We start from the raw sequence: 287,082 nt of genomic DNA, 5'->3' as shown, positions 1-287,082 counted from the left end.
TCCCTCATGTCTAGGTCTCGTTTTAGGAACAACTAGAAACTGAGGGAAGAGTTGGTTAGAAGCGGAAGCTGGAATTTGTTTTAAAAATATAGTTTATAAAACGGGAGAGAGGCAGATTTTATGACAAATAAAACCTTTATAAATACTGGATACTTTAATACCTATTTAAATGCTTTATGTTCGTTGTAAAAAGTATCGAAATTGAAAGGGCACATTTTCTAACTTTACCCCACAGGATTTTTTTTTCTCCCTCTTCATGTTGCTTTAGATGCAGACACAGCCTCGAAAAACCAAATAAAACAATTACATTAGGGTAACCCGGAAATTTCTTTCATATGTATTGTGTCTGTAGATTACGTGTGTTCTCTGGTCGATTTGTCTGTTTTGCTGGACGAAAAAACCCCAGTTTCTGGAGGGGGGGGGGGACCGTGCTATCTACATCTGAGGCCGAATAACTTAGCCACGGAGCGAAAAAAAGTCCATTAAATTTCCTCGCGTTCGAACCCGGGCCTTTTCCATCTGGTGTGGGGAGGACGGTGACGATACCACTGTGCTACCGCGCAGACAGACACAGCCCCAATCACAAATGAGACACTTGAAAACCAACTTCATGCAAACCCTCTACTGCAATCTGCCCTCGTAAATAGCACAGTGGTTATAATTGCCGTGTTCCCGCATTACGAAATAAAGGTTAAATGTCATTAATGATGTTGTTGTTTGTTATTTGGTGTTTAGGAGTATTAGCAACTAAGGCTATATTGCTCCGGAGATATGCGGTGGTCATTCCCTGACCTTTCCGCATCCTCCGTATTTGGTGGTCACGGGCTCTAACCGCCCCCTCCCCCGTCTAATCAAGAAACGTGTGCTACGCAGTGCTGCTCCTGCCCACCTGGCTATGGAGGCGCCCATTAATGATGCAAAGAACTTTTAAGAGCTCTTTTTACAGGGTAGCTGAGTTAGTTCATCTCGGGTAAGGATAGCAATTCCCTCTTCCTATAAACTCGTGGTTATTGTTCAGCAAACAGGGAAAGCCACCAAGAACACACGCACAATAAAATAATAGGTACATTTTGTTTTATGAGACACTTTCTCGGATAAGCCAAAATGTAAAATGTTTTTCCTCTTGCTTTCTCCTTCATGAGATTTTCAGACGCTATTATAATCAGCTGATATCAGGCGTAGGGACTGATTTTACGTCATTTATTAGGTTCTTCAGCCCATGAAACGTGCAAATCGGTTTCTGTGATCGCATGGTTCCACAAATAAAACCACATGGATATTAATGGCAAGCTCTGGATATGAATGACTAGGATCGTATCGCTGAGGGATCATGGAAGTCATCTTCCACACATGCACAGAGACTGAAAATGGCCCTGGAATGGAGAAGATGGTTATCCTATGATCTATCAGTAATACGAACAGTGATACTGCTGTTGTATTTAAGGATGCACCATCACTATAAGTTCCACTGTTAACAAAGGTATGTTTATTTTATCACTCTCAGCTCCTTAATTTTATCCGGGTATCATATTTTATTTTATATTAAATGTATGATTTTATCCTGTATTTAATTTCATGACAGAACACAGCATATGTTATAAATGACAGAATATTACATACGTTTTAAATTGCGGTATATTTTATTAAATTCGGTCATTTATGTAGTTGGTGTTTTTATTGCAGAAATTATTTTGAAGAATGGATAATTGATTGAAGGCCTGTTTCAAGAATGAGAAACTGACTGTTGGAGCAAACTTTTATGATATGTTGTTGAATTGGGAAGTTTAAATAAATTTAAGGAATGATTGAACAAATTATTAGAAGGAATTAGTAAACTAATCTATAATTTTTAAATGCCTGATGCTGTATAAGCTTTGTTTTGTCGCATCACTTTATAAATTATAATATTAATACTATTACCAACACTAAAATGCTAATAACAGCAAGATTTCATCATGTGGTAACCAAGTTTCTGTTAGGCTGAAGAGTCGCATTTAGACTAGAAATAAGAATGACTGAAAGTATGTTGAGTTTGATAGATAAGCTCCAGACGTTTTCAATGAAGCATTGGAATTAAACACGATGAATGTGCACTTGAGGTGACACAGTTCATTGAATCTCGTTACTTATTCTGTAAATAACGCAGTAAAGCAGAAACAATAGCAGAAAAATTTTCCTCACTATTCATTACATATCTTAGAAACTAAAATTAAATGGTTAAAGTAAGCAACATTGGAGCAAATAAGCGAAGTAATTTTCAGGAAAATATTGAACGACTATTTCAAAACAACACCTGATACACAATACCAGGAAAGTATATTCGAATTCAAGTGACGTCAATCTTGTCTATTTAAAATGCACCACGGCACTTACACCAGCTGTCTGTCCCATTTCAATTAATTTTCTCAACAAAATCTAAGCAGTCGTGACACTGTACACATAGTTGTCAACTTTGTTTGTTGCTTCTTGCTTTTTTTTTTTTACCACATGTATTACATGAATAACTTAAATTACACGCGTGCAAAACAGGATATGCAGCCATTAAGTCCACAAAGAATGGGACATATTAGTATTAGCAGTGGCAAAAATATTTGCCGCATCCTGACCTACGTTACCAACTCTCCATGATTATTCAAATCACAATCATCGTCATCAGTGCAAAAATATACAAAGAGACAGATATATTTTACCCATTATTTTAATAATTCCTTCTAATAATAATTTTCCAAACCATAAAATTTATTCAAATAACCAGACATGATAGGAGGGAGTATATGATGAGAGCCCTGTCGATCATTTCGGCCCTGGAAAGATTGTGCAAGGCTCAAGGGGTAGAATTTTTTTCAGCCTGGTCTGTACTTGTTAACAGGAGAGACTGCTTCTACAGGGATGGGATACACTTAAATAGAAAGGGTGCAAGAATGTTTGCTGCTGCTCTCGAGGCAGTGTTAGGTGGGTCGGAAAACTGCTAGATTGGGGGGATACAAGGAATAATAGATTAACCCCAGGCAGAGGTGAAAGTGATTTGCACTGCTTCTATTGGAACGAGCAGCAGCCTGGAAAATAAGATGCAGGATATTTCAGAGACTGCTAGGAATCACCGGGGTACAAGTAAACACATGGGTTGTGTTAGGGTAGCTAAGAAAAAGAACAGGTGCATGTATACTTGCGTGTACACTAATGCTAGGAGTTTAGTAAATAAATTTGATGAATTTGAGGTATTGCTCAAAACATCAAAGGCAGATATTGTTGGGATATCAGAGACGTGGTGTCACACAGATATAAGGAATGCAGAACTGGAATTTGGGGAGTTTTTTTTTTTTTTTGGTAGTTGTTGGCGCATCGGCTTCTGTGGCCATAGTGCACCTCACAAGGTTTTTGCAGTACTTTGATCCAAGCCCGAGGCGGGAATCGAACCCGCGACCTTTGGGTTGCCAGGCAGGCACTTTACCCACCTGGCTAGCCCGGTCGGCAATTTGGGGAGTACAACGTCTACAGAAAGGATAGACAGGATAGGAAGGGAGGAGGGGTTATACTATTAGTTAAGAAATACATAAAATCCAAGGAAGTGAAGCCAGTCGACATCGCTGGACAGTGCAGTGTCGAGTCAGTTTGGTTTGACATAAGCATTGGGAGATCAAAATTGAGAATAGGAGTGTGCTATAGGACTAATGACTCTGATGAGTATAATAAGAAACTGTACAGGGAAATAGCGTGGGCCAGTAAATCAGAGAGTCTTATAATGGGGGATTTTAATTTCCCAGATATTGACTGGAATTTGGGGGCTGGTCACTCACACACTAGCAAGGCTTTTGTGAATTTATTGGATGATTGTTTTCTACATCAGCATGTTTGGGAGGCAAATAGATGGAGTAATACTCTTGATTTAATTATCAGTAGTGATTCTTCATGCATTATGAATCTGCAGATAAATGAACCACTAGGTGGCAGTGATCACAGTTTGCTGAAGTGGGATTCACTCAAAGAGGTAACTACCATTAGGGGTAAAGGAAAGGGTTATTGCTTTCGTAAAGGCGACTACGATGGACTGAGACAGTATTTAAATTCTATACAGTGGGACCAACTGATGATGTTACCAACAGCAAATGCAAAATGGGAAGCATTCAAAGAACTTATCTTGAAAGCTACTAGGCTTTACATACCAACTAAGAAATATCGTTCAAGGTTTAGGCCTAAATGGATGTCAGATGAACTAATGAGACATATGGCAGAGAAGAAAGAAACATGCATGGAATACATACAAATTAACACATGACACAGAAGCCTATGATAGATACAAGCTGATCTGTAACTAAGTTACAAAGGAAGTCAGGCAGGCGAAGGCAGATTACGAGAAATCTTTGGCAAGGCATGCAAAGAAAAACAGCAAAGAGTTCTTTAATTATGGAAACTCTAGAAGGAAGGGGATGAATCAGATTGGTCCACTTGATATCGATGGGTCAACTGTTGATGATCCTGCTCAGGTAGCTAACAAACTAAATGGATATTTTGCATCGACATTTACACATGAGGAGTTATTCAGCGAGGGGAATGCCAGAGGTGTATTCAACTGTGGTAGTAATCTATAGAATCTTGTAATAACTGAGAGTAATGTGGAGGAGAAATTGTTGAAGATAAACACAAGAAAGGCACCTGGGGTGGATGGGATCTATCCAGTTATATTAATGGAGGCAGCAAAGGAAGTAAGCAAACCCTTAGCCATAATTATGAGAGCTTCTTGGACTCAGAGGAGGTACCCATGGACTGGAGATGTGCAAATGTGACCCCAATTCACAAAGGAGGATCAAAGGCTGACACAAGTAATTATAGACCTGTTAGTTTAACTTCTGTTCCCGGAAAATTAATGGAAGCACTGGTTATGAAGCACTGCAGGATCATCTAGACAAGACTTCAGTTATAGCTCGGACACAGCATGGTTTTGTTAAGGGGAAGTCTTGCCTGACCAATTTGATTGGATACTATGATGCAGTCACAAAAGAACTGGATGCAGGGAATAACTTTGATATTATATACTTGGATCTTAGAAAGGCTTTTGATACTGTTGCACATGGAAGACTGCTGCACAAATTGGAGCAGTGTGGCATTGGAGGCAAATTGCTGCTATGGATAAAGGGGTGGTTGAGGGGGAGAAGACAGAGAATTGTAATCAATGGACACTGCTCATCTAGGACTAATGTTATTAGTGTAGCCCCTAAGGGTTCAGTAATGGGTCCATTATTGTTTTCTATATTTATAAATGATATTGATGATGGTATATCAAGCTTAATGTCCAAGTTTGCAGACGATACGAAGGTTGGCAGGGTTGTCAAGGACACTACTGACACTATGCTGCTGCAACAGGATCTGGAAAGGTTGAACAGATGGCCTGAGAGGTGGTAAATGAAGTTTAACATTGACAAATGTAAAGTACTACATATGGGAAACAGCAACCCCAGAGCAACGTATCAACTCTGTTGTACTACACTGACAGTGGTGGAGAATGAAAGGGACCTGGGGGTGGTTGTGCAGGCAGATATTAAGTTCTCTGAGCAGTGCAGACGGGCTGCAAGAGTAGTTCATGGTGTATTGTCAATGATATATAGGAATTTTTCTAGCAGGGATAAGGAGGTGATTATTCCCTTGTATAAGGCAATGGTCAGGCCACACCTAGAGTACTGTATACAGGCCTGTACTGTATACATTTCAAGAAGGATGTAGAGCTGCTGGAACGAGTACAGAGAAGGGCAACAAGATTAGTGAATGGAACAAACGGGTGCTCTTACGAAGAAAGGAATAAGTTTTGCAAATTACAGTGTCTGGAGACTAGGCACCAGCGAGGTGATCTGATAGAGGTGTATAAAGCCTTGAATGGTTTGAACATGCTGAATGCTGATGGGATTCTTTCTCTTGCTCAGAATAATCACCTGAGATGGCATAAATTCAAATTGAGGAAAGACAGATGTAGGATAGACGTGCGGAAATTTGCCTTTAGCCAGCAGATGGTTCGTTGGTGGAACAGACTTCTATCCCTTGTCGTGGAAGTTGATAGACTAAATAAGTTTAAGGCTCAGCTGGACAGGTATTTCTAACGAACAGAGGGGTGAAGTGGACGTGGTTATTTTTTATTTATTTATTTATTTTTAATTAATTAATTAATTAATTTTTTTTTTTTTTTTGGCTGATGCTGCATAAGCTTGCTTTCTTGCATCAATTGCCTCTACTAATGCTAAAGCTAATGCTTATGCTAAACCCGCTTGCACAACATTAATCGGAAATATATTTCAAAATGACATCCTTTTTCAATTTCAATGTATGTTCCCTTGCAAGTGTTATCTGAGAAAGGGTAAGGATGGTATTCATATATTTATTGAATTAACACTTTTAAAGCTTTTAAAAATTAGATTATAACTAACTGAAGTTTTAACCTAATCGAATTTTAATCTAACTTTTTTAATTCGAAAAATTGATTTGATTCGAACTTAGACCTTTTCTACTTGGTGGAAAAGGTCTAAATTCGAATCAAATAAATGAGGCGAAGAAGTTTTATGTCCCGTTCCCACAACATGATCGACATAGTCGGTCTTGGGAGTGGATCGGATGAGGTCATTACCCGGGATTTTCATATAGGAAAGAGAAAAATCGACAAAAGAATACGCGCAATAAGAAACACACACACTATACTGATGCCTCATAGTTTTAGTTGCTTTGGCTCAATACATATCTTGCAATAACAATAGGTGACTACCACATTTCATCAAGTATGGATTATTTCATGATGAGATCATTTAACACCGCCATCGTGGGTAGCATAGTTGGTATAATCACCGTCCTCCCACCACGGGTGTAAATGACCTGAGTTCGAATCCTGTCAATGATGTGAGGAATTTTTATGGGCCTTTTTCACAAGGTCGCTGAGTTAGTCAGTCTCTGGTAAGGATAGCATGGTTTTTCCTTCGAGTTTTTCGTCCAGCGAACAGCAAATAGAGCACAAAGCACATGCACATTACAGACAATGTACAAAGCCCCAATACGACATAAGTTGCTGTTATGCCTGAAATCCTACAACAACGAACCATCTAATACCTTTTCCAGCGAAGTTTCTTATTAGTGTCGATTTGTTCGCCTTCACAGTTTCAGCTGTTAGCTGATATAATGCAGATGCACATGATTTTTAGTACCTCGCCAATATCATTTTGTTGGTGCAGTGTTATAACACCATCCTCTCCACACCGTGCTGAATAAATCTGGGTTCCAGTCGCGCCAACGACGCCAGGAACTTTTATTGAGTTTTTCATACTTTGTCCGAGTTAGTTAGTCTCAGGCAAGTAGAGCAATTTGAAATTTGAAGTTCTCTCGTCCAGAGAAAGAAGGAAACACACGTCATTTACTTGCGTAATATACATAATACAAATATAAACACAAAGAGGCGATTATCCGTTGTGTGAAGAAATGTCCAGGCTGCATTTTGAGTACTGTCTATAGGTTTAGAAACCTTATTTTACGAAGGGTGTAGTGCCGTTAGATTTCATATTCGATTTACTGTACACCCTCTGTAATATTTAATTATATAATATCGGTGTAAATACACCATAGTTAACCCATAGATTTGAGCTACGATTATAGCGTAGAAGGCATCGTTTTAATTGTATCTCATAATGTGGTTGCCTTCACAACAAGATAGCTACTATTGAATTACTTCAAATAAATAACGCTTCTCTAGTAGAGAAGACTACTGTTATTTATTTTCAGCGTGCCACCACCCAGACGATCGTTTCGAAGCTTTTTGTCTTCGTCATCAGTGGGCGGGTAGGTAATACAACAAGCCATCTCAGTTGCGAAGTTATTTCCACATTATGAGAGATGCCAGGCCATCATTGACAGGATTCGAGAGTAATGTCATGCCTAGGGTTCGGAATGGTTCAGAACCTACCAAAATGTTGTTTCAATTCGTCATAGGCATCGGTAATGCCATGTATGTATTGGTAAAAACGTTATCAAAAGAATTCCTGAATCATATCTGACAGTACAATATTCAGCGGAAGGCAGGGAAGGGGGTATAAAATTTTGGATTCCAGCATAACCCTCATCTGAAGGAAAAAGGATCACATGCCAAATTTGGGTGTACTGGTTCCCGTTTCCACCAGAAACTGCGATGTTTTCGTCCAGCAAACAGGCAGATCGACCAGAAAACGCACGCAATTTACAAACAAAATAAATATGGGTAGATGTAATCAATTACAGGGGACCCTATTATCATATTTTTTTTTTTTTTTTTTTTTTTTTTGTACTGGCTCCTGTGGGGTGGTTCTAGTAGTAAAGAACAAACAGGCTCTTTATGAAGGCATATAAACTGTTTATTAAACTGCATTGAAATAAATTTAACATTTAAACTCGTTCCGATTACCTTTTATGAGTCCTTCTCAGTAGATATGGAATTAAAAGACTTTTTACTTACATTTCACAGAAAATAAAATAAATAAATAAATAATAATGACAAACCACTCTCAACATCTTATTTAGGATATAATTTGTAGTACTAGGACCACAAGCTATGTAATCATCAGGCCAGTGGTACTGAAAATTTTAGTGGTAATCCTTTATAATCTCTGATCTAATGAAATGTTAAGAATTTCTTGTTGATTAATAGTTTATTTATTTATTTAGTTGTAGTATAAGTAAAAGTTATTTTAATTCTAAAGTAACCGAGGAAGACCCACAAATAGTTGTCCGAACGTGTGGCATCTCTAAATTAAAAGTTTTTAAATGTTAAATGTTAATCTAATTTAATAAATCGTTTTTCAACCAGCGCAGTGAAGTGTTAGTGTTAGTGAAGTTAGCGCAGTGAACCAGCGCGCTAAAGCCACTGTTTAAGCTGGCAAATTATGGTAATGTCAGTTATGAACACAGTATGATTTTGAGGTGAATTAAGATTTTATTATTAAGATGATTAAAAAACAGCACTAATGTTGTATTATAAGGCAACCTTCATCCCTGCGATAACTTATGCTGCTGCAGTGTGGTACAGCAAAACAACGCTTGCAGTCAATAGGAGAACTCTGAATATGATACAAAGGACCATTTTATTAACAACCACACGAGCATGCAGAACAGTAAGCACGCCGGCGTTGCAGGTGCTTGCTGGAGCGCTCCCCCTCGATTTGGAGACTGTAAAAGCTGGCTTGCTCTTCCTGCACGCCAGGGGAGTTGTTGCCACCTTCCAGGATTTCATAATTGACCCAGCGAGTAGTACTAAAACAGAAAAAGTCCGATTACAGGCCTACCTACTTCGGGAGTGGCAACAAAGATGGACCGATACAACAAAAGGAGAAATTACAAGAAAATTCCTCCCCGACCTCAGAAAAATATACCCCAAGCAACCGGCCTGGTACTTTCCGGGGAAGCACTTGACTTCGCTCCTTACTGGTCATGGCCCTTTTAAGGAGAAGCTTCTCGGGTTCGGCCTTGTTGAGGACCCCAGCTGCACGTGTGGGGAGGTCGAGAACTGGAATCACTTGGTCTACGACTGCCCAGAATATGAAGATCTCAGAGGCATCCTGATCACAAAGATACACTACCTTCCGAAAGGACTGGAATCCCACTTCATTGACACAGAAGAGGAATACAGAGCACTTTCTCAATATGCGCAGGACCTCTTCGAGAGGAGAAAACTGCTAATTACCATAAATCGTGTCTGACGAAAGACCACCACAAGTTAAACTGTACAAGACCATAAAATACTATCCAGTGGAGTTACTACAGAGAAAACCCTGAGAGAAGAAAGTGAAAAACACAAGGACGGGGCTTACCCCATGAGCGACTGGACTGAAATGGACTCGACATTGAAGAAAAGAGACTTAACGCAGCACAGCTGCCAAACGCCATTTGGCGACTTGAGGAGGGCGCCCTAGCTTCCTTCATCTTTAATACCCCTATCCCTGGTGGGGGGAGGAGACGGTCTTATTGTCTCCTCCCCTCCTTGCCATTCCCACTTTCCCTTCTGGTGGGGCATGGGCATGCCCCACTGTGACTAGGGGTTGCCTCCCCTCTCGAATCCATACTTCTGTCTTTTCTTCCCCCAGGCTTCAGTCTCCCCACCCACTCAACCCACACATATGCAAGCGAATGCCCTACACTTCGGAATTGATTTAATCATCTCCAAATTACGTTTTTCGCCCATACATTCGGCCTTTCAAAATTTAGCGTTATTCCTCATCGAATTTACCAAATATATATATATATTATTTATTATTTAATTTTTTTCTCTTTTTTTTTTTTTTTTTTTTTTTTTTTTTTAAGGTCCTAGCCGCCGAAATCTCAGGAAATTAAGCGGCAGGACCTGCCAGAGTAAATCTTAGTTATTGGTGTTTCCTGGTCTGCCTCCACGGGGCGAAAGTGGGGCAACGTTGGGCCTCAGTAGGGGTCCAGCGGCTAAACGACCAGATGAACAACGGTACATGACACTACACATGTACAATATCCGTACACTTTTAAATCTTTGGCATTTCCCAGCGAACTGGTTCACCCATAATGAAAGCAACGCGGAGATAGGGGAAACCCTTGGTGCCGTTTTACCCTAAACACATTTTATTAAGATGATTCGTTCTCTGATTATTTACAGGAAGAAAATATCCAAAACTACAGAAAACTTACAAAATATTCATGTAATAGTGTGATCATCACGTGATGCTTAACTTAATCTATTTTTAATTGCTGGCCCTCGAAAGATTTTCATTTTTATGACCACGATAAACACATCTTTTTCCTTATGAAATTATATATTTTAACTAGAAAATTATACATTTTCAGGAATTCGCATACTGTTTTCGAATTCCTTTTCATTAGCAATAATGGTTGTTCTCAAGCAATTGTTTTTCAGAATTGTTATTGTCAACATTGAAATTATATTGCAAGCTTAAAATTTTTAGCACGCCATGTATAAGAAGAAGAACGCTTTATTGTATACAGTATAGTAATAAAGAACTCTTTATTGTATGTACACGTAGTCACGCCATGTTTGTACTCTTCTCTGATTTGTTCGTTCTGCTCCAACGGCTGTAATCGCTAGCAGAGCATATACAATAGACGAGATAGAAGGAACCTTCATGAGATTTTTCTTCCTAAAACTTGGGTTTTTCATCCTTCTAACAATCTAATCGACCATAGAATATATGTAATTTACCGACATTAAATATATATGAGGGGTGCAGTGGAGTTATAGTAATCCACTTATAAGTGAATAAATGCCATGAATTACTACCAATTACATTGAACATACATCTCTAATTTTGACTTAACAAACGGGAAAAATCAGAGGAGAGACCCTTACTAGTGACACAGTCCAGTGATAACCACACACCTGGCGACCAGACTTGAAAGCTCCGAACTCGTAGTGACAAGTATACATCAGGCGGGACACGACGTACAGTCCCAAGTGTGACCACAGTCAGGCTCGCTAGACTCTGAAAAAGAAGACAGGATGGGACCTTCGTCCCAGGTATGACACTCCACCAGCACAGCTCAGCTGCTGCCATTAAGCTTTCCTTGCCACGCTCCCTTGCGTGGTCCTTTTCCTCCACCACCCAGGTGGGGGAGAGGTTACCCCTGGTCTCCTTCCCCCTCGCCGCCCCTCTTTTCCCTCTGGTGGGGCATAGGCCTACTCCACTGTTTTAGGGGTCATCTTCTTTATGGACCCCTTATCTCTGTCTTTTTCCCCCAGCCTTCAGTCTCCCTCCTCTTCTCTTACTTATAACCAGCATCCGAACCATCTCTAAATTGCTTGAGCTCTGCACCCAAAAACTTAATAACAACATCAAATCGCATAACCAGTATTCCTTTTGGCTGACCCCTATCTGTAGCGTTTTTTTTTTTTTTTTTTTTTTTCTGGTCCTAGCCACTGAAATCTCGGGAAATTAGGTGGCAGGACCTGCCAGAGTAAATAACTATAATACTGGTGTACCTGGTTTGCCTCCACGGGGCGGAGTGTGGACAACGTTGGGACCCAATAGGGGCCCAGCGGCTAAATGACCAGAGGAACAATGGTACACGACACCACACATATACAAAACCCATATACCTTTAAACTTCTGGCATTGACAGTGTTCTGTTTCACACCCACAATGTATACTACGCGGAGATGGGGGAAATCCCTGGTGCCGTTTGACACTAAACACACTCTACACTCTACACTCTACTGCTCTATCATAAATATCGGACACCTGCAATATATACATTCCTACAAAAAAATCTTTATTTACAGGAAAACTAATACCGTGAGCTGAAACATTTAGCTTTTACGACAGCCTCTAGTCTCAGTGGAACACTCCAGCAGTATTTTATAGATGTTATTCAATACTTACCGCCATTGCACCTTCAGAGAGGAGTCAAGTTCAGCTCTGTTTTTTGGTCAGCCTCACATACCAACCAACGCGATCCAGTTAATCCTGATGGTTCTCTATAGGATTGAGGTTAGGGATCTGGGCTCTGAGCTGGTTAGTCCAACTTTATGACTCTCATGTTCTCAAACCAGTCCATAAAACGCGTTGTATATCGTGGTGCGTTGTCCTGCTGGGGATGGTACAGTATATGCCTTTCCTAACGTGGTTTCCACAACGTACATAACGCCTTACTGTCCAGGACTTCTAGATAGACCTTTTCACAGCCCCCACTATATCATCACTGATGAGAGATGATGAATTCTTCTTTTCCATTTAATATATAACTCCTGAACGACCTTGGTATGTGGGCATAAATATTGCCATTTTGTTGATTATGTTTTCTGTTCTGTACGGAAGATATTCTTGTTCTTGAAAAGGACCATTCTGTGCACATCGTTCGCTTACGATTACAGTAACAATTTTATTGCAATAGCCTTCCTGGTAGTTTTTTTTTTTTTTTTTTTTTTTTTTTTAGAGCAGGAAGTAATATCTCTTCTCCCAACAGAAGGCAGGAAACCCTGCATATGATTTATTTATTTAACTTTTACATTGTACTGGGTGATATTCCTATTTCTCCCTCCATCACCTTTTATTTGCAGAGAGATTGGATAATTTCATTTGCTAGTGCCCTTGATTACCTCTGAATGAATTCTGTCTGTGCATGAGCGTCTAAACTAGAGTGTTCATCTTTCTTTGGGTACCACTGTATTTCAGTAGGTCTGCCGATTCTTAGTGACGTTAGATTTTAACATTAATCAGAGACTGACCCGCAGTCCTCTTTGATAGCAAAGTGAGTTTGGCACTTGTTACTGATTTGGAAAGGGCCCGATTCGAATCACGTCGTATACTAGAGAAATATTCAGTTAGGTGATCTCAGCAGACGGAGTTATTCCGGGTTTTTTCATTTCACTATTGAAAAAATAGTCGATTCACCAAAAAAATTCTAAACGACCAATTAAACAACTCTACTTTTTGTAATGCTACAAGAGGAATCAGGTTTTCTTTGTTGTCCCGCTCCTTGTTAACCATACAGAGAGAGAGAGAGAGAGAGAGAGAGAGAACATAAATATTTTAACTGTATTGCCGATCATAAATTTCAAAAACATTTTTATATTCTTTGTCAATAAATTAGAAAAAAAAAGAATTAAATGAACATATATGATTTATTAAGGCTAAAAAGTTAAATATTCTGAAGAAATCCTCTACTTTTACCAGACAAACAAAATATATATATAATTTTTTCTGAGTTTCTACTTTATCAAATATTAAGGTATTGTAGGGCACAATTTTAATTCTTTAGAATCTTTTGAAACGTTTATTATTTCAATGTTACAGTGGTTTAATATTTTACAATTGTTTTTCAAGTTTTTACAAGGTCTCTCAGATCTGTAAAAACTTTGTAAACGTTTTTACAGATCTCTCCTTTTTTGTACTCAATGGAGGTGGTTTCGGTGGTCGCATTGAGCGTATACGTGCTCTATATATGCTTTACAACGTTCACTATTAGTATTCGGCACGTTGAATTATAATTTTTTTTTCGTTGAAATTTTTTATGAAATACGGTAGAGAATGACGAAAGCAATATTTTGGTTTTTGAAATTTTAAAATCAGACTGCTAGAAGTTGAGATATAGTGATTTAAAACGTAAACGCGACACGCGTGCGAATTACACCGTGGCCGTGCTGTAGGGGTACCGATCGTGTCGCATTTTCGTTACGATTTTTTGTCAATCCACGGACGCAACTTACTCCCATGTGAACACTGCCTGGGGCGCGCCTAAAGAAGTTTCACTTCAAAACACTTGGCCACTCCACAGACCAAGGAACAGAATGGACCGTAGTGGAGTGCACTGGAACGCCGTTCGATGCGCCACAGGCTTTAGTAACGTCATAAACATACTTGATTAATTAATTAAAACGAATTGATATTCGTAGTAAGTGGAAAATAATAAAACTAATCTGTTGTTGGGATTAAATAACAACATTATTTTGAAAGTTCCATCATGACTTTTTAGGGTTATCAATACAAATTCTCTACATAGCGTTTAAATTTTATTTAAATTTTTTTTTTGTTAGATTTTAAAGTATGCAATCTAGAACTTGTGGTGTGTCTTGTAAAAACACTGAATTCATCATAACATTGGCCTCTTTAGAGGCCCGATGTTTTACCTTGTCTCAGGCTTCGCGAAGTCCAAAAGTAAACTATGATGATGATAATTTTGTTACAAAGCACAGACCTCAAGACAGTATCAAGTACGTAATTATTTCTAGTAATTTTATCTTATCAAAGAATTGAAGCTTAAATCTCATTAAAGGTGGTTTCTGAATGCATGTTCTGTGTCCTTTGCCAGGGAGCAGTGAATGCAAAATAATATTAGTTGCTTCTTATAAGATTATATCTTATAAGAAGCCACGTCTCTATGTTTCATAATCTGTTTTGCTTAAAATTAACTTATCTGCTACTAAAAATAAGACGGAATAATGTAATCAAACATCTGAAATTTATTCGTAGAATATTTGTTTTTAATCACTTTCTATGAATCTGTTCCTGTTTGAAATTAATTTATGTAGTTCTAAAAATAACGCGTAAGAACGCAACGATAACATTGAAATTTATTATGGAGTAGAATACTTGTTTTCAATCAGGTAATAGCCATTCATGACGAATTCAAAAAAAAAAAAAAAAGGGAAAATAAAATTTATTTCTTAAAATAACAACTAAAGTCACTGCCATCTGGTGGCAGCCATCAGGTAGGGACGAATTAGGAAAATTTAACAAACGATTACAGCATATAATCTTCTACTGTAATGCTATTTTGAAAAAAAAATTGAAAAGAAAAAGGTATTCATGACGCTATTCAAGAGGTAGGAATTCGAGACATTTCTTTAGTATATGATTCTAAATATAAACTTTCATATTTAAAAAATGTTAAAGTACTGTAAATAAATCTAGATTTTAGACCGTTTGTTTTCTCGTCTTCTGCTCGTTCTTCATAAGAGAATCTAATATGAACTAAGAATCTGATATAATCTGAATCGGATATCATAAGAATCTGATATGATATGCTATAATTGCCAGATATGCTATAATAGCTAATTATTATAATTAGCTTCGCCTAATTATCTGAAACTACCCTTTTCGTTATTTCTGCCCTGAATTGGTCCTACAAAAAAGAATAAAAACAATTTATAATTTCACTTCCAGACTTTACAATTAGTTATTAGCAGGGCTCGAAATGAAACATTTTATGAAACATGAAGCGCTTATAAACTACCTTATTTTTACTAAGTATGTACATAACCTTACTGATGCATAAAAAGAACCGAAATAACGTTCTTGTGCCCCTCAGAAAGCGCAATTTATTAAAAAAAAAAAAAAAATGGGAATGAAATTCAGAGAATTTTGCAACGAACTGGTTGTGGAGAAAATATATCATTAGCCTTACCAAATATGTTTAACGAAATAGCCCTGTCTTGTACATTATCTATTTTTCCTGTAGCAAATAAAAGAAACTTTGTCACTGTCAACACAGGTTAGGGTATGCTATAAACCTTGACCTATATTCATGAGATTTTCCTTATATGATGAATGGTTTCTTGACTAATTTTCTGAACAGATTGGGCAGTAATCGTACACTGATTTGTTATTTAAACTTTGTAAGGTACCATTTCAGTGAGAGTTTAGTCAAAACTATCTAAATGAACACTATAATGATCCCAAAAAAATAAGGTTGTTAAATCTGAGTACTCTCGTACTGTGAATGGGGTAAAGGTTATGAAGCCAGCAGATATTTGCTGACATTGGATTTAATTGTAGTTGAAAGTTTAATTTTAGTTGAAAGTTTTTCCATAGAAAGTATTCGTGGCCGCAGACTTCATTATTTCAGTAGGCACCTGGAGCCGTAGCATAGCAAATTGGCATCGCAAATTTAAACTGTAATAGTTATTTATTTATTATATTTTTAAAAAGATTACTTCAGAATGTTTGACTGAGCTGTGATAAACTTCAAATTTTCGTAAACATTAGCGGGTAGAGGTCACATGATATCGCAACACTGCAAATGAATCCAGCTGTTCTCAAACATGTATCTGGATTGCTTATTGCTTTTAGCACGTCTTCTTCACTTTCTTGCGTCATTAGTTAACAAACAATTGAGGAAGTTATAAAAGAATGGGCTTAGAAATGCTAGGACTAACCAAAAAAAAAAAAAAAAAAAAAGCTTTTTGGGCGTGTTCGCATATACAAGTATATTTATATTGGCCCTGTCTTTACCATGTCCGTGTGTTCATCCCCATGTAACAACACGACTCTTGTTGTACGGATTTTCATGAAATTTTAGATTTAGATCTTTTAAAATTATTTGTCTAGCCACTCCAAATTTCATTAAAATCGGACCAAGAGAAATCTAACAATTATTATTTCTTTCTTTCTCTTTTTTTTCCCCTCATACATATTGTATGGAAAAAATAATTTCATAGATTAAATACAGTTTTAATACACAATTGTAAATAAATTTCTGTATCAGATACGTAAAAATACAAGTACGTTCGTAGATGTACACACACTGCCATGGTTCATGGGCAGTGTGTATCATGGTTCTGTTGGCACGGACTGAGTCCGTTGATATCCATGAAAAGTCGAATATCATCCAGGGAGTACCAGAATTTAATCAACTGGTATTTTTGCACTAGCTTCTGATCTATTATTCTCGCGATCTGATCGTGTCTGTGATAGTACTCAATCTGATTGATCACCCGGCATCTCTCGATAATGTGTTCGTTGGTTTCTGGGGCCAGGTGGCTTCGTCGACATGTGTCATTAAATAATAATAATAATAACTAGGGGGTTTCTCCCCCTGCTCGCCCACCCCCGCGCACGCTTTTCTACATAAAATGTAGAGGTAGACAGAGTAAGTCAAATCTTTTCTACCTAAAATACACACCTGTCGATACGCACTGATCGATATCTAATCAGGAAATGATCTATGCAATTATTTACCTGTGCGTTTGTAGTGCTCGGAATTCTCAAGGTCGAATAAATATCACTATGTAATTATTTACCTGCGTTTACATAGGTCACTTAGGAAAAGTCATTTTTGATTTGGGTTCCATAATGCATGAGGAATATTGTTGCATCCGAAAGAGAAGGTTTAAAATATTTAACTGAAATACAGTATATACAAACTATACAAATATTTAAAATATTTATAAAATACTAAATTATTTGCAATTATAAAATATTCATTAATGTACAAAAAACGTTACAATGGAACATCAAATGATGCACGTGCACGAGGTGGTGAACGTTATGGAGGCAGTTGTCAAAATTGTTAATAATTAATTGCATATCTAGTGACGTAATTGCCTCGCCCTCTTCTCCCATTGGCTCGAATAAATATCACTAGGAGGAAAACTTTTTTAATGTATAGAAAGATAATAATAATAATAATAATAATAATAATAATAATAATAATTATTATTATTATTATTATTATTATTATTATTATTATTATTATTATTGTTATTATATTATTTCTCCCTGATGGGGTTCCACCCCGTGACGGGTACTGCCTAAGTGCGCAGGGTGTTGTTATGCCTGGTGTTACTGTTGGTCTAGGAACTCTGACTCGCCTACAGGTGTTCAGGATTGTGACTTTCTGTAGTTCTTTGTAGGCGTTCTCTGTGAGAGCTATTGCTGTTAGGCATCCGATGAACAGGATGGTCGTTACTTGTTGCATATGTCACATCTTGTTGATCTCCTGTCTTTGTACTTCCTGATATTTTCCTAGTGGGCTTTCTGGAGGTTACGAGTGTTGGGCACCGCTGTGTAAATCAGATAGGTAGCACTTTTATTCTTGTCGACAAGGGTTATGTCCGGTCTATTGTGCGGGATTATCTTGTCTGTTATGGCGCGGTCCGAGTACAACTTGTGGGTTGGGAAGTCTAGAAAGGCCTTGGTTCGTACTTGTAGTACGGTACGCTTTCTTTGATCAACTGGTATTTCCTCGCTAGCTTCTGATGTATTATTATGGCTACCTGGTCGTGTCTACGAGTGTACTCCGTCTGAGTGATCATCTTGCATTTTGTGGTGATGTGTAGGATGGTTTCTGAGACCATGTGGCATCGTCGACGTGTGTCATATGACACTCCAGGCACCTTGGCGATGTATTTTCTGTGGTTCCTGGTGATTATCTGGTCTTGGATGGTGAGCATGAATCCTTCAGGCTCAGGGAAGAGCGTCCCGCTTGTGAGCCATGGATTGGAAGCTATTTATTTATATGGTCTTAATGGAGGTCATTGTAGTACATACCATGAAGCGTCTTTTTTGTCCATCTTGTCCATTCTAGCTTTGTTTGTTCCATCTGGGCGGGGGGGGGACTCCTCGCTTAGGTTGAGTGGAGTATGCCACTCATCTCTCTTTCAGGTTAGCTATTGCTGCCTTATGTTGCTTGATGAGATCTATTAGGCCCTTCCCTTCTCTCCGAACTATTGTCACGTGGGTGGTGTTGGCGGCTCTTGATCATCATTGTTCTTGTCTTTCTCACGATGTCGTCCAGCTCAGTGTTAATCCAACATGAAATCCCGAAAGAGCATTGTTAGCACTCTGACTGCATACGACTTTAACTGTGTTCCCTCTGTTCAGCTTTGCTTTGAACAGGCTTCTGAGTGTCTGATGATATTTTTCGGTCATGCAGGCCATGATCTCCATGTGCTGTAACTGCTGAGCCTGCATCATTCCGAGGAATTTGTAGGTCTCTTCCGCTGTCATAGCTTCGATCTCTTTATCAGTTTTTAGCTGGTAGTTTCGGCGGACTAATTTCCCCTGTTGCAATTTGTGAGCCTTGCTTTTGTATAGACCAAATTCCATCCTAATGTCATTGCTGATTCTTCGGTGATCAGGAGTAGTTGCTTCTCGTTTTGCCGCTTAGAGCTTGATATCATCCATGTACATCAGCGAGAGAGGGTGTACACGTTTTTCCTTCTTTGAGGTTATATTCATATTTGCTGTAGTTGAGCTTGGTGAACAGCAGGTGGATTCCACCCTCCATCAGGAAGAAATAATAATAATAATTATAACAATAACTAAGCGAGGAGTTCTTTTCGCCCAGATTGAACAAACGAAGCTAGAAAGATGGGCAATGAAGATACACCACGGCAGACACTACAATGATCTCCACCAAGACCATATTGATAAAATGGCTCCGAATGCATAGTTCACGAGCGGAACGCTCTTCCTCAAGACTGAAGGATTCATGGTCGCCATCCAAGAACAGGTAATCAACACCAGAAACTATAAAAAAATACATCGCCAATGATCTCGGAGTGTCAGATGCACATGTCAACAATGCCACCTGGCCTTAGAAACGATCGAACACATCACCGCAGACTGCAAGATGATCACCCAGAAGGATTACACTCTTATACAAGACCAGGTAGCCAGGATAATATATCAGAAGCTAGCGAGGAAATTCCAGTTGATCAAAGAAAGTGTACCGTATTACAGGTATGAATCCCAGGCCGTTCGAGAGACCCAAACACACAAGACTGGGACCGTAACAAAACAGACAAGATAATCCCGCACAATAGACCGGACATAACCCTTGTCGACAAGACGAAAAACCTGCTACCTATCTGATTGACATGGTACCCAACACTGGCAACCTCCAGAAAACCAACAAAGAAAAGATCAGGAAGTATACGAACCTATGACAGGAGATTAGTATTAGATGCAAAAAAGCAAGCTTAAACAGCATCAACCAAAAGAAAAAAAAGACACTTCCAATTTCACCCATACATTTGCTCCAAACGTTTGTCCAGTTCTTCCTTGAATTTATTTAAGCTATCAACTTCCACAACGACAGATTAACGTCTGTTCCAGCAATCAACTGCCCACTGGCTAAAGGCAAACTTCCGCACATCTATTCTACAACTGTCTTTCCTCAATTTGAGTTTATGCCCCCTAAGGTTGGTAATTTGAGTACGAAGAAGAATCCCATCAGATTTTCTCAGATCACCTTGCAGGTTCCTGGTATCCAGACGCTGCAATTTGCAAAATTTAAGCCTTTCTTAGTAAGAACACGCCTTTGTTCCCCTCACTAGTCTTGTTGTATTTCTCTGTTACTTGCTCTAGTAATCCTTTCTAAAATGAGGCCTACAGACCTGTACGCAGTGCTCAAGGTGTGGCCTGACCATTGTTTTATACAAGGGGACAATCATCTATTCCTGCTAGCAAAATTCCTGTATATCATTAACAAGACCCGATGACCTACTCTGGCCGCTTGCTGCACTGCTCAGAAAAGTTCGTATTTGGCTGCACAATTATCCTAGGTCCTTTTTATTCTCCACTATCCTGAGTTTAGTACCACGCAGTTGCTTGAATTTTTCTCCGAACACATTGTCCTGGGTGGAAAAAACAGATCTTATTAGGGAACTCACCTTTGGAGGCATTTATTGCAGCTAATTCCACGTCAGTTAATATGGCCTGTGGTCTCAATTCAATTTCATTTTCTTGGGCAAAGTCAATCATATCTTGAAACAAACGTTTATAAATTTCTTCACTCTTATTCGTTATCAACACAAACTAAGGAAAGAATTCGAATAGTTTTAATTACCGACGGGTGCATGTATTGTATATAATTGATAAAAAATTGTGGGCACTGTTTTAAATGTACCATCTATAATCCAATATTGAGCACATGATAGGCATTGAACAGTTACTTTTGTTGTAAATAGAATTCTTTCCTCTCCCACTGCAGAGCCTTTCGCAAGAAACAATTCACCGTTTAATGTATGGCGTAAAACATCTGGGATAACAAGTTCCTCAAGTGACTGTGGGTTTGATGGTCATTCTGCTTCTCTTACATATTTTATTCTCTTGCGAAGAGCATTTTTTAATGGCATATATGGCAGATTCTCTGGAAAAACTGCATATATGCTGGTTTGAATAATTTGACACGGTAGATCTTTCGTTTGCTTCGCACATTCTTTCATTTGATCAATGGCTTTTGCCACAGCGGCAACATTCGCTTGTTGAGCATGATTATCTTCTTCTTCTTCTTCTTCTGGCTTTATAACCAAGGGTGGATCTTAGCCTTCTTAACGATGTTTCACTAGGAAACCCTCTCAGAAGTCAAACTTCTCCAATTTATTGTTCTCATGATCTTTAAGTCCTCTTCTACGTCATCCATCCATCTTTTCTGCGGTCTTCCTCTTGCCCTCCTAAGAGCATGATTATGGCTTACGAAATTTTGAAGATAATGCCCTCCATTTGAATATTTTGTTGTTGCTCTTCGTTTGGAACTTTTTGATTTTCTTCTTTCGCAACACCAGCAGTATACGTCGTTACGATGTTTATCTTGCACCAGTAAATAACCATGTACATGAGACTGAACAATTTCACAAACTTCATCCATTTTTTGCTGAAGTGTGAACTAACACTAATATTATTTCTCAAATATGCATTCTTATATACGAGGGGTTTCCGAAAAGTAAGGTAACACATTTTTGTTCTCAATGATGTTTAATAATACGAAGTTGAAATTACACACCAAGAAATAAGCGAACATGCACTACTTCACAAAGTCTCCAGTTTTATTGATGCCTTTGTCTCAAAGATGGATCAGCTATCGATACCAGTACTGAAAAGGTCCGTGCCCACATGCGGTAACCAACATCGCACCGCCTGATGAACTTCCTCATCCGTGGTGAAATGCTTTCCTGAAAGGTGATGCATCAGAGGGCAGAACAAATGGAAGTCTGAAGGCGCTAAGTCTGGGCTGTAGGGGAAATGTGACAGAGTTTCCCAACGATTACGGCGCAACCACTCACGAGTGGTGTAGGCAGTGTATGGAGTTTCGTGGTCATGCAATAAAATCACGCCGCTTGTCAGGAGTCTTGGTCGTTTGCGTCGAACGTTGGCTTTCAATTTTTCCAACGTTGAACAGTAAAGCTGTGCATTAATTGTTCCTCCCTTCGGCAAGAAATCCGCCAACAGAACGCCGTGGCGATCTCAGAACAATGTGGCCATGACGGCCCGCCCGACGTCAATCTTCAATGTCAACACGGCCCGCTTTAAATTCATTGCACCAAAAACACACCTGCTTCTTTGTCATCACCTTTTCGCCATACACAACAGCCAGTTCACGGTGAATGTCATTTTGTGAAGACCCTTTTGTTTGCAAAAAGCGAATGACTTCACGAACACCTGTTTTGGACCACACTCACTCGGTAGCCGCCATTTTGCAATTGGAATCTGCTGTGAGGCGACAGTACCACAACACTTCACTGGCGGTCTTTATGAACGTTATTAACGGGTTTATCTGTCCACCGCGTTTCATTTCATTCCCTTTCACCATTATTAAAAAAAAAAAAAATGCGTAAATTACTTTTCGGAAACCTCTCGTACATAGGTCAAAAATCCTGATTACATCAGGTACGTGTGCGTCGTTTACCTTGGGAAGTGATGGCGCCTGGATGCACCGTGGGACGAAAACAAGCCGGTGGCAGCGGTTTCATGCTTTGGGCGATGTTCTGGTGGGATACTCTGGGTCCACTCGTCCATGTGCCGGGCACTCTGACGTCTACCACCTACCTAAACATCATTGCTGACCAGGTACACCCTTTCATGGCAACGGTCTTGCCCTCTGGCGGTGGCGTCTTTCAGCAGTATAATGCGCCATGCCACACCGCCAGGTTTGTTCGAGACTGGTTCGCGGAACATGAGGAAGACTTCCAGGTATTGCTCTGGCCTCCAAATTCCCTAGACATTAATCCCATCGAGCATCTTTTGTTTGTGTTGGAACAGCAACTCCGGCGTCTCAACCACGGACCTTACAGGAGTTAAAGGATCTGCTGGTTACGTGTTGGTACCAGATCTGCACGTGGAGGAGAAACATTATGTTAGGTAGGTGGTCATAATGTTATGGCTCATTGGTGTACATTCCATTCAGTCACGACAATAATTGCGAATAGAACGAGTTATAACCCCAGGGGATTACATCTGGTGAGTATGAGCTTGGCACACTCAGGGTCCTGAGCTGGATATCATCATTCTTCTCTTTCTTGGTGATTCCCTCTCTCTCTCTCTCTCTCTCTCTCTCTCTCTCTCTCTCTCTCTCTCTCTCTCTCTCTCTCTCTCTCTCTCTCTCACAGGATAACTCAGAAATTTTTTTCTGGCTGGTGTAGCATAAGCCACAGGCTTCCTTGCACTATATGGTTAGTAATAATAATAATATAGTCAGTTACAATATTATAAATTGACTGTGAGATATAATAAAAACTATTATTAATTCCTTATTTTATCGGTTAAGTTGTTTTAAATGAACGCCGAAGCAACCGAGACCATGAGGAGTAAGTAACACTGTTTCTGTTAGGAAGAGCTTTATCTCAGTCTTCCACTATGTACACTCCCTCCTAAAAGTTTGAATCATGTTTAATTTTTCTTAATTTGCAAAGTTTTTATTGAAATAGGACCAGTTTGTTTACCAATTTTTATTAAAATATTTTCGATTATATATATAAAAATCAAAAAGCTGAAACAATATTTAAGAAAATCCGAGAAGGTACCTGAATTTGATAGGCTAGATTTGATTCTAATTAGATTTGAATTTGATTCTAGAATATTCTAGGAAGTGGGAGTTCTGTTTCAATATCATAGAAAATTGTAGATGCTTGTGTTTTGCAGTACTATAAATTGAGGAGTTAGGGCTGTAACTTATAAAATCGAACATGTGTCATTCAGAAAGAGTGTTTGTCGTGAGTTTTGTGTTCCGTGATAAACATGGCAAGAAATAAGGAACTGAGTTTTGAAAAAAAAAGAAGTGCTGTTATAACCGTTCTTGTTGTTGTAATAGGGTTTTCAGGAGCATCAGCGACTAAGGATATTGTATATTGTCTCTAAATTGCGGGCGATTTTAAACTGTAAACTGACGTCGATTTTGTGTTTGCTGTGTAAAAAACCCGAGTTTCAGGAAGAAAAAAACCATTCTACCCTCGCCTGAGACCGACCAGCACAACCATGTTGCGAAAAAATGGCCCATAAAAATTCCTCCCGTCATCGACGGTACTCGAACTTGAGTCTTTCCCGCCCGGTGGGGAGAGGACGGCAATCTTACCACCTGTGCTATTCACGATGGCTGCTGTTAAACTCTGTATAAAGAAAGCTATAATATGAGAAGTATTGGCAGAGAACCAGGTGTTTCATTTAAAGGACTAAAAATTACCATTCCACAATTCAAGGAGACTGCCATTTTAAAGGAAAACCACGATCAGAACAATTGCGCTTAACAACGAAAGCACAAGATAAGACTATAACATTAATTTCTAAAATTTCTAAACGCATTCCACGACTTACTGCACCTGAAATCCGAGCTGATTTCAATACGAAAAGAGACACTCCCGTGTCTACATCCACTGTAAAACTTCGTCTTAAACAAACAGGACTTCATGGTCGTGTAATGGTACGAAAACCTTATTAAAACAGGAAAATCGAAAGAAAGTTGGCTTGGGCTAAGAGCTATCAACATTGGACATTTGAAGAGTGGAAAAACGTAGAGTGGACGGATGAATCAAAATTTGAAATTTCTGGATTTATGGGTAGAGTTTATGTGAGACGATCAGCTGAAGAAAAAAATGGTGTCACATTGCTTAGTGCCTACACTCAAGCACTGTGGTGGTTCCATCATGATCTAGAGTTGCTTCTATTTTTCTGGAGTGGGTGACATCGTCACAACTGAAGGAATTTTAAGAAAAGAAAACTATGGAAACGTTCTTGAACATAATGCAGTATCTTCTGGACTGCTAATTTGTTGAAGAAAGTTTATATTACCATAAGACAATGACCCGAAGCACAGCTCAGCAGGGACTTTCTAGCAACTAAACAACAGGAAGGGGTATTTTAAAATATGGTGTGGTCACCACAATTGTCTGACTTAAACTCAATAGAGGAGCTTTTATGGGATCACCTACACCGTCAAATTCGTGAAGTCTGCCCATCTTCACAAAATTTATGGGAACCTTGTAGATCGCTTGGAATCGTTAGTGAATTCACTATTATAAAATTAATCGCCAGAATTCCATGTCTGTGTAAGGCAGTGATAAGATCTCGTGAAAGATATTTTGATGAAAAACCAGTATTGTTGTTAATATTAATCATTTCAGTATTTTTTGCTGTAAATTTTTCAATGCGTAATAAAAAAATCTTAAAATACTTTTTAGTGTGTTGTTTTTTAATATTAACCCATCATTGTTATCATAAGCTGTGATCCCAAACTTTTAGGCCGGAGTGTATATAACGTAAATTGCGTGAATGGATATCTTCTATTCAGATTGCTGGTTTATCAGAATTTTGTTTAATATTCCTTAGTCTGCTGGAGTCTCATGCAATGAGGACAATGTATTCTAGTCGCGAACATTTTTTTTTTCTGGTAATAAATGCCATTGCGTACAGAATAATTAATATCCCTTTTCAGTCAACATTATTCGTTACCTGAATATTGAACGTTTTCGGGGTCATGTTAGTCATGTTTGGTTTTCAGTGAGCTTTCACAAATATCTCTGAAACTAAACAAAATCGCGTGTATGGTGAGGCCACGTTCAAAATGCCATTTTGCTTGACCCTGTCGATTAAGGAGATTGTGATCGCAAGAATCAAAAAGAATATGTACGACTCGTATACGGTATATTTGTGCCCTAATTCCCGTAAGACATCCAAGTGGAATGTAAACACGGTCAAAAAACTTTAGCGACCCATTAAATCTTTTTTTTTTTTTTTTTGTTTATGTATGTAGTTACCTTTCCTGATTTCGAAATAAACTCATTAATATCAGATATAGTACAATTGAGATGATATTCGTAATACTAACGATTTATATTATTAAATTACTATGTAATATATTACAGTGTTGTATTATGTTGTACGCGTATCATATATTGTACACACAGGTGACCCTCGTTGGTAGCACAGTTGGTAGTATCGCCGTTCTCCCCACACCGGGTAGAAAAGAGCTGAGTTTGCGTCCGTCGATGACGGAAGGAATTTTTATGGGTCTTTTTCACAACGTGGTTGGGTTAGGTGAGGGTAGCATGGTTTTTTTCTCCCGGAAACTCGGGTTTTTCGTGCAGCAAACAGAAAATCGACTGCAGAAAACACTCAATTTACAGACAGTATACACGGAGCAATATGGTCTTAGTCGCTGATGCTCCTAAAACCCTACAACAACATGCACAGGATTATTATAAAGTTATTTTTCTAATGTGCCTTATTGTGTTCACCATGCCCGAAGAACGGGCATGGTGAACACAATTATAAAAAGGGATGGAGTTTCATAAAATTTTATATTTGAGCCATCTAGAAAGATTTATAGAGTCATTCCAAATTTCATTGAAATTGGACCAATATAAAGTCTAGTTATTTCTTTGTCCGTCCGTCTGTTCGCATGTAATAAGTGGACTCCCGGTTGATGGATTTTCATGAAATTATGTCTTTCGACAAATATAATTTCGGTCGAAATTATATTTGTCGAGCCTTCCTAAATTTCATTAAAATCGGACCAATAGAGCCCTGGCAATTATTATATATATATATATTTAAAAAAAAAAAATTATACGCATCCTAGTCTATCTCATATTGTAGTTGTGTACTGGATATTATGTTTGTTGCCATGCGATGGTTGGATATCGTTTTTTGGTTACAAATCATTAATCAATACTGTTTACGAACGCGCCCGAAATGCAATGCACTGCGTACATTAACTAACTCGTTTTGCATTGTAATTACAATTTGTGGGATTCTTTTAACATTAAAAAATTAGTTCGATATTTGACCACAAAGGGATAAGTGATTTATTCACTGCTAAAAACAAATTAGTTTCTGTGTTCATTGTAAAAATGAAAGACTTTGGGATTGGAGAATTTGAATATTTACTCGTCGTGGTCTTTTTCTTCGCCGTCAAGATAAAAAGCTTGAAGCTCTCCGTATCCCTAACATATGTAACCAAGTCCATTCAAGTTCGGTTTAAAATGTTCCCTTAAGATAAAACATTTTAATTAAACTTTATTGCAAAATTGACGATAGTGCTATTACAGCCCTTACAGTAAAATGGTCTCCTTGTTTGAGAAGAACTGTATTAAATATTGTACAACGTTTCGAAAAAGTATATCTTGTGTGACCTGGAGCACGGTACGTAAAGCCTTAAAGGTAGGCCTCCATTTAGTTCGCTATAACATTAAAAATTCGCATCGATTGGAACCAGCAGACTATCAGAGCCGTCGTTATTTTGCTCATTGGATGATTGATTGATAAGGTTGACAGGATCCAGAATGGTTGTTTAATACCCTATGGGCAGATGAAGTGCACTTTCATCTTGATGGATCTGTGATGGACACAAATAGGCAAATTTGGAACAGAAAACCCCATGTACACGTTGAGGAATCACTCCGTTATTAAAGACTAAAATATAGTGCGGATTCACGGCATCCTTTGTTATTGGTTCCTTTTATTTGAAATAGTCGAGGGAATTTTGACATACGGTTAACAGCCGTCATTTGGTGGAAATGGTGCCATTTCCACCAAATCCGCTTCGCCAGCCTCTTTTTCTACCAGTATTTCTTGAACGTCTTCAGTAATCATATCTTTTTTCTTTTTTTAGGAACATAGGCGACTAAGACCACGTTACTCTGTGTATATTTTCTATAAATTGCGTGTGTCCCGAGATCGATTTTCTGCTTTGCTGGACGAAAAACCCGAGTTTACGGGAGGAAAAAAACATGCTACCCTCGTCTGAGCCTGACTAACTCAACCACGTTGTGAAAAAGACCCATAAAATTTCCTTCCCCAAAAACAACTGTGCTACCCACGAGCGCTTCAGTAGTCATATCATCAAAACCTTTCCCTCCGACCGACGTAGCAAGTTCTACTATCACACCGATTCCATTTTCTGTCGGTTCGACCATATTTCCTGAACGAACTGACTAGCCATTCATTTTTCCACACTTATTTAACGTTGACGGTTTTACTTCTTTCAGCGATAAAGATATGATTCTGATACAGTCCACAATTGAGAAATGTTTCCATGCCTCCATTACTTCAATAGATTCGGAATCAATTTTTTTCCAAGATCTATTGTAACGATTTTCTGATGTAATGATATTTAAAGATGGATTAGTGCCTTGATCTAATGGCTGAATGAAAGAAGTTGTATTAATCTATTACAGCTGTGGTGGTAGGAACATAACTTCAACATTTGGAGATGACTTAAATCTTTTGGATGGCCTGGTGTGCTATTTAATAGTAATAAAACTTTGAAATCTAGATTTTTCCACATGTTTAATATTGATTCGAAAACAAAGTGGATCCCTGGCTTCAATCCATATATGAAAGAAAATATTGTCTTTTATTACCCCTGCACGCTATAGTATATGATTAGCTACAGAAAACTAGCAAAACACTCATTAAATCATGTAATGATCACGTGATCCTCAACTTTATCTATTGTTCATTACTCACCTAGAAATATTTCGTTTTTTTAACCAAGATAATCATATACATGTTTTCTTTATGAAATTATATATTTTTTTATCAGAAAATTATACAGTTTGAGCGTAAGGAATTCGCTTGCTGTTTTCGAATTTCTTTGTATTAGCAATAATGGTTGTTCGCAAGAAACTACTTTTCGGAATTATTATTGCTAATCTTGAAATTATATCGCAAACTTAAAATCAATCAGACATACCAATTTAATCAAAATTGGTATCTTTAGCACGCCATGTACGTACCCTTCGGCACGTCATGTTTCTACACGTCTTTGATATCTGTTCCAACGTTGTAATCGCTAGCACAGCATTTACAATAGGCGAGACAGAAGGAACTTTTATGAGATTTTACTCCGAAAATTCGGGTTTTTCATCCATCAAACAATCTAATCGACCATAAAAATACAGTATATGCAATTTACTGACACTAAATTGATATGAGGTGTACAGTGGATCCAGTTATAGTGACCCACTTAAGAAGCTCTTGTAAGTGAATGAAACCATGAATTAGTGCCAATATACACTGTTCTACCATAAATATAGGACATTTGCAATATCTACAATACTTACAAATAACCTTTTTATTTACAGGAAAACTAATATCATGCGCTGAAACATTTAATCTTTACGACGGCCTCTAATCTCCGTGGAACACTCCACCAGTATTTTGTAAATATCATCGAATATTTACTGCGCCTTCAGAGAAGCGACAAGTTCAGCTGTGTTTTTTTTTTTTTTTTTTTGGACAGCCTCACACACACACACCAGCGCGATCCAGTTCATCCGAGTGGTTCTCTATAGGATTGAGGTTAGGTATCTGGGTTCTGGGCTGGCCAGTCCAACTTTTTGACTCTCATGTTCTCAAACCAGTCTGTCAAACGCGAGAAGTGTGACGTGGTGCATTGTCTTGCTGATACAGGTGGGCCTTCCCTGACGTGCTTCCACAACGTAAATAACGCATTACTGTCCAGAACTTCTAGGTAGACGTCATCATTCATGGTTTTGTCCAAAACAACCAACGGCCTCAGACCGAACCATGATATTCAATTACAGACTCTCACGCTGCCTCCGCCAGCCTTCATTGCTGGAACGATACAGTCCTGCAGATATCTTTCTCCGGGCATCCACCACACCAAGGCACGATCATGTACCATGACTTGTCACTCAAAAGCACAGCTTTACATTAGCTTACAGTTCAAGAAGTTTGGTCTTGTTAGACGACGTCCAGCGTTACTCGGGGTAATTAATGGATTGTGAACAGCTGCCCAACCGTGGTAACTATATCATGCAGCATAGCAATGTATTGTTGCCAACATGTGTCCCAATCGGCTCAAGGGCCTGTATGAGCTGCAACAACGTCAACCTGCGTTCCGAGCGGGTGATTCTTTGCAGAGCTAAGAGAAGAGAACTGTATCCCATTTGTCAGGTCTCCAAACACATATTCATAGCGACGCTTTCGACGAGCTCTACAGGGGTTTGAAGTTCATGGGATCAAATCAAATCAAATTATTATATTAGGGCCACCCATTATTTCTAATATATACCTCATATATGTATTTTGTCTGTAAATTGTGTGTTCTTTGGTCGATTTGCTTGTTTTGCTGGACGAAAAAATTCCAGTTTCTGGGAGAAAACCTTGCTATCTACGCCTGCGACCGACTAACTCAGCCACTGAGTGAAAAAAACCCATTAAAGTTCCTCGCATCATCGACGGGATTCGAACCCGGACCTTTTCCACCCGGTGGGAGTCATGGGATACAAACCACTCGTTCCTTTTGCAGAGTCCACTTGAATTGAGTCATCTTAACTCAGTCCGGTTGGAAATGTTTTCGCCAGTGACCGCAGAGACCTCATGAGTCACTTGATGACAGGACGTCGTAGGGTTCGTTCCGTCTTGCTGTTAGAGCCAGATAGCGGTCTGTTCTGGTTGAAGTAGCCCTGAGGCGACCTTGGCCAGCCCTTTTAATGGTTCCTGTCTCCTGAAACTTCTTCCATAAAAAACAAACAAAAAACAAAACTGAAATTTTCAATTACCCATGTGTATTGTGTCTGTAAATTGCGTGTATTCTCTGGTATATTTGCTTGTGACTGACTGGCTTAAGTCGTCCAACGGCCTGCCATCTGAAAGAATCATCCAAACGACGATGACTTGCCATTCTGAGTACTGCAGATGTGGCTATCCTACTGAGCAAGCACAAAAAACGGGAATGAAGTGATTCAGACACAGCATGGGTTTGTTAAGGGAAAGTCTTGTCTGACAAATTTGATAGGATATTATGATGTGGTAACAAAGGAACTGGATGCAAAAAATAATTTTGATATCATATATTTGGATTTCAGGAAAGCTTTTGACACTGTTGCGCATGGAAGGCTATTGTACAAATTGGAGCAGAATGGTATTAAAGGTAAGTTGCTACAATGGATAAAAGGATGGTTAAGTGCGAGAAGACAGACAGTGGTAATCAATGGGTGCTGCTCTTCTTGGATTAATGTTATTAGTGGAGTCCCACAGGGTTCGGTGTTAGGTCCACTGTTGTTTTGTATATTTATCAATGATATTGATGAAGGTATATCAGGCTTAATGTCGTAGTTTGCAGATGATACAAAGGTTGGCAGGGTTGTTAATGACAGTAATGGCAGTGTGCTACTGCAACAGGATCTAGATAATTTGGGCAGATGGGCTAAGAAGTGGCAACTGAAGTTTAACCTTGACAAATGCAAAGTACTGCATATGGGTAGAAGTAACCCCAGAGAAACGTACCAACTGTGTGGTACCACACTTAAGGTGGCAGAAAATGAAAAAGACCTGGGAGTAATTGTGCAGTCAGATATGAAATTCTCTGAGCAATGCAGACAGGCTACCAGGGCAGGTCATGGGGTTTTGCGAATGATATATAGGAATTTTGCTAGCAGGGAAAAGGAGGTGATTATCCCTATGTATAAGGCAATGGTCAGGCCACGCCTTGAGTACTGCGTACAGGTCTGGAGGCCTCATTTTAGGAAGGATGTAGATTTACTTGAGCGTGTACAGAGAAGGGCAACAAAATTGGTGAGGGGAATGAAGGGATCCTCTTACCAAGAGAGGCTTAAGTTCTGCAAATTGCAGTGGCTGGAGACTAGGCACCTGCCCGGTGATCTGATTGAGGTATATAAGGCCTTGAATGGGTTGAGCATGCTGAATTCTGATGGGATCCTTCCACTTGTTCAGATTACGAACCTTAGGGGGCATAAATTCAAATTAAGAAAAGACAGATGTAGAATAGATGTGCGGAAATTTGCCTTTAGCCAGCGGGCGGTTAATTGCTGGAACAAACTTCCATCTGTCATTGTGGAAGTTGATAGGTTGAATAAATTTAAGGAGGAACTGGACAGGCATTTGGAGGGAATGGTGTGATTTTTTTTTTTTTTTTTTTTTGGCTGATGCTGCATAAGCTCATACATTTGCTTTCTTGCATCACATGACACTACTACTACCTATGTTTTAATAAGGCATGAATAATTTACTTCTGTTCGGGTATGTAAGGTGGATTTCTATTGGATACTCGGAATTTGCATGGCAGGATGCCTGTTATATCAAATATTCGCCTTCTGCGACACGGTTCACAATAAAATATTCAAGAGATGCATTTTGTTCTGTTAATTTTGTCGAGCAGTGTATTTGCTTACGCATTTGAAATGTAACTTACTGCATACGGTTAACTACCTTGTTATAATTTTAGTTGCCATATTTTTGTCTTAGCATTTAGCGATTATTTTGCGGTTTTCTTTGTTATTACCTTAGCTCCTTTTAGACAGATATTCAAGCTTTGTGTTTACTAAATTAACTTTGCTATTGCTATTATTGTTGAAGTTAGAAGTTGGAGAGCCATCTACCATCACCCTGGATGATTGTCGACGATTCTCTGTCCACTAATTTCTTCACTAATGCAGGTGTTCTTAAATATTCTGTTCTTTCTCCCACTCTTTTCCTCTTGTATATTAATGACCTTGATCGTTCCATTGACCGGAAATCTTATCCATAGTTTTGCTGATGAGAGCATACTGCATTCCGTCTTGCAGTTTGAGAAACCTTGCCCTGCGCAAACAGCTTGAACTTCTCGACCATCCACTACCATTTTCCTAAATACTGATCTCCAGGTAATATTTCAGTGAATGATAACTTATTTCGTTTGAATCTTTCTTAAACTCAGTCCTATCTTATATCTCACAAAAAAGGTTTCTCTGCTCCTATGCTTATTTTCGATGACACAGATTTCTAGACAAGATCACATATCCTTATGTGATCAGTATCACATATTGATCACATAGGGATATGTGATCTCACCTGTCTTGGCATAAGCACGCCACAAAAATTTCTTCCTCTGCATCTAAAAAACTGTCTTCTCTTTCGCTCTCGGCGTTACTTTTCCTCCAAATAGAAAAGCTGCTCACTCTGTACAAATCGTAAATCTGCCCTACCGTGGAATAGTTTTCTCAAATCTGGGGAGGTTCCCCTAAAACCTCTCTGAGATTTCTAGATTCCATTCAAAGGAGGACAGTTAAAGACCCATCTCTAACAGAGTCTTTCTACTCTCTGTCTTATATACGTTGTTTCTGCTGCATGCCTTTTCTACAGATACTTCCATGGGCACTCTTCTTCTGAATTAGCTACTATAATTCCCACTGTCTTCTAAACCAGTCCGAACACGTGCTTCAACCAGTCAATATCCTTTTACTGTCCAACTTCAAACTCTCAGAACCAACTTTTCTTCTTCCTCGTTTATTCCGTCAACTTTCATTTTCTGGAACACCTTCACTTAATACATATTTTCTGAAAATTATAACCTGCATAAATTGAAGTCTAATAATGTTGACAAGTATCTTCTTTTATCTTCTCAGTCTTCAACCCATGCACGGTATTATAGGTTCTAATACCTCTCGTGCTTGGAGTTTTTATATAAAAAAAAATTTAAGGTGCCTTATATAACTATAATAACCATTTTATGCAGTAATTTGCCGTTATGATTTTTACCTGGTTACATTTGTTTTAATTTATGTAATGTAATACGTACGTATGGTGAACACGATGATGAAAATGCTTGTATGAAAGCTGAAGGGAGGCACATACGTGAACTTCTAGTGCAACATGGAGATCGCTTCCCAGCAGTCTTCTGATTCTGAATGTAAAAAGGAGGCTGTGCCGCGACTCCTGTATTAGGGAGAAATACTGAGAATCACCATGGAGGAAATGAGGCCATGAGACGTGAATAAATTTTACCTTCAATGCTTGAATTCTGTAGTCAAATTGTCTGTTTCATGAAGCAGGTTTCATATCATTTTTCCATCCCGAGTTTCGGGATGGAAAAATGATATGAAACCTGCCTACAACTGGTTAAGTAGGCCACAATGTGAAAATTATGCTGTTGTTATTATTTGGTTTTTAGGAGCATTAGCAACTAAGGCCATATTGCTCCAAAAATTATGCAAAAAAAAAAAAAAAGTTACTCTCGTAGACACGGGAGATGATGCTAATCATGGCTGTAAGTAGAGAATGAGTTGCAGTAGGGTTTTAGGAGCATTATCGACTAAGACCATACTGCTCCGTGTATGCTGTCTGTAAATTGCGTGTGTTCTGTGGTCGATTTCTCCGTTTGCTTTACGAAAAACCCGAGTTTCCGGGAGAAAAACCATGATGCTCTCGCCTGAGACCAACTAACTCAGCCAAGTTGTGAAAAAGGCCCATAAAAATTCCTCACGTCATCGACATCACTCGAACTCAGATCTTTTCCATTCGGTATGGGGGAGGACGGCGATTCTATCAACTGTGCTACCCACGAGAGCTGGAGAGATGGCGTTCGAAATCAGAGTTTTCTACATACTCTGGAAAGACAGCGATTATAATCACTGGACCAGCCACAAGGGTGGACCAGCTGTCGCTGAATTCCATGCGGGACATGGAAAACCTGTTTTTCACAAAAATGGCGAGAAGGAAGTTGGAAATTGTTGTAGAGTTTTAGGCGCATCAGCAACTACGTTCATATTGCGTCGTGTATATTATCTGTAAATTTTCTGTTTTTCAGGTCGATTTTCTGTATGTTAGGCGAAGAATCAGAGTTTTCGGGAGAAAATACCTTGTCTGATATCACCTAACTCAGCCACGTTGTGAAAAAGGCCCATAATTATTCTTCACGACATCGACGGGATTCGAACTCAGGTCTTTTCCACCCGGTGTGAGGATGATGGCGATTCTACCAAGTGTGCGAACGCTTCTTGAGCGCAGCTATAGAAATTTTTAAACCCTCGAAATAACGTTATTTGATAATCGAATGCACCTGAAATGTAACTAAATGTTAATTTGTTACTTTTTACGGTATATAAAATTATATAGATCGTAACAATACTAAATGGCCCTAGTGGGTAACACAGTTAGTAGGATCGCAATCCTCTCAACATTGGGTGGAAAAGACCTGAGTTCGAACCCTGTCGATGACGTATAGAATTTTTATTGGTATTTTTCATCACGTGTCTGAGTTAGTCGTTCTCAGGCGAGGGTGGCATGGTTTTTTCTCCCGGAAACTCGGGGTTTTCTTCAAGCAAACAGAAGATCCACCTCAGAATACACGCGATTTACAGACAATGTACATAGAGCAACATGGCCTTAGTTGCTGATGCTCCTAAAATCCTACTACAACAACAACTAACTAAATGTGGTCAGCCTGATCAAATATTTAACTTTACAAGTGTCGTCAGAATAGTTGTTCGCAACGTTCTGAGGTTTAAAGATTATGATAAGAAACACAAATACCTAGTGATTTCGCATGAAACTTGCTTCTAACGTGCAGTTAATAGTGAACTGTGTATAAAAACAAGGAAGGTTTCGTTTATTGGTATATTTGAATGCAGGAAATGGTACAGTATAATTCGCAATCTTCTGAGATGCATGCAGGAAAAAATGCAATAAAAAGAAAGATCTTGGTGTGCTTCAATTGGAATAAGGAAAACCACAGCAAATTACATATCGAGTATAATTGAGGTTCGTCATCAACCACTCGAGGCAAGTTAGTTTTACAAGTAGTTAAGGCTTTGCTACAACAGATATAGTCTTCCTTTTTTCCGCATGAAGAGAAGATGAATATCAATTAAATATAGCAATTAACGGAAATATAACGCGTATAAAAATGGTATACACTCCCGTCTAAAAGTTTCGAAACACGTTTAATTTTTCTTAACTTTCAATGTTTTATTAAAATAGGGCCAACTTATTTACCAATTTTTATTAAAATATTTTCTATTATGTATAAAAAAAATCAGTAATACTTAAGAATTATTTAAGTAATTTCCAGAATATTCGAGAATATTCCAATAAGATATAGATTGATTCCTGAATGCGGTAGAACTTCGCAGGTGATACTAGAATATTCTAGAAAATGAGATATTGTTTAATATTATAGAAGATTGGTCTAGAGCGTTTTGCAATAATATAAATTGAAGAGTAAGGGCTGAAACATAAAATCAAACATCTGTCATTCAGAAAGGGAGTTTTGTGTCAGCTTTGTGTGAGTCTTGATAAACATGACAAGAAATAAGAAACTGAGTGTTGAAAAAAGAAGTGCTATTATAACTTGTATAAATCAAGTTATTCCCTGAGAAGTATTGCCAAAAAACTAGGTGCTTCATTTAAAGGGTACAAATTACCATTCCAAGATTCAAAGAGACTGGCAATTTAAAGGACAGCCCAAGATCAGGACGAATGCTCGTAACACAAGACTATAACACTGATTTCTAAAAACGCATTCGACGACTTACTGCACCTGAATTACAAGCTGCATTCAGTAGAAGCAGAGAAACCCGTCCCTGCGTCTACATCCACTGTAAAACTTCGTCTTAAACAAGCAGGACTTGTAGCGGTCCAAAAAACGTTATTAAAGCTAGAAAATCGAATTAACGATTGGATTAGGCTAAAAGCTATCAAAATTGAACCACTGAAGAGTGGAAAAACGTACTGTGGACAGATGAATCCAAATTTGAAATATTTGGATCCAAGCATAGAGTATATTACCCCACAGTCTAGCATAGTTCTAGTAAATATGCTAGATTAGTAAATAATCTAGTAAAGATATATAGTAAATAATTACCCTACAGTCCCAGCATAGTAGGGGTTGCATCATGATCTGGAGTTGTTGGAGAGGGATGTGAAAATAGATGTGAAACCTTCTGTTTTTCTGGAGTGGGTGACATCGTCAGAATTGAAGGAACGAACTTTAGGAAAAGAAGGCTGTAATATTTATCTCCTGTTACACTTGTGGGAGCAACGTATTTTTGCTTACATGTAGACAAGTTGTATAAAATCACAGTAAAATTATATTAGGCAGAGACGTTGGAAGTGTCCACCATTCTGTGATAAACACGCTCGAACGCGACGAGGCATGTTTTCTGCTATGCGCTGAAGCATGTCCTAGGACAGGGGTGGCGAACCCATGACACACATACAATTTTTTTGGGCATCCGTTATTCAGAGCGTCCCAAAAAAATTTCAAACTTCATGCAGTGATTTGTTCAAAGTTGGAGTGGTTAGACTTAATGACGAAATTGTGAAAAGAAATGAAGAAAAAAATTCGTATATTTCACACATTTATTCAGAACGGAACGGAAGTGTAAAGTATTCAGAACGGAAGTGTAAAGTTATGTGAGATATATTATCCACATTCAGTATTTAGTGTAGACTCCATTATCAATTACGAATTGATAATGGTGTGGAGACTGGAGATTATTCTTCATTAATTCCCATAATATATTAATTGCTATTTGCAGCTTGTTTAGAATATCAGCTCAACCAGCAAAGAAACAAAAAAACGTTCAAATGAAGAGGTGAGTAGCAGAGAGTTTCAAGAATTTTGGAGTGAAAGATTTGGTATGATTACGAAACACAAAATGCATAAAGCATTATGCATTTTGTGTTTTGAAACGCGAGGGTAGTTTTTTTAAATGATTTAGCCAATTTTGGCACGCACTCTTAAAAAGGTTTGTCACCCCTGTCCTAGGAAATACGGAAATTAATTCAGTGATGATGTCCTTTAGTTCTTCAATTGAGCATAGGCTGTTCCCAAATGCCCGATCTTTAAGATCTCTACAGAAAAAAAAAAAAAAAAAAAAAATCAGTTGGGGTAAGGTCTGGTTCAAGCATGCGTGCGTGCAGTTGACCCGTCTTGTTGGAAATACCCTTCTCGACATTCCACTTCATCCAGCTGATCTACAGAACTATCAAACCGCTACTGCCAGTCTGTTTCTTGCGATATATATTTGTTTAGATATTAATGGTACACTGTCATGGTCTCATTTTCTCTGGTGACGTTGATGTACTATGACTGAATGTTTTGAAAGACCAACGAATTTTCGAATGATTTACACAAAACACTACGATTTTACAAAATTAATAACTAAATTTATTTTACTGTACATAAATATACATGGCGTTACAGAATCTATGCCAGTCATTTTATCGTCTGCATTTCTGCTCACAAGTGTTAGAAAATGCAAAATGAAGACTGCTACGAGTACTAATGTATATGTGTCACACAAAATTTTGACCGGAGTGATTTTAATGAATTATTATGTACGTTAACAAATATGCGTAAAGCTTTTATTGTCGTCACCACATCCGTCTGTCTGTCTGTCCGCATGAAATTAAAAAAAAAAAAAAAAATCAAATATAGAATTTCACGAAATTTGGCTCTTTTAGAATGATTTGTCGGGCCTTTCCAAATTTCATTAAAAGCAGACCAATAGAAATCCGGAAATTATTATTTCTTTTTTTTTTTTCTCTCTCTCATATATTTTATTAGGTTATACATATACCGTATATTGTAGCTGAAGCAGTGGATGTTATGTTTGTTGTCGTACGCTGAAATAAATAAGCAATATGGCAGATGGTCAGAAGCGAAATGTTCTTGGTTCGTGCATAAAAGTCGTTGCTTTTTTTCTCGTTTTTTGTTATCAGTTTACTAAATACATAAATCATGAAAATTACTTTTGCTTATTATATTAATCAAATGTGGACTGAATATTAGATTGGCAGATATCGCAGTGAAGTGAAAATAATTACTTCTATATATTATTAGTTAGTCAATTAGTAATTAATTGGTAACAAGATAATTATTTATTTACTTTTCACTTCTGCTAATTACAGAATTAGAAAATTTTAATGCGCCTGAAATGTAACATACTGAACATATTAACTAACCTTCTTTATATTTTAGATACACTGCAAACTAATTTCGACAATGTGTCGTAAAATTTGAAAATCCTGAATCTGCACTGGCAGAGTTAAGCATAAGTGGGGTAAGCGGCCACTTACCCCAATTACCTTAAATCTGCCGCTGCTCAACACCAGGTCTCATCTCATTGATATTCACTCATGTAACTTTTCTAATGTCCTACCGTTCTATTCGTGACATACCATAAAGCAGTTAGGCGTCAGTTGCAACATGGGTAAGGTGATGGATATGTAGATGTATACAGCATAAAATTAATATCACTTATTTTCGCTTTTTGGCCGTTCAAGTTGGTTTGGGCCAGTTTGAAAACCTGTAACATTTAAGAATGAATTACTCGTATCCCCGCAGTAGTTTATCAGCAAAAACAAAACTGTACATTTATTAAAGAACTTTAATCTTACCAACAAGGCATATAACTCACAAATAAAGTTTGGGCTAAAATATGTCATTTGAGTACTACTTTTTGTTGTTATTATTTGGCTTTTAGAAGCATTAGCAACTAAGGCCATATTGCTCCACGGATATGCAGTGGTCATTCCCTGACCTTTCCGCATCCTCCATATTTGGTGGCCCACGGGCTCGAACCCCGGTCTAATCAAGAAGCGTGTGCTATGCACTGCTGCTCCTGCCCACCTGGCTATGCCAGTACTAATTTTCTTCTCGCAGTGGGCATGTTCGTAGAACGGAGTGATTGTACAGTCGAGTTCTGTGATTGGGTGATTATTGTAAAGGCGTTTTGTTTCTGATTGTTTTTGGGATAAATACCCTTCCTAAGCTAAGGGCTCCCTCCTCGACGAGAGGAGGGAGCCCTTAGCTTAGGAAGGGTATTTATCTCCCCCATCCCGCTGTTTTAAAATCTGAAAACGAGTTCCCGATTTTAAAATAGCGGCAAGTGGGGGGATAAACACCCTAGGCATGTCAACCTATGGGACAGTGGGCGGGGAAAGTAGTGAGTGGCACCTGCCAATCACTGCTTTGTTCCTGTCCGTTTGTCAAAATATGGACGTATCCAAGATCTGGAGTTTTACCGGATTTTGAGATGGTTGAGCAAGTTTACAGGATTAAGAGACGGTGAAAGGTAAACCTTTCACCATCTCTTACATTCATTATGTGCACAACCCTAAATGTCATTTTCTGGGAGGGTCGGAATACGGGAACCCTCATGGATCATCTCACAATGACTAGAGGCTCCCAAGATAATACACTGGTGTGCAAAATTTAAGGACCTGTCAGGTTTCCACCTGTAGCTTTTCATAGGAGTGGCCTGGATACGGGAAAAGCATATCAAAGGAACCCTGTGAGGTACAGAAATGAAGAAGGAAACAACACCGACACAACAACGGAAACAAAACCATATAGAGGGACTTTATTCAAAAATGGCAACTGGCCGCCATGATACAGATGCATCACTGCCAAAGATGGAACAAAGGTAAGAGGTGGTCCTCAGTAGGAGATATGGCCACCCCTAATGTCGATGCCCGTTTTGCACCGCTTGTCCATACTTAGAACAATGTTGTTGATAAGTTCTTGCGGATGTTACATCGTCCATTCCTCTGTCAGCGCCATCTTCAGCTTCAATTGTCCACCAGCTGAAGATGCCAGCGCCAGCTGGTGAACATTTTCTGGTGGGTGTGGACGTGTCGCTGGTCGTCTCCCCAGAGCGTCCTATATGTGTGCGATGGGATTTAGATTGGTGGAACGTGCAGGCTAATCCATACGAACAATATCCTCACTTTCGAAAAAATGGAGGTGTGGCGTTATCATCCATAAACAAGAACTTGGGACCAATGGCACCTCGGACCAGACGCACATGGGGAAGGATTACATCAGTACAGTAGCGTGCATTGGTTACAGTATCGCCTTCCAGTATCTGGAGTTGTGTACGTCCATCCAATATTACGCCTCCCCCAGACGAGAACACCTCGACCGCCATATCGATCCCTTTCAGTGATGTTTGTGGGGTGATATCGTGTGCCAACCTCTCGCCAGATTAGCTGACGTCCAGAATCGCTGCTGAGACTGAATGTACTCTCATCAGTAAAGAGTATTTTAAGTAAAGATTTTGTGGTTGTAACCTTTAGAAATAGTGTTGGTCCTTAAGTTTTGCACACCAGTGTAGAATTCGCACCTTGAGACAAGGAAAGGGCATTCGAATACAGGTCAATTGTCTAGAAAGACTTTTCGGTTAGGTATTTTTAATGCCCTTCGAAGTTATGCTTGAAATATATAAACCCACAGTAATGGAATGGGCTTGAACATTTATGCTTAAAGGAAAGGGTGTAACGTCTGGTTAATGAATTTCAGATAACGACAGTACGTAACAATATTATTACGTTACTTTTAACTAAATACACTTTTCCACTTGATAATTTTAAATTAGATTTATTGTTAAGTTAGGATTAAAATCTTATTAAATCGTGATAAAATTTTTAAAAAGTATTATTATTATTATAGAACAACCCTTTCTTCTTTATGGGATTTTTTCCACCCCATAATGGGTACTGGTATCAAGTGAATGAGTGGTTGGTTGTGTCCGGTTACTATTATCATTGGCGTACTATTCGTCGAGAAACTCTCTTCCTATCCTACAAGTGTTTCGGATTGCAGCTTTCTCGAGTTCCATGTAAGTGTGCTATGGGAAGCTTACTGTTGTTAGGTTTTTATGGAGGCTCTTTGGCACCATGCCAAAGAGCCTCCATGGTGGTTGACAAATTGTAGGGGGTGATGATTACTAGTTCCATATACTGCATATTTTTGACTTCCTGTCTTAGGTCTGAGCACTTCCTGACCTTTTCCTCATATGTTATCTGGAGGTTGCCGATGTCGGACACCTCCATGTCGATCCTGTAGGTAGCCATTTCCTTCTTGTTCATGAAGGTTATGTCTGGTCTCTTGTGCGCGTTCGTCTTGTCCTTTGTGATGGCTCGGTCCCAGTAAAATCTGTGAGTAAAGGTCTCTAGTACAGCCTGAGGCTCATACAAACGGAGTGTCACGGAGTGTCTTCCCCATCTTTCTGTCTTTGTTTCTTCTGTCTGTGTCAGTGTGGTCTTGTTCGGGTTGTGTGTCGTTTATGTTTGTACTTTTAATACGTTAAACTTTCTTTGATCAGCTGGTAGTTTTGCGCTAGCTTCGGATGTACTGTTCCAAGACGCCTGTTCGTTTTTGTAAGTGCAGTCCGTCTAGGTGATCACCCTGCATCCTGCGGTGATGTGTTGGATTGTTTCTGGGGCCAGGTAGCGTCGGAATGTGTCATCTATTATTCCGGGGTCCTTAGCGATGTATTTCCTGTAGTTCCTAGTATTGATTACTTGGTCTTGCATGGCGAGCATGAATAATCTATGTAGTCTTCATAGAGGTCATTGTAGTGTCTGCCACGGAGTGTCTTCCCCATCTTTCTGTCTTTGTTTCTTCTGTCTGTGTCAGTGTGGTCTTGTTCGGGTTGTGTGTCGTTTATGTATATTTATTATTGCTTGGTTGATTGGCCTTGTGTTTTCCGGTAAGTAATCGCTCAAGTTCTTAATCGCCTTTTTCTCTTGTTCAGTGAGTTCAGTAAATCCCGTTCCTCCTTCTTTACGGGCTATAGTCAGTCTCTCAATGGCCGACTTCGGGTGGTGTTTGTGCCTCTTGGTCATCATTATCCTGGTCGATCTCATAATCTCCTTCTGCTCGGTATTGGTCCAATCTCTGATCCCGAAGGAGTACCTAAGTACTGGGACTGCGTAAGTGTTTATGCTCGTGACCATGTTACCGTCATTCAGACTTACTTTTAGCAGTCTTTTCAGTCTCTAATGGTATTTCTCATTCAGGCAGGCATTGATCTCCTTGTGTTGTAACTGGTGGGACTGCATCATCCCAGATATTTGAATGTCTCTACCTCTGTCATGGCTTCAATCTCTTCCCCTTTCTTCAGTTGGTTGTTTCTTGCGACTGGATGTCCTTGATTCAATCCTTGGGTTTTGCATTTGTCTAGGTCTGCACTGGCTGTCTCGGTGAGCACTAAAATCAGGATTGCATTTTAATGTCAGTGCTGAACTCTTCGGTGATCCAGAGTAGCTGTTTGAGTGATTCTCAGTTGTGGCATAGAGTTTGATGGCATCCATGTACATCAAGTGAGAGAGGGTGTACTGGTTGTTCCTCCTTTCTTTTAGGCTATATCCGTACTTTGTTATCGAGCATGGTGGACAGTGGACACTGGGTTGAGTGCTAGACAGAACCATGGTGGGCTCAAGGCATCTTCCTGGAAGATTCCTCTTCTGATGGGTATCGATCTGATCGTGATCATCTCGCCCTTGATGGTGATCCTCCATTTGCTAATGATTGGTTCTAGGAACTGTGTCAGGGTTGAATTTGTAGATCTTTAGTGTTTCTATCAGATAGCTATGGGGCACGGAGTCGAAGGCCTTGCGGTCGTCGATGTACGCCGTGTACAGGTTTGCGGTGCTTCTTGTAGGCTTGCTTCATGACCGCAGCTTGAATGGTCAATTCTCTTTGCATCCTCTGTTCATTTTCTTACATCCCTTCTGCTGCTCGGCCATGATGTTCTGGGTCTCCAAATGGTTTGATATCTTCTTAGTTATGCAGGTGGTCAGTGTCTTGAACATCATTGGAAGACTGGTCTGTACTTTGCCGAGTTTGTGGTGTCTTTTTCCTTAGCCTTCAGGTAGGTGATTCCTTGAGTCAGAGACTCTGGGATTGTGTCAGGGTGCCTTATTATATGGGTGAACTGCTCTGCTATGTGTGCAGCTGAATTTCTTGTAACAGTAGTTGTGGGTGTTATCTATTCCTGGGGTTCGCCAGTTGTGGGACTTCCTGATCAACTCTTGTACTTCCGAATCTCCCATTCTGTCATCTGTTGTACATGCTTGGTTTTCTTCCTGTCTAGGTCTATTCAGTGGGTACAGCCATTATGGCTAACTTCGCTACCCCACGGGTTTTCTCAGAACTTCTCGAGTACTTCCTGGCTGGGGATGCCGTCGCCTTCCTTCTTCTCTTGTCAAATTTTCCGGCTTTTCTGTAGAAAGCTCTCTGGTTAAATATCCTGTCGTTTGTTTTCCTCCGGGCACTTCACTCTCTCTTTAACGGCGAGGTCTCTTGCTGAGTTTTGCGCCAATAAACTCAAAATCAAATCAAATCAAATCTCTTGCTGAGTGCCGGGAGTTTCTGCTTGTGGGCTTTAAGGTTACAGCAGGAGGTTTTCTACCTTCTGTTGTAGCCTTTCTTCCCAGGCTGGCGGTTACTTGTCTTTATGTTTTGTGTTATGTTGTTCTCTGGTTTCCCTTCCGTTCAATCTAGTGGCTGCTACAGCGGCACAGTAAATGGCGGTGCGGACAGCGTCTAGTGTTACTTCGTTGTTGTTGTTGTTGTTGAGATAATCCGGTATTATTCGAGTATTGGGGTGATCTGTGACTTGCCAAAGGATTTTGTTGGGTCTCTGCTTCGGGATGGTGTGGGTCTTTGTTGGGCCCATTCCCTCTAATTCTGCTCGCGCTTTCTTCCACGCTTCTTCCATTCCTGATATCGCGATCTTGTCTGTTTGCTCTTTGGCTGCTCTGGGTTGTAGATCTTGTTCTTGCTGTTCCTCTTTCAGTTCTGGTTCCGTTATGTCCGTATTCGTTATTGTTTATATTTGATTTTTTCCAAGATTGCAAGAGCTATCAGATTCTTCTTGACGAGGGTCCGTCTCTGGCCTTCTGTTCGCTGTTTGGTGACCTGAACAGCCAGGAATTGTTCCAACCATTTCGTATGTAGTTTCTTTCTGTACATTTCACTGTCTGTCTCTAGTTCCGTTACTTCGCAGTATGCCTGCATGATGAACGTATTTATTTCGATGCTCCACTTCATGGGTTGGCTTCTTCTTCCTTCCTGGGTAGTCACTAGAGCAGTTGCGCAGAAAGCACTTCCACTGGGTTCGGCTGGATGGGCTTTCCCTTCAGTTGTAACCATACGAGAGACAGCGCCAATCGCTTTAGCGTCGTCTGCAGCAGACTGTGTCCCACTTGCAGACTGTGTCCCACTTTTCGAACGCGAGTGATTGTCCTGAGCTACACTCAATATTCAATATTGCTGCTTCTCATCTTCATGCAGCTATATTTTTATTTATTGTACTATGCGGTCCCAGCCAGCTTTCCTGGTTTCCAGCTTTCCCACAATCTTTTTATAATGCTGACCCATTGGTATGTTGATGCATAATTATCTCAGATTGCCTCATAGAGGGTCAATTCGTTCCTCGATGTAATGTCCATATCACAATGCAATACCATGAAAGTATCTGACACTATAAAGTCCCAACATAAGGATGTGATGATCCCTGAGGATCCATGTTACACTTGTAGGTCCACTATAAAGATTCAACACGAGGAGAAGTCTAATCCAGGAAGTAGAGGTCTAAACCAGGAACTATGATCACAATGAAGAAGTCAACTTTTACTCAAATCTGAATAGTCTCAACAGCACAGCAGTTAACAATACAGGGAAAGAAAATGGATCTATTTTAACTTTGGCATTCAGTAATGGATAGTAGTTATGGGAGCGACAGATGGCGACACACTTCAGCCGTAACTTCGACCTTTGGGCGAGCTAGGTCCAATGAAGCGACTTTTGCGATTTTTTCCCACCTTCGCGATTTTTTTTTCCTGCGATGAGATTCGAACCCGGATCCATGAATTTCGTGGTCGGCGTTGTAACCACTGGGTTAATCGCGCCCCTTATTATTATAATTATTATTATGTACAAGTTAGTGCAATTGCATCATTTCAGTACATAGCCAGCTACTTAAATAGTTATAAATTGGCATCATTAAGTACACTGGTGTGCAAAACTTAAGGACCAGTCTGGTTTTCACCTGTAGCTTCTCATAGCAGTGGCCTGGATATGGGAAAAGCATACCAAAGGAACCTCGTGATGTACAGAAATGATGAAGGAAACAACACCGACACAACGGAAACAAAACGTTACAGAGGGTTTTTATTCAAAAATGGCAACATAGCACTGGCTGCCATGATACAGATGCTTCACTGCCAAAGATGGAACAAAGGGAAGAGGTGGTCCTCAGTAGGAGATATGACCACCCCTAATTTCGATTCAGGCTTTGCACCGCCTGTCCATACTTAGAACAACGTTGTTGATAAGTTCTTGCGGTAACATCATCTATTCCTCTGTCAGCGCCATATTCAGCTGGTGAACATTTTCTGGTGGGTGTGGACGTGCGGCTAGGTGTCTCCCCAGAGCGTCCCATATGTGTTCGATGGGATTTAGATCGTTGAGGATACGAACAATGTCCTCACTTTCCAAAAGCATATCAACAGCTGCAGTGCGATGGGGTGTGGCGTTATCGTCCATAAACACGAACTCGGGGTCAGTAGCACCTCGGAACAGACGCACATGGGGCAGGATTATCTCAGTTCAGTAGTGTGCACCGGTTACAGTACTGCCTTCCAGTATTTGGAGTTGTGTACGTCCATCCAAGTTAACGCCTCCCCAGACGAGAACACCTCGACCGCCATATCGATCCCTTTCAGTGATGTTTGCGGGGTGATTAGCTGACGTCCAGATTCGCTGCTGAGACTGAATCTACTCTAATCAGTAAAGAGTACCTTACCCCATTGCGCTGCTGTTCAGTCCTTGTGTTCGATGCACCACTGTAAACGGTGTCTCTGATGGGCAGGTGTTAAACGGACACAGCGTACTGGCCGTCGGGCAAACAGTCTACCTTTGTGGAGTCGCCTGGCCACAGTAAACCGCGATATTCTGCGTCCTGTGCAGCTGGTTTGCAATGGATCCTGCTGTTTGGTGTTGGTCCCTCTTGGCCTGTAGGAGTATATAGCGGTCATCATTGGGCGTTGTTTTTTGTGTGACGACCACCACTGGTCCTTCGAACAGCTGTACCTGTCGTTCTGAAGGCCGACCACGCACGTAAGACGATGATATGGGTGATACCGAACTCTGCAGCCACACTCGTCGTACTTCGAACTTCCTCGAGCTTTCCAATTATTCGACCCCCGGTAAAGTCCTCCAGATTTTGTCTACTAGTCATTTCTTTGTCTGTAGCACTGTATGAAACCAATTGAACGTCAGTAACAATCGTACTTACCATTCGATAATTTGCACTTAACTGCTGAACTGCAACTTTTATATGTTTATGTGAACCCTCTCATCACGATTCAAATTTTTGTATGTGCACCAGCTTTCTAGTCAACGGCTACAGTTATGCAAATCGCCACAGGCTTTTTCGTTTGATTTTGTGGTTGTAACCTTTAGAAATAATGTTGGTCCTTAAGTTTTGCACACCAGTGTATATCTCATATTGTGAATACCTTCACAACGAGTTGCCATGATATTGCACTACCTCGAATAAGTAACACTTCACCATACGAGAAGACTATTGTTACTAAAGTAAAGTATTGTTACTGAAGAAGACTGTTGTTACAATGTAACGATAATCTTCTCCCATGGCAACTCGTTGTGAAGGTATTCACAATATGAGATATACTTAATGATGCCAATTTATAAATATTTAAGTAGTTGGCTTTGTACTGAAATGATGCAATTGCACTAAGTTGTACATTAGTTAAACTCTTACATAACCTGAGGCTTTAGCCTTAAACTATATCGTAATTATTAATATGTTAACAGTTCTCAAGAAGTGTGTTCTGACTGGCCGATTTGCATGTTTTGCGGGCTGAAAAACTCAAATAACTCGGGGGGAGGGGAACCTTACTCCCTTCTTCTGAGCTGAGATCGGTTAACTACAGCTTCGATTGAAGAGGACTTTAAATCCTTCAGTCGTCGTCGGGAAATGAACCCAAACCTCTCTAAACGAGGGACAGGTGGCGAAACCACTACTTAATTGTGGTGAATTTAAGTTCACCTAGGATATGGCTGTTGCAGGTTTATATCTGATTCATCACCCCCCCCTTACTTGGGGCCATAATCAGCTTTACCTTGTTTTTGCCTCAGTTGAAGTAACGATGAATTTCCACCTTTCTTCAGATCTGACTATCAGCCCTTGGCCATTTATCCCAGAAACATTTAAAAAAATTCACATTCCAGACCGAAGATAAACCCAAAAATCATCAGTCCAGCATTTCTTGATGTTCCAAAGTTCACTTACGTTTTCTTCCCATGGGATATCCTCTGTTATTGCAACCTAGACCGTGCCATCGTATTTCTAACACGTGGCTAAACTTTCTAGCCAACATTGAATCATATCTGTTTCAGCAAGAACATGGTGGTCTCCAAACCTTTATGGACCAACTGCTCTCAAACAGGAAATTTACAAAATCTGTTAAAGCACAGAGGATTCACATGACCGCACAGCCTACCCCAAAGCCAGATCAATTTTCAACAAAGTCAAGTCACTAACAATCAGAACCTACATACAGCGCACTCTTGACAGAGGAAGAACTCCCTTTTCAGAATGCTCAGCTTGATTTATACCCTAAATTCCACTTTTATACCCTTTCTATTTGATTTATACCCTAAATTCCACTTTTATACCCTTTCTATTTGATTTATACCCTAAAGCATGGCTTCTGTATATTACAAGATTTCAGCCTTCCACCTTCGTTCCATCTACTCTCACTCATGAGACTCATTCAGATACGTTAGCCACCATAAAATTCACAAAAAGACTAATATCATCTATCAACCCAGTGTTTCCAACGATAATAGAAGAGAATGATACAGTACCACAATATGTGGTCAGATGCGCAAATCCATGTCTTATTGATTACCTCCTTAGAATCTTTAATGACATTCTGACCCACAGATATTTTCCACTCCAGTGGAATATCTATGAAGTCATGCCAATATCTAAAATTCAGAGACGTAGCCAGTCTGTAAACTTCATACCCACTGCCAAAACATCCTACCTATTAACATTCCTTGAGAGACTGCTGGTCCCAACTCATATTGTGAATACCTTCACAATCAGCCTGCTTCACAAATCAGGGGCTCCGCGAAGTGGTGGTCGACCATATATAAATATATATTCATGCATGTAACATGCATATGTTATATATAGAGGTCCGCAAACTTTTTTTGATATTTGAAGGGGTCCGTGCACTTTTTTATTTTTAAAAGGATCCGTAGATCTCAGTAGTTTGGGAACCACTGCACAGTTTATTCAGAAGAGGTAGTCAAGTTAATCAATGACCGTCTCTTACAAAGTTTCTCCAGTGTCTTACATACTCTGAGTTTCGTAAATATTTCCATGGTCACTGTTTTTCTAAACCGGCATCTAATTTCCAAAAGAAATCTCTGTTCTAAAAGACGCCCCAACTTGCTGCAGAAGTCTTGGTTATTAGTATTATTTTTTATTATTTCTAGTATACCCGATTTTCTTTCAGAAGTCCGAACAAGGGCCGTAAGTGGTCAGCATCCATTCGCTGTTCAACTCGAAACTCACAAAATCAACTTTTCCTCTCCCTCATTTGTCCCCTTCTGCTTCTTTTCTTTGGAACAACTTCTTTCTTCTCCGTGATACTGTGAGTTATCACGGAGAGGAAAGAAGCAGTTATTACAGTCTACAGCAATTCAAGTCTAATATCAATTATCTTCTGTCTCCTCAGCCTTCAACTCGTGCATTCTTCTAAGTACTATAGATTGTAATATCTTTGATGTTTGGGGTTTCCTTAAAAAAAAAAAAAAAAAAGGAAAAAATATCTCTGTAAGAGTCACATGAGAAAATTGATGCTAAAACACTCTAATGGCTTTACAAGTCCTTTTTCAGCGAAACCTGCATGCAATATACGCTTTTCTACCAAAAATAATGATATACACGTAGTTCAGAACAAACATGCCTTTAACACTGGGTTGGAACACCCTTTAATGACTTCATAAATATATTGTGGAAGACTTCCCTCAATTTCTAGTAAGAAAAAAAAAACTTCAGGTACAGCGTTCTTTTCTTCCTTCAAATTAACAGTATGTTTAAAGGAGCAACTTAGCCCTCTGCATTAATGGCAACAAACACAGACACACCTTATTGAAAATTCCATTTGTTCTCAAGTTAACTGATTCTAAACCTTACCAACTGATAGTTTTTTCACTAACACCCACACAAAATATCTTAACAAGCAAGATAGATGCTTGTTTGTGAGAACTTTAAAAGAAAAAAAAAAAAACCTTTTGGTGACGTCATAATTTTAAAGCAAGTGGGCGAAATTTTTCTTGTGTACCTTAATTAGATACACAATGTGTTCGACAGTTTTTGCATGAAACTGTTTATAAAGAGTGACTAATACAGATGTTACAGCCGCTTTCCATATTTTTCTTTCACCTGTATTGTCCTGGTTGCGAAATAAAGATTTTTTATTTTTTTTTTATTTCACCTATTTTCAACTAGCTTTAGACATTTCGTCCCGATCCGATTCCGAACTGTCTTGGCTTTCCCTCGTAATTGTATAGTGTTTTTTTTTTTTTTTTTAATTTTTTTATCGTTTTGAGGATCCTCGATACTACTCAACCTGATAATACTCATAAAATAAAAGAAAAATAGTACAACGTGCTTCTAAATTATACAAAACTGAATTACTGTATATATTAAAAAAAACTAAATCCAAAACTAAATTATAAAGTATACAATTAAAATGTTAAAGGTTCTCGTATTAGCAACATTAGCATTATTTTTTCACAGTTTAGTTAATAATAGGTAGCTGCATCTTGCAAAGGTATTTTAAGAGGTAATGTTTGCTTTATTGTAGTATATATAAGAAAAAAAAAAAAACTTACAATGAGCTTGTTTCACATTTTGTATTACCAGTGGAAGGTTTATTTGCTTCATCAAAAGAAGCCAAATTTGCTGCAGAAGTCTGGGCTTTTTTTTTTTTTTTTTACCATTTCTAGCATAGCCCAGTTCTCTTTCAGACGGAATTTCCCCAATTGATAAGGACATAAAAATGTTATTGCAAGGAATGTTGCACTCTTTTAGCTCAATACACGAGGCTACGCATGTATTGAGTGCAGTCGTACCTATATACTTAATACATGCTACTAATGTATTAAGTACACTCGTGTCTTGGTTTGTTGTTGTTGTAATAGGGTTTTTGGAGCATCGACGACTAAGGCTATATTGCTCCGTGTATATCGTCTGTAAATTACGTGTGTTCTGTGGTCGATTTCCTATTTGCTGGACGAAAGACCCGTTTCCGGGAATCAGAACCATGCTACCCTCGCCTGAGACCGACTAACTCAGCCACGTTGTGAAAAAAAATACCCATAAAAATTCCCCCCACCCGTCATCGACGGGCTTAAAACTCAGGTTTTTCCCACCCGGTGTGGGGAGGACGGCGGTTCTACCAACTGTGCTACCCACGAGGGTCTTGATTTGTATGAATTTGAAATTTCAGAACACTTTTCCTGTCAAAGTGTTCAACTCTTTGTCCCGGGGGGAAAGGAGGCAGAGATAGGTGCTTTCCCACCGCTTCCTTCTAGGATTCACAGATTGCATTCTGAAGGAACGACGAGAACAACAGAATCAAAGTATGAGAAAGGTAAAACTAATCGACCACGTACTGTTACAGGAGTTACAATTAGTCAGAGTATTATGAGTCATAGTGTTCCTTCTACTAGCCAGGGGTGAGTCAGGTTGCTAATCAGGTATCAAGTGAAAATATAATTCAGTCAGCTGGAATTGTGCAGTGTGAAGGATCGAGTGTTAATGAAGGAATTGAGCAATTGTATAGTGAAGAGATTGCATTTGGAAAAGTTGTGTTATGTGAAAAAGGAGCACAGGCTGATAAAGAGGAGGTATTACTGATATTCAGTTCTGTCCTGATCAGAAGAGTCCGAGTGGTGTGGTTTTTCCAAATTATGAGTTGGCTTTGGATATCGATAGTTTTTTCAGTGGGGGGAATGCACAGGTACGCACGTAAGAGGAAGTGACTTTATTGTCAGCAGTATTCAAGAACAGAGGGACACGTGTGGCGACGTTTCCTTCCACTATATACGAACTTGTAATTAAGTTAAAGAAACAGATTGTTTTTTTTTTTTTTTTTTTTTTTGATTTGGTAGTTGTTGGCGCATCGGCTTCTGTGGCCATATTGCACCTTCCAAGGTTTTTGCAGTACTTTGATCCAAGCCCGAGGCGGGAATCGAACCCGCGACCTTTGGGTTGCCGGGCAGGTACTTTACCCACTCGGCTAGCCCGGTCGGCGAAACAGATTGTACATTACACTACTAATGAGGAGAATAAGTAACTAAGGCTGCTTCTAACTATGTATTGGATAAATGGGAGGATATGGAAGTTATTAGAACTGTTTTAATTATTGACAATGAGAGGTTAAAGGCTAAGTTAGATGAGTTACAGTTACGAGCAAATTTGTTTGGTGGCATAGTTAAGGTGCAGCCATTCCATGTGGGGGGAAATGAAGAACAGACATATGCAGATAAGGTAAATGTTTTCAAGAATATGGAGACGTAGAGGAGAATAATGTGAGACCATATAAATGTGAAATGGAAGACAATTGTTGATAATGAAAGAAAGAAGGGGGAGAGAACGTTCAAGTGTAGGCAAAAAAATAAAGTGATTCTGAGGGCAGGTGAGGAAGTTCAGTTTAATTCAAGTCAGGAAGTGAAAGAGGTGGTTGTGAACACTTTTAGCAAGACTTTACAGATATTAAGATCTGTAATTTGAGAACAATTCAGAATAAAGGTGTGATTATAGAAATAGAAAGGGCTGAGAATATGGAGAAAATTATGATTTCTGAAACTTTGTCTTCTAAAGGGATCAAGTATGACAAGCCTAAGTTGAATAATCCCACGATTCTTATATACAACATTGCTAAGGAATTGACTAAGGAAGAGTTTATTAAGGAATTGTATAATTGTATAATAAATACTTAAAAAGAATATGGTTTTGATGAAGTGGAAGTACAACAGCAGTTAATTTCCGCTTCAGTGCCGGAAACAAGATAAAATTAACAAACTGGGTAGTGGGAATGACTCCAAAATTATTAAAAGGTTTAATGAACAGCTATAGAATGATTTTAGGGTATAACTCTCACAAATTTAGGAGGTTTACTGTAGTTATAAAATATTTTTAATGTCTTGGGTATGGCCATTCGCACATGTGTACACATAAGGCAGTTTTATGTGGTCACTGTGCTGAGGGTGGCCAAGGAAGGGGCGAGCATTTGATCATTCAGTGAGGAACACCAATTGTCCTGAGTACAGGAGGGCGTTGGAATTATCAAGGGTAGGGGAAAACGATGAATAATTTCAATTTAATAGATGATTCTGGAGAGTTATTAAGTGAGAATAATGAAACCTATTTGAAGTTGTTACAGTTGAATGGTCAAAAGTCTCGCTGAGTCTTGGAACAAATAAGAGTTGCTTTCCAAGAAAAAAAAAAATTCTATTCTATTCCTTCAAGAACCATATGCCATGTTTAATGCTGGTCGATATATAAGATTATAGGTTTTCCTGTAGGGAGTTGGGTAAAAAACTATTATTTTTAGGCCCGAATAATTAAATTCAACTGCCGTGTCGTGTGTCTTATGTCTGTTAATTGCGTGTGTTCTATGGTCGATTTGTCTGTTTCGCTGGACGAAGAACCCCAATTTCTTGGGGGAAAACATTGCTATCTATGCCTGAGACCGACTATAGGGAGTTGGGTGGTACATAACAAAACTGATAAGCCGAAAACAGCTATTGTAGTTTTGAATAATACTTTAAATGTTACAATGGTGGCGAGTTTATGCACGCAGAATGCAACCTGTGTGCATATTTCAACCCAGTGACTTTCCCTTTATGTAGCGTCAGTGTACTGTTCTCCTTATGAAAATTTTGATGTGTCCTTAGATTATTTAGATTCACTAATGAAATTTGTAGGATCTATTATAACAATGGATGCAAATGCCAGATCCAATCTATGGCACTCTAATTCTAATGATGCTAGGGGAGTCAGTCTTGAAGACTTCATTTTTACACATGATTTAGCTGTGATAAATATCCCGGGTGAACCATATACATTTCATAATGAACACAGATATTAAATATTGATGACAGCTAGATTATTATTTAGCAAGGAAAAGAAGGAGAATACCAAGAATAGTGCCTTGGTGGAATGATGACTTGGCACGTATGAGAAGGGAAGTATTTAATGCAAGGAAGCTTTAGCAGAGGTATAGGTCATGGGAACTATTGGAATCTGGATATTATAAGGAGGTTTATAGGAATAAAAGAAAACAATATCATAAAGCTGTTATTGCTAGTAAATTAGACTCTGGAAGAAACTTGGTCCAGGGGTTTGGTAATACTAATCCCTGGGACCTTGTATATAAATTAGTAACTAATAAGCTACAGCTTAATCCATTATTATCTACAATTAAGCATGGAGATAATGATACTAAAGATTGGTTGTCTACTGTTGATGTGATAGAAGAACAGCTGTTTCCTCAGGATGTCATTGCAGATGACACAGAGGAACAAGCAAAGATAAGGCGATTAAACCTTAATTATGTGGGAAACTCTGATCACCTTCTGTTTACGGAATTAGAATTGAAACAGGCATGTCCGAATATTAATTTTAATAAGACGCCGGGATTGGATTTAATAGAAATAATGTCATTATGAAAATGATAGAGGTTTCCCCACAAGTAATATTAAACATTTTTAATAAATGTTATCTTGAAGGGGTATTTCCAGGTTTCTGGAAGGTGGCCCTGATAAAATCGTTGTCTAAGCCAGGCAAGGAGATAGGCCAATCTCCTTGCTTCCTAACTTAGCTAAAATCTATGAAAGGCTGTTGCTATTAAGGCTAGGGGCTTAGAGGGGAACAGGTATCCTGTGTGTTATCAGACACTCAGCCTAAAACACTGATGGATCCAATATCTCTCTATTACAGAAGATTTAGGAGAAGTCCGGTTGGCCTGCCTCCCTAAAATCCACTCATGCACACCTTCTCGATGGTAAGCCCTGTTACGTCACTTAGGTGACAACGATCGTGTAGAGTGGTTCTCTTCAAGACGCCTGGTCAGCGTGAAGAGGAAAAGACCAAACCCTCCAGCAATGAGAGCACAACAATACAAATGGCCCTCAGTCCCCAGCAGCTTTCACTCTCCCTCTTACGGCAGCGAGAGGATCAGAGTGGAAGCAGAGGGTGCTAAGAATCTCTGGGTACGACCAGGCTGCCATGCACGGAAATTGAACTTGGCCTGTTATAACGTACGATCACTCATCAGTGAAGACAGGATATTAGAGCTGGAAAAGGAATTAGAAAATGTGAATTGGAATATCATCGGTTTGGCTGAAACAAGAAGAAGAAATGAATCACTTATAAGTTTATCAAGTGGAAATCTGCTGTACACCAATGGAAACAGTGAAAGGAGTGAAGGTGGAGTTGGGTTTCTGGTCCATAAAGATTTTAAAAACAACATTTTGGAATTCAAAAGTACATCACCAAGGGTGTCAAGACTAATACTCAAGATTTCTAAGAGGTACAAGCTAAAGATCATAATGATTTATGCGCCAACATCGAGCCATGATGATGATGAAGAGGTTGAAGAAATGTACACTGAAATTGAGAGTCTTCTAGATGAGCAGAAAACCCACTACACTATTATTATGGGGGACTTCAATGCTAAGGTTGGAAAAAGGCAAAACAGCGCAGAAAGAGGAACTATAGGAAATTTTGGAATTGGTGAAAGAAATAAAAGAGGTGAAAGACTTGTGGAATTTGCAGAATCTCAAGGAATGTCAGTAATGAACACTTTTTTCAAGAAAAGGGTGAACAGAAAGTGGACATGGAAGAGTCCAAATGGATTAACAACTAATGAAATCGACTTCATCCTCACTAACAGAAGATATATTGTGAATGATGTTACCGTCCTGAATAAAGTAAATGTTGGAAGTGATCACAGAATGGTAAGATATAGATATAGATGTAGACACTTGATATAGATGTAGGAAAGGAAAGGAAAAAACTGACTCGAGTAAATAATACAAAGGTCTTTGAAATAACAGAGGAGGAGAAAAGGCAGTATGTACTGGAACTTAAGAACAAGTTTGAGCTTCTGCAGACTGCTCAGGACCAAGATATCGACGAGGAATATTACAACTTTCTGAAAGTGATAAAGCCCAAGAAACCTATAGGGAAACAGAAATCCAAAGAAGAAAAAATTAGCCAAGAAACACTTGTCATGATGAACCAAAGACGACAAATGAAGAGCAAGAAAAACACTGACAGGGAGAAAATTGAGTATACTGAGTTATGCAAAGCCATTAGAAAGAGACTCAGAGAGGATATAAGAAGATTTAACACAAGAAAAGTAGAACAAGCATTAAGGGAAAACAAAGGATTTAAATCAGCAGTCATGAGCAGTAATACAGAAAGACAAATGATACTGAAACTGAAAAATAGCGATGGTGTACTTATAAACAGCAGAGAAGGCATAATTCAAATAGCAGAAGACTACTATAGAGAATTATACAAGGAGCGAGGGAATGATACCAGCAGTGGGGAAGATGGATTGCAAAGTAGCAACACATACGACATACCCGATATTCTTCCTGATGAGGTAGAACATGCATTGAAGAAAATGAAGAATCGGAAAGCCCCGGGGGAAGATGAAGTTACTGTAGAGTTGTTAAAATTGGGAGGAAGAGACATAACACAAAAACTGGCAAGGCTCTTCACAAAGTGCATTAGAAAAGGTGTGATGCCTAAGCAGTGGAATAATGCAATCATAGTTTTGCTGCATAAGAAAGGAGATAAATCAGAAATTGGAAATTATAGACCAATTAGCTTGTTATCCCATATCTACAAGTTGTTCACAAGGGTCATTACTAACAGATTAGAAAGAATACTTGATGAGAATCAACCGAAAGAGCAAGCTGGCTTTAGGACAGGATTCTCAACTATGGATCACCTTCACGTAATATCACAGCTAATGGAGAAAGCAAATGAATAATAAACACCATTATGCCTGGCATTTGTGGATTATGAAAAGGCATTTGACTCCATACAGCATAAGGCAATGTTTCGGGCACTAGAAAGACAAGGCATAGATACTCCATATATTATGATTTTGAAGAAAATATATGAGAGTGCTACATCCTTTATTAGACTAGACAAAGACAGTAGCAAATTTAAAATCGAGAAAGGAGTTCGACAATGAGGCACAATATCTCCGAAGCTGTTTACTGCTGCCCTTGAGGAAGCTTTCAGAAGATTAGACTGGTCGCAGAAAGGAGTCGATGTGAACGGAGAGTACCTAAACCATTTACGATTTGCAGATGAAATTGTGGTCATAAGCCACGACCCCAAAGAATTAGAGGAAAATCTTAATCAGTTTTGCACAGTTAGTAAGGATTTTGGACTCAAGATGAATATGGCTAAAACAAAAGTAATGATGAACAAGTATGCCACAGAAAGGGAAATAATGATTGAAGGAGCAGTAATTGAAAAGGTGGAGTCATATACTTATCTGGGACAAGTTATTAGCTGTAATAATGATAAATGGCTGGAAGTCAAGAGAAGAATAAATTTTGGATGGATAGCATTCAGGAAATATAGTCACATACTGAAGAGCAATATCCCAGTTTGTCTGAAACGTAAAATAATGAATCAATGTATACACGCCACCATGACTTATGGAAGTGAAACTTGGGCACTCACCAAAAGAATGGAAGAGAAGCTAAGAACTACACAGCGAAGAATGAAACGAATTATATTGGGAATCAGATTGTTAGATAAGAAGAGAAACACATGGATTAGGCAGCAAACTCAAGTAAAGGACATTCTTATCAAAACTAAAGAAGTAAAATGGTCTTGGGCAGGACACATAGCTCGAAGACATGATGACAGATGGACTAAGAAAATAACAGAATGGTACCCAAGAGGAGCTAGAAGAAAACCTGGAAGACAAAGGCGGAGATGGATAGATGAAATTCATGAGTTTTTGAGTAGTAAATGGATGGCCAGTGCTCAAAACAGAAGGAACTGAAAAGTTGCTGGAGAGGCCTTCATCCTGCAGTGGATTGAAAATGGCTGATGATGATGATGATGATTAAGGCTAACTGATTGGTTAACTCAATGTAGGTTCCAATTACCATATCAATATGGCTTCAAGAAAAAATTTTCAGCAGTGGATGCCATTAAAGATCTTGTAGACTATGTCAACCAATCAACTAGTAAGTATGTTCTTGTGCTATACATTGATTTCGAGGGGCCTTCGATGATGTGTGGGATGAGAGCATACTCAGCTCCTCAAGACAACTTCAGTGCACTGATTTGTTGTATAGAGCCATTGTGAGTTATCTTACTGGCAAGAAAATTGTGATTAGGTCGCAGCATATGACATATTCTAAAGTTGTAAGTCTTGAGTGTCCCCAGGGCTCTGTCCTGGGCCCCATGTTTTGGAACCTAGTTTTATATTTATGGTTACAACAATCAATGTCTAACGGTCATAGAGTTGCGTATGCTGATGACCTGGTCGTGTGTTTGCCTGGAAGATCTAGGCAAGATTTACAAGACAGTGCTATGTCTGACATGAATAGTTTATTTCAATGGGCCAGTAACCATAAATTGAAAATATCCTTTAAAAACACAAAAATGCGATGATGCTTTTTCGGGGTAAATTTGATAGACACTCAATAGTTTCAATCGAGGGAAAACGGATTCCAATGGTCAGTACTACCAAACATTTAAGTATAATTATAGACAATAGACTAGCTTTTTGGCCGCATGTGCATTATCTAAGTGAGAAAGTTAAGAAGTTTTCCTCAGCAATTATTCGTATAACAAGATCAGAATGGGGTTTAAGAAAGAAGGCTCTGTTGCTTTATTACAAAGCAGTCTTTCTTCCCATCGTAGTGTATGGAGCTAATGTCTGGTATATAAAAACTGTAAGCGTTAAATTTAAACAAAAGTTGGCAGTTCAAAGACAAATAATTTTGTCATTGTTTATTTAAAATTTGTAGAACTGTGTCTACTAATGCCATGCAGATTCCGTTAGGCTTATTACCACTTAATATTTTGTGGCTTATAGAGCTTTTTGTAATTATTTAAGGAAGAGTATTACATTTGACTTATTGTATTAAAACTGATGTTACAGTAGAACACTGTAAGAAAAAAAAATAAAATAATGAATTATTTGTTAGAAGTTTGGTAGAACAGATGGGACATGAGTGACTCTGGTTTAGTGACCCGACTGTTTATACCTAAGGTATCTTTTGCAATGGAAAAAAAAGATTAACAAATGTTTTTTTTCTGGAGATGGAGGCGTCTTACCTTCTTACTGGACATGGTTCCTTTAATTTCAAATTAAATTATTTTGGCCTGGTATCGGTTCCGCATTGCTTCTGTTCATGTGAAGAGTCTTGGAGTCACATTTTACATGTTGTTTAATTTATGGACAATATAGAACACGTTTAAAACAGGTTATACCTGAATTGAGAAATGGGAATGAATGTGTCTTTTAGCTAGGGATAGTATAATGCTTTACAGGACGTTGCCAAGGCTGTTTTTAAGAAACGCCGTCAAATGTCTGTGTTGTTATTATTTGCATAGCGTGAATTGCTGCACCCACCAGTCTAGTACTTCTACCGGTGGGTGCGGAATTTTTGTGCTGTTAGCACAGACAGTTTAGTAGACCCAGGCCCGGCTCCACTTGACTAGAAACGAGTACCAGGAATTTTACAGACAGCTGTATAATTAAGACAGACTACACAGGCGGAGAAGGAAGTTGTTGTTATTTGGTTTTTAGGAGCATTAGCAACTAAGGCCACATTGCTCCGGGATATGCGGTGGTCATTCCCTGACCTTTCCGCATCTTCCGTATTTGGTGGTGACGGGCTCGAACCCCGGTCTAATCAAGAAGCGTGTGCTAAGCACTGCTGCTCCTTCCCACCTGGCTACGGAGGTGCCAGGAGAAGTAAGTAAGTCCGGGAGCCGAGAATACATATACAGGGTGTTTCAAAAATGATGGTCAATAATTTAAAGGCGAAAAGTACAAACTAAAATAAGCAAAAAAGTCCCAGTGAACATCGGGCCGCAAATGAAACGTTTTCGAGATAATGCACATTTTCTGTTAAGATCCGCCACTGACTATGGGAGCACTAGTTTAGCAAAAAGCTGTGAATCCTTTGCTAAGGGTGGTTTTATTAAACATAAGATAATACATTTTTAATTTTTGGTTTCAACACCACAGGATTTTACAGATGTTACATGTTACAGGATGTTCTTTCTAACACCCTTTCCTCAACATCAGGTGTTATGATTCTGGGCCTATCTGCTCGTACTCCATGTGCAATGCGCCCATGATCTCTAAGGCCTTGATGTACCCTGATGAATGTGCGCCTGTTGGACTGCCTTCGGAAAGGAAATGCTTTTGGTACAAACGTGCAGCCTCCAGTGCACTGCCGTTGGCTTTACAATACATAAAGTGCATGTCCGCACATTCTTCGTTGCTGTAACCTCTTTCCATGTTAATTATCCTTTGACAAGTGCTAGTATGCCTGATTTTGAGAGAGGGGAAACGGAGAAGATGAGCATAACCTAACCTAAACAAAGAAGTCAATGGTGGATCCCAACTCTGTACAGTTCAGCTTGTAAATGGTGGATCCCAACTAGAAATTTTCAATATCTCGAAAACAATTCGCTTAAGGGCCATGTTTACTATGGTTTTTTTTTTTTTTTTGCATATTGTAGTCTGTACAGTTCACCTTTAAATTATTGACCATCACTTTTGAAACACCCTGTATATATACATATAAATAACTCTTTATTCCATACCTTGCATAAACTGCTTGAAGGGACGTTTGGCTCCTAAAATATTCAACATCCAGAATAATATTTTTTACCTGGAAAGTTGAATTTCGGTAGACTCTTCACTCATTTATTCCAAAGTTCTCTGGTGGAAAGTTTATCAGTCTTTCTTTTCTGTTGATGGATAATTTTATTGTCAACACGTTACACCCTTAATATCATGCAATATTTTTCAAGAGATATTGTAGGTCGAGCAAAATTAAAGCCGAGCCAGTAGCACGAAGGTAGTCTGTTTCAGGCAAGGATTGCATGGTTTTTCACTCGTAAATGCAGATTTATCATCAAGAAAGCTGGCAAACCAACCGAAGAATACTTACTATTACTACTCAGTATATGGGCACCTTATATGCTCAGCTGCTTTGGCGCTTAACACACACACACACACACAAAGGAAATTACTCTGTAAAGATGGAAAATAGTTGTTACTTCGATCAGTATTTAGTGACAGCATTTAGCTAGGAAATTCGATCTGTGTAACAGCTGAAGTTTATTATTATGGCAGAACATATTAGTAATTTCGAAACCTGCTCTTTCCTACTCTTGTTTTACGCCAGACAGTACTAGGCTGTCATGATCAATAACCAACTTGAGTGAGATTAAAGTTTCGGGAACTCGAAGCTTACAAGGTGGGAAAATACACAGCGACAGAGTTTAGATAAAAATACACATTTTGTAGAAGTTGGATTTCTGAACCGTCACATAAACCCCCGTTGAAGATGGAAATCAACTTGAACAAAAAAACGGGTAAAAAAAGTAGTTAAAGATTATATCTCCACATGAGAAAATCCATGTTTTTCATTTTAAGTTTTTGTTTTAGTTAAAGTTGGTTGCAGGATTTTGGCGCATCAGCAACTTAGGTCATATTGCGCCGTATGTAATATGTTTGTAAATTGCGTGTGTTCTGTGTGTGACTTGCTGTTTGCTAGACGAAAAACCGAGTTTCCGGGGAAAAAAGCAATGCTACCCTCACGTGAGGTGAGGTGAGGTGGATTAACTCACCCACGTTGTGAAAATGACCCAAATATGATTACAATGAGAGAGAGAATTCATTCGGGATAGAAATTCTTTTTTTTTTTTTTTTTTTTTTTTTTAAACTGAAAATGGCACAATTTTGATCTGTAATGACCGGCTGATGTCTAAAATTTAAGCAACTCCGAAAATTTTTTTCAAAATTTTTATCTTCTACACTGCTCGACAAAGTTAGCAGAACAAAATGTTTTTCATGAATATTTTATTGTGAACAGTGTCACAGAAGTCGAATATTTGACATAATAGGAATCCAGGCATGCAAATTCCGAGTAATAATATAAATCGATCTGCCACCTTACAGATTATTGATGCCTATAAAAACACAGCTTGCGACCACTTCACTTCATTCCCGTGTTTTGGCTTGCTCACGCAGTGGGACCACATCTCTAGTACTCAGGATGGCAAGACATAGTCTTTTAGATGATTCTTTGAGATGGCGGGCCATTGACCCTGCAACTACCTGACGAAGCCAGGTAGTTGCAGGGTCATTGGGCGACTTGAAGCCAGGCAGTTGAAGCCACGCAGTGTCGTCTCGGCACTATGGAAGCAGTTTCAAAAGACAGGAACCGTTACAAGAAGAGCTTGCCAAGGTCGACGGAGGGTTCGTCAACCAGAACAGACCGCTATCTGGCTATAACAGCAAGACGGAATCCTACGACGTCCTGTCATGGACTGTCTCTTGAGGTTGCTGTGGCCACAGGTGAAAATATTTCCAACCAGACTGTGTTAAGAAGACTCAATTCAATTCTACGCAAGGAAGCCAGTGGTTTGTATCCCATTAACCCCAAACCACCGCAGAGCTCGTCGTAACTGGTGCCATGAACATGTGACTTTGAGCCCTCACAAATGGGATACAAGTCTGTTCTCTTATGAGTCCCGTTTTAGCTTAAAAACTGATTCTAGACTTTATTTCACTTAGCGACAACGAGATATGCGGTACCATTCCTTCAACATCAGAGGAAGGGATACTTATGGTGGAGGCGGTGCTCTCGTGTGGGGCGGAATAACGATCAACGGCCGCATCCCTTTTCATGTTTTGATAGGGGTACTGTAATTGCTCAGAGGTAAGACCAGATTCACGAACTCTTTATGTGCGACTTTTCAGGGGCACCACAATGCCATTACACATAGAGCTCAAGTGGTGGAGGAATATCTTGAAACTGAAGATATCCAACGACCGCCGTGGCCAACACGATTACCAGACTCAAATCCGACCGAACGTGTGTGGGGACACCCTTAGGTGCCAACACCTCGGCCACTGCGTTGGTGGAAGAATGGGATTTGCTGTCCTCCAACGGCTGTTAGCGGTTTGAGGGGATTATACGTCGTACTGATGTCATGTGATCATACAGTATTTTCGAGAATTCTTATATCGACTTCTATAATGCGACCTTTTTTTGGTAATTCTTATACAACCCTTATAAATATCCCTTATTCCTGTCCGAAATTTCTTGGCGTCTCCTCATTTCATCGTTATTCTCTGATACACCACAATACCAAACGTTGCCGCGCTTTATCGCAAGCTGCACGAATTTCACCACATTTTCTACGTGTTCTGTCAGTTTTGTCGAGCAGTGTAATCAGTTAAATAAAATCGCTGTAAAACAGAAGAGAAAAATGTATATATTTTGAACTGAACTAAATATACTGAACTAATTTTTTTTTTATAATTTTTGATTTGAAATCTTTTAAACTTTTAAACATTCAAATTTCAAAGCGCTAAAATTTCAATCGCTTTATTTTATCAAAGCCAACGGTACTTCTCTTTCTTACTCAAGTAAATATTTTTGAAATGTCAAGGCAACACTAGTTAGACAATCTCTGAAATAAAGGGAAATAAATGGAATAAAAGTAGGACTAATGTGCGCATAGAGGTGACGATAGTGTGGTAACAGGTCGTAAAAGCATTTTCAGGGAAGAAGAAAATATGTCACGAAGTTCCTGTCCAAGGACTTCCTAGGATTATGAAGCAACTGATTTATGAGGTATGATTAAAAAGTTCGGAGACTGAACTAATATTTGGGGAATGAAGCTTGCTTATTGTCCCGATGGACCCTTTAAAAGTAGTCTAACATTCTATACGACGATTTCACCGCTTTGCTTTTGTATCTTCTGTAAGCATTTCTAAGTTCTGGAATAGCTAAGGGTTCCTGTGTCGCGTTCTGACACAGGAACTTTTAGCAAGCAATTCAAGAGGGATCTAAGTATGGCGGATGTACTCGTGTATAACTTATTGTGTGTTATCTAGAAAGACTCCTGAGCATTAGTCCGTCGTGGTACACTGATGAATGCAGATCTCTTTAACTCTCTAAAATGACCAGAAATTAGTACGGTGCGGCATTTGTGCGGTGTGTGTTTAGTTGTTTCTGGACAATTTATTAGCCGACCGGGCTAGCCAGGTGGGTAAAGTTCCTGCCTGGCAACCCAAAGGTGTAAGGTGTATTTAGTGTCAGACGGCACCAGGGGTTTCCCCCATCTCCGTGTTGCTTTCATTGTGGGTGTACCAGTTCACTGGGAAATGCCAGAGATTTAAAAGTGTGTGGGCTTTGTATCTGTGTGATGTCGTGTACCGTTGTTCATCTGGTCGTTTAGCCGCTGGACCCCTGCTGAGGCCCAACGTTGCCCCACCTTCGCCCCGTGGAGGCAGACCAGGAACCCAGTAGTTTTAGTTTCACTCTGGCAGGTCCTGCCACCTAATTTCCTGAGATTTCAGAGGCTAGGACCTAAAAAAAAAAAAAAAAAAAAAACGCGCGCGCTCTTTTATATGCACGTACGTACAGACTGAGACATATATCCATCATCGTCGGTTTGATGATCGTTAGGTGAGGGGGATAATGCTTGCATAATAACGGCCGAAAGAATGGCCGAACGGGAATTTTGACATAATTAAGTTTTTGTGTGTAGGACATTCGCTAGCATAAAGATAGAGTGGGTGGGAGACTGAAGGCTGGGGGGGTTAAGGCAGAAATATGGGGATGATAGAGTAGGCAACCCCAGAAGTCAGTGAGGCATGCCCATGCCTCACCAGGAGAAAGCAGGGGGCGCCGGGGGGACCGTCCCACCACCGGCGCAGGGGAGGGGGTGGAAAGGCACCAGGCAAGGGAGCCCGGTGAGCTGAAGAACAGATGTTCTTTGGTTATAATGGTAGTGGGTTGTGGGCTGCGGCCATTTGGTTTCTCCTCGTCCTCCTCCTCGTGAACAGTGCCTGTGCATAATCCGAGAAGGCTTGATACTCCTCCTTCGTGTCTAGGAGGTGGTGTTCTTGTCCCTGTGGCAAGTAGTGGATTCTGGTGAGTAAAACACCACGTAGGTCTTCATAGAGCCTGCAGTCATACATTAGGTGCTGCCAGCTCTCCAGCCCCCCGCAAGTGCAAGTTGGATCAACCTGAATCCCAAGTAGAGACAGTTTGGCATTAATAGCTCCGTGTCCAGTTAAGAGGTACGTTGCTTGTAGACCTGGGGAGAACCAGTTGGGTGAGGTTGGGTAGTTTTGTTCAATATTGGGTAGAAATTTCTTTGTGATCTCTCCCTTTTGAGAGTTGCTCCACCTTTCCTGCCATGCCTGCTGCAGGTGAGTTTGTATCCTCTTCTTTTCCACATTTCTGTTGCTGGTTAGGTCAATAGTGAACCCCAGAAAAGTCTGTGGGGTGCCTTTGTCTAGGTAGTATAGTAGGCCGCGTTGTATGATTTCTAGGTCCAGCAGGAGAGTGCCTGCGAGCACTTGCAGGGCGTGGGTGCTCACCGTGCGGCAAGCGCGAGTGATTGTTAGGAGGATGGATCTGTGAATTTGGTCCGTGATACGTCTGTTTACTGCTGTTGTAGTTTTTTGAAACCATGCACCGGATGCGTAGGTGACGATCGGAGTGAAGATAGCTTTGTAGAACAGTTTGAGGACTCGCTTTTTCAAGCCCCATTCTTTACGCGTGACCCTGGCAACCATGGCTGCGTAGCGTCTTATTTTTTTAAGGAGATATTTCAGATGGTCCTGAAATGACAGGTTTTGGTCCAATATCACGCCTAGGTATTTCAGTTGGTTGGAGAATTTGATTGTTTCCTGTCCAATTTTTATTTGCGGAGGCCGCCTAAGATCAAGGCGTCCTTTTAGTAGGATGGAGTTTGTTTTTGTGGAGGATATTTTGAGTTGATTTCGCTTTGCCCATTCTTGGAGAGTGGTCAGGGCCCGATTTGCGAGGACCTCTAACGCAGCCCTTGAGTTTGCCTGTATCGTCAGAATGAGGTCGTCCGCAAATGCCTGAGATTGTACTTCATTGAGATCGATGTTAAGAAAGGTGTCCAAGACAATATTCCACAGTAGTGGGCCAAGGACCGAACCTTGAGGGCAGCCCCGATGGACATGCCTGGAGAGTGTGCCATAGGGGGCAGTGACTTTGATGGTTCTGTTGCTTAGGTAACCTTTGATGGTGTTATAGAGGTTTTCCGGCATGTTGGCTTCGCGCAACCTCGCCAGGACGCTCGGCCACCAAAGTGAGTCGAACGCCCCAGCGAAGTCCACGGCTATCACTAGGAAGTACTTTGTATTACATCTGTTTACCTTGGTCAGGAGGTGAGTTAAGGCATCCACGGCGGAGGTTCCTCGTCTGAAGCCGAATTGGTTTGCTGAGGCCAGGCCTGCCTCATCATAGTAATGTTGGATCCGTGTGTAAAGTAGTCGTTCAAATAGCTTACTGATAACTGTCAAAAGTGCAATGGGCCGATAGGAGTCCGGAAGGTGTGGTGGCTTTGTTGGATTCTTTAGGATGAGTTTAACGTTTGCCATCTTCCAGGAATTCGGGAAGATACCTTCTCTGAGACAGAGGTTATATAGGTTTAGTAGTAAGTTCGGAGCGTACTCTACCGTTTTTTTGATAATTTCGGGTTCCAGAAGGTCCGGTCCAGGGCATCTATTTCCCTTTATTAGGTCTGCTGCATTGCTGATCTCTTCCAAGGTGAAAGGGTGCTCTTTTGTTGCCGTTTGATGAGTCTCATTGGCCTGGCAAACTCGGCTCTGTTCTGTTGTCATTATTTGTATCTCTGGATGAAAGGCAGCGTCAAGGATATTGTTGATGGTGTGTTCCCAAGTGATAGTCAAGTTTCCTTCAGGTGTTTTAGTGGCTTCAACTACTTCCCCTCTGGGAAGTTTGTTGGTGACGATCTTGTATACAAGTCCCCAAGGGTCCTTGTTTCCAGTGGTGGAGACCAGGCGCTCCCAAGATTGGTTTTTGCTTTCTCTAATTTGTGCTGTATAGGCGTTTCTCGCCTCTTTGTAGCTCTGTCGTAGGGTTTCAATTTCCGCCATCGGCCAGGAGCGTCTGGCTCGCTGGAAGGCCTTTCTTCTTTCCTGTGCCTCCTTCCTGAGTCGCTGGAGGTTTTGATTCCACCAGGGCACTTTCCCTGGTGTTGGATTTTTCTTCCTGATGGCTGTGTCGCTGGCTTGTTTTATGATTTCAGTCGTTTTAATTTGGAGGATTCTTGGGTCCTCGATACATTGGAGTTCTCTCTGTCGTTGTTGTATGCTATTCCGTAGGGTGGTCTGGAAGAGTTCCCAGTCTGCCTTTGCTATGGCATATCTATGGGCAGTTTGTCTGTTCACAGGTACTGTGGCCAGTGATTTGTTTAGACTGAACGTAATGGCACGATGATCAGACGTTGTCCAGGCCTCACGGACAGTCCATTTGGAAATGTTGTTGGCAGCATTCCTCGTTGCCATGGTAACGTCTATAGTGGCCTCCCATAATGTGTTGCAGAATGTAGGCAGATTGTTGGGTAAGTTTAGTACAGTTAATGTTGAGGTTGCCAGGAACTCTTCCAACTTGGTCCCGTTTCTGGTACCCTGTCTATCTGGGGTATGGCTGTGCCACATTGGCGACCGGCAGTTAACGTCTGCTCCCACGATGATTTTAGCATTTGGGAGCATATCACTAGCCAGACTTAGGTACCTTACTGCGAAGTCGATGTCCTCACCCGGACGGCAGTAAAGGGCTATGACATAAAACGCGCCCAAGGCCGTGGTGAGCTGGGCACATGCGGCCCAAGATGTGCATAGCTGAGTGATTTTGGTCACCGTTATATCTGGGTTTCTTACCAAAATTGCTGCCCATGGGGTGTCATCCCCCGTTTGGACTACTTTGTATGTTATGGGATAGCCCCTGACAGCCTTCATGTGTACATATGGTTCTTGTAATATTACTACATCAATGTTTTCTTCTTCCGCCTTCTTGCGGATTTGGTCGGCGACCGCCTTGGCTCTATGTGCATTTATCTGCATGAATTTAACCTCTGTGATGTTATATTTTTTAGGATGTGTTCCCATAGTTGAGTCTTGATTGGAATAAACTCTTTGCTTTCAGGTATGTAGGACATTGACCATCTCTGATTGAATGTGCGCTATCTAACTTTAAACTCTTGCAGTTTGCACAGGTTGGGTCGTTGTTTTTGTTTGGGCAGTCACGGAAGGCGTGACCTTTTGCCGAACAATGCCCGCACGTGGGAATTGTCTGGGTGCATGTGTGGGTTGTATGCCCAAATTTGCAGCACCTGTAGCATTTGGGCACAGTCACATGCTCCCGAAAGCGGTGACTGCCCCAGTTAACAAAGATTCTGTTCTGGGTGCTTAAAGCCCTCCATGCCATGGGCGCGAGCTCGACAACCCAGTTTTGGCGGCTTCCGTCCCTTGACTTGGTTATGTACTTGGGCGTCACTAGGTCTTCCTTATTCCTGTCCGGAAATATGGCCTGTAGATTTCTTTGGAATAGCTCCTCTGATAGGTGATCTGGGGTAAGGTCTTTGGCCAGGTCATATATTACGATTGAAGGGCCTCGGTTTTTGGGCGCAGCAGCGGTTAGTCCTAGTTCAGGTATTTTCGGATTTTCTATTATTCTTTGTGCTTCCTCTCTTGTTTCCGTTTCTATCAGTAGTCCGACATTTCTTGTTTTCCTTACGGCCTTTATTCTTGTTGTCTTAAGTTCTTCGTTTAGGTTAGTCATTATTTGGGATTTGAGTTGTTCACTGGACTGGTTGTCGTGGGGTTTTGTTGGTCGTAGGACCACTAAGTGTGGTTGTTTAGGTGGGATCTTTCTTTCGGGTTCGGGTGCTTTGCCGGCCACTATCGAGTCACTTGCTGGTGTCCTCAGCGCTTGTGCATACGACGGAGCGCGCTGTAGCATTTGGTTGTCTCCATCCATGTTTCGTGCTTCCAATATTGCCTCTGCCTTCTGTAGTTGGCCGAATGTGTTCATTAAGATGGCTTCAAGTTTATTCCATTGGTGTACGATTTCTGCTCGTAATACGGATGTTATTTTGCTGCAGTTTTCCTTCATCAGATTTTCTAAGGCCGTTCTCAGCAGTAATGTTTGCTCTGGTACGGTTCCCTTTGGTAATGTTGGATCGAGTTTAGCATTTTCTGAAGGCATGGGTTGGTCATCTGTCCCTCCTGGGTGTTCATGCTGATCCTTTATTTGGCTGGTGCTCCGGGTTTTCCGGTCAGATTTTGGTACTGTTCCATTTTTGTTTTTTCTTTTGGCAATTGGTCTATGATCCTCAGCCTCTTCCTGTTTCTCTTCAGTTTGGCTGAGGGTACCAATCTCAATGACTTCCATGTCGTTTTCATGCATTTTATTTGTTTTCCGGATAATCGGAATTGTCTGGTTTATCGAGGTGCTGCTGTTTTCCTACACAGGCCTCTTCGGGAGTCGCTGAAAGATGCCTCACACGAGTCCGTACGTTAATTTGGAGAGGTACACTACTATGTGTGTGTTTTTCCTTCCCCCACCGAAACACATGGGGGAAACAGCCGAGTGTAGAAATTCCCCTAACTGTTTAGGTCACTGGGGGGGGATAAATGGATGTGAAAAAGATGCTCCTATAAAAACAGAAGTACTGAAACGGTACAGTTTGGTTGAGTTGTGGTGACGCCGATCACAAAAATTATAGTTATTTCGGTGCGGGAGCACGGAAGAAAAGTTGTAGCTCGCCCATGCACTGACTATTTAGGGAGCAAGGGAGGTAGGGGGATAACTTGAGACGCATTTACTTCACTATGTTGTTTACAAGGTCAGAGTGAAGAGCACATTCCTACGCTATGGTAGCACACAGGGGTGCACTAATCCCCAGTCTAAGAATGTGATTCAGGCGTGGTAACCGTATGTTGTCACGTGGTCACTCTCTCCAATTCTAAGCCAATGGCGCTTTTAACGGCAGACCCATTGTCGTTAGCGTTGGATAAATAACGCAAAAGAATCTCACTTCTACCCAAAAAAAGTTAAAACAAAACTCACCAAGGTGTTCCAGTTCCTTAATGGCTTTGATCTAACACAAATCCAGAGTTTGGCGCTAACTTTAAACTAGTAAACCAGGTCACAATTTACGGAGCTGTGACACACACGTGCACGCTTGGAAGCGGCCATTTCAGTCGGGCAACCCAAAGGTCACGGGTTCGAATCCCGCCTCGGGCTTGGATCAGAGTAAAATGCAAAAACTTTGGGAGGTGCATTATGACCACAGAAGCCGATGCGCCAACAACTGACGTAGGCCTGACGTAGCCGAGTGGTCAGGAGCGAGAGTGCATAGCACGCGTTTCTTGAGTGGACCGGGGTTCAAGCCCGTGACTACTGAATACGATAAATACTTGTATTGACGATTTATTGTAAACTTTACTGACTTGGTTGTCGTGCCGGAGTATAAACAGAATTTTTTTTTTAACTAACAAAAAAAAAAAAAAAAACAATTTACTACCAAGAAGTATCGATTACCGGAAAGGCTGTTTCCCGGTAGCCCTCCGCGCCACATGGATGCGGGCAACATCCATTGGACCAGTACACCGTGGAGATGTGCAACTACTCATCTTCAATGAAATGCATTACATGGCCTTCTCCGAATTTACTCAAAAAGGTTTTGAGACCAACTATGCTATGGCAACACAGGCTGTCACCCCTTCCCCCTACTTAGACAAGCACGCACACCGGCTGTGATACTGATTAAGACAAACCCAAATGAGCTTGGCCTGTTAGAATGTGTTTCCCACCCAGAGAGAGAGAGAATGTTTATTTTGCCATTTACGGCGACAAATATTCGCTCTTGCTTGGATTGGAACTTACCAACAATAAGGTACAAGAGGGACTGTTTTGAAACAGCAATAGGTAGGAGATTTAAGAAAAGTGAGGGTTGTGTTGCTTTTTCCAGAACCTTGGAATTTTCATAATGCAAACAGTATGAGCATACATATAGAAAAAAATGCGGCTTATAGATAAAAATGCACATCAGGGATTGCATAAAGGATCAATTTTAATATGAGCTGTTGTTATTGTCGTTTAAGTGTTTTAAGATACAAGGGCATCAAAGGCCAAAATATGTCTTTCTAGGTTTGTATTAACAAATTCTAATAAATTTTGTTAGATTTGTATTAACAAATTAACAAAATCTAACAAAATCAAATTTTGTTAGATTCATTTATCAAGGCGGATTTTCCGAATGTAATTAAACAAGTCCATCTAGATTTGCAAAGTTACCTGATATCTGTTGAAGGTAAGTGCATTGTGATTATTACATAAATTCTGGAAGCAAAGGAATCTTTAATTTCTGAACTGAGGGCATACTAAAAGAATATATCTTACTGAAAGTTGAACTTGGCATTGAACACAGTGAGAGAAAGAAATAAGTGAGTGGATTTTCATTAGCTGATAGATGGCGGATTGCGAGCCGGGGAACCCAAAAGGGTTCCCCGGTTTGGAATACAACACAATGGAAACTGCAGTAATTGACACTTGCAATAATCATAAATTGCAAGTTTATAAATTGAACTAGGAGTAAAATTTTTGCCTATGACTCCTATACGAACGTACATTCTCTGAAAATAATTCTTCCCACTTAGAATTAGAAGCAGATGAAAGATTTGAAAGATTTCATTCAAGGCATTCCGCGCAGTTATTAGCGCAGTACGACCAGTTATCTCGTTTGTGTGATAAATTTATATATTTACATAAATTTATATGTTGTGTTTTTACTGTTTATTAGTGGTGTGTACAAGAAAAGAATAGGTGTATGTTTTGTATCTGTGAGAATTTAGTTTTTTGTCATATGTTCAGAGATGTGATGAACAACTAAACGAATCTGAGTGGAACGGGCTATTGAAGTTGGGTTTACATCGGCGTAAATCTTTGGTCATACAGGTCGTATGTAAAAAATGTTTGAAAGAGTTGGTGACAGTGGCTACAGGAATACACCCAGGTTAGAGACTACTAGATGAACGTTAACACAGAACGGACAGTTCTGTCTATTGGCTAGAGAGTGCAAATCAGTGACTGCCCATTAGATTTTACACGTAATTGCTCGACTAGACCTGGCATAATTTGCATCGACACACCATTAACAGAGCGATGATAAAATCCGGGATTTTATGGTGATAAAATCCACCATATCATCATTGCCAGCATTTGCAATAATGTCACAAAAGAACCGACTCTCAAGTCTCGATTCTTCGGAAGCTCGTGGTGGACACATTCGTGTCTGAGTTACGTTGGGAAGAGGATTCATTCATATTTCATTCTGAAGTACAATGTTATATTATAGATGGCACTCATAATATTGGAAGCCATGACGATGTCTATTGCTTGTATACACTGATTGGCCAAATGTTATATTAATATCATTTCGAAACCCGTGCTTTTACCATTCGTATTCGCCGTGCCAGATAATATATTCTGGCAAGTTAAATAACACATAAATATCCCAACACTGTCTATTTACAATTACGCACATTTTCCGGCACTCAAAATTACCAGTCTACTTAAGCTCTGTTTAACCTCTGCATCTCAGACAGCAAAAACCTTTGCTCAACTCAGAACTGAAGTACAGTAATCGTAGAGAAATGTTTCATAGGATGACATTCGCTTACTTTTATTCTCACTTGCAGTACGTTTAGTGGCCTGTATGTCCTGGTGAGTAGCACAATTGTACAATCACCGTCAAAAGGCCTGAGTTCCAATCCCTAGGTAGGAATTTTTATGGTTCTTTTTTCCAACATGGTTGAGTTAGTCAGTCTTAGACGAAGGCAACATGGTTTTTCTCCGGGAAAGTTGAATTTTTCGTCTATCGAACCTCAAATCGATCACAGAACACGGAATATACAGACATAATATACGGTGCAGTATGGCCTACGTTGCTGATGCGTCTAAAACTTTACAACCAACAAAGTGGCCTCTATTGCTGCGCGAGGGTCATGGACAGTACTAACGTTGCCCATAATCTGAGTAGCTCATTTTGAAGTGAAATTATTTCTGACTCACGTGGAAACGTTTTCTTTTGGAGTAACTGAGCAAACTACACTGGTGTGCAAAACATAAGGACTAGTCAGGTTTGGTTTTCACCTGTAGCTTCTCATAGGAGTGGCCTGGATATGGGAAAAGCATACCAAAGGAACCTCGTGAGGTACAGAAATGATGAAGGAAACAATAACGGAAACAAAACGTTACTGAGGGACTTTATTCAAAAATGGCAACATAGCACTCGCTGCCATGATACAGATGCATCACTGCCAAAGATGGAACAAAGGGAAGAGGTGGTCCTCAGTAGGAGATATGGCCACCCATAATTTCGATGCAGACTTTGCACCGCCTGTCCATACTTAGAACAATGTTGATAAGTTCTTGCTGTAACATCGTCTATTCCTCTGTCAGCGCCATCTTCGGCTCGTGAACATTTTCTGGTGGGCGTGGACCCATGAGGCTCCCGTGGGCTCTATTACAACTGCATTTTTCTCACAACTCTCTTCTACGGTGGCTTGGGGTTATAGAGCGTTTCCCCAGAGCGTCCCATATGCATTCGATGGGATTTAGATCGATGGAACGGGCAGGCCAATCCATACGATGTCCTCACTTTCCAAAAGCATATCAACAGCTGCAGTGCGATCGGGTATGGCGTCATCATCCATAAACACGAACTCGTGGCCAATGGCACCTCGGAATAGACGCACATGGGGAAGGATTACCTCAGTGCAGTAGCGGGCACCGGTTACAGTACTGCCTTCCAGTATTTGGAGTTGTGTACGTCCATCCAAGTTAACGCCTCCCCAGACGAGAACACCTTGACCGCCATATCGATCTCTTTTAGTGATGTTTGCGGGGTGATACTATGTGCTAACCTCTCGCCAGATTAGCTGACGTCCAGAATCGCTGCTGAGACTGAATCTGCTCTCATCAGTAAAGAATACCTTACCCCATTGCGCTGCTGTCCAGTCCTTGTGTTCGATGCACCATTGTAAACGGTGTCCCGATGAGCAGGTGTCAAAGGGAGACAGCGTACTGGCCGTTGGACAAACAGTCCACCTTTGTGGAGTTGCCTGGCCACAGTAAACCGCGATATTCTGCGTCCTGTGCAGCTGGTTTGCAGTGGATCCCGCTGTGTGGTGTCGGTCCCTCTTGGCCTGTAGGAGTATATAGCGGTCATTATTGGGCGTTGTTTTTCGTGGACGACCACCACTGGTCCTTCGAACAGCTGTACCTGTCGTTCTGAAGGCCGACCACGCACGTAAGACGATGATAAAATGGTGATACCGAACTCTTCAGCCACACTCCTCGCACTTCGACCTTCCTCGAGCTTCCCAATAATTTGACCCCAGGTAAAGTATGAAACAAATTGAACGTCTGTAACGATCGTGCTCGCCATTCGGTAATTTGCACGTTAACTGCTGAATTGCTACTTTTATCTGTTTATGTGAGCCATCTCATCACGTTTCAAATTTTTGCATGTGCACCAGCTTTCTAGTCAACGGCTACAGTTATGCAAATCGCCACATGCTGTTTCGTTTTATTTTGTGGTTGTAACCTTTAGAAATAGTGGTGGTCCTTAAGTTTTGCACACCAGTATATTGGGCCCCTTATGCTGGAACCTGGTGTTCGACTCCTGGCTGGGAAAAACCTTTCAATCATCTACCTTCATTGCCTACGCAGATGATTTCACCATACTCACGGCTAGTAACTCCAGGAGAGAAATTGAGAACAGGATAAGCTTAATTCTCAAGGAACTCGTTGCATGAGCAGAAAACAACAAACTAAAGGTTTCGACAAAGAAGACAGCACAAATGCTCATCAAAGGAAAGCTTGACAGGGAGCGACCACCAGCAATTAAATATATGGATCAAAGGATCAAGTATACCCAAACAAACAGATACTTGGGAATAATAGAAGATGAGACACTCAGCTTCCTCCCTCACGTCAAATATATAAAAGAAAAAATCAAAACTTTCTTGTTTGCTATAAAACAGATAACCAGACGAGAGTGGGGCCTTAAAGCTCACAGACTAAGACTGTATTACAACTGCATTTTTCTCACAACTTTCTCCTACGGTGCCGGGTCTTGGGGTTATAGAGCGAACAAGGTGGCTCTGATTAAGCAGCTGAATCAAGCGCAACGGCTAGCTCTACTAACCATGTCCAGAGCCTGCCGGAAAACTTCTGCTATGGCCCTACAGGCACTGCTTGGGAAGATGTCAGCCCATTTGGAAATACAATATCGGTATCTTAAATACAGGCCAAGAAACAATATATCCACCACCTTGGATGACATCACCATCAACCTACAAGCAGAAAAGAAAGAGGAACTAACAAGGATACGAAATAAACTGAAGGAGAAATGGCAGGAAATCTGGTACACGGCTGAAGTGGGGGATATGACTAGGCGCTACATCCCGGAAGCAAGAGAATTGACCAAGAAAGAAAAGCTATGGATGGCACCAGACCTACACGCAACATTCCTTATGACGAGACATGGTAGCATAAATGCCAAATTGCACCAACTAGGACTGGGTCAAGCACCGCACTGCCATTGCGGTAAAATGTTTCTGTTTGCTCGATGAATGTTATTACTATCAAGATCTCAGACAGGAGCTCTCCTCCTTGGTGGATGCCATACTGCCAATGAATAAAGAAAACCTGATTGCAACAGAAGGTAACTTCCAGGCCTTTAACACATTTGCCACCAAGGCCTTCAAAAGAAGAGCGGCTATCAGAAGAGAGTACGCCGAACTGGACCTGCCAATCGCCAACTCATGCTCAATAATTAAGCGAGGACAACATCAAAACTCACCTTTCCCCTACTCCCCCACCATCCTGAATTGGGGAATCTTTCTACTTGCTTAACACTTATTTCTTCTATCTAGAGCAGATCTTCCCTTAGACCTGCCCCCTTTCTATCCCCTCCTCCTTCCTCTTCCTTGAGCCCTCCTAAAGTTCTCTAGGAGTGCTCAGAATGATGACAATAAAACGCTGCACGCTTATGGACAATAATTAAACGACGACAACAACAAATCTCACCTTTTCCTCTGTTCCCCCATCATCCTGAGTGGGGGAATCTTTCTACTTGCTTAACACATTCCTTCTACTAGGGCTGATCTTCACTTATACCTGCCCCCTCATTCTCCTTCCTTTACCTAGAGCACTCCTAAAGTTCTTTAGGAGTGTTCAGCATGACGATAGTAGAACCTGGCACGCCTTCAGGATTGGGGGGTAGAGGCGGCGACCCGATGTCTCTGCCCCCCACTTGCTAGGTAGCCGATCCGGCCACTACACACACAACAGAACAATGGTCGGAGGAGAGATGCCATATTACAAGAAGAAATGAAGCGGCTAATGGGGGGGGGGACTCCGGGCTCCGCTCAGGCAACACACACACACACACACACACACACACACACACACACACACACACACACACACACACACACACACACCACCAGTATATATAAATGCTTGAGCGGGGTTTTCAATGAGAAAGAGGGTATTTAATTCAATCTAAGCACAAGGTGTATTGCTGTTACTAAAACTAATGTGCGCCTTGCAACGAGATACTCTTTTGATAAAGTTTATCTGGTTGTCGGTTGTCTAAATGCTATGCCGTATTAATAACTTGTAGCAATTATGCCATCCAAAAAAAAAAAAAAAAATAAATAAAAAAAAAAACCCAAAAAAAAACCCCGATATTATCCAATATTTATAATACATGAATCCCTCGCCAATCTCGAAGGATACGTTCTTGGAAACTATAGCATTTTTTCTAAACGCTGTACTGTTCGCTTTCCTGTTGTAAAGACTAAGGTCCCATAGAAATTAAGAGGTTAGAAAAATAACAATAAATACTTCAATAAAATTTATGTATAAAACAGACAAAAAATTTTAAAAAATAGAGCAAAACTTTATTTACTCAGCATGTCGAAAGCATGCCACAGACATACTGGTCCATGTTGCTTTAGTTGCTTCCCACAGTTGTTATAAATTGGATGGTTGCTGATCTCTCCCCCCTAGGAGCAAGTTCCATCTCATTCTATAGGTTTCTTGATCGGATTGAGATCTGGTGACTTGGAGGCCACTACAGTTGACTAAATTCACTCCCATGTTCCTTCCTGGAACTGTTTTGTACAATTCTGGCCTTGTGACATGGCGCATTATCCTGTTGGAAGAATCCATTTATAAGAAGGATATACTGCAGGTATGAAAGAATGCTCTTTGGCGAAAACAACTTCCAGATAATCTTTTGCATTCAACCGTTGCTCCACTGGTATCAAGGAGCTCAATGTGCTCTACGAAAACACTCTTCCACACCATTACACCGCCACATCTACTAGCTTGCATTGTTGACACACTGGCAGGATTCATGCTGTTTTCGCATGTCCTGGTCCTCTCATGAGTTTGAAATAGCGAGAACAGGGATTTTTCTGACGAAGTATCCTTTTCCGTATTCTTCACTGTCCAGCGTTTATATTCCTGGGCCCATTCTAATCGTAAAAGAATTATTATTATTTCTTCTTCTCCTTATATGGATTTTTGGCATCTCGCCACGGGTACTGATTCCTCTGGTACTAGGTGTATGGGTGTTTGTCGTTATGTCTGACTATTTTTACTGGTCAAGAAACTCTGACTATCCTGCAGGATCAAGCTTTCTGAAGTTCCCTGCAGGTGTCTTCTGGGGGGGGCATTGCTGCCAAATTCTTATGCAGACTCTTTGGCACCATGCAAGTGTTTAACATGGTGATCGGGGTGGTCATTACTTGTTCCATATGTCACATCTATTTGACTTCCTGTCTAAAGTTTATGTAGTTCGCGAGCTTTTCCTCATAGGTTTACAGGAAGTTGCTGGTGTTGGATACCGCTATGTAGATCAGGCAGGCAGTCTTCTCTTACTTGTAAGCGAGGGTTATCTCCAGTCTGTTGTGCGGAATAATCTTGTCCTGTCTTATGGCGCGGTCCCAGTACAGCTTGTGAGTAAGGGTATCTAGCCTGATGTTCGCACTTATAATACAGTTTACTTTCGTTGATCAACTAGTATTTTTTCGGAAGCTTGCGATGTATTATTCTGGCGACCTGCTTGTATCTCTGAGTGTACACTGTCTGGGCGATCACTCTGCATCCCGCGGAGATGTACTGAATTGTTTCTGGGGTAAGGTGACATTGTCGACATGTGGTGTCTGTCACTCCGGGGTTTTTAGCGATATATTTTCTATAGTTCCTGGTTTTACTTCCTTGGTCTTGGCCAGCAGGAACGCTACATTCTCGGGAAAAGCGTCCTGCTGGTGAGCCATGCGTTGGAAGTCTTCTTATCTCTGTAGTCTTGATGGAGTACCTACTTTGCCCATCTTTCTGTCTTCATTTCTTCCATCTGGGTGGGCGTTGTCTCCATTTGGACTTGAGTCCAAATGGAGATCAAAATTATATTAAAAAAAATGAATAAAGTGGATAAACGGAAAGATTGAGATTAGATTTATACAGAGTTCTCGTTACTGTCTTTCATTAAAAAAACACAGATATTGATAAGTATTTAGGAGTGGCACTTTGGGTAGAAGAAAAAGAAAGACAACTTGGATAAAAGATAATGCAAATCAAAACGAAATTTTAATATTTGACGTACTGAATATATTCTGTGATGGGTAATTTAAATTTTTTAAAAAATTTAGTTAAATTATCGAACTGTTTGTTTATTGTACTATTGAAATAAAACAGATTTTCTAACACGTTCAGGTAGAACGACTTCATAATTACCTCTATAGAATGTAGAAACCAGTTACCCTGATTTTTGCCCCTCTTCAATAACGATTGCATTATATAGGAATGAAAAGATACGATGATAAATTTCCTTGGAGTGTCAGCAGCTTAAATTAAATGGCATTTTCCCTCTTCCTGGTGTTTGGTGTCAAGGCTGTCGTATTATGCTTTTGACACGATTAGGAAACCAACGACGATATAATATTTACAAACGAATAAATAGTCAAGTGGGACTCAGTGGAGGCTATTTCGAAGGTAAAAATAGTTTGTAATAAACTACTGATTCCATTGAATTCCTTGTCTATATGGATACAAATTATTTAAAACAACAACAACAACAATAATAATAATAATAATTTAGTCAGGGCCGTCTTTTTATTGGTACTCAGCCTACGAAGTTTTCAGGGTCCATGAAAAATCAGGCACCGAAAAAATATAATCGAAATAGTATTCCACGATTTTATTCCAACAATAAAATTCTACAAACTAATTTTTAAACACAGATTTCTAAGATAAATTCTGTTTTCAGCCTTTCTGTTAGCAAAAATCATTAAAAGACGTCAAAGTTTGTATTGCCCGTAAGTTAGTGCAGGAATAAATGTTGTGGAAATGTAGAAATGTTGTAGTATGGTTTTAGGAACTTCGGCGACTAAGGCCATATTGCTCCCTGTATACTGTCTGTAAATCGCGTGTGTTCTGTGGTCGATGTTCTGTTTTCTGGCCGAAAAACTAGTTTCCTGGAGAAAAAAAACATACAAAAAAACCTTGCCTGAGACCGACTAACTCAGCCACGTTGTGGAATAGGCCCATAAAAATTCTTCACGTCATCGACGGGACTCGAACTCGGGTCTTGTTGTGGAAATAACTTTCGAATTTCTTTAGGAACAAAAAAATAGATACAATGTAAGGGCATTTTAATACGTTTGTTATTATGTATTGAGGCCGTGGACTGAATAGTTACCTAGGGCCTATGAACATCAAAAGATGGCCCTAAATTTCGTTGAGAACTTTGCAATATCAAATTTTTCATCATGTTACGTTTGTCATAAAGGTTTTTAATACTTTATTGCGGTTTAAATGGGAAAAAATTGACCATTGTTGTTTCTGATTGTCATAAAGGACATCGACAAAGGGATAGAGGTCTTGGTGTTAAAGTTTGCAAATGACATAAAGATTGGAAATTCGTTAATGATCAGTGCCAAGCAGTACTCCTTCAGGAGTACTGCTTGGCACTGATCATTACCAGGTTTCGAGAATGGTGAGAAAAAGTGGCAGCTGTGTTTTAATGAAAGGCCTTACGCTTGGAAAATAGCAACCCCAAAATATCTTATACACTTGGTAGTGTTGAATTGAAAACAAGAGAGGAAGAAAAGGAATCTGGGAGTTGCAATACGGGCAGTGAAGTTTTCTGAGAAGTGTAAACAAATGTCCAGGAAGGCTTACGGTGTCGTCTCGTTGATTTATCTAATAATATCCTGTAGAGATAGGGAGGTCATAATTCTATTGTACAAGGCAATTGTAAGACCGCATTTGGAACGCTTTGTCCAAGTATGCAGACCTGATCTGAAAAAAGACATCTGGGCTTCTTGAAAGGGTTCAGAGAAGAGCAACTCTCGTAATGAGGTCGGCAAATGGGCGACTGTATGAGGAATGACTTCTATCATGTCACTACCTACAGACCCTGCCAACTAGACACCTTAGAAGCGACCTGATTGAGGTTTGTAACGCTCTGAGAGGGGTTGGTAAAATGAATAAAGGCTGAATTTTCCCTATTATAAAGATTTCCAGAAGTAATGGTCATAAATTCAAATTGCATGGGAAGAGTTTTAAGACTCGATTGTAAGGAAGTTTTCTTTTAGCCAGCGAGTTGTTCATCACTGGAACAAGTTGCCTTCGCAGGTGGTTGGAGCTGATAGAAGAAATTCAAAGGTCAGCTGGATAGTTACCTACGCAAAACGGGAAGCGAATAATTTGTATTTTCTTATCTACTTGTATTTTTTATTTATTTATTATTATTATTTTTTTTTTACGGTGTAGTAAAAGCCTGTGGCTTCCTTGGTATTGGTAGTATTAAAAAAAAAAGTTCTCGTTTATATTCCGGCATGACCACCAGAGTTTACAATACATCCTTAATCGTATTTAGCAGTCACGGGATTGAACCCCGGTCCACTCAATACTAATACTAACACAAAATCCCGAAATTTTTATTTAATTATTAATTTCAAACTCGCCGTTTTATTTATTAAAGATGTCGAGGTGTTATTCGATTAAAAACACATGCACACACATATATATATTTGCACAGTGCTGCAAGTAGCTCTCCCAGCGAGGAAATAAGCGATAAGGAAAATGGCACGATTGCAATAATCTTGAACTTTGGATTTGTTAAAGTGATGGCAACAGCTCAAGGCGCTGTAATAATAATAATCATCTCTATCGAACAAGAGAAATTATGTTATTATAATTTGTTGATTTTTCCTGGACATGAATATACAAAGAATGTTTAGTCTTTCCCTAGATTTTACTTGAAGTACAAAAGACATTAATAATACGATAATCGAATAAGGAAACTCATTTTCCATGAAGATTAATTACTGTATTTATCTCTAGTTTTATTCTCATAAAACATAAGCCTATAGTATTAATTGTCATTTGGTACTTACGGAAAAAGTAGTAGTAGTAGAGGGGCATGCGATGTAAGAAAGCAAGCTTATGTAGCACCAGCCAAAAAAAAAAAAAAAAAAGCATTTCACACATCCATTCCTTCTAAACGTTTGCCCAGTTCCTCCTTGAATTTATTTAAGCTATCAACTTCCACAACGGCAGATGGAAGTTTGTTCCAGCAATCAACTACTCGCTGGCTAAAGACAAATTTCCGCACATCTATTTTACAATTATCTTTCCTCAATTTTAATTTATGCCCCCTCAGGTTCGTAATCTGAGCAAGAGGAAGAATCTCATCAAAATTGAGCCTGTTCAAGGCCTTATACATCTCAGATCACCTCGCAGGTATCTAGTCTCCAGACGCTGCAATTTGCAGAAGTTAAGCCTTTCTTGGTAGAAGAACCCCTTCGTTTCCCTCACCAATCTTGTTGCCCTTCTCTATACTCGCTCAATCAACTCTACATCCCTCCTAAAATGAGGCTTCTAGACCTGTACGCAGTACTCATGGCCTTGCCATTGCCTTGTACAAAGGGATAATCAACTCCTTTTTTCTACTAGCAAAATTCCTGTATATCATTGACAATACCCCATTACCATGTGGGGGGGGGGATAAAATATTGTTATTACTTTTTTTGTTGCTGTTTTTGTTGAGGTCATTTTGACTTCCACCCTACTGAAGTTTCAAGCCCACCCCACATTACGCAAATCTGACTGCAATTCACAGAAAACTCTAGATTGTAGGGGGTGTGTAAATTGGGTGTTAGCAGAACATTAAAGACACATTTTTTCAATAAATTTACAATCTTTTAATGAACGTTATATATAGCATTTACATAAAACACAAACAACGTATATACATGCATACCAATTTCCATATATTTGAACCATACTACAGTACAATACCTATATCTCTCTCATCAGCTATTCTCAATTTACAAATTATTAACATCAGTTTGTATTAGTTGTATCTCACTTAATATGAATCTTCGATGATTACTCAATCATTCTCTTACATTACCAATTTTTATCACTTCCATCAGTAAAACGCATTTCAACTTTTATTACTCTTTTCATATACAGGGTGATTCACTACCAGTGCTACAAACTTGCAGGAGGTGTAGGGGACACAAAGACGAATCGGAATCACATAACATTGCAGGGTCCGAAATGCCTTCGTCATGCGGTAGAGGACGTTGAACGGGAGGTCGCGTGAACAGCGATCCCGCTGGAAGTCAGCATTTGCGAACCGTTTCTGTTGAAGAAATCAAGTAGCAAAAGTCCTCCGGAGTGGATAATCCGCAGGCTCCAATGATTGGATGCGTTGCAGATGGTATGAACTCGTTTGGTTTGTTGACAATATCCTCCATAGTGGATTGGGAGATACCCAATCGTTGGCCTATCGCTCGAGTACTCGTACTAGGATTGCCTTCTGCAAAACATAGGACATTCTCCTCATTATCTGGCGTCCTCGTCGTTCGCTCTCGATTCATGGTACCTCTCGTGAAACAACAAGTCTCACGTAATCTTCTGTGCACACTTGCGAAAATCGTATGATGAGGAGCACGCCTGTGCGGGAAAAGTTCCTGGTACAAGCGCAGAGCGGCGCGCCCGTCACAGTCCTCAGCTCCATACGCGAGGTGCATGTCGGCCAGTTCAACGTTTGAATACTCGTGCATCCTACTGCCTCGGGAACTGGTTCGCAAATGCTGACTTACAGCGGATCTAATTTTTGAAAAAAATTGCAAAAATTAGATCCAGTTGAGGTGAAGCAATCTCGTCCCTCAAGGGAAGTGTGGCCGAACTTACAACATTTAAAACATTTTGGAACGACCACATGTTCTCTGAAGCGGTGGCTTCCCCACTCTATGTAGATCCTGTTCTGCACCCGCAGTACCTGCCAGGCTTCCGAGGCAAGTTCAACGATCCAATTCAGGCTGCCATTGCTTCTTGTTTTTGCTCATGTACTTAGGAAATATAAGGTTCTGTCCTTCCTGATCAGGTAGGTTGCTTTGCAGATGTCTTCCGTACACTTATATTAGTTTCTCTGGTGTCAGGTCTTTATTAACATCAAAGATGATGAGCGATGGCCCTTTCTTTTTGAGGACTCAGCAATTTTCAGTAATCCCAAAATGACTCAGCGTGGTCATTTTGGGATTACTGATTATATGCTGCATCTCCTCTTCCGTTTTAGTTTCGATCAGGACACCCGGATTTCGGGTCTTTCTAAATGCGTTTATCCTGGTGGTTCTAAGGCCCTCTTTTAGGTTTTCCAGTATTTTCGATTTAATTTCCTCACTTGTTTGTTTCTGTATTCCTGTTGGTCTTACAATTATCAAATTAGGTGTTGGTAGTAATGTTTTCTTTCTTGCTTGGGGAAGCTTGGGGCTACTGGTTCACTGTTTTGTGTTCCTCAGCGCTTGTGCCTAAGTAGGGACACGCTGTAGCATTTTATTCGTCCCACTTTCCGTGTACGCCTCCAGTTTTGCGGTGGCTCGTTCACACTCAAGGTGAGTTTGTAGGAGCACCGTTTCCAGCTTCATCCAAAGGGCAACGATCTGTCCCCCTAAGGCCGGTTGCGACCCGTTTGACTCGTCCTTGAGTAAGTCCTCCAGCGCTGTTCTTAACTTTATCTTCTTTTCAAGGACAGTGCCGTTTCGAAGGGTGGTGACCGGTGTCCAGGGGGTCACCGGTCACCATGCTGCTTGTCGGTTGTCTCTTGTGACATGAATAATGACCGGTTTGTCCTGAGTCTCCTTGTTTTCACTTAGGTTTCTTGTTTCTCGTTCCATTTTTGACACTACCATTTTGTTTTTTTTGACTGGCACTGACTTAGCGTCCTCCCCCTTCTCTTAAATTAATGGCTGGTGTATCTGTGGGTGGATGATTCACTTGGTGGTCAGTTTTATGGTTGACTTATAAGGGTAGTAGGGATGAAAGACAGCACAAAGTTGGGCTGGTATTTAGTTGAATAACCGTTTTGTTTTTGTTAGTTTGCAGCACTACCATGCTTGCAAGTTATCTCAAATTTACGGTTCCCAATTAATGCTCAGAGGGCGGCACTAATTGGAATCAATTTTGCATGCCACATTTCAGTCAGTTCAAAATGCAATTATTCTAATTAAATGAAATTCGCAAATTAATATCCACGTCTATATAATTATATTGAGTTCCATGATTAATGAAGTCTGAACTAGGAAGACAAATCAAGTTCACCACCAGTCACCGCTAGAAGTACTGTCTACGTGTCTTCTTGTTGTTTTAACAAGGGCTTTTGTCTCCTCAGGGGGAGAAAACAATGCCATCCCACTAGCTCCCTGAATTTTTGTTAGCAAAAGTGCAACAACTAATAAGCCAGAAGTTTTCATGTTACAGTGCAAAAAGTGCATTGACAATATAATATATTTTTCCTATTGTTCTCGAAAAACAATTTAACATGAAAATAATCAGAGGCAATAGTTGAAATCAATAAGGTCAAAAATTTGTGTGTAAATGTTATGATGTGTTCTGTTGTTATGTAGTCGGCTACTCTTAGCAGGTGGGAAGCGGCAACACCTGATCACCACGTCGCACCTCATCCCCGCCATGTGGAGGCGGCCAGGATCTACTCATCATCATCATCAGCCATTTTAAATCCACTGCAGGATGAAGGCCTCGCCAACAACTTTCCAGTTCCTTCTGTTTTGAGCACTGGCCATCCATTTACTACTCAAAAACTCATGAATTTCATCTATCCATCTCCGCCTTTGTCTTCCAGGTTTTCTTCTAGCTCCTCTTGGGTACCATTCTGTTATTTTCTTAGTCCATCTGTCATCATGTCTTCGAGCTATGTGTCCTGCCCAAGACCATTTTAGTTCTTTAGTTTTGATAAGAAGGTCCTTTACTTGAGTTTGCTGCCTAATCTATGTGTTTCTCTTCTTATCTAACAGTCTGATTCCCAATATAATTCGTTCCATTCTTCGCTGTGTAGTTCTTAGCTTCTCTTCCATTCTTTTGGTGAGTGCCCAAGTTTCACTTCCATAAGTCATGGTGGGGAGTATACATTGATTCATTATTTTACGTTTCAGACAAACTGGGATATTGCTCTTCAGTATGTGACTATATTTCCTGAATGCTATCCATCCAAAATTTATTCTTCTCTTGACGTCCAGCCATTTATCATTATTACAGCTAATAACTTGTCCCAGATAAGTATATGACTCCACCTTTTCAATTACTGCTCCTTCAATCATTATTTCCCTTTCTGTGGCATACTTGTTCATCATTACTTTTGTTTTAGCCATATTCATCTTTAGTCCAAAATCCTTACTAACTGTGCATAACTGATTAAGATTTTCCTCTAATTCTTTGGGATCGTGGCTTACGACCACAATGTCATCTGCAAATCGTAAATGGTTTAGGTACTCTCCGTTCACATTGACTCCTTTCTGCGACCAGTCTAATCTTCTGAAAGCTTCCTCAAGCGCAGCAGTAAACAGCTTCGGAGATATTGTGTCTCCTAGTCGAACTCCTTTCTCGATTTTAAATTTGCTACTGTCTTTGTCTAGTCTAATAAAGGATGTAGCACTCTCATATATTTTCTTCAAAATCATAATATATGGAGTATCTATGCTTTGTCTTTCCAGTGCCCGAAACATTGCCTTATGCTGTATGGAGTCAAACGCCTTTTCATAATCCACAAACGCCAGGCATAATGGTGTTTTATATTCATTTGCTTTCTTCATTAGCTGTGATATTACGTGAAGGTGATCCATAGTTGAGAATCCTGTCCTAAAGCCAGCTTGCTCTTTCGGTTGATTCTCATCAAGTATTCTTTCTAATCTGTTAGTAATGACCCTTGTGAACAACTTGTAGATATGGGATAACAAGCTAATTGGTCTATAATTTCCAATTTCTGATTTATCTCCTTTCTTATGCAGCAAAACTATGATTGCATTATTCCACTGCTTAGGCATCACACCTTTTCTAATGCACTTTGTGAAGAGCCTTGCCAGTTTTTGTGTTATGTATCTTCCTCCCAATTTTAACAACTCTACAGTAACTTCATCTTCCCCTGGGGCTTTCCGATCCTCCATTTTCTTCAATGCATGTTCTACCTCATCAGGAAGAATATCGGGTATGTCGTATGTGTTGCTACTTTGCAATCCATCTTCCCCACTGCTGCTATCATTCCCTCACTCCTTGTATAATTCTCTATAGTAGTCTTCTGCTTATTTGAATTATGCCTTCTCTGCTGTTTATAAGTACACCATCGCTATTTTTCAGTTTCAGTATCATTTGTCTTTCTGTATTACTGCTCATGACTGCTGATTTAAATCCTTTGTTTTCCCTTAATGCTTGTTCTACTTTTCTTGTGTTAAATCTTCTTATGTCCTCTCTGAGTCTCTTTCTAATGGCTTTGCATAACTCAGTATACTCAATTTTCTCCCTGTCAGTGTTTTTCTTGCTCTTCATTTGTCGTCTTTGGTTCATCATGACAAGTGTTTCTTGACTAATTTTTTCTTCTTTGGATTTCTGTTTCCCTATAGGTTTCTTGGGCTTTATCACTTTCAGAAAGTTGTAATATTCCTCTTCGATATCTTGGTCCTGAGCAGTCTGCAGAAGCTCAAACTTGTTCTTAAGTTCCAGTACATACTGCTTTTTCTCCTCCTCTGTTATTTCAAAGACCCTTGTATTATTTACTCGAGTCAGTTTTTTCCTTTCCTTTCCTACATCTATATCAAGTGTACATCTTACCATTCTGTGATCACTTCCAACATTTACCTTATTCAGGACGGTAACATCATTCACAATATATCTTCTGTTAGTGAGGATGAAATCGATTTCATTAGTTGTTAATCCATTTGGACTCTTCCATGTCCACTTTCTGTTCACCCTTTTCTTGAAAAAAGTGTTCATTACTGACAGTCCTTGAGATTCTGCAAATTCCACAAGTCTTTCACCTCTTTTATTTCTTTCACCAATTCCAAAATTTCCTATAGTTCCTCTTTCTGCGCTGTTTTGCCTTTTTCCAACTTTAGCATTGAAGTCCCCCATAATAATAGTGTAGTGGGTTTTCTGCTCATCTAGAAGACTCTCAATTTCAGTGTACATTTCTTCAACCTCTTCATCATCATCATGGCTCGATGTTGGTGCATAAATCATTATAATCTTTAGCTTGTACCTCTTAGAAATCTTGAATATTAGTCTTGACACCCTTGGTGATGTACTTTTGAGTTCCAAAATGTTGTTTTTAAAATCTTTATGGACCAGAAACCCAACTCCACCTTCACTCCTTTCACTGTTTCCATTGGTGTACAGCAGATTTCCACTTGATAAACTTATAAGTGATTCATTTCTTCTTCTTGTTTCAGCCAAAGCGATGATATTCCAATTCACATTTTCTAATTCCTTTTCCAGCTCTAATATCCTGTCTTCACCGATGAGTGATCGTACGTTATAACAGGCCAAGTTCAATTTCCGTGCATGGCAGCCTGGTCGTACCCAGAGATTCTTAGCACCCTCTGCTTCCACTCTGATCCTCTCGCTGCCGTAAGAGGGAGAGTGAAAGCTGCTGGGGACTGAGGGCCATTTGTATTGTTGTGCTCTCATTGCTGGAGGGTTTGGTCTTTTCCTCTTCACTCTGACCAGGCGTCTTGAAGAGAACCACTCTACACGTTCGTTGCCACCTAAGTGACGTAACAGGGCTTACCATCGAGAAGGTGTGCATGAGTGATTTTAGGGAGGCAGGCCAACCGGACTTCTCCTAAATCTTCTGTAATAGAGAGATATTGGATCCATCAGTGTTTTAGGCTGAGTGTCTGTTAACACACAGGTTACCTGTTCCCCTCTACGCCCCTACTACTATCGACTTGCTAACCTGTATCATGACAAGGTCATGAGACAGACAAATTAGAGAAAGTGAAAGGGGTAAAGTAGGTATAGATGGTTCAGGGAGGAAAGAGAAAGTAAAGAGGGGGGTCAGACAGAGGGACTCATCATAGAAATAGGAAAGAACAGTTGAATAGGAAAAGTTAAAAGTAAAAAAAAAAATAAAATAAAGTGGAAGAATTCATCTTCCATGACGAGACTAGTCAGTCCCAAAGTATTCCATCCTGAATACGAAATTCAGGATCAGCAGGCGTTGAAATTCTTCTCCAACACTATCATCAGCTTGATGATATGACCTTCAGCAGTACCCGAAACAGGACAAGCAGATATAATGACATCTCGTTGAGAGCCTTATCTTCACGAGAGAGAGAACAAACCAAAGACAAGAGCAAAGGTTCTTCTATGTACAGTCCCGCCTCACAACCGAAGATTCCAAAATAAAATTTTCTCAGCATAAATTCATCTCCAATGCTACCATAAACTAAATGATAAAATCAGACACTATGCCCAAACAGGATCAACAGGTGCAACCAAATCACACTGATAGTCATATCCTTCCAATAGGAAACACTTAGTGCCAGCTTGTTCCAGGAATTGAACGACTTCTATATACAGTCCTTCCCTTACTATCGAAGGTACCAGAAAACTATTGCAGTTCTATATCCACCTTTAAAAAAAAAGAAACAAATATTGTATTTATTTCTTATGGGGTGAAAAAGAACTTTGTAATACATATTAACCGAATTTTATAATAAACGAATATATTTACATAGAAAAGCCTATCCTTTCGCAGGGGAATGGTATGTGCTTCATATAAACGAGTACTTTGTATAAACCGAGTTTGTATTAACGAGATTTTATTCTGTATTCCAAACTCATGTTGAGCAGTAGAACCACCAGGAAATATACCATCCAACGAGATAAGATCCTGCCAAATCCAGGGAACTCGAAGAATCACAACGTGAAGCACTATATAAAGCGCTATAAAACATTTTTATTTGAAGCACTATATGAGTTGCATTATATGAAGCACTATATGAGTTGCATTATATGAAGCACTATGAGGCACAATATGAAGCACTATGAGGCACAATATGAAGCACTAAGAGGTACTTTTATGACTCACTGTTGAAGCACTAAATGAAGCACTGTATGAAGCACTTCTTTACATGAGGCACCAAAAGGAGCACTTTTATACCCTATAAATACTATGTAGAAATTCTCACTGAATGAAGCACTGTTTGAAGTTCTATATGAAGCACTATGTGAAACACTATATGAAGCGCTATATGAAGCACTTTATAAGCACTATATGAGCCACCGTATAAAGCACTATGTAAAACCCTATACACGGCACATTTATATGAAGCATAATACAAAACACTATGAAACATCATATAAGTACTTTAAACAAGAAATCTTATGTGGAGCACTTAAATACACTATATACACAACGTACAGGTTCTCAAACACCTTGTTTCCAATTGAACTGGGTTCCTGAGTTTACCAATGCAATTCAAGATAAAGATATTACTGCACTATCTGTCTCATTAAAGACAATTTAGTGTAAAGTAGCAAATCTTATTTCGTCTCTTCTCTTAAACACTCTAGATGCAAAAGTATTAAGAGCGTTAAAAACTGTTTGAGTCTGGTTTAGTAGGAATTTATTGTCGCCGTTAATTGCCCACAATCAATTGGAGTTCAAACCGAAGATCAGTAGTATAAAAGCGACATTCCAAGAGAATGTGGTCGACGTCCTCAACACAACCACAAAGACAAAGCGGCGTAGGTGACAAACCTAATTTATGCAACTTGTAATTAATACTGCCCTGGCTAGACAGTAGGTACATGCCATATAACCCAAGAAAGAACCATAGATATTCCTTTTTCTTGAATTCCACAACAGTAGGCAAAAATTCTTTCGTCACTTTCCCCAAGTCCGAATCATTCCAATCAGCTTGCCACTTAGCCAAGAAGATAGAGCGAAGTCCACATGGTGCATAGTGGCATAGTATTTAAGGTCAGGCGCCACCGGTGGTTTCCCACATCTGCGCCATGTACTCTGTGATGGAATGCAGAACAACTGCAAAGGCCAGAAAAAAGTGTAATGTCTGGTTTATGAATTATTGTGTCTTGTTCTGTTGTTATGTCTCTGGCTTCTTGGCTTCAGGGCCCCTAGTGGGATCCTGCGTTGCCCGCCACCACAACTGGGAGGTGAGCCAGGCTGCCCGTTATACGCTGGCTGGTCTCTGCCAGGGTCGCATGAGTGTCCTGACAGAGACCAAGTTAAAAAATACTATATATATTAAAAAAAAAAAAATGTTGAAGAAAGCACACTAGGAATTAGAGTAAGAGTAGAGTGGGACAGAATGTAGGGTAAGGAACAAAGATGTACTAGGGTGAAGGGCCCACCCAGTGATTTAAGGCGAAGTGGGGAGTGGGCATAGGGAATTAAAGTCACAGGGGCAGGCGCTCCCGTGTGAGCGCGATTGGCCTTGCGCTCTGAAGGAATGTCCCCCACTCAGCAGAGTGCCAGCAGCATAGGTCCTGCACCCACAAGAGGGTACCAGCATAATCCTACCCCAGAGTGGGGTTTGCATGATAGCTTGATTGCTATAATTTCCTGCACTTTGTGGGTAATGCATTTATTCTACCCCTATTTGGATTTGCAATGGTGGTGGAATGTTCCGGGCAGGCCTGTCATGGTAATGATAAACCCCTCTGGTGGTAACAACTGCCTGTGCAAATTGTGTGAAGGCTGCATAAAATGTTTCATCGTTTATGAGGATGTGCTCCCTTTGGCGGGGGCTGGATTGTATCTCGGTGAAGAGTCGTATGCGGTGATCATCATATGAGGGGCACTCATACATGATGTGGACCCAGGACTCCTCATCTCCACAGTGGCAGTAAGGATTGTTCTTGATACCGAGCATTGTTAACTTTTGTTGGAATGGGCCGTGCTCAGTAAGCAGAAAGGTTACCTCCAGTCCAGGTGAATACTAGGGAGGAGGCTTGGGATAGGCAAGGGCAATTGTGGGGAGGAACGTCTTAGCTACTTCTTCTTTATTTGTTGCATTCCAGGACTCCTGCTATAAACGCTGCAGGTGGCTGGCGACACGCCTTTTTTTCTTGCTTATGGTCATTTGTGAAGTCCAGATGCAGATCCAGTGACTTTCACTACTTCCAGGTAGGGGGGGCATGAATTCTGTGATGACTTAGAGCGCAGGGTTGCTGACTGTGTGGCACACCCTGGTAACGGTCAGAAGCATAAATCGTTGAATTGGATCGAGTTTACGCTTGTTCCGCCCTAGTGATGCTCTACTACACCATATGGAGGCTCCATAGCAGACAATCGGGACGAATACCGCTTTGTAGGTTAGAGAGAGGGCTTTGTGCTTCAGACCCCAGTCAGCCCGGCTTATTCTTCTGATCATGGCTGCGTATTTTCTTATTTTAATGGCAAGGTACTTCACTAAAGGTTATAATGATTTATGCACCAACATCGAGCCATGATGATGAAGAAGAGGTTGAAGAAATGTACACCGAAATTGAGTCTTCTAGATGAGCAGAAAACCCAATACACTATCATTACGGGAGACTACAATGCTAAGGTTGGAAAGAGACAAAACAGCACAGAAAGGGGAACTATAGGAAATTTTGGAATTGGTGAAAGAAACGAAAGAAGTGAAAGACTTGTGGAATTTGCAGAATCTCAAGGATTGTCAGTAATGAACACTTTTTTTCAAGAAAAGGGTGAACAGAAAGTGGACATGGAAGAGCCAAAATGGATTAACAACTAATGAAATCGACTTCATCCTCACTAACAGAAGATATATCGTGAATGATGTTAGTGTCCTGAACAAGGTAAATGTTGGAAGTGATCACAGAATGGTATGATGCACACTTGATATAGATGTAAGAAAAGAAAGGAAAAAAACTGACTGGAGTAAATAACACGAAGGTCTTTGAGATAACAGAAGCGGAGAAAGAGCAGTATGTACTGGAACTTAAGAATAAGTTTGAGCTTCTGCAGACGGCTTAGGACCAAGATATTGATGAGGAATGTTACAACTTTCTGAAAGTGATAAAGCCCAAGAAACCTATAGGTAAAAATAAATCCAAAGAAGAAAAAATTAGCCAAGAAACTCAGGTCATGATGAACTGAAGACGACAAATGAAGAGTAGGATAAACATTGACAAGGAGAAAATTGAGTATACTGAGTTATGCAAAGCCATTAGAAATCTCCAGGTAGCAGAGAAGGAGCCGTCAGCCAAGCATCTATTGACGAGACTGAGTAGGGTGGTAGGATCAAGTTCTGCGAATTTCTTAATCACGAACATCTTAATCTTAAACACGTTCCACCAATCACTTGGTGGAACAGACTTCCATCTTTTGTTGTGGAAGTTGATAGCCTAAATAAATTTAAGGCTGAGCTGGACAGGCATTTGGAACGAATGGAGGGGTGAAATGGGAGGGTTTTTTTTGGAGGTGATGCTGCATAAGCTTTCTTTTTTGAATCATATGCCTCTACTAATGCTAACGTCAACTTCAAGGAGGTCAGAGTTAGGGGTCTTCCCTTCTTTTGTCTTTGCTAGGGTTAGGTTCATCCCTGCGATGGTAAATGGTTCTACTGTGTTGTCTGGTGCATACCATTGTTGGCTTCATTGTTGGCTACTATTTGTATTTGCTCTGGGGTTAACTGTGTGTTGTCCGGAGGGAAGATGGCATCAAGAATATTATTTAGAGAATTAGTCCAAGAGGTAGTGAAGGCTCCACCAGGTTTCTGCGAGGAGTCCAAGACTTCTCCTCTGGGCAGCTTATTGATTACAATGCGGAAGGTTATTCCCTACGGGTTGCTGTTTCCAGCGGAGGTCCACATGGTGCAACAGGAAACGTGATTCATCGGACCAGACGACCTTCTTCCAATCACTCAAGGTCCAGTTTCGATGCTCGCGTGCCCATTGTAGGCGCTGTCGCCGGTGAACCGTGGTTAGCATGGGCACGCGGTTCGATGCACTGTGTGTTTTGACACATTACTCCCGTCACCAGCATTTCAATTACCGGCGAGTTGCGCCACAGTCGCCTTTCTGTTGCCAGGTACCATCCGGGAGAGCCTTCGTCACCTTGAGCATCGATGAGTCGTGGTCGTCCAACACCTCGCCTGTGGTTCGTGGGTTTCCCCTCCCCGGACCACGTGCGGTAGGTACTAACCACAGCTGACCGTGAGCATCCCATTAGCCGTGCCGTTTCTCATATACTCAGAACCAGTCGTTTGACCTTTGTCAAATTCGCTTAAGTCCACTGCGTTTCCCATCTGAAGAACAAGCGTAACACTGATTAACGGAGCTCAGTATCAGGCGTATTTTATACCGTGTCCCGACCCGCGCACGCGCCGTAGTTCACCTGCAGTTGCTTCGATGTACATAACGACTCGCTGGTCATAATGTTTTGGCTCATCTGTGTACATGTTTTACTTATGGTTACAAATTTAAATCCGTCTCTGCCCATGACCATGACAACCAATATCACGGTCAAGTGATTCGTGATACTATGTATAAAAATTATGGATATCTTATATAATCATGTTTTCTATGTATTTGTCACGCTGTAAGAGGGCATGATGATCGAGAAAGAGATAAAAGCAGTATGAAATTTGTGGAAATTCAAATCCGTGAAGTTTATTTTATTTATTATTTTTTTTTTTTACGAAATAGAAATAAAATACGAATTTTCATCGAAAATCCACAGGCATTTCCAGAACATTCTGATTGTGTATAAGTAGAGAAAATCTTTGAAATTAAATACAGAAAGGAAAATTATGCGGAAAATAACATTTAAATGAATGTAAAAGTTTAAAGTGAAACTAATGAATGAATAAATTTGAAAAGTGCTAGAACTTGGGGAGGAGCTGAAAAGGTATTTTCATTTTTATGGACATTATCATCTTCAGTAAGATGCAGTTCATTGTTATTATTGTTTTTGTTTTCATCTACAGTATAACCGAAAATACCTTTTCTGTCGTTCCTGTTGTTCGCTCTCTCGATGCCTATTTATACATATAATTTTGTTCGCTTTGCGTGTTTTTTGTTGAGGTATAATTAACGTCAGTAATGTGCGTCGTACTACATGATTAAAATATTAAATCGCAGTTTTCCTTGTACGTTAAATACAGGGTCATCGAAAAAGGTGTCCGAAATTTAAATCTGTCATAACAGTGCAACGTGCACTGTTATGACAGATTTCTGCGCACACTGAGTTGAGGTGTCAAATAAAACTTAATGCTTTACCACACAGTTTGCTGCTACGATCACAGCAATCGATCAAATATTTCCGAAGATAATTAAAAGGGAAATCACGGACACTTTTTTCAATGACCTTGTATAGAGGACCTGTTATTATAGCCAGACGTCACTACGCATACGGGCAAATGGTCTTTGACTTAGTAAAATAAAAAATAATAATAATAAAGAATGAAAATCATTTGCGCGAATCATTTTTTAGGCAACAAAGGGAGAGCAATCATGTTTTTTTTTTTTTTTTTTTTTTCGCTGATAACGTCAGAAATGGGAGCGGTGAAGGAAGTAACGTAGAAAATTATCCAACGTATTTTTCTTATTGACGTCATTAAAGGAAGCGCCCTTGACTTTTCTCAGAGGATTGCATTTGCAAATGTAAAGTTTGACGTTCACAATTTCTGGCATCCAATAACGTTTTTGGAAAGGTTTTCCTGTTTTTCATTGCTTGTGGGCAAATTGATCGCTAGTGTATAACGAAATGATAACAATTATATATTATTATTATTATTTCTTTTTCTGCCAAAGTGATGATGACCATGTTTTCTCAACTCGTGAAAGACGAAGACTTGTTTGTCTTTAATGAAATTCAATGGACAGCTGATAGAGTTGCTGCTCTTTCACGTGGTGTGGGAAACACTTGGTTTTTTTTTTTTTTTTTTTTTTCGCGTCTGCGCGGTGGCACATCGTCACCGTCCTTCCCACACGTCCCAGGTTAGAATCCCATCAATGACACGAGGACTTTTATGGGCTTTTTTCACTCTGTGGCTGATTTAACGGTCTCAGGCGGAGGTAGCTAGGATTTTACCTCGGAAAACTCTCGAGTTTTTCGTTTAGCAAAACAGACAAATCGACCAGAGAACACATGCAGTTCATGAACATGTGAACTGCGTGTGTTACACTACGATAGAGAAACTATAAGAGAAGACCAACAGAATGTTATATCTCACAGTTGGAAAAAGAAATCACACCTATCAAGCCCTTACGGGAGCTTCGGGAAAGAGCACATGCCTTCTGTTCACTGCTGCATTGTACCCTTTTTCTGGCAGAGAGGATATTCTCAGTTATGTAGAAGATTATGACTCCATTATCTTCTTTTACTGCTATCTAACAGTTTACAGAAACAATCAACAGGAAACCGCAAGGTCTAATCACCTACTTATTACATTTTCCTATGTCAATCATCCCCAGAAAGTCTGTTAACGATATACTCGTTAAAACCTCAGCTATCGAATTTAAATGTGACCTGGGTCTCCGCATTCCAACAGTTTCCAACACATAGATTTGGATACCACTTTTAACCCCAAATGCTCCTCTGTGATCACCTATAAGCACTGCTTGTAAAATTATGCAAACAGAAATGGCAAGCAAAACAGTATTTACTCCATAACCCAGATCTGAGCACTTCTAGTCAGTATGTGTATAGAGTGATACATCCAGCTTTCTATGGAGCTGAAGTCTGGGGTTCAGTAGTCTACTTTGCTTATCATCAACACTGATGAATATTGGATATTTGAGCAACTGTCATTCAAACATCAAATCAACGCGGAGGTACACACTTCTGATATGACTACAGTTTAAATTCAGCAAAATTCAAACGAAGATGGATTTCCGTAGGCTTCTCGTAGTCATCAAAATGATCACCGGATATTACAGTACCTGAAATGCCTAGGATGAATGCCAGCGGAGGATACCTAACTATTTTCTACGGTTTGCCCCTTTTGCTCTCTTATCATCGAATTCGAATCCATTGTGTAAGGACCATAAGGGCCCCTATTCTGTGACACTTTGGAATCTGTCCAGGATGCCTAGGATTTCGTTTTAATATATGTACAACTGCGTATCCTGTTGGCGCGAGAAATGAAAACATCGTAACCAATATCGTAATCATATTGGCAGTTGTGTCATTTGTACTATATTTTAGTTCATTATAATTTTATTTATATTTAATTTTATATCTGCATCCCTATTCTTATAATTCCTTGGTCTACGTTTAATTCAATTAATCTATTACTCTTTATTTTCTTAATGTGTTAACATCCACCTATTATTTGCATTTCCTTGTATTCTAAAGCCCCTAGCATATTGACCGTGATGGGAAATATTGAGTTGTCTTTTCAAACAATAAGGGCTTTTATAAGTTTTGGCTCATCCCAGAGGGAATACCGAACGGTCTCCATTTGATCTGTAACAACAATACCAAACCAGTTTAGTTCTCCGTGAGAGTATAGTGGTTTCTCCACTTTTCACTCGCGTGGAGAAGTCTTAATTCGAATCCCGTCGATGACTGGAGAAATTTCTAAAGGACTCTTCAATCAGAGTTGTAGTTAGCCAATCTCGGGATGGATATAGGTTCCCCCCCGTGAACCATTCTGGGTTTTTCGGCCCGTAAAACATGCAGATTGACCCCTAAATACACACCCGATATACTGTACATAATACACAGCGGGGTTGCTGGTTCTCCTAAAAACCAACATCATCATCAATCAAACCAGCAACTAGTTCCCTTGACTCCTCGAGCCCCCCCCCCCAACTGATGGCGGACCTTGGGGTATGGTAGTTTCGCCACTGCAGAGTAAAGTGATTCTTCATAGTCTTAGTTGATTACATGTATTTTACGGTTGAGATGCGCGTTTTGAGAGCTGACACACGTGAGTTTCCGAGGGAGAAAATGCAATCTTTGCTCGAGTTGAATCCCATCAATGGCAAAAGAAATTTTTTTTTTCGCAGCGTAGCTGAATTATTCGGTGTCAGATGAGGGTAGCATGGTTTTTCTCCCGGAAACTCGGTTTTTCGTCGAGCAAGTCAACCACAGAACACACGCAGTTTACAGATATCATATACGGCGCAATATAGCCCAAGTTGCTGACGCGACTAAACCCTACAAGAACAAGCCAACCAACCTTGCTTGAGATTGACAAAATATGCTATAGTGTGGGAAAAAAAAAAAAAAAAAAAAAAAAAAAACAAGTGGACCAGTAAACCAGATTGTCTTATAATTGGGGGTTAAAACTTGTGGTTGGTCCCCCATACAGTTGTGGAATATTGGTCGATTTACTCACTGATTGTTTTCTATACAAGCGTTAGGAAACAAGAAAAAAAAATTCTCTTGATCTGATTATCAGCAGTAACTCTTCATGCATTAAGAGTGTTCAGATAAAGGTACCTTTAGGTGACAGTGAACATCGTATTGTAATGATGAGAAATTAGGCGCCTCCGTAGCCAGGTGAGAAGGAGCAGCACTGCGTAGCACACGCTTCTTGATTAGACCGGGGTTCGAGCCCGTCACCACCAGATGCGGAAATGTCAGGGAATAACCACCGCGTATCCCGGAGCAATATGGCCTTAGTTGCTAATGCTCCTAAAAAAAAACCAAATAACAATGAGCAATTGGTTTAAAGATAGAACTACTGGTAAGTGGGAGGAATTTTGCTTTTGCAAAGGCGACTGCATGGTCTTAGACAGTGTTTAAACGAAAGAACTGTCGCTAGATGCCCAGGTGGCCAGATGATCGCTGCTGTAGCCAGCAGAAAATTTGGGTCATCGAATAATAGTCATGACACGATAGGTGATTCAGATAGGAGACCACAGTTATTAGGAGTGACAGGGTCAAAACCTGCCAGTTGGACTCCGTCTATAAATATTTTCAGTCGGATCAACTAATGGTAACAACTACTGCAAATTCTAATTGGGAAGTGTTCGGGAAGGAATCGTAGAATCTACCAAACTTTTTGTACCAACTATAAGAGTATTGTTGAAGATTAGCCTAAATATATGTCAGATGAACTGATCAGACATCAGAGAAGACAATTCAGGGGGACACAGAAGCCTTCACTGCATTCACACGTGAATAGCATTTAGGGACGGGGATATCAGAAGTTTATCTAATTCTAACTATTAGCTAAATTATTTTTTGATTAACGAGAGTAAGCAAATTGTTGAAGCTAAAAGTAAAAAGGTTGAGTATGTAGTGCGTACTTTCATGGTGATAATAAAATAAAAATAAATAATAATAACTGATTTCTATAATTAATGAAATTTGGGATACCGACAATCGTTCTAATAGAACGAAACATAAAAAAATCCATCCACTGGGAGTCGAGTTATTATATGAAGACAAAAAAAAAAAAAAAAAAAAAAAAGGATTGATAATTGCTGGTTTTCGGTTAGCATTAGCATTAGTAGAGGCATTTGATGCAAGAAAGCAAGCTTATGCAGCATCAGCCAAAAAAAAAAAAAAAAAAAAAACCCACTTCCATTTCACCCCTCTGTTCGTTCAAAATACCTGCCCAGCTGAGCCTTAAACTTATTTCGGCTATCAACCTCCAAGCGATGAAAGTCTGTTCCACCAACCAACCACCCGCTGGCTAAAGGCAAATTTCCGCACGTCTATCCTACATCTGTCTTTCCTCAATTTGAATTTATGCCCTCTCAGGTGATTATTCTGAGCTAGAGGAAGAATCCCATCAGCATTGAGCATGCTCAAACCATTCAAGGCTTTGTACACCTCTATCAGATCACCTCGCTGGTGCCTAGTCTCCAGACACTGTAATTTGCAAAACTTAAGCCTTTCTTCGTAAGAGCACCCCTTTGTTCCATTCACTAATCTTGTTGCTCTTCTCTGTACTCGTTCTAGCAGCTCTACATCCTTCTTGAAATGAGGCCTCCAGACCTGTATACAGTACTCTAGGTGTGGCCTGAGCATTGCCTTATACAAGGGAATAATCACTTCCTTATCCCTGCTAGAAAAATTCCCATATATCATTGACAATACACCATGAGCTACTCTTGCAGCCCGTCTGCACTGCTCAGAGAACTTCATATCTGCCTGCACAACCACCCCCAAGTCCCTTTCATTCTCTACCACTGTCAGTGTAGTACCACTGTTTGAATTTTGGAAGACTTTGTCAAGATGTATATTCCAGGTTTGCGATAATGCCTGCAATCTGATACCAGTAGGTTGAACTGCTCTAGGTTTGTTTCTATAGTGCATAGAGAACTGTGGATCATTAAGTATTGGCCGAATAGGGTGAGTAGATATACTTTGAATTTTGGCGGCATAATTTAGGAATAACATCTTTCTCCTGAGTCTGAGGGGAGGTTCATGGGTTTCAATATAAAGACTTTGTACTGGCGATGTTCTATAAGCACCTACAGCAATCCTGAGGGCAGAATGTTGAATTGGGGAAAGACGTGCTAACACGCTTTCCCTAGCAGAATCATACACCGGGGCACCATAATCAAGGCGAGATCTGATTAGGGCTCTATATAAGTGAAGTAAGGTGCAACGATCTGCACTCCACGATGTAGAAGAAATAACTCTTAGTATGTTCATATTTTTTCTGGCAAACAGTCCGTAGATGATTAATGTGTTCTTTAAAGTTCAATTTATTGTCAAAAATCACACCAAGAAGACGAACGTTGTTCACAACAGTGACAGGTTGGTTTCTTAAGTGTATTTCAGGATCTGGGTGCATTTTTCGTTTGTTACAAAAATGAATAACACTAGATTTCTGATAAGACAGTCGGTAACCATTCTGTGTCATCCATAGTTCGATTTTATTGATTGATGTTTGAAGTTGCCTCTCAATATAACTCATGTTTTGTGAACTGCAAGAGACCGTCAGGTCATCAGCATAAAGGTATGAATTCACTGTATTGGGAATAATTTTAGTCAACTGGTTTATTCTTATTGCAAACAAAGTTGCACTAAGAACAGAGCCCAGAGACTGATCCGGTTGGGAGATGGAAATGTGTTGGTGAGCCTGTATTTAATATGGTTAGATTTTGTCTGTCGACAAGCATTTCAACGAGCTGTCCTCGGGCGTCTATGTTCGGAGATCCCCACAATGGATTGTGTCCATTGAAGTCGCCCAGTAAACAGAAAGGGGTTGGCAGCTGCACAATGAGATCTTGAAGTTCTTGAAAGGTACAAGGATAATTGGGTGGCAGATAGATAGAAACTAATGTTAGGCTAATGCCAATCGCTATTCGCGTGGCAACAGCTTCAATGGTAGTTTGTAGCTGAATGTGTTTACAAGGGACTCGTGAATCTACGAGTATGGCTACCCCTCCATGAGCATTTGTGGTTGTAGGTCTGCCTTGCCTAAAGAGTATAATTTTTTATCGAGGGAGACAACTGAGGTGTTAAATATGTCTCTTGTAAGCAGATTCCAATTGGATTATGGTTCATGATTATTTCGTGGATGTTGTCAATATTGCTGCGAAAGCCTCTGCAATTCCATTGTACGATGTTTTTCATTGTTTGGAAATCTGTTTCAGGCGGTCAGCTTTCATTTTCTCTCTCTTTGAAAAAACAGGTCTGGTTTCTATTTCGTCTTCTGGATGGATTTCCAGAATGGTTTCATTTTCTTCTTGATTGCAAGCCTCATTTGTGTCCATAGCAGAAGAAGATTCAGCATGCTGTTTATTAATGGGATCAGAATTTTCTCTTTGAGCAGGTCTTACGGAAGCTGAAGCAGCAACAGGTGGTGTCGTGACTGGCGTGTTACTAGATCTGGTTGAAGTCTGTTGCTTTGAGGACTGTAGTACGGAAGAGAGTATAGATCGTGCCCATTCAGAAATAGAAATGCTTGGTGGTATTGATGTTTCAGTCTGAACGGATATTGTGTGAAATCTTTTGGTAGCATCAGCATATGTATGTTTTGGTATCAGTTGCTGTATTTTTCTTGCTTCTGAAAATGAGACTTTTTTTTCTACCTTGTATTTCTGGATTTTCTTTTCATACTTCCATTGGTCACATGTTTTAGAGAAGGCTGGGTGGTTGCCTTTGCAGTTAGGGCAGAGTGAGGACTGTGATTTGCAATCAGCTTGGGCATGCTCCTTCGAGCCACAGTTAGGGCATACCACATCACCTCGACAGACTGTTTGGGAGTGTCTGAATTTCTGACATTTATAACATCTTAATGGGTTTGGAATATACGGGCGAATGCGGCAGTTCAGATACCCAGCTTTCACCGATGTAGGTAGGTTTGGTGAACTAAATGTCAGTATGATGCTGCGAGTTGGGATAAATTCGCCATCCTTCTTCAGCATAATTCTTTTCGCCTGTATGACCTTCTGATCTTGCAATTCATTTACAATTTCCTCCTCTGAGACATTCATTAAGTCCCATTCTGAGATGACACCTTTGGAGGTATTGAGTGTAGCATGTGGTGACACCGTGACTGGAATTCCACCAAATGTGGATATTTTCAGAAGGGACTCAGAGTGTTTGGAGCTGGTGGTCTCAACCAGTAGGTCGCCAGATTTAAGACGTCTCACCATTTTTGGGGAACCTGCTACACTTTCCAGACATTTCTGAATGAGAAATGGAGATAGATTGCCTATGGCTTGATTTGTAAAAGAATGCAAGATCAGAAAAGTTGGATGTTCTATTCTGCAAGCATCCGCCTTCAGTCTCTTTCTGGTGTTTTTGTCATCATCGGGATGGTGCAAATCCATTGAATTAGGATGTGCTGTCTGGATCGGGGGAAAGTTGTCGAAATCCATGTTTTGCTCCTTTTGGCCCTGGGGGTTTGCTTTACCACCCAGGTTTCCGGCCCCGCCACGGGGAGGCAGGAGCAGTGCCACGAGGTGGCCAAGCGGCTGTGTTAGTAGTTAGTACTAATAGAAAAGGAAACAGAAAGGTGATTTTTCTTTCTGGGCTTCTGCCTACTTCTTGTAGTGCGAGAGAGCTACTCTAATATATAAATTAAGAAAACGGTGTTTGAAACTAAAAATATAAACTGATTGCTTAAATTCTCTTTTTAGAAAACGCTTTCAGAGATGCACTATAATCGCTTGGCCACGGAACGCTTGGCACCCGGGGCCAATGGTTATAAACATCATCCTTTGACACTGGCTAGATAATTTTTCCTGTTTCAGTCCTGTCAGTGAACTCAATTTCAGTCACTGTTGATATGATTACCACCAATGACTCTTCAGGTTAAGGAACCACTAATAGCAGTTATCATAATATGATGATGAAGAATTTATTTAAAATTATAACTATTGTGAAGGGTAAGAGGTAGGGATTTTGCATTGGTAAAGGTTATTATAATGGCCTTAGTTATTAAATTCTTTATGATAGGACCAGCTGATGTTAAGATATAGAATGGGATGGGTTCAGGGGAAGTAACTGTAGAAGCTAATAAGCTTTTTATACTAATTAAAAGATATTTTTCAAGGTTTAGACCCAAACAAATCCCCAATGAACTGATGAGACTAGTGGCAGAGAAGAACTTTATGGAATGATCATAAATTATCAGGGGACACAAATCTATGGTAAGTACAAACTAGTCACTAATGGAATTAGGTGTGCCAAGGCAGATTATGAGAACTCTTTGGTTAAGAATGCAAAGGAAAGTAGAAAAAATTTCTTTTAGTTGAAAGAGCAGACATGTGGTTACACATCTTATGAATATGAAAGTACAATAAGCAGCACTACTCATCTATCATATGTAACAATTAAGCTGTTTTAGTAAAAATGTTACAATTAATTGAACAGATCTTCACAGAGACAAAAACTGTTTGGCCACGTTTTGAGAAGCTGATTCTTGTTGTCAAGCTTGTTAGAATGATTCCTGGATAGAAGTGGAATTAAAACTACTGGAGCCTAGTTGAAGTGGTAAACTATGAGTTCTCATAGTTTACCACTTCAGTCTGGTAACCATGCTAACAGGCTTGATGACAAGAGACAATGACTTCCTGAAACGTTAGCTAACTGTTTCTATCAAGATATGTTCAATTAACTTGTAACGTAACATTTTCAATAAAACAGCATAATCATTACATATGGTACTTAGTGTATTTCATATCCATAAAATAAAATACCTTTTTTATGGATATGAAACATACTGGTCCACTAGATACGGACCAGTGTGTTTATTAGGAAGGATGGGCGTAACTGTTAGAGATCCTGTACATTTTTGTACAGGATCTCCCCTAACCTACTACATTTTTGGACTAAAGCAAAACCAATTGGTAATGAAATTTTCAGACAGAAATGAAGCCACTTCCTATGGTGCTAACGACGCCAATTCAGTCACTAATGTTGATTCAGTAGAGTAAATAGCAGGTAGTAATATTATGCAAGAATAAAAGCTTCAAAGCCACCAAAGTAGCCTCCCATGTCAACAAAAGAAAGAGTTCAAAAACAAACAGGGGGAAAAAAAATGCGTTTAATAAAATTTGCTTCTCAAGATTTTGATCAACATCAACCTTCTACATAGACTTCTCATCAAGAAACTGGACTATCACAACATGAAATTACATTCAAGAACTTCCTGAAGATTTTTATCCAGAAAATTTGAGTTCAAACAAATTATTTAAGGATTTTAAATTGATTTCTCAACTGGCTAGACAGAGTATACCACAACAACCAGCTTCGATTGCATCATCCACAAAAAGAAACAAAATAATATTTCAGCTCAACTGCCTGTTGTAGACCCTCCATAAGTTTCAACAGTTGGTTGGTTAGGTTTTATTGGGGCATTAGCAACTAAGGCTATAATGCGCCAAAACCTAAAGTTTCAACAGTAGTCGAGCATGAAATCATTTACAAGAACATCGAACATGACAGAAACTCCTATAAAGAATTTGAATGATAATTTCTGAAAAATACACTTGGAGCTGTTTGTGACATCTGTGATTGATTGATATGAAAATGATGTAAAATTGTGCACTCCAGGAAGTTATCTGTTACTTCCCTTAGAATTTCCAACTGCAGTAATGACTATGAAGGCCTGACCCTATAACCTTGTGCAAGGCAAGGATGTTTTCACATGAAATAAAACATCTTTCATGCATACAAAGTGCACATGCTGTTCTTTTTTATAGTTTAAAAAGTTTTTCTCTAAAAGTATTATGAACGAGAAGGCACTTAACGTATATGTTGGGACAAAATTTTAGTGATCAGTTCCAGTGCCTGTAGATCATATCTCTTCAATGCCCATTTTACCTGAAGAAAGGTTTCACAAAGGACCTGAAATGTAGCCCTTAAATTGGGAGTACTCAGTCAAGGACTTTGTTCCTTCTAGTACATTCCAGTGAAATTAAAATTTTGTTAGCAACACGTGGATTGTGTCTTCTCATTTAAAATACAGTTGAACTTGGTTATAACGAGCACGGAAATAACAAGATCATGGCTGTAATGAGCAAAAAGCCATAATGATTTTAATTTATGCATATTCCCATACAATTTCTCACTGTTATAATGAGTGTACTACTCCGATATACCATAAAAATTTTGGTAACAATGCAAACATTCTTAATTGCTCGGGTAGTTGAGAAAACCCAATTCTTGGAATAGACAAAAATGAAAATGGCGACTTAGCTTTTATGACCACCCGCATCGGATTAGCGACCAGCCCTTTTGGGGATGGGGCTATATAATAGTGCATTGGCATTCTGCTTGTCGCATTACCCTATTTACAGGTTGTCTTGTATTCACCGAACCATAAATTTATTTCGGGACTTCTAAGGTCACTTTACTGTTATTTTAAAGTAAAATCAGTTGGAAATGAACCCTTCCTTTGGAAACATTTCTACTAACAAAAGAAAGTCTCTCTTGATTCAACAAAAAAGTCGAAATTATTTGCGAGTTAGTTATTTGGTTTTTTTAGGAGCATTAGCAACTAAGGCTATATTGCTCCGGGTATATGCAGTGGTCATTAGCATTAGCATTAGCATTAGTAGAGGCATTTGATGCAAGAAAGCAAGCTTATGCAGCATCAGCCAAAAAAAAAAAAAAAAAAACTCACTTCCACTTCACCCCTCTGTTCGTTCAAAATACCTGTCCAGCTGAGCCTTAAACTTATTTAGGCTATCAACCTCCACCACAAGGGATGGAAGTCTGTTCCACCAACCAACCACCCGCTGGCTAAAGGCAAATTTCCGCACGTCTATCCTACATCTGTCTTTCCTCAATTTGAATTTATGCCCTCTCAGGTGATTTTTCTGAGCTAGAGGAAGAATCCCATCAGCATTGAGCATGCTTAAACCATTCAAGGCTTTATACACCTCTATCAGATCACCTCGCTGGTGCCTAGTCTCCAGACACTGTAATTTGCAAAACTTAAGCCTTTCTTCGTAAGAGCACCCCTTTGTTCCATTCACTAATCTTGTTGCCCTTCTCTGTACTCGTTCCAGCAGCTCTACATCCTTCTTGAAATGAGGCCTCCAGACCTGTATACAGTACTCTAGGTGTGGCCTGACCATCGCCTTATACAATGGAATAATCACCTCCTTATCCCTGCTGGAAAAATTCCTGTATATCATTGACAATACTCCATGAGCTACTCTTGCAGCCCGTCTGCACTGCTCAGAGAACTTCATATCTGCCTGCACAACCACCCCCAAGTCCCTTTCATTCTCTACCACTGTCAGTGTAGTACCACAGAGTTGATACGTTGCTCTGGGGTTCCTGTTTCCCATGTGTAGTACTTTACATTTGTCAATGTTAAACTTCATTTGCCACCTCTCAGCCCATCTGCTCAACCTTTCCAGATCCTGTTGCAGCAGCATAGTGTCAGTAGTGTCCTTGACAACCCTGCCAACCTTTGTATCGTCTGCAAACTTGGACATTAAGCCCGATATACCATCATCAATATCATTTATAAATACAGAAAACAATAATGGACCCAACACTGAGCCCTGAGGGACTCCACTAATAACATCAGTCCACAATGAGCAGTGTCCATTGATTACCACTCTCTGTCTTCTCCCCCTCAACCACCCCTTTATCCATAGCAGCAATTTGCCTCCAATGTCACACTGCTCCAATTTGTGTAGCAGTCTTCCATGTGCAACAGTATCAAAAGCCTTTCTAAGATCCAAGTATATAATATCAAAGTTATTCCCTGCATCCAGTTCTTTTGTGACTGCATCATAGTATCCAATCAAGTTGGTCAGGCAAGACTTCCCCTTAACAAAACCATGCTGTGTCTGAGCTATAACTGAAGTCTTGTCTAAATGATCCTGCAGTGCTTCTTTAACCAGTGCCTCCATTAATTTTCCTGGAACAGAAGTTAAGCTCACAGGTCTATAATTACTTGTGTCAGCCTTTGATCCTCCTTTGTGAATTGGGGTCACATTTGCACATTTCCAGTCTATGGGTACCTCCCCTGAGTCCAAGGAAGCTCTCATAATTATGGCTAAGGGTTTGCTTACTTCCTTTGCTGCCTCCTTTAATATAACTGGATAGATCCCATCCACCCTGGGTGCCTTTTTTATGTTTATATTCAACAGCTTCTTCTCCTCCACTTTACTCCCAGTTATTTCAAGATTCTGTAGCTTACTGCTAGAGTTGAATACACCTCTGGCATTCCCCTCGCTGAATAACTCCTCATGTGTGAATGTCGATGCAAAATATTCATTTAGTTTGTTAGCTACCTGAGCAGGATCATCAACAGTTGACCCATCAATATCAAGTGGACCAATCTGATTCATCCCCTTCCTTCTAGAGTTTACATAAGTAAAGAACTCTTTGCTGTTTTTCTTTGCATCCCTTGCCAAGGATTTCTCGTAATCTGCCTTCGCCTGCCTAACCTCCTTTGTAACTTGGTTGCATATCAACTTGTATCTATCATAGGCTTCTGTGTCATGTGTTAATTTGTATGTATCCCATGCATTTTTCTTCTCTGCCATATGCCTCATTAGTTCATCTGACATCCATTTTGGCCTAAACCTTGAACAATATTTCTTAGTTGGTATGTAAAGCCTAGTAGCTTCCAAGATAAGTTCTTTGAATGCTTCCCATTTTGAATTTGCTGTTGGTAACATCATCAGTTGGTCCCACTGTATAGAATTTAAATACTGTCTCAGTCCATCGTAGTCGCCTTTACGGAAGCAATAACCCTTCCCTTTACCCCTAATGGTAGTTACCTCTTTGAGTAAATCCCACTTCAGCACCCTGTGATCACTGCCACCTAGTGGTTCATTTATCTGCAGATTCTTAATGCATGAAGAATCACTGCTGATAATCAAATCAAGAGTATTACTCCCTCTAGTTGCCTCCCGAACATGCTGATGTAGAAAACAATCATCCAATAAATCCACAAAAGCCCTGCTAGTGTGTGAGTAACCAGCCCCCAAATTCCAGTCAATATCTGGGAAATTAAAATCTCCCATTATAAGACACTCTGATTTACTGGCCCACTCTATTTCCCTGTACAGTTCCTTATTATACTCATCAGAGTCATTAGGCCTATAGCACACTCCTACTCTCAATTTTGATCTCCCAATGTTTATGTCACACCAAACTGACTCCACATTGCACTGTCCAGCAATGTCGACTGGCTTCACTTCCTTGGTTTTTATGTGTTTCTTAACTAATAGCATAACCCCTCCCCCCCTTCCTATCCTGTCTATCCTTTCTGTAGACGTACTCCCCAAATTGCAGTTCTGCATCCCTTATATCTGTGTGACACCACGTCTCTGATATCCCAACAATATCTGCCTTCGATGTTTTGAGCAATACCTCAAATTCATCAAATTTATTTACTAAACTCCTAGCATTGGTGTACATGCAAGTATACCTGCACCTGTTTCTATTCTTAGCTACCCTAACACAACCCATGTGTTTGCTTGTACCGCAATGGCTCCCAGCAGTCTCTGAAATACCATGCATCTTGTTTTTCAGGCTTCTGCTCATTCTAATAGAAGCAGTGCAAGAATCTCTTTCACCTCTGCCAGTGGCTACTGTCAATCTATTGGTCTTTGTCTCCCCCCAAGCTAGCAGTTTTCCGACCCACCTAACACTGCCTCGATAGCATCAGCAAATATTCTTGCACCCTTTCTATTTAAGTGTATCCCATCCCTGTAGAAGCAATCTCTCCTGTTAACAAGTACAGTCCAGGCTGAAAAAAATTCTACCCCTTATTTGGTTTGCGAGTTAGTTATTTGTTTTTTTTAGGAGCATTAGCAACTAAGGCTATATTGCTCCGGGTATATGCAGTGGTCATTCCCTGACCTTTCTGCATCTTCCGTATTTGGTGGCTCACAGGCTCGAACCCGTCTAATCAAGAAGCATGTGCTACGCACTGCTGCTCCTGCCCACCTGGCTATGGAGGCACCTTCTGTGAGTTAGAATGTGGTTCAAAAAATGTTGCAGTGTGTAAAAAGTTTTCTTTGTCCTCTTCAACAGTATCGACATTGTGGAAGAATAAATATGTTTACATATCTGTTTACATATCGGCACTGGAAAAGAACATAACCGAAAAAAATAAAAATAAATAAAATAATAAATTTAGAAAGTGAGAGGTTAAAAATGTCGATTGGTTCACTACACAAAACAGCGCTGGATTTTCAATAGATGGTCTGATCGTGAAGGCTCAAGCGGAAAAATTGGCTAAACAATCTGGACACAATGATTTTGTATGTAACAACGGTTGGCTGAACTGATTTAAAAACCGAATATAACATGTAGGTATATACTATTATTTTTCTCTCTAATATTTCTTTTGTTTTTTGAATCTATCTTTTTATCAAGTTATTGAGAATTTTTTTTTGTTTGTTATTGGCACATCAGCTTCTGTGGCCATAATGCACCTCCCAATGTTTTTGCAGTACTCTGATCCAAGCCCGAGGCGGGATTCGAACCCACGACCTTTAGGTTGCCAGGCAGGCACTTTACCCACCCGGCTAGCCCGGTCGGCTATTGAGAATTAAAAAAATAATAAGAGGTAGATAAAACTCATCACTTATATAGTGAGACCAGTTATAACGAGGAAATTCTGTCAGTCCCTTGATGCTCGTTATAATTGAGTTCAACTGTACTTTCAAAGCTCCCGCATAATGCCCTTTTTAGTAATTATAATAGTTTGTCTTTAGTTATCATAATCTTGAAAAATGGATTCACAACTAATGAAATCAACTTCATCCTCACTAACAGAAGATATATCGTGAATGATGTTACCATCCTGAATAAGGTAAATGTTGGAAGTGATCACAGAATGGTAAGATGTACACTTGATATAGATGTAGGAAAGGAAAAAACTGACTTGAGTAAATAATACAAAGGTCTTTCAGATAACAGAAGAGGAGAAAAAGCAGTATGTACTGGAACTTAAGAACAAGTTTGAGCTTCTGCAGACTGCTCAGGACAAAGATATTGATGAAGGAATATTACAACTTTCTGAAAGTGATAAAGCCCAAGAAACCTATAGGGAAAAAGAAATCCAAAGAAGAAAAAATTAGTCAAGAAACACTTGATATGATGAACCGAAGACGACAAATGAAGAGCAAGATAAACACTGACAAGGAGAAAATTGAGTATACCGAGTTATGCAAAGCCATTAGAAAGAGACTCAGAGAGGACGTAAGAAGATTTAGCATAAGAAAAAGTAGAACAAGCATTAAGGGAAAACAAAGGACTTAAATCAGCAACCATGAGCAATAATACCGAAAGAAAAATGATACTGAAACTGAAGAATAGCGATGGTGTACTTATAAATACCAGAGATGGCGTAATTCAAATAGCAGAAGACTACTATAGAGAATTATACAAGGAGTGAGGGAATGATGCCAGCAGTGAGGAAGATGTATCGCAGATTAGCAACACATATGACATATCCGATATTCTTCCTGATGAGGTAGAACATGCATTGATGAAAATGAAGAATCAGAAAGCCCCGGGGGAAGATGAAGTTACTGTAGAGTTGTTAAAATTGGGAGGAAGAGACATAACACAAAAACTGGCAAGGCTCTTCAAAAAGTGCATTAGAAAAGGTGTGATGCCTAAGCAGTGGAATAATGCAATCATAGTTTTGCTGCATAAGAAAGGAGATAAATCAGAAATTGGAAATTATAGACCAATTAGCTTGATATCCCACATCTACAAGTTGTTCACAAGGGTCATTACTAACAGATTAGAAAGAATACTTGATGAGAATCAATGGAAAGAGCAAGCTGGCTTTAGGACGGGATTCTCAACTATGGATCACCTTCACGTAATATCACAGCTAATGGAGAAAGCAAATGAATATAAAACACCATTATGCATGGCATTTGTGGATTATGAAAAGGCATTTGACTCCATACAGCATAAGGCAATGTTTCAGGCACTGGAAAGACAAGGCATAGATACCCCATATATTACGATTTTGAAGAAAATATATGAGAACGCTACCTCTTTATTAGACTAGACAAAGACAGTAGCAAATTTAAAATCAATAAAGGAGTTCGACAAGGAGACACAATATATCCGAAGCTGTTTACTGCTGCCCTTGAGGAAGTTTTCAGAAGATTAGATTGGTCGCAGAAAGGAGTCAATGCGAACGGAGAATACCTAAACCATTTACAATCTGCAGATGAAATTGTGGCCATAAGTCATGATCCCAAAGAATTAGAGGAAAATCTTAATCAGTTATGAAGAGTTAGTAAGGATTTCGGACTAAAGATGAATATGGTTAAAACAAAAGTAATGATGAACAAGTAAGTCACAAAAAGGGACATAATGATTGAAGGAGCAGTAATTGAAAAGGTGGAGTCATATACTCATCTGGGACAAGTTATTAGCTGTAATAATGATAAATGGCTGGAAGTCAAGAGAAGAATAAATTTTGGATGGATAGCATTCAGGAAATATAGTCACATACTGAAGAGCAATATCCCAGTTTGTCTGAAACGTAAAATAATGAACCAATGTATACTCCCCACCATGACTTACGGAAGTGAAACTTGGGCACTCACCAAAAGAATGGAAGAGAAGCTGAGAACTACACAGCGAAGAATGAAACGAATTATATTGGGAATCAGACTGTTAGATAAGAAGAGAAACACATGGATTAGGCAGCAAACTCAAGTAAAGGACATTCTTATCAAAACTAAAGAACTAAAATGACCTTGGGCAGGACACATAGCTCGAAGACACGATGACAGATGGACTAAGAAAATAACAGAATTGTACCCAAGAGGAGCTAGAAGAAAACCTGGAAGACAACGGCAGAGGTGGATAGATGAAATTCATGAGTTTGTGGGTAGTAAATGGATGGCCATTACACAAAACAGAAGGAACTGGAAAGTTGCTGGAGAGGCCTTCATCCTGCAGTGGATTGAAAATGGCTGATGATGATGATGATGAGTCTTGAAAATATGCAGATATTTCAAAAATTTATTCTTTATCAGTGTAATATATGTTAAAATATTTCTTAATGATTTATATATTGAATAAAGAAATTTTTTTAGTATAGTGTAGCATTTTGATACCTTCATAATTTTTACCATTGTGAAATACATAAACACGTACACTTTTTTTTTTTTTTACCATGAACTATTTTCAAAATTTAACAGTGAACACTGACATTTATAAAACTGCATTTTATTCTATATTTGAGCGTGTAAAATTCTATGTTATTAAAAAAAATGCTATTTTTTTGTTTAAAATGATACTAAAAGACTATTGCAATTATATAAACAGATCAGCATGGATTATAATGTAAATATTAATCTGTACATTATTATAAATAGTCATAATTTTTACATTTTCATTAATTGCTATTATAGCAATAAATTTTTACAAGCAAATCAGTCTATACTAATCTGGCATCACTGAAATATTGGTATTGCATCTTGCCAAGTTCTAAAAAAATAAAGGAAAAATTTTTAAATCTGCTTTATATACATCAATGTAAGACTGTCATTAAGTTATTAAACATTATTTTCTGTATTTCACTGTAAAAGTATTAGCATTTCAACATTAATATATGTGCAAAATATACAAAAAATTACAAACAAATATTTTACAAGAAAGAACATTTCACAAACAAAATGCACATACATAAACACTTACATACATAAACACAAAATCAAGCACAGGATCAGTTACTATTGCATGCCGGATGAAATCTCATAAAAATTTCTCACTAGAGAATCACTATCATTCAGTCAATGAAAAACAGTACACATGATTGGTAAAATATTATAGTCATCAAAGAAGACTGTCAAGAAGCCACTTATTGTCCACATAAGCATTATGTGCAGTTAGACAGCACTTTGTTTGAGAAGCGAAAGTTGGCTTCCAATATCATGCACATCTTGATCAAATTTAGTTGAGCACATTGTGGAAGTGTTGCTAGAAGAACTGGCACTAATATCTACTTCTACAGGGTGTGACTGTGGGGGAACTACAACTACTGGGACTTTGGCATGACTGGTGCCTATAAGAAGCAAAATAAAAGTAAAAATCTAACATGCATCTACATGCAAACCCAAAACATAAAAATATCAAACAAATGCAAGCTATGTTAGAAGAAATTAAAAAGTAGAGGGGATGACAGCAAAATCTTTATAAAAGCACATTTAAATAATAAAAGAAATAAAGCTAGTCGAACCTTTAAAAATATAATACAGTTGACTAGAAAAACTAATTTCTAAATAAAAATGCTTTCCTCCCATCTTTAATCAGGCATCATCACTTGCCTACTAAGTGTACCATCAGTTGCTTTAATACTACTGGGGTAGTAATTAATAGTAGTAGTATAATACTACTATTAATAAAAGTAAAGTAAAAGTAAAGTGCAGCCATTATCAACCCACTGCAGGATGGAAGCCTCCTCAACAATTCATGTTAAGGGAAATAGACCATAATCTGCCACGCTGGTCCAGTGCGGGTTGGCAGATCGACCGTATTCAGCAGTCAGGGGCTTGAACCCCGGTCTACTCAAAGAGCGTGTGCTACTGCACTCCCGCTCCTGCCCACTCGGCTACGGACTACTACTATTAATATATTAATACTAATACATATTGTTCCTCCCCCCCAGAAGAGACTTGCAAATTCAGTTCTTTCAAACTACACTATTTCTACTAGAACTATTTGGAATTATGGTACCAAGTTTAAAAGTCCAAATGATCATGTCAAACACATTTCATAGGAAAAAGGAAGTCATTTGAGTTAACTAAAGGAGAGTTTCAGCTATTATTCTGTGAGATGAGTGAGTTTTATTTATTTTTTTTTAATGCTCTCACTCTTTATTGAATAGTTTTGAGTTAAATCTGTAGCACCTTCAGATGACACCAAGTGACATCTCATTGTTTCCAATCACTTGCTGTGGCATAACACAAATTATATCAAGTATCAGCTATAAAAAAAAAAGTTTGTCATCTGTGAGATGGAGTGAGTGTTTAGGTAAGTTTTGTACCTCTTTTACATATTTGTATTTTGTGACCTTTTTTAACTTTTTTATTAATAGAGAAATGCATTCTCAAGCATGATCACCAAATCATGGTTGCAAACCACTCAGATAACCTGAACAGTAACAGAATTGTCTGTCTCAAACACATTGGAGTTGGTTAATGACAGCTGCAGGAAGATATGCCATATCCCCGAGCTGGATATCATCATTCTTCTCTTCCTTGGTGATTCCCTTTTACTTCTGACTCTTGTTTTCTCTCTCTCTCTTTCTCTCAGGGTAATTCAGAATTTTTTTTTTTTTTTTTGGCTGGTGCAGCAAAGCCTCAGACTTCCTTGCAATATGTGGCTAATAATGATAATAATAACGATAATAATCTCATCTTACCAACAAGATGGGAGGTCTCACCACACTTCCATAATAAAGTTAAGTCATACCTGGATAAACTACTTAATAAATGGATTGGATGGAAGCCCTGGGTGATGGCTCTTGAGATATTTGTTAAAGTGGGATTTGTTAAAGTGACAACACTAGAAGAACTTAAGAAATAGATAGAGACCTGTATAACGTGTGCTGGATGGGCTGAATATCAATTTGACATTGCTCAAGCCACTTATGGCACTTACGCTGAAATTTAATTTTTCTTAACCTTTTTTGAGTTGGTTTTTCAGATGGTTTATATTTTTTCTTAATTATACTTTAAACATGCTTTCAGGAATAAAAGATTAAAATCATAAAAATCAGCTACAGACACCCTGTATAACTATACATAGATCAGTTTATTATTTGATGAAGTGAAAAATCATACAAAAAGTTCCTACAGCCATCTTGTAATGTACATTTAGGTGGGCACACCTGCATGAGATCTTCATGTGTTCACGGAAAAATTTAGGATTAGCTATTAAGCTAACAGTCTCATACAAATACTACCCTTAATTTAAGTGAAACATACAAGTTAGTGCAATGCACCAGTTCTGTACATAGTTAATCACCAAAGTTTGTGAAATGGCATTGTTTTCATTTCATCTCATATTGTGAATACCTTCACAGCAAGTTGCCTGTCATTGTACTACTTTGAATAAGTAAAGCTTGTCCATTAGAGAAGACTATCATTACTCTCAGTGGATACCCACCACCCAGAGAGTTATGTCTAGTAAATTTCATGGTTTGAGGCTTTGGCCCTAAATTAGGATAAAGGGATGGTTGAGTGGGAGAAGACAGAGTGGTAATAAATGAACACTGCTCTTCGTGGACTAATGTTATTAGTGGAGTTCCCCAGGGTTCAGTGTTGGGTCCATTGTTGTTTTCTGTATCAGGCTTAATATCTAAGTTTGCAGATGATACAAAGGTTGGTAGGGTTGTTAAGGACACTAATAACAGTACACTGTTGCAACAGGATCTAGAAAAGTTGAGCGGATGGGCTGAGAGGTGGCAACTGAAATTTAACATTGACAAATGTAAAGTACTGTATATGGAAAGCAGTAACCCCAGAGTAGCGTATCAACTGTGTGGTACTACATTGACAGTGGTAGAGAGTGAAAAGGACCTGGGGGTAATTGTGCAGGCAGATATGAACTAAAAAAAAAAAAAAAAAAAAAAATTATTTGATTCAAAATTTCAATTTAATTTAATTTAATTTATAGCACATCAAGCATTTGACATCCCAACAATCCTATAAAATTAAGAGGACTGACTATTAAGGATAGTAATTTCTGTTTTCATTATTCACACCTGTCAGACTCAAGTCACAGTATTTGGTAGCTAGCTTTGATATTCAATTAAAACCAAAATTCTGCAAAATTTCTATACACTTAGACCTAGAAATATTCAACTATGAAATCAATTCCTTTGAAAGGTAAGAAATAAAATATTAAAAAAAAAAAAAAAAAAAAATTAGATGATCCAAAAATCCATTTAACAGCTTAAAGAAATTCAGATAATTCTGATGCCTGCAAATTTATATAGGCAAGCATTTATATGGGGGAGGCAGCAATCAGTATAAACCGTTTTGCCACAACAAGGTTAATTATGTATGTTTTTACTTTGTTTCAGAATTATAGACTTTTATTCCTTTGCAACACTAGCAAAGTTTTCAACCTACTGACGTAGCTGGAGTGCATAGCACGCATTCCTTGAGTGGACCGGAGTTCAAGCCCATGACTACTAAATACAATAAATATTTGTATTGACGATTTATTGTAAACTCTGCTGACTTGGTTGTCGTGCCGGAGTATAAACAGAAAATAATAATAATAATTATGGCTATTCTAATTGTTGGATTTACAACATATCAGTGTACTTTTTGAGGGTTCATGGAGTAATATTTATGTCATGTTGGGCTGAAAAGCCTGGAATAACTCATGGTGAGATTGGTTTTATTGGTTTAGCCTCAGTAAATCTTAATTTACATGGTAATTTCTTAAAACTTCAAAAGAAATTACCATGTAAGAAAGTCCATAATCCAATGATATAAGAGATAAATCTGAGAATTAAAAAAAAAAAGAACCAACTTCTTATAATTATGCAATAATAGAAAGTTAATACACAGAATCAGAGAGAACTGTATATCAAAGATACATTCAAGAAAAGTTTCTGGAGAAAAAAAAAATTAAAATCAGCTGTATATTAATGAAGTTTTTAGGAGTAATCATTAAAAGTAATAAAATGAATAACTTCCTCTTGTTATTTTTTAATTAACATAATTACAAAATTAGAGGAAGATAAACAGATTTGCTGTACAGGTAACCTTGATGACCAAATGGGCTTTAATAAAATGTCAAACTGGCAAGTGACAAAAGCTTATATAATAGAATTTAAGACCAAACAGCAGAATCTCAATGTATGAGGAAAAAGACTTGAGGAAGTATTGAGTGAATTTCTTCATGTTAAGATTATATGTTTACAGGAGGAAAGAGAAAAGGAAAGAATCTGTTGATTAATGTATAATACTAATGAAGTGAGTATTCGAAGAAATATGTGGTTACATATTTATAAATTTAAAAAAAAAATAATAAGTTCAAGTTATTACAGGCATCCTTGGAGGTTGGAATGATCTGAAGTAAAACAAAGATAAAGAAGCAAACTGCAGTTAATGGTCTTGGATAACCAATAAAGTAACAGAGAATGAGACCTAATCACTAGTGAACATGAATCATTAGCAGTTAGTTACATCCAGGGACGTCCAACCTGTATCCAGCCCATTCCTTTATATGGTGCTGTCTGTGGCCATGTAGGCATCACTGAATGTTACAGGGTCCCCTGGGTATAAAACTAGCATGTCACAAATTATAGTTTCATACTGGCTGTTGAAAATTCTATTTCTTTGGAATATTCAATTTTTCTATATTGTTTTCCTTCCCAAATTATACTATACTCTTTCTTACAGTGGTTTATGCATTTTCCTCAGTATTTAACAATATTATAATAACTACATAAGAATGCTATTAGTATCCTGTAACAATTCTTGAATTTTCATATTTGATTATTAAATGTAAAAAATTAAAACTATAAATGGAAATACTGATAACAAAAATTAAAATATATTTCAAAAAATGTACAATTAGTAGTAAGGAATTGTTCTTGCAGACTACTGCCTCTGAGAACCCATGCAGTCTGCAAACCTTCAGCATTTTATCAGGCTCCAAGGGGCGGGGTTTGGACTAAATTACATGGTACTGACACTGGTTATAACACACAATAAAGAAAAAAAAAAAAAAAAAATTTGACTCTGGATAAGAGTCAACATTCACATCTTTTCGCATATCAGTCATACTGCAAGAATTTACTAAGCAATATGGAATAATGAAGAGTACCCAGCCATAATAAGTAGGATGAGTAAACCACAGTTGATTATTATGTATCACCAGTACCTTCTTCTTAACTGTACCAGGCAGGGCAAATTCTCACAATATAACCTTAAAAAGTTATCTTTAATTGAAAGAGGTATACTTGCTCACTGAGGAAGGGACAATTTGTAATGGCACATTACAAATAAATAGAAATATACTTTGACAGTAATTCTACTAGAAGACATCACGAGTCAGCATCCAAAATGCAGTAAATAAATCAAGAATTCCTAAAATAACAAGATGGCTCATTTTTATATTACTAGATTTATAGTGAGAAATGATGAGGAAGTGGATTTCAGTTAATGCAGAATAAGGTTATTTAGGCTTAAAACAGGATAATATAGAAATTAGGAATGTAACCCCACAAAAAGTAGGGTTACATTCCTAAAGCTAACAAAAAATGCCATTTTTTTTATAACTATCGGAAACTTAATTTTTATATTAGTAATAACCTAATATTTGAACTTTATTTTTATAATAGTAGTAACTTAAATAGCAATAACTGAACAGACATCTTAACTCACAAACTGTGATATTTATATGTGAGATAATGTACATTCATTTAATATTCTTCCTCTTCATCGCTGCTAAGCACCATCTCTTCTGCAGCATCTCGATTTCGTATACCTTCTGCTCTCTTTAAGTCACAAGCTGCACTATTCAAAGTAACAATTATTTTTTATGGTCTCAAACAAGTTCAATAGCACAGAACCTAACCCAGTCATCTCCCAACAAAATACAGTGGAACCCCCCCCCCCCGCTTTAAATGATATGTAAAAATCGGAAGAATATTTTCCAGTTAGCAAAATAAAAATAAATTTACGTTTATATACATAGCTTAATTAATACGTACTGTAATATGTACACATACTAATTGATATTTTTGTTCAATGACTTTTTTTTGTTGTAAAATTTAAAACACATTTCACCATAATAACGTGAAAACCCACAGAATTCCAGCTGTCGGTACTATAGCAAATGCAAGGAGATCGAGTTTACTACCCGTTTATAATTGATTACACTAACAGAAAAGACCAATAAACCAGAAACTGCTAATTGATTTTTATTGTTTTATGGTAGTGACCTCCAGAAATGTGTTTTAGAAAAATATCACAAAGGTGATAACACCTAGTTAGTCAACAGCAGGGATTCCCAAAAAGGAATAGAAACATTGAAAATTATATCTAACATAATAGCAGGGTTTTCCCAGCACAAAAATACTGTGTTATGTGAGATTTCCAGCAATTCTCAAATGAGGATTCCCGCAAATTATCAATCATGTTAGAGCAAAACCGTGTTGTAGAAGTACCGTGTTATATGGGGGGATGCCTATATATATATATATATATATATAATGCTGCTTTTATATTTATTAATTTATTAGGAGTTCATCTGATGGATGTGGCTATATGAAGATAATTTGCAGTGGTGAAGAGTGGTGCTGGAATGAACCAGTATAATGAATGTTATCCAGTATTTGGTGGTTAAATGCAATTCCTTTCTGATATACTCAATTAGGGTTTTTTTTTATTTTTTTTTTAATAACAGAATTATACTGACAATTTGAAAATTGTAGATCTCTTAAAGTACCATTTAAGACCGGTGCCATATATTGTATGGTACCAGTCTGGAATCTCATGCACCTGAGATTCCCACGTGTATCCAGGAGCATCACGGGAACTTAGTCTTCTTAAATACACGCGTTTACTCTCATTCTACCATTGCCAACTGAAGACGTGTAAAAACGAAAGCCACTTGTTATGGCTATTGGCCTTCTGTTTCCAACCATATAACTTAAATCGTTTCAAATTTCAACATTGACAACCAAGGACGAAGACGTGCACTTCTACTTCCTTGTGCACATTTTAATTCTGTTTTTAAATCTTAACTCATTCATGCTAACTTAAATTTAAAATCATCATCCAATTTATTCCAACATCAATGCAGATTATAAAAAGGTGAGTATCATAATAAATTAAATTAAGCTACGCTATTATATTGTGTCAGAATTATACTGTTAATGTCCTCTGATATAAAAGCAAAGGAAGGAGGGAAAAACTGTGAGTTTATATAAATGTAACAACCTTGTCTAATTGAAAATTCAGCAAATGGAACAAATTATGGACAATTAGTGATGTCAGAATGGCAATTATAAATAAATAATTGCCATTCTGTTGCTCTTTCTTAAGGGAACACCAGATGTTTGCTGGTACTGTTTTCAAATAGGAAGCTAAACTCCGTGCCATAAGCAATGTGGATTGTGGATTGCTTAGAATTTTGCAGAATATCCCCTGGTTATTCTGCAGTGCTTTGGAATGCTTGTTGCTGATCTGCATGATGAAACAGCAGATGGTAGAGAGGTGGTTGCTAGTTGTGGAGGAATTCCTTTTGGTGTATGGTACTGTTTGCATTTGCGACCAATTATTGTACTTTGGGACCAATTATTGTAAATGTGGTGGTGGGGGGGGGGGAGATTTCAGCCAGAATCAATGTGGTATGGCAGTTAATTTTAAATAATTTAAATCCAGAAATGAAAGATATTTAATGAAAAAGATTCAAAGATGGTGGCTCTCAAATTTCAATGTTATTACCTTCTACATAGAGAAATACATAATATTAATGTTATGTGCTGAGATAAATAGGCATATTCTGTATAAACTATGATATACATTTTATTTAATATATTTTTAGAATAACTGAAATTAATATTCTATAGTACTCAAAAGAAAGTACAATAAATGAATCCTTTATATACTTAATTACTTAAATTTATTCAATATATATGTACAAATTTCTAAATGCATAAAAATAAAGTAGCAAAACAGCTACAATAAATTATATATAACAACAATGCAGGAGCAAATTAAGCTCAAAATATTCATTTTCAAGTATTAACAATTTTTACTGATGTACAGAAGCTGAAATAGGTTTAAATTATCTGAATGCGTGCATATGAATGTGTGTGTGCATCTGTGCAAGCACAAAATCTATATAAAATATTACTTAAACTTCCACCAGTGATACAAAATAGTTACTTATTCATATGGACTTTGGTTGTAATGAATTCATCGATGGAAAACATACATATATTGTGAGTATAATCCAACACTAGGAAACTATCTAATATAATGTATTTTTTTTTCTCTTAAATTAGTAAATATGGTTACAAGTGCATAGTACTTGAGATCTGAGTGTCATATCATACATTTGCATATTTTATTAAAAATAAGTCATTTGTTTTATAAGAGGCTTCACAGTTATTAATTCTGAAATCACATTTGAGGTTAATATGAAAATTGTCTGATATTATGGAGAGAGAGAGAGAGAGAGAGAGAGAGAGAGAGAGAGATTCTTTACTTTTAAAGGTTAGAAAAACTGGTCTTGTTGATATAAAAATAAAACCAACCTTTCAGAACACAGAAGCAGCAACTTTGTATTAAGGATATTTTCAGTGCCCAAGATGCTTTTTATTAAGAATATTTTAGTTTTATTTTTTAGACTTTTTTTCCTCTATGCAAAAACCCCTATAAAAGAAACTAGTGATTTTTCATTCTAATAAATACAGTAATCACATAATTTTACTACTGCTGTGGAGTAAGAAAGGAAGGGAAAAAAAAAAAAAAAAAATTCTGTATAGAACAAAGGCTTTCTGAGTTAAAAAATATGTACAAAACTTCATTTGATATCTTAAACAAATTTTAAAAATAATGAATATTAAAATTTTTTAACATGTTTGGTTTAAGGACATATATTCACAGAGGTATAAAATAGCTCTGAGAAAAATAGAAACACTCCTGAGTGAATCTAAGCCATTTTTTGGTGAATAAATAATAAGTGGTATAAATAAATTATAAATAAACAATTGCAAAAAAATAAATATTTTTTATTTTTTATTTGATATTTTTTTCAAAAAATGCTGGCTCTACTTTTAGTAGGGGGTTACATAAAACCCACTAACATGATGACTATTTAGTTACCATTCAAACTGCTCCCTCCCCCAGTGTTAAGAGCCATGAGTTAAAATGACAGCTAAAAAGGACAAGACAAAATCTTACTTAAGGACCTAACCTAACCTTCATTTATTATATTGCAAACAACACTGGGGGAAGTTCTCATCTCCTTCCCTCACAGAACCAAAAAAACCTACTTTTGTATTCTCTTACTAATGAATATAGAGTTGGCGAATGAAATAGTTTTTTTTTTTTTTTTTTTTTTATGAGAACCCCAAACACGAGAGGTATTAGAACCTATAGTACTTAGTACAGTGCTTGGGTTGGAGGTTGAGAAGACGAAAGAAGATATTTGTTGATATTGGACTTGAACTTCTATAGATTGTAATTTTCAGGAAATACGTATGAAGGAAGGTTGTTCCAGAAAACAGCAGTTGAATGAATAAATGAGGAAGATGAAAAGTTGGTTCTGTGGGTTTGAAGTTGGACAGTAAATGGATGTTGGCTGGTGGCAGCACGTGTTTGAACTGTTTTGAAAGAGAGAGAGAGAGCGGGAATTATAGAAGCCAATTCAGAAGAACAGTGCCCATGGAAGTATCTGTAGAAGAGGCATGCAGCAGAAACAGTGCGTCTATGAGAAAGCGAGTGGAGAGACTCTGTTAGAGATGAATCATTAATTAACCTAACTGCCCTCTTCTGAATGGAATCAAGAAGCCTGAGAGAGGTTTTGGGGGCACCACCCCAGATGTGGGAACAATATTCCATGGCAGGGCGGATTTGCGATTTATACAGAGTGAGCAGCTGTTTGGAAGAAAAGTAACGGCGAGAGCGAAAGAGAAAACCAAGTTTTTTAGATGCAGAGGAAGCAATATTTGTAATGTGCTTGTGCCAAGAGAGATTAGAAGTCAGGGTAATCCCCAAAAGAGATATATCATTTTGCCTAGGAATCGGAGTGTCACTAAAGATAAGTATAGGAGCATAGGAGCAGAAGAATCCTTTTTGCGAGATATAAGACAAGATTGAGTTTTAGAAGGGTTGAAATCAACTAAGTTGTCTTTGCCCCACTGGAGAATTACCTGAAGATCGGCATTTAAGGAATTGGCAGCAGATTTTCGAGAACTTGAAGCTGATTGAGCTGGACAAGGTTTCTCAAAATGGAAAGTTGAATGCAATGTGCTATCATCGGCAAAACTATGGATAGGATTTCCAGTCAATGGAAGAAGGTCATTGATATACAAGAGGAAAAGAGTGGGGGAAAGAACTGAACCTTGGGGGACATCGGCATTAGTGGAGAAGTTAGAAGACAGAGAGCCATCTACCATCACCCTCAGTGAGCGATCAGAGAGAAAACTGGATAACCAATTACTAAAAACAGTTGGCAAACCATAAGATGGAAGCTTGTTTAGAAGACCTTTATGCCAAACACGATCAAAAACCTTTGAGATGTCAAGAGCAACTACTTGTGTTTCACCGAACCTTTCCATTGAATTAGTCCATAAATGGGTAACATAAGCCAGAATATCACCAGTGGATCGACACTGACGGAATCCATACTAGCGATTGTTGATCAGATGGAAGGTTTCTAGGTAGTTTTAAAGTTGGCGGTTAACTGATTTCTCCATTACTTTAGAAAGAGTAGAAGTAATTGCAATGGGACAATAATTGGATGGGAGGGATTTGTCACCCTTTTTAGGAACTGGCTGGATATGAGCAAATTTCCAAGCAGAAGGAAAAACACCTTTGGAATAAGAAAGTGAAAAAAGGCGGCAAAGAATAGGAGTAAGTTCAGGAGCACAGGTTTTGAGTGAGAACAAGTGGAGAAATAGCATCAGGACCTGGAGCTTTCATAGCATCAAGATTCATCAAAATCCTTCTGATATCCTTTTGACGGAAGACCACAGGAGGCATTGAATGGAGCGTGTTAGGAATGGTGGGAGGTGTTTTACCAAGTTCATTAATACATGAGCTGGAAGAAAAATGGGATGCTAGCAGGTCAGCTTTATCCTTGGCTGAAGTGACAACAGAACCATCTGGTTTGGACAGAGGTGGGAGCAGAGATGGGCAAAAGTTGCGGCCAATAGCTTTGGCAAGAGACCAGAATGCTCGGCTACCATTAGGGCAAGAAGCAAGTTTTCTACTCTTAGCCTGTTCAAACTCTAGTTTGGACTGATTAATAACTGCTTTACAATTGTTGCGGGCTTTGGTGTAGGCAGAAAATGAAACTGAAGAATTAGAAACAAGCCAATTACGATATGCAACGTTCTTCTCTTGGACAGCCTTAGCACATTTATTGGAAAACCAAGGTTTAGATAAAGGACGAGATTTTAAAGTGGAGTGTGGGATAAAGGATTCCATTCCTGCAAGAATAATTTCACTGACACGATCTGAGCAATCGTTGACATCAGAAGTTTTGAAACAGTAATCAGACCAAGGAAAAGAAGAAAAGAAGTCTCGCAGGTCATCCCATTTTGCATTCTTGTAATGCCAAACAATACGAGGTTGGGAATAGCCATGAGATAAAGGTTCCATTGGAGAAGAGACAATCACCAAGTTGTGATCTGAAGTGCCTAAAGGACCTCTCACTTCAACCTTGTACTTAGAAGGGTTGTTTGTGAGAAAAAGATCAAGCATATTGGCTGTATGATTAGGATTGTCTAGTATTCTTGTAGGTAAATGAACAATCTGTGCTAGGTCATTAGTAATTGCAAAAGCCTCAGCATCTCGACCTGCTGGGTCGGTGTGACTAGAAAACGGAAGCCAGCTGGAGTTGTGAACGTTAAAATCACCAAGGAAAATTACCTCACTGTTAGGAAAGTTGGACTGGAGAAAGTCAAGTTGCAAAGAGAGGAAGTCAAAGAGCTCCAAGTGATTAGTGGAGTTGGGAGAACGGTAGAGACAACAGATGAATTTTACACAATGAGGTAGAGAGATTTTAAGCCAGAGAAGATCAAACAGAGGAGATTCCAAGTTGCGAAGTCTCTGACAGGAAATATCAGAATGGACATATGCACAAGTACCACCTTTGCGGTGAAAGGAATCATACAGCAAATAATTTGGACATCTGAGATGAGCAGTAGTTGAATCAACTGATAACTGAGATTCAGTCAGAAAAAGTACATGGGGTTTGGAAGACTTCAAGTGGAAATGGACATCGTTGAGATTGGAATTGAGACCACGTATATTTGTGAAATGAATTAGGAAGTCCTTGGGAGGTTTAGGTCTTTTCGCAGATAAGCGTGCTCTATTATTTTGACAATTCATGGTGTATTCAATAGTAAGAAAGAGTGGGTTGGACGTGCTGTATGAAGTAATGCAATTTTTGGATATGGCGTACATGTGGTAAGAATATACCCAGATCCTTGACATAACGTGGCCTCGACAATGCTCCCCGCATACACACTACTCGGACTCCCTCCAGTCACTATCTGGCAGAGTAGAGGTAGCAAGATTATACACTAGCTGATCCGGAAGCCTCCTAGAGAGTTACCAATAGGTTTGGTCCGGTGTACTATCTAGTGGCCGGCCTGCAACACCGTTTTAGAGCTGTACCCTCGAAATGTAAGGAATATTGGATCTCGCCACGACATTCATCATAACCTCAAAAATCATCAATCATACTGCATGATGGAAGAGATAGGGAAGGGTTGGCCGGAACTTAGCTCTAGAGACTAAACATGGGTTCCACCACTTCAAGCCTCCAATAAGCAAAGTGGTGGTATTTCACCAGTTGATGAGAGTCATCTACCACCTAGTACTGCCTGGTAACATAGAGGGGCGGCGTTCCTCCATGTGGTGTGGGCGCCACACCTCGACCCCTGCTTACGTTGGTTCACACCTGGGTGGTCACCCACCATGTACTTGTGCATGAAGGTTATACCCAGGATTACTAACAGTCCCACCATCGTGAAGGTGCAAGCAGAGGATTTGGCTGTCACAGACCATCCTGACTTCGCCGAAATTGGGTCCACTTGACTTGAGTGTCACCCGAATATCAGTTCCATCAGCGTTTTAGACTCCCAGGTAGCAAGAACAGCTTGTCTGGCATATCTGAGAGAATGTCTGTGACAACCTCAAGGAAGTTGCTAGATTTGCTGAATAACATAATGTGAAGTCTTTCTTGGTGAAAACCAAAAATTAAGGCAAATTTTAAACATTATAAGAGCAAAAATAAGATACTGTAGGATGAATGTTGAAAATAAGGGAATACTTAGGGTAGAAAACTTGCTTCTTGCCCTAATGGTAGCCGAGCATTCTGGTCTCTTGCCAAAGCTATGGGTTACAACTTTTGCCCATCTCTGCTCCCACCTCTGTCAAAACCAGATGGTTCTATTGTCACTTCAGCCAAGGATAAAGCTGACCTGCTAGCATCCCATTTTTCTTCCAACTCATGTATTAATGATCTTGGAAAAAATAACCTCCCACCATTCCCAACACGATCCACTCAATGCCTCCTGTGTTCTTCCATCAAAAGGATGTCAGGACTTTGACGAATCTTGATGCTAAGAAAGCTCCAGGTCCCGATGGTATTTCTCCACTTGTTCTCAAAACCTGTGCTTTTCTGAACTTACTCCTGTTCTCTGTCACCTTTTTTCACTTTTTTATTCTAAAGGTGTTTTACCTTCTGCTTGGAAATTGGCTCATATCCAGCCAGTTCATAAAAAAGGGTGAAAAATCATTCCCATCCAATTATCATTCCACTGCAATTACTTCTTCTCTTTCTAAAGTAATGGAGAAATCAATTAACTGCCAACTCAACTATCTAGAATCCTTAAGTCTGATCAACGATCGCCAGTATGGATTCCGTCAGTTGCGATCCACTGGTGATATTCTGGCTTATGTTACCCATTTATGGATAAATTCAATGGAAAAGTTTGGTGAAACACAAACAGTTTCTCTTGACGTCTCAAAGGCTTTTGATCGTGTTTGGCATAAAGGTCTTCTAAACAAGCTTCCATCTTATGGTTTGCCAACTGTTTTTTGTAATTGGTTATCCAGTTTTCTCTCTGACAGCTCACTGAGGGTGATGGTAGATGGCTCTCTGTCTTCTAACTTCTCCACTAATGCTGCTGTCCCCCAAGGTTCAGTTCTTTCCCCCACTCATTTCTTCTTGTATATTAATGATTCTTGTATATTAATGACCTTCTTCCATTGACTGGGAATCCTATCCATAGTTTTGCCGATGATAGCACATTGCATTCCACTTTCCAATTTGAGAAACCTTGCCCTACTCAATCAGCTTCAACTTCTCGAATATCTGCTACCAATTCCTTAAATGCCAATTTCCAGGTAATCCTCCAGTGGGGCAAAGACAACTTAGTTGATTTCAATCCTAAAACTTAGTCTTGTCTTATATCTTGCAAAAAGGATTCTTCTGCTCCTTTGCTTATCTTTGGTGACACTCCGATTTCTAGGCAAAATGATATATCTCTTTTGGGGATTACCCTGACTTCTAATCTCTCTTGGCATAAGCATATTACAAATATTGCTTCCTCTGCATCTAAAAAATTTGGTTTTCTCTTTTGCTCTCGGCATTACTTTTCTTCCAAACAGCTGTTCACTCTGTACAAATCGCAAATCCACCCCACCATGGAACATTGTTCCCAAATCTGTGGTGGTGCCCACAAAATGTCTCTCAGGCTTGTAGATTTGATTCAGAAGAGGCCAATTAGGTTAATTAATGACTCATGTCTAACAGAGTCTCTCCACTCTGTTTCTGCTGCATGCCTTTTCTACAGATACTTCCATGGGCACTGTTCTTCTGAATTGGTTTCTATAATTCCCGCTCTCTCTTTCAAAACAGTCAGAACACGTGCCACCACCAGCCAACATCCATTTACTGTCCAACTTCAAACTCAAAGGACCAACTTTTCATCTTCTTCGTTTATTCATTCATCTGCCGTTTTTTGGAACAACCTTCCTTCATACATATTTCCTGAAAATTACAGTCTACAGAAGTTCATGTCTAATGTCAACAAATATCTTCTTTCATCTTCTCAACCTCCAACCCATGCACGGTAAAAAAAAAAAAAGTAAAGTGCAGCCATTATCAACCCACTGCAGGATGGAAGCCTCCTCAACAATTCATGCTGAGGGAAAATGGACCATAATCTGCCACGCTGGTCCAGTGCGGGTTGGCAGATCGACCGTATTCAGCAGTCAGGGGCTTGAACCCCGGTCTACTCAAAGAGCGTGTGCTATTGCACTCCCGCTCCTGCCCACTCGGCTACGGGGGCCGCTTAGCATGCACGGTACTAAGTACTATAGGTTGTAATACCTCTCGTGTTTGGGGTTTTCATAAAAAAAAAAAAAAAAAACTTGGATATTTACAGAGCAAGTAAAAGGAATGTACATAAAAATTGAGAGCTAATTGATGTAAATGCAAAATAATAGTAAAATTAATGTGTGATAGATAAGGAAGATAAATGAAAATAAAATCAAAAATGTGTAAGAGTTGTTTAGACCTATTATACTGTATGATACAGATACATGAATACTAAGCAGAAGGGGAAGATAAGGAAGATAACAAATAAAGATTCATTGTATTATTAAAGTATGGTTTTAAATATTAAATTTTTAATCTTTATCAAAGTGATCTCTGAGCTCTAATATTTAGCACAATAACCAAATCCTGATTTTGAAGGTTTTCAATTGGGTTTTTATGGTCTGTTTGCTTGTTTGAAAAAATTCAGGCTTCTAGGATAAAAATTTGAAAAAAAAGTAATAAACATTTAAATCTTAAAAACAATAAAAATAAGTAATCATATTTTCATTGTAATCAGTTGTCATCGTAATGCAGTGAACAATGTCACATATTGGTTGTCACAGTAATGGCTAGCATGATTTTGGTGAAGAAGTAAAAAACACCTTTGGAAGTTTTTTTATACTCCATGATGGAATGTAACTTTATCTTAGTGATTTAAATTGAAAGTAAGCACTCTTAAAGTTTCTGCTATTTTAATTTAATCATTCACTATAAGATATTTGGAATTTCAAATTAACTTTTACAAGGAAAAATAAGTTGAAACAAATAAAATAAAATAATAATTTAAGTATGAAATATTGTATTTTATTTCTTTTTAATGGACTGTGTATAGGTTTTCTTTCCAATAAGAAAAAAGTCCATATGAAGAAATATATTATAGAGGCCTGACATAGCCGAGTGGTCAGGAGCATGAGTGTAGTAGCACATGGTCGAGTGGACTGGAGTTCCCATGACTGCTAAATACAATTAACATTTGTATTGATTGATTTATTGTAAACTCCATTGACCTGGTAGTTGTGCTGGAGTATAAACAAGAATTTTTTTGGTTTTTTTTTTTCCAAACATAAAACAAAGTACTGGTGTTACCCAGAAATAAGATTAAAAAGTATAATAAAGATTTAATTACAGAAGAGAAAATAAAGTGCACACAAAATTACTAAAATGAAAACAAAACTATGTAACTATAGATTAACAATTAAGTGTACACAAGCAATAAGCATAAAACTTTTAAAAAAATTATCACAGTAATCAATAAAAAACTCATAAAATGAAAAGGAAACTAAGTTTTATGATAAAACTGATAAAGTAAAATGCTATGAGAGAGAGAGAGAGAGAGAGCGAAGGAATAAGGAAAGGATAGCAGGTTGAATTTATAACTGTACATGGCTTCTTAAAGATAAGAGGTAATGTACATCACATTACAAGCTATTATCAGTCATTAGAATAATGCTACCATTAACATTTGGGTTATTCATTGATAATTTAAAATTCTGCTTTTTTTGTTCTTGTTGCTTTAAACAATTTGAAGAAATATAATGTATTATATCCTGCAATATAATCATTATTAGACACAGAAGTGTATACACCTTATAAAAACATAAAACTGTCTAAACCTTTAAACTCTCTTAAACAGTCTGTGATTTATATATGCGGTTGAAACTGAAAGCAAGTTTATGATGTCCCTCATTGTATTTTCTATTACTAATATCATTGCTCTCAATATTTAAAATCATTTTACAAAAAAAAAAAAAAAATATCATGAATAGAAGGGAAAAAACTAGTGATAGACACCATTGGAAAACTTTTCCGCACCAACTGAAGGAAAAAACTGAACTTTTATGAAATAAACCGAAAAAGAAATGTAAGAAGTGTCTTAGATGTTTCCTACTATTATGTTTCATGTTTATTATTTATTTTTATATAAGTATCTGCAAATTATACATTTTTTGCATGCTAAATGTATTAATGATTAAGTTATTATTATTAATAAATAAGATTAAATTCATAATATATACAAAACACCTTTATGCTATAATTCTTTAAACAATGAAGTTAGAAGTTTAATAAATAAGAGATATGTTGAAATTAAAATTTAAAAACTAAAACCCCCTTCCTACACAATAATTTCCATCTGTCCTCTATAACTTAGTCTTATAATTTTAATGTAAAGAATTACAGTACAAAAATGTTATATATTATGAATCTTTACATTATGTATTAATTAGTTTTATTGAACAAAACTAAAACCAACTGCTATAAAATACTGTAGGATTCATATTTAAAAAATTTTTTTTTTTTTTTCTTTTTAAAACATGGGTTAAAACACACTTTATAGGCCTAACCTTTCTGGCGTACATATATATTTACATGTGTCGGCCCTGAGAAATATGTTTCTCAAGGTTGTTTCAAGTAATGCTCCAAAGTACATTACAGATTCTTTCAGTAAGTGCTGCCATCTCTTATCTAGGTTAATAATTGTAGACACAGTTTATAATAGATGGCCGTCTCTTCCTCTCTGATTTTAGCTTACAAAAGCTGAAATTCTCTGGAAATCAGACTCAAAGTTAAAGAAACAGAATCAAATGAAGCATAAATAGATGCAGAAGATAAACATAAAAAATAAATAAATAAATAAGTGCAATGAGGTTTTTTTAATTAAAAAAAAAAAATTCTGATTGATTTTTGACAATCTCACACTAATGTTGGGCAACCGGTCAAAATAAGAACATATAATAAGAACAAATCTATAAAATTTTAATTTTTATGAATTTTAAAAACTTCACGAAGAAACTCACTCCACATAGCATTAGCATGGGCACAATGTACAAGAAAGCAAGCTTATATAGCATCAGCCAAAAAAAAAAAAAAAAAAACCACAAACACACCCCCTTCTCATTTCACTCATCCACCCACTCCAAATGTTTGTCTAGTTCTGCCTTGAATCTGTTTAAGCTATCAACTTCTACGACAGATGGACGTTTGTTCCAGCAATCAACCACCCACTGGCTAAAGGCAAACTTCTGCACATCTATCCTACAACTGTCTTTCCTCAATTTGAAATTATGCCCTCTCATGCAATTATTCTAAGCAAGAGGAAGGATCCCATCAGCATTGAGCATGCTCAAACCATTCAAGACTTTATACACCCTCAATCAGATCACCTCGCAGGTGCCTAGTCTCCAGACACTGTAATTTGAAAAAATGAACTCTTTCTTCGTAAGAGCAACCCTTTGTTCCATTCACTAATCTTGTTGCCCTTCTCTGTACTCGTTCCAACATCTCTACAACCTTCTTAAAATGAGGCCTCCAGACCTGTATACAGTACTCAAGGTGTGGCCTGACCATTGCTTTATACAAGGGGATAATCACCTCCTTATCCCTACTAGAAAAATTCCTGTATATCATTGACAAGACACCATGAGCTACTCTTACAAACCGTCTGCACTGCTCAGAAAACTTCATATCTGCCTGCACAATTACCCCTAGGTCCTTTTCGAGTGGTCAGGATCGGGAGTGCAGTAGCATACATTCTTTGAGTAGACCGGGGTTCAAGCCCCTGACTGCTGAATACGGTCGATCTGCCAACCCACACTAGACCAGCGTGGCAGATTATGGTCCATTTCCCTCAGCATGAATTGTTGAGGAGGCTTCCATCCTGCAGTGGGTTGATAATGGCTGCACTTTATCTTTTTTTTTTTTTACCTTTTCACTCTCTACCTCTGTCAGTGTAGTACCACAAAGTTGATATGTTACTCTGGGGTTGCTGCTTCCCATATGCAGTACTTTACATTTATCAATGTTAAACTTCAGTTGCCACATCTCAGCCCATAGCATAGTAAAAAACACTGTACTCTACTTTTCTAGATCCTGTTGCAGCACCGTACTGTCGTTAACAACCCTGCCAATCTTCGTATCATCTGCAAACTTGGACATTAAGCCTGATATACCATCATCAATATCATTAATGAATACAGAAAACAACAATGGACTCAGCACTGAACCCTGGGAGACTCCACTAATAACATTAGCCCACAAAGAGCAGTGTCCTTTGATTACCACTCTGTCTTCTCCCACTCAACCATCCCTTTGTTGCCCTTCTCTGTACTTTATCTCTTTATCCATAGCAGCAATTTGCCTCCAATGCCACACTGCTCCAATTTGTGCAGCAGTCTTCCATGTGCCAAAGTATCAAAAGCCTTTCTAAGATCCAGATATATGATATCAAAATTATTCTTTGCATCCAGTTCCTTTGTGACTACATCATAGTATCTAATCAAATTGGTCAGACAAGACTTCAATTCACAAACCCACACTGTGTTCAAGCTATAACTGAAGTCTTGTCAAGATGATCCTGCAATGCTTCTTTAACCAGTGCCTCCATTAATTTCCTGGAACAGAAGTTAAAACTAAAGGTCTGTAATTACCTGTGTCTCCCTTTGATCCTCCTTTGTGGATTGGGGTCACATTTGCACATTTCCAGTCCATACGTATCTCTCCTGAGTCCAAGGAAGCTGTCAAAATTATGGCTAAGGGTTTGCTTACTTCCTTTGCTGCCTCCTTTAATATAACTGGATATATTCCATCCACCCCAGGTGCCTTTCTTATGTTCATCTTCAACAATTTCTCCTCCACTTTACTCTCAGTTATTACAAGATTATCTAACTTACTGCCAGAGTTTAATACACCGCTGGCAGTCCCCTCCCTGAATAACTTCTCATGTGTGAATGTAGATGCAAAATATTCATTTAGCTTGTTAGCTACCTGAGGAGGATCATCAACAGTTGAACCATCAATATCAGGTGGACCAATCTGATTCCCCTTCCTTCTTGAGTTTACATAAATAAAGAACTCTTTGCTGTTTTTCTTTGCATCCTTTGCCAAAGATTTCTCGTAATCTGCCTTCGCCTGCCTAACCTCCATTGCGACTTGGTTACAGACCAGTTTATATCTATCATAGGCCTCTGTGTCACCTGTTAATTTATATGTATCCCATGCATTTTTCTTCTCTGCCACATGTCTAATTAGTTCATCTGACATCCATTTAGGCCTAAATCTTAAACAGTATTTCTTAGTTGGCATGAAAAGCCTAGTAGCTTCCAAGATTATTTCTTTGAATGCTTCCCGTTTTGAATTTGCTGTTGGTAACATCATCAGTTGTTCCTACTGTATAGAATTTAAATATTGTCTCAGACCACCGTAGTCACCTTTACGAAAGCAAAAACCCTTCCTTTTACCCCTGATGGTAGTTACCTCTGTGAGTAAATCCCACTTCAGCACACTGTGATCACTGTTACCTTGTGGTTCCTTTATTTGCAGATTCTTAATGCATGAAGAATCACTACTGATAATCAGATAATCACATAGCATATCACTAGCAAAAAACTCACTCCTCAGCCTGTATTACATAGGTCCTAGCCACTGAAATCTTAGGAAATTAGGTGGCAGGGCCTGCCAGAGTAAATAATTGTAAAACTGGTGTACCTGGTCTGCCTCCACGGGGCCAAGTGTGGGCAACATTGGGCCTCAGTAGGGGTCCAGCGGCTAAATGACCAGATGAACAACGGTACACGACAGTACACATGTACAATATCCACACACTTTTAAATCTCTGGCCTCAACAGTGTTCTGTTTCACATGACAATGTATACTACGCGGAGATGGGGGAAAACCCCTGGTGCCGTTTGACACGAATACACTTTACACTTTACTCCTCAGCCTATGCATTTTTAAGAAATTCACTCTGGGAAAAGGTCAAGTAACTTTTAGAACATAATGACTATGCTAATTTATATAAATGTAAAAAACTGAATCAGCACAAATCATGCGGTAGTCTTTAATGCTTCTTTTCACTTCATGGAACAGCTGATGTATATATAAAAAAATCCATGGTAGGCTCTGAAATATATACACCAGTTTAGTATTATCTTGGAATTGCTCTGGTCCCTCAAATAATGTAATCCTTACATGCATTACTATTTGGTAGTGCATTGCACACCATATTTATATCACTCTTCTAAGATGACAACATTTGGTCATCTGAATGAAATGAGAAAGGTTTGTTTTAAAAATGGTCCAGCCCAGTAATAAACAAACAGAAATGGAGTAAAAAAGTCACATTTTCTTTCTGAATCTTCAGAAGTGTATCCACAACAGCAAATGTGGATATCATGAAATGCAGATAGAGAGCAATTGGAAATTACATTACCACTTATATGAGAGAGTAGTATTCCAATATAGGAAACAGTTACCAAACTAAAGAACTTAAATTATTTTAAATGAAGGATTGAAGAAATCATTTCTGTGATTCTAGGTGAAATTTTCTTCAAAGCTTTTTCGCACATTCGAGCAGTTCAGATGGGCTTGACAGACAGCAAGTGGAGACAGAAAATTAAGAGTTTAATTTGTGATCATAAGTTAACTATCATTTTTGTTAACTCGTGTACTTATTTTTAACAGTGACTATTCTTTGATTGAGTAATAACATAATTTTTAATGTTATTACTCAATCAAGATAATGCAAAATATAATTTAACATGTAGTAACATATCTGAATTCAAAGGATTCCTCGGGTAAGCTATAAGGGTGCTTAAGCTATAAGGTAGTGAGGGTGTATAAGCATGGACACAGCTATTTCCCCCCACCCCAACCCCTTTTCTTATACATACACCTGTACAATTAATCTATAAAAGAACAGATGAAAGAAAATAAAAGCTGCTCAAGTTTTTTAAAGAATGCTTAAAGCCTTATAAGAATTATCAGGCTTCACATATAATAAAAGCTTATCTTTGAAAAAGCTCAAATGGAAAATAACATTTACAATCAAAAGTTTATATCTGAATAAAAACCATACACTGTATTCAGTTTTAAGCATATATACAAAATCATGGATTAATTCTCAGAAAGTTAAAAATAAGATTATACAGAAATCAGCCTTCAATTTGTTTTTGAACTTGTTTGTATTTGAACTTGAACTTTTGTATACTTTCTTACATAATTACATTATACCATACTGATTGTAACACAGTCTATTTCAATATATATATATATATATACACATATACTCATTTATTATATGCTTTACTAGAGAAACAAGTATGTACATATAAAACACTTATATAGTTTTAAAAAACTCTTGCAAAACATTTGGCATAGTATAAAACTTTACCAAGAAAGTATGCGGTAAAATATTTCCTTAAGCTCTTAAAATTATTAATATTAGAATATAAAGCACTTTAGCAATGAAATTTATATAAAGATACATGGTATATAAAAAAGCAGGCAGTAAAATCTATTACATCAAGAATGTGCAAAATTACCCATTAGTACTTGTGAACAAGTACAGGAGGTCCTTGCTTTGGCCATGTTTGCCCTTTGGTAATACTGATGTTAAAAACTAATAATTTTATTTGTAAATGTACGAAATTACAACACACAGTGTTGTATTTTAAGGTAGAAAATGGCTAACAAAGGACATGAAAAAATATTTATTCTATTATCTAACTAGAAATGAAGTGAATAATACTCAATATTCTGCTTAAAGTTTTTTATCTTATATAATGATAATATAATAACCCAGAGGGATGAACACTTTACTCAAACTGTAGAAGTGTGAACCCCAGTGAAGCTATGCCCCACAGTTTGAGAAAAAGCTGCAATCTCCTCGGCACAATGACACTACCTCTAGGGAAGTGTCATATCCTAGTGTCTAGGAGGGCACGGCTTTCCTAGGGAGTTGGAAAATAGTTTTGAAATTTTGTTGAAAAAGTGAACTGAATTGCGCAAACAAACAAATAAAAAAATTACTTCCAGCACATTTCATTCTTAGTCTGCATAGGCTGATTTAGCAAAACTCAACATTTAACAGTGTGAATCAATATTTAAGTAAACAGAATTGTGAATGCGATGTCATGTCATAATTTGCAGAAATTATTCACTGTGAAAAAAGGGGAGGGGTGTAATCGAAGTTTTTGAAATAGGGGAGGGGAAAAATCATACTGATGGGCTGGAGCAAGTCCCAATCAGCCTCGTGCTGAGCAAAAAGGGGGGGGACCACTTTTACAAAGTTTGTAACCACTGCATACAGCTTTATTGCAGTCTTTATTTACATTAAAAGAATAAATTAACAGCAATAAAAATAACATAAAACTGATTTCCAGTAACTAACAAGAAGAAAATGTAGGTAATAAGGTAGGGCAAAGGATATATATAAAAGCTGTTGAAACATTTGTGTATATTATCTAGTTGATGTTTCATTATTAATATATAAGAATAAAGAACTTTTTGAAAAATACTGAGTAATATTCATTCAATGAAAGCATTATTACATTGCTACATCCTTCAAATCTTATATTAGTGTTATTGCAAAAATGTTTGGAAGCATCTACAAAAGCTTCTCAAAAAGAATCTCACCACACATGTATGTTTCTTGAGAAATCCAGCTGCTTTTGTGAAACACGTTGATTATATTAAATTACAGATCCTAACATTCTCTTATGCTACTAAAAACTTCTGCTAACTGTATGATAAGTTATGCTATGGTTTCGAAAGTTAGACTATCATCATAAATATTTCTTTTAAGTCAACAATATCTATCAATAGATATCAAAATGTCAATATCTTCCTCTTTATCAGCAAGAAATAATTTTAATATTACATTTATAAGAAGATGTGAATAAAAAGTTTTAATAATAATAAAAAAAAAAAACTAATCAGAGAACTGCCCTGCCCTGTCAGAATTCCTTTTACCAATTACTGTATTTTCTGGACTGTAAGATGCATTTTAGACAACCTGGAAAAGGTTGCCTAAAACCCTTCATCATCATCTTATGGTCTGAAGTCATACTAGTTATGTGCAGTGAAATTTTTTTTAGATCAGACTGTGTATATTGTTTTTGCTTAAAATGTGCAAGTGAGGATTTATACGTCTCACGAGAACTCTTACTTTATCCTAAAGAAAAGATCAGTAAAACTCTGCTTCCTCATAAAAACTGAATTCTTTTTAGAAATGCAGAATTAGCAATGCTCCTGATGGTACTAAAGATGACATCCTCATTAAAGAAAGTAAAAGTTCCAACATAGTATCAGTAACGAAGAGCATGATAGTAGGGAATTTTTTGGATTCCATGACAAGAAAATTTGCATTAACATTGGTAATTTGTTTAATAAGCACTTGTGAATTTTGTGTTTCTAATATACAAAATATTTTTAATGTTTCCTTATAATGTATTATTTTTTTAAATAAAATTCACCCTCTTAAAAGCTGGATACATCTTTAGTCCAGAAAGTCCGTCATGTTCCCTAACGCTTATTACTAAATTAAGCAAAAAAAAAAATACATTTGTATTGTATAACTACTGTGTGCATGTGGTGGCATTTTAGTTTTATTTATATATATATATATATATATACAGTGGATTCCAGTTATTTGGACAGTTAATCAGGGCAGCCATTTATTTGGGGCAAATCTTAAAGAACAGAACTCAATCGAGAAAATAGCCAGGGTTTACTTTGCTTAATTGGGACAACATAGCATTTAATTGGGGTAGGAGGCCACAGCACTGGAGATTACCCTACGATTGTCTCTGACCGTACCTCGTGGTTCGGTCAGATTTCTGGAGGTACCATAAAACAATTAGCAGTCACTTGTTTATTGGGCTTTTCTGTTAGTGCAATCTGTCATAAGCAGATAGTAAACTCGATCTTATTGAATTTGTGATAATACCGACAGCTGGAATTCTGTGGGTTATTATGGTGAAATGTGTTTACACTTCCATGAAATCTTCAATCATAAAAAAATTAATTTTCAGAATCTTCTCTTCATTCCTATTTTTAAAGCTTCGTAACTTGTTACTCCGTTCTCACTTGCACGTATTGTGTTACTTGCAATTTGTGTGTGCCGTGTTCTTTGTTACTGATTGCTTATCTTTTTACTGTTTTAAATTTTAACCCCCACTCACAAATATTAGTGAACAGAAATGTCAACTAGTTAGTATGTACATATTAATTATTCCGATTATCACGTATATTCTTCCGATTTTCACGTATCATTTAATTTTTTAATTGGTAAGGTAATCAAGGGCAAATTTGTGCTTTATATATCTTTACTTTTATAGCCTGTGGATAGTATTCCTCCTATTTTCGCTTATTTAGAATTGTTGTTTAATAGAATTAAAATTCAATTTACAAATGTGATCACAATGACCGGTGCTTACTACACATTGTATAGTGAACGGTACTTTACTATGGTGAGTCCATCGTAATGTGATTTGATTGTACAGTGAACCAATTGTAAAGCAGGGGTCCACCGTATTTTTAACTTTTTAAACTATTTACATGAAACTTCACGCAATTGTGCAGCCGCTTAATCGGGCCAAAATGCACTAGTCTCGATGTGTCCAAAATAACCGGAATCGACTGTGTGTGTGTGTGTGTGTGTGTACATATATATAAAATATAGGGATAAATGTAAATCGGAATTGCAATCAGAAACAGATAGCTCTGTTAATTATTGGTGGGATATATTGAAAGGGGTTAGCCCTCGAAAAAGTTCCTTTCAATGTATCTATATATCAATAATTAGCTACATAATCATTATTGTATTATATATTTATATATTATTACTAATTATATGTTTATTTCCAGGGTATGGCATTGTAAACCTACACGGGCTATCTTAGTCTTTATAAGTTATTTTGGCCTTACGGCCCACTCTATACTATTATGTTTATATACATATTCAGCATCTATATGGTATATATTATACTTTTACTATAATATATATATATATATATAGAGAGAGAGAGAGAGAGAGATAGCTGTAGTCAGGACTAGAAACCTAATTCTTACTATTTAATTAAAAAGAAAGAAATTTTCTATATATTTTTTTTATTTATATGTAATAAAATTATTGGAATTTAAAATTTTAAAGTTATTGGCACATTTAAATTGATTTTTTTTTTTTGGTGATATAATCAATTATAGGATCACACTAATTTGTTTCCGTTATTGTCACTGGTTTCTGTGACCCATTTATATATATATAAGAGTGTTTAATAGTTAATTATTCACTGTATTAAATGAACTAATAATTATGCTTTATTTTCTCCTCTGTATAAGATGACGGTGGGGCTGCATTTGGAATTTTGTACTCTGCTCTGGAGGGAGAGGACCTGACTGAGGCATACAAGTCCTTGAAGGGAGTCATTAAAATGAATGAGGAGGTATATTTTCACTGGTAAGAGAAGCAAGGGACATAGATTTAAAATCATGATTAACAGAAGGTTAGATCTCTTGAAATTTACTTTTGGGAAGCATGTTTTAGATTACTAGAATAAATTATCTGCCACTACTGCCAATGTGGAAAGTTCAAGTTCAGATTTTCAACTTTTTGGTGATGGGAAAAGTATGGGTAATTTGATTTTTTTTTTTTTTTTGGCAGATGCAGAAAAAGTCCACTTTTTCTAATACTAATTTCTTAAAAATTAAATGATCAAGTCAGCAGTTTTTAACACAGAAGCATAAACTTCATTTTAAAGTCTATATAGTTTTTAAAATATTTAAAACTTTACTTTTAAATTTGTTTTTATGAAAGTTATTATTCTTGCTATCTTATAATGAGAGCAAACTTCTTTTCAAGTGTGTCTGCTTTTTCACAGTTTAAAATGTATATTAGAGGTATAGTTGGAAGCATATCATGTACCAATAATTAGAGCAATTCAGCTTACTTGGTATTCATAATATATTTTTTCTTTTTTTAATTAGATGGTTTTACATAGCTGTTCTTACTGAACAGAACAACAAAGCAATAAAAAGGTGAAAACAATAAGCTTATAAAAGGCGTACATTATAAAATAGTAATCTCAAATTTCAGCTTAACTTCTCAGGTATACTCAGCTCCCTTGTTTCTATGACACACATGTTCAGATAAACAAGAGTGTCTTTTCATAAACTATGGGTTTTAGATGTTTCATGTATGGCCAATTTGTCATTTTAGCATAGCAGTTATAATTTTATTATTTTAAACTTTAGTAAATATTTTTAGTGTGGTAAGTAGAAATGATAGATGAAACAATTATTGAGGTCAGCTAAATGTTCATAGTTATTTAATGTATTACTGCATACTAATACACTTATTAGTATCTAGCTACCTATTTATGTTGTTCAACAGAATTGTGATTATGGGGAACAGACCACTTATGCACCAAAGAATGCAAACACTGTTATTGAATATACTTGTAAAGTATATGCAATATTAATAAGAAAATTGTTTAATACTTTGGAAATAGGTTTCAGGTTATGTTAATTATTAGTTTCTATTCTGAATCATTTAGGCTGTGGCCAAGTGGTTAGCATGCAGGTACAAGGTTTTGGTTTTTTTTTTTTTTTTTAGGAGCATTAGCAACTAAGGCCATATTGCTCCGGGGATATGCGGTGGTCATTCCCTGACCTTTCCGCATCCTCCGTATTTGGTGGTGACGGGCTCGAACCCTGGTCTAATCAAAAAGCGTGTGCTACACACCGCTGCTCCTTCCCACCTGGTTACGGAGGCGTCCGCAGGTACAAGGTTTCATATGCATGTTCAAATTATACACTAAAAAGAGGTATGGCAGCTGTCCGGGGGGGGGGGGGGGTGAACACCACTGGAAAAGCATTAGTAGAAGTAGTCGAACATGTCTCAAGTGAGGTGTTCAAGTCAACTACAGTTCAAATATAGTCAATAATTGTATTCTTGTTAAAATGAGTAGTTGTAAACTCCGACTTATGCAATCATGCCAGAGTATAAACAGATAATGTACTTATTAAATCCTTCAGCATCAACACTTGGCTAATTTTCTTTCAACATGTTGAATTCTAGCAGATACCTTCTTCACACTAAGCATTTCTCAACTCCATTCAAAGTTACACATCAGTACTTGTAATTGATGTTTTGCCTTGAAAAATCATTAGTGAAGTATAAGTGGATCTCTGGAGCTATGCCAATCCTAAAAATACTGATGTTGGTTTGCTTAAACTTTAGTAAAGCTATTAATATAGTCTTACATGAATGACTTTTACATAAATTGAAGCAACATAAGTGTTAACAGCAAGTTATTATTGTGGATAGAGGGATAGATAGTGTATATTTCAGCATAAGTCGACTTCTATTCTTTACTTTAAATTCTTGTTTAATCATATATAGGTTGACCCCTCTCCCCACAGTCATTTTTCATATCTCCTGTAGTAGTGTATTCCAGTAAAATCTACATCAAGAACCAATGTCTGCTTTTTAATTCAATTATTTTTGTTCATTGTTTTAAAAGTTTACATTGTGTGGTTTTATCACAGTAAACTGTAAAGAAAGGTAAGTATACAGATTATTAATTCTTATATACAGAAGGTCATAAAACCAAAACCTATAGGCATAAGTGAGGACACAATATCACTTTTATTGATGATGCATATTTACATAGTACTAAACAGGCTTTAATCATTCCTTGTTGTCTGTTTAGCACTGTACTGCAAATTGGTTTATTTGTAAACATGCCTCCACATGGAAGCACATTTACTTAAGAAACTGACAATCCTGAAAGTTAACTTTTTGAAAACTTGAAAAGTAAACCCAAAAACATAATTCCCAATGAATTCCATGAACAATTTCATTTGACGAAGAAATTCTTGGATTTTCAAAGGTGCATAGCAATGCATATTTATGTATAATAAATATTATGGGTAACAAACATTTGAGGTAAATAAACTCAATGTTGTTGGATAATGAAAAAAATGGGTAATTATGCAGTCTGTTAGCACAGCTGATGGTGTTATGATTTAAATGATACGTAGGAACTCTGCCAACAGAGGCAAAAGTGATTATTTCATTGCATAAAGGAATTATTATGGGGAAGAACAACATGACCATGAGGTGTGACTGAAAGTTTCCAGACTAGTTACATTTTGTACTATAGTACCAAAAATGGATTGACGTCTTTTGATGATTCCAAACATTCCAGGATATTCATTTTCAAGCAAAATGGATGGAAATGTAATGCAACCATGAATTAAAGAAGTTGTTCAAGAAAACAGGAATTGTGCTATCTGTGATTTAGCTAATGAGATATGAATATTATTTAAATCATGCCAAAGCATTTTTAATGCAAGGTTTCACGTACTGGATTACTGTCAATTTTGTGCCATACTAACTGGTGAGCAAAAGCAGAATTCAGTCAAATTGTGTTAGGATCATCAGGAAGCATGTTAGGGAGACTCCCAATTGTTTTCAAGGTCACACTTGACAAAACTTGGCTTAATAGGTATAAACCTGAAGAAAAGCAAGTCTTTATAATGGAAGCATCCAAAGTTATCATTGCATTACAAAAAGACCAGGCAAGTTTGTTCTAATATGAAGATAGCACTGTGTTTTTGACACTGATACAGCTGTGCATTACAAATCCTCCCACGTGATAAACAAAGTCAATATTTCTACAAAGTTCTGAGGATAATGAAAAAAGGTTAGGATTTGTGGTGAAAACATCCCAAAATATGGAATACCGTATATTGGTTTTGTTATTATGACAATGCTGTTTGCTCTGCTCTGGCTGTGTAAGAATTTCTGGCCAAAAACTGCGAATCAATACCGTGTTTCTCCCTCCATCCTGCAACATTTTGGATCTGGTACCATATTCTTTTTCTTTTTTTCAATACCAAAGTTCATATTGAAGGGGGAAGAGATATGACAACATTCATCCAAGAAAAATTACATAATATGCTTGAAGAATTCAGAACCGAGGACTTCTGCAGATGATTCCAACAAAGTTGAAACACATAGATTAGCTTAGATATTGATAGCAAAAAGATAATGCAAACGTGTAAAGTGTAAAGACACTTTTGCATTTACATAGTCGTAACCTTTTGGGAATAGGCCTACAGCAGCTGAAACAGCTCCACTATAATTGCCGTTAAATGTTCAGTTATGAAGTTCTTAAGTTCAGAAAGTTATTTGGTGTTGTTAGCATACATTTTTTCCTTAACTGATCCATACAAAATGATAGAAGAGAAAAAAAGATGACAGCCATTCAAAGCTAATAGATCCAATTTTGTAGCTACTAGCCATAATGTACCAGATTGGCTGGATTCACCTAAAACTTTCGCATACTAGTATCATAAGGTCGAGCCCTCATATTGAATGACAATATCTTGGTATTCATCTTGTGTCACATCAGAGAACTTTTCTAAATAACAGTGTTACTAAAAAAATTACCAGACTAAATTCAAGTAGTATTCAGCTCTCACTTCTTTAGTCCATCAACACCAAAGAATGATCATGAAAAGTGAGAAATTTTTCTGCATATGGCAGTTTAAGATGATAAGTCAAGGTTTTAACATTTTTGTAAGCTGGACCTTGAAAGAAACAGTTAAAAAACACTTTGCTTTTGAAATATCTTAGATAATTTTATCAGATATCAAAACCATATTGTCCTAGTAGCAGTTTTTTTTAGCTGATGTAAGTCTTTTCTGAACTGGATGAATCAATTTATATTACCAATAGGACTAAAAGGATTTTTTTTTTTTTTTTTTTTGAGATATTTTTCCATTAAGTTTTCCATACTGATGATCTGTCTACCACCTGCACATTTCTCATTTATGTATACCACTTAATAATCCTAATTCGTACATTGGGACAAACATTGTATGTTTGTCCAGAGAGCAGAGAAGACAGCTACCAGGAACATCACTCACTGTTAACACTAGATCTGTAAATTTTATGGTGAAGTGTGAATTTCTGTATCTGCATACTTATTACTTGGTCACACATGGCCTTCAAAAGAGCACATATACTGATATTTTCCCTTTTAAATGGGTTTTCATTTATTGTAATTTTTCACGGATCCATGAGGAAATAAAAACGAGAAGATTATAATTGTATTAGTTCCCATTTTTAAAGATATTTCATGATGAAGTACCTTTTATATCTTTAGAGCTATAATGCATCAAGAATGATTTATTTACTTTTGGTCCACGAGTTGTGTATATATATTTGTAAATCTAGTTTTTCTCCAAGTGCAATTACAGAAGCACACATTTCAACTGATCACAGTTTGAACAGACACACACACACACACACACAGAGAGAGAGAGAGAGAGAGAGAGAGAGAGAGAGAGAGAGAGAGAGAGAGAGAGAGAGAGAGAGAGAGGGAGGGAGAATTTCTGCAAATTTTGAACTGAAGTAGATTTATAAGTTTTCATTACTATTTAGTCCTAGGGGGGCTGCTTATTTGAAGTTATTAAAAATGATAAAACACAGTTACAGACATGTCTGTTAATCCACTGCATGTTTTAATTCATCTCTTTGCCTCGCAGAATATTCAAATTCTTTTGTTAACTAAATCTGCTAATGCTGCAATTGACTGTATATGTAACAGTTACATTTCTGAAATTCATGAAATAATTTTAAAACAAGCATATTATTTAAACGTATGGAACAAAATTTGTTTTTTAAAAAATATTATAAACTGTAAGGGATTGTAGTTAGTCTGCTAGTTCAATATACTTATAACAGTCTAATGAAAGTAAAACAAGCATATGCTACATTTCCCCCTATTGCTTTTATTTAAGAATAATTTTATGCTTGGCTCTGAATTACTTCTGAAATAAGCATGGCTGCCAATTCCCCATGTTTCTGATGGAGAATCTACCTTTTTGACTTGATCTCACCATTATAACAGAGTTTTTCTTTTTTTTTTTTGCAGAAAATAATATTATTTACATTAAAATTGTAATTTTTTTAAAAATTGCATAAATAAATTTCTTCTTAATTTCATTAACAAATACAGCTGCAATAAACACCCGAGAGTAGTTTCCATAATTGTTCAGTTAGCAATAAATAAAAGCAAACTATTCTTCAGGTTTTTCATTTCCAATATGCATATGATTAGTTCCAGGGATGATATGCTTTCTCAAGAAAGTAATAAAAAAAAAAAAAAAAAAAAACAGTTTATAAAAACTAATATTATTAAAGATTTATTTTCAAAGAAAATAAATGTTCAAGATGGCAATTCTTTTAACTAGTGTTGTTAATAGAGTGTAGAAGTACGAGTTAAACCCACCCCAATCAATAAATCAGTAAAGGCTACTTTCCTTGTTATTCACAATTCTAAAAGACCAATGAGAGAAAAACACACACACACACACACACACACAGACAGTGTGTGTGTGTGTGTGTGTGTGTGTGTGTGTGTGTGTGTGTGTGTGTGTGTGTGTGTGTGTGTGTGTATCAGGAACATCAAAACAGGATGCCACAACATCTGCAGCAATTTCTGAGTGTTCTTTCACTCAACAAGCACTACTCAGATCACAAGCTTTTCAAACTAAACTGAGACAAATTGATTTTGCAAAAATTGCAGTATCAGTTCTTATGTTATTTGATAATTAACTAGCAGATACTATTATGTTATTTGATAATTAACTAGCAGATACTATTATGTTATTTGATAATTAACAAATTAAAGTCATGCATGGCATTTTAACAATTCCTCACAACAATGCTGAGTGTCATGAGAGAATATTCAGCTGGGGGGGGGGACTTATTTCAGATCTTCTCTTTCTAGCGACAGCCAAATCTAAACACAACAGTGCCATTCATTATTATAAACAAAACTTCAACTCAATATTTCTGAAGAGGGCAACAGTATTTTTATTGAATCAATCAATCAGTTGATGTCTAACAGACAATTCAAACAGAAATTCACATATGTAAAATGTGTGTGTGTTGTCAGTGAAATTTAATTTCTAGTAGAGTGCGGACTTTAGTAAGCCTCCCACTTTTTCTAAAGAATCTGTTTTCCTCCTAAATTTTATGCCTGTTTTGGCCAAAAAATTGCATTTTCCTTTTGTTTATAGTTACCTGAACCAGCTTCTAGAAAGTCAAAAGACAGTAGTTATGAAGGTTTCCTAACATGGTTTTCTCTTACAAGCAAAAAAGCTAATAGTGTACAGCAGTACTGTTCAGATAAATACTCAGCAGACACACACAGGTTTAGGTTAGAGCTATTTCTATGGATTGTCGGGGTGGCATCTGGAAAAACATTTAGCCATAAAACTGAGTTTTGTATAATTCAGGACATCTCAAAACAGTTTGAAAATCCCAAAATCAAGTCTGTAAAGAAGATTTTGTAAAATGAGAAGAAGCAAAGCATAGTGTTCACCTTCGCAACTTTTCAGCAAAGTGCAGAAAAACGGAGGCTCAATTCCAAATTTCATTCTCATCTGGTTTTATAAATTTTAACATATATTTTCATCTAAATGAAATAATAATAACTGTGAAAAACCTACTTAAAGTTTGCAAATCAGCAAAAACAGTTGTTTATTGTATTACCGGGATCTTCAGGTTCTTTCATTTAAACTTCTGTTAAGAAAATTTGGTGCAGTGCATTCAGTAAATGTAGTTCATTTAAAAACACAGTAACTGTTAACAAAAAAAAAAAAAATAAATAAAAAATAAATAAATTATATTTTCAAATGCAACACCTTTTAGATAATGTGCTCAGTCATGAAAAATTGAAGCACAAAGGTTATAAATTCAATATGCACCTTTTTTTAAAAGAAATTTAGATGTATCTATTGCAAATTGTATCTTTTTGCTTAATATGTATAAACCAAAATTCCTTTCTTACGGCATGTAAATATTTTTCACTATATTCTTCACTAAAAAAATCATAATACTGGAACAAATGAGTATACGAGGTCTGTTAAAAAAGTATCTAAACTGCTACAACATGGTGAAATAAACATACAGGGTGAGGATGCACTTAGCCCAAAGATTCTCCCACTGTTGGAGACAAGTCTGGAAAGCCAATTTTGAAATCGTCATAAGCTCAGCCATTGTATTAATCTTTATTGTTTTTAAGTAAAATTGACACCCTCTCAGGTTTTTTTTTTAGTTTAGGAAACAAAAAAGTTACATGGAGCCATATCTGCTGAATATGGTGTTGATCAACTTGAGTGATTTTGTCTTTGGACAAAAAACTCTATACAAGTTGTGACAAATGTGATGGTGCATTATTATGAAGCAATTAGTCTTTGGAGTTCTTTTTTTTTTTTTTTTTTCCTTTTTTTCTTCAAACAACATTACAAAGGTGTTTCAGACCTTCAATGTACTTTTTGTTTGTGCTTCTGTAGCATATTTGTGGTGGGCAACATTCTCACAGTCAAAATATGATATAGCAACATGGCCTTTGTTTTGCTGCATATTTTCCATGCTTTTTTTTTTTTTTTTGGTTAGGGAAGTAGTCTTCCACTGGGATAACTGCCTCACATTCAAACAAATCAGAACCAGCTTTCTGGCTGTGTGCTCACATTGTTCCTCTGTTAATAGCTGTGGTACAAACTTTATAAAAAAGGCCTTCTGTTCAAAGTGTTCATTAATATGGAATGGCACAATCTGATAGAGATACAAGTTCCTTCAGTGATTTCCTAAATAGTTAATCTTTGGTCATTTCATAGCAAAAATAAGACAATTTCATCATTTTTTGAAGTTGGGGCTGTTCAGATCACTCTCAACAGACTCCCTATCCTCTTTGAAACGACAGTGTCAGTTGAAACTTGTGTGCAGCCCACAGAAAAGTCCCTGTATACTATTTTATCTCAATTGTAGTTTTTCAAACTTAAAGAAATATTTAATACACATTATTCAGTGCATTCTAATATTGTGAAATATGAGATAAAAATAAATTGAGATAAATCAAAGTTATGAAAACGTACCTTTGATATTTTCTGACAAAAATGGACTGCTGTAAGTGAGTTGCATTCTGTTGTCTCAACCTTGAAGAATGAGCACAATCTGTATACTTTTTGAACAGACCTTGTGTAAAATCTTAATTTTACAGTCAAGTTAGTTATAGGATATTACAAGTTTTAATCTGCAGTAAACTTTATTTATAAAACTTATGAAAGTAGTTACTGAATAAATAAAAATATTAAAGAAATCACAGGGTAGCTAATTTACTTAAGGGCTTAAACTTATATCTTCAGTAGAAGAAACTAAAAGAAGCGTGAAATAGATTACATAACATTAAATACACATGATACTAACAAAGAAATATCTAGTGTTCCTATCCTATAACTCATAAGCTACCGAAATTATTGTAAGTAAATAGAATTCTGCTCCATAAAATATAAACATATATATTTTGTTATATTAAATATTATGAAGTACTCCACGATGCTAAATAAGAAATTTCCATTACAATTTAAATTTTTTTTTAAAAAAAGTTACGTTTATTTTCTTTAGCATTTCACCTCCTAATCCTTACAATATTTTGTTCTGTAAAATGTTTATACTATAGTTGATAAAACGTGAGCACAGCATATTTTTAAATAATAGCTTATATATATATATATATATATATATATATAATTCCTTTGTTACTGTATTGCTAAACATCACATATATGTACAAATTCTTATTGGTTAGAAACGTGCCCTAAATAGCAACAAAATAATTTTAATTGAATAAAATGTACGTCACTAAGATGAATCAAATGCAATTAGGGGGAAAAAAAAAAAAAAAATTCAAGACTATGATTTACATGAAAAGGTGGATACTTTGATCTTGTGTATACAGTGGAGAGACACACACATGTGCGGGTTAAATGCATAGAGCAAATTAATCAAGAGCTATGCTCTTGAAAGCTTTTAAAACTCTGGTAAAAGAAATTTTTATAATAAACAAAATATTATGTACTAGCTTATTTCTGTAAAAAGAAATAAGCTACTGTTCAATTCCAAATCACATATGCATTCTGAATACCTATCTTACATATTAAATTATCACAAGTGAAAATTAAGTTACAACATAATTTAAGTGCAGTCGTATAAGGAATTCGCTCTGAACAGAAGAAAAGCAGATGGCTTATTCCCACACTTTTCTAGGTAGCTGTTTTCTTTTCTTTGATTAATTAATCTGTTTTAAAGTTTATATATACAGATATATTAATTCTTTAATGGGCTAAGCCTCTGACATTTTGTAGTTTCCTGGGAGGACCAGTATTCTGGTAAGAATTATCTTTCAGTACATTATGATACCCTCCATTTACAGAATAAGATGCCATACTTTTTGATCCATAGATGTTAGCTGAGGTACTGTAGCCAATTTTAGGGTCTGCTGATGTGTTGGCCATCACTACTGATGAATTCTGAAAGGAAAAAATATATATATAATAATAATAAATAAAATACTGAATATTTGTTGGATTGAAACTTCATATTTCAGTCCAGCTCATTCAAATTTTTAATTCAATTAAAACACTTCAATTGAAACAATTCAATTAAAAACAATATTCAAAACAATACCAACTTACTGGTAATAAACCATACCCAAATATTTTAATTTGATTTGCCATAATCTTATATCACATATCACCACTATCAAGGATTGGCCAGTCTGCCATAACAGTGATCCAGAAAAAGTCTTTGTGTGACTTTAGGCCTGGCTAAAAGGTTTTAGCTTTGGCATGGCTTTTTGTAGCTTACGTTAATAATAGGTTCATCATTTTACATATTACTGTTTTCCAGTTTTGAGCACAGAGTTCCAAGTTGTTTTTAGAGGGATGCTTAATATAATATCTGCTTCGAAATTCATGAATCCTTAATTAGTTTTAATTAATTCATTTAAATAAAGTAATTTCTTGAAAGTGGAAGGTAAGATTTCTAAAAAAATTTTAGAAATATGAAAACCAAACTATTAGTCTTACAATTAACAATTGATGCCTGTGTGGAAAAACACCAATTTAAATCCCAGGAGGTACCTGTTGTAACCAACTTCTAGTCCTCAAAACCTAATATTTATGGAAGTTCATTTATCTACTTACAGAAATAATCTACTCTTGTATTTAAAATTGCACAAGCTACAAGTGGGGGGGAAGAGATACTTGAACTTTATAAAAAATTATTTCAGTTTGTTTCAAGTTATGTACAGTTTTTATATTAAAATTGCAATATTTCTCTATACTGCAGCCTTAAATAATACACAACCATTCTGTCATAATGACCTGAGAACTACACAAGTCATGCATTCGTGTAAAGTAGAGGCTGAAATTAAATATATAATAACAGCATGCTCGCAGATAATGGTTAACTACCAGGTTAAAATATAAAAGCTAAAAAGTTCTAAAAAGGAATGACTATTGATGAAACACATCAGAAAGTACAAAACCTGCAATGACACATCAACTACAAAAACATATCAAATTACAATGCATAACTGGTGTCAGAAATTCTGCTGATGGGACGGTGGGTGCCAAAATATGACTTTGCCTGGATTCTGTCAGATTTATCTTTCTTTTGTGCATCAATTGAGCTTTACTTCATATCAGTGTAGTGAACTGGTCATTTCAACCCCACAAATGAAATCAGGACCGAATATCTTAAGGACTCATATATTACTTTTAAAAATTATTCTTCTATTTCATAAGAAAACAACAGCATCTTAAAAAATATAAGATTAGGCTATAGACTAGAAGAGGTAGACCTTGAGCTCTATTGAATCCCATTTAACCTTTTTTTTTTTTTTTTTTTTATGTATAACTAGAAGAGCAAAAGTGTGTTGGTATGCATTAAATATTCGAAGGAAGGCTTCTTGGAATTTATTTCTGCATACACCTCAGCAAATGGCTCAAAAATAGATAATATAGGGGAGTTCATTAATATTTTAGAAAGAGCAATACAAACTAATGGCAAAGAAATAGTGTTTGTTGAAGATCTGAACAGTTCTTGTATTCCCATGATTTTTCTATAATTTGTCTTAGTGCAAATATTTGACCTTGGCATCCCCTATTTTGCCTGAAACATGATTGTTCTTTCTCATAGTCACGTTCAGCTGTACTTCTTAATCCTTTTCTCTAAGATCCATAATTTTACCTGGTATGCCAAGGTGCGAAATTCCTGTGTAATTTCTACATTCAGGTTTATTTCTCTTTTTACATATTGGTAAAACTGGTGAGCCTTCTGGAATTTATCCTTAAGAAATTGACCTATAGATAAAGTGTTATAACCACAGTGATATTTTCATTATAGCTTTCAGCCTAATTTCATTTGCACTTGCCATTTTCCCACTCCTGATATTTTCCTTTTCCACTTGAATATTAGACAGTGTCCAAAATTTTCCCTATTTCAATCATTCTTCTTAATTTAGCGAATCATGAAAGTATTAAGTCTGTAGTTCTAAAATATTTTCTTCTGTTTTAAACTTTGCCACTGTCATTTTTGTTTATCTTAGTTATCATTTTTCCCTTCCTGTTATGAGGTTTTAACTAAACACCAAAACTTCCTTTAAAGTAACGAGAAAAAAAAAGTAACACATAAGAAGTAACACATAACATATAAAAACATAAGAAAAAGTAACTTTTTCTTATGTGTTTTGTGTGCTGCATATAACTGTGTCATTGAAGGTTTTATGTTTTTACAATTTATATGAACTGTATATGCATTTTGCTATGGCTACCAAATGATGGTATTACATTTATAGTATAAAAAATTTAATTAAAAAAAATAATAAAATAAACTATCCATCTGAATCCCTCCTCACATAGGTGTCTGTCCAACTGACCTATGAATTTCTCCAAGCTCTCAGCTTCAACCATCCATGGAGGAGGAAATTTATATCAGTATTTATTAACTAGTTGGGAAAAAGAAAATTTCCTGCAATCCAGTCTAATCCTCTACTCCTGGTATAATTTATAACAGTGAAAAATTTGCCCTCATTCAATTTACTATCATCTCTTGGAGCCTTATACGCATCCATGAAGTCTCCTCCAAGGTGCCTAATTTCCCAAGCCCACATATTTGAAGTGTTTCCCCCCACCTCCCCTCCAAAGATGTCCTCTTTAAGGCAAATTGCTAGTTTTTGGACCATTTCAAGAAGGTTGATGCCTTTTTTTTTTTTTTTTTTTTTTTTTTTTTAGGAGCAGTATCCATACTTGAACACAATATTTCAAGCATGGTCTTACGATTGCCTTGTGCAAATTGTCTCCAGAGTAGTTCTGTTATGTTTGTCGATATTATATAGGTCCAAAATACATGAAGTATAACACTATTGGTTTCACTGCATATGAAGCCTATTTTGGAATGCCCATGAATGATCAAGACAAGTTTGTGAACTCCCTCAAACATACAGATAGTCTAAAAACCATCACAATGACTACTACTTTTGTATGGTGGATATATCAAATTTTAAAAATCTGCCAATTAAAAAGCTGTATTGTATCCCAACAAACCATCCTTTATTGCTCCAGTGCCACACAATGAAACCTGCCAATTTCCAATCTACCTTCCAGAGAAGACTATTCAGAGTTAGATAACAAATATGGTGAACAGGATAACTGAGATTACACCTCAGAAGCCTGTTCAAGTTTAATGCCCCATTTCACTAATCAGCAAGGATCATAAAACTTAGTGGGGGAGGGAAGGCTACTACAATCAGAAAAAGGCATGTCAGTTATGAATACTTTTTATACTATTGCACAATGCCTTTGCCAACAGTGACTGATAATGGGAATATGCACTCTGTTCATATTAAAGATTACATAAATATGAAGCATGTGTTAGGGAAGATGACATATGACCAGTATAAACCAGATGTCTGGGGGAACTTCAACATGCTGAGGTTACTTGACAGTTTGATTTCTCTGTCTCTAGGACAGCAGGATAATCCATTACATCCATAATTAGAAGAATATTAATTCAAATTAAATTTTCATTTCAAGTAATATATACACATTAATTAGCTTTTAAGGTAAGGAATGTTAGTGGATACCTTTGGCTGAGATGTTTTCACCGTTCCATAGTTCCCTTTACGTAAAAAATGTCCATCTGGAACAACTATTCCTCTTCTATCAATAAGGCTGTGGTAGAAGTAGGGTATTTAAAAAAAATAAATAAATAAAATCACGTACAAGATTTTATGTATGAAAATGGATATATCTTATAATTGGCAAAATTTTATTACAGCTGTATCTATATCAAACAGCCAATGTGTCTAATATTAGGAAAAAACTCACCTCCAACTCCTCTTAGTTCAATGCAGTAATTAAGATGAAGTGGAAGAAAGAAGGAAACTGTTAAACCGAAACCCATTTCCCCTGAAAGTGCACCTTTATGTGGGGGGCTGATGTTTCCTTAGTAGGCCATTTGCCAGCTTCAAGAACTTTGCCAGTACTGCTGGCAGTTCTGTTTGTGATGAAACACAGACAGAACTATCAGTACAATGCCACAACACAAATTAATAATGCTCAAATTGTGAGGATTACGAGGCCTGATCTACATTTAAGATGTTTTGAATCTTTAGTTCTAAACTAAAGATCACAGCTTGTTGCAGCTCCTGACTTTGTGCAGATAGCCTAATAAGGAACTATCAGTACTTTGCGTAATGGTACACCTTCAGGAGGAATGGGTTTCAGTTTAACAATTTCTTTATTCCTTCCATGTCATCTTAATTCATGTATAAAACCAAGCACAGCTGGAGGTAGGCTTGTCCTAATATATTAGAAGTGTTGGTTGTTTGATCTATAAAAAGTCAGACCTCTCTTTAACAAACTTCCATATAGCAGAATTTTCTATGTAGCAAACTATTTTGATTTCCCCTTGGTTTCCCAATTTCTCATTACATTGAAAATAGTTTCCAAACTATTTTCAATGTAATATAACAAAGAAAATTTCCATATAACGAACTGATTTCGAGAGACCTGAAGCTTTATCGCCTTTAGGCAATAAAGCTGATGCTGTAGAAAGCATGAATTAAGCATTAATCCATTTAGCTTTTAATAGCTAAAGGCTTTAATTCCACAAATTAAGAGCTAAAACATTTTACAATTTAATGGTGCCTGTAAAACCCTGCAGGAGGAAACTGTCCAACCATGGCGCGGAATAGAAAAAGATGGAAGTTTGGGAGAGGCCTTTGCCCAGCAGTGGGTCAGCAATGGCTAAAAAGAAGTAAAACCTATACAACTTATACACTACTATGCCGAGAAGTTCCGCTGGTCAGCTTTCCACAGCCATTGGCAAATGGCTGTGGTCAGCTCATTGTTTCGAGGAAATGAGTCATTCACACTTTCACTAAACTTCACCTGTCTCTGTTTACATGGTAGCTACAAGTTGTCCCTAATTTCAGCTTTGTTTTAACTGCTGTGCAACTAACTTTACAGTGTCTAAGAGGAAATCCTTGAGTGTAGTGTGAAAACAGAAGGAACTGGAAAGTTGCTGGAGAGGCCTTCTTCCTGTAGTGGATTGATAATGGCTGATGATAATGTAGTGTGAAAAAGTGGAAGTGCTTAATAGTGTAGATCGCAGCATTAAAAAAAAAGAAATTGCTTTAAAATTTGATGTCCCTGCCAGTAGTGTCAACCATTCCGAAAACCCTGTTTCGATTCTCAAACCGTTTGAGGAAACGGGACTCAGTCCGAAGCAGGTGAAATTATGCCTTTGGGAAGATGTAGATGAAGCAGTTTTTAAGTGGATGAAGTTGATTGGAGACCAAAACATGCCGATATTGGGGCTATTAAAAAGAAAAAGGCTATGGAGTGTGCATCTTTTTTGGGGCACAAACCATTCCAAACCAGTTCTGATTGGATGGACAAATTTAAAGAGTGTCATGGCTCACTTGAAAAAGTTATTTCTAATGAAAGTGGAGTTGCAATCGAAGAAGACTACACCCATTGGAAAGAAACAGTTTCGAAAAAAATTATGGAGGATTACGAGTCGTTGTTGTTATTTTGGTTTTTGAGGAGCATTAGCAACTAAGGCCATATTGCTCCGGGAATATGCGGTGGTCATTCCCTGACCTTTCCACATCCTTCGTATTTGGTGGTGACGGGCTCGAACCCCGGTCTAATCAAGAAGCGTGTGCTACGCACTGCTGCTCCTTCCCACCTGGCTACGGAGGCGCCTTCGATTACGAGTCAAAGACATATTCAACGTTGATGAAACATGTCTATTTTTTAAACGTTTGCCAAACAAAACTGACATTTAAAGGTGATTCAAAGGTGTAAAGTTGTTGGAGTTGGACTACAACTACAACAAAAAACCTTGAATGACAAGCGAAATTTTTGAGCAGTGGATTTTAAATTTCGATAGAAATATGACGAAAGAAAACAGAAAAATCGCATTGGTTGTCGACAACTGCCCTCCCCACCTTCATTCTGTAATTTCGAAACTTACAAGTGAGAAACTTGTTTTCTTCCTCCTGAATAATTCGTGTTAACTGCAGCCAATGGACCAAGGCATTATCAAGAATTTGAAAATGCACTACCGAAGGCACATACCGAAAAAAAATTATACTGAGAATAGAAATCAACCAACCTATAGATTCTGTTATAGATTTGTGAATGTGCATATCAGAGTTGGCGAAAGTGTGGAGTCAAGATGTGACGGAAACAACGATTAAGAATTGTTTCGCAAAAGCAGGTTTTGCTAAAATGCTAATTAACAGAGCTGAGAGGGATGAACTATTAGAAGACATTGAGCAATCTTGGGAAGAGTTCCAAGCGAAGTGGAGAAATTGTTCCTGGCGAATATTTAGGAGTTGATAATGATGCCATAGTAGCTGAATATCCGAGTGACTCCAACGTTTTGGAGCATATTTAAAGAACCATTGACAATATCACCGATGAGTGGGATGATAATGAGGGCAATATTAAACCTTCCAAACAAATATTGGCAGCATTTGAAACTTTGCATCGAGGCCTTCAGTGGGAAGAAAATGTAACAGAAAATATATCTGAGTGTTTAAAGTTTAAACAAATGCGAACATTTTTATGAATGGAGTACAGTAGAATCCAGTGTACAACAAAAAATAACCAAATATTTTATGACATAATTCTTAAAATTGTACTAATAAATTGTGTACATCATGTAAATATGTATTAATAAATTGTTTTAAAATGTTAGAAAATTTATTCATTCCCATCTTTTACTATATTTCTGAATTTACAGTATTTTTCATTGTTGAAAAGGTCAATTTCTTTATAACGAATTTTTCAAGGGAACAATTGATTTCATTATGTAGAGGCCCGAATGTATTAGTATAACTAGTTAGACAAAAAAATTATATGCATTACTTTTATACATCTAAAAAAATACAGTTTTGCAATAGTGGTAAAATTTTAAAATTAGAATAAATGATGCAACCTACAATTTTTTTTTTATATTGAATAATATGAAAAAGTTGTTTGAATCATTTTTTTAGAAATCATTCGAGTTATGCAAGTTCAGTATATGCATTTTTTTGAACACACTTTAATTATATTCTTAGAAACGTTTTTTTAAATATATGACACTTTTTTTGAATAAATATGAATCTGTAATTGACCCACCATCTGGACACTCTTAAAGAAAATTTTTAGAATTGCGCAAAACTACACTGAAAGGACAGAATTCAAGGGATACCTGGTTCCTGGGCAACACGACGCTATCGCCCCTCTTGTTAGTGGACTAACCCACTGCTTGGCAGGTATATAGGTACAATGCATCACTGCATTCAAGTAGAAAATAATTTGATGTCAATATGGATAAATGTGGTGAAAGAGGCCTATGCGCTCCGGATTCATATTATTGAAATGAAAAAATTATAATTCCTCAGAGCGGTTTAATTTCAGAATACACATACAAGTACGGTTAATATATAAATATAAAGAGCTTAAAGACTGCAGCAGTTCTACACCATGCTCGCCCCATCTCTTCAAACCTCAGCCGTATGCAGATTTCTACCCTCAAGGCACTGAAATGGGATTCGTCCATCGTCATTCTACCGGCGGACAAAGGCCGTCATACGGTTGTAATGAACCGCACTGATTACGTGGCGAAAGCCTTACTGCTTTTACGAGACACTTCCGTCTACAAACCCTTAACCGTTAACCCCAGCAGAGCATTGGAACGATGGGAGTTAGAGGTGAATATCCTCATCAATAGTTGGCTCAAACAGGGGAAGATAACACAGTCAACCCGTAATCACTTCCATGCCTCCGGGTGTCAGATCCCATGGTTTTATGGCCTGCCGAAGGTACACAGGGAAGACACACCAATAAGACCAATTGTATCCTGCTGTGGATCACCGACTTACGAGTTGTCTAAGTTTGTCTCAAGGCTTCTTTCTCCTCTAGTTGGCAAGACCACCTACACCGTCTCCAACAGTATTGAGTTCATAGAAAGGATCCGCACTATATCCATCTCACAAGATCAAGTCATGGCATCGTTCGATGTAATATCACTCTTTACCTCCATCCCAGTGGAACTTGCCATCTCTTGTGCAAAACAACTCTTGGACAATGATGAAACCCTTAGCGAAAGAACCAGACTGACACCTGATGACATTTCCACCGCCCTCAGACTGTGCTTAACAGGGGGTGCAATCATGTTTAGCGACTCAATTTACCAGCAGGTACATGGCACAGCCATGGGTTCCCCTGTCAGTTCGGTCATGGCAAACATCGTGATGGAGGAGTTAGAGGGACGTGCGTTTATACACGCACCACATCACATCGCCTTTTGGTGTCGCTATGTAGACGATGTGTTCGTAGTTATCCCTAGAGACTCAGGTCAGCGAATCCTAACCCACCTCAACTCACTATCGCCCTTCATAAAATTCACGATTGAGCTGGAGTCGAACAACACCATACCATACCATACCTAGATACGCTCGTCCGGCGCGAAGACACATGCTTGAAGACAACAGTTTATCGTAAACCTACGTGCGCTGGCCAATTTACCAACTTCCGGTCAGCACACGCACGGAGTCACCTCCTCACCACTGCCCGAACCTTGCTAACTCGCGCCTGGACACACTAGCTCCGCAGGTGAAAGACGCACAGAGATCACCAGGGTCAAAGTGGACCTTGCGAGGTGTGGCTATCCCATCGACATCCTTGACAGGTGTGACCTACAGGCATGCGACAACGTGACAAACAACAGCAACGCCAACAGTGGCGAGTCATCCACGAGGGCATTTATCCCATACTACCCCAATCTGTCACAACAGATCAGTAGAATCCTAAAATCACATGGGATAAAGTGAATCCAACTCCCAGGCAAGAAACTGCGTTCTCTCATTTCCAACGTGAAAACACCTGTCCCCACCCTTCTGCAGAGCGGTTTGGTCTATCACATCTCTTGCTGTGACTGCACTAGCTGCTACTTTGGAGAGACTGGACATCGGCTCAAGAAACGTCTCTCAGAACATAAAAAGGGCGATCCGTTTGGCAGATGTGGAACACTCAGCTATCGCCGAGCATGTCTGGACAACCCACCACGACATTGATCCACACCGCGATGTCATGGTTGTGGACAGGTCCCACCATTACCTAAGGCGCACCTGTTTGGAATCGTTAAACATAAAATGCACGGATACTTCTTTGAACAAGAACAGTGGTTGCCAAGTTAACCCCATCACAGAAGCAATAATTCTGTCCATAGACAAACGCTGGCCACATCACCACCATACGTCACAGCCACAAACTTCAACCTCAAACAATTAGGCACGTACCTCATGCACCATCTTGGCAGAGCACATCTCCATTCCAACTGCCATTTTAATATATTTTCTAACTGAAGAAGGCTGTCCACTCAGCCGAAAGCTCTTTATATTTATATATTAACCGTACTTGTATGTGTATTCTGAAATTAAACTGCTCTGAGGAATTATAATTTTTTCATTTCAATAATGGATAAATGTTGCGAGTTAACCAACTTTGAAAGTGGGATGATAGTGGGTGCCTGACCCTTTGTTCACTCTATCGCTGAAGTGGTACAGAAATTGAACTATCCCCATTCGGCAGTGTATCCGGAATAACATCTCATCGTGGACAGCACTGTGGGCAGAGAAAGGTGGCGGATGAATGTGGCCATCGATGTCTGTCTTGCATTGCTTCAGCCAACAAAAGAGAAACAGTGGCACAAATCACTGCCAACTTCAATGAGGGAGGTGTCAGAAACATCTCCACCAGACCATCAGCCGCAATAGGTTATGGAAGCCAGTGACCCATCAGAATCCCATTGCTAACACGACACAGAACTCTACATCTCAACTGGGTGAAATAACATCAGCACTGGACCTTGGATGATTGAAGACTGGTCTCCTGGTCCAATGAGTCCTGTTTCCAATTATTTTGAGATGGGAGGGTGCATATCTGGCAGAAACCACGAAACTGTTCAGGCAGGTGGATGGTCAGTAATCTGGGGGCGTGTTCAACTGGCACATGTTGGGACCTCTGGTACGTATAGATGCATCTCTGAATGGTTCAGGTCACATGTCTATTCTTGCAGACCATCTACATCCCTTCATGGTCATCGTGCACCCACAGGGCAATGGACTCTTCCAGCAGGACAATGTGCCTTCCCACAGCTATGGTGACTAGAACATGGTCCAAAGAGCATTCTGCAGATTTTACCACCATGGAATGGCCAGCCCTTTCATCGGATATGAACCCAGTGGAGGATCTTTGGGATACTGTGGAAAGGTTCATTCGAGCTTTGGATCCTCCAACCAGGAAGGCAACGGAATTATGGACAGCGATGCAACAAGAATGGATGGAAATATGTGTGGAATGCTTTCGCAACTAGCGGACTCAATGTCTCGCTGTGTGACTGCTCTTATCCGGGTGAGAGGTGGGCCTACCCGTTACCAGGTAGGTATCTCATGATTTCTGTCCACTCAGTGTATAACTATACACACTCAAATAAAATCATTAGAAAATATATAGCTATTTTTTAGAGCTACACATTTGTATAGAGCTGCACATTAAAAAGAAATCCTATCTCCCCAAAAGCAGCTTTCTGTGATTACCACATCATCAAGTAGCAGATCGGTAGCAGAAATCTGTCTATGTTCAAGCTTCAGCCAAATTTTTTCATCACAGAGCTACACAATTTTATTTTGTTGCATTTACTCTTAATCTCTATTGCATCCTTTATATCATAAGTGTTAAGTGCTCTAACAATTAATAGTAATAGTAACGGAGGCATGTGATGCAAGAAAGCAAGCATATGAGCTAATGTAGCATCAGCCAAAAAAAAAAAATAAAAAGTAAAAAAATTTCACACATCCATTCCTTTTAAAAGTCTGTCTAGTTGCTCCTTGAATTTATTGAAGCTATCAACTTCCACAATGACAAATGGAAGTTTGTTTCAGCAATTAACCACCCACTGGCTAAAGGCAAATTTCCACACATCTATTCTATGACTGTCTTTTCTCTATTTGAATTTATTCCCCCTCAGGCTCGTAATCTGAGCAAGTGGAAGAATCCCATCAAAATTCAGCGTGCTCAACCCATTCAAGGCTTTATACACTTCGATCAGATCACCTCGCAGGTGCTTAGTTTCCAACCACTGCAATTTGTAGAAAACAAGCCTTCCTTGGTAAGAGAACCTCCTTCGTTCCCCTCACCAATCATATTGTCCTTCTCTGTACATGCTCAAGCAACTCTACATCCTTCTTAAAATGAGGCCTCCAGAGCTGTAGGCTCCAGGTGTGGCCTGACCACTGCCTTATACAAAGGGATAATCACCTTTTGCCTACTAGCAAAATTCCTGTATATCATTGACAATACCCATTTACCTGCTCTGGTAGCCTGTCTGCATTGCTCAGATAACTTTATATCTGACTGCACAATTACTCCCAGGTCTTTTTCATTTTCTACCACCCTAAGTGCAGTACAACACAGTTTTGGGATGTTTCTCTGGGGTTATTTCTACCTATATGCAGTACTTTGCATTTGTCAATGTTAAAACTTCAGTTGCCACTTCTCAGCCCATCTGTCCAAATTTTCTAGATCCCGTTGCAATAGCACACAACCATTACTCTCATTAACAACCCTACCAACCTTCGTATCATCTGCAAACTTTGACATTAAGCCTGATATACTTTCATCAATATCATTGATAAATATATAAAACAACAGTGGGCCCAACACCGAACCATGGGGGATTTCGCAAAATAATATTAGTCCAAGAAGAGCAGTGTCCATTGATTACCACTCTCTGTCTTCTCCCACTCAACCACCCTTTTATCCATTGTAGCAACTTGTCCTCAATACCACACTGTTCCAATTTGTACAGTAGTCTTCCATGTGCAACAGTGTCAAAATCTTTCCTGAAATCCAAGTATATGATATGAAAATTATTTTTTGCATCCAATTCCTTTGGGACCACGTCATAGTATCCAATCAAATTGGTCAGACAAGATGTCCCCTTAACAAACCCATGCTGTGTCTGAATTATTACTGCTGTCTTGTCCAGATGATCCCGCAATGCATCTTTAACCAGTGACACCATTATTTTCTGTCGAACAGATATTAAACTAACTTGTCTGTAACCCAGGGTCCTGAGCTGGGTTATAGACAAGTTAGTTTAACTTGTTCTTGGTTCTTCTCTTTCTTGGTGATTCCTTTCTACTTCTGTCTCTCTCTCTCTCTCTCTCTCTCTCAGGTTAACAGGAATTTTTTTGGATGGTGCAGCATAAGCCTCAGGCTTCCTTGCACCATATGTCTAATAATAATAATAATTACTCATGTCACCCTTAGAGCCCCCTTTGTGAACTGGGAATATATTTGCACATCTCCAGTCCATGAGAACTTCCCCTGAGTCCAAGGATACTCTCATAATTATGGCTAAGAGTTTGATTACTTCCTTTGCTGTCTCCTTTAATATAACTGGATAGATCCCACTACCCCAGGTGCCTTTCTTACGTTTAACTTCAACAATTTCTCCTCCACTTTGCTCTCAATTATTACAAAATCATTAAGCACCCTGTTACAGTTTGATAAACTTCTGTCATTTTTCTCCCTAAATAATTCCTTGTGTGTGAATGTAGTTGCAAAATACTTGTTTAGTTTGTTAGCTACCTGAGCAGGATCATCAACAGTTGAACCATCGATATCAAGTGGACCAATCTCATTCATTTCCTTCCTTCTGGAGTTTACATAACTAAAGAATTCTTTGCTGCTTTACTTTGCATCCTTTGCCAAATATTTCTTGTAATCTGCCTTTGCCTGCCTAACCTCCTTTGTCACTGGTTACAGACTAGATTATATCTGCCATAGGCTTATGTGTCACCTGATAATTTATATGCATCCCATGCATTTTTCTTCTCTGCCATGAGTCTCATTAGTTCATCTGACATCCATTTAAGCCTAAACTTTGAACAATATTTCTTAATTGGTATGAAAAGCCTACTAGCTTCCATGATTAGTTCCTTGAATGCTTCCCACTTAGAATTTGCTGTTGGTAACATCATCAGTTGATTCCACTGTACAGAATTTAAAAACTGTCTGAGACCACTGTAGTCACATTTACAGAAGCAAAAACCCCTCCCTTTTCCTCTGATAGTAATTATATCTTTAAGTAAATCCCACATCAATACATGTGATCACTGCCACCTAGTGGTTCTTTTATCTGGAAATTCTTGATGCACAAATAATCACTTCCGACAACCAGATCAAGAGTATTACACTCTTTGGTTGCCTCTCGAACATGCTGCTGCAAAAAACAATCATTCAATAAATCCACAAAAGTTTTGCTAGTGTGTGAGTAACCAACCCACAAGTTCCAGTCAATATCTTGGAAGTTAAAATCCCCCATTATAGCACAATATAATTTACTAGCCCACTCTATTTCTCTGTACAATTGTTCGTTGTATTCATTAGAGTCATTAGGCCTATAACACACTCCTACTCTCATTTTTGTTTTCCCAGTGATTATGTCAACACCAAACTGACTCAACATTGCACTGTCCATCTATGCCAACTGAATGCACTTCCTTAGATTTTATGTTTTTCTTAATTAACAACATAACCCCTGTTCCCTTTCCATGCTGTCTATCCTTTTGATAGATGATTTTAATCATCTATCAATCTCTGCAATTTATTACAGAAACTTATATATAAAAATATATTATTTTTACAGTTGCATAAAACTGGTAAATTTACAGGTTTCTCTATAGTAGGAAAAGAGGTATCACATGTAAATTAATACCCCATTAATGAAAAAATATTTTAGAAAATGTAGTAAGACATTACTTATAAAGTAATATTTTCACAAATAGCAATATTCGTTACTCTGATTCTTGAGAAAAGTCAATAAAAATAACCACATGAAACCTAGCCAGATGAATAAACTTGTCAGGGAAGTAGCAGTTTGATTTCTTCTAGGGAAAACAGCATTCTATATTTTTAATAGTAGAATTTAAAACAATGCTGATGAACAGTCGCTATATATTATAAAATATTAGTTTTTATTTCGTAATTCTTAAGTTACACATAATAGCCTTTATTGCTAATGAATCAAAAAAAGTTCAGTTTTAAAAGTAGAGAAGTAAAGCTGAGTAAAACTATTTGCATTAATGAGATATTCTGAAACATTTGAAATGAAAAAATTAAATTACATTAGTATTTTACAGGAGCAATACGAATTTATTTTTTTAATCCTAATTTTTGTTTTCTGGAAAGGCTTAGAATACACTTACCTAGGAAAGCTAGGACCACAAAGCACAAGTAAACAGTTATGGAAGAATGAGCCTTGACTATATGGATTAAATACATCTTGTCCTCGTTTGGATGAGAAGGAGCCTTTAATCTGCAGAATACATTTGAAAAGCCACACAAAAGGATATTTCAAAGGATAAAAGCAAGAGTGTTTTGTAATCAAGATATCAAATAGTAATTCTTTGATTATAATCTGAAAGTTATTACTAATTAATGATATTATTCTACTGAAACCAATTTTTTTTTTTTTTTTTTTTAAACTTTGTAATTATTACTGCACATTTTTACAGAAATGTAACATTTTCTATTTATGTTACTATATAACATAAATAGAAAATGTTACTCAGGATTTGCAACACACCTATTTCATACAATTGTATTTTAACTGCATGAAATTAGTCCATTGGTCCATTGGCTGGAGTTTTGATGTTACGTTTGGTGGTAAAAACAACAACTTCACACTTTTAAGTTTGGCAGAAATACTGGCAGGATGTGCCGGGCAGTTGTCAGTTACCAACACGATTTTCCTTTTGTTATATGCTTGTCTAGTTTTAATATCCATTCTTCAAAAATATCACTTGTCATCCATGCTTTTTTATTAAAGGTGTAGTCAACTTCCAAAGATTTTGTGCCTCTAAAACATCTTGGGTTTTTTGATTTTCCGATGACTAAAAGTCTTAATTTTTCACTTCCTGTCATAATTGCTCCAACTAGCACAGTGATTCTTTCTTTGCTTTGTTTTCCGCCAAAACATTTATCATCCTTAAAAGCTAGTGTTCTATTCGATAAACATTTAAAGAATAAACCCATTTCATCAGCATTAAAAACATCCTTAGGTTCATATTCTTTCAAAATCTTCTTTAAGGTATTGTTCCTCCAAATGTTACAATCTTCTTTGCTTACATTAACATTATCTCCACAAATAACCTTTTCCACAATTCTGTGGCGCTTCTTAAATTTATCTAGCCACCCAGTGCTTGCATTAAATTCTGTATGTCCAAGGGACTGTGCAAATTTCAGAGCTTGTTGCTTAATTATTGGGCCCAATATTGCTGTTTCCCATGTGTACTACACATGGGAAACAGCAACCCCAGAGCAACGTATCAACTCTGTGGTACAACACTGACAGTGGTGGAGAATGAAAGGGACTTGGGGGTGGTTGTGCAGGCAGATATGAAGTTCTCTGGGCAGTGCAGACGGGCTGCAAGAGTAGCTCATGGAGTATTGTCAATGATATACAGGAATTTTTCCAGCAGGGATAAGGAGGTGATTATTCCATTGTATAAGGCGATGGTCAGGCCACACCTAGAGTACTGTATACAGGTCTGGAGGCCTCATTTCAAGAAGGATGTAGAGCTGCTGGAACGAGTACAGAGAAGGGCAACAAGATTAGTGAATGGAACAAAGGGGTCTCTTACGAAGAAAGGCTTAAGTTTTGCAAATTACAGTGTCTGGAGACTAGGCACCAGCGAGGTGATCTGATAGAGGTGTATAAAGCCTTGAATGGTTTAAGCATTCTCAATGCTGATGGGATTCTTCCTCTAGCTCAGAATAATCACCTGAGATAAATTCAAATTGAGGAAAGACAGATGTAGGATAGACGTGCGGAAATTTGTCTTTAGCCAGCGGGTGGTTGGTTGGTGGAACAGACTTCCATCCCTTGTGGTGGAGGTTGATAGCCTAAATAAGTTTAAGGCTCAGCTGGACAGGTATTTTGAATGAACAGAGGGGTGAAGTGGAAGTGGTTTTTTTTTTTTTTTTTGGCTGATGCTGCATAAGCTTGCTTTCTTGCATCAAATGCCTCTACTAATGCTAATGCTAATGCTAATTTCAGAGCTTGTTGCTTAATTATTGGGCCCAATATTGGTATATTCTTTTCATGTATCATTTGCACCCATTTTAGAACAGCTTTATCAACATCTTCGTATATACACAACTTAATTTGCTTCTTGTCTGCTCCTCCTTCAATTGCATTTAAAATTGATTCTCAATGTTTTAAAATCATAGATAAACTGCTTGCAGGCATGTCATATTTCTCCACAACATCTTTTTTCTTAAAACCCTGGTTGATATCATAACATTCTTTGCTTTATCATTAATACTTTCTCGTCAACACTGTTTCCGCAATTGTAAAAATTACTCGACTGCAGCTCTTGCCGATACATACACCACAAACTTCGCTGCACTGGCCATATAATGAATTGTTAGTACCACCTACTCAATGACGTTCGCTTGCCAATTCAACAGTATCGCGTGACCTTTGAAGAAATATACGACTTTGTGAATGTCTTTTATTCTGCTTTCATTCATATATACATGAAAGAAAATTTATGATTAATGTATGCCGTATGTTACTTTTCAGAAAAAAAAAAAAAAAAATACAAGAGCATATAGCCTATGTGATTGATGACCAATTGTTCTAAAAAACGAAATAACAAAATAAAAAAAAAATTCGTCAAAACCATCTACTGGGAGTCCAGTTAGATGAGAATGGACATATCATATAATGATTGACAGGAAGGTCACGTGGTACGGTTGAGGTGAGAAGCGAATGTCACTCAGTAGGTGTTACTAAAAACTGACTTTGGTAGCATTCTATGTATTGCCGCCGCAGCGTGCTAAAGGTTTACCGCAGCGAATTTCGATTTCCCCTTAGCCAACATCAATTTACCAATCTACCCTATTTATTGTAAAGTTTATGACCAGTTTTAAGAAAACCCATTTGGTTTTATAACTGTAACAAAAATGAAACAAAGACCCTCCTATGAGGGTCAATGGCCACAAGTTTTCACTAAAAGGATGATTATTTAATTCCAGATGCTAATGTGCAATTTCGGAGGGAAGGAGGCAGTATGTTTGAGTGGCTGTTTAGCAGTAAATGCTTGAAAATCTTCAAAAATGCTTTTACTAATTTTTTTAAAAATTCGTTATAGAGAGACTAACACTTCGTTATATGGGTTAATTTTACATGTAATTTCGTTTTAAGGTGCAATACTTTGTGAAAAAATTCGTAATATAGAGAAATTCGTTAAATAGAAGAAGTTCGTAATAGAGAAGTTCCACTGTATTTGTATAGTGAACTATTTTTAATTATGTTGAATTTGAACTAAAATCATGCCTCATACCAGGGCAGCAAAGCAAAGGGCTCAAGCCAGTGGGAGTGCCATGGCTCTGGGGAGAACTGAGGAGGGCAGTTGTCCTCTAAATCACTGCCTTATGAGATGTATAGCTTGTTCGATGTTTACTGATCTATCAGGAATGGGACATCATATTGCCAAGGGGAATGTTTTTGTGTATGCTCAATGTAAGCAGTGTGAGGATATTAGCTGCCATCTCAGCATTGTTATGGGCCTTTATGACAGCTTGAAGAACAGAGTGAATGCCCTTGAAGGAATTAAGTTGGGGCCCATCAAGCTATCAGCTGCCCACATAAATGCCAGAGCTTGCACTTGATCATCAGGAAACACAGCAGCAATCCCAAGGCAGAATGTTCTGGTCCCACAGGAGCTAGTTGTTGTCGGTGACTCTATTGTCAGGGAAATGGGAAATATATTGTGCAAAAAGGATAGGTGGAATAGGACAAGGGTATGTCTGCTAGGGGCAAAAGTTGATGATGCTGTAGAAAAAGATATCATCCTTTAAGGGCACAAAAGGTGATATTGTTGTACACATTAACGCTAATGACATTAAGAGTAGGAGATCTGCAGACTTACTTAATAAGCACAGGGCAATATTTAAAAGAAGTTGCAAGTTACGGTTAAATTTGAAAGTGTCTGCAATTCTGCTCGGACACAATAGGAGGGAGTATATGATGAGAGCTTTGTCAATCGATTTGGCCCTGGAGAGATTGTGCAAGCTCATGGGGTAGAATTTTTTTTAGCGTGGTCTGTGCTTGTTAACAGGAGAGACTGCTGCTTCTACACGGAAGAGAAAGGGTGCAAGAATATTTGCTGTGCTATCGAGGTTAGTTTGGGAGGATACACAAACTAATAGATTAACAGTAGCCACAGGCAGAGGTGAAAGAGATTCTTTGCACTGCTTCTACTGGAATGAGCAGCAGCCTTGAAAGCAAGATGCTGGGATTTCAAGAACTGCTGAGAGCCATCATGAAACAAGTAAATACACGGCTGTGTTATTCTGTGCATGCATGTCAAAGGACAACTTGCATGTTGCATGGCTTAAAACCCAAATAACACATTGAGGGGCCAATTCCCTCCAAGTGATATCGTACAGCCTTGATCAGAGGCAATTAAGAATTCTTCTGGTTTCCTGGATTTGAAATCAGATCTCTTCAAACGAGTGACTGTTAGCAAATCTTTCATCTTCTTGATGAAATGCACATGTGCACTTAAAAAATATAACTTATGGTTTAAAGACAAGTAAAATTTAATATCTGGAGTGGGCACCAGAGGCTTTAATAACCACAGCAATCCCATGAGGTATGCTCTTAGCAAAATTCTACATGCAGATAACAGAATTTTGTTGCAATCATCCCTTAAGATTGTGGCTAATTGAATCACAACAAGGTTATCATGATTTGGATTTTGACTACTCAAAAACAACCCTGAGGTGTCCACATATGGATAAGGCCCTTGGGCTGGCCATGGCAAAATGTGTATGATATTGTTCTTAAACAGTAGCATTTTTGGCTGCAGCTATGGCTCAAGGCACTATCATGCTGACGTGTACCATGCTTCTCCATAGAATTTCTAATGCAAGTAAAGCAGAATTCCAGGATTTACAGTAAGTATCATCATACATGACTCAAGCATAACGAAAAACAGGCTCAAACAATTACGGTTGAAAACAGTTTGTATTGAACTGTAAATAGCGTTGGAATAAAGATCAAAAAGTTAGCAATGAATTGTGGAATCAAAAATTCATCGCCAATTAAAAATAATTATTGTGTGGTAGGTTTGAGAAAATATCTGTCAGGTTGGCATATAGAAGAATTGAAGAAAAATGAAAGTCACTTGCAAAATCAGAATGAAAAACTATCTGAATTCAATATAGAGAGCTTTAAATGAATAAAGAAAAATGTAGTGGAATAAAACAGAAGTAAGCATAACCACCCCGTGAAAACTAAAATTAGAAGTTGATGACACTCAAAAAAGAGAGAGAAAAAAAAAAAATTATTAGCTGTAGCAGCAGTCTACAACTTAAGAGCATGCACCAGAATTCCTGCATGATTTATATGACTACTCTAGAATAAAATATGATATAATGTGTCTTATAATATTTTTTAAAATTAAAGCTATACTCAGGCAAGTTTAATTTGTGCTGTATAAAAAAGTATTTGTGTAATGGCCAACTTTTGCTCATAAAAACTATGATTTGATATGTTTCCCTCTTTACTTCATTGCTACTCTCCAAATGGTCGAAAGATGCTGTAATTATATTGTGCACAAAATCTAGCATTTAAAAAAATCTAAAAATAATAATTTTTGGCCCTGTTTATAATTTATATGAGTGTAATATGGAAGGAAACTACATTCGGTTGATTTGCAATAAAATTATCAAATAGTCACTAATTCTTAAATGAAAACACAATACAAGTTCATAAACATCAAGAAACATTTTTTCTATATAATAAATCAATTATAAAAGAGTTAACCAAATACAGGCAAACAAGCCCTTCTTCAATTACTGTTTGAATAGTCTTTGTTTGCTGATTGCAACTGAAAGGTATTAAAAGTTAAGAGTATAATCACAGTTTTTTAAATTTGGTTTTGTGTGAGGAATAGTTTCATACCAATGGGGCAGCACCAGCACCCCCACCAATTAAATACAAGGTGGTAGTACTAATTTTTAAAACTGGATATCTTATAACTTGGATTGAAAAAAGTATACATCTCAGAATTATGAATATGGTAACACTTCAAAACAAACCATTATCAATCTCAATTATTATGTGCAGCAGTACATTTCTGCCATCAAAAACAAATAGAACATGTTAGAATAAATGGGGAGAGGGGAAATCACATCCATTCATCTTTCCACAGTACTAAATATGAAAATCAAATCAAATGATAAAAAATGACTTACATCTTCATTTGTAGTCTGGTTAGATGTGATTAGATAAGTATGGAAGCCCGCAAGTCCAAGGATTGACCACACTGAGAAAAAGCATATCACCCCTTCAATGACAGTGGAACTGTGGTCAAGGAGTAACATTTGAACATTTGATAAATAGTAACAAAACTTTGAAAATAAAAACAGAGTTAGTCACCAGCTCAAGTTAAGTAACTTTGGACTTACGTAAATTTTTTTGGTAAACTGTAAAGATACTTTTTGTATAATTTTTAAGAGTGAAGTTGAATAAAGGAACAATAAGTTTTTATTTTCATTCCCATACAAACTATGCTGGATAATAACCTGCAGCATAACTAGAATCTAGGTAAATAACTAGAGTTAACATTTCATTTTCTGCTTTAAAAATTCTGAAGAAATATTCAACGTATGTTTGAGACAGGTGAACTATGTCGAAGCACTCCAGAGAAATCCCCACAACATTCAAGCCACATGGACTGTGTCCCATCAGCTATTTCTTCAGATAATTACACTCTAGCTCTTCGTCTCTACATCCTTTCCTTCTTTTCTTTCTGAATTCTAGAGTTAGTTCAGTTTTGTTTGAGAGTGAAATGGGAGCTTTTGTTTGCATTTTTTTTATGTAATATTTGTTACACGTCAGGTTATTGTGGTGAATTCATGTTGTCCTACCATTTCCAACAACTTTGAGTCAAACTGTCATTGTGTAGTGCATGCTTCATTCGCATGTCATAAGGCATGAAAGCATCTCTTGTAACTTAACCCTGTGAAGTTCTTTATAGAAAATTTCATTTTGACCGTTATCATGGTGCCATCTAAGAGAATAAGTGAAAGCGGTACTACTTCACTGCTGTTCCCAGATAAAGTTTTTAATTGTTACGGTATATAACTATTTTTCTTCATTCTTCTGAGGATATTATGTGGTTTTTGTAATTTTGGCATATCAGAGATACAGTAGCAATATTTTATTAGTCATTCCTGAGTTATGTAAAACTCTACTTACGTAAGAAATCCTGGAACATATCTCTTACATATGTCGGGGACAGACTATACTTATTTAAAAGGGTTGATAACACTGATTAGGGTGTTGAAACAATAAAACACTATAATACAAGTATATTATTAAAAATATAAAAAATATATAAAGAATAAATTTGGAAATGCCCATCACTCTTGAACTTATAGTAAAGAAAGAATTAGATAGGGCTTACCACGTTAAACAGAAACACTGCATGTACAGTTAATTGTTAAAAGAATGTCAACATTATTCCATTAAAAAAATTATGGAAATCATAATCAGGAAATAATTTTTAAATCTACATGAATTATTACATGATGAACACTTCAGAAGAATACAATTTAATATATCAAAAGCATATATATATAAAATATGTATATTCATATTTATATAAATGCATATTTATATATATAAAAAAATATATATAAAATCCTCCAAGCAGTCACTTAGCATTATGGTCATGCAGTCATCCTGTGTAAGAATCCGTGGTCCTTTGGAAGAATATATACAGGGTGATTCAAAAAGGACTTTACAACTTTGTAAGTGTATAGAAATTTATTCACGAAACAATTTATTGAACTGTCACTTTGTAGCAAAAAACATCAAGTTTTACTGACGTAGTGCCGTAGTACCGAATTCCGTCACTGTGAGTGCCGGCGGCTTGCATTTCAAAAATGGCTACTTTCACAGGAGCGGAGTGTGCTCGGTGTGTGTTTTGGTTTGAAGAAACCAAATCTTCAACAGTGCAATGGAATTTTCGCACCAAATATGGAAAGGAGCCTCCCAGTAGACCAACAATGTACTCATGGCACAAGAATTTTGTTGAGACAGGTTGTTGTTTGCCATGACAAATCTCCAACATGCCCATGTGTTTCTGATGTTGTCGTGGAAAAGGTGAGGGAGAGGGGTTTGCTTGGAGTCCTGTGAAATCAACGCAACGTGCATCCCATGAGACTGGCATTCCACAACCGACTGTTTGGCATGTGTTACGAAGATGTTTACAGTTGCAGCCATACCGGTTTACCATGGTGCAACAAATTACTCAGATAAGACTGCTCATCAGGAATTCTGTGCAGACAAGTTACATCAGATAGAGGAAGATGAGACATTACTAAACAACATAATCTTTAGTGATGAGTCAACATTTCATGTTAGTGGTAGGGTTAACACCCACAACTGCAGGATTTGGGCCAGCGAAAACCTGTGTGCACGTCTAGAATATGTTTGTGACAGCCCAAAGGTGAATGTCTTTTGTGCCCTCAGCAAAGTAAAAGTTTAGGGATCCTTCTTTTTCCATGAGACAATCATCAATGGTATCATGTATCTGGATATGCTGGAAAATTTTCTCATTCCACAGTTCGACGAAGATGACCACGAAGGATGCTTTCACTTTCAGCAAGACGGAACACCTCCTCACTACCTGACAGAGGTAAGGGAATTCCTCAATAATAGTTTCCCAGGTCGGTGGATTGGTCGAGCAGGGCCGTTAGCATGGCCACCTCGTTCTCCAGATTTGACACCTCTAGATTTTTTCTATGGGGTTTCATTAAAGATCGAGTGTTTGTTCCATCTTTACCTACCAATCTTGCCGAGCTCAAAACTAAAATCACTGCCACAGTTACAGATGTTATGCCGGATATGTTACATTGCATTTGGGAGGAAATTGAGTTCCGATGGGATGTTTGCCATATCACCAATGATAGTCACATCGAACCAGAATGACTGTTCTATGTAAAACTTGATGTTTTTTGCTACTATATGACAGTTCAATAAATTATACAAGTCTCCTGAATAAATTTCTATACGCTTACGAAGTCCTTTTTGTATCATCCTGTATAAACCGCTTCAGTTTCCATGTGCTAACTTCCAGTCTTTGCATTATGGCATGCAATCAGTGCATTTTGCATTTGTCATCTGCCTACCTCTCCATTTTTAATTCTTTTCTTTCCCCTTTTTCTTTTGCCCTTCCTTACACACACTTTCTTCCTTGGATCTACTGCTATCACTAATAAAATTGATCAACTGATAGATGACACACTGCACCCAAAAGACTTCCGCAGGTAGTATATTTTATCATTCTAATTTTATATTATTTTAATAACATTTTATTCAGTACACTCTGTTGTTTTCAGTATTTTGTTTAACATCAATTCTCCTGACTTGCAGTCCTATAGTATTAAAATTTCAATGGGGATTTTGAGTTTGTTTTTTCTCATCGTTTTGAAGTGTGTATGTTTCTTTGTAACAGAGAAATTGTCAGCATGCCAATTACCAGGTTTATGTTGGTACCTTCTGTGTACCTGGTTAAATCCTGCTTACAGACGAAGTAGCAAATTTGGTCCTTCCACTTATTTTCCACCACAAATTTTAAGTTGCCTGTAAAAATTTTTTGGCATCACAAACCAAACTATAAATCAAAAATTCCACAATTTCTTGGCTTGTTGAATGAAATTGCAATTCAAAATGATTCTAGTCTTTCATCAAACATGACAAATTTATGTAGTATTTAGCAATTTTTTTTCATTAGCTAATTTAAGCATATTATTTCTTATCTTTTATAACTTATACAAAATTTGAGGATTCAGTTACTGTTACCATCAAACCATCCACTTCCACAACAGATGAAAGCTTGTTCCAACAATCAACCACTTACTGGCTGAAGGCAAACTTCAGCACATCTATCCTGCAACCATACATCATCAACTTAAATATATGACCCCTCGTGTGTAGCCTCAGAAAGAGGAAGAATTTCATTCATATTCAGCTTCCTCAATCTATTCAAGGGCTTAAACATCTCAATCAGATCACCTTGTAGGTGTCTAGTCTCCAGAAGCTGCAATTTGCAGAATAGAAGCCCTTCTAGGTAAGAGCACCCTTTCCTTCCCTTTACTAATCTGGTTGCCTTTCTCTGCACCTGTTCCAGATCTACATCCTTCCTAAAGTGAGGCCTCCAGACCTGTATACAATACTCAAGATGTAGCCTAACCATGGCCTTGCACAAAGGGATAATCACCTCTTATCCCTGCTAGCAAAGTTTCTGTATATCACTGAAAAAACCCCATGAGCTGTTCTGGCAGCATGCATGCACTGCTCAGAGAATTTCATATCTGACTGCGCAATTACCTCCAGATCTTTTTCATTTCAGCAGCTCATAGTTTGAGAACATTAAAGTGACTTTGTTGTTGTTGTATTTGGTTTTTTTTGGCACAAGGGCTTCTTGGGCCATATTGTGCTTGTTCATGATTTGTTTGTCACTATGATCACAGTCTATTATACAGATTTATGTGTTTCAAATAACTAAACAGTTCCTCGAAATCTGCTTCATTCCAAAGAATATGAAATAAGGTTAAGGGTTCCTGTAAGTTGTACAGGGAACTAAAGCTTGATTTTCTGACTGTTGAAAGTTGGGGACATTCTATGAGGATGTGTTTTATTGTTAGCTGCGACTGACAAAAGAAACACTGAGGACGATTCTCTCCCATAAGCAAATACAGGTGAGTTGGATGCGAATGACCGATGCAGAGCCTTGCTAGAATCACTTCTTGTCTCCTGCTTCTCCTGGAACTAGATGTCCACAGTTGTGGCTCTTTTTTTATCTGCAACAGTTTATTATTGGTTCGAGTTTTCCAAAGGTGAGACCGTTATTTCCTGCATGTTGTTTTAATGACAGATTTGTAATCGGTGTAGGGAAAAGTGACTTTGTCTTTTAGTCTCTAGAAGTAGCAGTCCCAGCAGAGTGAAAACTTTAGCAATTCTTCTTGTGTAAGCATTTGTCCAGTATAATGTTTTCATTTTAAGCTGTAGAACTTTTAGAGAAATCAGTTTTCCTGAAGATACATATAGTATTCTTTGCAACAAAACAACTATCACTGCTTTATTCTCAGCTACACTAATCACCTTCGAATTTGTTTACCCATTCCTGCCCTGATAACTACACTATCACTAAAATTTTACGCATGCAGACATAATTGTCTCTACTTTAAGGAAGTTTGTGATTGCCTTTATAATGTTATTCTTTATTTTAACACTTAGTTTTATTTTTCTTGAAGTGGATACATCCAAAAGTTTTTATTATTATTTTTTTAATTAAGTGGGCACATGAGGAATTTGTGCACCAATAATGATAGCATATATGTTGCTTCTGAAATTTTAACAGAACAATAGATTAAAAGTTGAAGTATACTGAAGAAATAGTAAAATTCACGCTGCCATCAATCTGATAAATATTTTAATTAAAAAAAAAAAAAAGGGGAGGGTGAAATTTATGTATCAGCATTCCTGCTGGAAGTTTAACAAAAAGTGGAAAAATATGGTTCAGAAATTTGAAATTTTACTTTGATAGGAAGATATAAAAATTATTTCTAAGTGAATTTTTCATTTCAGAAGTGCAAAAGTGATGGGACATCTCAAATCAGATAGCTTATATTTTTATATTATTTGCATAACACTTATTATTGCTTTTTAATTTTGATGTTATAAATATTAAGGATATCTAGCAGGAGACTCCTTTACTGCATCAAGGAATGTTGACTCTCGTGATACTAGAAAAATTATAAAAAGAGAAAGTTGTTAATTAAGTAGTTGCTTTGTACCTTAGTAAATACTACGTAAATATCATTAAAAAACTGTTAAAAAAAAATACTTTTCAGTACAGAATCAGAGAAATAATTTGTTTTATTTACAAAAGAAATTCAATTATTCCTTCCAAGATTTGAATTGCTGTATCCCCATGCAATCCCTCTCATACTTGGGAGGTGGCTTTAAAATCACTATATAAACAAACTAGTAAAAGACTGTTTTAAATTATATATGATTATAATATAATGTAAAATATAATACAGATTACAAAAGGTACAAAATATCTGAAGTGTAATAACATCAAGTCTTTATTAATACTCCTTTCTTGTGCTATAAATGGAGCACTAATACTTATGCAGTATGTATTAGTTGGCATTTTTATTTAGAAACTTATAAATTTTAGAATTTTTGTTGAAGTGGATACTATCTTTTATGCATTAAAATTTATATAACTTATCTCTTTCTTCACTGCTTGAAATTTCTTAAGCTATACCTGTCACTTCAGTTTTTCATCAAGCAAAGGTAGGAAAAAAAAAATTCAGAAAAATACACACAATTGGGTAGCCCAGTTGGCAAAAGTCCATTGTATTTCATTATTTATCCATCCACCCACCGAGGAACGTTTACTGTTTACTGCCTATACACACTTCTGAAACTAGAATGCGTGCCAATTATTAGAGATCAATGAAATAATCAACTTCGTGTGTAACCTGCAGTAAATCAAAATGGAGACTATATCAGCAACTGCTTTGTACCTGTAGAAATACTAAGCTTTCTTCAAAAGTATTTCTTCATTAAAAAATTAAGAAAAAAAAAAACTTTGTAGTGCAGAATCAGAGACATTATTTATTAATAAAAAATTAGTGGTGAAAGATACATGGAAAGATATGACCCTATTCCTGAATTCAGAAAAAAAATAACAGAAAAGGAGGGGAGGGGACAACAAAAACATTGCATCTGGCATTTGGCAAATAAGTCATGGATGGAAGATTAATATACAAAGAAAGCGAAAAGCAATTACAAAACAGGCAAAAAAAAATAATAATAAAAAATTGTTTGGATCAGTAAAAATCTATAATTGTCCTACTCTAAAACCTTGAGTTAAAATTAGTCAAATTTTGGAGCTGAAAAGAGAGGAAAAAGTAGCAAAAATATCAACGTAGTAAGTTACAGCTAAGCTATACCTACGATCTAGTCATTACATCACAGGACATAAGGACTCCTTAAAATATCAAGAGTCAACGTAGTAAGATTAAAAAAAAAAAAAGAAAAGAAAAGAAAAAAAAAAGGTTCTGTGAATGACCATTAAGTTACATGCATTTTACAATTAATCATTTTGACAATATATATAATCATTAACCACATTTATCAATCATGCAGGCTTGAACCACAGATGCATAAGTATAGTAGCATATGTGCTTGAGTAGACTCAAGCATGTATGCTACTGCATTCTCTTGCCTGACCACTCACAGCCATGTCATAAAATGAATAGTATCCAAAGAAATTTCAGTGGTCAAAAAGAATGATGTAGGGTTTAAATTTCAAATGGGATGGAGGAAGCATACAGTGGATTAAGATATTTCTTGGGCTCTATTAATTAGGATGAAAACTGTATGATGTTGGATATAAATGCGCTATGGAAATGTTTAAGGAATTATCCTGGATGCCAAAAATGGATGACAAAGAAACAGTCAACAAGATTAACTGAACAAAAGAAAAATAACATGGGTTAATTACAAACTATCATATGACACAACTTCATATACACCATAATATATATAACAAAACCACTAATGAGTTGAAATATCACAAACCAAGTAAGAGAACTAAATGTGAAGACAAGGAGTTCTACTTAAACACAAAAAAGAAAAGAGTAAATCAGGTAGGCTCCATCTTATATAAGATCAAAGTAGCTGAGTCTTAGAAAATCCAACAAAAATGGCAGATGGGTTGAATAAGTACTTTGCAATGTTGTTACAACTGAAAGCACATTAAAAATAAGGGGAAATCGATGCTGATAAGTGTTACTGCTGTAATGATTTCTGAGAAGTGTCTATCAGGAAAAAATAATGGGGTTAAAGATGGGAAAAGGCACAGTGGTCAGTATATATCCTGTTATATTGAAAAAGGTAGCACGTGAATGCATTATGCCATTAGGAATGTTATTGAAATTGTTTTTATATCCTGGGATGATTCACCCCCCCAACACTGGAGAAGCACTGCTATCTCTCCAATCCATAAGAGAAGTTCAAGGTGTGATGGAAACTAAACCACCAAGTTTGTCTTCTGCAGTGGGCAAGATCATGGAGTCTGTGGTTAAGGACACAATACAGGACCATTTCAACAAGAATGGAATTCAAAATGTACCACTGAATGGTTTGTGAAGGGGAAATTGGAGTTCCTCAGGATTGCCCCCCCCCAACAGGAAAGTTGTCAAAGTTTGTTGATTTGAAAGTTGGAAGGGTGGTTAATGACAGAACCAGGCTAATTTTTAAGCTACTTAGACTGGTTACAAATATGGTCTGAAAAGGTGGCAACTAAGATTTAATGCTACTGAATGTCTTGCACCAGGAACAAAACCCTGGAAACCTACAAACGGGGGGGGGGGGGAGTTAAAGGTGGTTGAGGACAAGGACTAAGGGCGGACCTATAATATAAACATAGTTTTTTCATATCTCTCTGTATTACAGTTCCACCAAGAGATGCGAGGCCAAATCTGAAAAAAAGAGAGAAAAAAAAAAAAGATGTGGAAATTCTAGAAAGTATTCAAAAAAAGCATGACCGAATTGGTAAGTTGTGTTGTGACAGACAGTTGTCTGTGAAAGAAATGGCTTAAAAGCCATTAACCTGAAGAGAATCAGTAAAATGAATAAGGTTATCAGTCGTTGGCAGCACAAGAACCTGAGACAAAAATACAGAATCTTAGGGCAATCTTGTGAAGATTATCTCTGAGCAGTGCACCATAGATAAGTGGAATAAATTACCTTTCAAGGTGGCTGAGGTAGAGAATTTGGATGAACACTTTTTGACACTAGGAATAATATAAACGATTAGGGAATTTTTTTTTAATTTCCATTTTTCTGAATGATGCAGATAAGTTTGCTTCTTTTCTTCCTTTGGCCATTGTAATACTAAATGTTATAATTAAATTCAACAAAATATATCAAGTACAGGTCAACCGTCACTAATCTGGCAGTATTGGGACCTGTGGTGTGCCGGATCAGTGAGTTTGCTGGATCACCGGCAAGATTAAAAAAAAAAAACTGTATGTGCTAAAATAACCACATGGTGGTTATTTTAGCACATACAGTTTACCCAACAGCTAAACAGGAGTAATATAAACGACCTCCTCCTACCTTTAACACATTGACTGCCAAGCAAGTTTAAGAAAAAAATTCCCCAGGGGACAAAAAATATTTAGCAAATAATTTGATTAGTAATTTTAAAATAAATATTGTAATGTCAGTTTTGTCACTTTTTTTTTGCTAAAATATATATATAAAAAAAAAGAGACTTTTTTGCCGCATATATGTGGCCGAAGTGGTCCAGTAGGTTACTTTATTTCTTGAGAAGCTGTGTCAGCCACATATGCGCGATGCTATTATGGCATACATATGAAGGTCGTTTGTGATTAGTTTATTGCATATCGCATGTGAGTGCTGCAATAAAACTAATTGCTATAAAATAAACTCTCAAACGTCGCAATAAGTTTGTCAGTATTAGGGATTTTGTGAAAACAAGTTCATTAGCATGCTGTATCATACTGTGTTGTGTTTTTCTAAAAAAAAAAAATCTAAAAAGGAATGGCTAAAAGAAAATTACTAAAATAAGAGGAACTGAGAGGAATTGCTGTAATTTACAATTAAGCAGAGTTAAAACTTCTCACAAGACACACCGCTGTTGAGTTTTTCAGAAGCTCAACTTTATCTGTTATGGACAATGTACGGTGCTTGCACTTTATACCACGAGAGGCACTTCCTTTATGCACTGGAATCATGGCTGGGGCTAAATGTGAGCAGGTTTAAATAATAATAAATGCTGAAAAAAAAAAGTGGGAATGGCTTGCCAGTGTTTATGAGTTCGTGCCAACAGCTGATGCTGTAACCAACACCACCAAAACAGTAGTGGCAGGTCGGTGCGCTGACTTGGGAAATTTGAAATTATGTTGGTGGAAATTATGTCCGAATTAGCGGTGGAACCGGATTACCAGTGGCCGGATTAGTGATGGTCGACCTGTATTTCACTATCTTCAAACTGAAATATTTCAGTTGTTTTGAAGTATAATGATACCAGAATAATCTGTTTTGGTACCAATAAATTAACTGTGTTAAAAAAAAAAAAAATATATTAACTGATAAGTGAAAATGATAAAACAGTTCTTAAATTCTGAAAAGTATTCAAATATGTTAAGAAGGTAAAGTATATACCTTTTTACAAACTAATACAATCTTCAGTGAACTGACAATTGTACAGAAAAATGACCACTACAATTCAACTACAATTTTATATTATATTATAACAGAAATAATGCATCAATTTTTTTTTCTTGCAGAAAATGTTAAAAGGGTATGTACAACTTACCTAATACAAGCCGTGTAATTACACACCCAAGTATGAAAAGACACAAGAGAGCAAGGGATATAATAAACATGTAGAAATAACGATAGTTTCTTTTTCCAACGCAGTTACCCACCCATGGACAGTGATGATCAAACCTTTCTGCAAAAATGTTGAATATAATTTATGAATAAAATGCACAGATAAATTTTATTATATAGTAAAATAAGAATTATAAACAGTTTTACAGATTTCAGTTAGTCTCCACAAAATGAGTATACAGAAACAGCATCCTTATGCCTATGCTAGACTTAAGTCAACTATAAGTACATATGAGGGGTTTCCGAAAAGTAAGGCAACACTTTTTTTTTTCTTAATAATGGTGAAAGGGAATGAGATGAAACGCAGTGGACAGATAGACTCATTAATAATGTTCATAAAGACAGCCAATGCAGTGTTGCGGTACTGTCGCCTCACAGCAGATTCCAATTGCAAAATAGCAGCTACTGTGCGAGTGTGGTCCAAATCAGGTGTTTGTGAAGTTATTTGCTTTTTTGCAAGCAAAAGGGTCTTCACCAAGTGAAATTCACTGTGAACTGGTTGCTGTGTATGGCAAAAAGGTGATGACAAAGAAGCAGGTGTGTTTTTGGTGCAATGAATTTAAAGCGGGCTGTATTGACATTGAAGATCGACATCGGGTGGGCAGGCCTTCATCGAGCAAGACAGAAGACAACATTTCGTACATCAAGGGCATTGTTCTTGAAAACAGGTGAGTGAAAATGCGTGAAATTGCACAAATAGTGAACATCAGTAAGTCAACTGTTCACTATATCCTTGGCTTTCGAAAGGTGTGCTGCTGCTGGATGCTCCGACAATTGTCAGAGGAGGACAAAGCAAAACGCATGGGGATGTGTCTGGAGAGCCTGTTACGATACAGGAAAAAACGAGACGATTTTCTCGCTCGCATAGTCACAGCAGACTAAATGTGGGTTCATCACTTTACCCCAGAGAGCAAACAAGACTCCATGACCTGAAAACATCCACAATCTCCTGTGCGCAAAAAAATTCAAAACTGTTCCCAGTGTCCGAAAAGTCGTGGCTGCAGTGTTCTGGGATCGCCAAGGCATTCTGTTCTGTTGGTGGATTTCTTGACGAAGAGAGGAACAGTTAATGCAATGTTGGAAAAACTGAAAGCCAACATTCAATGCAAGTGACCAGGACTCCTGAAAAAAGTGGCATGATTTTGTTGCATGACAATGCAGCTCCATACACTGCCCACACCACTCGTGAGTGGTTGTGCCATAATCGTTGGGAAACTGTCACATCCCCCCCCTACAGCCCAGACAGGGCCTTCAGACTTCCATTTGTTTGGCCCTCTGAAAAAACAGCTTTCAGGAAAGCATTTCATCACGGACGAGGAAGTTCATCAGGCGGTGCAATGTTGGCTACTGCATGTGGGTGGACTTCTCCAGTACTGGTATTGATAAACTAATCCATCGTTGGGACAAGTGCACCAATAAAACTGGAGATTCTGTGGAGAAGTAGTGCATGTTCACTTATTTCTTGGTGTGCAATTTCAACTTCATATTATTAAACATCATTGAGAGAAAAAATGTGTTACCTTACTTTTCAGAAACCCCTCATATCACAATAATAAACTCTTACACCAACCGTTTAAATTGAATTAAGAAAATTTTAATACTGTGTAAAATAAAATATAGTACGAACAATCTATTTACAATAAATATAAAACTTAAATTGGATTAAAAGAAATACATAAAACATTTAAAATATATAATAGAATAAAAGCACTAAAACTAGACTGTAGCTTTCGGAAGCATCCACTTCCTTTCTCAACAGTAAGTTAAAACTTACACAACACATCCTTAAATAGCAGGCTCACGGCACTTCCACACGTGGTTCGACCGGCGCATGGGCGGAACTCCCTTCACGCATATTAGAACCGGAAATGACCCGGGAGCACGGAAAGCAAAACCGTTCATCCGTACTGAGGACCACAGCCTCAAAGAGGGGATGCATATGCATACCCCTGTCTCTGTTAATAGTATTATTGTCTGATGAACAGATTCGCAAGCTCTTGAGCCACTTGCGGTTCCAGAACCCAATGCGCCCGGTCAACGATGACCGCATCCTCTGGGGAGATCTGGTGCTGCTTCTCCAAAAAATGTTCAGTCACAGCAGACTTTCCATAATCTGCGGCTTTTATGGCATTCACGTGCTCCCCCAGACGATCCTTAAATTGCCGCCTAGTTTTGCCCACATAACACTCCCCACAATCCGGGCGCTTAATCATGTATACGACTCCACTACTAAAATCATTCATTATAGGGTCCTTAACCTGGGACACCACTATGTGCAACCTATGCCCTGGCAGCTGCACACAGCGTGTCTGACATTTACAAAGCACTCTGATTATACGCTCAGTAAGGCTCGGATAGTAGGGAATGTATGCGGTGGCAACTGGCACAAACGGTTCACTTTGCCTGGGCATCACCCCTCTTATATATTTGTCCATGACCCTCTGGGGGTAGCTGCATTTCTTAAGGTCTGCTGTGACTTGTCTAATTTCTTTTTCTCTATCCTCAGAGGTACTGCAGTGGGACTCTACCCTATCTAATAATGATTTAGTGATGCTGTTCTTATGTTGCATAGCTTGCGCCGAACTATAGTGGGTGTATTGGCTCTGGCACATAGGTTTTTTTTAAACACTGTTGTTTTAAGCCTGAGTCCTGCTCTAGAGACCAATACATCTAAAAATGGGAGGGTACCAGCTGCTTCCCCCATGCTCTGAGGTGAACTGGATAAATTGGGAGAAGCTGTTAAGCAAATGAAGTACTTCTTCCTCTCTCCCCTTCTGAATAATGGCGAACGTGTCATCTACATATCTTTTCCATTTGTGCATGGGGAATTCTAAACCATCGAAGATCCTGTTTTCCAGTTCCTCCATGGCCAAATTTGCTACTATGGTGCTAATGGGAGAACCCATGGCTGTGCCATGAACCCGCTTATACATAACTCCTTGATACACCATTTGCTCCGGTGTGGAACTTCGCCTTTCTAGCACCACTATGATGTATCAAGGAGTTATGTATAAGCAGATTCATGGCACAGCCATGAGTTCTCCCTTCAGCGCCACAGTAGCAAATTTGGCCATGGAGGAACTGGAAAACAGGATCTTCGATGGGTAGAGTTCCCCCATGCGCAAATGGAAAAGATATGTAGATGACACGTTCACCATTATTCAGAAGGGGATAGAGGAAGAAGTACTTCATTTGCTTAACAGCTTCTCCCAATTTATCCAGTTCACCTCAGAGGTGGAAGCAGTTGGTACCCTCCCATTTTTAGATGTATTGGTCTCTAGAGCAGGACTCGGGCTTAAAACAACAGTGTTTAAAAACCTATGTGCTGGAGCCAATACACCCACTATAGTTCAGCGCAAGCTATGCAACATAAGAACAGCGTCGCTAAATCATTATTAGATAGGGTAGAGTCCCACTGCAGTACCTCTGAGGATAGAGAAAAAGAAATTAGACGAGTCACAGCAGACCTTAAGAAATGCGGCTACCCCCAGAGGGTCATGGACAAATATATAGGGTGATTCACTACCAGTGCGACAAACTTGCAGGTGTAGGGGGTACAAAGACGAATCGGAATCACATAGCATTGCAGGGTCCGAAATGCCTTCATCATGCAGTAGAGGACGTTGAATGGGAGGTCGTGTGAACAGCGATCCCGCTGGAAGTCAGCATTTGCGAACTGTTTCTGTTGAAGAAACCAAGTAGCAAAAGTCCTCCAGAGTGGATAATCCACAGGCTCCAATGATTGGACGCGTTGCAGATGGTATGAACTCATTTGGTTTGTTGACAGTATCCTCCATAAAGTGGATTGGGAAATAACCAATCGTTGGCCTATCGCTCGAGTACTCGTACTCGGATTGCCTTCTGCAAGACGTAGGACATTCTCCTCATTGTCTGGCGTCCTCTTCGTTCGCTCTCGATTCATGGTACCTCTCATGAAACAATCAGTCTCACATAACCTTCTGTGCACATGTGTGAAAATCGTATGATGAGGAGCACGCCTGTGCGGGAAACGTTCCTGGTACAAGTGCAGAGCAACGCGCCCGTTACAGCCCGCAGCTCCATACGCAAGGTGCATGTCGGCCAGTTCAACGTTTGAATACTCGTCCATCCTACTGCCTCAGGAACCGGTTCGCAAATACTGACTTCCAGCGGGATTGCTGTTCACGCGACCTCCCATTCAACGTCCTCTACCGCATGACGAAGGCATTTCGGACCCTGCAATGCTATGTGATTCCGATTCGTCTTTGTGCCCCCTACACCTCCTGCAAGTTTGTCGCACTGGTAGTGAATCACCCTGTATAAGAGGGGTGATGCCCAGGCAAAGTGAACCGTTTGTGCCAGTTGCCACCACATACATTCCCTACTATCCGGGCCTTACTGAGCGTATAACAAGAGTTCTTTGTGAATGTCAGACACGCTGTGTGCAGCAGCCAGGACGTAGGTTGCACACAGTGGTGTCCCAGGTTAAGGACCCTATAATGAATGATTTTAGTAGTGGAGTCGTATACGTGATTAAGTGCCCGGATTGTGGGGAGTGTTATGTGGGTGAAACTAGGTGATGATTTAAGGATCGTCTGGGGGAGCACATGAATGCCATAAAAGCCGCAGATTATGGAAAGTCTGCTGTGACTGAACATTTTTGGGAGAAGCAGCACCAGATCTCCCCACAGGATGTGGTCATTGTTGACTGGGCGTATGGGTTTTGGAACCGCAAGTGGCTCGAGAGCTTGCGAATCTGTTCATCAGACAATAACAGAGACAGGGGTATGCATATGGGTACTATTAACAGAGACAGGGGTATGTATATGCATCCCCTCTTTGAGGCTGTGGTCCTCAGTAGGGATGAACGGTTTTGCTTTCCGCGCTCCCGAGCCATTTCCGGTTCTAATACGCATGAAGGGAGTTCCGCCCATACGCCGATCGAACCACATGTGGAAGTGCCACATGAGCCTGCTATTTAAGGATGTGTTGTGTAAGTTTTAACTTACTGTTGAGAAAGGAAGTGGATGCTTCTGAAAGCTACAGTCTAGTTTTAGCGCTTTTATTCTATTATATAATTTAAATGTTTTATATATTTATTTTAATCCAATTTAAGTTTTATATTTATTGTAAATAGATCGTTCATACTATATTTTATTTTACAGTATTAAAATTTTCTTAATTCAATTTAAACGGTTGGCGTACGAGTTTATTATTGTGATATGAGTTTTCCCAACCTCAGAGGCCTATTTCAGGATAAACCCCTCATACTTATACTATATATGAGTCTAATATCCTGAGTAAATGACCTCTTGCTTAGAGCCAGAGTTAACTTATCACTCACCTCAGTTATGTGATTAAATCTCTCTCTCTCTCTCTCTCTGTCCGTCTCTGTCTCTCTCTCTCTCTCTCTCTCCAATAACAACGAGCTTCCTTAAAAGTCCAAAAGGTGGGTGATCTGCCTCACGAGAACAGCAAATAGATGTATACAAATATAAGAAGAGATATAAAGATGTCAGTTACAGGGCTTTGTAACTAGGCATCACAGGGGCATCTGAGGTGTGTAAGCCCATTTTGCTCACCCTGCTCCACTCCACTAAGGAGTGGAGCGGGATGGGGCAAAATGAAGTAGAATATTTAGTGATATGGAATGAAAAAAAAAAAAAAAAAAAAAACCCTAGTTACACATTACAAACTACTGGAGAAAGCTAATAAGAGTGAACCTCAGAAAATTACATTTGGTCAGCATGTTGTTGCCCATCAGATTAACTGCCTCCCTGTAAGGCCATAGCCCGGTGGGCAGGGGCAGCAGTGCGTAGCACACGCTTCTTGATTAGACCGGGGTTCGAGCCCATGATCACCAAATACGGAGGATGCGGAAAGGTCAGGGAATGACCACCACATATCCCCGTAGCAATATGGCCTTAGTTGCTAATGCTCCTAAAAACCAAATAAACAAACAAAACTGTAAGGCCAAAGTTGACAGACTCTGGTGAAATTTAAGGGGCAGCTAGATTGTTTTCCTTTTATCATACTCTTTTCAACCACCTTTTGGTGGTTGAAAAGAGTATGATAAGAGGAAAACAGGTTATACAGACTTATTATGCAGTGCCAAGCAGCATGCCTTCAGGATGACTTGAAAGGCTTCAGGAATGGTCAAAAAAGTAGCAGCTAAGTTTTAATGCAGCAAAATGTAAGGTTTTACATTTGGGGAAGAGAAATCCCAAAATAAATTATACACTTGGAGGAGTTGAATTAAAAACAGTAGAGGATGTGATTTGATGTTTAATGGCACAGTAGCACACAGTAGAGGAAGAAAGGGATCTAGTAGTTATAATATGAGCAGATATGAAGTTTTCTGAACAGCGTAAACAGGCAGCCAGGAAAGCCCACGGTGTCCTATTGATGATTTTTTGAATGTTATCTTGGAGAGATAAGGAGTTCATAATCCCAATGTACAAGGCAATCATAACACTACATTTTGAATACTGTGTTGAAGTAAGAGACCTCATCTGAAAAAAGACTGAACTTCTTGAAAGGATCAAAGATAGGCAACTCGAATGGTGAGATTGACAAAAGGACGACAGTACGAGGAAAGACTCCAATTATGTGGGCTACTGAGCTTGGAAACCAGGCACCTCAGAGGTCATCTGATTAAAGTTTATAAGACATTGAGAGGGATTAGTAAAATGAATGAAGGTGGAATTTTCACTGCTATAAAAAATTGCAGAACTAGGAGCCATAAATTAAAATTACAGGGCTTGAGGGTTAGATTAGATTGTAGGAAGTTTCCTTTCAGCCAGCAAGCCAAGTCATCGATCACTGGAACAAGCTGCCCTCACAGGTAGTTGACACTGACAGTTTGAAAAAATTCAAAGGTCAATCGGATAGACTGACCACTGACATATAATTTTTATTTTCTTATCTATTTGGTGTTTTTTGTTTTTTTTATGCAGTGTAGCAAAGGTGTGTGGTTTTCTTGACTATATAGCGAATACTATTACTATATACACATAGAGAGAGAAAATTTGAGGAAGGGATAGAAGGTAACAAAAATATGTACAATAAGAGATAAATAATTAAAATTGACAAAATAGGGACGTGCCACACGACTTACAAAACTGGACTCTTGTCAGGTATCAATGGTCAGGATTGCAAGCTAAATAGCAACATGTCTTCATTTCTGATGTAGACAAATACTGATTCATTTCTTCACTTCATTTCTGACGTAATCAGAAATGAAGACATGTTGCTATTTAGCTTGTAATCCTGACCGTTGACCTGACAAGAGGCCTGTTTCATAAGTTTTATGGCAACATCCTTATTTTGTAATTATTTCTTTCTTATTATACATATTTTTGTTACCTTCTATTCCCCTTCTATCACTCTCTATCTCCCTCACTTTTCTCTTTTTCTCTCTCTCTTTTAGTCTTGCAGTCTTTTAAAATGCACTGTTTGCTTGATGTTTGCGGAGCAGTCGAGTACGGGACATGATACTGCCAAGGGGGATGTTTATGTGTGTGCACGATGTAAGGAGTGCAAGGAAATCAGGCGACAACTCAGCGTTGTTATGGGCCTTTATGAGAGCTTGAAGGACAGGGTGGATGCCCTCGAAGGAAATAAATTGAGGGGCCCATCAAGCTCTCAGCCGCCCACATCAACGCCAGAGCTTGCACTTGGTCATCAGGCAACACAGAGGCAGCCCCCTAGACAGAATGCGCTGGTCCCACAGGAACTAGTAGTTGTTGGTGACTCTATTGTCAGGGAAGCGGGGAACATGCTTTGCAAAAAGGATAAGTGGAATAGGACCAGAGTATGTCTGCCAGGGGCAAAGGTTGATGACGTTGTAGAGCGGATATCATCTTTTAAGGGCACAAAAGGTGATATAGTTGTACACGTTGGCACTAATGATATTAAGAGTAGGAGACTGGCGGAATTACTTAGCAAGTACAGGTCACTGTTGAAAAAAAGCCGTGAATTAGGGTTCAATTTGAAAGTGTCTGCAATTCTGCCCAGACACGATTGGAGGGAGTATATGATAAGAGCCTTGTCGATCAATTCGGCCCTGGAGGGATTGTGCAAGGCTCAAGGGGTAGAATTTTTTTCAGCCTGGACTGTACTTGTTAACAGGAGAGATTGCTTCTACAGGGATGGGATACACTTAAATAGAAAGGGTGCAAGAATTTTTGCTGATGCTGTCGAGGCAGAGTTAGGTGGGTCGGAAAACTGCTAGTTGGGGGGGATACAAGGACTAATAGATTAACAGTAGCCACTGGCAGAGTTGGAAGTGATTCTTGCACTGCTTCTATTGAAATGAGCAGAAGCCTGAAAAACAAGATGTAGGATATTTCAGAGACTGCTGGGAGTCATTGCGGTACAAGTAAACACATGGGTTGTGTTAGGGTAGCCAAGAATAGAAACAGGTGCATGTATACCTGCGTGTACACCAATGCTAGGAGTTTGGTAAATAAATTTGATGAATTTGAGGTATTGCTCAAAACATCAAAGGCAGATATTGTTGGGATATCAGAGACGTGGTGTCACACGGATATAAGGAATGCGGAACTGGAATTTGGGGAATACAATGTGTATAGAAAGGATAGACAGGACAGGAGGGAAGGAGGGGTTATGCTATTAGTTAAGAAACACATAAAGTCCAAGGAAGTGAAGCCAGTCGACATCGATGGACAGGGCAGTGTCGAGTCAGTTTGGTGTGACATAATCATAGGGAAATCAAAATTGAGAGTAGGAGTGTGCTATAGGCCTAATGACTCTGATGAGTATAATAAGATATTGTACAGGGAAATAGAGTGGGCCAGTAAATCAGAGAGTCTTATAATGGGGGATTTTAATTTCCCAGATATTGACTGGAATTTGTGGGTTGGTCATTCGCACACTAGCAAGATTTTTGGGGATTTATTGGATGATTGTTTTCTACATCAGCATGTTCGTGAGGCAACAAGAGGGAGCAATACTCTTGATCTGATTATCAGTAGTGATTCTTCATGCATTAAGAATCTGCAGATAAATGAACCACTAGGTGGCAGTGATCACAGTGTGTTGAAGTGGAATTTACTCAAGGAGGTAACTACCATCAGAGGTAAAGGGAAGGGTTTTTGTTTTCGTAAAGGCGACTATGATGGTCTGAGACAGTATTTAAATTCTATACAGTGGGACCAACTGATGATGTTACCAACAGCAAACTCAAAATGGGAAGCATTCAAGGAACTAATCTTGGAGGCTACCAGGCTTTACATACCAACTAAGAAATATTGTTCAAGGTTTAGGCCTAAATGGTTGTCAGATGAACTAATGAGACATGTGGCAGAGAAGAAAAATGCATGGGATACATACAAATTAATGGGTGACATGGAAGCCTATGACAGATATAAGTTGGTCTGTAACCAAGTCACAAAGGAGATTAGGCAGGCGAAGGCAGACTACGAAAAATCCTTGGCAAAGGATGCAAAGAAAAACAGAAAAGAGTTCTTTACCTATTTAAACTCAAGAAGGAAAGGGATGAATCAGATTGGTCCACTGGATATTGATGGTTCAACAGTTGAGGATCCTGCTCAGGTGGCTAACAATCTAAACGAGTATTTTGCATCTACATTCATGCATGAGGAGTTATTCAGGAAGGAGAATGATGTAGGTAAAGTAAACATTGGCAGTGAGCTGGATGATTTTGTAATAACTGAGAGGAAAGTGGAGGAGAGATTGTTGAGGATAAACATAAAAAAGGCACCTGGGGTGGATGGGATCTATCCAGTTATATTAAAGGAGGCAGCAAAGGAAGTAAGCAAACCCCTAGCCATAATTATGAGAGCTTCTTTGGACTCAGGGGAGGTAGCCATAGACTGGAGATGTGCAAATGTAACCCCAATTCACAAAGGAGGATCAAAGGCTGACACAAGTAATTATAGACCTGTTAGTTTAACTTCTGTTCCAGGTAAATTAATGCAGGCACTGGTTAAAGAAGCACTGCAGGATCATCTAGACAAGAATTCAGTTATAGCTCAGACGCAGCATGGTTTTGTTAAGGGCAGGTCTTGCCTGACCAATTTGATTGGATACTATGATGTAGTCACAAAAGAACTGGATGCAGGGAATAACTTTGATATTATATATTTGGATCTTAGAAAGGCTTTTGATACTGTTGCACATGGAAGACTGCTGCACAAATTGGAGCAGTGTGGCATTGGAGGCAAATTGCTGCTATGGATAAGGGGATGGTTGAGTGGCAGAAGACAGAGAGTGGTAATCAATGGACACTGCTCAACGTGGACTAATGTTATTAGTGGAGTTCCTCAGGGTTCAGTGTTGGGTCCGTTGTTGTTTTCGGTGTTTATGAATGATATTGATGATGGGATATCAAGTTTAATGTCCAAGTTTGCAGATGATACAAAGGTTGGCAGGGTTGTTAAGGACACCACTGACGCTATGCTGCTGCAACAGGATCTGGAAAGGTTGAACAGATGGGCTGAGAGGTGGCAAATGAAGTTTAACATTGACAAATGTCAAGTACTACATATGGGAAACAGTAACCCCAGAGCAACGTATCAACTCTGCGGTACTACACTGACAGTGGTGGAGAATGAAAAGGACCTGGGGGTAATTGTGCAGGCAGATATGAAGTTCTCTGAGCAGTGCAGACGAGCTGCAAGAGTAGCTCATGGTGTCTTGTTAATGATATACAGGAATTTTTCTAGCAGGGATAAGGAGGTGATTATTCCCTTGTATAAGGCAATGGTTAGGCCACATCTTGAGTACTGTATACAGGTCTGGAGGCCTCATTTCAAGAAGGATGTAGAGCTGCTGGAACGGGTACAGAGAAGGGCAACAAGATTAGTGAATGGAACAAAGGGTTGCTCTTACGAAGAAAGGCTTAAGTTTTGCAAATTACAGAGTCTGGAGACTAGGCACAGGCGAGGTGATCTGATAGAGGTGTATAAGGCTTTGAATGGTTTGAGCATGCTCAATGCCAATGGGATTCTTCATCTTGCTCAGAATAATCAGCTCAGAGGGCATAAATCAAATTGAGGAAGGACGGATGTCAGATAGATGTGCGTAAATTTGCCTTTGGCCAGCGGGTGTTTGGTTGGTGGAACCGACTTCCATCACTTGTTGTTGAAGTTGATAGCCTAAACAAATTTAAGGCTCAACTGGACAGGTATTTCGAGCGAACGGAGGGGTGAAATGGGAGTGGTGTTTTTTTTTTTTTTTTTTTGGCTGATGCTGAATAAGCTTGCTTTCTTGCATCATATGCCTCTACTAATGCTAATGCTCTCTCTCTCTCTCTCTTTATTGTCCATGCTCTGCATAGGTTTAGCATTTGTTGCACTAGACTAATACTTCCTCGTTTTTCTGTCATCTTTTTTTCCATTTTTCTGCCTTCTTGTTATTCTGTTCAACATATACATATATATTTAAAAAAGACCAAAACTGCTTACTTTCTAATGATAGTCGCCACACACAAATTCATACAGATGATTATCACATTCCAGTAATATTTTTGGATGAAAAACACTTTTCTTTTCCTTCTAATTTGTGTATTACTCTTCAAAGAAGGATGTCTAACTGTAGCATGTGTGCACAATTTTTACACCAGATAAACTTGCTAGTGACTCACCAGGCACTCTGAACTATTTTATTCTGTGCTTATTAATGCACAATGTAGAGAACTGTTCTATCGCACATTTTACATTACAGATGAGTTTATGCTTATGTATGATGCATAGGAGAGGAAACATTTAAATTTTGCATTACCAAACAATAGGTACCTTACTCAGAAAACATTGAAAATGGAGATAAAAATCACAGCATACTTTAAAGTACCAGGTGGTTATAAAATAAATTTCCCTATTCAGGAGACCCTAATGTCAAAATGGTCAGCGTTAGCACTGTGAAAATCGGTGGGTATGTCATTTAGGGTATGGGGAAGCGATTTGTAGAAGAAAAAAATTAGTTCAAATTTCCCGGGGAAAAATGGCACTGCACATATGTAAAAGTTGTCATTTACTTTAAGACACGCTGCTTATGCAAATGACATCCTGTTAGATAAAAGCAGAAAGGCCAATGCCACCATCAATAACCATTATGGCTCTTACAAAAGGGGATTGTGCTCTTTTAGTAAAATCGTTCTACCAGAATAACAGTAACACTAATGCGTTCTACTAGAATAACAGTAACACAGTAACACTATGTGAATATTGGAAACTTAAAGGTTTGTGTAAAAGACCTTTGACATCAGTGGGGCTTTGAAAACTAATAAAGAAATTTGAAGTGACTGGGGAGTTAAGTGTAATTTCAGGCAGGGGACGACCACGTTTCAGAACAGAGGTAGTGGATGAAGTGGCAGTTGCAACAGCCTCCAGGTCAGAATGCGAAACACTACCAGTTAGTAGTGCTGGAGGTGTGTCAAGAGACTTGAACCTTCCTTGGTCTACTGTACATAAAGTGCTTCGAATAATTTTACACTGGTTCCCATACAAGATTCACGTAGTGCAAGAACTAAAGTCTTGTGATCAGCAACAACGAATAGACTTTGCTCTATGATTTCTGGCTTGTATGGAACTTAATGATACATGGGCTCGAATGATCTTGTGGTCTGATGAGGCACATTTCACTCCTCATAGGATTGTAAATGCACAAAACTGCTGAATATGGGGAACTTCTCATCCATCTGCTGTGCATGAAAGCCCACTACAAAGTCCATACGTTACAGTATGGTGTGGATTCACAGCAGAGTTTATAATCGGACCATTTTTCTTTGAAGGGCTTATACACCTCATGGCCCCGTAAGGTGTACGATAACTAGTGCATGCTACTGCACTCGTCTAAGAGATCACATTATTCCTGCTCTTCAAGAAAAGCAATGCTTGGAGACTGTAGTGTTCGTGCAAGATGGTGACCCTCCCCACGTTGGTCGACAAGTGAAGGAACTGCTCTGTTCAACATTCAGAAATGATCGCATCATTTCTAGAGACTTTCTGCAATTCTGGCCAGCCCGATCATCAGATCTCAATCCCTGTGATTTCTGGTTATGGGGATACCTGAAAGACCGTGGCGTGTTTATCGTGGCGGCATACAGATGCTTGTCGATTTGAAAGCAAGCATTAAACAGCATGTAGCCAACATCCCCAATGAGATGCTATGCAAAACTGTATCGCACACAGTCCTCCGTTTTCAGAATGTCATCTCAAGTGAAGGAAAGCACACAGAACAATATCTGTAGATTTCTAAGTTCTGATATTAAAATCTAATCCTAAGTTAAGTATTCCATCTCATGTTTACGGTGCCAATTTCTCCTCTGGTGGTGGAAATTTGAACTAATTTTTTTCTTCTACAAATCGCTTCTCCATTTTGACACTAGGGTCTCCTGAATAGGGAAACTTATTTTATAACCACCTGGTGGTACATTGTGATTTTCTTTAAAGTGCATTGTAATAGAATGAACTGCCAATGATTTGCTCAGCTCTATTAATATTTACCAAGCCAGACCACCTGTCATTCAATAATAGAAAATTCAATTATTTCCCTCTTGCATTTGATAAAGTCATGCTATAAATACTGTTACAGTATGAATGCATACAAGCAAACTGTGTGATCTAGCAAGACACTGCTTATAAGCTTGACTGTGTGAATGCACAAAGCTTCTTTCTTTTTTTTTATATCAGGCTATTGCCATTACATGCATTTGAAGAGAACAGAAAACCGTGCAAGAGCTGGTAAGCCATACACTTCCAAATTCCACATTATTATTATAAAAAAGGCAAGTAACAGAGAATTCACTTAAATAAATTTGAAGTATATGAAGCTAGATATTCATCTCTTTAGGGAGAGAGATGAATATCTTGATCAGAGACACTTCTCAGCTGATTAATCAGATCCAAATAAGAAGACACTAATTACATTTCTGCAGTATAACTGGAGATTAAAAGTGTAAGAACTGCATCACCAGTATGTGACCAACTGGCACTGCAATACTCTTTTTTTCAGTTAACTACTGCACGTTGCTTGGGAAGATGACCATCCACAAAGTGGAAAGCATTACCACCCAGCTATAGTTTGATGGGAAGGCTCCTAAAAAAATGTCTCTAATAAACTGGATTTCTGCAAAAAATATATTGCGATTGGTGCAAAATTGTATCAACATGGCAATATAAAAAAGTAGCAAAGCCCTTAAATGAAATAATGCTTGACTGTGGAAGCCTAGATTTAAATTAAATTGTGTATTTAATTTAAGTAAATTAAATTGTGATGCTGTCTATTGTTGGCCATCCACATGGCCAACAATAGACATCACAATATGGAAAAGTCTCAAGTACTGCGATAAGTAGTAGCCAACTTTCTCCAGGAATATCATATGCAATGCTACTGATAACTGGTTGGCTCATTTGAAATATTATATAAAAACACAAGGAGAACATTCTGGGTAATCTTTAGAAAGTTGTTTGGTTGGTTTTTAGGAGCATTAGCAACTAAGGCCATATTGCTCCGGGATATTGCGGTGGTCATTCCTTGACCTTTCCGCATCCTCCGTATTTGGTGGTGACGGGCTCGAACCCCGGTCTAATCAAGAAGCGTGTGCTGCGCACTGCTGCTCCTTCCCACCTGGCTACGGAGGCGCCGTTAATCTTTAGAAAAAAAAAAAAAAAAAGTTTCAATCTGTCATTCTTGTTTAACTGTCCAAATACCGTTATATATATATGAAAATATAGTACAGCTTGCCTGTAAGGTGGAGAGGGCTTTTCTCATAAAATGTGAATAGGCAAATCATGATATACTATACCCCCTGACAGATAAATGCATTTGAACAGAAATAATGCCGCATTCTTTATTTTCTAGAAAATATTAAAATGTTAAGTATAACTTACCTAATATGAAGGAGGGAAATATTTCTCTCCAGTACTTCATATATCAACTATATGATAAAAATGATTAAAGAGTAAAAGGAAATATGCCAAATTTACATATATAAAATAAGAAACAAGTCTAAATATTCAGCTGATTAAGTCCCATCAAATCCCACAAGTTTGTGCAATATGACCAGAGCTCAAATAGTAGAGATAGATTTTGAAATGTAGCTGATTATACAAATTTGAGTTGTTATGCTAAGGGTGTGTGTATAAATACTTCTTAGAAAATGTAATAAATTCTGTATATAATTTAATATTATATACAGAATTTAATAGTATGTTGCAATTATAATATTTGTGTTTATACATTGGCAGATAGTATATAACGTCACAAATATTTTTACATAATATGATAAATCATATTAGAAGTTTTACTCACCTACACAGTTGTCACACAAGCTGCAATGAGATGCTCTTGGAGGCCTAAAGATTTTACAAGTAAAACAATACTTCAGTTTGACTGTTTGACCTCTAATAACTATTTCTTTGGTTCTGGGAGGTGGTCTATATGTGGGGGAACTTGATCCATTGGGTACTTCTACAGTAAAAGCATAATTGAGATTTTTAATAGAATAGTAACCAAGATAAATGTAATGTAATGCATTTTTGTCTATTTGATGATATTATATAATTTATCAAAATTTAAAAATTAAGAGGCTCCCACAGCAGCAGGTATTGCTATGAGAGCCTGTGGTTATTTCATTACATTTTGAAATGAAATTTAGCAATGTACTTCTTTATTACTATATTAAAAATTTAAATGATATAAATTATCCAAATGTCACATATGAATTGGGAACATATTAACTAATATTAACTACTTGCTTGACATGCCTGCAAAAGATCAGATACGTGCGTCTGAAAACAAAATTTGCCTGCACCTGCACTTGCATCATGCATTTTGATATGATGCAATAAACACTCATATACAATGGTGTTATGTGATCTGCCCACAAAATGTTTTATTTTCTTCTGTAATCATGATCCGGCTACTGTTCATATATGGCTGTATTCTCAATACTTCATAAACAATAATGCTTTACTTTTCATGCAAACATGTAGGGGAAGATTTTTTTTTTGACTGCTGTTTAAAGAGATATTGGTATGATTGCTTTTGTCATTTGATTTTTGTGAAATAAATGTTAAAAATAATGTGTTTAAACTGTTCTTTTTATAAGTAGATATTCTTGCTGCTTTGATTTTTGTAGTAAAATTCAGAAAGCAATTCAGAAATGGAAATTCGTATTAGTGAATGAAGTTCTGGATAAATAAACATTTCCAATTTATCGATATCACTAGTTTAGAAGATGATGCTTATATCAAATGGCACTCATCTTGTTTCAAGATGGCAGATCAAAATAAGACTCCTGGGAATGTGCCCTCATACTCACTCACTCATAGGACCTGAAAATTTTGTTTTGACTGAACTGCAAGCAGAAGAGTTCCAAATAATTGCATCTATAATTCCACTGGTAGCTCTAAACAGAAGTACTCCAGTAATGACATACTTGGAGTGCACTCCTCCTCTTACTCCTCCTTCCCCCAAAAAAAGTACAGTACATTTGGTTCAGATCAAATTGTAAACATGGGTTCTAAATAGGTAGCTCTTGTAACTAATGGTCACCTTCTTGAAACAAGATGCAGATAAAAGTAAAAATAACTCCAGTAGTGTGTCCTCATATCCACTCATAAGACTTGCAATTTGTTTCTTTTGGACTATACAAAACATAGTTTCAAACAGATTCACCTATATTTCCAGTAGCAACCATCTTGTTTCAAGATGGTAGTTCAAAACAGGAGTACCTCAATGAAGGTATAACCTGAAATGTATACTCCTCCCTTCCCCAAAAGGTATTATAATTTTGGTCAGGATTGGTGCAAGTTCTAAACTGGTGGCATTTATAACAAAAGGTGGCCATCTTGTTTCAAGATGGTAGATAAAAATTAACTCACCCATTGGTGTATGGAAGTATCCCTCATGTGCATAGTTAATGACATAGAGTAAAAAATATGTGGAGGTCCTAAAATTTGTGCACAGTTAATTTGATTTCAATCTCACTTTAAACTGAAATGCCACTGGGGTGAGAGGCAAGACACATGGGCGGCAGAAAGCAGAAAGTAGAAAATGAAAAAGACCTGGGAGTAATTGTGCAGTCAGATATGAAGTTTTCTGAGCAATGCAGACAGGCTGCCAGGGCAGGTCATGGGGTTTTGTCAATGATATATATAGGAATTTTGCTAGCTGGAAGAAGGAGGTGATTGTCCCTCTGTATAAGGCAATGGTCAGGCCACGCCTTGAGTACTGCGTACAGGTCTGGAGGCCTCATTTTAGGAAGGATGTAGATTTACTTGAGCGTGTACAGAGAAGGGCAACAAGATTGGTGAGGGGAATGAAGGGATCCTCTCTTACCAAGAGAGGCTTACGTTCTGCAAACTGCAGTGGCTGGAGACTAGGCACCTGCGCGGTGATCTGATTGAGGTGTAGAAGGCCTTGAATGGGTTGAGCACGCTGAATTCTGATGGGATCCTTCCACTTGTTCAGATTACAAACCTAAGGGGGCATAAATTCAAATTAAGAAAAGACAGATGTAGAATAGATGTGCGGAAATTTGCCTTTAGCCAGCGGGTGGTTAATTGCTGGAACAAACTTCCATCTGTCATTGTGGAAGTTGATAGGTTGAATAAATTTAAGGAGGAACTGGACAGGCATTTGGAGGGAATGGTGTGATTTTTTTTTTTTTTTTGGCTGATGCTCATAAGCTCATACACTTGCTTTCTTGCATCACATGCCACTACTACTACTACTAACAAGTTAGCTGGTACACATTATATTTTTATATAAAGTTATATTATATTTAATTGATTTTTTTCTTTTTCTATGATTAACAAAATTGAAAACTAAATACCATATTTGCTGGATGATAAGACACTGCAGACCATAAGCCACATCCTAATTTTGGAAAAAATATTTTATAGCACATATTTGAAATGCACAAATAAAGGTATTGTTTTCTCAGAGGAGGAGGACTGAAATGTCTTTGAACTGTTTGGTTTTCATGTTCTGTGCATAATTTAACACCTTCAATTTGAAGTCAACACTGTGTGGAAACCTCTTCATCAGAAATACTAATTTCTAGCAAAACTACTCTACTGCATGAAACACAGAAACATAAGCTACTAAATAAATGTTCTTCTTCTCCACTGATGACTCACTGATGGGATTACAGATTCTTCAGTCATGGATAAGGTCAATCAAATGATTAATAATACTTGGAATTCAGACTAACTGCTCTGCTTATTGTTGCACATGTCGAACTCAGTGTGAAGATGCAGGGCAAGAGGGGTAGTCAGAGTCTCATATACTGAGCTACATGGCAATGCCCTGTAATGCTTTTTCAAAAAATGATTTCTAGAAGGAAGTAGAGTTTATTTTATTTTATTTTTATATTTTGGGAAAATAAAGAACAAGTTCCAGCGAGACATGTAAACCCTCTTTCGAATATGCTAAGCAATAATTAGATGGCCAACCTTTTCCTGCAGTGTGCCACATATCAGGTTGAAAATGTACCATGCCACCTAGGAGCATATCCATCAGCTGCTGGAATTAATATATCCCCACTGTTGACCTGCACAACTAAACATTTTTGCTATGTAAAAGGAATTATTGTCTTTGCAAGTGCTTGTAATAAAAAAAATTAAATTATATCTATAAAATAAATTTAATATATGTTAATGAATAAATGTCATGTGATCATATTTACTGTTTTTGTTCTCAAAAGTGGTAAATATGAAAGTGGATTCCCATCATGTTGAAATATGAGTTAGAATTTTGATAATAAAAAGTAAATTTACTGTATATTCACTTGTGATTTTTTGCATTTTCCCCCCCACATCAGTAGGAGTGCAACTAAGAAGAGCTGGGTGTAGCACGATTGTGACCATTTCAAGATATAGCTGGACCCCCCAAAGAAAAAAAAAAGGGGGGGGGGGAGATTGGAGAAAATAAATACATGCATCTGGTATACTTTAGGACTATAAGATGCAGGGCAATTTTAGGCAACATTTTCTGGGGGTACACCTTATGGGCTGGTAAGTACAATAATTAATTACTAATTGATTAACTAATAATATATAAAAACCAATGGTTTGATTTCACCGGACATACTTCACAAAGTAATATTTGTTTGCCATTTTGTAATATTTGCTCAAAGAATTATAAAATTAATGTTTCATAATGTTCATTCAATGTTTTATTTCCTCCTGGATTTTAATAACAATTGAAATATAACATGCATTTCACATTTCTGTTGTGATTAATATAATAAGATAATAGTAATAATTCATGATTTATTTATTTAGTAAACTATAACAAAAAAATTTTCTTTAATATTCACACTGCCTAAACCAAGAACATTTCTTTTTTTGCACATCCATCATATTGTCCAATAATTTCTTCAATCAGTGCTTGGTAACAATCACAATATCTAGTGCTTCAGATGTAACATCCAATATATGGATAGCCTGTGCAATACGTATGAAAAAAATATATAAATAAATAAAATAATTGATGGGTTTCTATTTGTCTGATTTTAATGAAATTTGGGATGGCTCAATGGATCTTTCTAAAAGAACCAAATATACAATTTCACAAAAATCCATCCACGGGGAATCAAATTGCTAGATGCAGACACACAGGCATGGTGAAGATAAATGTCGGATGTTTTCTCAAAAAAACCTGATTGTTAAAAAAAAAATAAATAAATAAATAAAAAAAAAAAACTTGCTTGCCACTTCTATTGGGCTTTCTATGATTCACTTCAATCAAGTGAGGGACCTATTGTTTCAGTTTTTTTGTATTCACATATAACTCTCTGTCCCCATACTTGGATATTCTTTGATATTGATTTACTCTAACCTCTCTTGTGGTCCATTTTGATATCTATCTTTTGTAGAATTTCTCCACTTGAACAATTGCCTCTGTGGCATCCATAACAAATCCTTTGAATACTTACCATAATGAATTTTTATCCAATGTCATATAGCTGTCCATCCAGTTAACTGAATCCAAGAAATATCTCAATGCACTATAGTCTCCAACCCTCAACTCTGAAACTGAAGCCATCACCTTTGTCTATGATCATAGAAATTTTTCTGAACACTATTCATGTTATGGCATTGTGATCACTATCTAGTATTGGTTCTTGTCCCATGAAGTTTTAAAGCAATCTGGAACTTTGGTGAGAAACAGAGTGAGAATATTTCAGCTCTTTGTGCTTTCTCAAATATGCTGGCATAAATAACAATCATCCAAAGTATGTTCATGTTTATACTCCAGCACAGCAACCATGTCAGAGGAGTTTACAATAAATTATAAATACAATCGTTAATTGCATTTAGCAGTCGCAGAGTTGAACCACAGTACACTGAGAGAGTTTGTGTGCTGTTGCACTCTTGAACTGGACCAATCACCACACAAAACTCAGATGACAAAGTATCAGCATATAGTTATATAAACCAAGTATATTGTATGGCCAATTTGTGTGCTTGAAAAACAAAAATCCTAAGGGAAATATTACTGCTTCACCAAAGACTGGCTTACTAAGTCTTTTTTTAAAAAAAAGGTTCAAAACATTCTCATTATTGACAAGAATAAGGCCCTAGACTTCCCAAATGGATAGCAAATGACAAATCTATTCAGCAATCAATGAATAAATGTGCAACTTTCTGTGGGATCGCCATTGTAGCATCTCTAAAAGATAAAGTAAGAAATCATAAACAGGATTACATTGTTACAACAGCAAATAGATTTCAAAATGTCAGTGAAAGCAAGATTGAAACCCAGAGAAAGTTTGTTTGGGTCTTCTCCAGTAAATCTAGAAAATAAAACTAACAGATAAATAAATCCACAAATTGACAGGATGAATAGTTGTTATAACAGAAAACCAACTACTTAAACTGAAGCCCTTTGAAGCTGATACAAAGCTTTGTAATTGCCTATGATTGTTGTTCTTCCGCACTGTACAGAAAAGGTCTGAATTCAAATTCTATTTCAATGTGAACTTCTGAACTGTAGTGAAGCCAAGTTAGTTGATCTTGGGCAAGGGAAATAAGGTTTTTACTCATATTTTCCCTTCCCCAGGAAATAGGCAAATTGACCATAGATACAAGCAACATACCTGATATACTGACATCTCATACCTTAGGTGTCGTCATGCACATTATAAACAACCAAACAAATCAAACTAAAAATTGATAATTTACTGAAGATAACACCTTAATCAATGGCAGCAAACTGCCTGTATTTTTTATTCCTAGCTACTTAATGAATGGAATGCAAATAGATGGTGCAAAGCATCTTTTAGGATGTAAACTTTATAACAAAACTGTATGTAAAAAAATATATATAAAAAAAAATAATAATAATAATAATAATACATAAGTGACATTAGTTTTTAATGATTTTAGTTTCATTTTAATTATCAATAAGCAGATTATTCAGCCACACAAAAAACATAATAAACTGTTGAAAGAACTTATATAAGCCGAAGCAGTAATCTATTACTTTTGGTATATGATGAGACTTGAATTTCAAACAGGAGTTTCTTTTTTAATTAACAAATTATAAGCAAGCCTGTCTAATGTTGTGACTCACTATAATGAAGCAGAAATAAATATATCAAATTTGTATGGATTTATATAAGTACGCAGTTTGTTTACTGTTTTGTCCACAAAAGGCTCAACTGCAATTTCAAGTTCTTCACAAAAAAATCAGGAGGAGCGGGAGGGATAGAAAGAGTTAAAAACAGGATGCTTCCTGCCTAAATCAGAAGAGCTGACAATCCTTGAGGTGACTTACAATAATAATAAACTTTTTTTTAAAGGTTAGACACTGCCTACAGAAATAAAAATAGTGTTTATACTGTTTTCAATTAAAACAGTGAATGAATATTGTCTAATTAGTACACTATAAGTATTAAGCACATCTGCTCATTCCTCTTGTTTTCTTTCTAACTAATGTGATAATTCTCCCCTAAGGCAGGACTTGGGAATAAGAATGATTTTCTCTGAAAGGTTATAAAATAAAGTAAGGAACAATGTAAAGTTATCAGGATATTAATAGTTGCAGGAAATTATATATATAAAAATTCTTTTTGCTCTAAATTTTTGTATATAGATTACTCTTACCTATTTGTCTTTCTGTATCAGCAGCTTCATCAGGTGAGGCTCGGGGAATAACACCAGGATCACTAAAACTAGTCCTTAACAATGCACACATAACAAAGAGAAACAAAACTGCAGCAACTATTGGAACTGCTATATTGATTTTTTTAAGCAGATACGGACAGCTATATAAAATGAAATAATAATTTTTTACAATGTGATTTCTGTGAATATCTAAATAATGCTTATTACTAGATAACTGAAAATGCAATTAAACAGTGTACTAATTCAAATTAGCTTACTAATTCCAATGAACTAAAGGAAAGAAACAGCTAATAAGGGTTCTTCAACTGTTAAGTTATTGTTCACTATCTTGTTGTTCAGTGAGTTAAAAACAGTTCCAATTTCCTCTTTCTCAACTGATCTCTAATCATTTCTGGAGTGAGTTTTCTTAAACATATCTGGACTCTGCACAGTGGGTTTTTTGCTAGCATAGGCTCTGCGGAGTGAGTTTGATGAAATTTTGAAAATTCATAAAATAAAAACTATGTAGATAAATGCTTTTAAATATTAATTGTTTTCTTATTTTGACTTGATTACTCAATATTAGAGAAAAATTATTTCAAAAATCAAATATGATTTTTTAAAAAATTCATAAAAACTTTGTTTAACTTCTTTGTTCAGCACTGAACAATTGCTGAACAATAACTTGTTCAGTGATTGTGCAGTATAGTGTGTAATTTCCATATTGGCCTGGCTACAATTTTAAATTTGGTATCTTTAAAGAATCTGCTAAGTTAAAACAACATAAGTTAAAACAATTTAACAGATTCTTTAAAAGATACCGAATTTAAAATTGTAGCCAGGCCAATACGGAACTTACACACTATACTGAACAATCATTCAGTCCTTTCCTCATTCGCAACACAAATAAATGACTTAGTATACATTTCTTGCGGTGTTTGCTACTCGTCTTATCAGGGTTCTACGCGGCTTCCTCTGAATTTCTGTGTTAATCAACTCATTGCCTCAGTTCGTGATTCTCGTTCAGCAGCGTCAGAATTAGCCTTTCATGCCATTAATGAAAAAGATACTTTTTTATTTAACGAGGCCAAAATACTTAATATCCAACTTAATTATACGAGACTATTAATTGCAGAAACCGTCAAAATTAAATTACAAGAGAATTCTGTTAATGTTCGCCGGCCATATTTAATCTCCGATTCGTGGTCTTTTAAAAGACCATGTGCAAAGATAAATAATCCCTATTTAAGTTCCATGCTCACCCCTATTCAGTAATTTTCATTCCCATGATCACGACATACGGTCGAAAAGTATTGTCAGCTTCAGGAAGAAAAATAGTTTTGCAATTTTTTTTTTTCGTTAAATTAATTTTTTACTTAATTTTTAATTGCATTAAATTGATTTTTAATTGTGTTCATTTGATTTTTAATTATTTCTTACTGTAATGTAAGATTTTCGATTTTTTAATTGTTTTCGTTTTAATTTCTGGAGAGTATTACATGGAAGTGTTCTACATATATTGAGGTAAACTTCTCTTATTCCTTTACAAGTAGTATTTTATGTGCAGCAAAATTAAAAACTTTTCTGAAATCCAAGTATACAATGTATCAAAATAATTTTTTTTTTTTTTACATCCAGTTCCTTTTTACTGCATTATAGTATCCAGTCAGATAAGATCACCCCTTCTGTGACTGCAGTGTAACTGTATTCCTGTCTAGATGGTACTGCATTACTTTTGTAATGCAGTAACTAGACTCCATTATTTTCTCTGGAATTGAAGTTAAACAAATAGGTCTGTAATTATTCATGTTATTCTTTGATCCTCATCTCTAGTCCACAGGGCTAGAGAAGTGCAAACAGGGTAGCAAACCTTTAGCCATAATTATGAGAGCACCCTGGGACACTCTCATAATTATAGCTAAAGGTTTACTGCTCTGTTTTGCTGTCTTTCTCATAACATAATTGGATAGATCTCATCAGCCCCAGTTGCATTATTTACATTTGGCTTCAACAATTTCTCTTCCACTTTCATCTCAGTTATCACAAAATCATTTAGCTTCCTGTAATTTGTTATACTTCTGGCCCATTCATAAAAAATCCCTCATGTAAACATTGAGGCAGAATATTGATTCAGTTTGTCAACAACATGAGCAGACTCATCCAGTTATACATATCTAGTGGATGTGAATCATTCCTTTCTTTCTAGTGTTTACATACTAAGAGTGACTATTAAATAACGAGATTGGACATGCAGACAACATGCACCAAGCACCACCAGTGAAACGAAGGGACAGCAGTTGACCTTGGACCTTTCTCTAGTTGGTTGTGAAGTCATATTCCAACATCCTCATTCACTTTTCAGTGAGACAGGTTTTCTTTTTTATTACTCTTTTTTTACAGGTTTACAGTGATTTTCAAGTCATTTTCCAATGAGATGATCTTAGTCACTTTCAATCCTTTCTAAAACCTAATCTTATTTATTTCCTAACCTAAAAATGAATTGTAATCATGAGATCATAACTACCAAAACCTCAGGTGGAGGTTCTGCTAATCCATACATTTAATATGAGTATCAGCAACTAGGTAAAAAGAAATCCAAAGAAAAAATTAGTCAATAAACACTTGTCATGATGAACCGAAGATGACAAATGAAGAGCAAGAAAAACACTGACAAGGAGAAAACTGAGTATACTGAGTTATGCAAAGCTATTAGAAAGAGACTCAGAGAGGACATAAGAAAATTAAGCACAAGAAAAGTAGAACAAGCATTAAGGGAAAACAAAGGATTTAAATCAGCAGCCATGAACAGTAATACAGGAAGACAAATGATACTGAAACTGAAGAATAGCGATGGTGTACTTATAAATAGCAGAGAAGGCATAATTCAAATAGCAGAAGAGTACTATAAAGAGTTATACAAGGAACGAGGGAATGATGCCAGCAGTAGGGAAGATGTATCGCAAATTAGTAACACATACGACATACCCGATATCCTTCCTGATGAGGTAGGACATGCATGGAAGAAAATGAAGAATCAGAAAGTCCCAGGGGAAGATGAAGTTACTGTAGAGTTGTTAAAATTGGGAGGAAGAGACATGACACAGAAACTGGCAAGACTCTTCACAAAATGCATTAGAAAAGGTGTGATGCCTAAGGAGTGGAATAATGCAATCATAGTTTTGCTATATAAGAAAGGAGATAAATCAGAAATTGGAAATTATAGACTAATTAGCTTGTTATCCCACATCTACAAGTTGTTCACAAGGGTCATTACTAACAGATTAGAAAGAATACTTGATGAGAACCAACCGAAAGAGCAAGCTGGCTTTAGAACAGGATTCTCAACTATGGATCATCTTCACGTAATGTCACAGCTAATGGAGAAAGCAAATGAATATAAAACACCATTATGCCTGGCATTTGTGGATTATGAAAAGGCATTTGACACCATACAGCATAAGGCAATGTTTTGGGCACTGGAAAGACAAGGCATAGATACCCCATATTTTATGATTTTGAAGAAAATATATGAGAACGCTACCTCCTTCATTAGACTGGACAAAAGTAGTAAATTTAAAATTAAGAAAGGAGTTCGACAATGAGACACAATATCTCAGAAGTTGTTTACTGCTGCCCTTGAGGACGCTTTCAGAAGATTAGACTGGTCGCAGAAAGGAGTCAATGTGAATGGAGAGTACCTAAACCATTTACGATTTGCAGATGACATTGTGGTCATAAGCCACAATCCCAAAGAATTAGAGAAAAATCTTAATAATTTATGCAGAGTTAGTAAGGATTTTGGACTAAAGATGAATATGGCTAAAACAAAAGTAATGATGAACAAGTTTGACACAGAAAGGGATATAATGATTGAAGGAGCAGTAATTGAAAAGGTGGAGTCATATACTTATCTGGGAACAGTCATTAGCTGTAATAATCATAAATGGCTGGAAGTCAAGAGAAGAATAAATTTTGGATGGATAGCATTCAGGAAATATAGTCACATACTGAGGAGCGATATCCCAATTTGTCTGAAACGTAAAACAACGAACCAATGTATACTCCCCACCATGACTTATGGAAGTGAAACTTTGGCAAAAGAATGGAAGAGAAGCTGAGAACTACACAGCAAAGAATGGAACGAATTATATTGGGAATCAGACTGTTAGATAAGAAGAGAAACACATGGATTAGACAGCAAACTCAAATAAAGGGCATTCTTATCAAAACTAAAGAACTAAAATGGTCTTGGGCAGGACACATAACTCGAAGACATGATGACAGATGGACTAAGAAAATAACAGAATGGTCCCCAAGAGGAGCGAGAAGAAAACCTGGAAGACAACAACGGAGATGGACAGATGAAATTCATGAGTTTGTGAGAAGTAAATGGATGGCCATTGCACAAAACAGAAGGAACTGAAAGGTTGTTGGAGAGGCCTTCATCCTGCAGTGGATTGAAAATGGCTGATGATGATCAGCAACTAACAGTCAAATTACTGTCACAGTGAGTTCTCATGATGTCTGAAAGGCTGGTGATAAGGTCTTCTGGTAATAAATCCCATTCCTCTACAAGAGATCTTACAAGGGAAGCTTATCACAACAGAATCAATTTTGGTGAAAACATTTTCTTTCAACTCTTCTTGGCCCCAACTGATCTCTGATAGTTGAATTTGTAGTCAATGACAATTGTTTTTTGGTCTGTTGATTCACGACTCCCCTCCCCAATATATGATTATTTTATAGCATGGAGTTGAGAGCATTAAACACATAAATCAGTTATTCTAGCAATATTTATTAAATAACAAGAGTACAATATATAAATTTCTCACTGATGGTAATCAATTCCTGTTTGATTACCATCTCCACATCCAAAGAAGCAGAAAAAAAAAATATTTCTAATATAAATAATAATACTAATAAAATTATTTTGTTGTAACCTATTACAGATACATGGGGAGAAAATGCAGATAAGAATCAAATCTATGAGGTATACATATACATTTTTTTTTTTTTTTTTATGTAAACCCCAAACACGAGAGGTATTATAATCTATAGTACTTAGTACCGTGCTTGGGTTGGAGGTTGAGAAGATGAAAGAAGATATTTGTTAACATTGGACTTGAACTTCTGTAATTTTCAGGAAATATGTATGAAGGAAGGTTGTTCCAGAAAACGGCAGTTGAATGAATAAACAAGGAAGATGAAAAGTTGGTCCTGTGAGTTTGAAGTTGGACAGTAAATGGATGGTGGTTGGTGGCGGCACGTGTTCGGACTGTTTTGAAAGAGAGAACGGGAATTATAGAAGCCAATTCAGAAGAACAGTGCCCATGGAAGTATCTGTAAAAGAGGCATGCAGCAGAAACAGTACGTCTATGAGAAAGCGAGTGGAGAATCATTAATTAACCTAACTGTACTCTTCTGAATGGAATCAAGAACCCTGAGAGAGGTTTTGGGGGCACCACCCCAGATGTGGGAACAATATTCCATGGCAGGTCGGATTTGAGATTTATACAGAGTGAGCAGCTGTTTGGAAGAAAAGTAACGCTGAGAGCGAAAGAGAAAACCAAGTTTTTTAGATGCAGAGGAAGCAATATTTGTAATGTGCTTGTGAAGAGAGATTAGAAGTCAGGGTAATCCCCAAAAGAGATATATCATTTTGCCTAGAAATCGGAGTGTCACTAAAGATAAGCATAGAAGCAGAAGAATCCTTTTTGTGAAATATAAGACAAGACTGAGTTTTAGAAGAGTTGAAATCAACTAAGTTGTCTTTGCCCCACTGGAGAATTACCTGAAGACCAGCATTTAAGGAACTGGTAGCAGATTTTCGAGAAGTTAAAGCTGATTGAACAGGGCAAGGTTTCTCAAAATGGAAAGTGGAATGCAATGTGCTATCATCGGCAAAACTCTGGATAGGATTTCCAGTCAGTGGAAGAAGGTCAATAATATACAAGAGGAAAAGAGTGGGGGAAAGAACTGAACCTTGGGGGACACCGGCATTAGTGGAGAAGTTAGAAGACAGAGAGCCATCTACTATCACCCTCAGTGAGCGATCAGAGAGAAAACTGGATAACCAATTACTAAAAACAGTTGGCAAACCATAAGATGGAAGCTTGTTTAGAAGACCTTTATGCCAAACACGATCAAAAGCCTTTGAGATGTCAAGAACAACTACTTGTGTTTCACCGAACCTTTCCATTGAATTAGTCCATAAATGGGTAACATAAGCCAGAACATCACCAGTGGATCGACACTGATGGAATCCATACTGGCAATCTTTGATCAGACAGAAGGTTTCTAGGTAGTTTAAGAGTTGGCGGTTAATTGATTTCTCCATTACTTTAGAAAGAGTAGAAGTAATTGCAATGGGACGATAATTGGATGGGAGGGATTTGTCACCCTTTTTAGGAACTGGCTGGATATGAGCAAATTTCCAAGCAGAAGGAAAAACACCTTTTGAATAAGAAAGTGAAAAAAGGCGGCAAAGAATAGGAGTAAGTTCAGGAGCACAGGTTTTGAGAAGAAGTTTAGAAATACCATCGGGACCTGCAGCTTTCTTAGCATCAAGATTCATCAAAATCCTTCTGACATCCTTTTGATGGAAGACAACAGGAGGCATTGAATGGAGCGTGTTGGGAATGGTTGGAGGTGTTTTACCAAGTTCATTAATACATGAGTTGGAAGAAAAATGGGATGCTAGCAGGTCAGCTTTATCCTTGGCTGAAGTGACAACAGAACCATCTGGTCTGGACAGAGGTGGGAGCAGAGATGGGCAAAAGTTGCAGCCAATAGCTTTGGCAAGGGACAAGAATGCTCAGCTACCATTAGGGCAAGAAGCAAGTTTTCTACTCTTAGCCTGTTCAAACTCTAGTTTGGACTGATTAATAACTGCTTTACGATTGTTGCGAGTTTTGGTGTAGGCAGAAAATGAAACTGAAGAATTAGAAACAAGCCAATTATGATATGCAACATTCTTCTCTTGAACAGCCTTAGCATATTTATTGGAAAACCAAGGTTTAGATAAAGGACGAGATTTTAAAGTAGAGTGTGGTATAAAGGATTCCATTTCTGCAAGAATAATTTCACTGACATGATCTGAGGAAATGTCGACATCCGAAGTTTTGAAACAGTAATCCGACCAAGGAAAAGAAAAGAAATCTCGCAGGTCATCCCATTTTGCATTCTTGTAATGCCAAAAAACACGAGGTTGGGAATAGCCATGAGATAAAGGCTCCACTGGAGAAGAGACAATTGCCAAGTTGCGATCTGAAGTGCCTAAAGGACCTCTCACTTCGACCGTGTACTTAGAAGGGTTGTTTGTGAGAAAAAGATCAAGCGTTGTTGTCAAATGTTGGCTGTATGATTAGGATTGTCCGCTATTCTTGTAGGTAAATGAACAATCTATGCAAGGTCGTTAGTAATTGCAAAAGCCTCAGCATCTCGACCAGCTGGGTCGGTGTGACTAGAAAACGAAAGTCAGCTGGAGTTGTGAACATTAAAATCACCAAGGAAAATGACCATGGATTTAAAAATTCAAAATACTGGTGGTGCATGTCAACATTTGTCAGTAAAAAGCAACTACCAGAGGTCAGCTGGAATCACTAAGCAACACCAAAAAATTTATTAAAATTAAGTTCTGTTGTGATCATAAGCTTTCCTTGTTAACGAATAAAAAAGAGTTTTCAGAGGAGATCAATGTGCCCCTAATTCACTTCCTAAAACATCCCAGATATGTGTAATTGAACTCAAGCCCAGAGATCTGCTGGCCACTCCATCAGAAGAATATCCTTATTTTAAGGAAATTTGTAACCTATGAGAAAGAGAATTATCATCCATCAAAATTAATTTTCGGGCCTGTGAACACCACCGAAAAGCCTCACATAGGGCTCATGTATAGGCTGTTTTTTTGCTATGTTGTGGCGTTTTAGTAAAAATATATTTTTTTTTAAAGTGGGACAAAAATGAAACTTTAAAAAATGCTTAAATATTGGTGCAATGCAACCTATAATCATGATTATATCATAGGATGGCTACAATTATAGGCAGTAGTCATTTGTTTAACCAGAGGTAGAGGCACGTCAACTGAATGCCGATAATTCCATCTGCCGGTGGTTACCACCACGACTGAAAGACACTGATGATTTCTGTCAGAAGCCTTTAACATCAGTTCAACAATGTGTTGAGTGTCAGTAGTTAATCGGTAGTCTGTAATTGGCATTTGTTCTGTGTGCTTGGCAGTTGTCACATACACGCATTTGAAAGTTTTTATTTTATAATTTTAAGTTTTAAGCCTCAAAATTTAAAATGTCAAAAAGGAGGAATTGCACATTTCACAAAGACTTTCAAAAAGAATTCAAATTTATTAAACTGGACAATTGGTATAGTGATAAAACAAAAGTGGTTTGTCAACATTGTAATGTTTATTTTTCTGTTGCTCATAGAGGTAGGAGTGATAACCAACATCTATGTAGCTAGAAACATAAGGATGCTGAGAAAACTTGGAATTCGGTTTAAAGCATCAGCTTGTTCATTGTACCATTTTGGCCTCAAGGAATTATGGTCAGCCTACTCATGTACTCATTCCTATAAGATTCGGGTAGCCAAGGTGTCTCCTTTCAAAAGAGGAGGAAATCACTGGTGTAGATGGCATCATTACCATGATGCCTTCTACACCAGTGGTTCCCAACCTATGTGATAAGGCACTTTGGTATCATGACCTTTTTCAAGTGTACCATGCCATGAGGGAAGATGCTATTAAGATCAATGGCAATCACTCTTTATGCATTCTGTGAAGATAGTTTCTTATAACTTCAAGTTCAACTCTAGTAACAAAATGTTGAGAACCACTGCTCCAGAACATGAGATAACCCTAAAACAGCAATCTCTTTCCCAGGTGTTCATAGTATCTTTCATATTTTCTCTAGACAAGAGCATGTCAAGCATATATTTTCAAAGACTGCTGGGAGTCATCATGGAAAAAGTAAATACATGGGCTGTGTTAGGGTAACTAAGAGTAAGGACATGTGCATGTATACTTGCATATACAGCTAGGCCTCGCATAACGCGAGTTCGATTAACGCGATATCCAGTTAACGCTATTTGAAAAATGATACCACTTTTCACTTTACACGATGCAAATTTCCAGTTAACGCAATCTTTTTTTTTTATGCGATAGTTGAAAAAGATTTGAATCACACGTTAAGCTTACTGCGAGTCGTACGGTTAATAAACAAACGTTTGTCTGCTGCCCACCTCGGTGTGTTCCATCAACCATCGGAAGAAGACGTGTTTGTCTCCTGCTAATAAAGTCAATGCAGACTTGCATTTAAAAATTCAAATTTTTGAATTAGCCAGATGAAAATGTTACCACAAAGGAGATAACGGTAAAAGAATTCACCCAGGGGCTCACATCTGGTGAGTATGGGCTTGGCACACCCAGGGTCCTGAGCTGGATATCATCATTCTTCTCTTTCTTGGTAATTCCCTTCTACCTCTCTCTCTTTGGGTAATTCAGAATTTTTTTTTTTTTTTTTTTTGCCTGGTGTAGCATAAGCCTCAGGCTTGCACCATATGGATAATAATAATAATAATAATTAGATGAAATCTTTCGTATCGCATAGAACCTCAAACAAAAGATTTGATGTTCTCTGCGATATTTATTTTGCCAGGGCCCAGAGAAGATTGTTGTCGGCTATCGGAAATTGATTGATGAAAAGAGAAAGTCAACACTGTTCAAATATTTCCGCAACAGTAATTGCTTCATTGTGTATTTTATGTCAGAGGTTCCCAAAGTTTCTCAGTTCACGGCGCCTTTAATGTCTTAGTAATTTTTTCAAGGCGCACCCAGACCAAAAGAAATACCTAACAGTTTCGTTTAGTAGTTAGGTTCAAACAACTTAATAAGAAATGCTGAAACTGTGAACTACCTCGAGCTAGCAGTTCGCGCGGTGTCCGACAGATGTCGCATATCGCTGTGTTTCCCTCGAAAATTTAAAATATTCTTGAAACTGTGCGCGTGGCGCACAGTTTAAGAACCGCTGTTTTATGCAATAAACATTTAATTCCATAATTATTTTCATTATCTTTTACATTATATACAGTTAAAAAGTTATTTAAAAGGTATTTTTAAAATTCTTTATGGACATTCCAGTAGGTCAAGGACCAATTATAATTTTTCCTATTGGTTATGATATTCGATTAACGCGTTTCTGTTTTGCGCGATGTGCTTGCGGGATGGGACGAATTAATCGCGTTAATCGAGGCCCACCTGTAAACCAATGCCAGGAGTATAATAAATAAATTCAATGAATTTGAAGTGCTGGTCAAGACATCAAATGTGGATATTGTTGGGATCGGAGACATGGTAATCTGTATTCCTCATATCACACAGATATAAGTAATGCAGAATTTGAATATGGGGAGTACAATGAGTAAAGAAAGGACAAAGTATTTTTGTTTTTCAGGCAGTCTCCAGGGTTTCTTTTAACACCGTGGTTTTGTCTGTAGGGCATGTGCCAAAGCCAGTGGTAGGTGAACATGTGGGTGTTCATGCGTGTGTGGTTCTGTTGAATGTTGAGTGCTGGCACCTGGCGACTTCACAGCCAGGGGGTAGGGGACACCTGGTCCTTCATCCCCTGCCACATGAAAGCATGCCAGGTACTGTACATCAGACTCTTATATTGGAGCTTTCAGGGATTAGCTGAAAACCCCGAGGCTACTTTTGAGAACTGAACAGGAATAAGGGGGAGAAGTAGATGGTAGATGACTTTCATCAACCGGTGAAATACCACCACTTTGCTTATTGGAGGCTTGAAGTGGTGAAACCCATGTTTAGTCTCTAGAGCAAAGTTTCCGGCACCCCCCTCCCCCCATACTTCTCCTTCAACCCGTGCACGGTACTAAGTACTATAGGTTTTGATACCTTTCGTGTTTGGGGTTTTCATAAAAAAAAAAAAAAAAAAAAAAGAGGAAAGGAGGCAGGGAAGGGGAAAAAAGGGATAGAAAGTTGAGAAAGAATAGACTTCTCCAGAAAATGAAAATTAGATGTTTAGGAAAGGTAACAGAAAAGAAGACAACAAGTAAATAAAGGACAGACAGGACAGGAAGGGAGGAAGGGTTATGCTGTTAGTTAAAAAACACAAAATAGTGCAATGTCGAGTCAGTTTGATGTGACATAAGCACTGGGAAAGCAAAAATGAGAGTAGAAGTGTGTTATAGACATAATGACTCTAATGAGTACAATGAACTGTACAGAGAAATAGTGAGCCAGTAAATCAGAATGCCTTATAATGTCATTCTGGTTTACACTTGCACAATAGAAGACTTTTGCGGATTTATTGGATGATTGTTTTCTACAGCAGCATGTTTGAGAAGCAACCAGGAGTAATACTCTTGATCTGATTATCAGCAGTGATTAATCATGCATTAACAATCTGCAGTTAAAGGAACCACTAGGTGGGTGATCACAGTATATTGATGTGGGATTTACTTAAAAATGTAACTACCATCAGGGGCAAAGGGAAGGCTTTTTGCTTTCATAAAGGTGACTATAGTGGTCTCAAAAAGTTTTAAAATTCTATACAATGGAATTAACTGATGATGTTACCAACAGCAAATTCTAAATGCGGAGTATTTAAGGAATTAATCATGGAAGCTACTAGGCTTTTCATACCAACTAAGAAATACCGTTCAAGATTTATACCTAAGTGGATGTCAGATGAACTAATGAGATTCGTGGCAGGGAAGAAAAATGCATGGAATACATAAATTATCATCAACACAGAAGCCAATGGTAGATATAAGGTAGTCTGTAATCAAGTCACAATAGAGGGTAGGCAAGAAAAGGCAGATTATGAGAAATCTTTGGCAAAAGATGCAAAGAAAAACAGAAAAGACCTCTTTACTTATGTAAACTATAGAAAGAAGTAAGGGGATGAATCAGATTGGTCCATTTGATATCGATGGTTCGACTGTTGATGATCCTGCTAAGGTAGCTGACAAATTCTCTAGGGAAGTGGAGGCCAGTAGTTTAACATTTTTGTTAAACTACTGGCCTAACAGGGAGTTAAATGATTTTGTAATAACTGAGAGGAGAGCAGAAGAGAAATTTTTGAAGTTAAATATAAGGATGGCACCTGGAGTCCAACGGATCTATCAAATTAATATTAATGGAGGCAGCAAAGGAAGTAAGCAAACCCTTAGCCATAATGATGAAAGCATCCTTGGTTTCAAGGGAGCTTCCCCACGGACTGGAGAGGTACAAATGCAACCCCAATTCACAAAGGGCGACACGAGTTGTTACAGACCTTCTGTTTCGGGAGTTAAACTCTAACAGGGAGTTAACATGATCCAAGGAAAATAATGGAGTCACTGGTTAAAGAAGCATTACAGGATCATCTAGACAAGGCCTGCAGTTATAGTTCAGACACAGCTTGGGTTTGTAAAGGGGAAATCTTGTCTGGCCTTTATTGGATACTACAGTGTGGTCACAAAGGAACTGGATGCAAAACAAATTTTGATATCATATACTTGGATTTCAAGAAAGACTGCTGTACAAATTGGAGCAGAATAGTATTAAGGGTAAGTTGCTACAATGGATAAAAGGATGGTTAAGTGGGAGAAGACAGAGGGTGGTAATCAATGGGTGCTGCTCTTCGTGGACTAATGTTATTAGTGGAGTCCCCTGTGGTTCGATGTTAGGCCTCATTGTTGTTTTGTATATTTATCAATGATATTGATGAAAGTATATTAGGCTTAATGTCAAAGTCTGCTGATGATACAAAGGTTGGCAGGGTTGTTAATGACAGTACACTGCTGCAACATGATCTAAAAAAGTTAGGCAGAGAAGTGGCAACTGAAGTTTAACATTGACAAATGTAAAGTACTGGATATGGATAACAGTATGCTGCAGAGTATCATACCAACTGTGCGGTTTTGGTTTTGTTTCAGTTTTTTTTGGCACATGAGCAGCTAAGGCCATAATGTGCAACCAACTGTGCGGTGGGTGCTACACTCAGGGTAGTGGAGAATGAAAAAACCTGGGAGTAATCGTGCAGTCAGATACAAAGTTTTCAGAGCAGTGCAGACAGGCTGCCAGAGTAGCTCATGGGGTCTTGTCAATGATATATAGGAACTTTGCTAGCAGGGACAAGGAATTGATTATCCCCTTGTATATGGAGAGGTCTCATTTTAAGAAGGGTGTAGAACTGCTGGAACCAGTACAGAAGAGGGCAACGAGATTGATGGGGGATCAAAGGGATGTTCTTATCAAGCAAGGCTTAAGTTCTGAAAATTGCAGCATTTGGAGACTAAGCACCTGTGAGGTGATCTGAATGAGGTCTATAAGGTTTTGAATGTTTGAGCAAGCTCAATGCTGAGATTCTTCATCTTGCTCAGATTACACACTTGAGGGGGTTTAAATTCAAATTGAGGAGAGACAGTCGCAGAATAGGTGTGTGGAAATTTGCCTTTAGCCAGTGAGTGGTTGATTGCTGGAACAAACTTTTATCTGTCATTGTGGAAGTAGAAAGACTAAATAAATTCAAGGAAGAACTGCATAAAAGCTTGCTTTCATCCACCATATGCCACTACTAATGGTAATTTCACCATCTCTTTACCCAAGACTTCAACAGTTTCCCTTGAAGTTGATATTCCTTAGCTGAGAGCTTGAGAAACAGCTGCCTTGTTATGATCTCACTGTTGGATAAAACTGACCACATTTCAATATTTCGGGATGGCTAGACAGTATCCATTCAGGAATATTACAACCCTTAATCAATCCTGTATTTGCCTGTTCACCTTCCAAATGCCTTTCCTGCTGTTATTACCATTACCTTGGTCATTATTGATTTTAAGGCTGTTTCAACTTGTGGCTGTCTTGACAACAGCTATCAATTGCTCCAAATCATCTGCACATTTATGTTTAATTCTACATAAAAAGAAAACCTAATACGCTGTTGTTTATCATGTCAGATTAGAAAAGGGTGGACTTTTGGTTGTGAGCACTTTTACAGCATATCTGATTTTCATGTTCCAGAGTTTAAATTACATTATAATGTCACATTTAGATTTATTAAATTGAATTACACCAGAACTTCTGAAATCAGAACTTCTGAATTTCATCAGAACTAATTTTATTTAAAAGGTTATATATTGTATTAGCTTAAATTTTGGATACCAATGGAATAAGCAATCCAATAGTATAACAAGTTATAAATGGGAGCTAAATGATTTTGTGATAACTGAGAAGGAAATGGAAGAAAAATTGTTGAAGCTACAGTAAATAAGGAACCTGGATGATCTATCCAATTATATTAAAAGCAGCAACAAAGGAGGTACGCAAACCCTCAGCCATAACTATGAGAGCATCACTGGATTTAGGGGAAGCTATAGATAGAAGTGCAAATGTCTCCCCATTTCACATAGCAGATCAAACTTCCATCTAGTGTTGTGGAAATTAGCATTAGCAGAGGCATATGATGCAAGAAAGCAAGCTTATACAGCAGCAGCCAAAAAAAAAAAAAAAAACCCTTTCCTATTTCAACCCATCCATTCACTCTAAAACTTTGTCTAGTTCTTCCTTGAATTTATTTAAGCTAACAACTTTCACAACGACAGACAGAAGTTTGTTAGTTTGAATAAATTTAAAGAATTACACGAATTATTAGAGGGAATGGAGAGGTAATGTGAGAAGTGTTTATTTTTGGCTAATGCTGTATAACAACCGTCATGCATCATTTTCCAATACTAATACTGTACTAAATTGACAATTTCAATTGCCATTTTATCATGCTGTTTCTACAAAATTCATGAAAGTTATTATAATAAAAATTGGCAAAAATAGAAATTTCATATTCAGTTTTCATAATAAAAAAAAAAAAAAAAAATGTGTAAAAAAAGTTAACTGTTACTTACTCAAATATAAAGAAGAGAGCACAGGTGGTAACAATGAGTCCAATAGTGAAGTAAAACACTCCAGTCTGGTGGGCCATCATTATCCGCCCACTGCAGTAAAATTTATTTCTCCCAGGAAACACCTCATACTTTCTCACAACATGTGGCATTTTTTGCTCCTCTTCTAGCCTTGACGGTGACTCAGTTAACACCCGTGAGTAGTCTAAACCTTTTAGTGGCTTTACCATGAGTTCATGTAAAATTATCCTCAAAGTGATGACTTTTAACTTTTATTGCCAATATCACCATATTCCCGCCACACACAGGAGATTGATAAATTCACATGGCTGGTCCAGAGTAGATGTCTGACAATCATAATGATGACCTTAATGACAAATATAGAGAAATGATAGCATATAATATGTTAGAGGAGATCAGGATAGAAAAATAAATCTTATTTAGCTGCCACTTTGCAAGATAATAAAAGTCCATTTTCATACAGAAATTTGATATGCTAAATAAACAAAATAGTTTTAAATCATAATAGCCTCAGTTTGTATGTAACAATGAGCAAACTACATTTACTATAGAGTGCAGCTATCTTTTATTTCAGTGGATTTCATATGAGCTGCCTCATTATCGCACTACATAATATAAATAAAAAGCACTGCTTCAATAGGGAAGTATCCTGCTGCTTATTTCAAATGCAATAGTGTGGTTTCAGCAATTTTTGGAGCCTCAGTGAGGAAACTGGTACAATGAGTGAATGACCTAAAAACTTAGTGATGAGAAATATCCACAATATGTGAGATACTTGATAATACAGAAGTTTTAAAAGATCAGTGAATTTAGGACAAAAGCTTTGTTCTATGCAAGCTATAAAACATTATTGTACAGGTAGGTCACAGCCTCAGCTTGTATGATGTAAATCACTTTGTCTTAAGTGGTTTACATAGTTCATTCCATAGTTATTACATAAAGATGGAAATCAGGAAAATGTCTCTACAATTAAACTTCAAACTTTATACATAACATAGTTGTAAATCAGGAGAATCACATTGTTCAAGCTAGTTAAGTTTACATTGATTCTGGTTCCAAATAATCATCAATCATAAACTGTTCATTTAATTTTGTTCTAAAGCAGATAGAAATACTCAACTGGAGATAAATAGCAATTATACTCAATACTAGCCAGAGTTCATGATATAGTTTTGTACAAAAGGCATTTACAAATCGTAACTCTGTCATTTGTTTAAATCTCGGGGCATCAACATGATAGCTGTTTCAAGACTCTTTTAGCAAACTTATGTCAATCTGTGAATGGCGCCTCTGTAGCCAGGAGCAGCAGTGCGTAGCACACGCTGCTTGATTGGACCGGGGTTTGAGCCCATGACCACCAAATATGGAGGATGCAGAAAGGTAATGACCACCGCATATCCCCGGAGCAATATGGCCTTAGTTGCTAATTTTTTTTTTTTTTTTTTTATGAAAACCCCAAACACGAAAGGTATCAAAACCTATAGTACTTAGTACTGTGCATGAGTTGAAGGAGAAGTATGGGGGGAGGGAGATGCCGGAAACTTTGCTCTAGAGACCAAACATGGGTTTCACCACTTCGAGCCTCCAATAAGCAAAGTGGTGGTATTTCACCGGTTGATGAAAGTCATCTACCACCTGAAAATGCTCCTAAAAACCAAATAACATATCAAGTGTGCAGTCAAGTAGTATATGAAAAGGAAAAAAAAACTCAGTTAAACACACAAAGGCTCAGTGTAGCATTAGTTTGGTAATAGTTATAAAATGATATTAGCAATTTAGGCAGATTTGTGCACAATGGTGTCATCATCTCTGGTGTGAGCATAATATCAAGCTTTTGCAGTATTTTGTTAGCCAACTGTCACAGGAGGGGCTAAAGTATCCCAAGACAGAAAATGAAAGTATAAATGCATACAATTCTTAAATCATTTCAATGCCTGCTTTGGAATTCAACCTTTAATATTCTCGAATATATAGTAATTCATTCCCCCCACCACCCACAAATGCAGTCTGCTACAACAAAATATTAGAGAATCAGCCACTCCAGTAAAAGAGTGGCTCATGGCAAAACTAAATGGAAAGACTTCCACAGTAATGTATGGAAATGAGTTTATCAACTTAGCCTTGGTGGCATAAATGGCTTTAACTTTCCATCACTCACCCTCAATTTAACAAAGATACTTGCGTGACATTTGTGAGACATCCCTTTTTGTTTTAATTAAAAAAAAAAATTATTTTTAGCTTTTTTTGTTGAATTGAAAATGGTGATTATTAATTATGATTTGCTAAACTCGATTAAAAAATACTGAACAAAAATAAACAAAGGAAACTAATAATAAAGAATGATTTTATAGCATTTAAGGTCACTCATTTTCCATATTGAAAAACAGATGCTCACATAGCATCTGGCAGATGCAATGTGAACGTCTGTATTTTTGCCAGCTGTTCATATTTAGCTAGTAAAACCATAACTCTAAGATACAATTAGACACCTGTTGCTGGCATCTCTTAGATGCCACTTGGAAAAGACGTCTATAAAAAAGATAAATTTTGCTTGCCAGGTGTCTATTAAACACCAAACAAAAAATTAATGTTTCATAATTTATATTATATTGAAATGAAAACAGAAAATACTATATAACCAGTTAAAGAATACTGGTGGGCCAAGATACATAGGAGGATTTGATTTCATTTACAAATTTTAAAAAAATAAAAAGAATAAAAAATTTTAAAAAGTGGCATTTGTAAGATGACGTACTAGCACTGGAAGGTTAATTATGGGAAAAGCAGATATAATGACATTATTTTTCTCAGGATAGAATTTTTCTTTTTTTTTTCAGACGTAGGAGAATCAAAAGGAACAACCGTCAATAAGCACTACTACTCTACATCAATTTATCTTTCACCTGTTTGCAGCCAGTCTTACTTTCTATTTTTTATAAGAATATATTTTGAACACCATGTGGTGCCTCATATAAAAAGTAATTCTTTTATCAACTACTGTTTTAGTGAAGAGATAAAGCTCTCTGATAAGGTGGTAGTATGATAAGGTCCATTTGCTCTCTGATAAGGTGGTAGTATCATCAAAACAGATAGAGTACTGATACCCTTTGAATAAGAGCATCACTGCCTGAAATGAGTATACTGCTATTTTAAATAAAAAAAGAATACATTTCTTTCAGAGATGAGCTATTTATTTTAAATATATCTGCACTTTTTTTATATGGATATAAACAAGATTACAGCTATAGTAAGCTAATAAGGAAGCACTAAACCATAAAAAAAAGTGAAGGATTACGTCACTTTTTTTTTAAAGGAAGTTAGATTGGTAGAGAAGAGCACTCAAGCAGCAGGAAAGTTGAATTAATGATGCTGTCAAATGCTTCTATTACTTTTGTTTCCTTCAAAGATCGCAATGGACCAAGTTGCTTTTTGTACAATACCTGCCTATCCATTTAATTATTTAATGTGTAATTTTATCATGAGATATATATAATAAATGATGTTAATTTTATTTTCTGCTAGTCTCAATGGACATTATTATGTATAAAATATCCAAAAGACTTTCATTATAAGGGTTTCACTACTTGTCACTCATTTGGGATGATTCAGATGTGAAACCTACTGGATCTTGGAGGTATTTTTAAAGGCCTTTTCAATCAAGGCTAAAGTTGGATGGCATTAGGTATAGGGAGTAGGTTTTTTTCCTGTAAATTATTCTGGGGTTTTTGTACAGACATATTACAACTGTGCAATATGGCATTAGATAATAATAATGTACTACCATGTGAATAACAACAACTGAAACAAACTGAATTTTATCTGACATCAGAGGTGCAATAAGTGCTGTTGTCACTGATGCTGGAGCTGATTAATGAGGCCAGTCATGGCAGAATGAAAATTAGATCTATTTGCAAGCAGACCTGAAAATGTTACTTGCTGACTACATGGCATATTTTGACCAAAAGTGTAAGGGAAAATCCAGTATAAAAAATGAAGTACAGTACAAAGATAAATTTTTTTTTTTTGATAAACTTTTATATTTACATGTGGGGTTATCCTCTGAGCATTTATCAAAACAGCTTGTGGTGCAGTGGAAAACATAAGCCAAGAATCAGGAAATGCATGCAGATTAAAGTTGTCAAGGTGATTACTGACATCACATAATAAGCCTTAAGGAAAGGGGAAGCAAAAAACTCACATTTCAGGTTATGTTTTCAGTTTGAATCAGAGTAGATATCTGTAGTAAACTGGAGTAACTAGAAGTGACATAAAAGGGTGCACTAGAAAAGTTATCTGCTTGACTATGAAAATGTTTCACAGATCTTGAATTTGTTATTTTATTAAGGATTGTTTTGACAGTTTATGCACAAAATAGTATATCAGTTTGTATTTAGAAAAACTGATATGCCTTCTGTTACAGGTAAGATAGATCTGAAGAAGTTGGGGTACAAAGCAATCATTAAAATCCTCACTTAAAGAGGATACATCTCAGAGAAATTTCACAAGAGGCTGATAAAAATAAATGGCCAAGATATGATTTGGCTGCCTGTTGCACAGGCAGCCAAATCAAAACCAATGTTTTGTATATGCATCATGAAAAATTACAGATGTCAAAAAGGTTTGTTTGTTTCTCAACATCTTTATGTTGGCTGTACTTCAAAAAGAGAATTGTGCAATTCCAAAGGAGTCTGTCTATTGACTATAAGCCCTAGAAGGTGATAATCCCTGATGAAGTTTATGCTTCTCCATTACACAAATTGCAATTCCAAAGAAGATTCAGCCTAAACAGTCTTCATAGTGTTTGCTTCAAATGGTGCACTGATTCACCATTCATGGTGCAATTTTTTTCTTTAAAGGAGTGCAGATTTAAACCATACCTCATACACTTTAAATTCCAGATATGGCTCACAGAAATTATGTTGGAAAAAACAAAAGCACTTTGTGGATGTCATTTTTGGTAATAAATTAAACTTACTGTTTCTTAGTAGACCAAGGCAAGAGAAGAAGCTTTCTTCATTTCATTTTTTCAAAAATGAAAGTGTTTGATTACCAATGATTTTTTTTTTTTTTTTTTTTGATTTGGTAGTTGTTGGCGCATCGGCTTCTGTGGCCATATTGCACCTCCCAAGGTTTTTTTTTTTGCAGTACTTTGATCCAAGCCCGAGGCGGGAATCGAACCCGCGACCTTTGGGTTGCCGGGCAGGTACTTTACCCACTTGGCTAGCCCGGTCGGCGATTACCAATGAGTCATCTAAATCATATCATTGTAAGAATTGATGCTGATACAGCAGTGGGACTTGCCATGTAGTAGCCAATGCTGGTGAAAATGAGAAGTGATATGCAGTCCTTAATTGTCTTAAAGTCAAGGGAAGTACTTTTCTTTTTGATTAGGAAGGTTCTCTTAGGTACCTCCAAAAAGCTGAGTCTCATCAGAATTGAACACCTGCAGCTTGTATCCACTTTCCTTCAATGAGCTTAAGCCATTCTTGGGGTAATGCTATGATCATTTTCCATTCTCTGATGCATCCACTAGCTGAACATTGCACAAACTCTACCTCTTCTTAAATTTCCCAAAACACCCCTTATTACCTGAAATTCAAAACATGGCCCTAATTCCTCAATTCTTGTTTCAAAATGTCCATACAAGCATTTTGTTTTGGAGGAAAATTTCTTTTGTAGAAACTTAGTGGAAATTTTCTTTTAAATTTCATTCTCAAACTTAAAGCCTTTTCATTTTGGCATTATTATCATGGACTGTTATCATTTTAGCACTATGGGGAACATCAGATACAAATAATGTTTTGATTGCTTTTTCATTTTTATTTATTCATTTCAGAGTCAACTTATTCACACATCAAAAATTCTGCCTAATGCAGATGCATTCTTATCCATATGCAGCAAATCTAATAACTCTAACTTTTTTATTTAGTCATTTGTGCCCTTTCCAGCAGAAGCACTTTCCCTACTTGTTGGAAGCCTATGAGTCAAGATTAAGGGCAAGAAAGCAAAAGTAAAATTAATATGCCATATAATAGAAAAAGTGGGATATGGATGATGATGTGATGCTTTACCATTTAGAGGTGATTTAACAAATAGGAAAATAAAACAAAAAAATATGTTAGCTTCATATATAAATTGTGGTGTGTGTGTGTGTGTATTTTTAAAGAAGTGTACATTAACATCTATATAAATTTTTTTACTAAAAATTAGACTTACATAAGATGTGGAATAAAATAATCAGTTATTTTAAAGGAGAAATACAGTCATGAAAATTTAAAATGTCCCACCCCATAAATGCATAATTTTATTTCACCTGTACTGCAATTTTGCACCAATTTAACAAAGTCATATTGAGATAACTAATATTAGCTTCACTGTAAATGCACTTTGACCCCTTCTACCTCTCAAAAAGCCAGTATCATTTCTATGTATAAGAGATTTGCATTTAATCAATTATTTCCAATGACAATCATCTCACATTATGCCTACCAATATCAGTTGGTGAACTACAAGTAGCGAAAGGGATATTTTGTGCTTACAAAGTTTTGAATAAATATGAGATGGCACAATTGTTCATTACCCTTGTAAGTTGTAAATTTTAAAAATATTGACAGCAACTCGAAAAGAAATTCTATGAAACTATTCTATAGAAAAAGAAATTCTATTGAGGTTTAGCATTAGCATTAGTAGAGGCATTTGATGCAAGAAAGCAAGCTTATGCAGCATCAGCCAAAAAAAAAAAAAATAATAAAAAATAACCACTTACACTTCACCCCTCTGTTCGTTCGAAATACCTGTCCAGCTGAGCCTTAAACTTATTTAGGCTATCAACTTCCACGACAAGGGATGGAAGTCTGTTCCACCTACCAACCACCCGCTGGCTAAAGGTAAATTTCCGCACATCTATCCTACATCTGTCTTTCCTCAATTTGAATTTATCACCTGAGAGGGCATAAATTCAAATCGAGGAAAGACAGATGTAGGATAGATGTGCGGAAATTTGCCTTTAGCCAGCGGGTGGTTGGTAGGTGGAACAGACTTCCATCCCTTGTTGTGGAAGTTGATAGCCTAAATAAGTTTAAGGCTCAGCTGGACAGGTATTTCGAACGAACAGTGGGGTGAAGTGTAAGTGGTTATTTTTTATTTATTTATTTTACTTTATTTTTTTTTTTGGCTGATGCTGCATAAGCTTGCTTTCTTGCATCAAATGCCTCTACTAATGCTAAACCTCAATAAGAAATCTTCAGTTTCAAAAATTCCTTGGCACAACATAGAAACTTGAACTCTGAGCAGTTTTATTGCCTCTCCTTTTGATAAGCTTAAGGAATGCTATCCTGCATGGCTCAAAAGAAAAGAGAGTGATATTTATCACAGTTTTAAAACTCTTGACAAACTTACAAAACAGTTGAAATAAACATGGGTTTTGCATTAGTCAAAAAAGTCTCTCAGTGAAGGTTAAACACCATTTAGTTGCACTGCTGCCAAATTTCCAATAATTCAATATGATTACGTGCAAGTTATGTCAGTGACTTGCAAAATTACAAGTCACTGACATAACTTGAAAATTACATACATGGTATAATTCTCCACCAAGCATATATCTTTCTGTCTGTAATCAAGTCACGAGTCAGGTGGCACCATGTGAGTAAGTTACCTGGAGTAATTCTGTCTCTAACATTTTGCTGCTTATTTGGAAAGTTCTGCAGTGCTACCATAAAACATTTGGAATAACCTGCGATATAGGACTGAATGAGATCCTTCTTCATTAGCCAAGGTAAAATAAAATGATAGTTCCTATCAGTCTGACAGCTCAGAAGAAAGATTCTCTGCTGATGCATGTTGAACACCACAGTGTTCAACATGCACCGCTAGAGGGTAGTTGCTGTACATAAGTTAGTCCCCTTCTTTCTAAGATACAAAAGAGCTAGGAGAAAATTACATACATGGTATAATTCTCCACCAAGCATATAAGTTATTTTGGGGTTGCTATTCTCCAAGTTTTAATGCAACAAATGCAAGTAAAACCTTGCATTTGTTGCATTAAAACATAACTGCCACTTTTCTGGAAAAATTAATAGGCCATCCCTGAAGCCTGTTTAAGTAGTTATCATGAATAAGTGCTGCCAATCATGAACTACCCTCCTGGTCTTGATATCTGCAGATTTTGACATTGCCTCCTGTCTGCCCCGAAGTCATCGTGCTATCAAAAGATCTTTAACTGCGATCCAAACATGTTTCAGCTTATTCAGTAACCTCTTGTGCCAGATGGAATTGAATTGTGACTGTTACAGACATTCTTTCAGGTATGTCAAGCTGGGCTTGCTACCCGGGAGTCTAAACACACTGATGGAACTGATGTTCAGGCGACACTCAAGTCAAGTGACTTGATTTAGTATTTATTATATTATTAGATTTATTTATTAGATAAAGGATTTATTACATTTATTATATTATAATACTTCATTAGTATTATAATATAATACTAACACTAGGTGGTAGAAGACTCATTAACTAGTGCCATACCACCAATTTTTTGGAGTCTTTAAATGGTGAAACCCATGGTTAGTCTCTAGAGAAAAAATTCTGGCATTGCCTCCCATCTCCTGCAACCCATACGTGGTACTAAGTACTATAGACTGAACTTTGGTATTCAGTACCCCCTGAGAGTGGCTGACAAACAGTCAAAGTGGAGGATATGGTTGAAGAATGTGATTGCTCCTCCCTTCTGCATGTTATGTAACAAGTTACAGGGAAAGGCCGTATGACAAAAAGAAGGTCATGCGTAGGACATGAACTGAGAATAATTTTTTTTTTTTTTTTTTTTTTATGAAAACCCCAAACACGAAAGGTATCAAAACCTATAGTACTTAGTACCGTGCATGGGTTGAAGGGAAGTATGGGGGGAAGGGGGATGCCGGAAACTTTGCTCTAGAGACTAAACATGGGTTTCACCACTTCAAGCCTCCAATAAGCAAAGTGGTGGTATTTCACCGGTTGATGAAAGTCCTCTAGTTGCAATTAGAAAAAAAAAAACACTTATAGGAAGGGTCATGTTTTTAATCGGCTTTCATTTTTGTTCAGTGAAAAAGGTTAGGTTAGGTAAGCCACTAATTTGGGGCGGATTCAAGCACAAGAAGTGTAGGTTTTTTAATAGATTTTCATTTGAGTGAAAGAAGGTTTGATTAGTTTACACCACTAATTTGGGACGGATTCAAGCAAAAGGAGAGTAAGTTTTTAAGAGACTTTCCTTTTAATTTATCAGTTCATCCCTCCCTTCCACCATCATTATCTTGTTTTTGGCAATTAGTTGAAAGTATGTTACTGAGAAATGTCAGTTGATGAAGAAAAGGTCATGTGTTCTTACTTTCTCTCTCATTGTCTGGAGTTCCGTGATTGGCTGATTATTACGTTTTTGTGTTTTTGGTTATTTGCTAATATGATTGTGAGTTTACTGGGAAGTTTGTTAGTTTTTGTTTGCTGGGGTTTGGTGTGGATGTCCTCATGCTGGTGGGGTGAGTTTTTGTTTGGTTGCTTTTGTTCCTTTGTGCTGCTCTAATTTCTTTTAGTGCTTGTTTTTTTTCTGTTTAACTCTAAAATTAAGTTATTGAGCTTTTCATTTTGCATCTTTGTTGTTTTTTTTTTTTTGTTTCTGATTGCAACCATTTTTGTCATTTCAGGTGTGTCATGTGACTTTTCTGTGTGACAGGAGGGGGGGGTGAACATGTCATTAATTTCGACCGTTCATTGGCCATGCACAGGGGTACTGTGTTCTAAAGTTTAACCCTTTTGTGTTTGGGGTTTCATTAAAAAAAATAAATAATAATAATAGGAGCCAATGCTGAATGGATTTATTTTGATAAAAATAGTGTAAAGAGGTAAGAGGAAATAAATGTAAAGGAAAGAAAGATAAACTAAAGGTTTAAAAATAATAAAAATAGAAAACCAATGGCTGTGGTGATTAAAACAACTATATAAGTTCTTCAGAAGATGTGCTCAAATTCCAGACCATGTTGAGTCACTCGCACAGACTTATGAATCAAGAACCTGTACAGAGTGAAGGTATGCTTTGTATTCTGGATGCAGAATTAGGAACTAAGTAAAAAATAGGCTCCTTACAATTGTTGTCACTTGTATAGTTAACCTTGGAAAATAATTGAAATCCATTCTCTCATCTACCATTTTTGTATGATCTTGTATTGCTTTTTCTACTACTTTTGAAATTAGTAATAATTTTTTTGAAAAAACAGAATTTTTAATTTCTTTTGTCACTAAGGATCAAAAGTTTCTATGGCTACTGAATTTTATTAACCAATCAGCAAGCTGTTATGTTGTTGTTATTTGGTTTTTCGGAGCATTAGCAACTAAGGCCATATTGCTCCGGGGATATGCGGTGGTCGTTCCCTGACCTTTCCGCATCCTTCGTATTTGGTGGTCACGTGCTCAAACCCCGGTCTAATCAAGAAGCGTGTGCTACGCACTGCTGCTCCTGCCCACCTGGCTACAGAGGTGCCGGCCAATCGGCAGGCATAGAGAGGATTGTTCCTCTAAATGTGTGGGGTTACTCAGACCCTACACATCTACATTTGAAAAATCAACAAAAAATAATTCAAAATTGTTCACTTTTTTGATATTATCTATATTTTCAATCTTTTCTAAATAAAACTATGGAAAATCCATTTTTTACATAAAAAAATATATTTTTAATTAATTTTTGAAATTAAAACTCATTTTAGACCTAGTGGCGAGCAAAGTGCAAACTAAAAACTGCTTGCTTCAATGAATGCCTGTGATTGGGAACCAGCCTGTCAGTAAGGAATGCCCGCTTCATGGAATGTGAAGTGCATTTATCAATGGTTTGAATCCAGATACTGCTTCAATATCATGAAGCTGGAGTGTTACCAAATGGAAGAAAGCATGTGGCAGTAAAGACAGTTTGCTATCAATAAACTAAGTGACAGATGACAATCAACATGTGCATATAATTAGGTTTAACTTAATTCATAAATTTTTCCTAATTGTGTAATAAATCAACAGAGATTTCTGGAATTTTGGTGGAGAAATAAAATAAAAAAATAAACATTTTCAAAAACAGCTATTAGGAGTGTCAGGGTTTTGTGGATGGAGTGGATGAAGATCATGAATTGCTGAAATATTGCCTAGGGGTCTTATCGATCCTGTGTGTGTGTGTGTGCCTGACTCAAGGTTAACTGTTAATTACATTTTTCAATATATTATGGTTCATATGCTGGATTTAATGTTTCATAATTTTTGATTTTGACTTTCTACTTATAAATTACAATAACTGAATTATTACAATTTTATGTTATTACATTAGCTTTTTGCAATAAATTACTTATCTTTTATTTGGCTTCTCAGTCTACACATTTAACAACTAAGAACAAACTACTTGAACTTTTCACTTTTATAATTTATTATATAACTTTGTTTGGACCTATTTAGGAATTTGAGATGTGTGTTTATCATTTGGTATCAATTTCAAAGTCATTACAACAGTAAGAAATAGTAAGAAAGTAAAATAGTAAAATAGTAAGAAAGTCAACAACTTCAAATTTTTCTTTTTTAATACAACTGTTATTTAACATAAAAATTGAGAATCCATTTCTCAATTATGGTGACCCCCAAACACAAAAGGTATAAGAACTTATAGCACTTTAGTGCTGTGTATGGATTGAAGGTTGAGATGATACTTGCTTAACACTGGACTTGAATTTATGTAGATTGTAATTTTTGGGAAATACATAAGGACGGCTGTTCCAAAGAACAGAAACAGAAGGGATAAATCAGGAAGAGAAAAGATTAATTCTGTAAGTTTGGAGTTGAAAAACAAAAGGACGTTGATTAGTTCTAAACATGTTTTGGGGGGGGGGGGGAGAGAGAGAGAGAGAAAGCTATGCAGTACCTTGTATTTGTCAATGTTAAACTTCAATAGCCACTTCTCAGCCTATCTGACTTATAATTCCAGACCTTGTTGTAGTAGCAAATACTGATTACTATCCTTAACCACTCTGCCAACCTCTGTATCATCTGCACTTCAACTCTTTCCTAAGGAATTTCTTAAGGAAAGAGATGTGTGCAATGGATAATTAGGTTGGTTGGTTTGGTGTTTAATGGCACATTGGAATAATTAGGAGGGAGTGTATTCGTCATCCTTTTTAGGTGCATTTGCACATGCATAAAACATCTATTTTCTTCACTGTCTGTCCAACTACATGTAACAACTAGACTCCCAGTGGACATATTTCATGAAATCTATAGAAAAGGTACATAGCAGAAATTGAACTTTGTGTGATCGTAAGTGGAGAGGGAGTCTGCGAGAGATGGATCATTAATTAATTTGACTGCCCTCATTTGGGTAGAGTCGAAGAATTTAAGAGGATTGGGGAGCACTACCCCAAATGTGTGAATATTCCACAACAAGATAGATTTGTACATAGTAGCTGTTCAGAAGAAAAGTAATGCCAAAGGCAAACAAAGAAAATCCAGTTTTTTTTGTTTTTTTTATGTAGAGGAAGCAATATTCATGATATGCTTATGCCAAAGGAGGTCAGAAGTCAGGAAAGTGGAATGTAGTGTGCTATCATTGGCAAAACTGCAGATGAGAATTGGAAAAGACAGGAAGACATCGACTATCACCTGCGATAAGCAGCTGGGGATTAAACCAACTACAAAACTGCAAAACCATAAGATGGAAGATTGCTCTGAACACCTTTATGAAAAACAATATCAAAAGCCATAGAAATGCCAAGAGGAACTGCTTGGGTTTCATTGAACTTTTCCACTAAATTTATCCAAGATGAGTAACAAAGGTCAAAATATCAACAGTGAATTGGAATTGACACTGACAGAATTTATATTGACACTCACTTATATAACAGATGGGAAGCTTCAAGGTGGTGCGCAAAAGTTGGCAGTTCATAGATTTCTCCATTACTTTGGAAAGAGTTGAGGCAGTGCAATGGGATGATAATTAGAAGAAGAGGGGATCTGTCATCCTTTTAGGTGCATGCACAGGCATAAAACATCTATTGTCTTCAGTCTGTCTGACTGCATGTAACAACAACTCAACTCCCAGTGGATGTATTTTTGTGAAATTTTGTATTTTGCTCTCTTGGGATTTGTCAAGCCACCCCAAATTTCATTAAAATTGGCAATTATTATTTCTTTCCCTCCATACATATCACACAGTTTATGCATATACTGTATATTATATGCCAAATAATTGGATATTATGTTTGTTGCTGTGTGGAGGAATGAACGGACAATATAGCAGGTATGCAGAAAATACATGTTCTCAGTTTGCACATATGAAAGTATATAACCAATGTGCATCTCATATTATGCTCTTCCTTCACAATGAGTTGCCACTTATTGCACTACCTCAAATAAATAACGCTTCACTAAAAGAGAAGACTATTGTTACTTATCCTCGGTGGGCACCACCACCACCCAGATGGCACCGTTTCAAGGCTTGTTGGCCTTTCATCGGTAAGTGGGCAGGTACCCTCGTATTGCAGACATGACAATCCAGTTGTGAAGATAATCCCACAATATGAGAGATGCCAGAAGGTGTACGTGATAATATTTAAGCAAGATTAAATGCAAATCATATCGATTTGTCGGAGGTCGAGGGTTTCCTGTGCGGACGTGCCTTTCTGCCGCTCTTGGAATAGAGAAGTTTTTTCTGATTTATTTTCTGCTTTATTAGTTTAAATTGACATATTAACTTATTTCTAGAGTAGCTTTATATTCCTATTTACGGTACTTAAAGTTAAAATAACTTAGATAGAGATTTTGTAGGTATTACTTAGTATCGGAAAGGGTATCAAATCCACGTGTTTACCGTTCATAAACGGCCGCCATTGCTACGTGAAAATTAATCAGTAAAATCTATTAATCTTGTCGAACTTCATTGGCAATTAAATTGTAATTTTAACTATACATATAACCACTTAGGTTACGGAACATAAATAATTAGTAATAATAAATAATTAATACATAACTTGATACAGAAGTTATATAAAGGGATTTCGTAGATAACACTCGTTACTGAAGCGCGATACAGCATATCCGGAATTCGATAGCATTAGCTTTGTATAGTATAGTGCATAATATAATATTGTCAATTAATCAGTACATCTATTAATCTTGTTAAACTTCATTGTCAATTAAATTGTACTTTTAACTATATATATATAACGACTTAGAGTACAAACGTAACAAATAATTAATACATACTTGATACGGAAGTTATATAAAGGGAACTCGTAGGTAACACTCGATACCGAAAAATAAATATAGCGTTATAACTGTGTTAAGATACAAGTTTAAGGTTTTAATTTTGTTCTGAAATTGTAATTTTATTGACATTTAAATCGAAATCATGACTCTGACCAGAGCAGCAAAGCAAAAGGCTCAAGCTAATGGGAGTGCTGTGACTCAGGGGAGAACTGAGGGGGGCGGTTGCCCCCTGAATCACGGCCTTTTAAGATGCACTGTTTGCTTGATGTTTGCGGAGCAATCGGGTACGGGACATGATATTGGCGATATCATGTCCCGTACCCGATGCTTGAAAATCTTCAAAAATGCTTTTACTAATTTTTTTAAAAATTCGTTATAGAGAGACTAACACTTCGTTATATGGGTTAATTTTACATGTAATTTCGTTTTAAGGTGCAATACTTTGTGAAAAAATTCGTAATATAGAGAAATTCGTTAAATAGAAGAAGTTCGTAATAGAGAAGTTCCACTGTATTTGTATAGTGAACTATTTTTAATTATGTTGAATTTGAACTAAAATCATGCCTCATACCAGGGCAGCAAAGCAAAGGGCTCAAGCCAGTGGGAGTGCCATGGCTCTGGGGAGAACTGAGGAGGGCAGTTGTCCTCTAAATCACTGCCTTATGAGATGTATAGCTTGTTCGATGTTTACTGATCTATCAGGAATGGGACATCATATTGCCATGGGGGATGTCTTTGTGTGTGCACGATGCAAGGAGTGCAAGGAAATTAGGCGACAACTCGGCGTTGTTATGGGCCTATATGAGACCTTGAAGGACAGGGTGGATGCCCTCGAAGGAAATAAATTGAGGGGCCCATCAAGCTCTCAGCTGCCCACATCAACACCAGAGCTTGGACTCGGTCATCTTGCAACACAGAGGCAGCCCCCAAGGCAGAATGCGCTGGTCCAACAGGAACTAGTAGTTGTTGGTGACTCAATTGTCAGGGAAACGGAGAACATGCTTTGTAAAAAGGATAGGTGGAACAGGACCAGGGTATGTCTGCCAGGGGCAAAGGTTGATGACGTTGTAGAGCAGATATCATCTTTTAAGGGCACAAAAGGTGATATAGTTGTACACGTTGGCACTAATGATATTAAGAGTAGGAGACCAGCGGAATTACTTAACAAGTACAGGTCACTGTTGAAAAAAAGCCGTGAAGTAGGGTTGAATTTGAAAGTGTCTGCAATTCTGCCCAGACACGATAGGAGGGAGTATATGATGAGAGCCTTGTCGATCAATTCGGCCCTGGAAAGATTGTGCAAGGCTGAAGGGGTAGAATTTTTTTCAGCCTGGACTGTACTTGTTAACAGGAGAGATTGCTTCTACAGGGATGGGATACACTTAAATAGAAAGGGTGCAAGAATATTTGCTGATGCTATCGAGGCAGTGTTAGGTGGGTCGGAAAACTGCTAGCTTGGGGGGAGACAAAGACTAATGGATTAACAGTAGCCACGGGCAGAGGTGAAAGAGATTCTTGCACTGCTTCTATTGGAATGAGCAGAAGCCTGAAAAACAAGATGCAGGATATTTCAGAGACTGCTGGAAGTCATTGCGGTACAAGTAAACACATGGGTTGTGTTAGGGTAGCTAAGAATAGAAACAGGTGCATGTATACTTGCTTGTACACTATTGCTAGGAGTTTAGTAAATAAATTTGATGAATTTGAGGTATTACTCAAAACATCAAAGGCAGATATTGTTGGGATATCAGAGACGTGGTGTCACACAGATATAAGGAATGCAGAACTGGAATTTGTTGAGTACAACGTCTACAGAAACGATAGACAGGATAGGAAGGGTTATGCTATTAGTTAAAAAACACATAAAATCCAAGGAAGTGAAGCCAGTTGACATCGCTGGACAGTGCAGTGTTGAGTCAGTTTGGTGTGACATAAGCATAGGTAAATCAAAATTGAGAGTAGGAGTGTGCTATAGGCCTAATGACTCTGATGAGTATAATAAGATACTGTACAGGGAAATAGAATGGGCCAGTAAATCAGAGAGTCTTATAATGGGGGATTTTAATTTCCCAGATATTGACTGGAATTTGTGGGTTGGTCACTCACACACTAGCAAGGCTTTTGTGGATTTATTGGATGACTGTTTTCTACACCAGCATGTTCGGGAGGCAACTAGAGGGAGTAATACTCTTGATCTGATTATCAGTAGTGATTCTTCATGCATTAGGAATCTGCAGATAAATGAACCACTGGGTGGCAGTGATCACAGTGTGCTGAAGTGGGATTTACTCAAGGAGGTAACTACCATCAGAGGTAAAGGGAAGGGTTTTTGCTTTCGTAAAGGCGACTATGCTGGTCTGAGACAGTATTTAAATTCTATACAGTGGGACCAACTGATGATGTTACCAACAGCAAATTCAAAATGGGAAGCATTCAAGGAACTAATCTTGGAAGCTACCAGGCTTTACATACCAACCAAGAAATATTGTTCAAGGTTCAGGCCTAAATGGTTGTCAGATGAACTAATGAGACATATGGCAGAGAAGAAAAATGCATGGGATACATACAAATTAATGGGTGACGTGGAAGCCTATGATAGATATAAGTTGGTCTGTAACCAAGTCACAAAGGAGATTAGGCAGGTAAAGGCAGATTATGAGAAATCCTTGGCAAAGGATGCAAAGAAAAACAGAAAAGAGTTCTTTACCTATTTAAACTCAAGAAGGAAAGGGATGAATCAGATTGGTCCACTGGATGTTGATGGTTCAACAGTTGAGGATCCAGCTCAAGTGGCTAACAATCTAAACGAGTATTTTGCATCTACATTCACACATGAGGAGTTATTCAGGAAGGGGAATGTCGTAGGTGAGGTAAACATTGGCAGTGAGCTAGATGATTTTCTAATAACTGAGAGGAAAGTGGAGGAGAAATTGTTGAGGATAAACATAAAAAAGGCACCCGGGGTGGATGGGATCTATCCAGTTATATTAAAGGAGGCAGCAAAAGAAGTAAGCAAACCACTAGCCATAATTATGAGAGCTTCTTTGGACTCAGGGGAGGTACCCATGGACTGGAGATGTGCAAATGTAACCCCAATCCACAAAGGAGGATCAAAGGCTGACACAAGTAATTATAGACCTGTTAGTTTAACTTCGGTTCCAGGAAAATTAATGGAGGCACTGGTTAAAGAAGCACTGCAGGATCATCTGGACAAGAATTCAGTTATAGCTCAGACACAGCATGGGTTTGTTAAGGGCAGGTCTTGTCTGACCAATTTGATTGGATACTATGATGTAGTCACAAAAGAACTGGATGCAGGGAATAACTTTGATATTATATATTTGGATCTTAGAAAGGCTTTTGATACTGTTGCGCATGGAAGACTGCTGCACAAATTGGAGAAGTGTGGCATTCGAGGCAAATTGCTGCTATGGATAAAGGGATGGTTGAGTGGCAGAAGACAGAGAGTGGTAATCAATGGACACTGCTCAACGTGGACTAATGTTATTAGTGGAGTTCCTCAGGGTTCAGTGTTGGGTCCATTGTTGTTTTCTGTATTTATAAATGATATTGGTGATGGTGTATCAGGCTTAATGTCCAAGTTTGCAGACGATACAAAGGTTGGCAGGGTTGTTAAGGACACTACTGATACTATGCTGCTGCAACAGGATCTGGAAAGGTTGAGCAGATGGGCTGAGAGGTGGCAAATGAAGTTTAACATTGACAAATGTAAAGTACTACATATGGGAAACAGTAACCCCAGATCAACGTATCAACTCTGTGGTACTACGCTGACAGTGGTAGAGAATGAAAAGGACCTGGTGGTAATTGTGCAGGCAGATATGAAGTTCTCTGAGCAGTGCAGACGAGCTGCAAGAGTAGCTCATGGTGTCTTGTCAATGATATACAGGAATTTTTCTAGCAGGGACAGGGATGTGATTATTCCCTTGTATAAGGCATTGGTCAGGCCACACCTTGAGTACTGTATACAGGTCTGGAGGCCTCATTTCAAGAAGGATGTAGAGCTGCTGGAACGAGTACCGAGAAGGGCAACAAGATTAGTGAATGGAACAAAGGGTTGCTCTTACGAAGAAAGGCTTAAGTTTTGCAAATTACAGAGCCTGGAGACTAGGCATCGCCGAGGTGATCTGATAGAGGTGTACAAGGCTTTGAATGGCTTGAGCATGCTCAATGCCGATGGGATTCTTCCTCTTGCTCAGAATAATCACCTGAGAGGGCATAAATTCAAATTGAGGAAGGACAGATGTCGGATAGATGTGCGGAAATTCGCCTTTAGCCAGCGGGCAGTTGGTTTGTGGAATAGACTTCCATCGCTTGTTGTTGAAGTTGATAGCCTAAACAAATTTAAGGCTCAGCTGGACAGGTATTTCGAACGAATTGAGGGGTGAAATGGGAGTAGTGGTTGTTTTTTTTTTTTTTTTTTTGGCTGATGCTGAATAAGCTTGCTTTCTTGCATCATATGCCTCTACTAATGCTAAAATGCTAATGCTAAAATGCAACAAGGCATCATATCTTTAAGAGTATAATAATCTATATAATATTGGTGTAAACACACCACAGACAACTCAAACAAAAAACTACGTTAGTAGTGTGAAAGGCATCATTTTATCTGTATCTCATAGATGCCCTTCACTACTAACGTAGTTTTTTGTTTAAGAGTTGTCTATGGTGTGTTTACACAAATATTATATAGATTATTATACTCTTAAAGGTATGATGCCTTGTTGCATTTAATCTTACTTAAATAACCAATGTGCATATTTCCTTATTATGTTAATCACAACAGAAACATGAAATAGGTATTATATTTCAATTGTTATTAAAATCCAAGGGATAAGTTATTATTTATTTGTTTTTTTTTTTTTTTAGGAGCATTAGCAATTAAGGCCATATTGCTCCGGGGATATGCGGTGGTCACTCTCTGACCTTTCCGCATCCTCCGTATTTGGTGGGCACGGGCTCGAACCCCGGTCAAATCAAGAAGCGTGTGTTACGCACCCAAGGGATAAGTAAAATACTTTACAAAAATTGTTGACAAGCTTGACCACAACCTGAGGTATGTGCTGCTATTTGTTTATGATCATAGAAAATCCATGGAATGCATGCTGCATTTCAATTTTTATTAAAAATCCAGAAGAAAATAAAATAAAATATTACAAAAAAAAAGTTAAAATATTTTGTGAGGTATGCAACATGTTAACAAACAATTACTTTTGTATATTATTAATCAATGTAATTAATTGATAACAAGATAATTAGTTATTTACTTTTTGCTTCTATTAATCACAGAAAAAGAAAAAAGTTCACTTAATTTAGGAAATAAAAATTGAAAGCAACTGAAATGTACTGCATTCTGTACATCACCTAACTTGTTTAGGAAATGGCTGGATATAAGCAAATTTCCAAGCAGAAAGAAAAACATCAGTAGAATAAGTGTGTCAAAATAACACCAAACAAGAAGCAGCTCTGAAGCACAAGTTATGAGAACAAATGGAGACATGCCATCAGGACCTGGTGACTACGTTGCATCAAGATTACATCAAGTTTACAATTCTTCTAATGCCTTTTTGTAGGGTTAGAACACCATGGCAAGCTTGTTGGATTGCATTGTGGTTGCTTTCTCAATGGATGACCTGTGATGCTGTGGTGTTATTGTGGTTCCTGGGACTGTATGCGGAGACTGATTGAGGTATTCCCCTTTACTGTTAACTGCTGTACTGTTGGAACTGTTCTGATTTGAGGAAAAGTTGATTCCTTCATTATGATCATAATTCCAGGTTTAGACTTCTACCCATTTTGAATCTTCATGGTGGACCTACAAGTGTCATTTGGATCCTTGGAAATCCATCACAATCTTATGCTGGGATTATATAGAGTCAGATACTATGTGACAGACATTACATTGAGAACGAATTGACCCTCTAAGAGGGAATCTAAGATAATTGCACATTAACATTGTTCAGCATTGTAAATAGGTTGCAGGATTGCCAGGAAAGCTGGCTGGGACAGCACAGTACAATAAATAAAAAAAATATAAATATATAAAATAATGCCCTTTTGTCAGAAGACCACAAGAAGCACTGAGTGAAATGTGCTTGGCGGGGCAGGAGATGATTAACCAAGATCATCAATGTAAGAATTAAATGGAAAGTTGGATGCTAATAAGTCAGCTTTATCTAGATGAGGATACAACAGAACCATCAGAATGTATCTGTAGAGGAAGTATGGATGGACAGAAGTTATTAGTATTAGTAATGGCCGCATGGTGCAAGAAAGCCTATAGCTTATGCTGCACCAGCCAAAAGAAAAAAAAAAACCGAATAAAACAATGATAAAAAAAAATAAAAATAAATAAATAATAATAATTAATAAAAGAAAAGGAAATTAAACCTATCATCCTATGTGCTTCCCTGATCCGAAGGTACTATCCAGATGACCTTTGAATTTCCCCAAACTGTCAGCCTCTACCACCCATGTAGGCAACTTATTCCAGTAATTTATAACTCGCTGGCTAAACTAAAACTTCCTGCAGTCCAATCTAAACATTTCCCTCCGTAACTTGAATTTATGTCCCCTAGTTCTAGCATCATTTATAATCTTGAAAATTTCATCCTCATTCATTTTACTGATGCCTCTCAGAGCCTTAAACACCTCAATCAAATCTCCTCTAAGGTGTCTAGTTTTCAAACTCTGCAACCCACATATTTAAAGTCTTTCTTCATAAGGACACCCTTTTGCCGATCTCACCAGGCAAGTTACCCGTATTTGCACCCTTTCAAGAAGCTCGATGTCTTTCTTTAGGTGCGGTCTCCATACTTGAACACAGTATTCCAAGTGTGGTCTAACAAAAGCCTTATATAATGGGATTATCATGTCCCTATCTCTACTTGCAAAAGTTCGATAGATCATCGATAGGACACCATAGGCCTTCCTTGCAACCTGTTTACAATGCTCAGAGAATTATGTCTGACCGTATCGTAACACCCAAGTCCCTTTCCTCCAGTACTGGGTTTAGTTGAACTCCACAAAGTGAATAAGTTATTTTGGGATTACTGTTTCCCACGTGTAATACCTTACACTTTGTTGGATTAAAGCATAGCTGCCATTTTTTGACCATTCCTGAAGTCTATCTAGGTCTCTCTGAAGAAGCTCAGCTTGACAGTGATCAATAACTACTCTACCAATTTTAACATCATCTGCAAATTTAGACATCATGCCCTCTATCCCTTCATCGATGTTTATGAAAATTAAAAACAACAGTGGTCCTAATACTGATCCTTGGGGAACTCCACTTCTTACATCAACCCAATCTGAGGAATAGCCATTTATCACAACAATCTGCTTCCTGCCCTGAAGCCATCCTGCTATCCATCTAAGGATTTTCCCAGTGATTCCAACCTGTTCCAGCTTATAAAGCAACCGCTCATGTGGGACTGAGTCAAAAGCTTTGCTGAAATCTAAATAAACAATGTCGAAATTATTCCCTAAATCCAGCTCGTGAGTGACCCTTTCAAAATAGTGAACCAGATTTGTTAAACATGATTTTCCCCTTTACAAAACCATGCTGAGTATCCTTGAGAATTTCAATTCGATCCAAATGATCCTGAATTCCACCCTTGATCATTGCCTCCATGATTTTCCCTACCACTGAAGTCAGACTGACAGGTCGATAATTTCCCACTTCACTCTTAGAGCCACCCTTATGTATGGGAGATACATTGGCACTTTTCCAATCCAAGAGAATCTCCCAGAGTCTAGTGATGCTCGCATAATTAGCCTCAATGGTTCAATGCACTCACTTGCCACCTCCCTTAAGATTATAGGGTATATTCCATCAACTCCAGGAGCCTTACTGGCCTGTAGGCTCGAAAGTTTTTTCATTAAATAATCTCGCGAAATTTCAATATCGTTAATTACATATTTTTCAACTTCGCTCCCACAATTTCACATTGTCACAAAAGGTTTTTCATTTGTAAATATCAATGCAAAATAACTGTTGAGTTCATCTGCAACAGCAGCTGTTGTATTTAATACTATCCCCTTTCCCTTACGTAAAGGTTTGATCTGGTTTGTCCTGCTCTTCTTGGCATTTATATATGTGAAGAATTCTTTATCCCCCCTCTTTGCTCTGTTTGCTAGTGATTTCTCATAAGCTGCCTTTGCCTCTTGAAACTTTTCTGTGGCTCTATTACAGATCTTGTAGCTGTTATAGGCTTCAGTATTTTTTATTGCTCTGTAACCTTTCCATACCACCTTTTTCTGCTCAAGTAATGTGGCAACTTCACTATTCATCCAACTTGGAACCCTCCTCGTGGAGTATTTTTTTAATGGTATATACGCGTTCAAGGCATCTGTGATTAAAGTTTTTAAAAGCATACCACAGTTCAAATGTATTCATTCTCTGTGCGATATCTACCCAGTTAATAGAGGCCATGTAGTACCTTAAGGCATCGTAATTTCCTTTTCTGAAATTAAAACCCATTCCTTTGCCTTTTACTGCTACTACCTCTCTCTCTCTCTCTCTCTCTCTGTCTGGCTAAAGTTATGGCTAATAGCTTTAGCCAGACAGCAGAAGGGTTGACTATCATTTGGCCAAGAATCCAGTTTCCTACTCTTAATCAGTTCAAAATTGAGTTTGAATTTCACTGATACCATCTGAGCAAACATATTAGGATCAGAAGATTTAAAAAATTAGTCAACCTAAGAAAAAGATCATCCTATTTCACATTCTTTTAAAGCCAAACAAAACAAGGGTATGAATGATCATGAGAGAAAAGATCTACTGGAGAAGGGACCAACAATAAAGTTGTGATCTTAGGTACTTGGAGGACCACTAGAACTAAATGCGTACTTTGAAGGATTATTAATGAGGAAAAGATCAAGGGATCATGTGAGGTGTGTGGTTAGATTGTCTATTTTAGTAGGTAAATGAACAAGTTGTATAAGGTCATTAGTAATCGCAAAAGTCATATCTCCATAAGCTGCGTCCGTGCAACTAGAATTACACAGATCCAATGAATCTGATGAGTGTAATGAGCAATTGTGCAGAGGAAAAGAGTGGGCCAGTAAATCAGAGTGTCTTATAATGGGGGATTTTAATTTTACAGAGATTTGTAGGTTGGTCACTCACACACTATCAAGACTTTTTGTGGATTTATTGGATGATTGTTTTCTACAGCAGCATGTTCAGGAGGCAACTAGAAGGAGTAATACCCTTGATCTGATTATCAGTAGTGATTCTTCGGGTATTAAGAATCTGCAGATAAAGGAACCACTAGGTGGCAGTGATCGCAGTGTGCTGAAGTGGGATTTACTCAAAAAGATAACTACCATCAAGGGTAAAGGGAAGGGTTTTTGCGTTCGTAAAGGTGACTATTGGTGGTCTGAGCAATATTTAAATTCTATACGGTGGGACCAACTGATGATGTTACCAACAGAAAATTCAAAATGGGAAGCATGCAAAGAAATAACCTTGGAAGCTACTAGGCTTTTCATACCAACTAAGAAATGTTGTTCAAGATTTAGGCCTAAATGGTTGTCAGATGAACTAATTAGACATTAGTGAGCAGAGAAGAAAAATGTATGGGATATATATAAATTAACAGGTGACACAGAAGCCTATGATAGATATAAGCTGGTCTGTAACCAAGTCACAATGGAGGTTAGGCAGGCGAAGGCAGATTACGAGAAATCTTTGGCAAAGGATGCAAAAGAAAACAGTAAAGAGTTCTTTACTTACGTAAACTTTAGAAGGAAGGGGATGAATCAGATTGGTCCACTTGATATCGATGGTTCAACTGTTGATGATCCTGCTCAGGTAGCTAACAAATTAAATGAATATTTTGCATCTACATTCACACATGAGAAGTTATTCAAGGAGGGGAATGCCAGAAGTCTGTTAAACTCTGGCAGTAAGCTAGATGATCTTGTAATAACTGAGAGTCGAGTGGAGGAGAAATTGTTGAAGATAATCATAAGAAAGGCACCTGGGGTGGATGGAATCTATCCAGATATATTAAAGGAGGCAGCAAAGGAAGTAAGCAAACCCTTAGACATAATTATGACAGCTTCCTTGGACTCAGGGGTGGTACCCATGGACTGGAAATGTGCAAATGTCACCCCCAATCCACAAAGGAGGATCAAAGGGCGACATAGGTAATTACATACACAGGTAATTTCACTAGACAAGACTTCAGTTATAGCTCAGACATAGCATAGGTTTGTTAAGGGAAAGTCTTGTCTGACCAATTTGATTGGATACTATGATGTAGTCACAAAGGAACTGGATGCAAAGAATAATTCTGATATCATATATTTGGAACTTAGAAAGGCTTTTGATACTGTTGCACATGGAAGACTGCTGCACAAATTGAAGCAGCGTGGCATTGGAGGCAAATTGCTGCTATGGATAAAGGGATGGTCGAGTGAGTGAAGATAGAGAGTGGTAATCAATGGACACTGCTCTTCATGGACTAATGTTATTAGTGGAGTTCCCCAGGGTTCAATGTTGTTTCCTGTATTCATTAATGATGGTATATCAGGCTTAATATCCAAGTTTGCAGATGATACGAAGGTTGGCAGGGTTGTTAATGACAGTACGCTGCTGCAACAGGATCTAGAAAAGTTGAGTAGATGGGCTGAGAGGTGGCGACTGAAGTTTAACATTGACAAATGTAAAGTACTGCATGTGGGAAGCAGTAACCCCAGAGTAACGTATCAACTGTGTGGTACTACACTGACAGAAGTAGAGAGTGAAAAGGACCTGAGGGTAATTGTGCAGGCAGATATGAAGTTTTCTGAGAAGTGCAGATGGTCTGCAAGAGTAGCCCATGGTGTCTTGTCAATGATATACAGGAATTTTTCTAGCAGGGATAAGGAGGTGATTATCCCCTTGTATAAGGCAATGGTCAGGCCATACCTTGAGTACTATATACAGGTCTGGAGGCCTCATTTTAAGAAGGATGTAGTGCTGTTGGAACGAGTACAGAGAAGGGCAACAAGATTAGTGAATGGAGCAAAGGGTTGCTCTTATGAAGAAAGGCTTAAGTTTTGCAAATTACAGTCAGATCACCTCGCAGGCACCTGCGAGGTGATCTGACTGAGGTGTATAAAGCCTTGAATGGTTTGAGCATGCTCAATGCTGATGGGATTCTTCCTCTTGCTCAGAATAATCACCTGAGAGGGCATAAATTCAAATTTAGGAAAGACAGTTGTAGGATAGATATGCGGAAGTTTGCCTTTAGCCAGCAGGTGGTTGATTGCTGGAACAAACTTCCATCTGTTGTTGATAGCTTAAACAGATTCAAGGCAGAACTAGACAAACATTTGGAGCAGGTGGATGAGTGAAATGGGGGGGGGGGGGTTGGCTGATGCTATATAAGCTTGCTTTCTTGCATCATGTGCTAGTGCCTAGTGGAGATCAGAATTAATAAACATTGAAATCACCCAGGACTATTACTTTTCAGAATGGAAAAAGTAGAGTCAATGCAAGGAAAACAGTGTTGAGTGATTTGTAGAGTTGGAAGAATGATAAAAGTAACAGATGAATTTGACAGAATGGAGTAAATAATTCTAAGTTGGAGGAGATCAAACAGAGGATATTCCATATTAAATCTCTAACAAGGAAAATCAGAGTGAATAAATACAAACTTCTACATTTAAAGCTAAAAGAATCAGAACAAATAATTGGGACAAATGAGATGAGTAGTAGCTGAGTCATCTGACATTTGAGATTCAGTCAGAGATAAGTTGGGCTTGGCAGACTATCAGTGGAAATAGACTTCACTGAAAATGGAACTGACAGTATATTTATGAAATTGATTAAATTTTCGGGAGGTTTAGATTTCACACTTTTCACAGCTATTAGTTTGAGTATTCAAGATGCATTGTTGTAGCTAAGGTAAAAGATGGGGGAGGAATATGTAAGGATCAATGAAATTTTGGATATGGTGTAACAAACTGCAAAAATATACCTAGCTTCTTGAAACATAATATGGCCTCAGCAGTTCCATTACACTTATACTGTAGTGGAATCTTTCCCCTTCGTTGGCACTAACACCCAGGTTATTTACTGGAAAAAATAACCAGAAAGAAATAAATTTTAATTTTATCTAGCAACCTAAATTTTTCTAGTTATGCAACAGTTTTTCTACTATTGTTTATAGTTTTCTTTTTTCTTATTAGCTAGAAACCTAGTTTGGTCTGAAAATTTAAGAGAGCTGATTGGGGTTTAGTTTTTTTGCTGGAAACCACTACCACACACACAACAATTTCTAATTTTTGGTCTAACAAGGGTTCTTCCTTTAGTTTTGCCTAAAGGTTCTTCCTTAGTTATTTTTTTCCATAAGACACAAAGCAGAGCCAGTAAGTCACAAAGTAAGGGAAGAAAAGAGGCAAGCAGAAAACTGATCTGAACATATTTATTTTTCAACCTAAATGCTATGTTGAAATCATAACATTTATGACCTGAACACTATGAATTTCCCAAACAATATGATGCAATTTTAGAGCAAAAAAAAAAAAAAAAAAAAAAAATTTTTTTCACTGAATATATCTAACATAAATTCATAAGTGCTTACTAAACAAAATTCCATTGTTGTTACTGATGTTATGGTCTGGTCTTTCATTTTCTTCAAACAAGGCATCTTTACTGCCATTAACACCATTACCAGTTCCACATTTCTTGAAAGACTTGGCAACTATCTCATGCTTCATTAATTCCTGACTTTTTCACTAATTTGCACACCTGCAAAATTGTTCTTTGCTTCACTTGTCTTATTTCTGTATAAATAGTGTTTCCATCCATTTGGTCCGATCCTCATAAACAAATGCTTTAAAGGGTTTTTTAATTGAGATATCTAATGGCTGCAGTTGACTAAACCTTCCTAGAATCACAGATAATTCTGCAACTCACATTTTGTTGCTTCCATTACATGTGATCTGGACTGGTCACACACACACACACACAGATTTTTCTGAAGGCCACATGGTTATTTAGACCATACTTGCTTTGGCCATAGCTAGAGATAAAGCATCGATGCATACACCTCAGTTATTTCGGACTACAAGAAGCTGAGTCAATTTAGGCAACATCTTCCATGCAAAAAAAATAAAAATGCTTCATGGCCCCAAAAATAAAGTAATGACCAAAAACATCTACTTTTCCCATCAATTTATCAAATTCTGGAAACCTACTGATTAAGAAATCAATTGCTTTTGTAACCAGTGGCAATATCATTTTTAACCCTATGCAAAAGTTACTGGTACTGCTGATGGGGGTCAAAGCTATAGGGAGGATGGTCAACAACTTACCAGCCCACATTAAGTGTTTCTTGAATCACACACCCTATATACAGCTTTGTATTATTATTATTATTATCATTCAGTTTATTAAGCTTGATTTCAACCCCTGTATGGCTGGTTGGCTAGAAGGGTGTACATAGAATTATAAGTGAAAAATACATACATGAAAAGGACAATATATAACATTTGACAATGCGCTTATCTAGAGTTGGGATAGCATATGTATACATATTTACAAGAGGTAGAAAACTTACATTTGAACATATATACAGAGAATTAATTAAATTTACAATATAAATTCAATCTATTAAATGACAGCCAAAGTCTTGAACTTCAGAGAATTTTATGCGTCTGTCGATGGCATGTGATGGACTGGTAGATGGAGTGACTTGATCATGTTTGTCGAGATTCAATGGAGGTCAGTGCTTTGATGCAAGTCTTCCAGGATATTCTTCCTGTATTTCTTGTCATCTAATAGTTTGTTGGGGTTAATTTACAGATTGGTGAAATGTTCCATAATGTTTGATGGGAACATATCTCTAAGGCAGACGAAGTTGGTAAGAGTCCTATACCTATACCGTTGTTTACATTGCTCTCTTGGATGGGTACTTGAGGCTAAGATGATTTCTTGCACGTTGGGAGAATCAATCCTATTAATTAACAGTTTGGCAAGAGTGATGAGGTTCTTTTCCAGAATTTTGATCTTCCATGGTGTCATGTTCATGTTTGCATGAAGAATAGATCTAGAGATGGTGAACGGATTCCCATGGATCGTATTCAACCACCTCAGAACCTAATATTCAATTGCCAGGTATTTCTTTACACTTGATGGGGATGAGGACCATAACTCAGACGTGTATAAAGCAATGGGCGTGAGACACCTTTCAATGTATTTGCATATTAGGGACGTATTTTGGCAACCAACAAGCTCCTGCCGGATCACACAGAAGGCTGCATATGTTTTCCTTTTTGCATATACGAAATGGTCCTGGAAAGTAAGGTTTTCATCCCAGGTGAGGCTGAGGTCTGTGTGAGTTGAAACCTATGTGACCTTATTGCCATTTATTACAGCTTGGATATCATTTTTGTTCTGCTCCTTGGTTATAGATATTTGGGAGGACTTTTCTGATTTAGCTGGAGCCCTGCCATATCTAAGTAGTCAACAAGTTAATTAATTTGTGTAGCAGTGTTTTGATTTAATCATTTTTTGAATGCTTTTAATGTATCAGAGATTACGAACAACTTCAGGTCATCAGCGTAAGAGCTGAAGTTCGTAAAATAAATGTAAAGAGCGTGGTAGATAACACCCCACCACAAGGTGGGGTGTTATTAACAGGATTGAGTCAACCAGAAATAAAAACATGCTATCTAGCTCTGTATTGCTTTCCAGAAGACATTGGAAATATTTTCATCAATGAGCTTTTGCATCTTTACAAACATCCACTACTAAAGGAAAAAACGACAATACAGTAGTAAATCAAGCAGTTGTTCTTGACATTTCTAAGGCTTTTGATTGTGTTTGGCATAAAGGTCTTCTAAACAAGCTCCCATCTAACAGCCTGCCAAATGTTTTCTGCAACTGGGTATCCAGTTTTCTCCTCTCTGACTGTTCACTGTGATTGATGGCATGTCTTCCAGCTTCTCCAATAATACTGGCATTCCCCAAGGTTCAGTTCTTTCTTCTTTCTTTTCCTATTGTATATTATTTACCTTTCTCCACTGAATGGAAATCCTATCCACAGTTTGCTGATGCTAGTACACTAATTCCTTAAATGCTGATCTCCAGAGGGACAAAGAAAACTCACTTAACTTCAATCATTCTAAACTCAGTCCAGTCTTATTTCTCACAAGAGTATACTGCTCCTATGCTCATTTTCAATGACACTCAGATTTCTAGACAAGATTACATATCTATTAGGGATTGATTACCCTGACTTCTAATCTCTCTTGGCATAAGCACATCACAAATATTGCTTCCTCTTCTTCAAAAAAAAACTAGGTTTTCTTTTTAGAAAATCTCAGATTTATTTTTCTTCTAAACAACTACTCACTTTATACAAATCTCAAATTCGCCCTACCATGGAATATTGTTCCTACGTCTAGGGAGATGTTCCTAAAACCTCTCTGAAGCATTAGCAGAGGCATTTGATGCAAGAAAGCAAGCTTATGCAGCATCAGCCAAAAAAAAAAAATAAATAAATAAATAAATAAAAAATAACCACTTCCACTTCACCCCTTTGTTCGTTCGAAATACCTGTCCAGCTGAGCCTTAAACTTACTTAGGCTATCAACCTCCACGACAAGGGATGGAAGTCTATTCCAGCAACCAACCACCCGCTGGCTAAAGGCAAATTTCCTCACGTCTATCCTACATCCGTCTTTCCTCAATTTGAATTTATGCCCTCTCAGGTGATTTTTCTGAGCAAGAGGAATAATCCCATCAGCACTGAGCACGCTCAAACCATTCAAGGCTTTATACACCTCTATCAGATCACCTCGCCGGTGCCTAGTCTCCAGACACTGTAATTTGCAAAACGTAAGCCTTTCTTCGTAAGAGCACCCCTTTGTTCCATTCACTAATCTTGTTGCCCTTCTCTGTACTCGTTCCAGCATCTCTACATCCTTCTTGAAATGAGGCCTCCAGACCTGTATACAGTACTCTAGGTGCGGTCTGACAATTGCCTTATACAAGGGAATAATCACCTCCTTATCCCTGCTAGAAAAATTCCTATATATCATTGACAATATGAGCTACTCTTGCAGCCCATCTGCACTACTCAGAAAACTTCATATCTGCCTGCACAACACCCCCAGGTCCCTTTCATTCTCTACCACTGTGAGTGTAGTACCACAGAGTTGATACGTTGCTCTGGGGTTGCTGTTTCCCATATGTAGTACTTTACATTTGTCAACGTTAAACTTCATTTGCCACCTCTCAGCCCATCTGCTCAACCTTTCCAGATCCTGTTGCAGTAGCATAGTGTCAGTAGTGTCCTTGACAACTCTGCCAACCTTCGTATCGTCTGCAAACTTGGACATTAAGCAATATCATTTATAAATACAGAAAACAATAATGGACCTAATACTGAACCCTTGAGGGACTCCACTAATAACATTAGTCCACGATGAGCACTGTCCATTGATTACCACTCTCTGTCTTCTCCCCCTCAACCACCCCTTTATCCATAGCAGCAATTTGCTTCCAATGCCACACTGCTCCAATTTGTGCAGCAGTCTTCCATGTGCAACAGTATCAAAAGATTTTCTAAGATCCAAGTATATAATATCAAAGTTATTCCCTGAATCCAGTTCTTTTGTGACTGCATCATAGTATCCAATCAAATTGGTCAGGCAAGCCTTGCCCTTAACAAAACCATGCTGTGTCTGAGCTATAACTGAAGTCTTGTCTAGATGATCCTACAGTGCTTCTTTAACCAGTGCCTCCATTAATTTTCCAGGAACAGAAGTTAAACTAACAGGTCTATTAACAGATGTGCAAATGTGAATTGGGGTCACATTTGCACATCTCCAGTCCATGGGTACTTCCCCTGAGTCCAAGGAAGCTCTCATAATTATGGCTAAGGGTTTGCTTACTTCCTTTAATATAACTGGATAGATCCCATCCACCCCAGGTGCCTTTCTTGTATTTATCTTCAACAATTTCTCCTCCACTTTACTCTCAGTTATTACAAGATTCTCTAGCTTACTGCCAGAGTTGAATACACCTCTGGCATTCCCCTCGCTGAATAACTCCTCATGTGTGAATGTCGATGCAAAATATTCATTCAGTTTGTTAGCTACCTGAGCAGGATCATCAACAGTTGACCCATCGATATCAAGTGGACCAATCTGATTCATCCCCTTCCTTCTAGAGTTTACATAAGTAAAGAACTCTTTGCTGTTTTTCTTTGCATCCCTTGCCAAAGATTTCTCGTAATCTGCCTTCGCCTGCCTAACCTCCTTTGTAACTTGGTTACAGATCAACTTGTATCTATCATAGGCTTCTGTGTCACGTGTTAATTTGTATGTATCCCATGCATTTTTCTTCTCTGCCATATGTCTCATTGTTCATCTGACATCCACTTAGGCCTAAACCTTGAACAATATTTCTTAGTTGGTATGTAAAGCCTAGTAGCTTCCAAGATAAGTTCTTTGAATGCTTCCCATTTTGAATTTGCTGTTGATAACATCATCAGTTAGTTCCACTGTATAGAATTTAAATAGTGTCTCAGTCCATCGTAGTCGCCTTTACGAAAGCAATAACCCTTCCCTTTACCCCTAATGGTAGTTACCTCTTTGAGTAAATCCCACTTCAGGACACTGTTGAAGCATCTTGATTACATTCAAAAGAGGGAAATCGGTTAATTAATGACCAATCTGTTTCAAAGGTGTTCAGTTTCTGCTGCATGCCTTTTCAATAGATACTCCCATGGGCAGTGCTCTTCTGCATTGGTATCAGTAATTTCCCTACTCTCTTCAGCCACAGCACGTGCCACTCTCCAACTCCAAACTCACAGAAAGAACTTTTCCTTGTTTATCCTTTCTACTTCTATTTTCTGAAACAATTTCTGTTTCATATAGTTCCCAAAAATTACAATCTATGGAAATTCAAGTCTAATGTCAACAAGTATCTTCTGTCTTCTCAGGCAGAAGACACTTCAACTGGTATACAGCATTATGCATTATATATTTTAATGCCTTTTGTGTTTGGGGTTTTCAAAAAATAAATAAATAAAATAAAGTATATAAAAACGTGTTCTATATTCTGTATCCAAATGCATACAATTCACTCCAAATATTCACAAACACAAATTTCACCGAAGAACATTATCTTGATGATGTTCTGTAATGCAATATTATTACATTCAAAATAATATATTCATGCCTAGTATGAGGACCTAGTTATATTTGAAGAAAGAAAGTCAATAAAGCCAAATGTTGTCCAGAGTTTGGAAGAGTGATGATGAGATCAAATGAATTTGCTGAACTAGGGGGTAAAAAAGTTTTTAGTCAATGAAGGCTGCAGAGAAGATTCTTCAAGAATCTCCTCTATGGCAAGCATATTCTACCAGTTAGGAAACATCTTATAAGAACAGCTGAGCAAATATATGCAAAAACTCAACATTTAAAATGAATTTAGAATTTCAGCCAACATTTAAAATGGTGGCTGAAATTCTAATAGTTGGGATTAAGTTTTAAAAAAAAGTAGAGTTTACAAGATTACAGAATTTACATGCATTTGAGGATATATTTATTATAGAATAATCCACGATTCTATAATAAATAGTGAGAATTCTATATGTACTGAGAACTTTTCCTTTAAAATTTTTAAATTTGTTTCTTAGATTATTTTTAACATAGTTTGATATCTTATAAAATTCTTAGGCTACTTTAAGTTACAATAATACAATTTATATTAATAGTTTAAATCATATTTAAAGAACTGCTTTAACTGTATCAAACCTTTTAAGATCAGTATCACAGTCATGTAATATATTTGGAAATGTCAAAATAAATAAATGTAACATTTATATTCCTTGATTATATTTATAGTATGTGCAGACACGTTCATAACTATTTATAATAGCCTGTTATATTACATGTTATGTCATTTTCTGAAGAAAGAAATTATGGCGCAATATCCAAAATGCAGGACTGGGAAATATATGATGACAGTTTAGAGAAATTTTTGCGTATGTTGATAACACTCGAAAAATTTCGATTTCACAAAATAATAATGCGAACATAAATTTCACCGTCTACTCTCAGAAAGTCGGACAGGATTTTCCTGTTCCAAAATATTACGAATGTCAAGCAATCAGATTACTTTTAATACACTTATAATCTTAATATATAATATCAAAATGATAGTATAAATTTAGGTTCCTTGCTGAGTTGTTTATAATCCTATTCCTTTAAAATAACAACCCAAAGTGAAATATTTTGTCAGATGTCTGACAGTTATAAGTATTTAATTATTAAATAATCATTTGACTTACTTATGGTGACCTCGTGGTCTTTAACAGTGAAAAGTGACTGAGAATTATATGAAAAGAGCAAATCCAGTAATATTTACACATCTTAAATATTATATTTAATGCAAACTGTCTGCAGTCCATTCACGGCAGCCTTTTTTGTTTACAAGTAAACGATTGGATCAGAGTCGCAATATACCTCTACTATCGAAGAAATAAATTATATAAAATATTAGTTATCCAACTTTTGTTATTTACAAAAATTCAAAAAATATAAAATACGCCTTCGATAAGGAAATTTATCGACTGAACTTCTTGATGCATGTGTACATATCTCAAGTAGAGAATTTAATTAAACAGACATCACACTCTCGCTTATTATTGCGTCCTCTTGCGGTAAGTGCAGGTCAAAATGGCAGACAGCATAACTGACGCGCCCGAAAAATCTAATTGTGATGCACGTGTTGATAATGTTTTGGAACCAACGACAAACTTGTCATCTGAGCATAGAGATCTTACAAGTGCTAAGAGGAAGGAAAGGATTTTAGGTATGGAATTTTAAAAAATAATTCATACATGAAAACAGTTTTAGCAGGGCGCTCATTATATAACGGAATTTCATTTGTGTAATTTATAAGCTTATTAATGGTAAGACGCGTAATATTCGACTAAAAACTCTGAAAAGATGTTGTAATATATAATTTTCAGCTTTGCCGGTAGATGGCGCTTTAGTTGTACTTTTTTTTTTTTTTTTAACTTTATTTAAAGAACTAGATTTTAATTGCTTGTGAGACTGGCAGCGTTAAAAACTCGTTTGAACCCACGCAAGTTGAAAAAAGTGGGTGAAGGATGTAAACAGTTACAAAATACAAACTTATTTTATTGGTCGAAAAGTATATACAGTATAGTGCTGAAAAGTTTAATTAATTCAAATTAAAATTCGAATTAATTTGTAAGTTTCTTGAAGTTTGGAACAGAATTTTTGTTACTTCTATATTCTTGTATAGGCACCAAGGGGGGGGGGGACAAAGTATTGCTATCCCTCCCAACAAAATGCTAAATTCGGCTCATATGTGCTACACTGTACTACTTTTTTCCTTTCCAACATTGTATGTAATAGATTTTATGTATTACTTTAATCTTAAAATACTATTTTTAATATTAAAGTCATTTAATTAATAATATTTTTCCATTTTAATTGTAACACACAAAAATTCTATACATTGTAAATGACTCATGTATTAAAAAAAAAAAAACAAGAATAAATTAATATGAAACAGATGAGATTATTTGTTTATTGTTATTTTAATATAATTTTAAAATAATATAAATTTTAGAAATGAAAATAAAAAATTTAATAAATTCCATATTCAAAAATGTTTTGCAAGAAGGTGCCACCACTTATTTATTTTATTTTATTTAATGTAATTAAATGAATTCCTCCCCTCTCCTTTGGGAACATATATACACTGAACGTGAAAGGTAAACAACCTTTAAATTGAAGATTGTTTTTAAAGAAATTATGCCAAATGCAAGACCTGTCCTTTATGTGTACACATTAGTTACTCATTTTATAAAAATACATTACAACTCGCCTTGGTATGTCACCAATAAAATGATTCATAGAGACCTGAACATGCCAACGGTAAAAGAAGAAATACACAATTACAGTGAGAAATAATGACTAGAAGTGGATCCAAATTACCTGGTGATGAACCTGCTGGACAAAAGTGAAGTTCCCAGAAGACTTGAATGCCAACATCTGCTGGACTTAGTGTAGTGTTTAATGTGTTAATTAACTTAATCTATTCGGTACAAATGCAGTTGTAAACACAATAGAAGTGTCATCACTGGATATCTCCTTCATTCAAAGCAATCCTACTGACATTTGTCATGTATATGTACATTATGGTCAAAAAATAAAAATTCAGGAAAGTGTGTCCTGTGCTGATTTCACATAGGAGGACACCATTTACAAGCCACGAGGATCCCAAAACAATGCAAAAATTGCTGCTTCAGTTCCTCTTCTCCCCCCCCCCCCCCAAACCTTATATTAGGGCTTCTAAAAGGTATATATACCGGGGTCCCTAGTGTGCCTAAGTCCAGCATTGACTGTTTGAGGGAAAAGTGATAGAATGGTTCTGTTAACTTTAGCACTCTTTTGATTCTACCCCATATCCACACACATTCACATGTTGGGTGTCTGTGAGACACCTTTTTTTTTGTTATAAAAAATTAATTTTTAGTTTTTTTGTTGAATTGTAAACCAGTGACATGTTTATACATTAGGCCTGTGGGCATTAAATATAGCATAATGTGTCATACTATTTTTAACAATTATAATTCCATTGCAATGTTAGTCAGTTACACCCACTCTCTTTCTCATCAAAGTTTATCACTGGGAAGTTTGAATTATTAAAATGTGAAAGTAATTTAATAAATATGTAATAAATAAATAATGAATGGACTGCTGCTTATTATTATTGCAAAACTATAAATACTTTCGAATGATGCCCGTCACCACCAAATACGGAGGATGCGGAAAGGTCAGGGAATGACCACCACATATTCCCGGAGCAATATGGCCTTAGTTGCTAATGCTCCTAAAACCAAAACAACAACAACTTTAGAATGATGTAAAAAAAAAAATGCTTTGAAAAGCTTTCATAAAAACATTAACTTTAGTTCTAATCAAAATGTAAGAGTGATACTTTTGTGTAATTGTTCTTGTTTATACTCTAGCATGACCACCAGGTCAGTGGAATTTACAATAAATCATCAATACAAATGTTAATCATATTTAGCAGTCACAGGCTTGAACCCTGGTCCCCTCAAAGAGTGCGTGCTATTGCATTCACACTCCTCACCACTTGACTACATCAGGCCTGTCTCTGACTGTATACAATACAGCATTAATTTAAAGTAAATATTTTTATATAATCTTTTTTATTTTTCCTTCTATATTGTGGGATTAGGTTTTCTTTGCCTAAATTATAGATGTGTTAATTGTTTGGTATTTACCATATCTCCATTGATACTCAAGCATATCTCCTTCATATTACCTTTGTATGTGTATTGGTATACTACTTCTTTTTTTTTTTTTTTTTTTTTTTTGAACCACTATTGGACTTGAGCTATGAAAAGTTTACCCTCCTTTCTCCTATTCCCACTGCGCTATCTGACTGCAGTATACTAAACTAGTTCAGTGATTCCTGGCTCGTGGAGAGTTAAGTATTCCCCTTAATTTCAATGGAAATCTGTTTATAGCAGCAAGCAAGTGTCAGTATCTATGAATAACTGCAACAGTAAACATGATAAAAAAAAACAATTTTAATGCACATTAATGAAAAATTACAATACAGATACATATCTATATACAATTATGTCAAAATTCATAAGACTTTACACAAATGATGGGGTTAAAGTTAGCCGACTGTTAATGGCAATATGGCAGTAACTATGCCTTCATTAGTTAGGCATTCTCTCCTCAATTGACAATGTTCAGTCTCACTTAGTTGATTTTTTTCATATCTTGCACAATACACAACATGTATGCAGGTAATATTTATATAGTGATAAGTATACATCAAATTATTCAATCAAGTAATTTCTAAACATAGCACATAATCTGTTTCATATAGTTTTCTTATAGAAGTCATATACATTTAATTAGCCAGATACTTGGTTAGCTCTAAGGTTATCTTAATTCTCATTAATTGTTCTGATCCCCAATATAAATTTAAGTTATTCTTTTGCTAGTTACACAATTTCCTTAGAATCTCTTTGGGATTGTAAGCAATGCTTGCCTCAATTGACCTTCCCTTTAACGTTTCTTTTGTATATTTCCAATGCTTAATTCCCCCTCCCACTTTATATTAATATCACCTTAACTAATATATACAATCTATCATATACACTCTAGTTTCTGTTCCTCTTCTTAGGGTGCATGTACAAAGTACATGTGTATACTGTATATGGAATCAAATTCATAGTTGCAGAGTTCTCATTAATTGGTCCGCCCACCTTACAATTTCCATCATCACAGTCTGTCTCATTGCCGTGCCACTTTTACAATATTAATAGTTCGTTTTGACCCTAATGTAACTATTTAGAGCCATTCCACTTACTTGAGATACTTTTCTATTCAAGCCGGGGTTTCGACTGGCAGTTCCTTCTGGAGCCCTTGAGTTATCCTCCTGTAGTAAAGGTTCCATATTTCAGGACATTTGGTATCCATGGACTGCAAACATTCTGGCGATGCAGAGTGCATTTCAATGAACTGGCAACTACTGGCACATATGATCAGAATTTCTCAATTCCTTCGACAGCTTCATTACCACCTAACAATTTCCCTTTTCAGGCAGATTATCCTTCACAATTCTCGTGAAGGAATTGAAATTTGTTGCTTTTGTGTGTGTTACACTAACCTAAAAATGATTTGCATTATTTTACTCATTTAATTAAATTATTACCTTTATCTCTCTTTAAATTAATTTTGTTAATTTTTCATAGGTCACACTGCAGATTGTATATAAATTCTCCCCCCAACTTTTCGTAGCCAAATGTGTCTAATTCTCTAAATAGCCCATACATGTAAGTTTAATATCTTACAATATACTATATAAATAAATCTGCAGCCATTGTCAATCCACTGCAGGATGGAGGCCTCCTCAACAATCATGTTGAGAGAAATTGACTATAATCTGCCACACTGGTCCAGTGTGGGTTGGCAGATCGACTGCATTTAGGAGTCAGCGGCTTGAGCCCTGATCTACTCAATGAGCGTGTGCTATTTATTGCACTCCCGGCTCCAGACCGCTCAACTACAGAGGCCTCATATACTATATATTTTTATTATATAAGAGAAAAAAAAAAAAATATATATATATATATACACACACACACACACATATATAAATATTTATTCTCATTTATTACTTAAATGCACTAAATTTTTTAGCAGTTTAGGACTCCCTATTGAAAAGTGTTTCAGTAGTAGTAAGGCCAAAAAAAAAAATAAAAGGGAATAAATATTCTTACTGTTCCCATTCCCTTAAAGTAACTGTCCAATTCTGTTTCAAATTTAGCCTAGAAGGCAGCTTCCCTCAGTTTCTGATTTCATCCAGCAAATCCCAACTTTGAAAAATAAGCAGTTTTCATAAAACCATACATGATTAGTACAAAGAATCATGTCAAATTATAAAATGCTGTTGGTGCAGATATATTACTTGCAATTCATATCTTCATCTGCCCTGAAGAGTGGATGGATAAGTATTATAAACACTGCCCAACCACACTTGATGGATGAGGTGTTTGTACACTCCAGCTAATTCCAATAAGAGATAAAGACATATTCACTCACTTGGCATCTGTCGGATGTCAAGGAAATGATTAACCTCCCATAACTCTAGTACATCCAAATGAAAACAGATAATATGCATCATAATTTAAATAAAATTGGTGAGGAAAGGTATATGGGAAGATTTTATTCCAAAATTTAAAAATTTATACGTATTTAAAAAAATGGTGTCTCTTAAAGAACATCAAGTTTTGGTTAACTGGTACATAATATTTGAATTCATATTAATATTATGCTAGTATATAAAATGCAGTTAGATATGATCAGGGCCAACATCACATGTTAGGTAATCATTTTGGGGCTTCTCATTCAGTATGCTGTTCAGCAGGTGGTCTCTGTGGAATTGACAAATTATTATGAAACTTTATTCATAGAAGACAAATTTATCTAGTATAATTATAATGAAGGCCCAAGGATTGGGCTTTCATTAGGATTGGACTTTTACATATGAAAATTGTAAATTTAATAGAAATATTACATATGTGCATGTGTTAATTTTGATTTTTAAGATGTCTCAGTGAAGTTGTGAATTTTTTTTTTTTTTTTTTTTATATATTTTCATAGTTAAAGTGAATACTGTATTTTCATTTCTTCAGTCATGTGCAGAAAGATTCTTATAGACCTTTGATCTCTATGAATCCATAATATTCTTTAAGAAATGACCAAAGGAATCTTTTTGAAAAATCTGAAGTATCAGAAATGCCAAGCTTCTTAAGTTCCAGAGTCACAATTCTCACCTGTCATTCTTCATGATGGGTTTGATACTTTTCACTCATTTGGAGAGCTCTAGGTTTGAATCCTGTCTACTGGAAAAATTTGTAAAGATGTGTTTGTTACATTGATGTTGAAAAGATAAGTTAAAATTGTGCTTGTTTCTTTTCTTTTTTTTTCTACTATACTTAAAAGTATAGTAGCACAAATTTTTATATGAAATTTGACATCTTAATATAATTTAACACTATAAATCCAAATATAACACCAAAATACAATTTTACATAAGAACATGCACATGACAGTAAAAGTGTGCATTACAACAACAGCACCACTCATTTCAAACATGGTATAGAATGCATCTTGATAAATATCTAGGTCATGCTGAATGCTAAAGATGGCTATGCCTACCTAGTACAACCAAGTACTAGGTAGGCATTCCTGATTTAAAGTTACCTTGCTGTACATTCTTCAGGATTTCTACAGCCAACCCTTGCTCAATCCATTACTAGCGATCATTTTGACTCCAATATTCCTTTTAGCTCATTCATGCTCTAAACCACCTTATTTACCTTGATGAGTAATTCACAGTAATTTTTAAGAAAGCTTCTTTTCCCATAGTTTTTCTGTTAAAAAGTTACAATATTTCTCATAAAAAAAAGAGTTAATATGACCAGACAACTGCGCTATACAAGTCTACCTATTTAATTGCTGATTAAAACTTTTAGACAGATTCAAACTAAATTTGAGCTTAATTTTCAGTTACTATCAATGCCATATATATTATTGTTATGTTTTCACTATCCTCACACAAAAACTGGATCAACCAGTGTTCTTATTTCTACAATACAAAATTGAAGATATAAGAACACTAATTACACTACAGAACTAATACTGCAAATAATGCCAATGCCATGTTAGAGCTATACTTGGCAAAGTCCACACCTTACAACATAAAACATATGGCATAGTTACCACATTATAATATAATATAATATAATATAAAACACAGTTTTCAGTTTTTGCTGTAGTCTATTTGGGCTCTTTGGGGGGGATGAGGATTTCCCTGATCCCCCTGCTGGATCTGCCACTATCTGCAGTAGTTATGACACATAATCATGTTTGTCTTGATTAATAAAGTTTACTGTCTTTCCTTCTTGTTTTCTCTGTTTTTGCATTTTTTCTTTACCAAAGTTTGTAGACAGATAGCATTTTAGCTTAATGGACAAATGCTCTGATCCACAAAAAGAGGGCCTGTGCACCACATGAATGCCATTGGGTACTGATCCCTGGTATTATTATTATTATTATCATTAGCCATATAGTGCAAGGAAGCCTGAGGCTTATGCTGTACCAGCCAAAAAAAAATTCCTGAGTTACCCAGAGAGAGAGAGAGTCAGAAGTAGAAAGGAATCACCAAGAAAGAGAAGAATGATGATATCCAGCTCAGGACCCTGGGTGTGCCAAGCCCATACTCACCAGCTGTGAGTCCCTGGAGTAATATGAACTAGTGTCACAATCTAACAATGATGTATTGTGACAACATGCACCATAAGCCTGACAAATTGCATACATTATAATCATTTTAATAAACAAACACATTAAAATGTGTAAACATATATATTGTGATGCATTTGTGGCTTATTGAGGCCTCCATAGCCGAGTAGTAAGTTCAGTATCATACGCTCTTTGAGTAGACCAGGGCTCAAGCCCCTGACTGCTGAATATGGTCGATCTGACAAACTGCACTGGATCAGCGTGGAAGATTATGGTCCATTTCCCTCAACATGAATTGTTGAGGAGGCTTCCAACCTGCAGTGAATTGATAATGGTTGCAGTTTCTGTGGCTTATTTTCAGGTAAACAAGTAGACTATGTTAAAGTCTTGCACTACAATAAATAAGAAATCTTATTACATTATGCTGTTTTTGTTAGCTGATAAATCAGATAGTTTTCAAGGAAATTGGCTACATTATCTTTTTTAACTGTGGAATTTATTTTCTAGAAAAACTGGATCTTCAGCTTTATATGGAATTTTATAATACTTAGAGTAAACTACTAAACTGTATGGTATTTATTATAAAACTTTATTATTTATTTTATGCCATTTAAAGAAATTTCATGTTCTTTGCATTATATAGTAGGTCTTCCTCTTTTTAGGAGTGGCATTTTTGTCTGGAATTACAGGCATGTCATTGCTAGGTGGATTTGGAATGGCTTTAGCAATGGCCAAGAAAAAGGACCCCTTTATGTTCACCAAAGTAAGTTCTCTCAGTGTTTATAATGATCAATATAGTGAGAAACAAATTTAGCCTTGTTCTTTGGATTGAATATAAAATGAATTAATTTACTTATTTTTGATGTGTTGTAAGTATATAAAGTTAACTTTATGACTGAAAAAATGAGTACTTTTAAAAAATTTTTTTGGGCTTTTTATTTGCTTCATTTTAACAAAATTCCACTATAATTTGCTATCAGGTTTAGGGGTTTCATAAAAAAAAATACTGTCGAAAGTAACCAGACACCAGCTTGTTTCAAAGAACCTTTATTGATACAATATTTAATAACATGTCAGCTTACTCTGACCTAAATTGCACACACTGTATCCTCATTGGTAGACTCCAGTCAAATTTTTGATAACTGGAAGGGTACTTTCCTTGTTCAGCACAGACAGATGTATAATATGTCTTCAGGCCAGGTCACCACCATTGTGCTGTATGACATGGTGTATTGCCATGCTGAAACAGAAAAGGGCTCTTCCCATACTGTTGCCAGCATGTAAGATAAGCACAATTGTCTAATATGTTGCATGACACAATTGTCCAATATGTTGCAGTAACAATAACCAAATGTCCAGGCCCAAACCACAAAACATTGGGAAAATTACAGTTCTCTGTGATATTACACATCTTTTACGTAGCCTCATATTACACATCTTTTATGAATGATATGGGGAATTCCAAGCATAGGGGAGGCTCACTTGTATCTACAGGCACATGACAATAGTGTTTTCAGAGCAAGCTTTTGAAGTCCAGTATTCTGCTGTATGAAGATACTTTAGGTTAGAGGGAGCAGCTGATTTACAGATTTCCATGTATTTTTTACAGAAACCACGTATTTTTTACTGACAAATTCCAAGTGGTTCTTAGTAAACTTTATTATGCTGAATGTGTGCTGAGTGGATTTATTATTTGCAAGGTCAAAGAAGAATTGATTTGTTCACAAAATCTTGTGAAAACCACTTTTTGTACTTCTCAGAATTTTTAATAGTGTATTTCTCTGCCACTGCAATTTCTTTTGGGACACCTGTGAAAATTTCTCTTATTTAATAAAGTTACACTGTGTAGTGTTGAGGCATACTTTAATTTGAAAATTTAATGAAAGATTAATATTTGTGTCATCATACATTTCAGACCATTTATCTGTTGCTAAGTAACAGTAATGAATATCTTGCCATGTAATAATTAATATTTCATTAAATTTCCAAAATTGAGTATGCCTGAATACAGTGCAGTATATCCTTATTTAATACTAGTGAAACATGGCTATGTTTCACTATGTGATATAATAAAGATATACTATTGATGATGTTAGAGATTTTTGACTCATTGACTTTGATCATGGTGCATCAGTTCACACGGTGTGCTAGTAAATGTCTTGTGTGCTGAAAAATCTGGATAACTAAGAGGGAGAATTGTACTTCCTCTAGCTGAGATTGACTAACTACAGCCCTGACTGAAGAATTTTATAAGAATTTCTTCAGTCTTCAACAGAAACCAAACATCTTGGTAAATAAATTTGAGGTATTGCTCAAAACATCAAAGTCAGATATTGTTGGGATATCAGAGATGTGGTGTCACACAGATATAAGGAATGCAGAACTGGAATTTGAATGAACTGGAATGTGTACAGAAAGGATAGACAGGACAGGAAGGGAGGAGGGGTTATGCTATTAGTTAAGAAACATAAAATCCAAGGAAGTGAAGTCAGTCGACATCGCTGGACGATGCAGTGTCGAGTCAGTTTGGTGTGACATAAGCATTGGGAAATCAAAATTGAGAGTAGGAGTGTGCTATAGGCCTAATGACTCTGATGAGTATAATAAGAAACTGTACAGGGAAATAGAGTGGGCCAGTAAATCAGAGAGTCTTATAATGGGGGATTTTAATTTCCCAGATATTGACTGGAATTTGTGGGCTGGTCACTCACACACCAGCAAGGCTTTTGTGGATTTATTGGATGATTGTTTTCTACATCAGCATCTTCGGAAGGCAACTAGAGGGAGTAATACTCTTGATTTGATTATCATTAGTGATTCTTCATGCATTAAGAATCTGCAGATAAAGGAACCACTAGGTGGCAGTGATCACAGTGTGCTGAAGTGGGATTTACTCAAAGAGGTAACTACCATCAGGGGTAAAGGAAAGGGTTTCTGCTTTCGTAAAGGTGACTATGATGGTCTGAGACAGTATTTAAATTCTATACAGTGGGACCAACTGATGATGTTAACAACAGCAAATTCAAAATGGGAAACATTCAAAGAACTTATCTTGGAAGCTACTAGGCTTTACATACCAACTAAGAAATATTGTTCAAGGTTTAGGCCTAAATGGATGTCAGATGAACTAATAAGATGTATGGCAGAGAAGAAAAATGCATGGGATACATATAAATTAACAAGTGACAAGGAAGCCTATGATAGATATAAGCTGGTCTGTAACCAAGTCACAAAGGAGATTAGGCAGTCAAAGGCAAATTATGAGAAATCCTTGGCAAAGGATGCAAAGAAAAACAGAAAAGAGTTCTTTGCCTACGTAAACTCTAGAAGGAAAGGGATGAATCAGATTGGTCCACTGGATATTGATGGTTCAACAGTTGGGGATCCTGCTCAGGTGGCTAACAAACTAAACGAGTATTTTGCATCTACTTTCACACATGAGGAGTTATTCATGGAGAGGGAATGCCAGAGGTGTATTAAACTCGGTCAGTGAGCTAGATGATTTTGTAATAACTGAGAGGAAAGTGGAGGAGAAATTGTTGAAGATAAACATAAAAAAGGCACCTGGGGTGGATGGGATCTATCCAGTTATATTAAAGGAGGTAAGCAAACCCTTAGCCATAATTATAGAGCTTCCTTGGACTCAGGGGAGGTACCCACGGAGTGGAGATGTGAAAATGTGACCCCAATTCACAAAGGAGGATCAAAGGCTGACACAAGAAATTATAGACCTGTGAGTTTAACTTCTGTTCGAGGAAAATTAATGGTAGCACTGGTTAAAGAAGCACTGCAGGATCGTCTAGACAAGACTTCAGTTATAGCTTGGACACAGCATAGTATTGTTAAGGGAAAGTCTTGACTGACCAATTTGATTGGATACTATGATGTAGTCACAAAAGAACTGGATGCAGGGAAAACTTTGATATTATATATTTGGATCTTAGAAATGCTTTTGATACTGTTGCACATGGAAGATTGCTGCACAAATTGGAGCAGTGTGGCATTGGAGGAAAATTGCTGCTATGGATAAAGGGATCGTTGAGGGGAGAAGACAGACAGTGGTAATCAATGGACACTGCTCATCGTGGACTAATGTTATTAATGGAGTACCTCAGGGTTCAGTGTTGGGTCCATTGTTGTTTTCTGTATTTATAAATGATATTGATGATGGTATATCAAGGTTAATGTCCAAGTTTGCAGACAATACAAAGGTTGGCAGGGTTGTTAAGGACACTACTGATGCAACAGGATCTAGAAAGGTTGAGCAGATGGGCTGAGAGGTGGCAAATGAAGTTTAACATTGACAAATGTAAAGTACTACATATGGGAAACAGTAACCCCAGAGCAACATATCAACTCTGTGGCTACTGAAATGGGCGAATAACAAGCTTCGGCTACCTCCCGCTACCACAACTACCATGATGGCACAAGCACTCGACATCCCGAGGTTGAAGTTCCTGATCGTTGAAAAGAGGCTGGTCTTCACAGCCAAACTCATCTCAGGCCAAATATCATCTCCAAATATTTGGAATGCTTGCTCTTGGAGGATTCCACAGCAAAGCCTAAGGTCGGTACCAGCACTTGTGGCTCACCACAGCAGGCTTGTACTCACCGAAAGATTTCTGCCCAAGCAGATGCTCGCTGCCCTCAACCGTGTGGATGCCGACATCGACACCATAATAAGTAAAAAGAAGGACAGACACAACTTTATCAAAGCTCTTGAAACCTGAATCACTGCCAAGTTGTATTTGTTTTTCTTTATTTGTGTTCAGCTCCTTGTTTTTATGATGTATTTGTATTTATTTTTGCATTTGTAATCTGTATTTTGTATGTGTTCGCTATATTTTGTAGCCATTTGAATTTGTACTTGTTATCTATATGTGAACCCCTGGCGCTCGTCGCCGTGATGGGATATTGTGCTGTAATTCTACTTCACAATAAAGATTTATTTATTTATTTATTTACTACACTGACAGTGGTTTGTTTGTTATTTGGTTTTTAGGAGCATTAGCAACTAAGGCCATATTGCTCCGGGGATATGCGGTGGTCATTCCCTGTCCTTTCCGCATCCTCCGTATTTGGTGGTCATGGGCTCAATCCCCGGTCTAAACAAGAAGAGTGTGCTACGCACTGCTGCTCTTGCCTACCTGGCTACGGAGGCGCCCACTGACAGTGGTAGAGAATGAAAAGGACCTGGGGGTAATTGTGCAGGCAGATATGAAGTTCTCTGAGCAGTGCAGACAGGCTGCAAGAGTAGCTCATGGTGTCTTGTCAATGATAAGGAGGTGATTATTCCCTTGTATAAGGCAATGGTCAGGCCACACCTTGAGTACTGTATACAGGTCTGGAGGCCTCATATTGATTCAAGAAGGATGTAGAGCTGCTGGAACGAGTACAGAGAAGGGCAACAAGATTAGTGAATGGAACAAAGTGTTGCTCTTACAAAGAAAGGCTTAAGTTTTGCAAATTACAGTGTCTTTAGACTAGGCACCGGCGAGGTGATCTGATAGAGGTGTATAAAGCCTTGAATGGTTTGAGCATGCTCAATGCCGATGGGATTCTTCCTCTTGCTCAGAATAATCACCTGAGAGGGCATAAATTCAAATTGAGGAGAGACGGATGTAGGATAAATGTGCAGAAATTTGCCTTTAGCCAGCAGGTAGTTGGTTGGTGAAATAGACTTCCATCCCTTGTTGTCGAGGTTGATAGCCTAAATAAATTTAAGGCTCAGCTGGACAGGTATTTCGAACGAACGGAGGGGTGAAATGGGAGTGGGTTTTTTGTTTTTTTTTTGCTGATGCTGCATAAGCTTGCTTTCTTGCATCATATGCTTCTACTAATGCTAATCTCCAAACAGATGATAACAAACCCACATACTGTTACCGAGGGCATCTCTGTGATATGAATATACTTGGAAATTATTTTTCTTTATTATTATCTTTCAGAACTATCTCAAGATTTATGTAGTGTTTTACAATGGATGCATTACTAAACCATAATGATTTTTTAAATGTTAAAAATTTTGGAAGCCTGTGTGGGAGATTTTTCAATCACTGAGTGGGCATTTTTACAAGATACCTAAAATTTTCATGAAATGGAGCACTCCTTCAGCAAAAGTGTCATATTTGTACCATGTGTAGGGATGCTGAATATATGCAAGTCAGTGCAAGAATGGAAAAGACAAAAGGTTTAAGTGACTTTGAACATGGTATGATAGTTGGAGCCAGAACCTGGTTCCAACATCATATATGAACATGGTATGATAGTTGGAACCTGTGTCTAGGGGTGCATTGAAAATGATCTAAGAACCAAATTATATCTAGCCAATGGTGATCCTGTGGTTGGAAGCAGCTCATTGATGCTAGAGGTTAATAGAGGCTGCTGACAAGACTTGTGAAGAATGGAAAGGTTACAGTTAGTTATATAACAGTCCATACAACAGTGGTAACTAAAGAGGAATTTCAGAACACGTAACTTACCTTGTCATGGATAGGTTTCAGCGAAATGAGTGAATTCAGTCTACTTGCAGACCTCTTTAGAGCAGAGATGTGCAACCATCTGCAGGAATTATAGAAAGCAATTGAGTCAAAGTCAGCATGGACTAATGTTCCTGTAACATATTATTGACAACTCGTTGAGTCCCAGCCATGGCAAATTCAGGCTGCTTTAAAAACTAGAGGGTGGAAACCCACTTACTATTAGGCTGGTGTACCTAATAAAGTGACAAATGAGTGCATACTCATTTTCCACTTTTTTTGATAGTGATATAACAAGGTTTTCTGTTATATCACTTAGCAAAAATTAATCAAAACAATTTTACCTGAAACAATTCAGGTAGTTTATTTTATTTAAATAAACCTTCCCAAAGAATCATATATTTAATCAAGTTCCTACTAATTATTTTGACATAATGACATTATTTTGAAATTTAAAAAATTACTGAAATAAAATGAGCAATCAACAAATAGTATGCCTGCTCAAAGCACATTTCAAGAATAGTTCATGGCTAAGAGAAGTATATAAAGGCTAGTGGTAGGAATTGACTGAAAATGGTGAATAATCATTCTCTTGTTATCCTAAACCATTAAATAATTATTCTATGTTTCAATTAGCTTGCAGAATAAACAGGATGCTAAAGAAATGCTGATTTAATTTAGCTATTTATTCAACTGTTTCAGAAACAACCAAATATTGTAGTTCTATAATGCTTGTTATGTTAGCTAGCATTCTGTCTACTAGTTACCTAATAGCTAGATTGACATGCACCATGATTCCCCCCCCCCCCAGTAATTTCATTTGTATCAGTTTCTTACATAAAATCATTCATTTACATAAAGTCACTTGTCATTTCACTTGTAAGCCACTACTACTATGCTGAAATGATGATTATTCTGAAGTGACTCAATGACTCAAGTCACTTTCCTGTAATGACCTAAGTTGAATCAGCCAAAAGACTTGTTTTGCCCACCACTAATAATACAATGAAATATAATAGTACTGTCTTATATGGATTTAATGGATTGTCAGAACTCAACTAAAGCAGGTCTAAGAGCAGTTAGAATTATCCTACCATTAATACATCTTGCGAGTTCAAAATATGGGCACCAGAATTACCAAAGATGCTATAGCCATTGTTCAAACATGAAAAACCAGTTCCTTTTGTTAAAATATGCAACTCAAAATTATTTCAGTAGTATAATGTTGACCTATGAATGTAGATTTTATGGTCTAAAAGAGTCACTTCTAGACCATAAAATGCTATGGAATTAACTAGTAGATATGTAATTAACAGCTGAAGATATACTAGTGTTTTCAAATTTAAAAACAGCAATGTAAAAACATCTTAAGGCCACTAAAAATAACTTCAGTACCAGATATTGAGGAATGCTGAAGCTTATTGTGTCAGATAGTCTGCATAATCCAAGTTGTCTTCAAAGTCTACAGTGAAATCTAAATATAAAATACTTATAGGTAGGTAGGTAAGTAATGCCAGGATTATCCTATAATTAATATACAAAAGCAGTTAATTTAAAATGAATTTATTTTATAACATAATTTACGTTAAAACCATTCACTGTAGTCTCTTTTTGAATGCCATTTAACTGTCTGCTGAAGTTAAGCTGTCTGATGTGTTGGGTCACAGCTGCATGCATTCCCTCCAAAGACAGAAACCTTTGTTCACACAACAGTTCCTTTAGGGGAATGGATCGTAATCACAATTGCTCATATCAGGATTATAAGGAGGGTAAGATAGTGCTTCCCATTTGTAATCAGTGAAAACATGCCATACAGATTGTTTGGTGTGAATCCTTGTCACAGAGTATGAGCACACCAGCTTTCAACATTTATGGCCACTTCTGATGAATTTTCAGGTGTAATTCCTGCTGTAAAAATCTTGCATCATAGTTTCCAGTTACTGATCCTTCAAATGCCACGTCATCCGTTGCAGTAATGCCCTCAATAATCACAGGCCACAATAACCATTTGTTTCATCTTTATGTTGTTGCTAGCAACATTTAGAGGGGTTTGGCAAAGATGGATGCATCAACTGAGCTGATTGTGACTCCAGTTGAGGTTCAAAGTTGTGTGTACATGTCTTATCAATGGCAACAATGTTTTTTAAAAACTCTTCATCGTCTTATAGGTAACGTGTGAGTAAGTGTGTTGCAATTTCTTTACTCATTTGTATGACAGGAGGCATGGGACCCATTGGGCAGCAACCTTTTATTTTTTTAATGCCTCAGTTAAATCAGTGAACAGATTATTTTGGTATTCCAGATTTGTTGGCTGCTTCTTCATATAAATAAATCTGTTATAAATCTGTCTTCCTCTGAATTGGTAGTAATGACTGCTGATGTGTTGTCCATAGATGTTTTCAGTCTACCTGAGCACTGCATGTCTTCAATGCTGACCTGACCTTCATGAAACAAATGAGACTAATGTGAAATCATGCTATAATCTACTTGACTTGCCATACACTTTCTGTAACAATTCATAAAATTGTGATGGCATTCAACCATATAAAGTTTCAATTTTGATAAAAGATCTTTGATCTAAAACTGTAATTTGACCTGAAGCAATATTACTATCCATTTTTAAAAGCTTCCATACAAACATTCAATACAGGAACTCTTTTCGAGCAGAATAACGTTAAGATTAAATTTCAAATTTAACCTGATAAATGTCAGTCGTGCAGCCCTACGGAGTGAGGAGTACATATGAAGTGTGCATTAATTTTGGAATAATCCTTGTAATAATTTGTTCCTTTATTTTCCAAATAAGAAACAAGAAAAATGCTCTTTCAAGGCACATCCGAGTACAGATTACCCAGTGGGGTTTATAAAAAATTTGACTCCTCTAAAAAAATAAAAATAAAACCTTACATGGTAAGCAGTTTCCAGATAATTTTTTTGCTGTTTGATATTCTTTTATATTCTGATTAGAGGATATAACAAAACAAAAATAACATCCCAAAATGTTTCATTTTATGAATTTGGAAGAGGAACTGCAGTTTGATTCATTTGAGGAATTAAATTTTAATAAATCCAAGATCTGATTAAGCTTAATCATGGTGTTAGTAGAAGGAAGTAAATAGCATTTTTGGAAAGTTTTACAAATCATATGACCTAATTATAGATTTCTTGTTTGTTGGCTGCATGATAAGATTCTTATTTGTGTTTTGTTTTCATTTGAACTAACTAAAATAACATAGTAATTGTTAATTATAGGGAATTCTAGGAACAAAAGAAATTCCAGAAAGTGGAAGTTCTTTGGCATTTCGTGCACTTGGGTGGGGAAGTCTGTGTGCAGTTTCAGGTTTCAGCCTGTTTTGTTATGGCATTTGGACAGCTTTAGGAGTTCAAAATGTAAGTTTATATAAGTTTTAAAGATGTCATACCTTAGGATACTTCTGAGCCTTTGTAAGTTACTGGTGTGTTTTAAGAACAAAAAAATATATAAATTACCCAACTTATGATTTAAATAAATTTAATATTTCAGTTTGTAAACTTATCCTTTTTGTAAGTTGAATTGAAACTGTGCACATAGTTTATTTAACTGATGAAAATGAGCACAATTGCATGTCATTCTGATATCCAAATGTGGATAGCTTTACTTAAAGTAAATAATGCATGACGAGACCTAGTGATGGGCACAATCAAGAGGCATAATTGAAATAATTGATTATGACCAATAATCCAAATAATCAATTATGGCATTTTCCAAGAGAGAAACTAATGAGATGTATATATATATATATATATTAATGATTAATAATAATTGGTTATTTAATAATCAAAATAGTCAATCATATTCAAATTAGTTTATTACAAAATCTACAAAAATAGTGATGACCGAATAGAACTATAGCGCTATATATATATATATATGACACTAAAGTTGTGCATCATGCAATATTATTATTTTCTGGAGTAATTGTATCATTATTTATTACTGCATATTTTATATATGCTTGTGTATTTATAATTTTTTTTTAAATTATATTCTTTTTTTCCTTTTTTATCTCTTAACTAATTATACTCCTTTATTCCTTTTCTATTTCTCTCTTCACTCCATTATTTTTATTTCTAAACTATATAGTTCCGCTCACTAGTTCTAGTCTTACCATGCATCTGTCAGTTCAATTATACACAGATACCAAGCATGTCTGAGTAATCTTTCATGGGCCAGTGGGCAGTAGACACTGTATAAATGATTCATTGAGGTGGAGAACTATCAGCAAACAGGGTAGAGACAGCAGTGGTTCTGAATGTGTATTTAATATGTTACCCTGATTGTGGGGATAGAAATATCCCAAAGAATTGTACAAGGTCAACTGAGTCTCTGTGCAAGACAGCCAGTTAATTGTGTTCTCACCTCATAAAGAGCCACCACCTTAACTGGCATTGTGAACATATCAGTTAGACCCAAAGGCAGTGGTCCAACATGATGTTCAGGGACAAGTCCCGATGCCTTCTACAGTCTGATTCTATATGTATTCTCATCTGGAAGAGAGAGAGAGAGATCAAAAATTATTCCATAAACATCAGACCTCTGCTGCTTGTGCAATGTGCAAAGCTCCACATTTACAAGAGAGGGTTTCTGGAAGGTATGGATATGAAACTTTGAGACCTGTCTTAGCCTTTTTAATAATTCTTTTTCCCATAGGGTGCAACTGGTGTAAAACTTTCTTCAAATTGAAGATATTTCCAAATGGAATGATCACTGGGTCTCCAGACATGAATGCTACTGAAAATGTATGAGATTCTCTGGAGGAGAAAAATTGTGGCATCCTCAGCACTTTCAATGAATTGTGAACTGCTCTCCTGGAAGGGTGGGCTTTCACTAACTTTGAAGACAACAGTATGAGGACCTACTATGAGCATTGCCTGACTGTTGAAGGTAATCATAACTCCTATAAAAACAGTCAGGGGCACCCTAATCCTATCGTTTTTGCTTTTTTTAATATTTTTACATTCCTATATGGTTCTGAAAACTGCAAATGTGCAAACATCAGGATTAAGATCCTGTGGTAAAAGTGGTGGTAAGTTCCTGCTTCACAAGATATATTTTGTTTAAAATATATTTTTATATCTATTGGCTAGCCATTGTCAGGTATATTATAAATAGAGGCCATCTGATTCTAGAGATTATTTCAATATTTTTAAGAGCCAGGGTCATGCTGGGATAAGAAAATAAAATGTTATCTCTATTGAAATGTTAAAAAGTTACCTCTCCAAATCAGCCTGAAATAGCATTGGTTAGAGTTTTGTGAAATTCTTACACCTTCAAAATTTCAACACAATTAGAATATTCTTTTGGACATTTGTGTCAAATTTCATGCCAATAGGTTAACTCACATCCTCTGCCCATGTTTTTCCCCCTAAAAAAATCTGCAATTCAAATCTCACTTCAAAGCTACCCATTGCACAAATGTACTGAATTTTTTAACCCAAGGTACATTATTTGATAATTGAACATGTGAAATGTAATGCTGGTCCAAAAGGAACTAGTTATTGTAGGTGACTCTATTGTCAGGGAAACGGGAACATATTGTGCAAAAAGGATAGATGGAACAGGACCAGGGTATGTCTGCCAGGGGCAAAGGTTGATGACGTTGTAGGGCAGATATCATCCTTTAAGGGCACAAAGGGTGATATTGTTGTACATGTTGGCACTAATGATATTAAGAGTAGGAGAACTGGCAGAATTACTTAACAAGTACAAGACAATGCTGAAAAAAAGCCGTGAGTTAGGGTTGAATTTGAAAGTGTCTGCAATTCTGCCCAGACACGATAGGAGGGAGTATATGATGAGAGCCTTGTCGATCAATTCGGCCCTGGAGAGATTGTGCAAGGCTCAAGGGGTAGAATTTTTCTCAGCCTGGTCTGTGCTTGTTAACAGGAGAGACTGCTTCTACAGGGATGGGATACACTTAAATAGAAAGGGTGCAAGAATATTTGCTGATGCTATCGAGGCAGTGTTAGGTGGGTCGGAAAACTGCTAGCTTGGGGGGATACATGGACTAATAGATTAACAGTAGCTGCTGGCAGAGGTAAAAGTGATTCTTGCACTACTTCTATTGAAATGCAATTGAGCAGCAGCCTGGAAAGCAAGGCAATGAGAATTTCCAGGACTGCTGGGAGTCATAGTGCTACAAGTAAATACATGGGCTGTGTTAGGGTAACTAAGAGTAGAAACAGGTGCATGTATACTTGCATATACACCAGTGCTAGGAGTATAGTTAATAAATTCGATGAGCTTGAAGTGCTAATCAAGACATCAAAGGCAGATATTGTTGGAATATATCAGAGACATGGTCTCACACAGACATAAGCAGTGTGGAACTGGAATTTGGGGAGTACAATTTGTACAGAAAGGATAGACATGACAGGAAGGGAGGAGGGGTTATGCTGTTAGTTAAGAAACACATAAAATCTAAGGAAGTGCATCCAATTGATGTTGGTGGACAATGCAATGTTGAGTCTGTGTTTGGTATGACATAAGCACTGGGAAAGGAAAAATGAGAGTAGGTGTGTGTTATAGGCCAAATGAAACTGATGAGTATAATGAGCAATTGTGCAGAGAAATAGAGTGGGCCAGTAAGTTAGAGTGTCTTATAATGGGCGATTTTAATTTCCCGGATATTGACTGGAATTTGTGAGTTGGTCACTCACACGCTAGCAAGGTTTTTGTGGATTTATTGGATGATTGTTTTCTACAGCAGCATGCTCGGGAGGCAACTAGAGAGAGTAATACTTTTGATCTGATTATCAGTAGTGATTCTTCATGCATCAAGAATCTGCAGATAAAGGAACCACTAGGTGGCAGTGATCACAGTGTGCTGAAGTGGGATTTACTCAAAGAGGTAACTACCATCAAGGGTAAAGTGAAGGGTTTTTGCTTTCGTAAAGGTGACTATGGTGGTCTGAGACAGTATTTAAATTCTATACAGTGGAACCAACTGATGATGTTACCAACAGCAAATTCAAAATGGGAAGCATTCAAAGAATTAATCTTGGAAGCTACTAGGCTTTTCATACCAACAAAGAAATATTGTTCAAGATTTAGGCCTAAATGGATGTCAGATGAACTAATTAGACGTGACATAGAAGAAAAATGCATGGGATACATAAATTAACTGATCTGATAATAGAGAGCTATTAAGTGCTCGATAATTCCTATATTCTATTATATTATGAAACAGCAGGGATTACCTTTATTTTAGATATAGGAAGCTTCTTTTCCAACCAACTCTCCTGGTCCAACGCGCTAATAATTCTTTGGGAAGGCGATATCAATTTTACAAAACATGTGGGACATCTTCCCCAATGTCAGAACCGTAGTGTTCAGACCCCTCGGTCTCAACCTTGAGCGCTCAAGACTTCTGTCTTCAAACACCATACCTCTGGCAGCAAGGAAACCATTACGTGGATTGACATAAAATTAAATTTTGAGGGTCTAAACCGCTTAATAAATATGGACCGATTATTTTCTTCGATCCAGTAGCTTGACATTAGAGTTAAATTTAGGAGTCTAAAAAAGTTTAATGGAAATGGGGAGGGGGGATTATTCTCTACATTCCTTAAGTCGGACTATAACTTTTCGGGTAATCATGTTCACAGGAATAGAGCAACTCACAATTAATCCAAAACTTTTGTCTTATGTTGTAGTGTTTATTCTTCATGCATGCGTATAAGTGACCAATCGTCGGACAATAGGAATGGTCTACGGATATTGATTGAAGTTTCATCTCTAAGGTTTCCACAATAAGTAGTTTGTGGTAGTTGTGTTGAATATTTATAATTTTTGTTTCATTAAAGTCGAATGAATGTCATTTATTTATTGCGTGGAACGAAAGTTCCGATGCATTTGAACGATCCGCCCCCATCGAAGCTTGGTGTTGTTTTGCTCGAAGCCGTGCCACGCCCATGGTAGATCCTAAATAAACAGCATTGCAATTTTTGCATGGGATGCTGTATACTAGGTCATGCTGTGTTGGAATGTGGTGTTTGAAGGTCGATTTCTGAAGAATGTGTATAATTTGTTCATGGGTTTTGCTATGATTTTCATGTCGGTTGCCTTGCATATTTGGTTAAGTTTATTGTACCAGTACTCGACGTATGGAATGGTGATGAAATGTATTTTGGTCTTGTTGGATTTTTGTGCAATGTTTGTTGTGAGGTAACCCCTATTTAAGAATCTAGTTAATTCATTTATTTCTGTCGTTAGAGAAATCTGGGTGGAAGAATATTTAAAGGCGTTAAGAAATTGATTCAGCATGACCGATTTTTTGTATGGTTGGGGATGATAACTGTGGAAATGCAAAAGCATCCCCTTATTACATATAACTCTTTTATTTACATTCAGAATGATGCAAATGCACCATTCTGAATAGAGCTATAATAGAAAACCAAAGTTTCCACGTGATGCATTTGTACTACTAGTATAATAATTATATAGTCATATACTTTGCGCAGCTTGAAACTCTATACTTATACAGATTTGCATGCTACATAGTTTTCTTCCGAACAACTGGGTGCATATGTTCAGTAATAAACAAAAATTTAAAATGATACTTACTGATGGTTGTATAATCAATTTACGTATATTAAAATACTAATATTAGCATTAGCTAAGGCACATGATGCAAGAAAGCAAGCTTATATAGCATCAGCCAAAAAAACCAAAAAAAAAAAAAACCTTATTTCACCCATCCACTCGCTCCAAATGTTTGTCAAGTCCTGCCTTGAATCTATTTAAGCTATCAACTTCTACGACAGATGGAAGTTTCTTCCAGCAATCAACCACCTGCTGCTTCCTCAATTTGAATTTATGCCCTCTCAGGCATAAATTCAAATTGAGGAAATTTGATTATTTTGAGCAAGAGGAAGAATGCAATCAGCACTGAGCATGCTCAAACCATTCAAGGCTTTATACACCTCAATCAGATCACCTCGCAGGTGCCTAGTCTCCAGACTGTAATTTGCAAACCTTAAGCCTTTCTTCGTAAGAGCAACACTTTGTTCCATTCACTAATCTTGTTGCCCTTCTCTGTACTCGTTCCAACAGCTCTACATCCTTCTTAAAATGAGGTCTCCAGACCTGTATATTAATATAACTTTGTGGGGTCACAAAGGGATAATCACCTCCTTATTCCTGCTAGAAAAATTCCTGTATATCATTGACAAGACACCATGAGCTACTCTTGCAGACCATCTGCACTGCTCAGAAAACTTCATATCTGCCTGCACAATTACCTCCAGGTCCTTTTCATTAACTACCACTGTCAGTGTGGTACCACAGAGTTTATACGTTACTCTGGGATTACTGCTTCCCATATATAGTACTTTACATTTGTCAATGTTAAACTTCAGATGCCACCTCTCAGTCCATCTGCTCAACTTTTCTAGAGCAGTGTACTGTCATTAGTGTCATTAACAACCCTACCAACCTTCGTATTGTCTGCAAACTTAGGCATTAAGCCTGATATACTCGTCATCAATATCATTTATAAATACAGAAAACAACAATGGGCCCAACACTGAACTCTGTGGGACTCCACTAATAACATTAGCCCACAAAATGCAGTGTCCATTGATTACCATTCGCTGTCTTCTCCCACTCAACCATCCCTTTATCTATAGCAGCAATTTGCCTCCAATGCCACACTGCTCCAATTTGTTCAGCAGTCTTCCATGTGCAACAGTATCAAAGGCTTTTCTAAGATCCAAATATATGATATCAAAATTATTCTTTGCATCCAGTTTCTTTCTGACTAGATCTTAATATCCAATCAAATTAGTCAGACAAGGCTTCCCCTTAACAAACCCATGCTGTGTCCGAGCTATAACTGAAGTCTTGGCTAGATGATCTTGCAATGCTTCTTTAACAAGTGCCTCCATTAATTTCCCTGGAACAGAAGTTAAACTAACAGGGCTGTAATTACTTGTGTCTCCCTTTGATCCTTCTTTGTGGATTGGGGTCACATTTGCACATCTCCAGTGCATGGGTACCTCTCCTGAGTCCAGGGAAGCTCTCATAATTATGGCTAAGGGTTTGCTTACTTCCTTTGCTGCCTCCTTTAATATAACTGGATAGATTCCATCCACCCCCAGGTGCCTTTCTTATCTTTCTCTTCAACAATTTCTCCACTTTACTCTCGATTATCACAAGATTATTTAGCTTACTGCCAGAGTTGAATACACCTCTGGCACTCCCCTCCTTGAATAACTCCTCATGTGTGAATGTGGATGCAAAATATTCATTAGTTTGTTAGCTACCTGAGCAGGATCATCAACAGTTGAACCATCGATATCAAGTGGACCAATCTGTTTCATCCCCTTCCTTCTAGAGTTTACATAAGTAAAGAACTCTTTTCTGTTTTTCTTTGCATCCTTTGCCAAAGATTTCTCATAATCTGCCTTCGCCTGCCTAACCTCCTTTGTAACTTGTTTACAGATCAGCTTATATCTATCATAGGCTTCTGTGTCAAGTGTTTATTTATATTATGAAACAACAGGGATTACCTTTATTTTAGATATCGGAAGCTTCTTTTCCAACCAACTCTCCTGGTCCAACGCGCTAATAATTCTTTGGGAAGGTGATATCAATTTTACAAAACATGTGGGACATCTTCCCCACTGTCAGAACCATAGTGTTCAGACCCCTCGGTCTCAACCTTGAGCGCTCAAGACTTCAAACACCATATCTCTGGCAGCAAGGAAACCATTACGTGGACTGACATAAAATTAAAATTTTGAAGATCTAAACCGCTTAATAAATATGGACCGATTATTTTCTTCGGTCCAATAGCTTGACATTAGAGTTAAATTTAGGGTTAAATTAGGGTTAGTTAAATTCAGCTTTTGTTTCCTTAGCCATGTTCATCTACCCAATTCTAAAACCACTTTGAGAACTCCTAACATATAACATAAAAAACTATGATGCTTTATTCATGAACCTTAAAGATCTCCATATCAAGGAGGATATGAAGTTATATTCACTGGATGTGACTTCACTATACAGTAACATAAATGTACCTTACACCTTAGACATAGTCTGGGCCTACTTAAACGATGATAACATAAAAATTAATAACACCAGACTCCCCAAAGGCAGAATCTTCGAACTAACAAAACTATTAGTAAATGCTAATTACATTCTCTTTCGAGGAAAAATATACAGACAGATTTTCGGCCTCCCAATTTCTGAACTATACTTAAACAAATTAGAAAAGATCCATCTTGATCCATTTAAACCACAGATCATTTGACCATAAACAATATTCTACAGGTTTTTAATAACATCCATCAGAGATTAATATTTGAAGCAGAAACCCACACCATAAATTTCCTTAATTTTACCATACACAGATTAGACCAAAAACTAAATTTCAGAAAACCCACTACTGCTGGGAGTCATTGCAGTACAAGTAAACACATGGGTTGTGTTAGGGTAGCTAAGAATAGGAACAGATGCATGTATGCTTGCGTATACACCAATGCTAGAAGTTTAGTAAATAAATTTGATGAATTTGAGGTATTGCTCAAAACATCAAAGGCAGATATTGTTGGGATTTAAGAGACGTGATGTCACACAGATATAAGGAATGCAGAACTGGAATTTGGGGAGTATAATGTGTACAGGAAGGGAGGAGGGATTATGTTATTAGTTAAGAAACACAAAATCCAAGGAAGTGAAGCCAGTCAACATCACTGGACAGTGCAGTGTCGAGTCAGTTTGGTGTGACATAAGCATTGGGATATCAAAATTGGGAGTAGGAGTGTGTTATAGGCCTAATGACTCTGATGAGTATAATAAGAAACTGTACCGGGAAATAGAGTGGGCCAGTAAATCAGAGAGTCTTATAATGGAGGATTTTAATTTCCCAGATATTGACTGGAATTTGTAGGTTGGTCACTCACACACTAGCAAGGCTTTTGTGGATTTATTGGATGATTGTTTCCTACATCAGCATGTTCGGGAGGCAACTAGAGGGAATAATACTCTTGATCTTATTATCAGTAGTGATTCTTCATGCATCAAGAATCTGCAGATAAAGGAACCACTAGGTGGCAGTGGTTCCTTTATCACAGTGTGCTGAAGTGGGATTTACTCAAAGAGGTACCTACCATCAGGGGTAAAGGGAAGGGTTTTTGCTTTCGTAAAGGTGACTACAGTGGTCTGAGACAGTATTTAAATTGTATACGGTTGGACCAACTGATGATGTTACCAACAGCAAATTCAAAATGGGAAGCATTCAAAGAATTTATCTTGGAAACTACTAGGTTTTACATACCAACTAAGAAATATTGTTTAAGGTTTAGGCCTAAATTGATGTCAGATGAACTAATGAGACATATGGCAGAGAAGAAAAATGCATGGGATACATGTAAATTAATGGGTGATATGGAAGCCTATGATAGATATAAGGTGGTCTGTGACCAATTCACAAAGGAGGTTAGGCAGGCGAAGGCAGATTACGAGAAATTTTTGGCAAAGGATGCAAAGAGTTCTTTACTCATGTAAACTCCAGAAGGAAGGGGATGCATCAGATTGGTCCACTTGATATTGATGGTTCAACTGTTGATGATCCTGCTAAGGTAGCTAACAAACTAAATGAATATTTTGCATCTACATTCACACATGAGGAGTTATTCAGGGAGGCAAATGCGAGAGGTGAATTAAACTCTAGCAGTGAGCGAGATGATTTTGTAATAACTGAGAGGAAAGTGGAGACGAAATTGTTGAAGATAAACATAAAAAAGGCACCCGGGGTGGATGGGATCTATTCAGTTATATTAAAGGAGGCAGCAAAGGAAGTAAGCAAACCCTTAGCCATAATTATGAGAGCTTCCTTGGACTCAGGGGAGGTATCCATGGAGTGGAGATGTGCAAATGTGACCCTAATTCACAAAGGAGGATCAAAGGGCGACACAAGTAATTATAGACCTGTTAGTTTAACTTCCGTTTCAGGAAAATTAATGGAGGCACTGGTTAAAGAAGCACTGCAGGATCATCTAGACAAGGCTTCAGTTATAGCTCGGACACAGCATGGTTTTGTTAAGGGAAAGTCTTGCCTGACCAATTTGATTGGATACTATGATGTGGTCACAAAGTAACTGTATGTAGGTAATAACTTTGATATCAGATATTTTGATCTTAGAAAGGCTTTTGATACTGTTGCACATGGAAGACTGCTGAACAAATTGGAGCAGTGTGGCATTGGAGGCAAATTGCTTCTATGGATAAAGGGATGGTTGAATGGGAGAAGACAGAGAGTGGTAATTAATGGACACTGCTCATTGTGGACTAATGTTATTAGTGGAGTACCTCAGGGTTCAGTGTTGGGTCCATTGTTGTTTTCTGTATTTATAAATGATATTGATGATGGTATATCAAGCTTAATGTCCAAGTTTGCAGAAGATACGAAGGTTGGCAGGGCTGTTAAGGACACTAATGACAGTATGCTGCTGCAATAGGATCTAGAAAAGCTGAGCAGATGGGCTGAGAGGTGGCAAATGAAGTTTAACGTTGACAAATGTAAAGTACTACATATGGGAAACAGTAACCCCAGAGTAACGTATCAACTCTGTGGTACTACACTAACAGTGGTAGAGAACAAAAAGGACCTGGGGTTAATTGTGCAGGCAGATATGAAGTTTTTTGAGCAGTGCAGATAGTCTGCAAGAGTAGTTCATGGTGTCTTGTCAATTATATACAGGAGTTTTCTAGCAGGGATAAGGAGGTGATTATCCCCTTCTGTAAGGCAATGGTCGGGTCACACCTTGAGTACTATATAGAGGTCTGGAGGCCTCATTTTAAGAAGGATGTAGAGCTGTTGGAACGAGTACAGAGAAGGGCAACAAGATTAGTGAATGGAACAAAGGGTTGCTGTTACGAAGAAAGGCTTAAGTTTTGCAAATTACAGTGTCTGGGGACTAAACACCTGTGAGGTGATTTGATTGAGGTGTATAAAGCCCTGAATGGTTTGAGCATGCTCAGTGCTGATGGGATTCTTCCTCTTGCTCATAATAATCATCTGAGAGGGCATAAATTCAAATTGAGGAAAGACAGATGTAGGTTTTTTTTTTTTTTTTTAGGAGCATTAGCAACTAAGGCCATATTGCTCCGGGAACATGCAGTAGCCATTCCCTGACCTTCCCGCAGCCTCCGTATTTGGTGGTGACAGGCTTGAACCCCGGTCTAATCAAGAAGCGTGTGCTATGCACTGCTGCTCCTTCCCACCTGGCTACCCACCAGGCGCCAGACAGATGTAGGATAGATGTGCGGAAGTTTGCCTTTAGCCAGCAGGTAGTTGGTTGGTGGAACAGACTTCCATCCTTTGTTGTGGAAGTTGATAGCCTAAATAAATTTAAGGCTGAGCTGGACAGGTATTTGGAACAAATGGAGGGGTGAAATGGGAGCATTTTTTTTTTATTTTTTTTTTTTCTGATGCTGCATAAGCTTGCTTTCTTGCATCATATGCCTCTACTAATGCTAAAGCCAAAAAAATGCTTTTATGTGCAAACTTTGGTTTGCTATTACTGTTACATACAGAATGATGCATTTGAACTTATCTGTTATAGTTAAATTATTAATACATATTAGAACATTAATAAGTCATTGGCAAAATAATGATGTAAGCAATCTGATTCATCACCTAAAAAAAAACCACTTATCGCTTCATTTGTCCATCCCTTCCAAGAGCGTTTTTCCAAAAGTAATGCACAAAAGTGATTAATTTATAATAAATTTATTCTATAACATAATTTACATTGAACACCTTCAGTGTAGTCTCCTACACACTTAATGACTGCTTCCCAACATTTGGGCAATTTTTGAATGCCATTTAACTGTCTGCTGAAGTTAAGCTGTCTGATGCATTGGGTCATGGCTGCACTCAGTGCTTCTAAAGACAGAAATCTTTTTCCACACAACAGTTCCTTGAGCTTGGAGAATAGATTTTAATCACAAGGACTCATATCAGGACTGTGGTAGGGGTGAGGTAGCATTTCCAACTTGTAACAGTGTGATATGTTCATGGTGTATGAGCACACTGGTTTCTAACATCTGCAGCCACTTCTAACGCATTTTCTAGCATCATCTATTATGAAGAAATGTTGCATAGTAGTCTCCACTTACTGATCTTCCAAGAAGCACATGATCAGTGGCAATAATGCCCTCATAATTGTAGACCATGATGGCCATTTGTTTCAACTTTGATCATTGCCGGCGACATTTGGAGGGGTGTGCAAAGATCAGTCCTTCCATTGAGCTGATTGTAACTCCAGTTCAGGTTCAAAGTTGTGGATCCATATCTCTTCAATGGCAGCAGTGCATTTTAAAAACTCTTCACCTTCTTGTCAGTAACATGCAAGTAATTGCGTGGCAATACCTTTATGCTTTGCTCATTCATCTGACAGCAAATGTGGGACTCTTTAGGCAGTGAACTTTCATTTTTGTAACACCTCTGTTAAATTTCAGTGAATGAATGATTTCAGTATTTCAAGATTCATTGGCTCTTTCTTTACAGATTTGTCTTACTATAAATTGGTGGTAATGACTGCTGATATGTCATCCATAGATGTTCTTGGTCTACCTGAGCATTGCTTGTCTTCACCACTGGTCAGACCTTTGAGACTAATGTGAAATTGTGCTACAATCTACTGTAGACTTACTGCAATAATTTTTAAATTGATGTCAGCATTTAGCCATGTAGAGCTTCGATTTAGATAAAAGATCTTTGATCTGAAACTGTAATCTGATCTCAAGCAGTGTCATGATACACTTTCAAATCTCTATACAAACACTCAATGCAGAAATTGTTTCTAACACATGGATGTTGAGGTGCCTCCGTAGCCAGGTGGGAAGGAACAGCAGTGCATAGCATAGCACATACATCTTGATTAGACCAGGGTTCGAGCCCATCACCACCAAATACGGAGGATGCGGAAAGGTCAGGGAATGACCACCGCATATCCCCGGAGCAATATGGCCTTAGTTGCTAATGCTCCTAAAAACCAAATAACAAACAAACATGGATGTTGAGGGTCAAACATAAAATTATCATCCTGATAAATGTCATTTGTGTAGGCATGTGGATGAAGTTCATGTCTGCATTACTTTTGGGATAACCCTCATAATAATTGGGCAGTTTTTTTTTTTTTTTTTTCCCTTTTTAAAATTTATTCAAACTACCTACTTCCCCAATGCTAGGTGAAAGTTTTATTCTAGGTGAAGGTTTTATTCTAGCAATCAATTATGATCTGGCTGAAGGCAAATTTCTGCCCATCTGTGTTATTGGTATGTAGAATTTTTGTGCAAATAAAACAATGTGATTTACAGTATATATAAAAAAAAATTATTTAAAAAAAAATTCAGTGTATAGGTTGAGAAAACAGATGGTTAAACTTGAATTTTTGGTAGACTGTAATTTTAGAAACTAGAAAATGTTCCAGAGAAGGGATAAATAAAGAGGAAGAAAAAATTAGTTTGGTGAGTTTGGAGTTGGGCTGTCAGTGGTGCACTATGGCCATAGTTGCCAATGAACCTAATAAATCCTCAAACAAACATGTATTCAAATGTGTCTGGGAGAAAGAGATGAAATTAGCATTTGTAATTCTTTCTCTCCTTTCAAACAGCCTTCTTTTCTAATTATTCATTTGTTTTAACCTTTTGGCATATCTTTTTTAAAGATATGAAAGATTTTTGGAAAGAAATGAAGGACAAGGATCAGGAAAGTGAAAAAATGTTTTGCCATTTAGTTAAAAATTTTAGAATGGGAGGAGGTAATCAAAATTGATAAGATCAAAGTTAAAACACAATAGGAACATTTTAGAAGTACAGAATAAATATTTTGAAGATATCCTAAGCAAAGGACCTAATGATATTACTGAAGAAGATGGAAAGATTGATATGAGGGAACTTTTGTATACTATTTCTATTATTGAGGTAAAAAAAGGTCATGGAAAATATTAATTAGAAAGGTGCAATTTTTTGTTTAGATGAAATCAGACCTGAAAAAGCTGAAGGGAAAGTAGCATTATCAGAAGTTTGAAGCAAGTATTTATTGTGCAAGTTTATATAATGAAAAATTAAAGCTAAATGTGGACATTAGAGAAACCAACTCTTAGTGTACCAAGAAAAATCTATACAAGTATTTTAGAGAAAAGCGTTAGAAATACTTTGTTAGAACAGTCAGATTTTAGGCGAAACAGAGATCTCAAGATCAAATATTTGCATAAATAATAGAAAAGTCATAATATTTGATCTTGAAAAATGATACGGCAAAGTACCCGTGAATCTGCTCTTTCATATATAGCATCAAGAGTAATGCTATATTTTATTCTTAAAAAAAAAAATAGTTTAAAAATGGCACCTTTGTAGTGAGGACTGAAGGAAGTCTTGAAAAGCAGATTAAGGTTAAACTTAGATTGAGACATGACAGCACCTTATTGCCACTTATTTTTATACTTTTCATGGATTTCAATATAATTCTATTATATTAATAAACGAATATAATGGAAGTTCTGACAAAGTTTAGCATCTGAAATGTAAAAATTGGATCAGCTACATATATGCAGATAATATATGCTGTTAAATAGCATATATCAAGATGCTCTGAATAAATTAGATAAATTTTCTTGAGAATTTGATATGAAAATTGATTGCACAAAACCATATATACACCAAATAAGAATGTACACCAAAATGACCAAAAATTGGATTGTTGGGAGTTTACATCTAAGAAATGCAAGATGCCAGTGAAACAGATTCATTTGGGGCAAAAGAGAAATTAGCCAAAGCTGAAATTAACTGTTTATAACACCGTTTTTAAGCCTATTTTAGCCTATGGACCTGAGAGCTGTGTAAGAAATAAATCAGAAGTCTGATTTCTGTAAATCCAAAAAATACTTGATTGTTTATTTACAGTTTCAGGTTTATATGAGAAACTATCTGCATCTACCAGATTATTCCACTAATTAATAAAAATTAATTAGGGGAGTGATAGATTATAAAATAAGTCTTATCAGATTTCTCAAGAATATTTTATAGGTTGATTGATTGATTTTGGTTTTTATGGCACAAGGACAACTAAGGCCATGATGTGCCATGTCCACATATTTTTTAGGTAAATAAACTCAAGTTCTGAATAACAACCTTTAGTTCTCACACCCTCAATTTTAACAAAGACACTTGTGTGGAATCTGTGCAATTCTCTTTTTAGTTTTAATTTTTGTGTAATTGAAAACTGTGACCTGTTAATTATGATTTACTAAACCCAATTAAAAATATTAATTATTAAAAAAATAATATTACTATTACTGTATCAAATGAAAATAGATGAGATAAAACAATTAATAATAATAGTTTTTATCATATTTTTAGAATATTCTAACTCACTGATCCCCCAGACACTCTTGATGCATCTGCAGATGCAACAGGAATGAATATCTGTTTTTTTCAGCTGTTTGCACTTATCCACCAAAATCAAAGCTCTACATCAAGATTAGACACCTGTCACTGGCATCTCACAGACACCATGAGAGGAACAGAAGTTGTCAGCAGAAAGGTAGATAGTTTTGCTCACCTGCAGTCTGTTAAATGCCAAAAAAAATGTGTCTCTTAATTCATAGAATATCAAAATGAAAACACTGTATAACCAGTTTGAGAATTTTGCTGGCAAAGGTACACAGGAGGATGTGTAACTGCCCAACAAAGGTACACATCTTCCTGTGTGTACATAAAAAGAAAAACATTAAAACTGTCTAATGCTATGCTAGAAACAGAAGGTCAAAAGAACATTACAAGAGTAACGTTTTATGTGAACTAATTTAATATAAAAAAGTAAATCCTTATTGCTGATATTTATTGTTATAACTAATTTTATCACTCATTTTATGAATAATTTTTATTTCATAATAGTTACAAGAATTTCGAATTAAGATGGGTTCTATTTTACCAAACATTCCTAAGAAGGAGCCTCAAGGAAGAAGTGATTTTAATTCATTTCGAGATTTAATTAATTATATCACTGAAGAAGACCATAAAAAGGGCAGAACCTCAGAATAATATACAAACTTTCCATTGTGTAAATATAAAATATGTAACATAGGGCAAATTAAAAAAAGTTTTTCTAAGTCATACTTTGGTTACTTTTTTGAAACATTCCCCAACAATATTTTCAATTTGTTGAAGGCCTCTGAACAAGGAAAATTTATTTTATTTGTTACCAACCAAGAATGTCTAGAATTTTTTTTATTTTTTAAATAAGATAGCACTTTGGTTTTTTTTTTTTTTTTTTTTTTTTTTGTTTTTTGGTAGTTGTTGGCGCATCGACTTCTGTGGCCATATTGCACCTCCCAAGGTTTTTGCAGTACTTTGATCCAAGCCCGAGGCGGGAATCGAACCCGCAACCTTTGGGTTGCCGGGCAGGTACTTTACTAGCACTTTGGTTGCACATGCAAAAAGGTTTACTCTTACCTGTTGTTGATGGTAATTTCATATTGTCACTTTTTGAACTTTTTCTTCTATAAAATGGAACTTGCTTCCCACCTTAGAAGCATTATTCAGGCTGATTATCAAATAAAATTTGAGTCTGCTTGAATAATAAAGACAAATCTGCTGAAGTTAGCTTATCATTTGATAGTTGCCAAGCCTTCCTGTCTAACATTTTAAACATGAAAAGATTATAAAACTTTTTTTGTTCCCAAGTTAACAGCAAATCATATAGAAATAAGAGTTGAACTTTCAACAGAACAAGTTGAAATTTGTGGTTATGATCCAGGATTACTAAAAGCAATACAGACCAAAGACGAAATGCGGAGTTCAGGAGACTGCAATCGCCTGAATGCAGGAAGGAAAAATTTCAGATCGAGAGGTCTAAAAGGTAAAGTTATATTAGAATATATATTTTTTGACTATAAGACATGACAACCCTCCAGCTAATTGTAAGAGTAATTTTGGAATACCCTCATGTGAATCTCTAATCCCACCCCACCAGATAATTCATTAAAGGGACAATGAAGCTGGCAAAGCAAAAGTTATTGCAACTATGACAAATGTGGTTGTGAGAAAAAAAAAATTAAAAGAAACATTTTGCAATTATAGAATCAACAGGAAAAAAGTCAATAAATAATCACTCATTATTTTGAAAAATTCAATGTGTAATCTAATTTTTTTTTTATTTAACCTTTTATATTTTAAAAAATAAAACAATTTTTCTGTAGTTCTTTATAATACAATTGAATCATTTTCAAGCTCTTGGTGAAACGGTTGTTTGCAACCTACATTTATAAATTTGCAAGTTCCAATCACAATTACCAATTCTGTAAAAATAAATCAGTGTTCCTAATTTTTTGAATTAAAAAAAAATTGTATTGATTTTGAATTGTATTTGATGTGTATCATTAATAAAAATTATTAGTGATTATGAGGATGAAGTTATGAGAATAAATTCAGCTTGTACAGCTTCAAAATTATTCAAGTAATTTTGAATATATCTTCCAAAACCAAGGTGTTGCATACTAAACTTTGTCCTGATAAAAAATGTAGGACCTGCACTATAAAATGAGCACTGGAAGAATGGCATTATTGACAGTGAAATAATATTGCTCCTTCTGTAAGGTACTATCCACAAATATGTATTATTACTGTATAGTAATAATTTGGTCAAAAAATATCTGACTGAGAAGTTGCCATGTAAAGTAACAAATCCAAGATTACATCATGAAAACTTAGAGGTATCACCAGCCACATTATTATCATATGAGAACCAAAATAGTTTATTTTCTAACCTGGTTTTGGTGAAATCAATCAATTTTTGATTCCCCTTCCTTAATTTTTTTCTTTCTGTTCCCCCTGCCATTTATAAGGGAATTTTATAAATCACTAAATACATTGAACATGTTTCATAATAACTGGATAAGGATTTTAAAATCCCTAATGAGTTGTTACATGACTGTAGCTGATGACATACACATTGCATAATAATTACTGTTACTGAATCTTTTATATATTTGTTGTTACATAAGTATCATATAAGTAGGACTGTGACAAGTCATATTTTAATACATTTATTATAAGGTATAGTTGGCCTCTGAGCAGGTCAAAAATTCATCTGCTTATCCATATTGGGAAGCATTCAAAGACTTAATCTTGGAAGCTACTAGGCTTTTTATACTGAATAAGGAATATTGTTCAAGGGTTAGGCCTAAATAGAGGTCAGATGAACTAATGAGACATATGGCAGAGAAGAAAAATGCATGGGATACGTGTAAATTAACAAGTGACATGGAAGCCTATGAGCGATATAAGCTGGTTTGTAACCAAGTCACAAAGGAAGTTGGGCAGGCAAAGGCAGATTACGAGAAATCTTTGGCAAAGGATACAAAGAAAAACAGCAAAGAGTTCTTTACTTATGTAAACTCTAGAAAGAAGGGGATGAATCAGATTGGTCCACTTGATATCGATGGTTCAACTGTTGATGATCCTGCTGAGGTAGCTAACAAACTAAATGAGTATTTTGAATCTATATTCACACAGAGTTTTTCAGGGAAAAACTCTATGTGTGAATAGAGTTTTTCAGAGGTGAATTAAACTCTGGCAGTGAGCTAGATGATTTTTGTAATAACTGAGAGAAAGTGGAGGAGAAATTGTTGAAGATAAACATAAGAAAGGCACCTGTGGTGGATGAGATTTATCCAGTTATATTAAAGGAGGCAGCAAAGGAAGTAAGCAAACCTTTAGCCATAATTATGAGAGCTTCCTTGGACTCGGGAGATACCCATGGCCTGGAGATGTGCAAATGTGACCCCAATTCACAAAGGAGTATCAAAGGCTGACACGAGTAATTACAGACTTGTTAGTTTGACTTCTGTTCCAGGGAAATTAAAGGATCATCTGGTTAAAGATGATCCTTCTTTAATTTCCCTGGAGGCACTGGTTAAAGAAGCACTGCAGGATCATCTAGACAAGACTTCAGTTATAGCTCGGACACAGCATGGGTATGTTATTGATGTGGTCACAAAGGAACTGGATGTGGTCACAAAGGAACTGGATGCAAATAATAATTTTGATATCATATATTTGGATCTTAGAAAGGCTTTTGATACTGTTGCACAAATTGGAGCAGCGTGGCATTGGAGGCAAATTGCTGCTATGGATAAAGGGATGGTTGAGTGGGAGAAGACAGAGTGGTAATCAATGGACACTGTTCTCTGTGAACTAATGTTATTAGTGGAGTCCCCCAGGGTTCAGTGTTGGGTCCATTGTTGTTTTCTGTATTTATTAATGATATTGATGATGGTATATCAGACTTAATGTCCAAGTTTGCAGAAAATACGAAGGTCAGCAGGGTTGTTAATGACAGTACGCTGCTGCAACAGGATCTAGACAAGTTGAGCAGATGGGCTGAGAGGTGGCAACTGAAGTTTAACATTGACAAATGTAAAGTACTGCATATCGGAAGCAGTAACCCCAGAGTAACGTATTAACTGTGTGGTACTACACTGACAGTGGTAGAGAATGAAAGGACCTGGCATAATTGTGCAGGCAGATATGAAGTTTTCTGAGCAGTGCAGACAGTCTGCAAGAGTT

The 287,082-nt window shown here is 37.5% G+C and overlaps 2 protein-coding genes across 3 annotated transcripts; one reads left to right on the top strand and one right to left on the bottom strand.

Moving 5' to 3' along the window:
* Window positions 1–112,680: 112,680 nt before the first annotated feature.
* Window positions 112,681–250,572, bottom strand: LOC150081263 (palmitoyltransferase ZDHHC14-like). Its single transcript, XM_090378995.1, has 11 exons — window positions 250,440–250,572; window positions 216,841–217,204; window positions 201,928–202,088; window positions 195,122–195,280; window positions 179,769–179,906; window positions 175,101–175,149; window positions 169,588–169,690; window positions 163,524–163,633; window positions 152,832–152,919; window positions 149,133–149,214; window positions 112,681–113,018 (listed from the first exon to the last, which is right to left on the bottom strand). The coding sequence occupies exons 2-11, from the start codon at window positions 217,065–217,067 to the stop codon at window positions 112,843–112,845; spliced, it is 1,293 nt and encodes a 430-aa protein (XP_090235121.1). The 5' UTR covers window positions 217,068–217,204; window positions 250,440–250,572; the 3' UTR covers window positions 112,681–112,842.
* A 244-nt stretch (window positions 250,573–250,816) lies between these two features.
* LOC150081262 (transmembrane protein 242) lies at window positions 250,817–283,595 on the top strand. Of its 2 annotated transcripts, XM_090379123.1 has the most exons (5): window positions 250,817–250,963; window positions 258,645–258,745; window positions 267,711–267,848; window positions 282,953–283,057; window positions 283,411–283,595. In XM_090379123.1, the coding sequence occupies exons 1-5, from the start codon at window positions 250,828–250,830 to the stop codon at window positions 283,555–283,557; spliced, it is 627 nt and encodes a 208-aa protein (XP_090235249.1). In that variant the 5' UTR covers window positions 250,817–250,827; the 3' UTR covers window positions 283,558–283,595. The 2 variants fall into 2 exon arrangements, with proteins under 2 accessions (XP_090235249.1, XP_090235250.1); XM_090379124.1 differs by lacking the exon at window positions 282,953–283,057.
* Window positions 283,596–287,082: the final 3,487 nt, after the last annotated feature.

The sequence above is a fragment of the Mastigoproctus giganteus genome, chromosome 8 (assembly GCF_048544385.1).
Source record: "Mastigoproctus giganteus isolate SK-2022 chromosome 8, ASM4854438v1, whole genome shotgun sequence".
In the NCBI taxonomy this organism is placed as follows: domain Eukaryota; kingdom Metazoa; phylum Arthropoda; class Arachnida; order Uropygi; family Thelyphonidae; genus Mastigoproctus; species Mastigoproctus giganteus.
The sequence above is the reverse complement of the archived record's forward strand: the minus strand, read 5'-3'. Positions and strand labels throughout refer to the sequence as shown.

Excerpts from the sequence above, each read along its gene's own strand:
- LOC150081263 (XM_090378995.1), bottom strand. The coding sequence starts at position 217,067 with ATGGTAAAGCCACTAAAAGGTTTAGACTACTCACGGGTGTTAACTGAG. Across the intron at positions 179,907-195,121 it reads CTTGTGTGACAACTGTGTAG|AAAGGTTTGATCATCACTGT; the intron begins GTGAGTAAAACT and ends ACATTTTTGCAG. Across the intron at positions 175,150-179,768 it reads AATTACACGGCTTGTATTAG|TATCACGAGAGTCAACATTC; the intron begins GTAAGTTGTACA and ends TAATTTTTCTAG.
- LOC150081262 (XM_090379123.1), top strand. The coding sequence starts at position 250,828 with ATGGCAGACAGCATAACTGACGCGCCCGAAAAATCTAATTGTGATGCA. Across the intron at positions 258,746-267,710 it reads ACCCCTTTATGTTCACCAAA|GGAATTCTAGGAACAAAAGA; the intron begins GTAAGTTCTCTC and ends TGTTAATTATAG. Across the intron at positions 267,849-282,952 it reads CAGCTTTAGGAGTTCAAAAT|CTGTTTGCACTTATCCACCA; the intron begins GTAAGTTTATAT and ends TGTTTTTTTCAG.